Source organism: Loxodonta africana, chromosome 16, assembly GCF_030014295.1.
Source record: "Loxodonta africana isolate mLoxAfr1 chromosome 16, mLoxAfr1.hap2, whole genome shotgun sequence".
NCBI classification, from domain to species: Eukaryota; Metazoa; Chordata; class Mammalia; order Proboscidea; family Elephantidae; genus Loxodonta; species Loxodonta africana.
In genome coordinates, this window is record NC_087357.1 from 11,709,890 (window position 1) to 11,998,247 (window position 288,358).

At 46.1% G+C, this 288,358-nt stretch overlaps 2 protein-coding genes across 2 annotated transcripts; one reads left to right on the top strand and one right to left on the bottom strand.

The window, feature by feature from the left end:
• The first annotated feature begins 31,545 nt into the window (after positions 1–31,545).
• CPXM2 (carboxypeptidase X, M14 family member 2) lies at positions 31,546–157,778 on the top strand. Its single transcript, XM_010599223.3, has 14 exons — positions 31,546–31,840; positions 42,735–42,833; positions 56,574–56,683; positions 75,247–75,386; positions 110,978–111,062; positions 111,997–112,147; positions 120,363–120,451; positions 135,954–136,077; positions 137,273–137,469; positions 139,048–139,227; positions 141,865–142,162; positions 148,565–148,704; positions 150,666–150,765; positions 156,383–157,778. Exons 1-14 carry the CDS (start codon positions 31,546–31,548, stop codon positions 156,634–156,636), a joined length of 2,262 nt encoding a protein of 753 aa, XP_010597525.2. The 3' UTR covers positions 156,637–157,778.
• Positions 157,779–196,135: 38,357 nt separating this feature from the next.
• GPR26 (G protein-coupled receptor 26) lies at positions 196,136–215,900 on the bottom strand. The gene is made up of 3 exons (XM_003419684.3): positions 215,233–215,900; positions 209,256–209,369; positions 196,136–196,734 (listed from the first exon to the last, which is right to left on the bottom strand). The coding sequence occupies exons 1-3, from the start codon at positions 215,898–215,900 to the stop codon at positions 196,503–196,505; spliced, it is 1,014 nt and encodes a 337-aa protein (XP_003419732.1). The 3' UTR covers positions 196,136–196,502.
• Between the last annotated feature and the right edge of the window lie 72,458 nt (positions 215,901–288,358).

Sequence of the window (288,358 nt, forward strand, 5' to 3'; positions counted from 1 at the left end):
CAACACAAAGAGTGAACCCTAAGGTAAACTATGGACCTTAGTTAATAATAAAGTATCAATATTGGTTCATCAATTGTAACAAATATATCACATCAGTGCAAGACGTTAATAACAGGGGAAATGGTGTGCAGGGGCAAGAGAGGGTATATGGGAACTCTGTACTGCCTGTGCCATTTGTCTGCTTTAAAAAAATACAGTCTATTAAAAAAAATAAAGAAAAGGTAGGGGAGGGGAGTAGGCTTAGACTGTATGATCTCCAGGGGCCTGTCTAGCCCTAAAATCCTGTTATGCCTTTTTTTTTTTAGCATTATATGTTAGGATTTCATTGGGAATAAATACAAACAGGACATCTTTTTGCCTAATGCATAGTTCTTGGAGTCTAATTTTATATTATTGTGGTTTGTTATGGTATATTTGTAAGCTTCATGAGTTTTGTTCACTGCTATATCCCTAGTTTCTAAAACAGTCTTAACACTTAATAGGTTGTCAATAAGTAGTTGTTGAATGAATAACTGTATGGATGAACAGCTGTCATCACCTAGAGGAGGAGCTAACTATGTGAACAGAAGATGAAAACACAGTGTGGTGGGTGAGCAAGTGCACAGCATCGCAGGAGCGTCAGGCTCTGCCTACAACACACACAAAAGGGACTTGGGAAATGCCAACTTCATCAGATATGCACAACTTACAAATATTTTGGCACTGACATAAGACTTCTAAGAAGATGTTTATAAATCAAGTTTTTTTTTAAATTTATGCATTTCAAATAAATTCACTCTATTATGTGAAATTGTTATTGAAGCCACCATCACTCCCGGTCCGCTAATTAGCCATCAAAATGCTGACGTGTTTTGCAGATTTAGCAAATGCTGACAAAGATGATCTTTGATGTAGTGGAAAACAAAATTAATAAGCATGTGAGATTTCTTTCTAATAATCTCAACTGCTTAATGAAGCTTGGAAGCCTGCCGAAAAACTAGGCAAGCATTCAAGCCTACTTCTCTGACTTTTTTTTTAAAGTGATGCTGTTTTTAAATGTTAGAGATAACGCTTAATGAAGACAAATAGTGGATAAAAAAAAAAAATTCTCCCTACCAGAAACTTACGTGTGACGTCGTAGGAAAAGCTCCAGAATGGGGCTTCAACTGAGCTCTGGAGCTCTATCTCTCCCCATCCGCTCTGTGGGCGGTGGGCTTCTTGAAGACAAGGGACCTGTCCAGCTGAGTGTGAGGTCACCAGCCTCAAGTACCATGCTGGGCAGTATACAGCAGGTGCTCGTTCATCATGTGTTCAATGGGCACGTTAATGAATAGCTGTGGGAAGTGTAACACTTAACCTTTAACAAAATTTGTCAAACGGAAAAGCTGAAATGCCTACCTTTCATCTAGATTTGATTTAACTTTTTGCAATACAGTATATGATTTCTCTCTTTTTCTATGTATGTAAATATATATAAGCCCAAAACCCCACTGTGGTTGAGTCGATTCTGACTCATAGCAACCCTATACGACAGAATAGAACTGCCCCCTCAGGGTTCCCAAGGCCATAAATCTTTATGGAAGCGGACCGTTATATCTTTCTCCTGTGCAGTGGCTGGTGGGTTTGAACGGCCGACCTTTTGGTTAGCAGCCGAGTGCTTAATCATTGCACTACCAGGGCTCCTTACATGGGTATATATATCTGTCTATGAATATATTCTGTGCCTCTCTCCTAGCTTCTGGGGGCTGCCAGAATTCTGAACTGCTACATCTCCTGGGATTCATTTTACTTTCCTACATCCTGCTTCTTCCTGCTTGCCTTGAGGCCAGCGGTGGTGCACGTTGTCACTGCCATACTGTCCTTGCCCTGTGGTCTCCTGGATTACCCAGCATGCGGGGCACTGGCACCAGAAGCCGTGCCATCATGTTTGCATATCTGAAGCCTGAGTTCATGCTGTTTTGGAAACAGTCTTCAGGCAGTTGTCTCTTGAACTAGTTTCTCATCGCCTGTGTGTAGAATCCTTAAGCTTTTAAATATGCTCCTGCCATTTTGGGCTAGCTGTTTTGTTGTTGTTGTTGTTGATGACGTTATCAATTGTGGGTCAGTGGTTACCCTTAGCTTCTCAGAAGATTCCTTTCCATAAAGACCTTTTTTTCTCTCTGTAAATAGAATTAAGAGCTGCCAGGCAAGCCAAACCTATAATGTTAATGATTTTTAACTTTAGATGGTGGTGGTGTTTTTTGATTTTTAATCCCGATTATCTTGGATAATTGGAACCTCGTGAAAGCCGGTGAAAGCTTAAACAGTTTTTCATCTTCATCTGGTGGGCATCCCCTCATACCTCTTCTATTCTCTCAAATGAAATCTTCAATGATAAACAGCTGTTTTTCTTGTGCTAAAATTGAGAGATCTACCCCACCTTTTCCTCAACTGGCCAGTGCTTTTAGAAGTAATCTTTTTCTTGTTGTTTTTATAAAAATAGTTGATCATCCCCTGAAATTTGGGAAAATAAAGAAAAACAAAATGAAGATGAAAATTGCCAATAGCTCTTCTACCAAAAGGAGTCATTAATTATACTTTATTTTACTTCCATCTAGCCTTTTCTCTTTGAAGAGTATTTTGGGGCATAACTTCAATCATAACTGTTCATTTAATTTTTACATCATAAGTCTTTAAACATTAGGTCATAAGAATTTTTCCAAGTTTACTACAAACCCTTTGTAAAATAATTTTGCATTGCTTTTATTTTTAAAATCTCATTTTCAATTTACATACGACCAGCAACAAATTCTCTTGATTTGGTCCTTTGTCTGAGACTGTCTTTATTTCCTCTTAATTCCTGAAGTAAATTTTTGCTGGATATAGCATTCTGGGTTGACAGTTCTTGCCTTTGAGAACTTTTTTCAACTGTCGTCTTCTGGTCTTCACGGTTTCCGAGGAGAAATCTGCTGTCATTCAAATTGCTGTTTCCCTCTACTTCATGCATCATTTTTTCTCTGACTGTTTCAAGATCTTTGGTTTTCAGCAGTTTGATTAGAACGTGCCTTAGTAAGGTTTTCTTTTGCCTGGGTTTCACTGAGTTTCTTGAATATGTACATTTATATCTTTCACCAAATTTAGAAGGTTCTCAGCTTTTATTTCTTTAAATATCTTTTCTGCATCATACTCTCCTCTCCTGCTGGGTCTCCAATGGCACGAACATCAGAAATAGGGGGATAGGATGACCCTAGGACATTCACTGCCATTTCTGTATTTTTTTCACATGTTGATTTCTCATTGCAATCTGCCCATTATTTATTGTTCAGAGTCCTCTTGTAGTTAATTGTAAATATTCTATCTTGGGTTCTTAGTTGTCATCAGTGGGAGAGACTGGGTGAGATAAACTTGGTGCATCCTAGCCAGACCCAAAGCCTCTGCGATTATTTTTCATGGCTGCATACTATTTCTTGAGGCACATGAGTGATGATTCCTTGAACTTTCCTCCTGTTGGATTTTAGGACATTTATATTCTGTTTTCATTATTACAAATAAACTGCACTGAATATCTTTTTCTGTATTAAGAATTATTATCTTACAACAGATATTCAGGAGTGGAATTACTGAGCCAAATGTTACGAACGTTTTTACCAGTACCGATCGCCATTGACTCCTACTCGTGGCAACCCCATGTGTGTTGGAGTAGAATGGCTCCATAGGGTTTTCAATGGCTGATTTTTCAGAAGTAGATTGCCAGGCATTTCTTCCAGGATGCCTCTGGGTGGACTTGAACTTCCAACCTTTCAGTGAGCAGCTGAGAGTGTTAACTGTTTGTACCACCCAGGGACTCCATGAACATTTTTAGGCCCCATGTTTCCCTCTGAAATGCTCTGCCCTGTATTTTTTGTATAAATGGGTCCTTCTTGTCATTCAACTCTCAGATTAAATGCTGCCTCCTTAGGAAGGTCCCAGGCCCCCTTACCTGCCATATATTCTTGATCACACGACCCTGCTCTAATTTCTTCACAAGTGTCATGAGTTGAATTGTATCCCCCCAAAATATCTGTCAGCTTGGCTAGGTCATGCTTCCCTTGTATGATTGTGTGCTTGTCTACCATTTTATCTTCTGATGTGATTTCCCTGTATGTTGTAAATCCTGTCACTATGATGGAATCAGACGGATGGGGGGGCAATTATACTGATGAGGTCTACAAGACTCGACAGTGTCTTAAGACAATCTTATTGAGACATAAAAGAGAAGTGAGCAGAGAGACAGGGGGACTTCATACCACCAAGGAAGCAGTACCGTGAGCAGAATGTCCTTTGGACCTGAGGTTCCTGCACTGAGATGCCCCCAGACTAAGGGAAGACTGATGACAAGGACCTTCCTCCAGAGTTGACAAAGAGAAAAAGCCTTCCCCTGGAGCCAGCACCCTGAATTCAGGCTCCTAGCTTCCTAAACTGTGAGAGAATAAACTTCTCTTTGTTAAAGCCATCCACTTATGGTATTTCTGTTATAGCAGCACTACATGACTAAGACAATAAGTATTGTCCGTACATGAGGTTGTCATGTTTGTCCATTTCTTATTATGTGTTTCAGTTATGAGGTCATTTCCTCCAGTGTAGGCATCTTGTCTCTCATTCTCTGCTGTCTTCCCAGCACCGGTCGTCGTGCCTGGTGCATAGTAGGTGCTCAGTAAATATTTGTTAATCAAACGCCTGGCATAGTGGTTAAGCATATGTGTTTGCAGTCAGACTGCTCAAGTTTGAATCCTGGCTCAGACTTCAAGAGATTGTTGAGGCGTGTGAGTGACAATGCAGGAAAAGCTTGGTGCCTGAGCCCGGTAGGCAGTCAGTGAACATCATTAGTGCTTTCTCTATCATCAAGGAGCCCAGGTGGCACAGTGCTTAAAGTGCTTGTCTGCTAACTGACAGGTGGGCCGTTGGAACCCACCAACTGCTCTGTGGGAGGAGGATGTGGCAGTCTGCTTCTGTAAAGATTAGAGCCTTGGAAACCCTATGGGGGAGTTCGACTCTGAGTTCTACTCATAGGATCGCTATGAGTCAGAGTCAACTCGATGGCATTGAGTTTTTTGGTTTTTTTTTTTTTTTTTTGGTTCTGCTACCCCAAATTGCTACTTCTGGAAAATGGGGCTAATAACACTTCTTCCCTCTTCACACACAAAAAGAGAATGTTTGGTGAAAGCACATTTGGTTGTTAAGCAAGAAGGTGCCATTAACATCAGAGGTATTACGTCTGTTATTACGAGTACAAAATAGCAAGGGAATTTCAGATGGATTGTAAAGCCCATTACAACCCCTCTGCCAGGACTGGCACTTCAAAAGAAGCCTCTGTCCTCGGGACTTTCTCCAACTCCTGGCTGTCTTTGCAATGCTTCAATTTGATGCAAAGTGTTGACGGGAGTCCAGGCTGGGTGTAAGAGATGGCTGTGTCATTTAATTTTTTTTAATGACATTAAAAATATTAGTCATTGTAGCTTTTGTTCCTGTGCCTCAGCACATCAAAGCGGATCCTTATTTAGAAATGAAATAAAGGATTTTTCTGTGGGCCTCTCTAGCGAGGTGCTCCAGGGAGACTCAGGAACGTTCTGAATATTTTGGCGTCTGGGGATTAAATAGATCTAGTTTCATCTCCGACTCTCCCTTGCTGCTCCAGCTGTTTCACAGTGTCAGTCCCTCCACCTAACCTCACTCAATTTCAAGAAAAGCAGGCTTCGCCTCCCCTCCCCTCCCCTCCTTCCTTCTTCTTGCCTCCCTCTTGCCCTCTCTGTCCATCTGTCTCTTCCTTCCTCTCTGCCCACTGCACCTGCCAGGCAAATGGAATCAAGATGACAATCGAACTGCAGAAGGCTGCTTGAGCCAGAGAGCTAGAAGAAGATAGTGGAGATAATTTAGTCAGACCAAACCAACAAACATTCTTTGGATGCCTGCTGTATGCCAGGTTCTGGGCTGAGGAGAGAGAGTAGGACCAAGGTCCCTGCCCTTGAGGGGCTTCTGAGTTAGTAAGGTCACACACACACACACACACATGCACACACACAGTTCCACAGTCAAAGATATCAATAACTTCCCAAAAGAGAGAGCTTAAAGCAGTCAGAGAAAAACAACTTCAGAGAAGAGACAGCTCCTGTGAAACTCTGGGAAGGAGTGGTCTCGGCCACACCTAGTGGGCGTGTGTGGAGGGCTTGGGGCCTGGCACTGGGGGATCTGAGTGGCTCTGGCTGCCTCCATCTTGTGGAAACAGAAGCCCAGAACCACTCAGAGTCTCACTCAGCTCTCAGCCCAGCAGTGCTGAGTGGCTTTCTTAGCTCAGGTCCCACACCCCCATCCCTGCCTCATGTGTGCCACCTCCCACCCTCCCTTCACCCAACCAACCTTGATCACACAGTGGCACTTTGGCCCTAGTCCCCATGAATGCAATCCAAGCACAACAGCAGCCGGCATAGTGCTCTTGGGGCTGGGAATGTCTGGTGCTCAAGGCGGTCTCTCTTCCTGTAAAAATTTGTGTTTGCACAAATATTTACTCCCACACGAAGAGCAAAGTGCACACCAGACTTGGAGTCTGAAAAGAGAGCAAGCCTGTGCCAAGTGCCCTGGGTCCATCTGCTAGGGCAAGCTTCTAGAGCCATGGCTGGATTCCCGGGGGCGTGGAGAGGGGCTGTTGTCGGGTGTTAGAGAGGATCCCTCTGGTTTCAGGAACAGAAACACGCTCAAGCCCAAGATGGGCTTTTCTAGAAGATTCCAGGAGTGTGCAGTGGAGCTCCAGGGCTGGGAGTGCAGGCCAACTTTCCGAGCAACCGGAACCAGGAATCGGACAGAGGTGGGACATTTTCTAGGCCTCCTGTTGTGCTTTTCTCTGCTTAGCTTTCAAAGCAATACTTATGAGCTACTACGGGCCAGACTCTGTGAGTATGGAGTAGGTGAAGCAGGCACAGTCCCTGTCCTCAGGGAGCTTGAGACCAGCAAGGAAAGCTGACATTAAACAAGGTAACAAACTAATACTTACAGTGTGTTATGAGCTAGGAAGGAAGCGAGTAGGGAGCTGAGAGAGAGACTGCCGATGAGGCCTGTTTTGGAGAGGAAGGTGGGGGGACACGTCCCTGAGAGAATGATGTGCTCAGTGAGATGGACGAGGAAGTACCAGGTGTATGAAGGGCAGGGCAAAGGAATTCAGGCAGAGGAGCAGTGAATGCAAAGGCCCTGAGGCAAGGAACACTTGGCATATTTGGGAAATTGAAAGAAGCTAGTGTTGGGCTGTGGGAGGGAGAGGCTGGAGAGGCTGTTGGGGTCGTGGAGAGGGGTGCAGGATCAGAGCAGGTCCAATCTCAAACATCTTTGTAAGGAGTCTGTCTTTTGTTCTTAGGGTGGTGGCAGCCATTGTGCAGGTAGGTGAGAGGCTCCACTTCTTGCTGTAAACTGATCCCTCTGGCTGCTGGGTAGAGAAGGAGTGGGAAGGGGGGACTAATTAGGAGACTCCTGAGCAAGTTCAAGATGGAGATAGTAGTGGCCTGGACGGGAACAATAATTTTAGAAAATTAGAGGAGAAAAGGGATTCATGGTGAAGTTTGGAAGTTGAGTCTGTAAGGCTTACTGATGGGTGCTGTGCTGGGGTGTAGAAAGGGAGGAATTAAGGTGAGTGTGGGTTTCCAACTCAAGTAACTGGGTACTAGGTGGTGTCGTTTACTGAGGGGGGAAAGTAAAGATTCACTTTTGTACTTCAGTTTGGGACATGGATGAAGCATCTGAGTGGAGATGTCAAGGGGCTGGGGCCTACCTGGGGACTTACAACCTGAACACACAGACCTGGGGCTCAGAGGAGCTGTTGGGGCTGGCGTCTACCTGGGACTTAACAGCCTGTATGGTATTTAAACCACGGGAATAGAAGAGACCTCCTGGAGAGAGAATGAGGAGGTCCAGAAGAGCAAAGGGGTGAAGACCCAGCTCTAAAGGACATGAAAATCTAGTCTTGGTAGAAGAAAACAAGGCAGAGAAATCCTGCTCAGGGAGCTGGGAGGAAATCCAAAGAAGCCTGGCATTCCAGAATCCAAGGTAGGACAGTATTTGGGAAGGACACCATGGTCCACTATAGCCAAAGCTGCTGAGACATTGACTAAGAGGACAGAATCATGTCGGGCCACGTGGAGTGTACTAATGACCTTGGTGGGAGCTGTTTTGACCTTCAATTTGACCATCCTCACTTTCCCTGGTTCTCGGTCCACAGCATATAGTAGAATCCCTTTCAGCTTGCATGCTTCCACGCTACGGGTCAAGCCCCCAACAGAGACATCCCTAATGTCCCTCAGGTTGAACTTCAACCCCCCAGAAGAGAAGATGCTATTGGCTCTGCCCGATTCCTATGCTCAGCTGGGCCAGCCAGGTGTGGCCCAGGTCAGGCAGTCATGTATGGCTTGGGTTGAGGCCAGCTCCCAGTTTCCAAAAAATGGGACAGAGTTGCCTCCTGAGCTGATGGCTGCTTGAAAAGGTACTCACTCTATCTGGTTTAGCAGTCAGTCCTCAGCATCTCTCTGGAGCTTTCTCCCTGTGGACCTGCAGCTGCTGGTAGCCATGGAAACAGAAGATTTCGTTCACCACTTCCTCTTTTTTTTCTTGCTCCTCCTCCTCCCTCCCTTCCCCTTTTTTCCTTTTTTCTTGCCTTCACTCCCACTTTCTTTTCCCCTCTGCATTCTTTCCTCTATTTTTAGACCTCATTTTCTATCTCACTTGTCCTGATTTCCTTATCTGGTTTTCTTTTTCTTTTTTTTTATTCTATTTTGTATAGCTTTGTCAACGACCTTTAATTCTCTTTGTGGGAATAAGGTGACAAATACACACACGTATTCATTTACATGTACGCACTTACCCACCTACACACATAAACACATTCATGAGGCCATAACCCCAGTGCTTTTACCAAACCAGTGCTACCCAAACAATTCTTAGAAAAACAATAATGACCGGGAAAAATGTGTTCTGGTCTTACCATTCGCCGAATGCTACTTGGAATACAAAGATTTTTTTTTTTTTCCTCCGTTTATCCTGAGATTCTGCATTTAGACAAAGCAACACTTCTTTGGCATATCTGTGCATAATTTAAAACAGCCGAGGTTTGATTGCTCCCCTCTTAATAAACATAGCTATCAGTCATGCTTGGCTAAAAATACCCACAGCATGCCTTTTATTTTATATATACACAAAGCCAATCCAGAATCTTCCAAGAATGCCTCTGCCAAACTCTAGTCTCATTAATCAAATCAAGGCAGAGAGCCCAGAAGCCAACCAGAGTGAGAGCTATGCAGGTTTAGAGCCCTTCCTTTCTCCGAGTGGAGCCTGGAGACCCATCTCCATCAACATTACATTTAAGTACTCTTCCAGCAGACCAGGTGTTTCCTGCCCAGCCAAGAACTAATAGTGGACCTGTCGGACGGAGACAAACTGACAAGTTCTGGCAGCTTCTTCATGACCCTGTAGAGCTAACTGGCAAAGGAAAACAACAGCAACACAACACTTGAACCCGTTATTTGGCTTCAGAGAGACAAAAATAATTGGGTGGTTGACTGAGTTGAGGAATTTTTTTTTTTTTTTTAATGAAATGCTAGGTCATTGTCAAAATAGCAGAGGGGGATTGTTCATGAGGGCCCAACACAAGATGAGTTAACTGCCTTTCAGGAGCTCCAAACTCCATATCCACACGAAGGAGTGGTTGGTGGTGGGGGCAACATTGGGGTGTCTGCTTGCAAGTCCTGGCAGTGCTTCCTAAAGTGGTGAGCCCTGGGATGGGCACCAAAGAAGGTGTCAAAGATTAGAACAAACCCTGGCCAACAGCCCATCCTGGCCACCAGCCCATCCTCCCTTTTCAGGAACCAGTCTTCAGGTCTGGCTGTGGCCTTGGCTTGGAGCAGGGTTCCAGGGTTTAGCCTCTGCTGCCTCTTGTATGATCTGGAGGGAGTATCTAAACTTAACAAGCTTTGGTTCCTCAGCTATGCACTGCAGGGTTGCTGGGGGGATACAGGAGACCATGCAGGTAGAATATCTTCTCACTGTAGGTGCTCCATAAACGGTAGCTGTTATTAGAGACCCAGGAACCCTGTGGCACAATGGGTAAGTGCTTGGCTGCTAACCAAAATGTCAGTGGTTCAAACCCACACTGAAGCTCCTCAGGAGAAAAGACTTAGTGATCTGCTCCTGTAAGGATTACAGGCTAGGAAACCCTGTGGGGCTGTTCTGCTCTGTCCTGTGGTGTCACGTGGGGTTGCTATGAATCGAAATCGACTCGACAGCATACAACAACAGCAACATCAGAGGCACACAGATGCTCTGGGTGCCTCTGCCTCACAATGACCCGGAGAGGGCCTGTGTGGCCCTGGCCTGCTCCCCGTGTATCTCTACAGCCTTGGGTCCTGCCCCTTCTCTGCTCCAGCCTTGCAGAACCACCTACAGGTCCCCAAAGGCTCTAAGCTCTGCCTGCAACTTCTTCCTTCCCATTGCTTCTTTGCCTGCTTAGCTGCCTCCAGCCCTCATCTTTGTCATTGCTTCCTCTGAGCAGCTTCCTTGATGTCCCTAGACTGGGACAGAGGCCCTTCTAGGTGTTGCTGTATCCCTGGAGCATCCCTATATCACACTTTATGGAAGATTTCTGTTAACTTGTCCACTGGGCCATGAGCTCTTTGGGCAGGAGTCCCTAGTACCTAGCAGGGTGCCTGGAACTTAAGAGATGTTCAATAAATGCTTGAATGAATAAGTGAATGAAAAAGGCACCAAACTCACAAGATATATCAAGGGAAACACGGCCAATGGTGAGTCAGTGACTCAGGTGTGGTTGGATGAGCAGCTCTGTTGATACCTGTGTCTGTTGCTGTTTAGCTCATTTCCACGAGTATTTAGTAACTGACTATTCTGAGCAGAGCTGGGGATTGTATCTCCGTGAGCAGGATTGGGAGGCTGGCTGAGGCCTCCTGGAGGGGTGGGTGGGGAGGTAGAGAAGATGGGATCTGGTGGGACAGGGGCTGGTAGGACTCTTCCATCTGTAGGCCTGGTCCCCAAGGCAGGGGTCAGTGGTCCAGCCTCCAGAACCTATGTGTGGAGGAGTAATGTGAGCCTTGACTGATGCTGATACAGCATCAAAGGACTCTGTCAGGGGTAGAGATCATGGTCTTGGCCTCCATCCAAGGCCATGGATGCCAAGAATTGATTCCCAGTCTCCTGAGGGAGAAGGATTAGAAGAGCCTAGCCCAGTGTCCAGGCACTGGCCCAGTGCTCTGGTGTTCAGAGCAGGGCACCCGTGGGTGTTGATGAGAGGATGAATGAGGCAGGTGTCCAACTGTGTGGACTGGGCCAACACGGCAGGCCTGGGCTCAGTGGGCATCTGGCTGTTGAAGGCTCACCCAGGTGTCCCAGGTCTCTGTCTGCAGCAGCAGGACTGTGGTGGTCTTACCCATCAGTGGAGCTGAAGCTCTGGACCAAGTCCTTGCAGTGGCAGTGTGACTCAGGAGCTGCGCTGGGTTGAGCCCACACATGCCAAGGAGGTCTCTGAGACCCTAGCAGGCCTAAGGTATGGAAGCAAGGGACACCTCTCTTTATGGGTCTTCACTTCCATGTAAAAAGCTCAAAGCCATCGGCGTGGAGGGACGGAATTCTTGGTGCAGGTGAGATTGTGGTCAGGGTACTTCCCCGTGGCTCTCGTGAGTGACCCTCATGAATGGCCACATGCCTGGTGCCATCCTTGGACAAGGGGGAGCCCTAAATCGTCTCCTCCATGGTCTCTGCTTTCAAAGAATAAGACAGGGAGAGAAACAAGGCTGTAGTTATTTGCCGCTGCCTTGCCTTCTTTGGCTCATTTTAAATGAAACCTGAATGACTTGTTGAAAGATTTTCCTTGGGGAGCTTTTACTAGCTTTCCACTTGAGTCATACTGTAGACACGGAAGGCTGACTGTCAACCTCTGCGTCTGGGGATGTGTCAACAAAGATTTTAACTGCGCAGAGGAAAGAGGAATATTCTGGAAGCTTTGAATAGCCCAGCAATTAAGCATCGTGGGACACAAGTAGCCCGAACAAAGGCACTTAGACCCCAGCAATGGGCTGGGAGAAGTTTACAAACGACAGGTACAGAGGTGTCAATTTGTCATCCATAACCACATAGAAAGGAGCCCCGGTGGTGCAGCAGGTAAGCGCTCAGCTGCTAACCAAAAGGTCTGCGGTTCAAACCCACCAGGTGCTCTGGGGGAGAAAGATGTGGCAGTCTGCTTCCATAAAGATTTCAGCCTTGGAAACCTTATGGCGTAGTTCTGCTCTGTCCTACAGGGTCACTATGAGTCAAAACTGGCTCGATGGCACGCAACAACAAAAGCCACCATGTAAAACATAAAGTATACATCTGCTTTCCCCTTCTGGGCAGGGCTCCGGTTCAATACTTTATTCAATACAGATTCGATACTTAGGCAAAGAACGTCCCTATAAAAAATTTTTTAAGCCTAGTGTGAACTGCAATCTGAATTTGTAGAAACTTAGAATTTGGGGGGCTGAGGAGCTGCCTAGGACAAGTCACACCTCCGGGCCCAGAGACCTCTGTGTACAGGTGGGAAGTGGGCTGGCACAATGCTCTATGGGAGCCTTTCCTGGACTTAGACCTTCAGGGTGGTGGGAGCGCAGGCGCCTCCAGGGACATGTACGATGCACAGCCCCTGCTCTGGGGTGATGGTTTTGCTGTCACCATACAGACGGACTAGGTGGCCCCTCTCCTCAGCCACCACCCCCAAAGCCCTATGCTGTAGCCAGGATCTCAGAGGATGGTGGTCTTCATGTGGGTACCTGTCTCCCCACTAGGCTGCTCCGCTGAGGCTTACACCCTCTTCCTTCTCCTGGGCCAGTGTTGGCTGATGAGTGAAGGACCAGGTGAAGGAATTAGTGGTGGCCTGGCCCATCTGCAAGCGGGTTGGTCTCTGCCTTTGGCTATAGCGTGGGTCTGTGCCTCACAGCTCTGGCCAAGCTGCAACCTTTGGAATTTGAATCCTCTTACTTCCTTTTGAGGGGCCCTGGTGTAGCAAATGGTTAAGCACTGGCTGCTAACAGAAAGGTCGGCAGTTCAAACCCACCCAGCGGCTTCAAGGGATAAAGACCTAGCTATCTGGTCCTGTAAAGATTACAGCCTAGAAAACCCTATGGGGCAGTTCTACTCTGTCACATGGGGTTGCTATGAGTCGGAATAAACTTCATGGCAAACAACAACACAACAACCACAAAACAGCAGAATACCACCACAACAATACCACACAACACAACCGCAACATGGCACAACACAACAATACAATAACAGCACAATACAGCAATATAACAACACAGCACAATAACAACACAATAAAACAACAATAGCACTTTCTTTTCTTTCTCTGTCAGAAGGCCTGCTCCTTAAGGCCCCAGCTTGGGGAGCATCCTCTCCTCCCCTGGCTTCTTACCCACAGCCACGCCAGCTTGGGGAGCATCCTCTCCTCCCCTGGCTTCTTACCCACAGCCACGCCAGCTTGGGGAGCATCCTCTCCTCCCCTGGCTTCTTACCCACAGCCACGCCGGCGAGTTATGTTGATCCCGCCCCCAGCAGCTGGCTGGGACCTGCTCCTTCTTCCCCCTTCGCAGCCCCCGCCCCGGCCCAGCCCAAGCCGCCATGTCTTACCTGGACAGCCACGGGCCCCAGGCCCTCTCCCCATGTCCTCACTTTCCATCCCAATCGGATTCCTCCCAAATAGGATCCCTATCACATCCTTCCCCTCTTTAAACTGTTCTATAAATTCCCATTGGACTTAGAATAAATTCTAAACTGCTTAAAAAAAGAAAAGAAATTAGTTGCTGTCTCCTCGATTCCGACTCGGGTGACCCCAGGGTAAAGCTGTGCTCCCGAGGATTTCCAAACGGCTGGTTTCCCAGAGGCAGATCAGCAGGACTTTCTTTTGAGGAACCTCTGGGTAGGTTCGAACCTCCAATCTTTCAGTTAATAGTCGAGTGATTAACCGCACCACCAGGGACTCCCTAAACTGTTTATTCTGACCTACAACACTGGCTGGGCCTGCCTCCCACTTGCCATCCCAACTTTATTGGTACCAATCCCCCCGTGGCGTTTATCAGGCAGGCCGCACTGGCCTCTGTGCCCCTTGAGCAGGCCTAGCTGCTTCTCACCTCACAGTTGCTTACTTGCCATGGCCTTTGATTTCTCCTTGGATGCTGTTCCCTCAACTGAGCGTATGCTGGCTCCTTCTCCCCCTTCAAGTCTCAGTGGGAGCTTCCCAGAGAGGGCTTCCCTCCCCAGCCTTCTCCCAAAGGGGGTCCCTTTACCTCCTCTCTCCCCTCTTCCTTCCTTCCTTCCCTCCCCCTTCCTTCCTTCCCTCCCTCCTTCTTTCCTTCCCTCTCTTCCCTCTTCCTTTCTTCCCTCCCTCCTTCTTTTCTTCCCTCACTCCCTCCTTCCCTCCCTCCCTTCCTTCTTCCCCTCCCTCTCTTCTCTCTTCTTCCTTTCTTTCCCACCTCTCTCCCTCCTTCCTTCCTTCCTTCCTTCTTTTTCCCCTCCCTTCCATCCTTCCTTCCTTCCTGTCTTAGTCATCTAGTGCTGCTGTAACAGAAATACTACAAGCGGTTATTTTTAACAAAGAGAAATCTATTATCTCCCAGTCTAGGAGGATAGAAATCCAAATTTAGGGTGCCAGCTCCAGGGGATGGCTTTCTCTCTTTGTCAGCTCTGGAAGTAGGTCCTTGTCATCAATCTTCTTTTCCTCTAGGAGCTTCTCAGTGCAGGGAACTCGGGTCCAAAGGATGCTCTCTGCTCCCATTACTGCTTTCTTGGTGGTGTTTTTTTTAATGAGGTCCCCATCTCTCTGCTCACTTCTCTCTTTTATATCTCAAAAGAGATTGGCTTAAGCCACAACCTAATCTTGTAGATTGAGTCTTGCTTCATTAACACAACTGTCACTAATCCCACCTCATTAGTATCATAGAGGTAGAGTTTATAACACATAGGATAATCACATCAGATGACAAAATGGTGGACAATCACACAATACTAAGAATCATGGACTAGCCAAGTTGACACACTTTTTTGGGGGACACAATTCAATCCATAACACTTCCTTTATTCCTTCCTCTCTCCCTGGCTTTCTCTCTTCTCTCTTCCCTCCCTTTCTTCCATCCTTGATTAATTCATTCCTTCATCCCTTCCTTGATTCCTTCCTTTCTCTCCTCCCTCCCTCTCTTCTCTCCCCTTTCCCTTTCCTTTTTTTCTCTTTTCTGTTCTTTCTTCCCTCCCTCCCTCCCTCCCTCCCTTCTTCTTCAGCATTTATCAAGGCTGTATACGTTTTGTTGATGTATTGCTTTATTTGATGTGCTCCCACCCAATACACACACACAGTAGGGTCTGAGCTCTGTGGAGTAGTGACAAAGCCCTTTCCCCACCATGTACACAGGGTGCCCAGTCTCCTGCCAAGGCACACTGGTATTTTGTAATTTGGGTTTGGTTTTTTATGAATTCCCTAAACTTCTGTTTGTCTGGAAATGTCCTAATTTTACCTTTATATTTGAGAGACAGTTTTGCTGGGTATATGATTCTTGGATGGCAATTTTTTTTCCTTCAATGCTATATAAGTCATCCCATTGCCTTCTTGCCTGCATGGTTTCTGCCAAGTAGTCTGAGCTTATTCTTATTGACTCTCCTTTGTAGGTGACTTTGTTTATCCCTAGCTGTTCTTAAAATACTCTCTTTATTTTTGGTTTTGGCAAGTTCGATTATAATATATCTTGGTGACTTTCTTTTAAAATCTACCTTATGTGGAGTTCAATGAGCACCTTGGATAAATATCTTCTCATCTTTGATGGTATCCAGGAGGTTTTCTGCCAACAATTCTTCAACAATTCTCTCTGTATTTTCTGTTATCCCTCCCTGCTCTGGTACTCCAATCACTCATAGGTTATTTCTCTCGATAGAATCCCACATGATTCTTCAGGTTTCTTCATTTTTTTAAATTCTTTTATCTGATTTTTCTTCAAATATATTGGTGCCAAGTGCTTTATCTTCAAGCTTACTAATTCCTGCCTTCCACTTGCTCAGTTCTACTCCTCTGACTTTCTATTGAGTTGTCTAACTCTGTAATTTTATTGTTAATCTTCTGAATTTCTGATTGCTATCTCTCCATGATTTTTGCAGCTTATTAAATTTTTCCTTAGGTTCTTGAATAACCTTTTTAATTTCTTCAGCTGTTTTATCTGTGTGTTTCTTGGCTTGTTCTGGGTATTGCCTGATCTCCTTTCTGATGTCTTGAAGAGTTCTGTATGTTAATCTTTTGTATTCTGAATCCGATAGTTCCAGTAAGGCACCTTCATCCAGAAGATCCTTTGATTCTCTGTTTTGATAGCTTGTTGAAGCGATCACGGTCTGTTTCTTTATGTGCTTTGATATTGACTGTTGTCTCCGAGCCATCTATAAGTTATTATATTAGTTTATTTTATGTTTGCTTACTGTATCCTAGTTTCTTGCTCTGTTTTGTTTTGATTTGCTCAAATGGGTTACTTGACTGAGCTAGCTTGATTATTTTTGCCTTTGGAGCTCTCTGACATCCTGTCACCGGATGGCTAGAGCTGTTATCAGGTATATGAGCTTATGAGTTCATTCACTTTTCTTGTGTGGATTCAGCTCAGGTGTCCAGGTAGCTGGTCATCATGTGTGTGCTACAGTCTCTGTTGTACAGTCTTAGAGGGGTGTTTGGTGTAGGTACTGGTATTTGATTGCAGAGGGGGTCACACAGTGGACAAGGCAGGGGGCTGAGAACCTTCCCCTGAGTTTCCCTGAGGAAAGCGTGCCCCTGTTCCCTAGAGCGTATGGGTGGGTGAGTTCTGCAGACGGACCGTGGGCACCCAATGCTTTTGGTTGTAAGGGCTGGGAGGTACCAGTTATCCTAGGACTTCTGTTGTGGGTGGCTGGGTGGCCTGAATGGAGCCACCAGTCCTTACGCCCCTGATGTGGGTAGCTGAGGACCCTGTTTAATAGGCAAAGTGTGTCAAATATCAAACACCCACCTCTTCACCACACAGCTGAAACAGTTGCAGCCTGCCAACAAGGGCCTTTTCTCCTGAAATAGACCCACACAGGTCCATGCAGGGGGGAAGGCTGTTCAAAGTCCACGGACTGTTTATGCCTGGACAGGAGCCGCTTCTGTCCTGAGCTCCCCAGGTTAGTGGAGGTGGCAACTTATCTTTTCCCCTTGGTGTGAATTTATTCCTTCTCCAAGGCTGGGAGCATGGCTCAGGGTGCTCAAATGGACCTATCTCGGACCCAGGGAAATCAACAGTCACTGAAGCCAGCTTGGCAGTGGGGGGGCACAGTAAAATATACACAAGTACTTCACTTTTGCCCAGGGCGCTGTTCTTCCCTGGTTCCGGAGGTGTGAGTACTCTGTGCAGCTGCCTATTTCTCCCTGAGGAAACTGCAGCCAAACACTAGTACCAGCCCGCTGCAGCTGCTTGCAGGAATGGTGGCTGAGGGATCCCAGCGATTCGGGCCCGGCAACTCCTTTCCGCTTCTGAACCGTCTCTCTCTCCTCCTGCTGCTCAGTCCATTTTCTAACTTTGCCTTTGATGTTCAGGGCTCCTAAACCAAAAAACCAAACCCAGTGCCGTCAAGTCGATTCTGATTCATAGCGACCCTGTAGGACAGAGTAGAACTGCCCCATAGAGTTTCCAAGGAGTGCCTGGCAGATTTAAACTGCCAACCCTTTCTTTGGTTAGCAGCCATAGCAGTTAACCACTACACCACCAGGGTTTCCTCAGGGCTCCTAGCTTGTCATAAATACAGTCGTTTCACTTGATTTTTCGGGTCTTTGTTGTAGGAGGGATCACCGGAAGCATCTGGCTACTCTGCCATCTTAGCCCCGCCTCCAGCACACTGGTATTTGATGAGTGCACAGATGAGCCTGTGGGGCAGGAACCATGGTTTTATGCTGGGAACAGTGGAAGAAACGTTTTGAAAACATCACCTTCCACGTATGTCACTGCTCTTGGGGACCCAAAGCCAGTTCCTAAGAGCAGGCACACAGGGACGGCTCTTTGCCTCAACAAGTGATCTCTGACAGGGTTAGGGTGAGCCTGAGGGTGGGGGTGGGGTTTGGGGGCCGACACCATCCCCCGTGCTGTGTAAGGTGGTAAGGACACAGCTGGCGCTCTGCTCACCCCGCCCCGGGAGGCCCTGCTTGCTCTGGGCATTGCCTGCAGTTTTCACAATAGCATTGCATAAAGCCCAGAAATTTGAGAAAAAGCACCATCTGACTTGAATAATCCTCTCTCTTCTAATTCCAGAAAGCTGTGTGGTTTGAAAGGACTAGAGTTTTCTATTAGGAGGTTTCTAAAAATAGTTGTGATTTGAACTGCTTTCGCCAGTGTTCACCTGAACGTAATCATGCCCAGCCCCCCACTCTGCAGGTGGGTCTCCAAGATGCAGACACGGAGAGTGGCGTGCCTGGAACCAATGTCTTGGCTCCCTGAACAGCACTCTCCCTGGGACCATGGGTCTACCGCCAAGGTCACCCCACAGCAGGGCTTTGAACTGGTTTGTTCTGGTTCAAACTCCAGCTGAGAATTTGCATTCAGAGAAGAGAAGAACAGCAGAGAAGACAGCACTTGTAGGAAGACAGGAGTCCCTGAGCGAATGCGGAAGAAGAAGACACAGCATGGCCAGGGAAGGGGGTTTGTGGGCAAAGAAGTGGGGGTGACTACAGAAACATAGGTGGAGGTCCGAGTTTGGGAGAGCTTGGTGCCAATCTTTATTGAGCATTTGCCCTGGGCCAGGTATAGTGCTGGGTGGGGCCATATGTTAGAGAAAAAAAACAAACAAATATGGCCGTCACTGTGGGGTGATAATAACAACAGGCTCTGTTCTCAACACTTTACAGGAGTCTGTGAGGTGGGAACTAATATTGTCCCCATTTCTCAGATGAGAACACTGAGGTAAAGGCAGGAGCAGTGACCTGCCAGAGGACACAGCTGCTGAGCGACAGAGTCAGATTTTGAACCCAGGTGTCTGACTCTCTTAAGCCATGGTACCAGCCTGTCTCTTACACACAAGCATCAGAGCAGTCAGAAAATGATTACAGAGCGCGGTGGTGCTGTGAAGAACAAGACCAGGACGCAGGGCCAGGAAATGAGGGAAGGAACGGAAGTCCTACTTGAGATAGAATTTTCTGGAAAGGGCTCTGTGAAGAGGTGGCATTTAAGTCAAGACCTGAAGATGAGAGGGATTTTATTTATGTCACTAGTAACTGGGAAGGTTTCATTTGATTTTCATTGTTCAGCAATTTTTGTTTCACCTTATAAGTTTCTTTTTTTCTTCCCAAGAGCAAGCTAAGAGTGGAATTAGTCCTATATGAGAAGAGGTGGGGTAAACTCATGAAATGTGCAGGACTTGACAGGCGAGATGCAGGAGATGGAGCTTCCCCATAAAGCTCCCATTTTTGTCAGCCTTTAGCTATGCCTGGCAAACCTCAATTTGGAGCTCTTGGGTGTTTAAAAAATTACTTGGTTTGGCTCCAGTTTTCCTCTTTGAGGATGAGAGCCACCGGAGAACTGGGGGTGCCATGCCAGCCGGCAGACGGTCTCTGCACATTGTGAAGCTGCCCCCGCCTAGTGCGCCATCACGGGGGACGGAAGAGCCTGCCGGGTCTCAAGGTAACGGCTGTGTCTTCTTCCTCCGATGGTGTGGCCCTGGCCTGGGAGGACCCCAGGCACATCGAGGGAGGCCCCTGAGCCTGAGCCCAAGAGGGGGTATTGGAGGAAAATGCAGTCCAGACTGATGGGGACTTTGAAAGTTAGTCTCAGTCCATGACTATTTATTGAGCACCTACTGTATGCAACGCACTGGGACAAGCCCTGAGGGGACACAGGGAGGAATCAGCCTCTGGACTCTTTCTGAAAGTCTTCTCATGCATCCCTCCAGCTGCATTTACTGAGCACCATCTGCATGCAGGCATGTAGGGGCTCACCGGGCAGTGGGGGCATCACTCCCGTGGTACCCCCACAATATCCTGAGGACCCTGAGAGTTGGGAGAGCCCTGTGGGAATCCAGGGCAAGGTCTTCCACAGCAAGAGGAGCTTGAGGTGAACCTTGCTGTACAGGTAGGAGTCTGCTGAGAGAGGAAAGGCCAGAATGCATTCCAGGAAGGGCCACAGTATGTACAAAGATGGAGTGACAGGAGAGTGACAGGCAAGGCCACAGTGTGTGCAAAGACAGGTGACAGGAGAATGACAGGCAGGGCCACGGAGTGTGCAAAGATGGGGTGACAGGAGAGTGACAGGCAGGGCCAAGGTGTGCACAAAGACAGGGTGACAGGAGAGAGACAGGCAGGACACAGTGTGTGCAAAGACGGGGTGACAGGAGAGTCACAGGCAGGGCCACGGTGTGTCCAAAGATGGGGTGATAGGATAGTGACAGGCAGGGCCCCGGTGTGTGCAAAGATGGGGTGACAGGAGAGTGACAGGCAGGGCACAGTGTGTGCAAAGATGGGGTGACAGGAGAGTGACAGGCAGGGCCACAGTATGTGCAAAGACAGAATGACAGACAAGGCCACAGTGTGTGCAAAGACAGAGCGACAGGAGAGTGACAGGCTGGGCCACAGTGTGTGCAAAGACAGAGTGACAGTAGAGTGACAGGCAGGGCCACAGTGTGTGCAAAGACAGGGTGACAGGAGAGTGACAGGCAGGGCCACGATGTATGCAAAGACAGCTTTACAGGAGTGAGTGACAGGCAGGGCACAGTGTGTGCAAGGATGGGATGACCAGAGTGTCGCAGGCAGGGCCATAGTATGCACAAAGACAGAGTGACAGGCAGGGCCATGGTGTGTGCAAAGGCAGAGTGACAGGAGAGTGACAGGCAGGGCCACAGTGTGTGCAAAGACAGGTGACAGGAGAATGACAGGCAGGGCCACGGAGTGTGCAAAGATGGGGTGACAGGAGAGTGACAGGCAGGGCCAAGGTGTGCACAAAGACAGGGTGACAGGAGAGAGACAGGCAGGGAACAGTGTGTGCAAAGACAGGGTGACAGGAGAGTGACAGGCAAGGCCACAGTGTGTGCAAAGATGTGGTGACAGGAGAGTGACAGGCAGGGCCATGGTGTGTGCTAAGACAGGGTTTCAGGAGAGTGACAGGCAGGGCACAGTGTGTGCAAAGACGGGGTGACGGGAGAGTGACACGCAGGGCACAGTGTGTGCAAAGACAGGGTGACAGGAGAGTGACACGCAGGGCCACGGTATGTGCAAAGATGGGGTGACAGGAGAATGACAGACAGGGCACAGTGTGTGCAAAGACAGGGTGATAGGAGAGTGACAGCAGGGCCACAGTGTGTGCAAAGACGGGATGACAGGAGAGTGACAGGTAGGGCCATGGTGTGTGCAAAGACAGCATTACAGGAGCGAGTGACAGGCAGGGAACAGTGTGTGCAAAGATGGGGTGACAGGAGAGAATAAAATGGCATGGTGCAGAGGTAGCTTTTCTCAGGAGGCAGTATGAGTATTCAGCTTACACCCACACGACAAGCTAATAATAATAAAAGGAGTAAGGGCCTCAGCAGCTAACCTTCACTGAGTGCTTACTAGAAGCAGCTTTGTGCATTATACTATTAACATCTCACTACACTTTCTATGAGGTCAGGATGGGATTCCCTCATTTTACGGATGTGTAAACTGAATCTTTTATTTATTTTGGAAGCCAGTCTGGAATCCCTGGTACAAAACGTTAATACGCTCAGCTGCTAAGCTAAACAAAAACAAAAGGTTGGAGGTTTGAGTCCACCCAGAGATGCCTCAGAAGAAAGGCCTGGAGATCCACTGACAAAAAGTCAGCCATTGAAAAGCCTGTGGAGCTGTAAAATGTGAAATGGTGGGTGGTGGTGGGAGCAGCAGCAGCAGCAGTATCAGTGTCTGTCTGACTTCAGGGGGACAATGTGAATCAAGACCAGCCCAAGGCTGATCCCTGTGAGGTGGAGACCAGACACACCTCCACTCTCCGACCTTTTTGCCCGTTCTGACACCAGCTCTCCCTCCCACGGCACGATAATTCATTGCAATGGCCGCATAGAGCTCATAGACCATATTTAGGTTAAGAGGTTTATTAAGGAACAAGGTGCAACTCGGGCATCAGAATCAACGGGCTACAATTCAGGACTCAGGATAAGGAAGCACGGAGATGGAGCCTCCCATCTGCAGTACAAGACAGCTCTCTCAGCAGCTCTTGACCGTTCAGGCCCCCTCCTGACCCGAGGACAGGCTTCTGTTGGTCCTGCTATCTGTGGCCACCAGCTCCACCACTGGGCCCCTTCTGGACCCTTCACTGTATTCAGTCTTACAGCCCTTGAGCAGTGTTACAGCTCTTTTAAGAGGTGTCTTGCCTCCTCTCTCTGCTTCTGCTTTTTCCCTTCTGCTTCCTCCTGCTGCTTCTCTTCTTGATTTTTTCTGTCTGAAAAACCTCCGTAGGGTGCTGTATGTAGATACAAACTCCGCATCAGTTTCAAGGCACGGCATTCTCAGCAGGGCCAGGAAGTGACCGATCCCCTCCTGGCAGGCACGGCATTCTCAGCAGGGCCAGGAAGTGACCGATCCCCTCCTGGCAGGCCGCAGACACTGTATTTGCATAGGAGGCGTGGCTGGGTTACAACTCACCTTCTTTGCATGGTCTATTGACCAACTCCTGCAAAAAAAAAAAAAAAAAAAGGTGAGTCCCAATCACAGGGCAGGCTGCAGCCCATGACTAGATAAAAAGTAGAAAACTGTAAGTTGTTTCCGACTTATCCAGGAAATGTCAATCAACCTGGACAGAAGTAACAAACCCTCTGGGGTAGAAAACTAGGGCAAAGGTAACTCCTCAGGGCTTAGGGGGAAAATCTCTCAAGCTGCATTTCCAAAGAACCAAGGTAAAAGGCTACATAGAGGAACTCATTTCACCACAGGAGCACAGTTCTAGTCTGACCACATGGGGTCGCCATGAGTCCGAATCAACCAGACCGCAACTGCTTAAACTGAGCTCCCAGCTCAAGGTTGCACAGCTGGTGGAGGCTGGAGTCAGGAAGGGCAGCCCTCAGGCTCCCACTAGGCTGGCTTCACCGGGTGACCAGCACGTACACCCACTGTCCATCCCCAGCAGGACCCCTCCTGGTTTTGATTTTACCCAATGGAATTTGAAAGTATCAATTTAAAAATCCCCAGCAGGACCCCTCCTGGTTTTGATTTTACCCAATGGAATTTGAAAGTATCAATTTAAAAAACACTGAAGAATTTTGTCCCAATTGTTGCAGTGGTTGCCAATTTTGGCTTGGCATACAAAATACCAGATATTGGACCCTGAGCCCACCCAGCAGCGCCGCGTAGGAAAGTCCTCCTTAAAAATGGAAATAAGTTCCTAGCCATAGACTTTATAAGGCGGTGTGGCAATTTATCTTCATTTACACACAGACAGGGGACCTGCTTGGCTGGAAGGAAAACAGGGTTTGCCTCAGCTCCTGAAACGCGTGTGTGGGTTTCAGCCTCGGGTTTACAACTTGGAGACAGGCTTTGGTGAAATCCATGCATGAAGGACTGATGGCAGAGCTTTTTCAATTTATGCTTTCTGACTGTGCCCCTAAGAATAGACAAGATTAAATGGAATTTAATAAACTACTGTGTCTACTTTTTTTTTTACTGTGGTAAAAATACAAATAACTAAAACCTCTGCCAACTCAATAATTTTTACATGTACTATTCAGTGACACGATTATGTTCATCACGTTGTGCAAACTTACCACTACCCTTTTCCAAATTATTCCACCACCATTAACACAAACTCAGGGCCCCTAAGCAATGGCCTTCCCTTCCCCCTTCCTTCCACGATTAAGCTGTGTTCTTTATACTTTTGCCTATTTCACATAAAGGGCATCGCACAATATTTGTCCTTTTGTGTCTAACTTATTTTACTCAGTATGTTTTCAGGGTCCATCCATGTCGTAGCATGTATGGGGACTTCATTTCTCTTTACTGCTGAATACTGTTTCATTATATGTGTGGCCCACATTTTGTTTATCCATTCATCTGCTGATGGACGTTTTGGTGGTTTCCCCCTTTTGGCTGTTGTCAATGGTGCTGCAGTGAACACTGATACAGGTTCCTGTTCGAGTTCTTGCTTTCAGTTCTTTTGGCCGTATGCCTAGAATCGGGGTTGCTGGGTCATTGTGCACCCATCTTTGAAGTATAAGTCAGCGTCATGATTTTAATTAGGTGACTGTAGCTTGAGAACTGGAGATAACTGTTTTTTGACTACATAGGTGTCTTTATATAACACAGTGCCTGGATGGCAAAAGGAGATACCAAAAATGACTTTAATGCACTGCATTGGCATCTGTTCTTTATGTCTATCACTTCCTAAAAGTAATCAGAAAGTTAGAAAAGAATAAATGGTTTAATTCATTTTACCAAAGAATTAATTTGGGCCGAGTCTAGAAGTTAGTGGCATACAAATTGATTGGTTCATTCAGCTCACTGGAAAAGAAAAAAACAGTTCAGTCGATCAACTAAAGTCTTCAGTTTTCAAACACTTGTAGCAACATTGTAGAAATGGCTTCAGTGATATGTGTCCTGGGGAAAATCTGAGTTAATATAATATTTTCTATTGCCACAAGTAGAGTAATAGAAAAAAATGATTCTCAGCTAAACTTTTCTCTTTCATTGGGTCATAATCTTTAATGTTTTCTCTTATACACATTATTAGTCTTCAAGTACCATCAAGGCAAAAGAAGATTGGTAGTTATCAGGGGACGTGGAGAGAGGAGAAGGGGGAAATCATCATAGCATTCACTTAAAATTGGTGAGTTGTACTTTATGTGAATTATTCCTCAATATTGTTGTTGTTCAGTGCCCATCTTTGCCTCATCTGGCACTCTGCCCAAGGCATCAGTGGGCAGTATGAGAGGCTGGAATTCCCTTTGGCCTGAGATTATCACTTGCCTGATGGAGGCAGAAACTCTGGAGCCAGAGAGTGGGAAGTTTAACTCCTGAATGATCACTTGCTAAGTGGATGCCCTTCGGCAAGTGACATCAGCACTCCCGGTTTCCTCACCTGTAAGCTGGGGGATCACTCACCCTGCGCAGCTCTTTCTGCCTGTTTCACAGGGAGGACTGTACCAGCAGCGTCCTGGCGGGAAGCAGAAGACTCACGCAGATGAACTGAAGCAAATGCAACGAAGCAGAGAAGTAGGTGGGACTAGGGGGCCAAACAGGGGATACTGAGGCACATATACGAGTGACAGCTGGGACTCATGATCACCCTTAGGCTGCCGAGCTGGAGCTGAGGAGGGGGCTGAAGGGCACAATGGGGTGTAGCCACAACCTGGACCCTTGGGGCCAAAAGAGGGGCTGGGAGGAGTTGGGGGGTCAGGGAAAGAATTATCCAGACCTCTCTGCCCATCCACTGATTCTAATCAGGACCAACCCTTGAAGGTGCTCAGCCCATAGGGGACAGCCCCTAAGACACAGAGCAGGGCAGAGAGTGGTGGAGATGAGAGAGGAAAAATCAGCACAAAGATCAAATTCGGTAATACCTGTGAATTCTCCAGCACACAATAGGTAGCCAGGAAATGCTGGGTCTCCAGGGAAACTTAGCAGGCTTGGCTCTACTGAGTTCAGACGTCTCCCCCAGTCTCTGTTGGCAGGGCTTCTTGACAGTTTTCACAACAGCATCCTCTTATTTGCCGATGGAGTATCTCAAGCCAAAGGAAGTTTCCCCAAAGGTCGAATCGAAAATAAAATCACCGAGTAGAAGCAGTAGTGAAGAGAGGAACTGAGCTGCAAGCTGGACCTGAGAACTAAGAATAAGACAGATCAAAAGATGCCAAATCTACAGGGTATGAGAGTAAGAATAAACATGTCAAAAATTAAATATGAAATGGGTAATTACATAATAACGAGAATGAAGACATTACAAAGGACACTGCCATTTAAACCACTACATCTCAACGTAGTAATAAACGGGGAAAAACCCTCTCGTTTCATAATTATAATCATAGTTGCCATAACAACTTAGTATCTCTCTTCCTGAGCATGCTTCTCAAGACTATATTTTTAGAAATGACTGTGCCTGAGCATGTATTTTTCTTTATATAGCAGCTAATTTTTCAAATTACTAATCTTTCAAAAAAACAATTCCATTTTAGTTCTCTCTGCAAGTGTAAAAGTCTCAGGGATAATTAGGGAAATGAGCAGGTGTGAAAGTCTGCCATGAAAAACGCTATAAAAGTATTGATTTCTTGACGACATTTGTTTCCACAGAACGTTCTCTGGGCCTGTATGCTTTATTGTTCCTTGTCAAGCAGCTTAACATCAATCTCCTCTGTGGGGCCCATAAATATTTTAAAAATTATTAGCTGCGTAAGGTGCTTGAAGGTTTCTTGACAAGCACAGATTTATGTTGTGTAACAGAGGTTGGCTTAGCAGGATCCTGAGGAGAAGGAATGAATGAATGGACAAACAGTGGTTTACCTTGCTTAACAGAAATGCACTTAACAGATTCCCAACTAAGGCATGCAATGGGTTGGCTTTAAAGAACACCCTTGGAAGAACTCACAAGCCAGGAAGGATTCTGAGTCACTCTTTTTGGTCTCCGAAATTTCCCCAGCTGCTGCCCCCGTGTGTGTCTGCTTTTATGGCATGGCTAATATCTTTTTTAATATCCAAGACTAGTTAGCACTTTATTAAGTTCTACTTACACTATTGGAAGCTGCTACCAGCCCTTTAAGGAGCCCTGGTGGTGCAGTGGCTAAGCTCTCGGCTGCTAACTGAAGGGTTGGAAGTTCGAACCCACCAGCTGCTCCTCGGGAGAAAGACGTGGCAGTCTGCTTTTGTAAAGCTTTGCAGCCTTGGAAACCCTATGGGGCAGTTCTACTCTGTCCTATAGGGTCGCTATGAGTTGGAATCGACTCCATGGCACCAGGTATAACAGCCCTTTACTAGGGTCCCAGACTTAAGTTAAATAAACAAATTATTGAGTTCAGAACCAAAGGGTCTCAGAAAGAAGCACTCTTTGGCTGATACCATGGCAGACCCTTAGCCAAGATTAGTCACGTGTCAAGGATTTATTGAGAATTTTCCATCTTTCTGGTGCTCCGCAAGTTTCCTTGGAGGAGGTGAAATTAGTAGATTACAATAGCCACTAGTTTGTAAAAGGCTTCAACTGTCTTGCAGGAGGCAACAAGGAGCACGCCTCAATGTGGCTGCCCATTGGTGAGTGGTGAGAACTAAGTTTGGATGAGTAGGTGAGCCTTGAATTCTAGGTGGAGGAGTTGGATTTTTTGGGACTGGTGAACACGTTAGAGTCCTCGGCAGGGAGCAACTTGGTAAATGGGTGTTTCAGGGAGAATAGCTGGTAGCCTCGAATGCAGGACAGATTGCAAATTAGAGAGGCTGGAATCGAGTGTTCCAATAATTGGGCTTGGGGTTTGAAGGATGAACTAGACTACTGGCGGTAGGGATAGAGGAAAAGGTGAATTTAAGAATGTGTGACGTAAGAAGCAACAAGACTACTGGTGTATTAGGTCTGTTATGAGGTAAAAGGATCCCTGGCGGTACAGTGATTGAGCACTCATCTGCTAACTGAAATGTCGGTGGTTCCACGAGGGAAAGATGTGGCAGTCTGCTTCTGTAAAGATTACAGCTTTGGAAACCCTATGAGCGGTTCTACTCTGTCCCATAGGGTCACCATGAGTTGAAATCGACTCTATGACAACAGGGCTGTGTTTTTTTTAATTAGAAGGTAAAGGAAGATGAGTCTAAGGTGACTTAGAAGCTCTCCACCTGGTGAGCTGAGAATGAGGGAACCATTTCCCAGCAGGGGTGATGAGGCTTGGAGAAAAGAGAAGGAGGTCAGCTTTGCCACCCCATCTTCTGAAACTTCATTAACTCTGACAGATTTCCAGGCGAGCGGCCCCAGAGAGTGGGCGTCAGAGACACACAAAGGAAGCTGCAGGAGCCGAGCCTGACAGCGGGCTGGGAGGATTGGCAACGGTGCAGTCAATTCTTGTTCTGTGTTCTGCTTGCTTTAATTATGCTCTCTCCAGGGAAAACAAACAAGCAAGCAATAATAGCGAGAACAGCGAGCAGCGGGATTCATTTACTGATTCCAGGGATGTGCTGAGAGTCACGTCGGGTGGACTACTCTCTGAACGTTTAGCAGACGCTGCAGAGTAGTTGTGTGCGAGTTATTTTATTTACCTAAGAGGTACCGGGAAACGAGGGGTCCCTGGGTGGTACGAACAGTTAAGCGCTCAACCACGAACCAAAAGGTTGGTGGCTTCTACCCTAGAGGTGCCTTAGAAGAAAGGCTTGGCAACCTACTTCCATAAGATTACAGGCATTGAAAACCTTACAGAGCACAGTTGTACTATGCAACATGTGAGGTCGCCAAGAGTTGCAATTGACTTGATGGTCACTGATTCGGTTTTAACAGGAAAGAAGTAACATGTTTTCAGAACTTGGGGGACTCCCAGGACTCCTACTGTCTGATTCTCACTACTGAATGAAGGCAGACGAGCAGGGTTTAGTTCCAACAGGCACTAGTTGCTGTATGTCTTCGCGCGAGTCTGGGCCTCAATCTTCTCTCTTGCAAAGTGGGAGAGTAAAGGTGAGTGTCAAAAAATTTTAACTGTATCAGGATTAACTGAGGAGCTTCCTTGATATGCAAGTGCCTGACTCCCCCACCCCTCAGATCTGTAGGTCTGGGGTGCAACTGGGTGAACTCCTGGGTCTTTGGTGGAGGTGGTGCAGGGTGTCACCCAGGCCAGGCAGGCCTCGGAGGCCCCTTTTGCCCAGGATGCCAGATGATCCCAGGGAGCCCTCACATGCGCCTCACACAGTCAGCTGGACCCACTTGCTGCTGGAACCTCTTTCTGTCTTGTGCTGATGCCCCAATGCTGACCTGGTGTGTTGTTTGTGTGCCTGGCTTCAGATCACACAGCTCAGCGTGAGTGAGCTCTGGGGACACATCACGGTGGAGGGTGGGCCGTGACCCAGAGGCAGGCCAGGAACCAGCCCAGCCCAGAGCCGCAGGGAGAGGCTCAGGAGGGGAGGGGGCCCTCCTCGTCCCTCCCGCTGGACCTCTGCAGGCTGTGGGTGCAGCCAGGTCATCAACAGTTAGGGTTTGGCCGCCAGGTCCAGGCCTCCTGGGCCTCTGAGAGCACCCACCTCAGCCAGCAGCTCCATTCTGCATTGGCCTGTAGGCTGAGACTTGTTCCCCAAGGATGACCTGGCGAGGTGACCTGTGTGGGTGCAGTGAGAGAAAATGAGGGGCCAACTTGGAGGCTGGAAGCAGAGTCCCAGCTGCCCTGGCCTGAGCCCTGCCACTGTGCAGGCTCAGAGTGTGGTTCCTTTGCTCCCAGGGAAACAGGGCTCCCAGTGGGGGGCCTTGTCTGGGCACCCAGATTCGGCTCGGTGACATCCTGAATCACAGGACCAAAGTCCAACCCTGAGTTGGAGGGTCAGTCTGCCCCCATGGTAGGCAGAATGACCCTCCCCCCTATGCCGGAATCCCCGGAACCCATGATTAAGTTAGGTTAAGTGGCACAAAGGACTTTGTAGGTGCGATTAAGGTTACAGGCCTTAAGATAGGGTGACTCTCCTGGACAATCCGGGTGGGCCCAATCCAAGCACATGAGCCCGTCAAAAAGCAGAGAGCTACCCGGCAATCCTATTTCTAGGTATGCCCCCAGAAGAAGTGAAGGCAGGGACACAAACAGATACCTGTACCCCAGTGTTCACTGCAATACTTTCCACACTAGGCAAAAGGTGGAAAGAGCCGACATAACCATCAACGGGTGAATGGATTCACGAAACATGGCCTAGATGCACACAGTGGAATACTACTTAGTCATAAAGAGAAATGAAGTCCTGACTCATGCCACAACTCAGACAAACCTTGGAAACATTTTGCTGAGTGAAATAAGTCCAACGTAGAAGGATAAATACTGTGTGATCTCACTTCTGTGAAATAATGAAATACATAGAAACCAAAGATTATTAGTGGTTACCAGCGGTGAGAAGGCGAGAGAAGGGGAACTTTGCTTACGGGGCATAAGGTTTATGTTAATGCTGGTGGAATAATTTGGAAAATAATAGTGATAATGGGTGCAACACGTGAAGAATGTAATCAATGTCACTGAATTATACATGCAGAAATTGTTGAATTGGTCATTATTTTGCTGTGCGATTTTCACCACAATAAAAAAATTACAAACAAAACCAAGCAGAGACCTGTCTCTGGCTGGAAGAAGGAGAGATGGGCCGAGGAAGAAGTCAGAGAGACTGGAAGCCATGAGAGGGGCTTGGCCTGCGTTGCTGGCTCTGAAATGTAGGTAGGGCCCACACACAAGGCCCAGAGAGAGTCCTCAAGATGCTCACGGAAAGCGTGAGAAGGAATGCTGGCAGCTTCTAGGAGCAACATCCAGCCTCTGGCAGACAGCCAGCAAGGCAATGGGCACCTCAGTCCAAAACCACAAGCTACTAAATTCAGCCAGCGTCTTCCTCAGAGGGTAGAACGCTGCTGACAGGGTGATTTTAACCTCATGAAGCCCAGGTTGGACTTCTAACCTACAGACCTCTGAGACACTAACTGGAGACTTTTATTCCGCTAAATTGGCTGGAGTTTGTTACAGCAGCCACAGAAGACTGATACAGTTCTCTTTCTCCAACATCCTGGCTTGAAAATTAGAAGCCAGAGAGGTCCCACTTGGGTTGTTCAGGGGTGGAAGGTACTCTCTCCAAAGGCAGTGAGCTCCCTGCCAGACCTGGGAGCGCACTTTGGGTGGGTGCCTGCTCTGTGGGTGACCCGAATGTCCCCTGTGACTCCTGGATGGCAGCCCTCGGGAAACTCCACTTTCTCTCATGTCCAACAGCCAGGCTCTCTCTCAGGTGAAAGCAGGGGTCCTCCATGGTCACTGGGCCTCACTGCCATGGACACTTGACTGCTCTGGACCCTGGGGGCAGGGGCACAGGAGTTCCTGGTCTCCAGTTCCTGAGACAGGATCACGGTGAAGCTGGGTGGGAGGTCTGCATCTGCCAGAGGCCCAAGCAAGCCGTGTGGGGCTGGTCACTGGGTAGCGGGGCAGGAGGCTGGGCTCAATCTCTAATTGTCCTTAAGACATTGGATGATCCTTTTCCCATCTCCAGTCACATTTCTCCACCTGTAAAACGACGGGATGGGACAAAGGACCGCTAAGTTTCCTTCTAGCATTAAACTCTGGGGAAGCAGCAGGGCAGGGCAGCACACAGGCAGGGGGCCAGGGAGTTGGAGACAGTCAGTGGCGCACAGGACGCTCAGGCACCTGCCCCCAGGGCCCTAGGCGCCTAGGCCGATCTGCCGGGAGAGGGAGGGGTGCAGGGAGGGCGGGGCCGGCCTCCTGCGCCCGCCCAGGCCCTGGACGCGCCCCTGCCCGCCCGGCCTAGCGGCGGGCTGCTCATACCCAGTGCTGGCGCCCCTGCGCGTCCCTGCCCTGCTGTCCGCGCCGCCAGAGACCGCCACCCTGCCAAGAGCGCGGTGCGGAGCGGGCATGGCCCGCCAGGGCGCCGCCGCGCCGGCTCTGGCCCTCGCGCTCCTGGCGGTGGCCCTGACCCGAGCCGGTACTCAGGCCTGGGTCCCCGAGGACGCCGACTACGACGTTCAGGAAACCTGGAGCCGGGAGCCCTACTACGCGCGCCCGGAGCCCGAGCCCTTCTCGCCGCAGCCCTCCGGAACCAGGGAGGAGGCGCGGGAGCCGCCTGCGCCCAGGCCACCCAAGAAGGCGACCAAGCCCAAGAAGGGGCCCAAGAAGGAGAAGCTGGCTCCGGAGACGCCGCTGACGCCAGGTAAGTAACTTCTGCGCTGGGCGCCGGGGCTGACTGTGCGTCTCTATTAGCGCGGCCCGTTTTGCCTCAGGAGACAGCGAGTGTCCCGGTCTGTGTGTTTGTGGCTGGGAATGGGATGAGAGATCCCGCGACCTCCCCATCACCGTCCGCCTCCCTGGCGACTGCATTTGAGCATCCCCCTTGCCATCCCAGCTCCCCAGAACTTAAACTTAAAACTCACTCCAGGCGACCCTCGCTCCTGCCCAGGTGGCGATGGAGCTGCGCACTTGGAAGCTGCCTGGAGAGCTGCTCTTCTCCGACCCAAGTTTCAGATTTACTGGGCAAATGACCTTTCTGCCGGACTCTTTCTCCTTCTCTGCCCCTCTGATCTTCACAGGAGCCTTTTCTTAAGAGCGAGTTTCCTATCTGGCAGAGTGAACGGCAGGCAGGCCTGTTTGGGTAGAATGGCCTTTTAGGGGAAGTGCAGCAAGTAGGATTTTACCCAGCTGCCACCCCTCTCATTTCCCTGTCTTCCTCCTTGGGTACGTTCCTTGAACCATCTGCCCTGTTGGGGCAGGATGGCATAGCCTTACTAGGGCTCACTTTGCCTGGGCCAGCCCTTGTGTCTGCAGGGAGACTCCAGCCAGGAAGGGGGAGCTGCAGGATGCAAGGAAAGCCCAGTGGTTCCCTGCAGCCTGGGGTGCCCTGTCTTCTGTCCATCTGCCAGTACTTGTCTCAGATCCATCCCAGTTTCTAGCAGCCCTGACCTGGGGAATTGACTCTCATTTAGTCTACTACACATCTCGGGAAGTGCGACTTTTAATTGCTCCAAACTTTCATTGCTCCAGTTGCAAGAGGCTGTGTCCTAGTATTTCAAGATTGGGGAATGAGCAGGACCACAGCCAATTCTCTGGCCTTGTGATGGCCTTCCCTGAGAGGAGATACTGCCCATTACGACACTCCTGGCCTGGGAGGAGTTGCCTTTGTTTGCTGAAAACTGTTGGTGAAAGTCCCCGCGGTGAGCTCAGTGGGAAAGGGGTGGAGCTGGGGTCCTCGAACCACTGAGCTGGGGTCCGTCTCAGCATCCCCTTTCACACATGCAGGGAGTCTGCACCTGCTTCAGTCTGTGGGCAATTCTGACTATTCTGTGATTATGTAGCCCTGAACAGAAGCAACCAGAATTTCCAAATGCAATGTTTTTCTTCTGTTTTTTGGGGGGTGGGGTGGGATGGGGTGGGGGGGTGGGTTGGTTATGGGAATGAGTTGCAAAAGTTGCCCTGGTTTAATAACAGGAGTAGGAGTGGGAAGAGACACTCATACTTGTGAGCGTATTAGGAGCTGTATGTAAAACTGTCTCATCCAGTTCTGCCAGTGGCTCCATGGGGTGGGTGCTCTCACTGTTTCACAGCTGAGGAAACTGAGGCACAGGCAGTTTAAGAAACTGGCTCAGTGACCCACAGCAGCCTTGGGAGATTCCAAAGTCCTGTGCTTTTTAACTCAAGGCCTTTTTTGTTTGATCATTTAATTCGACCTGTGTGTGATTTTTTGTGTGTGTGTGTGTCTGCTGTGTGTTCAGCACAGTTCCGGCTAGGCATGGTGGGGTAGGCTGGCAGACATGGATGTTACCTTGTGCTGTTCGCAGAGAGTGGCTGCAGGCGGGATGTAGCTCTCTGGGTGGTACAAATGGTTTGTGCTTACTGTCAAAACCCCCAAATCAAACCCATTGCCATCGAGTCCGTTCCGACTCATAGCCACCCTATAGGATGGAGGAGAACTGCCCCATCTGGTTTCCAAGGCTGTGATCCTTACGGGAGCAGACTGCCACATCTGTCTCCCGCCGAGCAGCTGGTGGGTTCTAAGCGCAGACCTTTCAGTTAGCAGCCAAGCGCTTAACCACTGCACCACTGGGGCTCCTTTCTTACTGTCAAGAGGGAGGAAAAGGGAGCTGAGTTATATAACTCTAGTTTATTTCTCAGTTCCATTTTATGCCCTAAAAAGAGTATGGCTGCAAACCAAGGTCATCAGCCCGAAGATGACATGCAAAGTCATCCACTCGCAGGTCCAAAATGCGGTCCATTTATCAATTCTTCACCTGGGGATAATGAAAACCAGGGACCTGGGCATTCCAACTGTAGGGATCTAGAAAATATTAAATTCAACCAGACACAGGTCAGTAAATGGAGAACCTAGCCTGAGAGAGCAGAGCCTGGCTCTCCAGATAGCAGAAGCTGATGCGTCCGTGTGGGTTTTTGACAGTAAGAAACAGTCAAAATAATAAACAAGACTCCCATTAGGCGACTTGAAGATTTTCTTTTCCCTTCCATTGCTTGGGTTAGAAGTAGGGTCGGATGTGTCCGCTTTACATTTGGGTTTCTGCTGGTCGGATTGTTTACCGTTTTCTTCCAGGACTGGTGAGAACTTGCCCATGTTGGAGCATGCGTCAGCCTGTGCGTCGTCGTCCTCGGCCGTGGAATTTGCAGAGTGGGCAGGGAACCACGCGTGTTTGTGTGTCATTGCCCAGAATCGGCTCCAGGCACACAGCTAATTTGCATTTGGTACTGTGTTGTGCCCCAGCCACAGGGGTTGCTATCTGAGCATATTTGTTGTAAACAAAGCCCTTTCTGTTCTGTGCACTGCGAGCCAGTTGGTGGAAAGGGCTTCACTGTTAAGCTTTGCTTTGTCCCTTCAGGGTGGGTTGCCGTGTTTGGGTTTCTGATAGAAGTGTCTTCTCCTGGGTGGACTGGAGGGGGAGGTTAGGGGGAGGCATTCATCCATCGCATATTTCAGCACGTGTTTTATAAAGCAATGACAATGCTATTAGCACACCTAACAATTTAATAAGAAATCCTTAAGATCATCATATCATATGTTCACTGTAACAGTTAAATCCAAAGTCTTCTGTCCAGATAAACCCCCTGTGGAATTCTGAGGGAAAGAACGTTTTGTAAAAAAGGGCATTTTGTGCACATCAGCAAGCAGCTTCCTAAGACGCCACCTCGTTTTCCAAAGTGCTTTCCAAAGTCAACTGTTCTGCTGGCACAGCCCTGCCTGCCTGTGCCCACGGTTCCGGACCAGGGCTCGTGTGTGGATAATGAAGGGGAGTTGGGGGAGGTGGGGACAGCTCCTAGTTTCCGATCTAGGGACACTGGATTGGGGCGCTGTGCTTCTTCAAGATAGCCAGTGGGCTTGCAATGGGCCCAGCTATGGCTGCCAGGTCTCACGGTGGGTGGCTCTGCTTGCTGAGGTGATGGCAGCCTGGCTCCCTGGAGGCTGGAGTGCTGAGGGGTGCCTCCTCTGGACACCCAAGGTATGCAGGAGCCCGAGCTCTCAGGCTTGGCCTTCCCAGCAATGGCGCCCCTCTCTGTACCATCTCAGGTCCTTTACCAGGCCTTCTGCTCTGGTGGAATGGAGCCCATGAAGTTAGGGTCTCTTTGGACAGCCACAGGGAAGGGCGATCTGTGTATCTGGCCAGCGCCAGTCAGTGCCTCACTGATCGTCATGGGATGGCGAGCGTGACATGGCCCTTGCCAGATGCTGAGTTCAGATTCTAATGTCCCAGGTATGCCGGGAATCCCTGGTAGGTGCACGTCAAGTGTAGGTGCATGGCCTTAAGTTTGTTCAGGATTCCGACAGAGCTGGGTTACAATCTAGTTCTGCCCCCATGGGCTTGTGTGACTTCTCCAAGCTCAGTCTCCTGTCTGTGAGCTTGGAGGTGGGATGAGGTCAGATGTCCTTTCAGCCTTTGGGGACAGTTCAGAGGCAGCTTCTCCCCATCCCTCAGTGTCCCCAGTGAGGCTGAGTCTCGGGAGTCCTGTGTGTACATGGGGCTGCTTTCCCTTCTTCCCTGTCTGACTCCCTTCTCAGCCTTGCTTGAGCTTCTTGACATCACCTCCTGGATACACTACCGTGCCCATGATCTACTTCCTGGCAGAACTTACAAAGTCTGGCAAATTCCAAAGGTGCCTTCACATGGGCTGGCACATACCTGCCTGCTGTTGGGGCTGTGGCGGCACTTTAAAAGGCAGAAACCAGTTGCCGCCAAGTCATTTCTGACTCATAGGACATCATGTGTGTCAGAGTAGAACAGCGCTCCATAGGGTTTTCAGTGGCTGGTCTTTCAGAAGTAGAAAGTCACCAGGATTTCTTCCAAGGTGCCTCTGGGTGGACTCGAACTGCCACCCTTTTGGTTAGCAGCTGAGGCATCAACTGCACCACCCAGGGAGAGGGCTCCTTATTTCGTTGCAGGTCAGAAAGGCTGGTTGCGCCTGCACAGAGGGCAGAGAGCAGAGCTGACCCCTGCCTTTCTGGCCCTGAGGGACGTCAAGACGGACTAAGCCTTGTGCGTGGATGAATGGCTGGTCCAGAGAAGGGCAGGGGCTGTCTGAAGATGCAGCTGAGAGGGAGAGAGAGATATTGATTGATTGATCAGTCGATTGATTTTGGTCTAGCCCTGATAGAAGTACTTAAAACTTTGCAATAGCACCTCTGTCCTCACCTCCCTTCCCCGCCAGATCACCAAGTTCCCTGATGACCTGGAAGTCTGTGCAGCCCACCTTTCAGGAGTCACCTGACCCCAGGAGACTTGCTTCCTGCAAGAGCTACCCTGTCCTCAGAACAGCACACGCCCAGGCTGTTCTTGGCCCACTCAATGCTCCTTTCCCCACGGACATCCGGGGGGCACTACTCCTCCTAACTGCTTTTGCTTAGGCTTTTCATGTTTCCTGCAAAATCCCCCAGGCTCTCTCCTATGTGGGTGTGTGTGCGTGTGTGTGTCCCTGTGTGTATGTGCATGTGTGCATGGTGACTAAGAAAACTGTAATTATTGTCTGTAGAGGTGCCTCGAGGCCACGCTTTTGGGGGGCTCCCGAGAACCCTCTTGTGCTCTTTGGCGGCTTTCTGCTGAAGCGGCTCCTTAACAAGAGGAGACCAAGAGCTTAGAGCTGGGCTGCTTCATAAGACAGAAGGCAGATCCTGGTGGACTGGAATTTCCTGGGAAAACTTCAAATATGCAGTAAAGCATTTTTTTTTTTCAGTTTCTGGGAGGCTGCTACTGTAAGCTCCTTGCATAAGGAAGGGAAAGTCATATTCTATTAATTAGAAGAATTATATTTATCACCATAGACCAGGATAGAACATGCGGCCCACGTTGGCAATTCCCGTTTGCTACTTTTAAGGAATCCGGTTTTGTCACGCAGCCCAGATGGAGGTGCTGGTTTGATTCTGGTTCCTTTTATTTCTCCGTGCGCTCTTTCCGCTGTATTTTCTTCTTTCATCTGTACAGACCATATGCTGCCTTTCATCTCATGAGGGCGGAAGGGGCTGCCAAGGGGAGGCATGAGTGCCCACATGAAGGTGGCCCAGATTTGGAGTCAGCTTCTGGCTCCGCCATCTCCTAGCTCTGGGTCTTTCTCCCCTCTGAGCTTCAGTTTCCCCATCTGTAAAATGGTGTTGTTCATACATTTTCTGCCCTCAATGTGTAGTTGCCAGGCTCAAATGTTATCATCAGTGTGAAAATGCCTTGTAAGTTATGAGTCATGCTAGATATTAGCTGCTATTCTTCCAGCAACCGGAATAGTGCTTTGTGAAGTATAGGGGATGGGTAATACTAATGATGAGAACATGTAGTTGTTGTTAGGTGCCCTCGAGTTGGTTCAGACTCATAGTGACCCCCATGTACAACAGAACAAAACACTGCCCAGGCTTGCACCATCCTCACAGTTGTTACTATGTTTGAGCCCATTGTTGCAACCACTGTGTCAGTCTGTGTCGTTGAGGGTCTTTTTCTCTGGTCCTCTACCTTACCAAGCAGGTTGTCCTTCTCCAGGGATTGGTCCCTCCTAATAACATGTCTAAAGTACATGAGATGAAATGTCGCTATCCTCGCTTCTAAGGAGCATTCTGGCTGTACTTCTTCTAAGACAGATTTTTCTGGCAGTCCATGGTGTATTCAATATTCTTTGACAACACCTTAATTCAAAAAGCATCAATTCTTATTCAGTCTTGCTTATTCATTGTCCGGCTTTTGCATGCATATGAGGCAGTTGAAAATACCATGGCTTGGGTCAGGTGCACTTAGTCCTCAAAGTGACATCTTTGCTTTTTAACACTTGAAAGAGATTTTTTTTTTTTGCAGATTTGCCCAGTGTAATATGTCATTTGATTTCTTGACTGCTGCTTCCATGGGCATTGATTATAGATCCAAATAAAATAAAATCCTTGACAGTTTCAATATTTTCTCCATCTATCATGATGTTGCTTCTTGGTCCAGTTGTGAGGATTTTTGTTTTCTTTGTGTTGAGGTGTAATCCGTACTGAAGGCTGTAGTCTTTGATCTTTATCAGTAAGTGCTTCAAGTCCTCTTCACTTTCAGCATGCAAGGTTGTATCATCTCCATATCAAAGGCTGTTACTGAGTCTTTCTCTAATCCTGATTCTTCTTCATATAGTCCAGCTTCTCAGATTATTTGCTCAGCATACAGACTGGATAAGTATGGTGAAAAGATACAATGCTGACACACACATTTCCTGATTTTGAAGCATGCAGTGTCCCCTTGTTTTGTTTGAACAACTGCCTCTTGGTCTATGTACAGGTTCCTCATGAGCACAATTAAGTGTTCTTGGATTCCCATTGTTTGATCCACACCAACAAATGTCTTTGCATAGTTAATGAAACACACGTAAACATTCTCTGCCTTCAGCCAAAATCTGTCTGACATGAGCAGTGATATCCTTGTTCCATGTCTTCTTCTGAATCAGGCTTGAATTTCTGGCAGTTCCCTGTTGATATACTGCTGCAAGAGTTTTTGAATTATCTTCAGCAAAATTTTACTTGCATGTGATATTAATGATGTTGTTTGATAATTTCCATATCCTGTTGGATCACCTTTCTTTGGAATAGGCACAAGTATGGATCTCTTCCAGTCTGTTGGCCAGGTAACCGTCTTCCAAATTTCTTGGTATAGACGAGTGAGCCATTCCAGCATTGCATCTGTTTGTTGAAACTTCTCAGTTGGTGTTCCGTCAATTCCTGGAAACTTGTTTTTCACCAATGCCTTCAGTGCAGCTTGGACTTCTTCCTTCAGTACCATTGGTCCTTGGTCATATGCTATGTCCTGAAGTGGTTGAATATTGACCAAATCTTTTTGGTACAGTGTCTTGACTTTGTGTCTTCTGTCTTCTTTTGGTGCCTCCTGTGTCATTCAATATTTTGCCCATAGAATTTTTCAATATTGCACCCCCAGCCTTGAATTTTTTCTCCAGTTCTTTCAGCTTGAGAAATTGCTACGGGTGTTCTTCCCTTTTGGTTTTCTATCTCCAGGTCTTGGTCCATGTCATTAAAATTCTTTACTTTGTATTCTTGAGCCACCCTTTGGAATCTTCTATTCAGCTCTTTTACTTCATCATTTCTTCCACTTGCTTTAGCTACTCTGTGTTCAAGAACAAATTTCAGAGTCTCTTCTGACATCCATTTTGGTCTCTTCATTCTTTCTTGTATTTTAAGTGACCTTTCGCTTTCTTCATGTGTGACGTTCTTGATGTCATCCCACAACTCATCTGGTCATCAGTCATTAGTGTTCAATGCATCAAATCTGTTCTTGATATGGTCTCTTAATTCAGGTGGGATATACTCAAGGTTGTAGTTTGGCCTTTGTGGACTTGTTTTAATTTTCTTCAGCTTCAACTTGAACTTGCATGTGAGCAATTGATGGTCTGCTCCACAGCCAGCCACTGACCTTGTTCTGACTGATGGTATTGAGCTTTTCCATTTTCTCTTTCCACAGACGTAGTCAGTTTGATTCCTGTATATTCCATCCACTGAGGTCTAGGTCTGTAGTCACTGTTCTTGTTGTTGAAAAAAGTCATTGATCCTGCAGAATCCTATCATGCAATCTCTGGCATCATTTCTGTCACCAAAGCCATATTTTCCTAAAATATGAAAACATAGATCAGCCATTTATTCAGGGATTATGGTAGGTTAGGCCCTGTCCTAAGCACTCTACATACTTTGTTTTGTTCCCTCCTCACAACAACCATTGAGGCAGTTATCCTTGTGTCCTTGTCGACAAGTGAGGACACACTGTCAGTCAGTGGTCAAGGCAGTGGCACAGCCTGGCTGAAAGGAACAGAGGCAGGCTGTTCTCTCGGCCCATGTCTTAACAACCACCTGCCTCTGCCCTTGCAAAGTGACTGGGCCTCTGCCTGTTGTCTTGTTGCCCCTCCTGCCAGGGTTTCTGTTCCCCACATGTTGGTCCCCTGGAGACTCAGACTCTCCGGTTGGCAGGAAACTTGCCCGACACCTGAGTCTTTATTGAATTCGCAAAGCTGAGCCAGGTCAGCTGTCCCCACAGGGGAACCAAGAGGCCAAAGCTGGAAAGAGATGAGGACCTTCCCCCAGAGAGATCCTTCCCCTAGAGCTGGCACCTTGAATCCAGACTTCCAGCCTCCTAACCGTGAGAAAATAAATTTCGGTTAAAGCCATTCACGTGTGGTATTTCTGCTACAGCAGCACTAAGAAACTAAGGCAGAGGTTACTGGGGGATGTTCTTGCTCACAGAAGGTGGGCAGGTGCTAAGGTGGCCTCGCTATGGGAGCTGGCTGTTTCCAGCCCTCTGGGTCAGCCTCTCTCCTCCAGTTTTGGCTTGTCGGCTTCCCACACCCGGATGGAAACACTTAATTTTGTAATTTTCAGCTTGTATCAAAATTAGAGACACTCCCAGCAGGCACCCAAAGAGAGTATGGCTGAGAGAGTGTCGTATTTGTCTGGGCTGGATATTGCCGCTTGTATTTTTTTGTAGATCTAGGGTTTTCAGCATGAGAGAGCTGGACGATGAATATGGAAGACCAAAGAAGAACTGACGACTTTGAATTATGGTGTTGGCGAAGAATACTGAATATACCAAGGACTGCCAAAAGAACAAACAAATCTGTCTTGGAAGAGTACAACCAGAAGGCTCCTTAGACGCAAAGATGGAGAGACTACGTTTCACATACTTTGGACATGTTGTCAGGAGGGATCAGTCCCTGGAGAAGGACATCATGTTTGATAAATGAAAAGGAGGAAGACCTTCAAGGAGATGGATTGACACAGTGGCTGCAACAATGGTCTCAAGCATAACAATGATTGTGAGGATGGTGCAGGACTGGGCAGCATTTCGTTCTGTTGTACATATGGTTGCTATGAGTCAGAACTGACTCGATGGCACCTAACAACAGGATTTTCCTAATAAGTATCTTTGTGTGTGTGACTGTAGAAGAATTTGAAATGATTTCATTAATTGGTGCAACCCAGTAGACGTTTCTGGTATCTCAACTTGCATTTTAAAGTCCAAACTCAGTATCTTCCCCCATAGATTCCACCTCCCTTCTTGTTTTTGTCTGTTTGGTCATTCACTCACTCATTGGTTTCATTCATTCATTCATCACAGCCTGTTATGCACCAGACCCTGGAGATACAGCAGTGAGCAAAACCAGACACAGGCCCTGCCCTCATGCAGAGACCAGAACGTGGTGAACTGCAGCTGAGGTGATGGTATCAAGGAGAGGTGTGCCCACTGGTGCTGGTGCCCTGCCAGGTCCTTCCTGCAGATGCACTATCCCCAGCTGCTGTGAGTCCTGGATGTCAGCAGCTCACAGCTGCACCGTTCTCTGGAGAATTGCCCTTGGAAGGTTACAACTACCACTCCGACCAGTCAGCCTGCAGCCAAAGATGAACCAACAGTAGAGGAGGTGGGCCCCTGGCCTCCAGGTGGGCCAGCTCAGATGCAGCTCCTGCTCCTGAGCTCCCTGTGGGATCAGGCTGAGCCAAGCTCCAGCTGACACCACAGCCTGGCTTCGCTGCATCCCCTGCCCCATCCTGCCTCCCTTTCTCCTCAGAGCGCTCTCTCAATGCATCATGTGTACCAAACCCTTCATCAGGCTCTGCTTAGAGGCAACCCAAACTAAGACAGGCACATTCAAAGCCCATCCAAGGTGGATTTGATTTAGGTGGGGAGGCCAGGAACGCGGGCTCCAAGGAAGCACTGCCTACGCTGAGATCTGCAAGCTGAGGAGAAGTTCATAGAGTGAAGGGAAAGCTGCTCCAGGGGAAGGAACAACACATGCAAAGTTCTGGTCGGAGGAAGCATGAACAGAAGATGGAAAGGCGGCTGGTGTTACTGGAGCAGAGTAGGGAGCATGGAGTGGGAAGAAGCTGGAGGAGCAGGAGCCAGGGAAGGCAGGCTTCCCAAATGACCATCAGGAGTCTCTCCAGTTGGGGGGAAACAGCATCACCCACCTAGGTCCCCAAGCCAGAGGCCTGGGAGTAAGCTCGATTGGAGAAGCCCGACAGGTAGAAAATGCCAGCTCTGGAGTTAAAAATTCTGAGTCCCAGCTCCAATTTCACCAGTTATACGCACTATCACACTCTGGGCCTCTGTGAGGGGCAAAGTATGACCTAACCTAAGATAGTGCTTTGCTACTCTCTTAGTTACTTAGTTGTTCCTGTCTAGTAACAACTTGTTTGTGTACATTGTTCTTTTTGTGAGTGTTTATTTTCCTGGGGATTTACAATAGCAGCTTTCTTTCCTCTGTCTGGGTCCCTGGGTGGTACAAGCGGTTTGTGATCAGCTACTGATCTAAAAGTTGGTGATTTGAACCCATCCAGCAGTGCTGTGGAAAAAAGCCCTGGCAATCTGCTTCTGTAAAGATCACAGCCAAGAAGATCCTATGGAGCACAGTTCTATTCTGTAACACGTGGGGTTGCCATGAGTTGGAATCAACTTAATGGTAATGGCTTTGGTGTGATATTTTTGGTTTTTCCTTTAACCATCCTTTGGGACAGTGGAGGCGGAGGGTGGAGACTACTGATTTTCAGGGAGAAGATGGCTGAATTCTCACCATTGACATACACGGAAGTAAAGGCATCTCTCTCTTTACAGGTAAAAACAGCAACAGAAAAGGTGCAAGGACCAAGAGCTTTGAGAAGGCTGCTGGTGAAGATCAGAGCACCCGTGCGGCCCATGAGGATGGCAGACAGAGTGAGTAGGCTGTTTCCGGGGCCACCTGCCCCAGGTGTATCATCTGTCCAGGGAGGTAGGGTGGCACAGGCCCTGGCACAGCAGCCTGATTACGGCTTCCCTGAGTGAGGGGCTGCCTGCTTGTTCTTAACCACTCACGTGGGGTGAAAACATTCACAGCAGCCCCCACTTTTGCAGTGCACAGGAGTGCATGTGCTGAGGCCAGGGTTCCCCACTCCACTCAGCTGAAGCCATTTCTGAATTTCCAGGAGCACTAGGTTGCCTTCTCAGCCCTCTGCCTCCCCCTCCCTGAAGAGGACATCGTTGTCTTTCATGGGGCCTCTTAGCTGCCCACAGCCTTGGGTGTCATCTCTTGTCTCCCATCCAGACCTAGGGGTCTCCCGGGTCAGGGATCAAGCTTTCTGCTCCAGAGCATGTGATTCTACGCCTAGCACCTCATGGTCTTGTAATAAATACTGTTGTTGTTAGGTGCCTCGGGTCAGTTCCCACTCGTAGCGACCCTGTGTACAACAGAATGAAACACTCCCTGGTCCTGTGCCATCCTCACAATCATTATGTTTGAGCCCATTGTTGCAGCCACTGTGTCAATCCATCTCATCAAGGGTCTTCCTCTTTTTCACTGACCCTCTACTTTACCAAGCATGATGTCCTTCTCCAGGGACTGATCCCTCCTGACAACATCCAAAGTATGTGAGACACAGTCTCGCTATCCTCACTTCTAAGGAGCATTCTGGCTGTACTTCCTCCAAGACAGATTGGATCGTTCTTCCGGCAGTCCATGGTATATTCAGTATTCTTTGCCAACACTGTAATTCAAAGGCATCAATAAATACTAGTCAGTTATTAATTAGTTACCGTAGGATGCTTGAAAGCATTATTAATTCTAGGCTCATGGGCAAACTCAGGTCCACTATCTAGCTATTACTATTATTAACTATTATCACTACTATTATCCTGTCTCTGTTACTCTAAATTGTGGTATCGAGAGTCATATCTGTGCTAGTATTAGTACTAAAAAAAAAAACCCAGTGCCCTCGAGTCGATTCCGACTCCTAGCGACCCTATAGGACAGCTTAGAACTGCCCCATAGAGTTTCCAAGGAGCTAGTATTAGTACTAAAAAAAAAATTAGTACTAATAACCATTTATTAAACATTTAGCAGGGAACCCTGGTGGCACAAAGGTTTAGCAATTGGCTGCTAACTGAAAGGTTGGCAGTTTGAACTCACTAGTGGCTCCACAGGAGAAGGAGCAGGCGATCTGCTTCCCTAGAGGTTACAGCCTAGAAAACCCTATGGGGCAGTTCTACTCTGTCACTTGGGGTCACCATGAGTCGAAAACCGCCTTTAACAGCACCTAAAAACAACATTAAGTACTTAGCTCTCGGAAGTTACCAGGCCCTGGGTCCAATATTTAACATCTCCTGGTGCCCGTCTGAGTATTCGGAGTATTATGTTATTATTACTACTACTGTTACCCGTATGTACAGGTGAGGAACAGGAGACTCAGTCTGGATGCTTCGCTTATGGTTACATAGCCTGTAAATGGTAAACCAGGAGCTCTCACCCATGACTTTCTGATTCCAGACTTCCTGCTCAGCAATAGGGCTGCTTAAAATAAACAAAGCGCTTCACAAATTCGCATTACAGAGATAGGACCCATTTTCAGCCGCCATGTGAGCCCATAAACTGTAACAGAGCAGACTGTCACACAGGAAGCGGCATGTTCCCGGAGGCACAGTGTAGTGATTGGGGGCTGTGTTTCCGGCTAAGAGCTCAGGGAGAAGCCATGGATGTGATAGGGCGGAAGTTCACCCACAGTGAGCTTCTGCAGGCATTTAACAAATGGGCAGACGTGTCTGTGTCTACTGCCCACGGAGAACCCTGGCATATTGGGAGGGTGTATAATCGACTCGATGGCACTGGGCTGGGTGGGGTTGGTCTCTGTGAGTCAGAATTGACTCAATGGTACACAACAGCAAGTATTGAGTATACAGAGGTTGGTTCACCTGAGGGTATGGCCCTTTGGGGTCTCAGCAAAAGACGGGGTAGTAAGACTCCCCACTTTGGGTAGACCCAGGGCATGGACTTTTCGTTCCCTTGTACCAGAGCCTGATAAAACACCTGCTGTTCCTTCAGCACCCCAAAAGGCCACAGGGCTGAAGCGACTTTAAGTGCTTGCCTCACCTCTAGGTTCCTGCTGCCACCCTGATCAGGGCCTGGTAGTTCCTCACTATTTTAGTAATTCGTCAGTGCTTTAAAAAATATGTTAAAAAATATTTCGTCCAGCTTGTTTTTAGCTGCCAAAGGGCTGGTCTGGATTACTTTAGTTCTTCGTTACCAGAATTAGAAGTTATTAAAATTTGGGAAGCATTTTCAGAAAGACTTTTAAAGGCCCATTTCTACACACACACACACACACATCCAGGCAGGCATGCACACACGCACGCATAAACACACACACACATTTGCTGAAGTCTGAACTTGCCCCATTTCCTGCCTCTGGCCCACTCAGGGTTATTTCCTTGACCTTGCCCTCAAAGCTTTGCCTAAACAAGCTGGGATTGCTGGTCTCAAAGGCAGTCATCATGGTTCTGAGTCACTGAATGCCTCAGAAGGAATTTTGGTCTGTGAAACCTCTTTGCATTGCTCTTCTATTAAAAAAAAAAAATTTTTTTTTTTTTTGAGGAACTGAGGGCAACCTTGGAGGGGAAAAGAGGTTGTGGATGCCCCTGATACACAAATATGGAAGGAGAGAGCCAGTGGTCTCACGGTGGTAGTGTACGTAGAGGCACAGAGTTAGGGATACAGGTCAGGAGTCAAATGGCAGTACCTTTTTGGGGTGCAGGCCAAGTTAGGGCCTCAGCTGTACAGATGGGAATTCTCAGGACCCTTCGGCCCAGCCCCTGACTCCATCCTCCTCTCAGCATTGACTCCATTGCATTATGGGCCTTGCTGGAGATGTGGCAGAATGAGGGGTTCGAGGTGGCAGGTAGTGAGATGTCAGCTACATCATACTCAAGATGGTGAGCAGAACGGAGGTCAACTATGCTGTGTTCAAGATGGCGGGCAGAACAGATTTTAGTCACTTTGTGTTCAAGGTGACAGGCGGAGCAGATGTTAACCACATCAAGTGGAGACTTTCACTTCGAGGGGAGAATATGCACATGGCTGTCACTGTGACCATGGAAGAGTGTTGAGTGTGCCAAATATCCAAAATACTTTTTGGATACTGTTCTATAATACTATATGTGGTGGGTTGAATTATTGGTGTACTTTACCTTGCCCCAGAAATGGGTCAAACCATGGTGGGTACTGGATGCCTAGTAGGGAATTATATTGCAACCAATGTATAATATAAAAAAAATAGACCATTAGAAAATATTAAAAACATTTTTATCTCTTGGGCCATACAAAGCCTTAGAACTTCAGGGCTTTGCAAATGCCACCTCCAGGAAGCCTTCCCTGATCACTTCTCTTTTGCATTCTCATGGCCCTGGTCCCCTCCTTGCTCACATTATAGTCACTTGGATGCATAGCTCTTTTGTCCCGGGAGAGTACAAATGCTGAAGAGCAGGGCTCATGTCTGACTCATCTCTGGGCACCCTGGTATTGGCACTGGCACTTGGCAATGAGAATGACAAACGTGTTTATTGAGCATCTGAACTGTGTCAGAAAAGCGTCTGGTATGCAGAACAAGTGTTCTGCGTCTATTTAAGTAGATGCTTAATGACCCAGGACAGCAGGGCTGGCCCTCAAAGGAAGTAGTCCCTGGCTTCAGCTCTTAGAGCGTGATCTCCCGCCAAGATGGAAGTAGGAGGCTTTTCTCCAAGCTGTTCATATCGGTGCTTCTGTATGCCTGTGCTGGCTGAGACTTGAAGGCCAAACCAGGGCCCATGCTTGGGGTCTGACTTTCTCCATGTGTTGTTGTTTAACTTGAGGGCTTTTCATTTTATCACAGACATCTTGGTTTTTCATCCAAGCCCTTGTCTGGAGAAGTTCGCCATAGAAGTTCACGATCCTCTACCCTGGCTTCATGGCTGCCCAGGCCTCTGGGCCCCGGCCTGGTCTCCCCCTCAGCAGTGGCAGATTATCCAGTAGGCAAGCTAAGCACAGTGTTTACCTTCCTACCAGATCGACTGTAGAGACACAGTTAACTACAGATTAGTAAGTAAGCACAAGAAAGCTTATGCTTACCTTGCTTACTGGATAATCTGTCCCTGTCAGAGACTGTAAATTTGAAAATAGGCTTTGGTTCTGTAGGAAGGTGCTGTGGGGTTGGGAGAGAGGAAGATGACAGCCATACCTAGAAGCAGAGTCTTTGATGTGAAAAAATGTGAAATTGTTCACTATAGATGATCTGGTAAGCAAGGTAGGCATGGTGCTTCCTTTGCCTATTGGATAAGCTGCCCCTGAGCTTCAGCACCTGGCGCAGCTGGTAAGGGTGACGGACCACCTCCCTGCTGGCTCCTGGTCCTGTCTGAGGGGCAGCTGGCATGGCCTCATCTGCCCTGGTGGACACTGTGTTACACACTCACATCTGTACTTCTTATTGCTTTGGAAACGAGAGGGGTGGCGAGGAACCAGAATTGGGACAGCGTCACCCCCTTTTTAACAGATCTTGGTCAGGAAGCCTGAGAAGTGGGAGCTCTGGAAAACAAGGTCTCCTGCTTCTTGCTGCTGTCTACACTTTCAGTTCCATCTGAAAAGTGCCTAAACAGTTACTCTTTAGTCTCTGAAATGAACCTGGTGCTTTCTGAGGCTTTCCTAGTGTTCCTGTAGGGTCTGGAGAGGTTGACATTGTCCTTCCAGTAGCTTTGTGATGGGTCTTCACTGGGTTTGATTAGAGCCCTGGGCACCACCCTGCCTGAAGTTGGCACTTTGTAAACTGAGTGTGTGTATTAAGAGCAGGTGGATGTGAGGCCAGCCTGGGTGGCCAGCCTTGGATCCCAGCTCTTGGTCTGGAACCAGAGCCACTCGGACTTGTCTGTGTGCAAAGGCTCCACACACAGGGGTCTGGGACAGCACTAGGCTGTGTTTGCAGCATGCGTGAGGCGCACTGAAAGGCCCCCTTGCATTTACATCACCCAGTTGACCCTGAGTGTGGGGCTCATCAACCAAGGGCCTGCTAGTTCATTCATGGAGGAGAAATTCCTGTGTGCCTTTGAACCCAGTTGACAGAGGCCAACACATGGCCTTCTTGTTGCTCTTGGGTGTTTCGTTCTTGTGAGCCCTGACCTTCCTTCTATTCTCTCGGAGCTGCTCTGGTGAGACCCTCTCCATCCTACATGGTAGGCCGTGGGATGGGTTTAGCAGAAAACCAATTTGCCGTGTCATAATGGAATTTTTTTAAAAGAGATTCAAGTTCAAGTTATTTGGGGTAGAAGTTGCACTAAAATCGATGTCTTTCTTGGCTTATTAAACATTTTGACTACGAAAGTAGTCTATACACATTGTAGAAAATTTGGAAGATATAGAAAAACCCAAAGAAGAAAATAGAACTAATCTATAATCTTATCTTCCAGTGGTAACCACAGTCAGCATTTTGGAGTCTATCCCTCCAATCTTTTCTTTCTGTGTGTGTGTGTGCACGCACTCGTGCACATGCACATGTGTGTACATCAAGAATGAGATTGCTGGTATGTGTGTTGATCACACACACTTTCTGCAAAATTGCACTAGTTCTGTTTGTATCCTTCAATTCTCGCTTAATATGCTATTGTTATTTTCTCATGCCATGAAACATTCTTTTACGACATTATTTAGAATTAAAAAAAAATTTATGATGGGTCATAACTAACTTCGTATTGTTTAATATTCAGGTTGTTTCCAGTTCTTCCCTTGTTGTGAGCTTTTCTATCCTGCATTATTCAATCTGTAGCTTTGTTCACCTACTCCTTGGACTTGGGTTCCCGAAAGCTGGATTTGCACAGTCAAAGGGTGACCACTGGCCTCCAGAAAGTTTTATACCAACTTGCACTTTCACCAGCTTTTATGGTCTTCTGCCTGTTTTCTATTAGGATGTTACTGCATATGTTGATTTTTAAGAGCTCTTTATATACGAAGGACAAGTGACCCTCTGTTTTTTATATTGCTCTGGAGCTGAACTGAGCAGAGTTCAAAGTCCAGTTCTGCTGCTTGCTAGTTGTATATCCCTGAGCATATTTAACCTCTTTGTGCCTCAATTTCCTCAAATATAAAATGGGGATAACAATTGTATATACCTCATAGAATTGTGATGAGCATTAAATAAGATAATGTGAACAAAGCACTTAGTGGCTGCTCATGATCAGTAAGTGTTCACTGTTATCACACTGAAGGAGCCGTAGTGGCAATGATTAAGTACTTGGCTGCTAACCAAAAGGTTGGTGGTTGGAGACTGTCAGCTGCTCTGTGAGAGAAAGATGTGGCAGTCTGCTCCTGTAAAAGATTATAGCCTAGGAAGCCCTATGGGGCAGTTCTAGTCTGTCCCGTAGTGTTGCTATGAGTTGAAATCAACTCGACGGCACTCAACAACAACAATATAATCACACTAGGCCCCACCAAGTGCGCTTCGTAACAGGCATTTGAAAATTTTCCATCTTTTTAAAAGAACTGGAACAGTGTAGACACATAAGAATTATTGGTTTTTTGAAAGTTTGAAAGAACTAGACTGTTCATTTGAGCTAAACATTTTCCTTTAAAGAAAACTCTTTGACAATTCTTTACTTTCATGCCTGTGATGGTTAAGGCTGTGAGTCAACTTGGTTGGGCCATGATTCTCAGTGGTCTTGCAGTTATATAACGATGTAGCTTGACAGTTATGTAACGATGTAGTCATCGTCCATGATGTGGTCTGATGTGATCAGCCAATCAGTTGTAAGGGGAGTTTCCTTGGGGGTGTGACCTGCGTCCAGTATGTACCTGGATGTTCTGGCAAAGCTTGCTTGCTTACTCTGGATCCTGCATCTAGCTGTTATCATTTGATCTCCAGTCCTTGGGACAGCAGCCTGCTGTATTGCCTGCCAATCTTAGGATTCGTCGACCTCTGCAGCTTGTGAGCCAGCAGCCTGCCGTCTTACCTGCCGATCTTGAATTTGTCAGCCTCCACAGCCCATGAGCCAACAGCTTGCCACCTGACCTGCCGATTTTGGGTTCTTCAGCCCCTTCAGCTACAGGAGTCAGGAGAGGCCCCCAGCCTGATGCCTGACCCACGGACTTGGGACTTGCCAGCTTCTACAACTTTGTGAGCCACTGCCTTGAAATAAATCTCTCGCTTTCTCTGTATATATGCTTCACTGGTTTTGCTTCTCTAGAGAACCCAGGCTAAGACAATGGCTATGGACCTATCAGGTTTTTTATTCTTTCGAGGTAATTTTGATAAATTTTACTTTTCAAGAAGATATTCCATTGATCTTTTTTTCTTAATAGACTTTATTTTTTCGAGTAGTTTTAGGTTTACAGAAAAATTGTGCAGAAAGTACAGAGTTCCCATTTGCTTCCTCTCCCTTCACACTGTTTCTCCTGTTTACGTCTTGTATTCCTGTCCGTCGATATTTTCCACATGAGTCAGCATGGTTTTATAGACTGCTTGCTTGTGATTCCCAATGAGCTTCACGCATTTATCCACTCAAGAAGTGTTTATTTGTATTTGTTTTGAGCCAGGCACTGTGTGTGATTGTCGTCTCTTTTGTTTCTTATGTTGTGTTTTGGTTTTTCCACTCTTGCTTGATTAGACTTGCAGGAGTTTTGTCTCTTAAATTACTGACCCCCCACCTCCATAAACTGGTTCTTAAATGTATTTATAAATTTTATTATTTTCTGTTTCTTTATTCATCTATTTCTACTTTTTATTCTTTTCCTCATTTTATTTTGTAGCACTATTTCAAACATCTTGAGTTGAATGTTACTTTAATCATTTTCATTCTTGTTTAATGTCTAAAGTGGTTAACCTGCCGTGGAAGGTCTGTTAGCTGAACTCCTTCTAACTTGCTCACTGAATTAAGCAGTGCTCTCCAGCCCATCGGGATGACATTGTGTCTGATACTGAGGGTAGACCAAATGAGTGGTCTTGTGTAGTCAGATCTGAGTGCTTTCTGGAATGCCGTGTATCTTTTTGCTGTTGTGACTTGAGTTTCATGCTTATGAAGAATCATGTGTTTGTTTCCAGCTGTGCTTTGTTTTCAGTGGTACTTGTCATTTTATTTATGTATTTTTTATTAAATATAACATAAAGTAATATACTTAGTGTAAAATTGTTTCTATGAAAGCTAAATAGAACGATTTGGAAAAATTTAAGGCCTCTTTTCCCTTCTAAGTCTGTGAAATTACCACAGGCCCATGTCCCTTTTATACACGTTTTACAAAACTTATATTTTATACCATGGATTGGTTGCAGAAAATTCCCTACTTGGCATTCAGAACCCACTGTGATCTGGTCCGTACCAAAATGCAAATAATCCTAAAAATATTCAACCTTTGAATACATTGAATTTCTCACTTCAAAGAAACCATAAGTAGACATCATAGCTTGATGAATTCTGGGTGCCATTACTCAAGGAAGAGACAAAGAATCCCAGCTGCCAGAGAAAACACTGTGACCTTATACCAAAAAGATTGATAAGTGTATAAGTTAAAATTATATGTAAGGAATGTATATATAATTCTTTTGATTTCTTGCTTTAACTGACTTTTTGGCTTAACTAGCCAGATTACTGTCCTGATTTTTTTAGATAAGAAGGACTGTACTCTACTGAATTTGCCTCTCATGAAACTTTGGCTGCACACTAATTCTGATGCTCCATGCTGGTTCTTGGCTAGGATACCATCTAGATGCTTTATATTCTTTTTCTACCCCCATCTTTGTTGGAGATGACTAAGGAAGAAGTAACAATTTCTTTGTATTCAATTCAACCAATAGTAACTGCTTGTTTAGACTGGAGCTATGTTGCCACAAGCCAAGGACTGCTGGCATCCACCAGAAGCTAGAAGTGTCAAGGAAGGTTTTTTCTCTAGAGCCTTCAGCGGGAGCATGGCCCTGCTGACACCTTGATTTTGGAATTTTGGCCTCCAGAACCGTGACAGAGTATATTTCTGTTTTAAGCCACCTGGATAGCGGTGCTTGTTATGGCGGCCCTAGGAAACGAATATGATTGAGGTTGGAGGAACGCTGTTTTGAACAGATACGTTCTTTTCTTGGCTTTATACAAAGAACAAGATATTAATTTTCCAGACAATGCAGACATAGCAGTGATCAGTCATATGGGATCATAATGCAAACCCATTCATTTATTTGGGAAACACAGAATGTGCCTTGGAAAGTTCGCCCTAAAAACTCACAGTTGCTGCTCTGTGAGTTGCAATGCCTTGAGACATTTGCAGCCTCATCAGGGAGACAGACATGAAAACTGTGGACTTGAACTGTGGTCTGTCTGTACTTTCTTAGGAGCATTGACTCAGGCAGAGGTGGAGGAGGGGTAGGAGGAATAGGGTGGTAGAGGGGAGGAAATCTTCAGTCTTTCCAAATGAGGCAGCCACCGAGCTGGACATTCAAGAAGCAGATAAGCGGTCAGAGCCTCAGAGTCTGAAGGCTGCCAGGGCTGACTCCATGCCTAAGCGGCTTCAGCCAGCCTGGGTCCCCGCCCAGGAGGTCAAATGGATACCCAGCTCCCTGTGGGTTTTCTCTGTCTGATCCACTGGGGCCTGGGAAAGCAACCTCTGAGCTCTGTAGTCTCAGAGCTAAGAGACATCAACCAGGGTCTGCAGGACTCCCTAAGGCTGCTCCTCCTCAACCAGCTCAGGAGACTCCCCTGGAAGCTTGAGATCAGTGCTTGGTGTACAGTCTCTGGGGAGGGGTCTGGGCATCATGGATTTTTTAAAAAAATCCTCCCAGGAGAGCTTGGGTTCAGTCAGGGTGGGGGCTGTGTTCCAAACTGGTGGGTAGTAAAGAGCTTTCCAATGGCAACGAGATAAGGCTGAGGCCAGCTACTTTTACCGAGAAGAGCCCTGGGAGAGGCCGTGCCCCTCTGGAAGGCACTGATGTCTGAGTAGGCAAAGAGCCACTGCAGACACGTTCTCCGCTACACTCGGAAGCTGCCTCCACCCTCGCCTGTCAAAGGCAATGCCAAGTTCAAGAAGGCGAAGGAAAGAATTTCATAAGTCAGAGCTATTCAATTTGCAGGCGACAATGAAATCAGAAATTCAGGAAGGCTGTGAACTTGCCCTTGGCAGAGCACTGGATGTCTTGATGAATTCTTTGCTGTATTTCCCAGCAGACACTTTCAGTAGGCCAGATGGCCTTGACTCCAGCTCCCTCTGCCAACTGGTGACGCCTATCCCAGCTCCAGCTCCTTTTTCTGCTGTTTGCCCCAAGTACCAAACCTACCCCCCACCCCCCTTGGCCTTCCCAGTGGCCCACTGAATTCACACAGGTACCTTGTGCCTGTACTGCCCTCTCGAGGGTTGAAATCACACCTGGAATTTTATGATGCCCTTGGTTTTCAAATTCTAACTCAGACGTTTAGTAGCTGCTTAAATGTGTTCAGCTTGGCTGAGTCTCAGTTTGCTTGTATGTAAAATGGGATGAAAATGCCCATCTCTTGTGGCCATTACGAAAATTAAATCACAAAATGTCTCCAGGCTGGCTCCTGGTAGCCACCCAAACATTAGCCCTGTTGCATCCTGTCATGGATTGAATTGTGTCTCCACAAAATTTGTGTCTTACTTGGCTAAGCCATGGTTCCCAGTATCACATGGTTGTCCTCCATTTTGTGGTCTGATGTAATTGTCCGATGTGTTGTAAATCCTAATCTCTGCTTGTGGTTAATGAGGCAAGATTAGGTTATGTTAAAGAGGAATAAGGTGGGAACAACACCTTTACTCAGGTCACAGCCCTGATCTGATGTAAGGGGAGTTTCCCTGGGGTGTGGCCTGTATCACCTTTTATCTTACAAAAGATAAAGGGAGAGAGAAGCAAGCTGAGAGAAAGAGAGAGAGACCTCATACCACCAAGAAAGAAAAGCAGGGAGTAGAATGAGTCCTTTGGAGCTGGGGTCCCTATGCTGAGAAACTCCTAGACCTAGGGGAAGATTGATAACAAGGACCTTCCCCCAGAGCTGACAGAGAGAGAAAGCCTTCCCCTAGAGCCAGTGCCCTGAATTCATTCTTCTAGCCTCCTGAACTGTGAGAGAATAAATTTCTGTTTGTTAAAGCCATCCACACTTGTGGTATTTCTGTTACAGCAGCACTAAATAACTAAGACACTCTGCAGATCACTACCTTTTAAAGGTAATTTTTAGGATCAAACTTTCCTAACAGCCTCCCTGGGTGGATTTGGGATATTGCGGGGGGCGGGGCGGGGGGGAGAAGGTGGAAGTGGGATTGGACTTGAGGCTCCAGATTCAGAAGTCTAACTTGCATCACTACCTTCTGACCATGCCTCGTGACTTCTGGGCCACAAGGACACCTATGATATGAAACCTAGTGGACACTTGTGATGAATTGAAGCTGATGCATATACGGGTGATTTATGATGAAAATGAATAAATATACGCCGTAGAACTAGCAGCTGTTTTATAAAGCGTCTGCAATACAGAGAATTTGGCAAGGGACAGAGTTAATTAAGTGGGGGGTAGAAGGGAGGCAGGTGTCCCATCTTAGCCTCCCCGAGGAGCAGGGCTGGGAGCACAGGGCTGGGAGCGGTGCCCTGCTCAGCACGGGGTGTACCTGGAACCATGTGCTATCTTCAAAAGTCAAGTCATCTTTGACACCTGACAGTCACGCTCTTACTGCAGATAATGGCCCATCTCCAGGCTAACTAATATTTTCCTGAAGGGTTCTTTTCACACTTTTTGCGTGTTCTCTTCACCCACTTGGTTCTCAGGAGTCGAGTGTCTGATGATGGAGCGTTGCAGGGAGCTCGTCTCTCTCGAGAGCACCATGGTGGCTGGTGGAACAGATGGGCTGAAGCGCAGCCTGTTAGTATTATTATTACTACTGAGTTATTGCCGGAGCCTCCTGGGGACTTAGCAGAAAGCAGAGGCGGGATGAAGAGCTGTGGATGAGTTTCTTGTTTATTTCAAGCTGTCTTCTAAACCTACTGATTATCTCATCAGTTGACATTCTCAGCTCTGTTGGAATACAAATGTATTACAGTTCAACCAAGTGGTCATCACTTTGGGGGGTTGGCCCTTTAACGTCCTGATTACAGATATTTAAAGTAAGCCTTGAAATGCTTGTTCTCCCTCTTTTACTTTATCATCCACGCAGCACTCCTGGCTTCCCTGGGACTGTTTTCTGAAGGGTGGAGAAAAGAGTTGCTCGTTAGAAGGTGGTGTCGTGATTGACAGCTCCTTGGACAGGGACCAAATCTTTGAGAATCTGAAGTAAAAGGAGTCTTAATGTCTTGTTCTGACTTTGCATTGCCACTGGAGTTGGTCGGTTGGTGGAGTTATCTGGGCCTGTTCTGGGGGGACGTGCTGTGCGGAGTACATGGCTCTAGCTGTACTGCGTAACCGTGAGCTGCTGACGCCTTATTCCGGTGGCTCTTTTAGGAAAGGTCGACGGTTATGGTGTGCCCAGAAAAAAATAATGGCGTAGGAGGTGTAAACTGCTGAGTACTTGCATCTGAAAATACCCTTATTTTACCTGAACCGTTGACTGATAGTTTAATTGGTAGTAGATTCTACATTCTAATTTATTATCCCGCGGCCCTTTGGATGCACGTGATTCTGATGAGAAGAAATGCACCCAGTTGCCATCGAGTTGACTCGGGCTCGTGACGACTGTGTGTCGCAGAGTAGAGCTGTGCACCAGAGGGCTTTCGGTGGCTGATTTTTCAGAAGTAGATCATCAGGCCTTTCTTCCGTAGCACCTCGGGGTGGACTTGAACATCCCATCTTTCAGTTAGCAGTGAGCACGTTAACCATTTGCACCACCATCCTGGGACTCCTCTGTTACATTAAAGGTTTTCTAATGCTTCTAGAAGCGGTAGATTTTGTTCACTTCTATTCCCGCATTTTTGTTTTTCTTTCTTTAAGGTGAAGTGTATGGAAGGTAGAATCACTGAGACTTTGTGGCCCGGTGGCAGGGTGGGTGGGTGAGAGCAGCAGGCCAGGGGTCCGGAGGCTGGGTTCTTGCCTGGGTCTTACTCTCACAGAGGGACTTGATGGGACGGTTGCAAAGGGCCTGTCCGAGCCCCAGTGTTTTTATTTCAAGGGCAGCTGGGACCAAACTGCATTTATTATCTGTTCTCAGAGTTACCAGTTCTGCCAAGAACAGAAGACAATAGATGTTTTTCTATTTATATTGCTCTGTTCGTTAGCATGCACAAGTCAAAGGTCAGAGTTACTGAAGCAAAATCAATAAGATCTGATTCATTTGCAGAGCTCAACCACGGGGTCAGCCTGAAATTTCCAACCAATAACGCTCCCTGCCTGTGGCGTCCTGGAAGGATGCTTCATTGAAAGCAGGCTCCGATAGTGTGGACAGCAATAGAGAAGGGATACTAGAGCAAAAACCAAGACAAACGAACAAACAAAAAACCGGAAAGCTAATGGCAACAAGGAAAAACAGTGGCATAATGTTGGCAATCAAATGGGCCCTTGTCTGAGAGCCCTGGGCTGACCAGTGAAGCCAGCGGGTGGGGGCTGCCGGGATGACTGAGTGGGAGTTCAGGGGAAGGGGCATGTGCCCTGAGTTAGAAAATCAGAAATTGGTTTCTTTCAACGCCTGTCCTTGTGTCTCACAAGCATCGTGCCTTCCAGGTTGCCCACCTCTTGGACTGGAAACCCTGAAGGTCACCGACTTCCAGCTCCATGCATCCACAACCAAGCGCTACGGCCTGGGCGCGCATCGGGGGCGACTCAACATCCAGGTACCTGCCCAATTAGGAGTCTGACAGCTTTGCTGGAGTCCCTGGGTGGTGCAAACAGCCAACACGCTTGAACGCTAACCAAAAGGTTGGCAGTTTGAGTCCACCCAGAGTCACTTTGTAAGAAAGTCCTGGTGATCTACTTCCAAAAAGCCGGCCACGGAAGACCCCCATGGAGCACAACTGTACTCTTCTCACATGGGGCCATGATGAGTCAGGATCAGCTTGATGGCAACTGGTTTTGTCTTGATTGCATGGATAATTGTTATGGTAATAGACTGAAACCAAAAAACAAAACAAAACAAAAAACCAGTTGCCATCAAGTCCGTTCTGACTCATTGCGACCCTATAGAACAGATTAGAACTTCCCCATAGGGTTTCCGACTCTGTAATCTCTACAGAAGCAGACTGCCACATCTTTCTCCCACAGAGCGGCTGAAGGGTTCGAACCACCGACCTGTGGGTTAGTAGCCAAGGGCTAAACCACTGCACCACCAGGGCACCTTGGTGGTAGACCCGGCCGTGGCTGATTGCTCTCGGGTCAGACATTGTGCTCCGCATTCAAATGCATTAACCCTAGTTCTCACAACGGCGAAGGCGGTTGTTGTGTCATATCCTGTTACAGAGACTGAGTAAATGTCTTCTGTACGTCGGCCGTAGTTAGTAAGTGATGCCGCCCACAGCTGGACCCAGCTCTCTGCACCTCCACCCCTGGGTTCTTGTCCTTTACATTCTCATCTCTGTCTGGGAAGAGCAGGTGGAGAACCCTGACTCATCAGATGGCTTCCATGGAGTCGACTTCATCTCATGGCGACGTTATATACAACAGAATGAAACACTGCCCTGTCCTGCATCATCTTCACGCTCCCTGGCATGTTTGAGTTTATCATCGCGGCTGTTGTGCCAGCCCATCTCACCGAGGGTCTCCCACCACCTCAGTGGACCTCTTCTTCACCAAACGTGATTTGTCCTTCTCCAGCGGTTGATCCCTCCTGATGACGTGTCCAAAGCAAGCGAGTCAGACAATGGTCTGTTGGGATCCATAGGGTTCTCATTGGTTGGTTTTTGGAAGCAGATCACCAGGCCTTTCCTCCTAGTCTGTCTTAGTCTAGAAGCTCTGCTAAGACCTGTCTGCCATAAATGACCCTGCTGGCGTTTGCTTCCAGCATCACAGCAACATGCAAGCCACCACAGTACGACAAACTGACAGATGGGTGGTGGCCTGTGTGTCGGGCCCCTTTATTCCTGGCATAGTGCTGTCCCTCTCTGGGTGTTTATTCACTTCTCTCCTAGTGTGTTAACTGATTTCCTGCTTGAGAGTAAGTCCTGTGTTGAGGGGCCAGGTCTCTCCTGTTTGCTTGTCTCCCCATGCCCGGAACAGTGCCTGGTGCACAGCAGGTGTGCAGAGGACTCAGCTCCTAGACCAAGACAGACAGAGGTGCAGGTGCCATTTATTCGCTAACCTGCCTTCGCTGGGCCACCCAAAGGTGGGCAAGTCTCTCAGCAGGGAGCATTCAAGCTGTCCCTTCCTCCCGGTCACCCACCCTGTCTCCTTTGTCTGTGATCTGTGGGAGGCATGTGCCAGGCAGAGAGCAAGCTCCTTGTGCTGGCAGCTTCTCCCGCCTCAGGCAGGGTGAAAACAAGGGGGTGGTCGGAAGTCACACCGATGCTTTGTCTTTGTGAGGGTTTTTTTGGGGGGGGCGGGGTCTATTATTGACCCTGATGCCCTAAAGGAGCTCTGGTGGCGCAATGGTTAAGTGCTCAGCTGCTTAACCGAAAGGTCGATGGTTTGAACCCACAGTGGCTCCATGGGAAAAAAGACCTGGCAATCTGTTTCCATAGAGATTACAGACTAGGAAACCCTATAGGGCAGTTTTACTCTGTCTTATAGGGTCACTGTGAGTCAGAGTTGACTCGACGGCACAGACCACCAACAACTATGCCCTCTCAGAGGGCAGTGGTGGCTCAGTGGTAGAATGTGGGAGATCTGGGTTTGATTCCTGGCCAGTGCACCTCATGGGCGGCCACTACCTGTCTGTCAGTGGAAGCTTGTGTGTTGCTATGATGGTGAACAGGTTTCAGCAGAGCTTCCAGACTAAGACAGACGAGGAAGAAAGGCCTGGTGATCTGCTTCCAAAAACCAACCAATGAAAACCCTATGGATCACAAGCCAGATCCCATTGTGCATGGGATCTCCATGGTTCGGGGGCCAACTTGATGGCAGCTAACAACAACTATGCCCTCTGACAAGAAAACCTTCTTACCTGCTCTCGTAATGTGAAGTTGATGCTTTCATAGCATAGTCAGGAATATCCTCCCAACCCTTGCACTCCTTGGATCACCTGGCATTAACCCCAGACAGTGACATGCCACCCACAGTGTGTGTGAGTGGGTTTGCCACACAGCCCCCCATAGGCAATGATGACGAGGTCAGGCCCCCTTTTCTTGTCGTGCCTTTCAGAGTCAGGACCCCACGACGTGATATTCACTGCCACAGGTGCATAACTGAAGTCAGCTCCCAAAATACGTCCCCCCGCACGTAACCGTTCAAAGTGCAGCCTAAAAATAACCCCACCTTGTCTCACATGTGAGGATTTTGTAGGCATGTCGGCTAATGGATTTCATGTGAGAGAAGCGCCCTGGTATCAAAATCCAAAACCGTATTCACTGTTGTAGATGGTGAGTGAGTTTCGTTCAGCTCAGGCGCTGCGGGTGCGGACCTGGCGGTGGTCCAGCTAGAATGCCCAGGTTTGCAGGCTTGGGCTCTGTCTTGGTTCTGCCCCAAAGTAGCTGAGTGGGCTTAGGCAAGTTGCCCCCTCTCCTCTGAGGCTTGGTGCCTCCATCAGTAAGGTAGAGGCCCCCACCCCCAGCTCTGCTAACTTTGAGGTATGTGAAGATCAAAAGAAGTAAAGAAAGTGACTGTCCTTGTAAAGCCTCAAGTGCGATGTCGTTCACACCCATTAGGATTCATTCCTTCATCAGACCATTGTGAAGTGTCTGCTACTGTCGGGCACTCGAAGAGCAAAGACAAAAGTCTCCTGCTTTATCCCCTGCCCTTAAGACATGTCTCTTCCCTACCAGAGGGAGAATAGCATCTGCTCTGATGGCTATTAGCAATGCGCTGACCACTTTCCTTGCATCATTTCATTTATTCCTCAGCATGAGAGAAGTTCTACTATTATTTTGACTCTGTTTTCTAGAAAACAGACGTATTGGGCAGCAGTCAAGATGAACTTGGTCAGGATTTCCCGGGAGGGTCAGGGTGCGGCTCCAAGCGGCTTCAAAGCTTGAGTTGTTGTCCTAGCGACGCCATAAAACTGCCTCCCAAGTCAACAGAGAGACGTGGGGAGTGTTCTGAGTGCAGCTGGCATTATTATTAAGCCAAGTGCACCTCCCTCTGTTTTGACGATTCTCTCACATTGATTTACCTCCTGCCACCCAGGTTGTCACCAAAGGATGAGCTTCGCACAGAGAGTGTGAGTCTTGCTTTCCTGAGTGTCCCCTGCTCCGCGTCTGGCACATAAGTAGGAGCTGTGGTGCCTGACGGTGCCCTAGCTGCTGTAGGAAGGTCTTCTCGAATGCTGTGGTGCAGGCTGGTCTGCTATGGCCTGCATTTCCCGATGGTGCATTGTCCGCCTGTGATGGGCAGATCATGGCATGGAAGTGTCATTGCTTCGTGTATGACTTTTCCCAGGATGTTAATGTTTTGTGCGACCAAGTCACAGCACTGAGTGTGCTCACACAGTGGATGCTGCATGTTGTGGTTGTCGTTGTTAGGTGCCGTCAAGTCAGTTCTGACTCGTAACAACACCATGTACAACAGAAGGAAACACCGTCCGGTCCTGCACCATCCTCACAGTCGTTGCTGTGTCTGAGCCGGTTCTTGCAGCCACTGTGTCAATCCATCTCATTGAGTGTCGTCTCCTTTTTCACTGACCTTCTGCTTTACCAAGCATGATGTTTTTCTCCAGGGACTGGACCCTTCTGATAACGTGTCCAAAATACGGGAGACAAAGTCTCACCATCTGTGTCTCTAAGGAGCACTCCGGCTGTTCTTCTTCCAAGACAGGTTTGTTCGTTCTTCTGGCAGTCCACGGTCTATTCGATATTCTTTGCCAACACCATAATGCAAAGGCGTCAGCTCTTTTTTGGTCTTCCTTATTCACCGTCCAGCTTTCACATGCGTATGAGGAGATTGTGAACACCGCATGGTTCAGGGATATCCGGTATTGTCCCTGGTGCCCCCTACTCCATGCTCTTCCTCTTGGCTCACTGTGGCCAAACGCTCTGCTCTAGAAATGCTTATTGCTCAGTTCTTTGATCCATTTCGCCTTTGTCTCCACAACTCAGCAGCCTCTACTCTTTGATGAAATGCTGTCATTTTTTTTTTGAAGGTTTTTTTTTTTTTAATCGGAATCGACTCGACTGCACTAGGTTTTTTCTTTTTTTTTGTAATCCTATAATCACAGTTGTGTTTCTTTTTTCGGAACAACTTAACATGTCTTTTTAACTATATTTTTTATGATTGCTTTTTTTTTTTTAGTCTTCTGAATACAGAACTTCATAGATTTTGAATGGTCTTTCTGGAGCTGTTTCTCCCATGAACGTGGCTTTTGTAGTTTAAGACTTTGCAGACTATGAATTTTTTCCAGAAATGCATTTGTCCTGTTATAGCAGAAATGCCTGCCTCTTTTTCCTTCATTTTAAGCAGAAGACTTTGACCCTTTAACTCAACTTCAAATTTCTTTTCTTGCAAGTAGAATTTTGCTCATGTAAATTTAGTAACACATGCTCCGAGAAGAAATCAAAGTTTCCATCTTACTGGTGCACTGGGATAAGCTAGATTTTCCCAGGATTAAAGGAAGAGTTGAGACCAGCAATGGTGCAAAGGTTTGGCCCCTCACAAGTGGTTGCTCTTCCAGGGCGCCCAGGACCCTCTCATACTAACTCACTTGAGGGGCTGTGACCTCATTTGGAAGCAGTAATTTCTTTCTTCAGCTCTGGCACAGCAACAGACGGACTGGAAATTAACATTCCGAGTCTCAAAGAGCACATCTTGACAGTCTGCTCTAAAATCTCACTTGGACCATTAGCCGGTACTTGGTCTTACTTAGATGATTCACGGTGACCATCTAGCAGCAGCTCATCACCAGTCCTGTACCCACAGAATCCTCTGAGGACCCCCCGGCATTTTATGTGGCTCGTAAACTAAAGGGGGAGTTCAGAGACAGCACCCCTGCCTAAGGGACTAAACCCACCGCCGTTAATAGGCTGGCGTCCTGGGTGGTGCAAGAGTTAACGTGCTCTGTGCTGTTAACCAAAAGGTGGGTGGTTCGAGTCCACCCAGAGGCACCTCAGAAGAAAAACCTGGTGATCTACTTCTAAAAAAGTAGCCATTGAAAACCTTACGGAGCATAGCTCTCCCTTGCACACATGAGGTCATCATGAATCCGAATAGACTGGACAGCAGCTAACAACAACAACTTTATTAGGTTGGATGCTCCCTTAGCTGGAAACCTTTGAACAAATTCTAGCTGCACTTGCCATTCCAGAGGGCTGGGTTTTCATCTAATCCCTAAGGCTTTGAAGTTATGTAAGTATGACTCTGACATGTGATCAGAGAAATGCAATACTGAGAGAGTATTGTTGGAACTTGGGAGATCACCGAGATCCTTGCCTATAATACCAAAAAACCAAACCCGTTGCCATCGAGCTGATTCCGCCTCACAACGACCCTATAGGACAGAGTAGAACTGCCCCATAGCTGTAATCTTTATGGAAGCAGACTGCCACATCTTTCTCGCACAGAATGGCTGGTGGGTTTGAACCACTGATCTTCCGATAGCTTAACCCTGTGTCACCATGGCTCCTTTTTCCTGCCCGTAATAGGGAATTAATACAGTTGATGCTCAGAGTTTGGAAAAGAGAGGTGACATTTTGTGGTCACAGGAAAAATGTGAGGCATGGCATTCAAACATCTTTGTGGTGGCCTGGCCATGGCCGCTGACCGTCTGTGTGTTGGAAATCACATGTGTTAGAAACGACTCAGTGTTTGGCCCCTAAAAGACGTTCACCTCCGGTGCCTCTTTCATGAGGAAATGTCTGGCTGTAATAATGGTGTCTGTCAGATCCATTTTCTGCCACGGCTGAGATGCAGCTCGGCGCCTCTTTAGTCATTCCGTTAAAGGAATTTGACGAAGCACCTGGATGGATGCTGATATTGGATCCAGTTGCAAGAGCTTGGTATTTTTTTTTCCCCTTTCATTGTGCTTTAGGTGAAAGTTTATAGAGCAAATTAGTTTCTCATGAATTAATACACAAATTATTTTTTATGACGTTGGTTGCCAACCCTGCTATGTATCAACATTCTTCCCTTCTCCACCCCGGGTTCCGCATTTCCATTTGTCCAGTTTTCCTGTCCCTTCTTGCCTTCTCGTCTTTGCCTTTGGGCTGGTGTGCCCATTGAGCCTCGTATACTGATAGTTTTTTTTTAACTGAAATGAGGTATACAGTTTGAAGGTGGGCAAAGCCTTTGGCTTGATGTGTGCCCCGAGGGAAGACACAGCTCAGTTAGACAACGCTGAAGCAAGCCTGGTCCTGGTGCTCCAGATTTCTCTCTCAAACCGGCTCATGAAGTTCACATGCACGTCCCAACTTCTGCCTCCCTCAAGCCTTCCGCATTGACGTACCCAGTGCCTCAGTTGCCCAGATGCAGGGACCACTTTTATCCTGGCAGGCAGGACATGGGGGAGCACCTGGGACAGCACTGTTTTCTCAGGTGTCACCTGCACACCCCACACCTGCCTATCACTGGGCCACTGCACCCAGCCCTGTGACCCTAAAGCCTGTCTGCCCCTTCAGACCTTTCCCGGCACTCTGGGTGCTCAGTCTCCAGCTTGTTTCTGGTTCACAAAACCTTGCTGCTCCTTACCAAGTCCTCAGTGGGAGCTCTTTATGTGCTAGGAGTCCCTAAGTGGTGCAAATGGTTAAGCACTACGATGCTAACCGGAAGGCTGGTGGTTCGAACCCACCCAGAGCCGCCTCAGAAGAAAGACCTGCTTATATGCGTCCAAAAGGTCACAGCCTCAGAAGCCTTTGGGGCACCGTTCTACTGTGCACACATGGGGTCACCATGAGCTGGAATCAACTCCATGGCAACTGGTGAGGGAGCCCCCGGGTGGTGGAAATGATTAAGCCCAGGGATGTTAACCCAAAGGTTGGCAGTTTGCACCCAGCGGTGTCTGGGAAGAAAGGCCTGGCGATCTGCTTCCAAAAGGTCACAGCCACTGAAAGCCCTTTGGAGCAGTTCGACTCTGAAACTTATGGGGTTGTCATTAGTCAGAGGTGACTGTAACTGATTGGGGAGTCCCTGGGGGGTGCAGAAAATCAAGTGCTCGGCTGATAACAAGAAGGTTGGTGGTTTGAACCCGTTCAGAGGTGCTTTGGAAGAAAGACCGGTGATCTGCTTCCAAAAGGTCATAACCATGAAAACCGTATCAGGTGCTGTTCCACTCTGCACACAGGAGGTTGCCACGAGTTGGAATCGATTTGACGGCAACTGGTTTTTTATTTTCTTTATTATTGTGCTTTGAGTGAAAGCTTACAAATCAAGTCAGTCTCTCATACAAAAAGTTATACACACCTTGCTGTGTACTCCTAGCTGCTCTCCCCCTAATGAGACAGCACATTCCTCCTCTCCACCCTGTATCCCCATGTCCATTCAGCCAGCCCCTGGCCCCCTCTGCCTTCTCATCTCCCCTCCAGACAGGAGCTGCCCACAGAGTCTCATGTGTCTGCTTGAGCCAGGAAGCTCACTCCTCACCAGTATCACTTTCTGTCTTACAGTCCCGCCCAATCCCTGTCTGAGGAGTTGGCCTCGGGAATGGTTCCTGTCTTGGGGACCGTGGCCTCCAGGGTCCCTCTGGTCTCGGTCAGACCATTAAGTCTGGTCTTTTACGAGAATTGACAGCCACTGGTTCTTAATGTGCTAGGTTCTGCAGAGGCCAAAATAACCACAATGGGCACAGTTTACAAACCAAAGAATGTCGGGCTTGTTCCGATAAAGGGATTTTGTTCTGCATCTGGCTTCAAGGAACAGTCTGGGAGACAGTGTTTGAATGCCAAAATGCTGGAGTTTGGAATATTTGGATTTTTATGGGAATAACAGGACTGAATATTTTAAATGACCACTCACTCTCTTTGAAAGTTCAGTATGAGTACTTACATTAATGATTATAATGTACTGTTCTTATTCAGAAGAAGCTTGCATCGTAAGCACATGAGACGTTAGAAGGACTGAGAGCTGAAGAACATACAAGAGAAGTGAAAGGAGCCCCACAGTAAGGGCCTTCCTGACCCATGAGTTACAGTTTGTTAAGGAATCCCGAGATGACCTGGTTCAGCTGTAGATTTTGCGCCACTTGTTACCTGCCACTCGCTCTGCTATGCATGTTTTCCCTGAACATTTCTTCTAGTGTATTTGGAGGAACCTCTGTGTTTTGGAGTTAAGGGAGCCGAAGTCTGAGAGGTAAAGTGCCTGTCCTAATCCCTTCACTAGTGAGGGCAGAGTTGAGTGGGTTCCGGCTGCAGGTGAGCCCCTGCTCGCTCCCTTGCCACCTCCTGCACCCACGAGATGGTTCATCTTGTCCCCAAGCTCGTGGCCTCCTTTTGTCTTCCGTCTTGGGACTCATCTGCCTGAGCTCACCTTGAGCTGCCCGTAGTGCCCACTGGGCCACATGCTGGCAAAGCCTGGAGAAGCCTGCAGGTGCCTGCAGTGCACACCCGTGGAGTCTTCTGTCCACCCAGTGTCACATCCTCACTGGGCCTTCTTAGCAGGCCAGCTTCTCTCTCCTGGATGTGTGCAGTTGGGGGTTGGGGTGCAGGTTATTTTTTGTTGCTGCTTGAATGGACCCAGGGAACACCCTGTGAGCAGTGAAAGCCAAGCTGGGGAGAGGGGGAGGGAGAGGAGGAGGGAAAGAAAGAACAGATTCTTTTTTTTATTTATGCATTTAATTAAACATAAAAGAAACTCCTGGGGACCTTACATGTGCTGGACGCAGTCATAAACCACAATACAGCAGATAAATACCCAGATAAAGTGAACCATATTTGCACCTCCAATAGCTTCCATTTATTGCGTGCTTATTGTGTGCTAGGCCTTTACATATGTCTTGTGTAGTCATCACAGCGGCCTTATCAGGTAGATTCTATTTCTATCTCTATTTTAAAGACATATGGACTTAATTAAAACCAAATGCCGTCCAGTTGACTCTGACTTATGTCGACTCCATGTGTGTCAGAGTAGAACTGTACTCCACAGGGTTTTTCAATGGCTGATTTTTTTTTTTTTTTTTTATTGTACCTTAGATGAGAGTTTACAGAACAAACTGGTTTCTCATTAAACAGTTAGTACACATATTGTTTTATGGCATTGGTTAACAACCCCACAGGATGTTAATACCCTCCCTTCTTGACCTTGGGTTCCCTGTCACCAGCTTTCCTGTCTCCTCCTGCCTTCTAGTCTTTGCCCCAGGACTGGTGCGCCCCTTTAGCCTTGTTTTGCTTTATGGGCTTGTCTAATCTTTGGCTGAAGGGTGAACCTCAGGAGTGGCTTCATTACTGAGCTAAAAGGGTGTCCGGGGGCCATACTCTCAGGGTTCCTCCAGTCTCTGTCAGACCAATAAGTCTGGTTTTCTTTTGTGTGTGTGAGTTAGAATTTTGTTCTACATTTTTCTCCAGCTCTGTCTGGGACCCTCTATTGTGATCCCTGTCAGAGCAGTCAGTGCTGGTAGCCGGGCACCATGTAGACGTACTGGACTCAGTCTGGTGGAGGCTGTAGTAGTTTTGGTCCGTTAGTTCTTTGCACTAATCTTTCCCTTGTGTCTTTAGTTTTCTTCCTTCCCCCTTGCTCCTAATGGGGTGAGCCCAGTAGACTCTCTTAGGTGGCTGCTCACAGGCTTTTAAAACCCCAGACGCTACTCACCAAAGTAGAATGTAGAACATTTTCTTTATAAACAATGTTATGCCAATTGTGCTAGATGTTCCCCAAGACCATGGTCCCCACAACCCTCAGCCCAGCAATTCGGTCCCTCAGGGAGTTTGGATGTGTCTGTGGAGCTTCTGTGACCTTGCCTTGTACAGGTTGTGCTGGCTTCCCCAGAATTGTGTTCTGTCTTACCCTTCACCAAAGTTACCACTTATCTGTTGTGTATTTAGTGTTTTTCCATTCTTACCCCTCCCCTCTCTCATAACCATCAAAAATGATTTATTTTTGTCTGTAAACCTTTTCATGACTTTTTATAGTAGTGGTCTCGTGCAATATTTGTCCTTTCGTGATTGACTTATTTCACTCAGCATAATGCCCTCCAGATTTATCCATATTGTGAGATGCTTCGAAGATTCATCTTTGTTCTTAATTGTTGTGTGTATGTACCACAGTTTGCTTATCCATTCATCTGTTGATGGGCATCTAGGTTGTTTCCGTCTTTTTGCTACGATGAACAATGTTGCAGTGCACATGGGTGTGCATATGTCTATTTGTGTGACAACTCTTATTTCTCTAGGATATATTCCTAGGAGTGGGATTGCTGGATCATATGGTAATTTTATTTCTAGCTTTCTAAGGAAGCACCATATCGTTTTCCAAAAAGGTTGTATCATTTTGCATTCCCACCAGCAGTGCATAAGAGTTCCAGTCTCCTGCAGCCTCTGCGACTTTGTTATTTTCCATTTTCTTTGATTCCTGCCGGTAATGCCGGGGTGAGATGGTATCTTATTGTGGTTTTGATTTGCATTTCTAGTGATTGTGAGCATTTCCTCATATATCTGTTGGCCGCTTGAATGTCTTCTTTGGTGAAGTGTCTGTTCATTTCCTTTGCTGATTTTTTAATTGGATTATTTGTCTTTTTGTTGTAGAGGTGTTGGATTTTCTTGCAGATTTTGATGAGCGTGTTTAATTTTTTAGAAGATCCCAATTATCTAGCTTATCTTCTGGAGTTTGTGTGTTGTTGGTTATGGTTTGTATCCTGTTAATGCCTTGTATTAGGGCCTCTAGTGTTGATCCTATTTTTTCTTCTATGATCTTTATAGTTTTTGGCTTTATATTTAGATTTTTGACCCATTTTGAATTTGTTTTTGTGTATTATGAGGTGTGGGTCCTGGCTCATTTTTCTGCAGATGGACATCCAGTTTTGCCAGCACAATTTGTTAAAAAGATTGTCTTTTCCCCATTTGATGGACTTTGGGCCCTCGTCGAAGATCAGGTGACCACAGGTGGATGGATTTACATCTGGGTTCCCAGTTCTGCTCCATTTGTCAGTGTATCTGTTGTTGTACCAGTACCAGGCTGTTTTGACAACCGTAGCTGTACAGTAGGTTCTGAGGTCAGGTAGTGCAAATCCTCCTACTTTCTTCTTCTTCTTCAGTAGTGCTTTACTTATCCATATAAAGTTAATGATTAGTTTTTCCATATCTTTAAAGAATGTTGTTGGTATTTGAATGGGGATCGAACTGTATTTGTAAATTGCTTTGGGTAGATTTGTCGTTTTCACAATGTTGAGTCTACCTATCCATGAGCATAGTATGTTTTTCCATTTATGTAGATCTCTTGGTTTCTTGCAGTAGTGTTTTGTAGTTTTCTTTGTATAGGCCTTTTACATCTCTGGTTAGATTTATTCAATAAGTATTTTATTTTCTAGGGGTGGTTTGTTATAAATGGTATTGTTTTCCTGATTTCCTTTTCATCATTCTCTTTATCGGTGTATAGGAATCCAAATGATTTTTCGTATGTTTACCTTGTATCCTGCTGCTCTGCTGAATCTTTCTATTAGTTCCAGTGGTTTTCTCGTGGAGTCTTGTGGATTTTCTAAGTATGGTATCATATCATCCGCAAATAGGGAGAGTTTAACTTCCTCATTACCAATTTGGATGCCATTTATTTCTTTTTCTTGCCTTATTGCTCTAGCTAGGACTTCCAGTACAATGTTGACTAGGAGTGGTGATAAAGGGCATCCTTGTCTTGTGTCTGTTCTCAGGGGGAATGTTTTCATCTTCTCTCTAGTAAGAATGACGTTGGCTGTTGGTTTTGTATAGATGTCAATGGCTAATTTTTCAGAAGTAGATTGCCAGATTTTTCTTCTGAGGTGCCTCTGGGTGGACTTGAACCTCCAACCTTTCTGTTAGCAGCCAAGCACATTAACCGTTTATACCACCCAAGGAATCCATTGACCTAATTAGAAGTAGTCAAATAATGAGTTGTAGAACCAGGACTTGAACTGGGACTGCGTGGGACTCCAAAGTCAAGAGTGTGAGGAGCACATTGTTGATCTTGATGTGGATCACTGATAGATGAATTTTGCTCATTTTGAGAATTAAACTACTTAATTTATAGACATACAATTATAATTCTCAAAGTGTTACCCATATTTGAATTGAATTGAGTTAGAATGCCCATGTGAAAAATATTTAGTTTCTTTTTCTATTAGTCTATTTCTTTCCCTTATCTTTTCTTTTTTTTTTTTAAACAATTAACAAACAGCTTATGGTGTATTTGACAAATTTTACTTCAAAATATTTTTGATTTCAAACTTTAGATATTTATTGGTTTCCTTGACCAATGCAAGAACATTTTTAAAGAAATAGATTTCGAGTTTTGAAAATGTCTTAAAAACAATGAGTATTTCTTTTTAATTGACTTTACTGCCAATTAAGGTCTGAATTGGGACAAGGCTCTTTGCTCGTCCCTGGTTGGTGCAAATAGTTAATGTACTTGGCTGCTAACCTTCTAACTTGCCCAGAGGCACCTTGGAAGAAAGGCTTGGCAATCTTCTACTGAGAAGTCCAGCCATGAAACCCCATGGAGCACAGTTCTAGTCTGACACACATGGGAGTGCCATTGGTCTGGCTTGACACAAGGGCAAGTGGTGAACTGGCCCTCTGCTCATGTGCAGAAGTATCAGCTGATTTGCACCTGGGCAGTTTTATGGGTTTTATCAAAAGTTTATCATAGAAGTTTATTGAAAGTAGATGGATATTCAGACCATATGGCAATTTCGTGGTAGATTAGTTACTTAGCTGTATAAATCAGATGTCACATCAAATATTTTTAGGTATACCCAACCCCTCCCACCTCAGTGGTAACCTATAAAGTTTCAGGCATAGCTGCTAAGAAGATTTTTTCTCAAAAAAAACCCAAAAAACTTGAAATAACTACCACTTCATTCTGTTTCTGTCAAAATAGCCCCGAGCTATGTCTGCAGACTGGCAGCTGAGTCTAGTATCCGGGAATCGGTAAATAGTTACGGCCACTTGAATATAACTTTTTAATTTGCTTCCAGATGTTTTTGTATAGAAGCAGCACAAGACCATGAAATGTGCACAGTGCAGGTCAGTGACTTCACAACAGCAGAGGGATTTTGAGGTTTCTTGTTTTCTCTATAAAAAACAAAACACTGTGTCCTTCGGGGAGAATTGTTCCACCTTAAACAAAAGCTGAAACAAAATAAAACAAGATCCAACCCGTTCCTGTGGAGATGATTCCAACTGATGGCGACCCCATGCGTTATAGCAGAACTGCTCCGTTGGGTTTTCTTGGTGGTGGAATCCTTAGGGAAACAGATTGCCAGGCCTTTCTTCCATGCAGCCACTGGGTGGGTTTGAACTGCCAAACTCTAGGTTAGTAGTTGAGTGCAAGCCATTTCCACCACCCAGGAACCTTGCTGTACTTCTGATCTACTTCCATGGTAATGGAGTTCTAAAGACTATCTTATTCCTGTAGGGAATCAAACCTGTAATTTCAGCTTCTAATTGAAATTTCTCCAAACTTCATCAAGCATTCTCCTGCATTATTAAACAGGAAGGGATGACCGTACCCTTGTCTTGGTTTCTCGAAGGCATCGTACGGGTATCATTTATTGCTCTGTGGTGTAATTTGGTGACATGTCTGGGGCTGGTGCCTTCTCTTTCACTAAATTCTCCAGACACTTGCTTTTGGAATTCATAACTGACTTTGCAGAGGTGGCTGTCGTTTCTCAACGAGTCAGTTTCAGAAATGCTGTCATACCCCTGACACCTCACCACATTTAATTGACAGTCTGGTGTGGTCTGGAAGAACTAGAGATTGACAGCAGAAGCAAATATCCAGGCTGGCAAAATGAGGAACCTTAAATCCAAATCCAAATCCCAGGCAGTGGACTTTGGCTGAATAGCTTGAGAGTAGCTTCTTCAAGCTTCCATGATTCTCTTGTGTAAGCATCTTGGACTATGTGGCAGCGAGGTTCTTGTCTCTTTAGCCTTAGACAAGGGCTTCTCAGCCTTGGCACTGTTGACATTTTGGGCTATGCAGTTCTTTGTAGGGGCTTCCCTGAGCATTGTATGATGTTTAGCAGCATCCCTGGCCTCTACCCGTTAGTTCCTAATAGCATGCTCCTTTCCTTCCCCCACTGTGACAGCCAAAACAACTCTTGACATTGCCAGAGAGTCCCTGGGGGGCAACATTGACCAGGCTGAGAACTCTAGACTATGGGTCTCCTCTTTCTTCAGATTTTGTAACTCTGTGCTGGATATCTGAAGTTGTAGAACATGGCAACTATTAACTGGAATACAATTTGTAATACCCTGTTGTTACTGTGGGTACATCAAGTCAATTTTTGACTTGTATTGACCCCGTGTGACAGAAGAGAACTGTTCCATAGTGTTTTCTTGGCTGTAATCTTTACTGAAGCAGATTGCCAGGTCTTTCCCTGTGGAGCTGCTGGGTGGGTTTGAACTGCCAACCTTTGATTTGCAGCCGAGAGCTTAACCACTGTGCTACCAGGGCTCCTTGTGCATCCTAGAATTTTGTGAAACTTGAAATAACTCATAAAGCACCCGTATTCCCATGATTTGCTAGTGCTAACCAAATAGTCAGTGTTTAAAATGCAGTGATAACCAATTTTTATTGAGAGCTCATTTTATGAACCTGTGCTTCTATGTGCCAGGCCCTGTTGTAAGCACAATCAACACTCTGAGGGAGAAGTGATCATTGCCCCCATTTGAAGAGAAGGGGAAACTAAGGCACAGAGCATTTGGGCAAATTGCCTGAGTTTACACAGCATGTAAGTGGTAGAGCCAGCACTCACTCCCCAGCAGCATGACTTCGGAGCATACCCTCTGAACCAGCATACTGGGCAGCGGTGGGTTTTAAGGTGCTAAGACTGAGAAGAGAACTCACGGCATGACTGTGAGGGGCTTCACCAGCTCCCTCTCCAGCAAAGCTGGTGAAAATGATAAAACCTTGCCATTTGAGGTCTCTGGAGCTGGTCCTAAGGGTATGTCACAAATGAAGCATCTCTTCGAGAAGATCTACTAAAATCCCACAAGAACAGCGAGACTCGGTGGCACTTGAACCAAGATTGCTCCTTCTTTCTCCGTCTCACCTCAGCGAGGTGGAATCTTCACTCCAGACTGGTCCAGCCAAGAACACAGGGCTCCTTCTACCCCAGTTCCCAGTTGGAGGGATTTCTTCCTGGAAGGGGCAGGACTTCAATATTTCTCATCCTGCCCCAGTTACCTGCTGAGTCCTAGGCAAGGACCAAAAAAAAAAAAAGTTTTGGTGGTTCCTCACAAAGTTAAACATAGAGTTACTATGTGATCCCGTAACTCATACATTTTTATAACCAAGAAAACTGAAAACATATGTCCACACAAAAACTTGTTCATGAATGTTTATAGCACCATTTTTCATAATAGTCAAAAGGTTGAAACAACCCAAGTTTCCATCAGTTGATAAATGGATAAACAAAAATATGGGATAGACATGCAATGGAATATTATTTGGCCATAAAAGATGAAATATGGATACACAATACAGCAGAGACAAATCTTGAAAACATTAAGCTAACTGAAAGAAGTCGGTCACAAAAGACCATGTAGTGTATTATCTCATTTATATGAAATGTCCACAATACGCAACTCCATAGAGACAGAAAGTAGATGAGTGGTTTCCTAGAGCTTGGAGGGATGGGCACAGGGCGTGATAGCTAAAGCCTGCAGGGTTTCTTTTTTAGGTGATGAAAATATTCTACAGTTAACTATGGTGATGGTTGCATGTATCTGTGAATATCATTGAATCATGGAATTGTAAACTTTAAATGGATGTGTTGTATGGCATGTGAACTGTTGTTGTTGTTAGTACTTTTGATTCGGTTCTGACTCATGGCAGCCCTATCCGCAACAGAACAAAACACTGCCCGGTCCTGTGCCATCCTCACAGGATGTTTGGTATGTTTGGGCCCATTGATGCAGACACTGTGTCAATTCATCTCGTTGAGGGTCTTCCTCTTTTTCACTGACCCTCTGCCTTTCTAAGCATAATGTCCTTCTCCAAGGACAGATCCCTCCTGATAACATGTCCAAAATATGTGAGATGAAGTCTCACCATCCTTGTTTCTAAGAAGCATTCTGGCTGTACTTCTTCCAAGACAGATTTGTTCGTTCTTCTGGCAGTCCGTGGCATATTCAATATTCTTCACCAACACCGTAGCTCAAAGGCATCAATTCATCTTCGGTCTTCCTTATTCATTGTCCAGCTTTCACATGCATACGAGGCACTTGAAAATACCATGGCTTGGGCCAGGTGCACCTTAGTCCTCAAAGTGACATCTTTGCTTTTTTAACACTTGAAAGAGATCTTTCGCAGCAGATTTACCCAATGCAATAAGTTGTTTGATTTCTTGACTGCTGCTTCCATGGGCATTGATTGTGGATCCAAGTAAAATGAAACACTTAGTAACTTTGATCTTTACACAATCCCATCTGCAGACATCAGCCTGTCAGCCCTAAGAGGACAGGGATACACGTTTTCCACCTGTACAGTCCTGTTGCCTAATTCATTACTTGACATGTAACAGATGCACAGTGAATGTTCATTTTAGTAAATTGATGCAACTGTTCTAAACACCTGTCTCATGGACTATTTACAAGAAAAAAGGAGCTTCAACAAAACCTAACAGTGTTATGGTTTCTTGAAAAAAGAAGATGAGGCATCATATCGTAGGTCATTAACACGTTGCAGGTCTCTCTTGTTAGGAGAACTGTCTTTGAATGAAGAAAGGGAGTGATTGTGTAATTATAGCTTTCAAACTGTTACAGTGATCTCCTTATTGTCGGGCAGAGTTGGGAAATGAGACGTTGTTATGCTTAATAGAGAGTCGCCATCGTTTTTTAAGAATTAGACTTAAACACACGCTGAAGAGCAGTTAAGGGCCAGTGATACACACTCACAAAATTTAATCTTTCTTTTATGATTCTAGAAAGTGCCTTGCAGCATCTCCAGGTCCTTATTACAGATGCCACTTAGGCCATCTGGACACCGAGACGCAGGCTAATCAAGAACTGGTTTTTAGAGAATCTTGACTCAGGGACTGCTTTCTTATTTACCTTCATTTGAGGTGGTAGTGTTTTTAGAAGACCATGTTGTATTGGTATTCTAACACTCTCTCTCAAAGTTCCTTCAAGATTGTTTCAGGAGTGGATTGGGGGCATACTGTGGTTTGGTCATGTACAAGGTGATAGTAGCTGATGCACTGATGAATAGTACTCTACTATGGAACTCTTGGCCAAGTAGTCCATCCGCTACGGCCGGACTGTGAATTTTACATCCCTGTTGCCTGTTAAAAGTAAGGCTCTTTCTGGAATTAGAGCTGAAAGTGCTCAGAGGGAGGGAAGGTCAGTTGGCCTATCATTTTTATATTTAGCATATCATCCAGACTTTTTCTCATGTGATTATGTCTTTGTGAAGTAGACATGGAAAAGTGGGGTTAATACATATTTTGTTCTGTGGTCTTCATATTTTGTTCTGACGTCAGGGAATTCTCTCTTCAAATGGAGGTAAGATGGAGAAAATTCCGGAATATCACCTAAATTCAGATAAAAAAGAAATTGAGATCCTAAGTATCTTTGGGTAGTAACAGTAGCTGATAACCCAACACATCAAATGACTTAAAACCTCATGAATAAGTATTCACTAGATAAATTTACCCTGCAACACCCAGCTCCTATATCACTTCTGCCATGGACTTTCTGCCCATGGTCTTCCCAAAGTCAGACCAAGCTGGCTGTGTTATCCTTAAGTGCTTTCATAGCAGTTTGCTCACATCCCTGAAGCAGCTCATGCCCGATTGTGCTCTAGTTCACCCATTTTCATGTCTGTCTTCTGCCTGGATGCTGAAGTTCAGGGAGAGAGCGATTCACCTCATAGCCCAGCACCTGGCGTGTGTGGGCTGCTGCGACGGAGATACTTAGTATATGTCTGTTGGGTGAATGAGTAATAGAAGAACTCATTAAATTTCATTTTTCCCACGGGGCAAGAGGAGGACACAGCATATTGAAATATTTCCAAATGTTAATACTGAGCAACTCCCTTTTAGGATTTAGAATAAGGAGTTGAGGACACAATAATTTTTTTTTAATTGTCTCCCTTGTTCTCTTCACCTACCTTCCCTCCTTCCCTCTCAGTCTCATGAAAAAAATTTGTCTTGATCTTCTTCAATTCAGGGTCTTTCTGAAGAATAGTCTTCTCTTCTTTCCAGGCAGGCATTAATGAAAATGACTTCTACGACGGGGCGTGGTGTGCAGGAAGAAACGACCTCCGCCAGTGGATCGAAGTGGATGCCCGGCGGCTGACTAAATTCACTGGCGTCATCACGCAGGGAAGGAACTCGCTCTGGCTGTAAGTGCGGTTGGATGTGTGCTGTTCTGGACCCTGTATCTCGGGTCTGGTGTTCAGAGGCAGGAAAGCTGTAAAGAGGTATCTGGTGATAGGCAACAGGAAGGAAGAAAATTGGAATGTGGACAGGAGGCTGGGCTTGCTCTAGACACAAGTCCCACTTGGCAGGTACATACATCTTTCTCTGCACAGGAACAGAGAAGGATCTACTAGGTGGGTTAAACTGAGTAGACAAATGCTCGGTGAAAACAATGCAACGTAGGCAGGTGGCTGCCATCTTGGATCCGTACCTCTTGAGGAGATAGTGACTGGTGGACTGACATAGCCTGAGAGGATGAAGTCTGAATGAGCAGTGAGCAATAGAAGATGGTTTTGGGCAAGCAATAGAGTCCAAGCCACAGTCCTGGGGTATAGGATATAAAGCTTCCAGACTCTGAAGAAGGACTGAAACCCTACTCAGGTCGCCAGATAATGGACTGCTAGAAAATAGGAGCCAAAGTGAAAGATGACCCAGTCTGTGGCCTGAGAATGACGTAGAAGCTCATTTCTCAGAACGGAGCTTGGGGTCAGCAACAAGCGTGACTTAATGGCAATCCTAGAAGAGGTGGGTTGCTGCCCACTGAAACTCCCCAGCCCTGCCCAGGGCTGCATCTGCAGCGTCTTCATGTGGCTGCAGCCACGTGAACAGCAGGCCTGTAGAGATTGGGGCGAGGCAGGGCCTCAGAAGGGTCAGTAGGATCTCCGGCGCTTTCTGCATATAAACTAGAAATTGGAAAGTTCCTCTAACATCTTCTACCTTGAGACATCAAGAGCACAAGTGCCCCAACACTTTAATGTTAGGTGACTACTGATTGCTCTGCCGGTCAGCTAAGACCCCTCGTGCCCACGCTGCTCCCCAACATCTGAACTGCTCTCTTGAATTCCAGTTCTTCGCATCTTTCCGTCTTTACTAATTACCTCTTGGCAGTCATATGAAAATCCGACTATAATTTGCTGATGAGATTAATGTCTGGGAAGGTCAGAATTAATAAATAAACTGGGATAAAGGAAGTGTACCTAGCCTCTGGGCTTACATTTAACTCCTTGACATTGTCACTGTTAAGGGGGCTGATTACGTAGATACAGGTGTCGGCCAGTGACTGATCGTTTATTTTTCTCTGAGTTTTGTTTGTTGTAATGACAATATTATAAATTTAAGAACCTTTTAAAACACGGCCCATAACTCCACTGCCCTTAGGCAAATAGGTTTTTTTTTACATTTGCAATCACATTACGTATGCAATAGTGTGTTATTTTTGACAATATTATTTGTAACATGCTGTTACTCAAACTTCATAATGATCGTTTTTAATAGACTGTAATTTACTCAGTCATACCCCATTACCATCCCAATCTTCCTCTATCACACATCATATTGCACAAGGTATTTTCATTCATTTTTCTTATCTCCTTCAGCTAAATTTCCAGAGCCCGATAATCCGTGCATTCTGACAACATTTTGGTCATGTATTTGTGCCATTTCGTGGATCACGTTCCCTCCCTTTGCTTTTCAGTAGCATCTATGTCTGTGTTCACAGAAGTCGATTTCTGCTCTGGGGTATGCATTACCATGGCTTATCACCGTGACAATGGTCTTCCTTCACGGCTTAGATTCTGAAAGGCAAGACTTTTGGAAAGAACAAGTTGGATTGCTCAAGGGAAATGGAAAATTGGAAAGAATGACCAGTTTGAGATTATCTCTTGGGCTGGGAGCAGGGATTTTACCTTAATGCTCAGATATTAGCTTTCTGTCTGACCACTTTCGTTAGAGACCCGGTAGTCGGTGTCAGGTGATTATTGGATTAAGAAGCAAGGGCAGAGGTAGGCATGGGCTCACATTGCGTTTCCATGAGAAACACAAGAGGGTTGGGGAGAGCAAGAAATTGCAGTCGATCTATATCCTCCCTTGGCTTAGCCTGGAACAAGAGCAGCTAAGACGGAAGGCAAGGGATAGAATTACTTTTAAGAGTCAGTTCTTTTTAAGTCTAAATTTATTTCCAGACAAATTATTCTTCAGGGACAATGAGAAGAAATCTGATGAGTTTCGGTTTGGCTTACCTCATGGAACAGTATTGTCTGCACTAAACGCTCAGAAGGAAACGGGATAAGGATATATTTTGGTATCTGAGCTCTTTTTTTCCCAGAGGCATAAGCAATGCTGAAGGCACTGGGATATATTCTAGGATAACCAGAAAACGTGTTAACAGTAGACGGTGTTTTTCTCCTTTCTGCGGAATCGGCTCCAACTCGTGGCGACCTTACGTTTAACAGGATGCAGTGTTGCCCGATCTTGCACCATCTTTACGGTCGTTGGCATGTTTGAGTCCGTTGCTGCAGCTGTTGTGTAGCACCTTCCAACACGGGAGGCTCATCTTCTAGCACCGTATCCGACAATGTTTTGTTGTGATCCGCAGGATTTCATTGGCTTATTTCCGAAGTAGAATGCCAGGCCTTTCTTCCTAGTCTTAGTTGGGAAGTGCCACTGAAACCTGTCCGCCATAGGTGACCCTGTTGGTATTTGAAATATCGGTGGCAAAGCTTCCAGCATCATAGCAACGCAACAACAAATGGAAGTTGCTGTTTCTATTGTTGGAATATGGAAGCACCTTACTAGTGGTTGGTGTTAAAATATATATTCAAGAATACAATTAATACTTCTCAATTATAGGACTTTCATAGTTGATATTTTAAAAATAATTTTATTGTGCTTTAGGTGAAAGCTTATGGAACAGTTTAGTTTCTCATTCAAAAATTTATACAAAAATTGTTTCATGACATCGGTTGCAATCCCCAAAGTTAGCACTTATCTACTATCTAGTTAGTGATTGCCCCTCCCCACTCCTCTCCTCCCTTGTAACCATCAAAGGTTGTTTTTTTTTCTGTGTGTAAACCTTTTCTCGAGTGTTTCTAATACTCAGTATTTGTCCTTTTGTGATTGACTTATTTAACTCAGCATAACACCCTCCAGATTCATCCATGTTGTGAGATGTTTTGTGGATTCATCATTGTTCTTTATTGTTCTGTAGTATTCCATTGTGTGTATGTACGTAAGTTGTTTATCCATTCATGTGTTGATGGGCATCTAGGTTGTTTCCATCTTTTTGCTGTTGTGAACAATGCTGCAGTGAACATGGGTATGCATATGTCTATTCATGTGATGACTCTTATTTCTCTAGGATATATTCCTAGGAGTGGGATTACTGGATCATATGGTATTTCTATTTCTAGCTTTTTAAGGAGGCACCATATCTTCTTCCATAGTGGTTGTACCATTTTACATTCCCACAAGCAGTGCATAAGAGTTCCAATCTCCCTGCAACCTCTCTAATATTTGTTATTTTCTGTTTTTTTGATTAGTGCCAGTACTGTCGGGGGTGAGATGGTATCTCATTGTAATTTCTATTTGCATTTCTCTAATGGCTAGTGATCTCAAGCACTTCCTCACGTGTCTGTTAGCTGCCTGAATGTCTTCTTTGGTAAAGTGTCTGTTCACATCCTTTACCCGTTTCGAAACTGGATTATTTGTCTTTTTGTTGTGGTGGTGTTGAAGTATTTTATATATTTTAGAGATTAGACTCTTCTTGGTTATGTCGTAGCCAAAAAATTTTTCCCAGTCTATAGATTCTCTTTTTACTCATTTGGTGAAGTCTTTTGATGAGCATGAGTGTTTAATTTTTAGAAGCTCCCAGTTTTCTAGTTTCTCTTCCGGTTGTACATTGTTAGTTATGGTTTATATTTTATTTATGCCATGTGTTAGGGCCCTTAGTGTTGTCTGTATTTTTTTTTATTCCATGATCTTTATCATTTTAGGTTTTATATTTAGGCCTTGGGTCCATTTCAAGTTAGTTTTTGCGTATGGTATGAGGTATGGGTCCTGTTTCATTTTTTTACAGATGGACATCCAATTTTGCCAGCACCATTTGTTAAAAAAGACTGTCTTTTCCCCATTCAGTGGGTTTTGGTCTTTTGTCAAAGATCACCTGACAATAGTTGGATGGATTTATGTCTGGGTTTTAGTTGGTATTTTAAAACGAACATCCATAATCTTATTTATTCCTGGCTTTCTCTTTTTCTTTAATAAATTTTCTTTTTTTAGAACAGTTTTGGGTTTATAGGAAAAATTACAAAGTACAGAGAGCTCCTGTATACCCCTCTCTCTCCTGCGCCTGATCTCTGCTAATATTAACATCTTACATTCATGTGATATATTGGTTACAATTGATAAGCCAATATCGATACATTGTTATTAACTAAGGTCCATAGTTGACACTAGGGTTCACTCTTTGTGTTGTGCAGCTCTGTAGGTTTTGAGGAATGCATAATGTTACGCGTTCACCATTACAGTATCACGCAGAAGAGTTTCACTGTCCTTAAAATTCCCTGCGCTTCAACTCTACCTCCCACCTCCCCCTGACCCTTGCTAACCAGTAGTCATTTTAGGGCATGACTTCTTTTATATGTATCCATCAGTTCATTCTTCTGACATTTATTGATGATTAGATACTAAACACCGGGGATACAAAGCTAAGCAAGACCTGGCCCTGCCTGCAGGGAGCTTTCAGTCAAGTGGAAGAATCCAATATTTGAAGAACCATTAGAGTTCACTGGGGTACACACTAATCTTGAACAGGGACAGGAGAGCTGTTATCAGACCTGGGATGGGAATGGGAAGGATGGTGCCGAGGGGACATGAGGCTTAGCCAAGCTCCCCTGACTAGTTGAAGTCCTAGTTGGATATAAAATCTAATGTTCTAGTTTTAATAATTTTTCAAGTAACTCATACTGGGTGAAGTAGTAAGACTTAATTGTTCTAATGATACTGAATAATTTATATTTTCACCAGTATAAATTATCCTTCCACACTGCATTGCAATTTAGTGAAACTTTAGTATGCTAATAAAAACCAGTCTTATTTCCCCAATGTCAGAAAGTATATTAGGTATATGAGTGTTATAATTATAACCAGTGTGATGATTCAAAAGTTAATTATTCTGTTTGAGGCGAATAGATGCTTCTAACGACTAGAAAGAAATGCCGGTGATTTAAAATAACGAAACATTTTTAATTATAATTGTTTAATAAACAAAGTGAATCTCGTTATCTCTTGAGAGTCTGTAAATTTGTCCTTAAAGTGAGGCAACAGTTTGATCAATGACTTTGTAAGGTGAGGGCTGAAGAAGGTTTGACTAGTTGGCTGAATTTTAAAAGTAGCTGGGCTAATTGGAGGAAGATGAATGGGTTTCGGCTGTGAGCCCAGTTTTGGGCCTGAGAATACAAAGATGAATAAGACTCATCCCCAAGCTTCACCTTAGGAAGCTCATGTTGTGTTTGACAGTGGAAATTCTTAGCAGGGCTTCTCCTTTGAGAATTCTGACGAAGCACCAAAGTCAAAAGCAAGACAAGGTCAAGGAAAGGCATATTCCCCCCCTCCCCCGCCCTTTTCCTGGGAAGACAAGCATGCTCATATCCTGTAGGGGTGGAGCCAGGTGAGAGAAAAACATTAACTATAAAGTTAGTGGGAGTAGCTGATGGGGTAGATACACGAGGGGGCACAGGTATGGTGGTGAGGTGTGGAGCTGATGCAGTAGAGGGACTCATCTTGGAAAAGAGGAGGGTCTCCTGGTCCCCTGAGGTAATAGGAAGGGGAAGTAAGTGCTGAGTTGGGTTTTGTATTCTTGGTGAAGTAGGAGGCGGGGTCCTCTGCAGAGAACGAATGTAACAGCTTTGGGGTTGGAAATGTTAGAAAGTAAAGAATCTTCATCCAGTTGCAGAGAGGGCTCAGCTGGGGTCGTGAGCTCATAGAATTGTGATTGCCCCATTTGGCACTAGCCACGGTTTCTCCACTGGGAGACAGTAGACTTGGTCCAAGTTGGGAGATGGTAGGTCATTTGCAGCAGAAGAAGGTCAAGAGACAACGGGATTTTGGGTGCTGGTAGAACACAGGCGGCCTTAGGAATAAAGGGGCGTGAGGTTGGGATCCAGGGCTGGTAGGGAAGGAGTTGAAACGCAACAACACAACATGGAGGGCTCATTCACTAGTGCAGAGCAGGTTCAAGGAGCCTGTGGGAGATATGGAGGCAAAGAGTGGGCGGCCCAAGACATGAGGGACACTCAGCCAGAGAGGACAGTGGCCTATTTCAGGATTCCATGGGTGCATTGAAGGTGATGACTGGGTTCAGGGTGCACATGGCTCAGGTGGAGTACCCTGAAGGTCAGAGAGGAGCAGAGGTCAGGAAGCCGTAGGCTGTAGGGTTGGCTGCCCAGCACCATCCCCTTGGCGGGGGCGTGGGGTCTCAGAGGCTAGCTGGATTACAGTTCAGGAGAGGAGGTGAGGGGGCAGCTGAAGAGACAGTGGGGTCTGAAAGAGCAGAGGAATAAATGGTGGTGAGAAGTTGTTGTTGTTAGATGCTCTTCAGCCAGCTGTGACTCATAGCTACCCTGTATACAATGGAATGAAACACTGCCTGGTCCTGCTCCATCCTCACATTTGTTACTGTTTGAGCCCATTGTTGCAGCCACCATGTCAATCTATCTTGTTGAGGGTCTTCCTCTCTTTCACCAACCCTCTAGTTTACCAAGCACGATGTTGTTCTTCAGGGATTAGTCCCTCCTGATAATGTCCAAAGTAAGCAAGAGGAAGTCTCGGCATCCTTGCTTTTAAGGAACATTCTGGCTGTGCTTCAAGACAGATTTGTTCCTTCTTCTGGCAGTCCATGGTATAGTCAATGTTCTTCGCCAACACCATAATTCAAATGCGTCAGGAAAAGGCAAATAAAGAAGTGGCCAGAGGGTGTTCCTCCAGAGACAGTGATGGAGATGGAACCTTCTCAAATACCTTCCTTGACTGAGGTTCCATCAGGTGGCTGGACCACTGGTTTCCACAGTAAAAAGTGTCCACCTGCTCCTTTCCTTGTCTTCATTTTATCTGGTTTTCTGCTTGCCTGAGGACTGAATGGGCCTTTGCAGCTCTCTTGGTCCTCCTAGGTGGATCTGGGGTGAAATACAGTAGTAGTCTGCCAAGGCAGGGAAGGAACGGGCCCTGGGGCTGCGCCAGGAGCTGGAGACAGAGAATCAAAGGGAACAGGCTGGCGCTTCATAAATCATGCCCTTCTCTTCTTGGGAGAGAGCGTGTGTGTTTTCAGGGTATGTCATGCTGCGTCTCCTTGCTTATTGATGAAATGAAATGTTTGGCACCTGTTGGGGCCTGAGGAGACAGAAGTTTCCAGACAGAATTTTCAAAGTTCTTTGAAAACTGTCAGTTTTTGAATTGCAGAGTTTGGCATGAAATGGAGGATTTTTCATGCAAACATCTCCAAGTGCAACTAGAAGCCCAGGTGTGCAATGATTTCTTCGTTTTGCATTTCTACAAGGCTGGGGTGGTTATTTGAAATTAAATGAAGCTCTCGCTTGTGGCTCCATGGCATGTCCTTGGTTTTCTGGGTACTGATGACTAAGAAAGGAGCCCTGGTGGTGCAGTGGTTAAAGCGCTGGGCTGCAAACTGAAAAGTCAGTGGTTCAAACCCACCAGCCACTCCATGAAAGAAAGATTTGGCAGCCTGCTTCTGTAAAGACTTACAGCCTTACAAACCCAATGGGGCAAGTCCTACTTGTCTTATAGGGTTGCTATAAGACAGCAAGGGGTTTGCTTGTTTGTTTTTGGTTGACTAAGAGTAGGCTCTAGGACTGTGAAATATCTGAAATGGAAATGCCTTTAGAGCTTGTTCCTGGGGATAAAGCTTCCATCATGCTTTATTCAAGGGTCCTTGTCCCCTGGCTGTGACTCCCCAGGAAACCACCCATGTGGTTGCTGGATGCTCCCCATCTTTCCTCTCACCTGTTTCCTGGTGGGAGTATGCATTTGCAGCTGGCACCTTCACCTGGTTAGCTCACATCGTGTTCCCACCCCATGACCCACGAGGCCCTGGGTGGCCTGGCTGTCTGGGTGCCTGTCTGACCTCATTCCCTTCGCTTCTTGTATTCCCAACACATGAGTCTCCTTCTTGTTCTGCTGATACACCAAGCATTCTCCTGCCTCAGAGCCTTTGCATGTGCCATTCCTTCTGCCCGGAAGGCTCACCCTTCTGCATTCAGAGGCATCCCCTGAGCACCCTTCTAAACCGCACCGCAGCAGCTCCCTGTCCTCACCTGGCTTTATTCAGGCACCTATTTATATTTCTCTATACTTGCACTGGGATGTTGCTCCCAGGGAGCAGCAGCACCTGGCTCTTGTTTGCCCCTGAATCCCCGTGCTGGATCAGTGTCCTGGACAGGGCAGGCTCTCCATGACTGGCCCCTCTGTCTTTCTCTTGCAAGAGTTTCTGTTATTTGCAGGTTTCAGATTGTGTCCCGACCCTTTCCTCTGAGAGGACAGACAGTGTCCACCAGCCCAGAGTCCTCCCAGCAGGGGCTCGTAAACCACAGAGGAGAAACGTGCCCCAGCCTCATAGAGACAGGGTGTCTTTTGCTGTCCTTCCTTCTTAGAGGGCAGACCTCTCCGAGTATTGCAGAGTGAATACAAATGTGAAACCAAGTGAGACTATGTGATTCTAAGGTGACCTAGTGGCACGTCCTTGGGTGTGCTTCTGAACCTTTCTGTGCCTCAGTTTCTTCATCTGTAAAATGGGTATGATCCTAGTACCTACCATATAGGGCCATTGTGAGGATTAAATGAGTTAGTATGCATCACACCTGTGAGAGAGTCAAGGGCCTATAGTGAGTGCCTGCTAGTACCTCAGTTTCTTTAGGAATCTGTGGTTTCTTTGCATCCCCATCCCTCTTCTCTCCAGCCCCATGGAGTGCTCAGACCACACTTTTGTCTCTCTGATGGCCCTCGCTTCCCTATGTGCGGTCTGAGGTCCTGACCGGGAGGCAGCTGCCACCAGCGCTCAGTGGGTGGGTGGTCCGGGTGGTCTGCTCACCCTTCCCACCCTCAGTTGCCTGGGCTGTAAGAGAGGAGCCCATTTGCTCTCAGGCTTGTTTTGAATCTTCAGCGAGATGCAGATGGAAGGCCCCGAGCACATTCTGGACACACAGTAGATTCTCAGTACTCTGGAGCTGCTATTATTTGTGAAGTGGTCTCTGCTCACCTCCTCTGCCCCATACCCTCAGCCCTCCAGCCCCTTGAATAAACCTGAGCCATAGCTCAGACCCTCATTCCCCCCCAATGCCTCCAGAAGCCACCTAGGGCAAACTTCAGAACTGAATCAGGTTGCCACTAAGAAGTAGAGTCTGAGACTTATGAAACAACTCCCATGACACATACGCATTTCATTGGAATACAGCTGGCTATCAGGGAATTCTTAACTAAGAATACCTTGGGTCTGTATCTCAGGTCTGCTAAGCACTGTTGTCAGCATTACTTGGGTGGTATTCATGATGATCCTGCCTTTCTTGTCCCCATTGTATGGATGAGGTTTAGAGCACATGAAAAACTTGGTGTAACTGTCTTTGTCTCATAGTGAAAATACTTGTCTTTTCTGCTCTCTCCTCATCCCAACTCCATGCTGCTCCCCTCCCACATTGTTCAAGTTCTGTCCTGGGTTGCGGGGCATGGGTGAGTGAACAGTCTCACCAACTGTGCACATGGGCTTGTGTGTACTTCAGTTGAGTCTTTCTGAGACTGGCTAGGAGGGCACTGCATGGATGACCCCAGGGCTGACTCCTCCATCAGGCAGCCAGAGGGGAGAGTGCCTGGGGACCCACGAGACTTTTAGAGCTGATGAACGCCTTTCATTTGTTTTAAAATCCTAAGGAGGGGAAAAAAAAACTTTAAGGTAAAAGAAAATGTTTTAATAGATAATATGTCCATCTTTATAACAATGCAGCTGTAAAATATAATTTAATTTCTTATTTTTTTTTAATGGGGGGAGGACCTGTGGCAGGCAGATTAATGCTCCCCCCCTCAAAAAAAAAGATGTCCATATCTTAATCCCTGGAACCTGTGAACATGTTAGATTACATGGATTTAAGGTTGCTGATTCGCTGACTTTAAAATAGGGAGAGCGTCCTGAGTTATCCCTGTGAGTCCAGTGTAACCACAGGGTCCTTGTAAGTGGAGGAGGGAGGCAGAAGAGAGAACCTGAGAGATGGCAGCTTGAGATGGACTTGGCAAGCTGTTGCAGGCTTTGAAGATATAGGAGAGGGCCACAAATAAGGAATATGGGCAGCCTCTAGAAGCTGGAAAAGGCAAGGAAATGGATCCTCCTCAGTGCTTCCAGAAAAGAATGTAGGCCTGCAGACAGTTTAATTTAGTGCTGTACGACCCACGCTGGACTTCTGGCCTCCATAACTGTAAGACAGCAAATATGGATTGCTAACCACCGCACTGGCAGAAATTTGCTTCAGAGCAGTAGGAAAACCATACAGGGCCCACGAAAGCCACAGGCTGTGGTCTGCCTGCTTCCTGAGCCACGGTGAGGGAGACCTCTGGTCGTTCAAAGTGCCTGCCAGGCTGCATAAATATGATAATTGAGCCTGCTTCACGCTCCATAAATATGATAATTGAACAGACTCAGGGCCAACCCTCTTCTTTCCATTCTTTAGAATTCGTGTCAGCCTTTTCTTTGGTTCCTTTTTTTCTGGGCTCTCAATCGAGGGTTTCAGATTTGAGGGGCTTTAAGTGCTTTGTTTTCACTCTTAGTTCTTTGCAGCAGGGATCCTTAACTAGAAGCACAGCTTCCTAGTTCACCCTTTGCCAAATTTGTTGTGACTTGGCCCCAAATGTGGCATATTTTCCTCTTTCCTGTAAAAAAAAAAAAATTTTTTTTTTTTTACTTTTTTTCCTGTAAATGTCTCTACTGGAGGTAATGGGAAATAGATATTCCTAAGTTGATAACTCTCCCTCTGTGGCTCGAGTTCTCGAAAAGCCATGGTAACCAGTCCAAAGCGTCTACTCCAGTACATCGATGGATTGATTTTTCACACAGCGTCCAACATCCGACTGTCCTGACAACGCAGCAGAACCGTTCAACTGTGTGATTACTGTGCCAAGGTCTCATGTCCTTAAGTTTTGTGTGTGCCCGCTTTTACTGTAGGCCAGAGATAAGACTTTTCTTTTCCGTTTATTTCCAAAAGCCATTCAAGGCAAGCTTAGGCCCTTGGGAACAGTGATGTTGCCCAAAGTTATGCCGCAATCCCAGCCAAAATTGGAGCTTGCTAAGCCACTGAAAGGCAACTCTGTCCAGGAGGGGTGGATGGAAGAGCAAGCTGCCAGCTTCCTCGCCATTCCAGAAGAGCTGGCCTAAAAGCTCAGAGAACTTTCTGGACTCCCTTTCTTCTGACTGAAACAGGGATTTAATAGTGCAGTTGTGGGCTTATTCCAACCTCTTGCCGTCGAGTCAATTTTGACTCATAGCAACCCTAAAGGACAGTGGAGAACTGTCCTGTATGGTTTCCAAGGAGCAGCTGGTGGATTCGAACTGCCAAACTTTTGGTTAGCAGCCAAACACTTAAGTAACCACAGTGCCACCAGGGCCCCGTGGGCTTGTTAGTGGCCCTTTTAGTTAACTGGTTTTGCCCATTGGCCATGTCAGATAGCATTGGCTGAAGCTGATAGTGGTGGTTCCCAAAGAGTTGGGGAGATTTTCTGTCTTGTGAAGTGGAGGTAGAGAAGGTCCTAACCAGCAACACTAATAGCTATGGAGCCCCGGAGAGGTTGGCCTCCAATGGGTGCCTCAGATCTCACCCTGTGTCCACCCCAAAATTAGTTATATGACTGTGATTTGACTGGCTCGTGGTTTTTCTCAATCAGTCCCTTTGCTTATGTACCTTTTGCTATATAAAAAATTTTTGAATTTATGTATGATCAACGTTTGAGAAGAACATGGTGTCAGGATTGGAGGAAGACTCATTAACAACCTACATTTTGCAGATGACAAAACCTTGCTTGCGAAAGTGAAGAGGACTTGAAGTGTTTATTCATGAAGATCAAAGACTACAGGCTTCAGTATGGATTACACCTGAACATAAGAAAACAAAAATCCTCACAACTGGACCAATAAGCAACATCATGATAAACGGAGAAAAGATTGAAGTTGTCAAGGATTTCATTTTACTTGGATCCACAATCAACACCCATGGAAGCAGCAGTCAAGAAATCAAAGGATGCATTGTATTGGGCAGATTTGCTGCAAAAAACCTCTTTAAAGTGTTAAAAAGAAAAGATGTCACCTTGAAGACTAAGACTAAGTTGCGCCTGACTCAAGCCATGGTGTTTTCAAATGCCTCATATGCACGTGGAAGTCAGACAAGGAATAAGGAAGACCAAAGAAAAATTGATGCCTTTGAACTGTGGTGTTGGCGAAGAATATTGAATATACCATGGACTGCCAAAAGAATGAACAAATCTGTCTTGAAAGCAATACGTCCAGAATGCTCCTTAGAAACAAAGATGGCGAGACTACATCTCACATACTTTGGACGTGTTATCAGGAGGCATCAGTCCCTGGAGAAGGACATCATGCTTGGTAATGTAGAGGGTCACTTAAAAGACAAAGACCCTCAACAAGGTGGACTGACCCTCAACAAGGTGGACTGACACGGTGGCTGCAACAACGAGCTCAAGCATAACAAGGATTGTGAAGATGGTGCAAGACCGGCAGTGCTTCATTCTGTTCTACACAGGGTTGCTGTGAGTTGGAACCAACTCGACGGTACCTAACAACAATAACATTATGGGTCTCTTAAGGTTTCTGGTATCTGTCCCATACTTAGAAAGGCCTTGCCCCTTCTAAAGATACAATTTTTCCCAACATTTTTTTCTGGTGTCTTATGATACCAACTTTTACATTTAAGTCTTTGAACCATTGGAATTTATTTTGGCATAGGGCATACATATGTGATAGACTAAACTCTGTTTTTCCCTCAAATATCCACTAAGATGTCCCAATTTAGTATATCGTCCATGTTTTCTCCAACTGAAGTGCCACACATGGCATATTCTAAATTCCTGTCTGCATTGGGATTTATTTCTGGACTTTTTGTTCTATCCCATCCATTTCTCTTTATGTGCCAGTTCCACATTGCTGTAATTGTTTTAGCATGCATTGTTTTAATACCTGGTAGACCTAGTTCTCCACATTTCCTGGCTGTTCTTGCCATATCCTTTTGTTTATATGAACTTTTCAATATGGCCAAAAAGAATTTCTGTTGATATGTTAAGGGAGATTGCCTTAAACTGAGAGATTAATAAAGACAGAATTTACATTTCTGGGATCAGGCATCTTTCCATAAAAGAACATAAGCGTGGCTTTTCCATTTGTTTAGATATTCTTTTGAAACTCTTGGGGTTGTTTTGTATCTTAAAAAAATTGTTCTTTTTTTTTTTTTTTTTCCAGATAACTCTTATACATTTCTTACATCTACTTGTCTTTGCTGCCTAGTGATGCTGTAAGAAAAATACATACCACTGTGAGTGGCCTTAAGAAGTCTGAATCGGTATCAGCTGTGTCAATTCCTTCTGAGGGATTTGAGAGAGGAACTGTTCCCTGCCCCTCTCTTGGCTTCTAGTAGCTGCTGACAATCCTTGTGCTCCTTGGCTTGTAAACAAATCCTCATATGGTCTCTGACCTCTGTGTGTCTGTGCTTCTCCGTGTCTGTACTCCCCTTTGAAAGACACTACTCAGAAGGGATTAGGTTTAGGACCCGCCTTACTCTGGTATGACCTCATTAACAAAACAAAAAGAAAATCCTATTTCCAAACAGGGTCCTATTTACAGGTACAAGGGTTAGGACTTCGACATTTCTTTTTGGGGGGACACAACGCAGTCTATAATACTAATCCTCTGTATTTTATCTCTTTTAATCTTTTTTTTTCCCCCACGTGTCTGTCAGTTTGTCATACTGTGGGGGTTTGTGTGTTGCTGTGATGCTGGAAGCTATGCCACTGGTATTCAGATACCAGCAGGGTCACCCATGGAGGACAGGTTTCAGCTGAGCTTCCAGACTAAGACAGACTAGGAAGAAGGACACGGCAGTCAACTTCTGAAAAGCATTAGTCAGTGAAAACCTTATGAATAGCAGCGGAACATTGTCTGATGTAGTGCTGGAAGATGAGCCCCCCAGGTTGGAAGGCACTCAAAAGATGACTGGGGAAAAGCTGCCTCCTCAAAGTAGAGTTGACCTTAATGATGTGGATGGAGTAGAGCTTTCGGGACCTTCATTTCCTGATGTGGCACGACTCAAAATGAGAAGAAACAGCTGCAAACATCCATTAATAATCGGAACTTGGAATGTACGAAGTACGAATCTAGGAAAATTGGAAATCGTCAACAATGAAATGGAATTCATAAACATCGATATCCTAGGCATTAGTGAGCTGAAATGGACTGGTATTGGCCATTTTGAATCGGACAATCATATAGTCTACTATGCTGGGAATGACAACTCGAAGAGGAATGGTGTTGCATTCATCGTCAAAAAGAATGTTTCAAGATCTATCCTGAAGTACAACGGTGTCAGTGATAGGATAATATCCATACGCCTACAAGGAAGACCAGTGAATACGACTATTATTCAAATTGACCCACCAACCACTAGGGCCAAAGATGAAGAGATAGATTTTTATCAGCTGCTGCAGTCTGAAATTCACTGAACATGCAGTCAAGATGCATTGATAATTCCTGGCGATTGGAATGTGAAAGTTGGAAACAAAGAAGGATCAGTAGTTGGAAAATACGGCCTTGGTGATAGACACAATGCCAGAGATTGAATGATAGAATTTTGCAAGACCAACAACTTCTTCATTGCAAATACCTTCTTTCACCAACATAAACGGCGACTATACACATGGACCTCGCCAGATGGAACACAGAGAAATCAAATTGACTACATCTGTGGAAACAGACGATGGAAAAGCTCAATATCATCAGTCAGAACAAGGCCAGGGGCCGACTGTGGAACAGACCATCAATTGCTCATATGCAAGTTCAAGCTGAAACTAAACAAAATCAGAGCAAGTCCACGAGAGCCAAAATACGACCTTGAGTATATCCCACCTGAATTTAGAGACTATCTCAAGAATAGATTTGATGCATTGAACACTTGTGACCAAAGACCAGACGAGTTGTGGAATGACATCAAGGACATCATCCATGAAGAAAGCAAGAGGTCACTGAAAAGACTGGAAAGAAAGAAAGGACCAAGATGGATGTCAGAGGAGACTCTGAAACTTGCTTTTGAGCATCGAGCAGCTAAAGCAAAAGGAAGAAATGATGAAGTAAAAGAGCTGAACAGAAGATTTCAAAGGGCCTCTCAAGAAGACAAAGTAAAGTATTATAATGACATGTGCAAAGAGCTGGAGATGGAAAACCAAAAGGGAAGAACATGCTCGGCGTTTCTCAAGCTGAAAGAACCGAAGAAAAAATTCAAGCCTCGAGTTGCAATAGTGAAGGATTCTATGGGGAAAATATTAAACGACACAGGAAGCATCAAAAGAAGATGGAAGGAATACAGAGTCATTATACCAAAAAGAATTAGTCGATATTCAACCATTTCAAGAGGTGGCATATGATCAGGAACCGATGGTACTGAAGGAAGAAGTCCAAGCTGCTCTGAAGGCATTGGTGAAAAACAAGCCTCCAGGAATGGATGGAATATCAATTGAGCTGTTTCAACAAACAAATGCAGCGCTGGAGGTGCTCACTCGTCTATGCCAAGAAATATGGAAGACAGCTTCCTGGCCAACTGACAGGAAGAGATCTATATTTATGCCTATTCCCAAGAAAGGTGATCCAACCGAATGTAGAAATTACAGAACAATATCATTAATATCACACGCAAGTAAAATTTTGCTGAAGATCATTCAAAAGTGGGTTTAGCAGTATATCGACAAGGATCTTCCAGAAATTCAGGCCGGTTTCAGAAGAGGACGTAGAACCAGGGATATCATTGCTGATGTCGGATGGATCCTGGCTGAAAGCAGAGAATACCAGAAGGATGTTTACCTGTGTTTTATTGACTATGCAAAGGCATTCGACTGTGTGGATCATAACAAACTATGGATAACACTGCAAAGAATGGGAATTCCAGAACACTTAATTGCGCTCATGAGGAAACTTTATGTGAATCAAGAGGGAGTTGTTTGGAGAGAACAAGGGGATACTGATTGGTTTAAAGTCAGGAAAGGTGTGTGTCAGGGTTGTATTCTTTCACCATACCTATTTAATCTTATACTGAGCAAATAATCCCAGAAGGTAGAATATATGAAGAAGAATGGGGCATCAGTATTGGAGGAAGACTCATTAACAACCAGCGTTATGCAGATGACACAACCTTGCTTGCTGAAAGTGAAGAGGACCTGAAGCACTTACTAATGAAGATCAAAGACCACAGCCTTCAGTGTGGATTACACCTTAACATAAAGAAAACAAAAGTCCTCACAACTGGACTAATAAGCAACATCATGATAAACAGAGAAAAGATTGAAGTTGTCAAGGATTTCATTTTACTTGGATCCACAATCAACAGCCATGGAAGCAGCAGTCAAGAAATCAAAAGACGCATTGCATCGGGCAAATCTGCTGCAAAGGACCTCTTCAAAGTGTTGAAGAGCAAAGATGTCACCCTGAAGACTAAGGTGCGCCTGACCCAAGCCATGGTATTTTCAATCACATCATATGCATGTGAAAGCTGGACAATGAATAAGGAAGACCCAAGAAGAGATGACGCCTTTGAATTGTGGTGTTGGCGAAGAATATTGAATATACCATGGACTGCCAAAAGAACGAACAAATCTGTCTTGGAAGAAGTGCAGCCAGAATGCTCCTTAGAGGCAAGGATGGAGAGACTGCATCTTACATACTTTGGACATGTTGTCAGGAGGGATCAGTCCCTGGAGAAGGACATCATGCTTGGCAGAGTACAGGGTCAGCGGAAAAGAGGAAGACCCTCAACGAGGTGGATTGACACAGTGGCTGGAACAATGAACTCAAGAATAACAACGATTTTTAAGGATGGTGCAGGACCCGGCAGTGTTTTGTTCTGTTGTGCATAGGGTCGCTATGAGCCGGAACCGACTCGACGGCACCTAACAACAACAACAACAATCTTTTTTAAATTGGTTTTGTAATTAGAGTCTTTAATCCCCCCCTTTTGGCATGTATGAAGGCTATTCTGTGTATGAATTTCATATTTAGCCACTTTACATGAATCTTTTTGTTTATAATAGTATGCCCGTGGGTTCTCTTAGTTTTTCAGATATGAAAACATATGATCTGCAAAGAATGTTACTTTCCCTTCTTTACATGCCCCTAATTGTTTCTCCTGACTAGTTATACTGAACATTGCCACCCAAACAAACCAAGTAACAGGGCTCACAGTGAATACCCGTGTCCTGTCTCTGATATTGAAGGGCATACTTCCAGTGTTTCCCCTTTAATGATTCTGGCTTTGTGGTTGAAAGAGATACATTTTATCCTGTTAAGGAAGTATTCATTGATTCTGATTTTTTTTTTTAATTAAGAATGGGCTTTTTTTTTTTTTTTAATCATATGTCTTTTCAGCATCTCTGGAGAAGTTCCTGTGATTTTTCTTCTCAGAGCTCTTAGTATGATGAATTTTCTTTTTAGTAAGCTATTCTTCCATAAATCCATTTGTTTGGGTATGTTATTCTTCTAATTTGGTGCTGGATTCTGTTTGATAATTTGTTTAACTTTTCTATTTTGAAATAATTATAGATTCACAGGAATTGCAAAAATAGTACAGAAAGGTCCCGTGTACCCTTCACCCAGTTTCCCATAATGATTATGTCTTATATAATTAAGGTACGATATCAAAACCAAGAACTTGACATTGTTACAATGCTGCTATATATTTCTGTGTTGTTTAATTATATGTGTAGATTCATGTAACTACCACCACAATCCAGATAGGGAGCGCTTCCATCATCACAAATGTTCCATGTGGTGGTGGTGTTCGGTGCCGTCGAGTCAGTTCCGACTCATAGCAACCCTAGGCACAACAGAACAAAACACTGCCCAGCCCTGCACCATCCTTACAAATGTTGTTATACTTGAGCTCATTGTTGCAAGCACTGTGTCAGTCTACCTCATTGGGGGTCTTCGTCTTTTCTGCTGACCCTGTACTTTGCCAAGCATGATGTCCTTCTCCAGGAACTGATCCCTCCTGACAACATGTCCAAGAGACAATTGTTCGGACAGAACAAGAGGATGCTGATTGGTTTAAAGTCAGGAAAGGTGTGCATCAGGGTTATATCCTTTCACCATACCTATTCAACCTGCATGCTCAGCAAATAATCCGATAAACTGGACTATATGAAGAACAAGGCATCAGGATTGAAGGACGACTCATTAACAACCTGCGTTATGCAGATGACACAACCTTGCTTGCTGAAACGGAAGAGGACTTGAAGCACTTACTAATGGAGATCAGAGACCACAGCCTTCGATATGGATTGCACCTCAACATAAGGAAAATAAAAATCCTCACAAGTGGACCAATAAACAACATCATGAAAAACGGAGAAAAGATTGAAGTTTTCAAGGATTTCGTTTTACTTGGATCCACAATCAACACCCATGGAAACAGCAGTCAAGAAATCAAAGAACCCATTGCATTGGGTAAATCTGCTGCAAAGGACCTCTTTAAAGTATTAAAAAGCAAAGATGTCAACCTTGAGGGCTAAGGTGCGCCTGACCCAAGCCATGGTCTTTTCAATCGCATCAAATGCGTGTGAAAGCTGGACAAGGAATAAGGAAGACCAAAGAAGAATTGACACCTTTGAATTGTGGTGTTGGCGAAGAATATTGAATATACCACGGACTGCCAAAAGAACGAATACATCTGTCTTTGAAGAAGTTCAACCAGAATGCTCCTTAAAAGCAAGGATGTGCTACCCCTTTATAAAAAGGTGACCTGGTGGCGCAATGATTAAGTGCTCAGCTGCTAACCAAAAGTCAGCAGTTTGCACCAACCCGCAACCCCATGGCAGAAAAGACCTGGTGATCTGCTCTCATAAAGATTACAGCCTCGAAAACCCTGTGGGGCAGTTCTACTTTGTCTTCTAGGATCGCTATGAGTTGGAATTGACTCGATGGCGCACAACAACAACACTTTTTTGTAGTTACACTCATGCCCCCACTCCGCACCCACTGTCCCTAACCCCTGGCAAGCACTGATCTGTTTTCCATCTCTATAATTTTGTCATTTTGAGAATGTTATATAACGCATAGACCATGTGACCTTTTGAGGTTGGCTTTTTTTCACTCATCATAACGCCCTCAAAATCCATGTAAGTTGTTGCATGTATTAAGAGTTTGGTTCTTTTTATTGCATTTATCACATGTTTTTTTTTTTATTATATATATATATATATTTTAATGCATGTAGTGCAATTTGTATAGCCATTTACTTGTTAAGGGGCATTTTGGTTGTTTTTGGGCTTTGGTAATTACAAGTAAAGTTGCTGTGAACAATCGTATAAAGGTTTTTGTGCAGGTATGTTTTGATTTCTCTTGTAAATGCCCAAGAGTGTAATTGTTGGATTATATGTTAATTGCGTGTTTAATTTGTAAGAAATTGCCAGACTGTTTTCCAGAGTGGCTCTACTGTTTTACATTCCCACCAGCAATTTATGAGTAATCCAGTTTCCCTGCGACCTCACCAAGATTTGGTCTTAACACTGCTTTTTATTTTAGCTCTTGTAAAAGGTATGTGCTAATATCTTATCGTGGTCCTAATATGCATTTGTCCAGTAGCTAGTGATGTTGAACATCTTTTTATGTGCTTATTTGCTATCTGCATAATTTGTTTAGTCCAATGTCTGTTCATGTATTTTTTCCATGTTTTAATTGCATTGTTTTTTTGCTGTTGAGTTTTGAGAGATCTCTGTACATTCTAGATATGAGTCTTTTGTCAGATATGTGGTTTGCAGATATTTTTTACCAGTCTATAGCTTGCCTTTTCATCCTGTTTATACTGACTTCACAGAGAAAAACTTTTTTTTTATTAAATCTAATTTATTTATTTTTTTCTTTTATGGATTGTGCTATTTTTGTGTCATGTCTAAGAACTCTTTATCAAGCCCCAGAGCCCAAGGATTTTCTCCTACATTATCTTCTAAATGTTTTAAGTTTTACATTTAAATCCATGGTCCATTTTGAGTTAATTTGTATATAAGGTGTGGGGTTTAGGTCAAGGTTCATTTTTAACCTATGGATATCCAGTTATTCCAGTGTCATTTGTTGAAAAGACTATCCTTCCTCCATTGACTTGCTTTTGCATCCTTGCCCCCTCTTCACTCTCCCTCTCTTTCTCTTCTTCTCTCTCTCACATCGGTGCCTGTAGACACACACGGTACATCTGTAGGTCCTGGCAGCAAAGAGCACATGGGAAGAAGCCTCCATGAAGTTTAGCCAGTGGATTCTCCATATTATTAAGTCCTTTATGAATTGTGGTTAAGGCAAAATTTAGGGCCAGAAGATGAATGTTCTCTGCCCCCTGCCCTGCCCCAATAATCCTGTAACCAGAAGCTTCTGGTCTTCCTGGAAGTGCTCAGCTACCTCATCAAAAATTTCCAAAAGCTACCATGTCTGGTAATTTTTATTTGAGAGAAAAAGAGACTTTTCAAAAGGGAAAAGAAATCATTCCTCTAGGTGCATGTTCTTAATTGCATTGGTCTGGACCTCCAACTGGTAATGCAAATGGTAGTCAGTTGAGTGCCTAAGTCCCCAAACCGAAAGAAAAAACAAAACCAAGCCCATTGCCATTGAATCGATTCCGACTCATAGTGACCTACAGGACAGAGTAGACCTGCCCCATACGGTTTCCAAGGAGCAGCTGGTGGATTTGAACTAACGGCCTTTTGGTTAGCAGCCGAGCTCTTAACCACTGTTCCGCCAGGGCTCTGGCTAAGCCCCTGCTCCCAGTATTATTCTGGGCTGGAAGATGTCACATTTCATTACAATAATGTCATGATGAAAAACCTACCACGTGTTGAGCAACTGTAGTGGTTAGTGCTCCGTACGTGTTAACCCTGTTCCTTACAACGTCACTGGGAGTTAGGGTTTATCCACTTGTTGTTACACATAAGAAAACTGCAACTTGGGTTAAATAACTTGCCAAAGGTTGCATGGTTAGAACGTGGCAGAATGAGTTTTTGAGCCCAGTTCTACCAGATTCTGAAGTTCCTGGTACTTCTAGGATACCACCCATGTTGCAAATTGTCTGCAGCCAATCTTCTCCCTCTCGGGACCCCAGCTGGTCTTGACAATGTATGGCTTTTGCTCTGTTGATAGCGTTTTCATGCCTGGTAGGAAACTTGGTATTTTCTCTCAAGGCCTCTCTTTTATGGAAAGGCTTCCATGCTACGCTAGCTTTAATCCAGGTTGAGTGAAGGGTTAAGCCCACAGTTTTTTCTAGGCATTTTTACAGGTTAAAATGATTGGAAAGTTTCATAGAATTCATTATTTTTCTTCTTTTAAAATAAACTTCCGATCTCCACTTTTTCTTTAAAGTCCATCTAAAAAATAATTTAAAAAAATAACATTAGTTTGTCCAACAGAGTAGCACATTGGCAATACATTCAGAACACAAGGAATGCAAAGGGAAGTTGAACGCAAAACACTTCCCAGTTTTACTCATAAAATTCCACTGAATTTCTCCCCAGAAAAATACAGTAAAAGGTGAATTCTTAAAAGAAAAGGAAAACAACCACTCTGCTTTTTAGTCCTGCCTTAAATTTTTAACTATGAAATAAATTGGCCTTAATTTTTGCATGCATTGGATGGAAGAAAATGACTCTGGAATGGGTGGAAAAATTGAGAGAGTGCCAGAAACACAAAGCAGAAAAAAGAAAGAGAAATGTGTTTTTTTTTTTTTTTTTTAATTAGCCAATCATATATGTTTAAAAAGTCAAACAGCACTGTGAGGCTTCTAACTGAAAATAATAGCCCTACTTCATATCCCTCGGTCCCAATTCTTGTCTCCTGAGACTGCTACTTGCAAACTCTTTTAGCTGCTTCCTCTGTTTTTCTTAATCCTTGTAATTTACATTCATTCTTGCTCTTCTCTTCTCATCTCCTCGGCTATTATTTACAGCTGAGTCACATAGTGTACTATAATTATATTTCTAGAAGTCTTATTTGGTTCTTTTTCAAACTTGCCTGGTCATTTTTATAGTCTCCCTTTTCTTTCTGATTTTTTAAAATTTCATATTTTATTTCTTCAAACATGTTGTCTATAAAAGTGGTTAAAAACCTGCTTTCTGGAGCCAGACTGCCTAGGTTTGAGTTCTGGTTTCATCACTGATACATTTTGTAACCTTGGGCAAGTTATGACCTTTTGGTTTCGTCACTTACAAATTTTAGAATCTTGGGTCTCTTTGTGCCACATATCCTCATCTGCGATTAGGATTAATATTATACAGGTCATAGGGCTGTCATGAAGATAAAAGAAGTTAATATTTGAAATGTGCATGATATGTGGTAGTTCGTTTTTGTTAGGTGCTGTTGAGTTGGTTCTGACTCATAGTGACCCTATGTACTACAGAACGAAATACTGCCCGGTCCTGCGCTGTGCTCACATTCATTGCTGTGCTGGAGCCCATTGTTGCAGCCACTGTGTCAGTCCATTTCATTGAAAGTCTTCCTCCTTTTTGCTGACCCTGTACTTTACCAAGTGTGATGTCTTTCTCCAGGGACTGATGCCTCCTGACAACATGTCCAAAGTATCTGAGACATAGCCTTGCCATCCTTGCTTCCAAGGAGCACTCTTGTTGTACTTCTTCAAATACAAAGTTGTTCGTTCTTTTGGCAGTTCATGGTATGTTCAATATTCTTCGCCAACACCACAATTGAAAGGCGTCAGTTCTTCTTTGGTCTTCCTTATTCATCGTCCAGCTTTTGCATGCATATGGTGTGATTGAAAATACCATGGTTTAGGTCAGGCGCACCTTAGTCTTCAGGGTGACATCTTTGCATCTCAAGAGGTCTTTCGGGGCAGATTTGCCCAACACAATGCATCTTTTGATGTCTTGACTGCTGCTTCCATGGGTGTTGACTGTGGATCCAAGTAAAATGAAATCCTTGACAACTTCAATCTTTTCTCCGTTTATCATGATGTTGCTTATTAGTCCAGTTGTGAGGATTTTTGTTTTCTTTATGTTGAGGTGTAATCCATACTGAAGGCTGTGGTCTTTGATCTTCATTAGTAAGTGCTTCAAGTCCTCTTCACTTTCAGCAAGCAAGGTTCTGTCATCTGCATAACACAGGTTGTTAATGAGTCTTCCTCCAATCCTGATGCCTCGTTCTTCTTCATACAGTCCAGCTTTTTGGGTTATTTTGCTCATCGTACAAATTGAGTAGGTATGGTGAAAGGATACAGCCCTGACACACACCTTTCCTGACTTTAAACCAAACAGTATCCTCTTGTTCTGTTTGAGCAACTGCCTCTTGATCTATGTACAGGTTCCTCATGAGCACAATTAAGTGTTCCGGAATTCCCATTCTTCACAATGCTATACATAATTTGTTATGATCCACACAGATGAATGCCTTTGCATAGTCAATAAAACACAGGTAAACTTCTTTCTGGAATTCTCTGCTTTCAGCCAGGATCATGACATGTGGTAAATACTACATAAATCTTTGATAAGTGATATTAAGAAAAATATAATCATTTCAAAATTTAAAATTCTTTGGGATATAATTTGTTGCTTTTTGTTTGTGCTGCCTCTTTCTTGTGGAGAATGTTTTCTTGCGTGTTTAGTAATTTTTAACAAATTGTGAGCTCCTTTTTGATTGAACTTAATGAAATCTCTGAGAACCTAAACTGAATGCTTTTTTTCTCCAGAGAGAATTTGTGTGTGCTTCTGTTGGGACTCAAGTGGGAACTACTGTTCTGAGACCACTTTAGCTTCCTTTGAGGGTTTAGGAAAAAGTCTCAGGTTCAAATTCCTTTTCTTTTGATGGTCCTCAGGGCTCATGTTTTAATCCCAGCACTGTTGTATCCATTTTTTCCCTGAGGCAGCCCTGGCTTTCTTGTTTACACAGTACTCACTATTCTTTTTAAGCTCACTGCTCTCTCTCTCTTTTGAAGGAGGCTTGATGGTGCAGTGGTTAAGTGTGGACGTTCAAATCCACCAGTGGCTCTACAGCCTATTCCGACCACAGTGGCCCTATAGGATAGAGTAGACCTGCCCCATATGGTTTTCAAGGAGCACTTGTTGGATTTGAACCGCCAACCTTTTGGTTAGCAGCTGTAGCTCTTAACCACTACACCACCAGGGTTTCCCTACGGGACTGTTCCACTCTGTCTTATAGAAGTGCTGTGAGCCAGAACTGACTCAATAGCAATGGGTATGGGCTCTTTTTTTCCTTAAGGGTTTTCCTGACTTGCTTGCAATTTCCCGATGGTTTGAAAGCATTCATTTGTTTTTGTGTAACCAGGATCTAATTGTTCTGTAGTAGGAGGCTCTGCAAGCACTTAGGTAGTCATTTTGTTGACTTGAAACCTTATTGTGTTTTTATTTAAACCAAATTAACATCATGTAGTAAAATGTCAAGGAGCCCTGGTGGCACAGTGGTTAAGTGCTTGGCTGCTAACCAAAAGGTCAGTGGTTCGAACCCACTAGCTGCTCTGCAGAAGAAAGATGTGGCAGTCTGCTTCTGTAAAGATTACAACCTCAGAAATCCTATGGGGCAATTCTACTGTGTACTGTAGGATCGCTATGAGTCCAGATCTATTCAATGACAATGGGTTTTTAGTAGTAAAACATCTGAATGTGTTCCAACTTTTTTCTGTTTTATTGATCTGAAGAATGGCTGGATTGGAGGGACGTGTGGTAATATCATACAGGGGTAGGTTTTTCTTTTCTTTTTAAGTGAGGGTGCTGGCTGGAGCCCAGATAAGATTCAGCACCGCTTCTCCCTCATTCAGCAGTCACCAGAGTCTTGGACACAAACAACTTTTTACTTGGCCTGCATGGCTTTGAGTCAAAACTGCCAGTCACAGAGAATTAAATGTCAAGGTGGTTTTGTGATGTAGAATAATTCCTCTGAGGGGAATGAAAGGAAGTCACAAAAGTGCTGTGAATTTCAAACATTCCCTGAGGATTAGGAGATGAGGAAGCAGGGATATTATATCTCCAATCTTTTGGGGCTGGCTCTCTAATAACAATGGATGTACCTGTCACAAAAGGATAAAATACGCAGCTTTCCTGTTAGATAAGGCGTATGCTGCATTCACTAACTCACCCCTGCCTCCTTCCAAGCCAGGTGCCCTTTCTGTCTTCCCATAATCGTGCTTACCTCATCACAGCACTTAATCACACTTGCTTGATATTTTCAGATTGCTTCCCAGTCTTCCCCATTAACCTGGAAAAACCTTGAATAAAAGGATCATGCATAATTTACATTTATAGTGTCAGAGGCCAGCATGGTACCTGTAATAGAGTTACTGCAGGATAAGGAGTGAGACTTAATGCATTCTACCTTGCTTTAGTCGTCACATGTGGGTAGACCTTTAAGACACCATTCAGTCCTACTACAGCATCATAATGATTTTCAAATTACCTGTCACCCGGGATTAACGGTCTTCCTAGTTTTAATTAAGAATGAGTTAATTCTTAATTTCTTCATGACTGTGACAGGCTGCTACCATGACTAGGGCATAAAGGGTTAAGTTTGGAGATTAGTCACTCCCTGGAAACCCTGGTAGCTTAGTGGTTAAGTGCTATGGCTGCTAATCAAAAGGTCAGCAGTTTGAATCCACCAAACGCTCATTGGAAACTCTATAGGGGAGTTCCACTCTATCCTATAGGGTTGCTGTGAGTAGGAATTGACTAGATGGCAGTGGGTTTTGTTTTGGTTTTGTGGTATCTGGAAGGAGCATCTGAAATATGTTACAGTTCAACTAGTAATCGTATATGTTGGTATAGAACTTGACAGTATATTAATTATAGTATTAACTTATCAACAGCTCCTTGGAAACCTTATGGGACAGTTCTACTCGGTCCTGTAGGGTGTCTATGGGTTGGTATCGACAGCAATGGGTTTGGTTTCTTTGGGGGTGTTTTATTTATGGAGCAGTTCCTCTGTGCCCAGCACTGTGCTCAGAACTCTAAGGATATTACTTCATTCAAGTCTCATTCACAGTACCGGGGAGGTAGAATTTTGCTTTTTCTTATAGATGGTGTTCAGAGGTCATGTGACTCTTGCATAGGTCACAAAACTATTTAGTAGAAGAACTAGCATTTCAGTTTGGGCCTCTTGACCTCAAATCCTGAGATCTTAACCAGTTGTCTTAGGCTGGGTTCTCCAGAGAAGCAAAACCAATGCAGCGTGTGTTTATATATATACACAGAGAGAGTTATCGGAGCCCTGATGGTGCAGTGGTTAAGAGCTGCAGCTGTTAACCAAAAGGTCGACAGTTCAAATCCACCAACAGCTCCTTGGAAACCCTATGGGGCAGTTATACTCTGTCCTATAGGGTTGCTGTGAGTCAGAATCAACTCGACAGCAAAAGGTTTGGGTTTTTTTTTGTTTTTTGACATATAGTTATGGACTGAATTGTGTCCCCAAAAATGTGTATCAGCTTGGCTAGGCCGTGATAGCCAGTATTGTATGGTTGTCCACCATTTTGTGATCTGATGTGATTATCCTATGTGTTGTGAATCCTAACCTCTATGATGTTAATGAGGCAGGACTCAATCTACAGGATTAGGTTGTATCTTGAGCCAATCTCTTTTGAGATATAAAAAAGAGAAGCGAGCAGAGAGGAGAGGGACCTCATACCAACAAGAAAGAAGAGCCAGGAGAATACTGCATCCTTTTGATTTGTGGTCCCTGTGCTGAGAAACTCCTAAGCCCAAGGGAAGATTGATGATAAGGACCTTCCCCCAGAGCAAACAAAGAGACAAAACCTTCCCCTGGAGCTGGCACCCTGAATTTGGACTTCTAGCCTTTTAGACTGTGAGAGAATAAATTTCACTTTGTTAAAGCCATCACTTGTGGTATTTATGTTATAATAGCTCTAGATAACTAAAACATGTATACATATATGTAGAGAGAGAGAGAGATTTATCTCAAGGAAATTGCTCACACAGCCGTAGAGGCTGGCAAGTTCCAAGTCCATGGGTCAGGCATCAGGCTGGAGTCTTTTCCTGACTCAGGTAGCTGCAGGGGCTGACAAACCCAAGACTGGCAGGTCAGATGGCAGGCTGTTGGCTCACAGGCTGCAGAGGCCAACAAATCCCAAGATTGGCAGGTAAGCTGCTAGCTGAAGTCCCAAGAACCAGAGGTTACATAATGATGAGCCAGATGCAGGATCCAGAGCCAGAGTCTTGCTGGAACACCCATTTATATACTGGAGGCAGGCCACACCCCCATGGAAGCTCCCTTTTAGCTGACTGGCAGCTCATAGCAAAACTCATCATGGAGTAATTACATCATTACATAACTGCCAGATTGCATCACAGCTGCCAAACCACTGAGAATCATGGCCCAGCCAAATTGACGCACAACCTTAGCTGTCACAGTTAGTCCACCCCTTGACGGTTTGGCACCCATACACATCTTAAGCCATACATAATCTCTAAAGAAAGACAAATATAGAGTCACACTTGCATGTAACATGATGAAACTAACACGCGTACAACTAAAAACACACTAGCCCTGTTTACATCCTGTATTTCATAAGTGAAGAAAACAAAAATATTTGATGCACACATAGAAAGAAGAAATACTCATAACAACTACAGTCCTCATTTCTGCAACTGGTCACCTGGTCGTAGCTGGTATTTAAAACTGCCTTCGTCCACCACCCATTCCATATGCCCTTTACCCTCAGCAAGCACCATGGCTTGGGTCAGACGCACCTTAGTCTTCGAGGTGACAGCTTTGCTTTTCAACACTTTAAAGAGGTCTTTTGTAGCAGATTTGCCCAATGCAATGCATCTTTTGATTTCTTGACAGCTGCTTCAATGGGTGTTGATAGTAGATCCAAGTAAAATGAAATCCTTGACAACTTCAGTCTTTTCTCCATTTATCATTGATGTTTCATGCTGATCCGGTTGTGAGGATTTTTGTTTTGTTCATGTTGAAGTGTAATCTATACTGAAGGCTATGGTCTTTGATCTTCATCAATAAGTGCTTCAAGTCCTCTTCACTTCCAGCAAGAAAGATTGTGTCATCTGCATAATGCATGTTGTTAACGAGTCTTCCTCCAATCCTGATGCCCCGTTCTTCTTCATATAGTCCAGCTTCTCAGGTCATTTGCACAGCATACAGATTGAATAGGTACAGTGAAAGGATACACCCTGACGCACACCTTTCCTGACTCCAAACCACATAGTGTCCCCTTGTTCTGTTCATACAACTGCCTCTTGATCTATGTACGGATTCCTCATGAGCACAATTAAGTGTTCCGGAATTCCCATTCTTTGCAGTGTGAGCCATAATTTGTCATGATTCTTACAGTCGAATGCCTTTGCATAGTCAATAAAACACAGGTAAACATCTTTCTGGTATTCTCTACTTTTAGCCAGGATCCAGCTGACATCAGCAACGATACCTCTCATTCTGCATCCTCTTCTGAATCCTGCTTGAATTTCTGGCAAGTCCCTGTAGATATACTGCTGTAGCTGATTTTGAATGATCTTCAGCAACATTTTACTTGCATGTGATATTAATGATACTGTTTGATGATTTCTGTATTCAGTGGGATTGCCTTTCTTGGAAATAGGCATTAATGAGTTGAAATGGACTGATACTGGCCATTTTGAATTGGACAATTTTATGGTCTACTCTGCCAGGAACAGCAACTTGAAGAGGAATGGCATTGCATTCATCGTCAGAAAAAACATTTCAAGATTAATTCTGAAGTACAACACTGTCAGCTATAGGATAATAACCATATGCCTACAAGGAAGACCAGTTAATATGACTATTATTCAAATTTAGCACCAACCGCCAAGGCCAAAGATGAAGAAACTGAAGATTTTTACCAACTTCTGCGGTCCTAAATTGATTGAACGTGCAATCAGGATGCATTGATAATTACTGGAGATTGGAATGCGAAAGTTGGAAACAAAGAAGGATTGGTAGTTGGAAAATATGGCCTTGGTGATAGAAATGATGCTGGAGATTGCATGATTGAATTTTCCAAGACCAATGACTTCTTCACTGCAAATACCTTTTCTCACCAATATAAACGCAGACTATACAGGTGGACCTCACCAGATGGAATACACAGGAATCAAATTAACTACATCTGTGGGAAGAGATGATGGAAAAGCTCCATATCATCAGTCAGAACAAGGCCAGGGGCCAATGGTGGAGCAGACCGTCAATTGCTCATATGCAAGTTCAAGTTGAAACTGAAGAAAATTAGAACAAGTCCCCGAGAGCCAAAGCAAAACCGTGAATATATTCCACCTGAATTTAGAGACCATCTCAAGAGTAGATTTGATGCATTGAGCACTAAAGACTGAAGACCAGACAAGTTGTGGAATAACACCAAGGGCATCATACATGAAGAAAGCAAGAGGTCATGAAAAAGACAGGACAGAAAGAAAAGACCAAAATGGATGTCAGAAAACACTCTGAAACTTGCTCTACAACATCGAGTAGCTAGAGCAAAAGGAAGAAATGATGAAGTAAAAGAGTTGAACAGAAGATTTCAAAGGGCAGCTCAAGAAGACAAAGTATTATAATGACGTGTGCAAAGACCTGGAAATGGAAAACCAAAAGGGAAGGACAGGCTCTGCGTTTCTCAAGCTGAAAGAACTGAAGAAGAAATTCAAGCCTCAAGTTGCAATATTGAAGGGTTCTATTATGGGAAAAGTATTAGACGGCTCGGGAAGCGTCAAGAGAAGATGGAAGGAATACACAGAGTCATTATACCAAAACGAATTGGTTGATGTTTAGCCATTTCGGGAGGCACCATATGAGCAGGAACCAATGGTACTGAAGGAAGAAGTCCAAGCTGCACTGAAGGCACTGGCGAGAAACAAGGCTCCAGGAATTGACGGAATACCAATTGAAATGTTTCAACAAATGGATGCAGCACTGAAGTACTCACTCATCTATGCCAAAAAATTTGGAATAGCCAAATGACTGGAATAGATCTATAGTTTTGCCTATTCTCAAGAAAGGCGATCCCACTGAACCTTCCTGTAGGGATCGTTATTATTTTCAGAAAGGTTAAATAGCTTGTGAAATTTACATGGTAAACAAAAAAGCTGAATTTGAGCTAAAATTGTTATTAGTCATTTTTCTACTCGTACTCATATTGTGCATTTACTAAGTGATACAACAGCAGTTCAAAATGTGCATGTGAAAATAAAATAAATGTCTCAGGCACACAGCCTTGTTCCTATTAGACATTTAATAAATTCTGAACCTGCGTGGGGCAAAATAATAGAGTTGAGCCAAAATCTCTGAAAAATGAGCAGAAATTCCTACTGTCTCTGGGTGATGAGGTAACAAAGACCTGCCAGGCTTTAAATTGAAAGCTCTGGAATATACTTGCCTTAGGAGCAAGGATGAACCATGGTAGCCTTCAACTTAACCTTGAACAAGCTTAGTCTGTGATTGCTAACAGGCAATTCTCACCCAGCATTGTCTGCTTAACAAAAGAAATAGCAAACTCTTGGTGGAAGAGAACATCACTTGGATCCTCTACAGGTTTTTATATAAAAGTTCAGCATTCTATAAAAACTTGCAGAACATGGGAGGGAATAGGACCATAAAAAATAAAACCCGCTGCCATCGAGTCAATTCCGACTCATAGTGACCCTATGGGACAGAGCAGAACTGCCCCATAGAGTTTCCAAGGAGCGCCTGGTGGATTCGAACTGCTGACCTTTTGGTTAGCAGCCATAGCACGTAACCACTGTGCAACCAGCGTTTCCATAAAAAATAAGCAAGAGAAAAAACAGACAGTAGAATTAGCTCAGAGGTGATCCAGTTTTTGCAGGTAGCAGAATAGGACTTTAGTAATTTTAAACGTAGATATTGTAGCTTCATTTCTACAATGTCCAGTTAATTTCTTTTAGAGATTCCAATTTCATCCTTACCTCCATTTTGCCCATCTTTTCCTGGACAATTGACAATAATAACTCTAAAGCATAGATAAGACGTGTAAGGGGGCAGTGAGTCTAAGTAAATGGTGGGGACGTAATCTGGGAAGACAGTGGTGGGTCAACATGGAGAACGTAACCAATGTCACTGAATCATGCGTGTAGAAATTGCTGAATGGGTATGTTAGACTGTGTATATTTTCACTAAAAAAAAAATATAAAAAAGAAGATACAAAACAATATGTAAAGTATGACTTCTACAAGAAAGATGTCAATTAAAATGTTAACAGTGTTTAAATTGGCAATGGTTTATAAATACTTTTTGTAGTTCTATTTTGTGAATTTTCTACAATGGATAATATTATTTTTATACTAAGAAGAAAAAGTGTGTGTGTGTGTGTGTGTGTGTGTGTAAGTAATACGTAACCACCTACCAGTCCAAAAGACCCTTAGGAAAAATACCATTTAAAAATGAAGGTGAAATAAAACCATTTTCAGACAATAAAAACTGAAAAAAGTCATTGCCAGCATACTTGGTTTAAAAGAAATATCAAAAGTTCTTCAAGCACAAAGACGATCCCAGAGAGAAATGTGGAAAATGAAGAAATGAATGAAGAGTCTCAGAAAGTGTAAATATGTGGGTTTACTAATGTTAGCTGTACAAACGAAAAGGACTGATGTCTTATGAAGTTTAGAATCTAGAGAGAATTGAAAATGAATTACAAAGTAATGCAAAAGCTATCATAGTAAATGTACCGTAAGTGCTGTACAATTCTAGCATTATCATGGAGGTGGTAGAAATTGTAATTTGAATAAGACTATAATAACTTAAGGATGCATACTGTAATCTTTAGGATAATCATGAGAAGAATAGCATAACAGCATATAACTAATAAGTCAATAAAGAGAAAATAGAATAATAAAGATATATGACTATCAAATAAAAAGGTAAAAAAATAGGTAAGTCAAATAGAAAAGAAATAGTAAGATGGTAGGAATAAATCCAAATGTAACAATAATTGCATTACATTTAAGCGAACTATATTCTCCAGTAAAAGGAGACTGTATTATGAGACTATGTTAAAAAAAAAAAAACAGAAAACTGAACTATATGCCATTTACAAGAGACACAGCCTATATATAAGGAGATAGGTTAAAATTAAAAGAATGGAAAGATAAATATCATGTAAATGCTAACCAAACAAAGCTGGGTTAGCTATACTAGTATCAGACAAAGTCAACTTCAAGGCAAGAAGCATTGCTAGATATGAAGAGGGACGTTCTCCTATTATGTCAGGAAGTGATCTGATAGAAGCTGAAAGACTTTATTCAGTATTTTCTGAACATGAACGTGATACGGTGCTGTAGCAGCTATTGTACAACTCAGAGACAATCAGTATAAAACATGGATACATCTTGACATTTTCTTAGAACTCTGAGACAAAAAGTCTGCAAAATGTATACTGACATTCTCTTGCAATGTCCTTTTAGAACTCACAAGAGTTATCACAAGAGATACCCCAAAACCAAACCTGTAGTGATGGAGTCTATTCCAATTCATAGCAAACCGTATAGGATAGAGTAGAGCTGCCCTGTAATGTTTCCAAGGCTGTGATCTTAATGCAAGCAGACTGCTACATCTTTCTCCTGAGGAGCGGTTGGTGGTTTTGAAATACCCACCTTTTGGTTAGCAGCCTAGCACTTAACCACTGCGCCACTAGGGTTCCCTTCCAAAGAGATAACACATATGAAAAATGAACGCATACTAATGTCAGCTCTCGCATGGTGAACCAGCTAAGTGCCAGCAGCCACATCCACCCAGACTTCCTTGTTACGTGAAAAACGGTAAACTCATACTTGATTCAAACAAAAACAAACAGAAACTTCTTACTCTGTGGCCAACTATTGAAACATTTCCTCTGAGTTTAGGAATGAAACAAGGATGTCTGATATTGCTAGTAGGTGGCAGAGTGTTTAAGAGCTACGGCAAGGTACGGTTGCTGACAAAAATGTTGGCAGTTCAAATCCACCAGCCGCTCCTTGGAAACCCCCTGGGGCAGTTCTTCTCTGTCCTATAGGGTTGCTATGAGTTGGAATCAACTCGACGGCAACGGGTTTTTCTTTTATTTTCACCACTGAAGTGAAGATCCTATCCTGTAGAGTAAAGCAAGGTAAAAAAATAAAAGAAGTAGAGACAGGAATGAAGAAATAGAACTGTCATTGTTCTCAGATGGCATGACCAAGTACATTAAGAAAAAAATTCAGTGGAACCCACAAACTAACTATTAGAATTAAAAAAAAAAAAAAAAAAGAACAAGGTACCAAGAATGACTATAGGATTTTTTGGGGGAGCATGGCTGTGCCTTTCCTGAGACAGAGGACCACCATGTGGGGTGTGGTGTAGGGGCGGAAGTGGGGGGAGAGATGAACCAGTTGGTTTGGGTCCAGTCAGATTTGAGATGACTCTGGGGCAGTTCTACTCTGTCCTGTAGGGTTGCTATGAGCTGGAATCAACTCCACAGCAATGGGCCTGGGGCATTAGAAGGGAAGCTCAGGTAGGTGGAAGGATCTCAGATAGATCTGTGGTTCAGAAGGGAGGTCTGAGTCACGTAAACATTCAGTTACTGTCCAAATATAAACAGTGGATTTGTCTATATGAAGTTTCTTTAAGTTTGAGAAATTGTTACTGGGTTCTCATTTCCTTTTATCCCCTCCTTTTCTTTGGGGAACTTAATTTTAATATTTGCCTCCCTCTGCTTTGCATGCTTCTTTTGAGGGAGGAGCTTCCTAAATTTACCCCTAGGATGCAGCCCCTCACTTCTGCCTGAGTCAGCCTTGGGTGTTACCAGCAGAACAACAGATAGCAGAAAGACCTGCAGTTACAAGTCATTTGGAAATTCTTTGAATCTGGGAAAGAGGTTGCTGTTATGGGGGAGGAAAATTTTCCAGTGCAAAGGACAGGAGCTGTTGCTGAGGTGCTTTTCAAAAGGCATGTTCAGTGTGTCCAAATCTGTCACCATGGGCTCAAGGCGGTAATCCTCCAAGGGGGAAGGTGCTGTGTGATGGATTACAGCTTCTAGCAGGCATTCACACAGAGCTGGTGGGGAGGAGAGCAGAGAAGGTGTGAGAGGCGTGCTTGTTTCCAAGCATGGATAAACACGCCAAAGAATATGCTCTTGACAAGTCCGTCAGATGAACCATAATTAATAGAGCCAGCTGCTCTTTCTAAATACACTGTACTAGACAGTCATGATTCCAATGGAAAACTCATAACTTTATTGGGCTCTATGTGGGTCCTGGGTCCAAAGAGATTTTACAAAAGGAAAAGAAGGATTCCAGATACCTCAGCAGGCAGAATTTACAAAAGTTTAGCACCAAACCAAAACCAAACCCACTGCTGTTGAGTCAATTCTGACTCACAGCGACCCTACAGAACGGAGTTGAACTGCCCCATATGGTTTCTAAGGAGCAGTTGGGAATTTGAACTGCCGACCTATTGGTTAGCAGCTGTAGCTCTTAACCACTGCGCCACCAGGGCTCCATAAAGTCTTAGTATGTTCCTTAATTACAATATTTTTTTAAAATTAAAAAGATGGAGGGGGTTGCTCAGAAAAAAGAAGCAGAGAGAAAAAAATGTGTTTTCCGTATGGAGGGTTGTTTTGGCCAAGCCTGTCAAATTGGTCACCACCCTGGGGCCATGGTGGTGCAGAGGTTGAGAGCCATGGTGTGCTATGGCTGTGAATCAAAAAGGTTGACACTTCAAATCCACTCCTTGGAAGCTCTGTCCAATAGGGTCACTATGAGTCGGAATTGACTAGACGGCAACCAGGTTTTGGTTTTCTGGGAAGTCAAACACAGGTTGTCTTACCTCCAGCAATTTCTGTGCAGTAGAACAGATGGAAGATACTGGCTTCGGGTCCAACCATCAGTGGATTGTTGCTGGATGGGAATTTTCTAGATGGCTGTGGTAGCCAAGGAGAAACACAACACTCTGTTAGAGACACAAGCTATTATTTTTGTGATGTGGTTGGATCCACTTTGTTATATTCCCAAACCAGTTTTCCAAATGAAATTTCTAACCAATTTGTAATCCTTGCTTGAGATTATTTTGCTCCCTGGGACTCTGTTAAGCGACTACTATGTAGTTTGTATGCATTGAGTGTGATGTCAATGTTCAGTATAAACCAATATATGTATTTGTGTATCTTCATGTGTGTGGCCAACACTTAGTGGTAAGTGCCAGGCATTGTCCAAACTGCCTTTATGTATATTAAGCCATTTAGTTCTCACATTAATAATTTAAGGTTGGTACTCTTATCATTCCCATTTTATAGATGAAAAAGTAGTGGCAGAGATAGATAGGTTTGTTACCCAGCCAAGGTCACATGGCTGGTAAGTGGTGGAGCCAGGCTTGACCCAGTGCTCTCTACCTCTGGCGTCTACTCTCCTTACTGCAACACCTCTCATGGAATAGGTGACGATTTTAACATGTGTAGTACAATGATGTTTTATTTTCTCATAGGAGTGACTGGGTAACATCCTACAAGGTCATGGTGAGCAATGACAGCCACACATGGGTCACTGTTAAGAATGGATCAGGAGACATGGTGAGTCTCTGCTTCCCTCTGACTGAGCCCCTGGTGCCTGGCTGTGTTTGGCTCTGCAAAGAGAAGGAATTGATGCAATATTGGCATCTGGAGGCTGGCTGATTCTGTGTCAACTCAGACCAGCATAAGAGTCTGATGGACAATGACTCCCCTTCCATGCTCTGCAGTTCAGCCCCAAGTGGCCCACAATATAGCCTTCAGCCTTTGGTCTCATCAAAGAGCTGCTGAGATGCAGCCTCCTACACAATTCACAGATCAGCCCTGTAAGACGTGTGGAGCATAGGGTATGCTGGAGCCCCTTGTGGCTATTCAATCATAGTAGTCTCCTAATGTTCTTCAATGACCCCAGTCTTCTAGCTCCAAGATTAACTCCAGGTTAACCAGTTCTGGTCATGTCACTCTCTTACTCACTCTCAAGTGCCTATTGCTAATACAGTATCCAGTGTCTCACACAGTCCAACTGTAGCCTCATCGGTCAGCCTTGTTCCTCATTCACATCCCACATGCACACTACTGTGTTCCAGGAAAAATGAGCCTGTTGCTCTTCTCCCTAGAATCCAGTTTCTGGGAATCCCGTCTCTGCTGTTCCTTTTCTCTAGAATCCCCTCCCCCAACAACCATTCCTGTGGGTCTAAATCATTTTCCTTTAAGACCAGCACCTTCTCCCTGAAGCTTTGCCCATTCCTTATTCTGTCCCTTTGCTATGGCACTAATAGACTTTTCCTATTGAATATAGTTACTTACCACCACCGGCTCCACTAGGTAGGGACTTCCTGAGGAGAGGGTCCAGGCCTGATTCATTTTCCTTTTCCCCTCAATGTCCTGCAGACATTAGCTGTTCTCAAAAGTGTCTTGTTGACTGAATTAATTACTGACTCTTGTATCCCTTTGTAGCTCTAAAAGATTCTCCCTTTTTCTCCTTCTCCATAAACAGATATTTGAAGGAAACAGTGAGAAGGAGATCCCTGTTCTCAATGAGCTGCCTGTCCCCATGGTGGCCCGCTACATCCGCATAAACCCGCAGTCCTGGTTGGACAATGGGAGCATCTGTATGCGGATGGAGATCCTGGGCTGCCCACTACCAGGTGAGCCCCCTTCCTTGGCTCCCTGTAGGGTAGGATTGTCAGCGGAGAACAGATGGCCTCATAAAGGCAAGCAGAAGTAGGCCAAGAGTAACCTGACAGCACAGATTAGAACTTTAAGGGGCAGAGAGTCTAAGCAGTGGTGAAGCAATGTGGGGTAGAGATAGTGAGAATGGTGACACAGTGTAACTAGGTAGGTACGTAACCTCTGTCATTGAGCTGCACATGTAAAAACTGTTGAATGGGCATAGGTTTTATTGTGTATGTTTTCACCAAAATTTAAAAATTAAAAAAAAAAAAAACCCAAGAACCTTTTTCTCATGCAAAAAATAATACATGCTATTGACAAACAGAGAAAAGATTGAAGTTGTCAAGGATTTCATTTTACTTGGATCCATAATCAACACCCATGAAAGCTGCTGTCAAGAAATCAAATAATGCATTGCATTGGGCAAATCTGATGCAAAAGACCTCTTTAAAGTGTTAAAAAGCAAAGATGTCATTTTAAGGGCTAAGGTGCACCTGATCCAAGCCATGGTGTTTTCAGTTGCCTCATATGCATATGAAAGCTGGACAATGAATAAGGAAGACTGAAGAAGAATTGACGCCTTTGAGTTGTGGTGCTGGCAAAAAATATCGAATATACCATGGATTGCCAAAAGAACGAACAAGCCTGTCTTGGAAGAGATACAGCTAGAGGCGTGTAGAGGCGAGGATGGCCAGACTACGTCTCACATACTTTGGATCTGTTATCAGAAGGAATCAGTCCCTGGAGGAGGGATATTGTGTTTGGTAAAGTAGAGGATCATCGAAAAAAAGGAAGACCCTGAAGGAGATGGATCGACACAGTAGCTGCAACAATGGGCTCAAGTATGACAATGACTGTAAGGATGGTACAGTTTTCCATTCTGTTATATGTAAGGTCACTATGAGTCAGAACCAACTTGATGGCACCTAACAACAAGAACAACTATAGAATGTTTAGAAAACATAGATAAGCGATAACAAAAATAAATAAAAAGTTCATGAACATGTGGGGTAGAGAAATCACTTGCCCACTATGGTTTCACCTACTGCGATTTGGGTACAATGCATATCTCAAGGCTGCAAATACACTCAACATTACCACTCAGAAATGAGCAAAAAAAAAAAAAAAAAAGTTTCCAAAAAAAAATGTTTGGCAACAAATTTAATTCTGGGTGAGAGTTCCCACTACACTGGGTAGTTGGAGTGGGATAGGAGGGAGAAGAAGTTAATTTTAAACTTGACAGTTTTAATAGTCTCTATCTAATTAAATAGCTTCACTTTGATGTCTGCTTACCTGGGTAGATGCTCATCTGTTGGGTTGTATTACCCTTCCCTTGTTCCCACAAGTGGTTCCCACAAGAGAGTATGTGGATGTGACCCTATGGTGGCAGGAAAAAAAAAAAAAACTACTGTGGAGTTGATTCTGACTCGTGGCAATGCCAAGGGTTACAGAGTAGAACTGCTCCATGGGGTTTTCTTGGCTGTCATCTTTATGGAAGCAGATCACCAGGCCTTTCTTCCACAGTGCCGCTTGGGGGGTTTGAACCACAAATCTTTAGATTAGCATTTATGACACTCAGGGACCTGTGGCAGGAAGAAAAGGGGCTTGAATGCACCTGTGCCGTCTGGATTCTTGCTGGTGTCTGCCCTGGAGAGGTTGGCCTGGTCTGACATGTGCCTGGTTCTGTCCTTTCAAAGACAATGAGCTTGCGTCTGCCAGAGCCTGTGGTCGGCAGTATCCCCGTCCTGAGCAGACATCTGCAGGGAGGGAAGCTGGCCCCTGAGCAGGGCCTGTGGGAACATTCACGTTCTGCTCACCCACAGTCAGGCCATGAGGAGCGCGGGGCACAGACCTCCCCTCATCTTCTCCAGTGAGGCGCTGCCATTCTTGTCTAGTGAGGCACGGGCCTTGCTCACTGTGGGGCTTGAGGTCCCTCCCGGTACTACTGGGGGAAGGGCACTGCCAGCTCTGATGCTCTCAGGTGCCGTTTCTGTAGTCTCCTCACTCCACCATGAACTTATATTTACTACACTTTCCAAGTATATTTAATGTGATTTTATTGCTTTTCTCTCAGTCCCATCATATCCATGGTCCTGCTCTGCCAACCACCGATTTTTAGAGCACAAACCCTGTTTTGGTGAGAACGATGGGTCTTTCTACCTAACTATCTTCACGTGTATTAGATGGACTCGCACCAGACAGGCTCTTTGTTATACATTTGTTCGTACTTAAGATTAGAAAGCTTTTCCCATGTTGTTGAAACTATTAGAGGCCATCTGTTTTATGGCTGTCTGCTAGTCTGTGGACAAAGCCCCGTGTCTTTAATCTACTCCCATTGTTGGAAGTTGAGTTGTTTGTGATATTTTGATTCTATAAACAACCCCACAGCAAACACCCTTGTGTCTGTGTCATTGTACACGTCCACAATTGTCTCCTTAAGGTAGATCCTGAGAAGTGATATCGCTGCTACAAAGGCTATGCTCAGTTGGGAGGCTGATGCAGAGAGAATGTAGAAGCTTTGCCTGATTTTGGATTTGGGCCTCCTTTTGGGCTGGCTGCTGCTGGAATGGAGCCCTGGTGGTGCAGTGGTTAAGCATTCAGCTGTTAACTGGAAGGTCAGCGGTTCGGATCCACCAGCCACTCCTTGGAAACACTATGGGGCAGTATTACACTGTCCTATAGAGTCGTTATGAGTCGGGGACTGATTTGACAGCAATGGGTTTGGTTTTTGGGTGCTCCTGGGGTTGCAGTTGAGGGCTGGCCACCACCATCCAGGGCCAGGTCAGGCTTCCTGAGTGCAGCGTGTCCAAGGAGTGAGGCCTCTTCAGTGAGCCATGCAGGACCCCAGCCCCCTTATGCCAGGCCAGCTGCTTGCTCTGGCCCAGCTCAGCGAAGGCTGGGTCTGCTTGCTTTCAAGGGCAAGATGGTGGTTTCTCTCTGAGGCACGAATTCATCTGTTGTTGGTATAGGGCATAGGGCAGCCTGTGAGAGTCTCATGAAATAAATATTTCCCTGCGAAGTTATTCTTTGTGTGTGTGTGTTTGAAGATAAGCCCTGGGGGCTATTTAAATGCTCACAAAGACAGAAGTACATTATGAAGTCTGTTTGGGTTTCCAGTATAGACACAGAATGGTTCTATTTTCCACCCCCCAGATATTCAGGGCCATTTTTCTTCCAGAAGTTATTTAGCCAGTCTGCCCAGGGGAGCTGGCTCTTCATGCATGCTTCCTGGTGGTGGTCATGCCTCGGGGCCTGGGGATGACACAGGGCCTCCAGCCACCCCACTGCCCGGAAACCAGAGAGGTTCCTTTGTGTAACTTAATGAGGCCAAGCCAGTGATGCCACAGCCAACTCAGCCTCCCAAACCCAAGGTGACCTTGTGGTCTAATCACAGCCAGCCAGAGTCTGCTTCCCAGAACCCTTGTTTATGAAAAATTCATTTACCTTTGTTTCTGTTTCTCTTTGTTCTGTCCTTTTCATCCCTACCATCTTCAGGCAAACTCCCTGGTGGGAGCTGAGGAGGGTGGTGGTTCTTTTCAAGACCTCACAAATAACACTTCCAGAAATTTCTGAACTGGAAAATGGTCGACCATATACCATAGTCTATTAATAGGATTTTTAGAGTTCAGAAGTAAAAGAAAGTTCTCATCCTCAAATCTGAGTTGAAGTGTTCATTTTAGAGTAAGGAGCTACGTTTATTAGACGCTGGGGAGAGCTTCTTAAGACACATTTTTATCATGAAGAGTTCAGGGTAAGACACATGCTGGCAGAATTCAACCTTACACTGTTGGTGGTTTTCAGGTATAAAATTGCAGCTCACACTGCCTGGTTCTTAAAGGCCCAGTGTCTCTGCACACTGTTTCTCCACAGGACAACAGGGTTGTGCCCAGAGTCCTGGGAAATAACCTTTGGGGTGGGGGCATGGTAATGCTTGAGCCCTGGTGCTTCATATTGAATGCCTGACTATCCTAGTCGGGGTTTTCTGGAGAAACAGACAAGTGAGATACATGCATACATGCATACATTGCATATGCCCATACATACATGCATGCATGCATACATACATACATACATACATGAGCTGCCATTGAGTTGGCTCCCAACTCATGGTGACCCCATGCACAACAGAATGAGACTCTGCCCTGTCCGATACCATCCCATGGTCACTTCTAGATAGGGCCATTGTGATCCACAGGGTTTTCATTGGTTGATTTTCAGACGTAGATCGTTAGGCCTTTCTTCCTAGTCTGTCTTAGACTGGAAGCTCTGCTGAACCTGCTCAGCATCACAGCAACATGCAAGCCTCTACACACAAACGGGTGGGGACTGCATGTGAGGTGCATTGGCTGGGAATCAAACCCAGGTCTCTTGCGTGGAGGATGAGAATTCTATCTCTGAACTACTGATTTCTCATGCATACGTAAATACACATTTCTATCTCTATCTCTCCAGAGAGAGAGAAATTGATGATTGATCCCGTTAAGCAATTGGCTCACGCAATTATGGCGGGGGAGGGGGGGGCGGCAAGTTCAAAATCTGTAGCGCAACCTTTGCCACATTTTTGTACACGTGCCTACCAATGCGTTTGCTCCTTACATGAGTCCTGACTGAGCCCCTTGTAGCCGAAGACCTTGCGTCTTTCGTTCTATACCCACGTCTGGCCCAGGGCTCAGCACAGAGCATGTGCTCAGAGAAGGATAGAATGAAGTCAGTGAAGGCCTCCAGCTTCAAGACAAGGCTGTGTCTTCATAAATCACTGGACATTGGCCAAAGGCAGGCCGTGTCTAGCCAAAGATGGGGCCATGGGTTCTCTCTTTGCTTTATTGTGGCATTAAAATAACCAAACATCGGGATGACCAGTTAATTTTTAACCAGGAAGCATTTGTATGCACCTGCTATACAAGATTAAATTGTCATACCAAGTGAGATATGCGTCCTGGAGTTATTTGGACTGTTTAGGTTGACCTGTTTAGGCCAACCATCGCAGTTTGCCCAGGCCTGAGGCAATTCCTGGGACGTGGGACTTTATGTTTTGAAACCAAACAGTCCTGGGCAAACTGGGACAAGCTGGTCACCCTGTGGTTTAGCCACTTCAGAATGGTGCACTCAGTCCTTAAGGCCATGGGTTGGGAGAGCCATTGATAAATCAGTGTGTTCAAAGGAAGGACCCAGAATGGCTACAGACATGGAAACCAACAGGACAACTGAAGGACTGGGGGTGTTTAGGCAGGAACAGAGACAACTTGGGGAACTGTGGTTATTCTCTTTGAAGTCTGCAGGATCCTCATACCTGAAAGGGAGAAGACTTAGTCTTTGTCATTCAAGAGGGTTGAATTAGGGTCAGCAGATAGACTTCAGCTCAATAAAGGAAGACCTTCCTAACACCTAGGCTGCAGAGCGGTGGAACAGGCTGCTTTGTGAAGGTCAGGGCTCCAGGTCTCTGAAGGACTCTTGTGACTCTGTGTCAGGGACACATTAAAATCAGTTCTTAAGAGGAGATAAAGGGTAGTCAAGATAACTTAGATTTTTTTTATCTGACCATGTTGGAAGAATAAGAAATGACTGAGGTAGGGGAGACCAGAAGGCTTTGGAGAGCAGCAGGAATCTGTGCTGTCCGCAGAAGGAGGAAGGGGCAGCATGGAGGCCAAGCCCCTCAGAGCTATCATGGTCTGCTGCACAGACGAGGCTAATTAGTTGACTCTGTAGACTCTGGGGGAGTCCCTGGGTGGTGCAAACAGTTAACACTGTCAGCTGCTAACGGAACAGTTGGAGGTTCGAGTCTACCAAGAGGCACCTTGGAAGAAAGGCCTGGTAATCTACTTCCAAAAAATCAGTCATCGAAAACCCTATGGAGCACAATTCTACTCTGACATCGATGGGGCCACCAGGAGTTGCAGTCAACTCAATGGCAACGTGCTGTGGTAGACTCTGGGACCCAGTAGGGCAGGGCTTAAGCCTCCCTCATTGCTTACCTAGTGTCAGGCTCATAGTAGGTTCTCAAGAAAACTTTGTCCAATCAAAATCAATGGCAAGTGAAGAAGTATTTGTTCAAAATGCGAGAGGCTGAGTGTTGGTTTTGAGACTGTTCTGGAACTTGTACCTGTAGCCTTAGGCAAATTGATTCGTCTTGACAAGGAAGAATGTTGCCAGACACAGAGTTCTTTTGTACTTAAGGTTCTGAATTGTTGTCAATCTTTTTTTAAGAACCTTGAAGGCATAACTTGTGTTTAGAGACAAAGGGGGCTTTAAAGTTCTTTGGAAAGAGGCTCCTGAGGCTTCGGGAGTGTTGACTGGCCCTTACAAATCAGCACATGGATAAGTGAAGTGTAAATGAATGCAAACAACATTACCTTTGCTTTGGGACACAAGGGTTCAGAAATGACAGGGAAGGCTGCCTGCTGCAGTGTGACCTGCCTCCCCAAAGGAAAGAGATTGAAACATAATTGGGGGGTGTTTGGCTAAACCCAAATTGTTTTTGCTTTCTTTCCTAGACAAAGTGCCATCTTGCCCTCCCACATGATTTCCCTTTCAACGACGGTTATTTATTTCTAATAGCATTACTGGCAAACCTTTCATGACTATTAAAACTATATTCTGTGTTGGGGTCTATATGTGATTTTTAACTTGTTGCATACGGCCTCAGTTTCCCAGGTTAAAGCCAGTCTTCAGCCGTGACCTGTGGGCGTGGGACACAGACACACCAAGGGTTTTGTGGACCGGAGGTGTCTTACATGGACTGGGAACCTTGTCCCTGCTGGGTGGTGTGCTCAGTACTTTAACACAGAGCTTCTCAAATCCCCCTGCCTGCAAATCGGCTGGAATCTTGTTAAAATGAGAGTTCTGATTCAGCAGGTCTGCGCTGGGGCCCAAGTTTCAGCCAAAAGGAGCCCTGGTGGCATAAACAGCCAAGCGCTTAGCTGCTAACTGAAAGGCTGGCCGTTTGAACCTACCCAGTGGCTCATCATCGCCTCAATCACCTCATAAGCATGCAAAAGCTGGACAACGGATAAGGAAGACCAAAGAATTGACACCTTTGAATTGTGGAGTTGGCAAAGAATACTGAATATACCATGGGCTGCCAAGGAATGAACAGATCTGTCGTGGAAGAAGTACAACAGGAATGCTCCTTAGAAGCAAGGATGGCAGTACTACATCTCACATACTTTGGACATGTTATTAGGCGCGATCAGTCCCTGGAGAAGGACGTCATGCTTGGTAAAGTAGAGGGTCCCTGAAAAAGAGGAAAACCCTCAACGAGATGGATTCACACAGTGGCTGCAACAATGGGCACAAGAATAGCAACAATTGTGAGGATGGCGCAAGACCAGGCAGTGTTTTATTCTATTGTGCACAGAGTCTCAACGAGTCGAAATCGACTCAATGGCAGCTAACAACAACAACAGTGGGTCCTCGGGAGAAAGACGCGGTGATCTGCTCCTGTAACATTTACCGCCTAGAAAGCCCTGTGGGGCAGTTCTGCTCTGTCCTACAAGGTCACCACGAGTCGGACTAGACTTGGTGGCCACCACCACCACCTCCACCAAGAAGCAGCCAGTGCTGCTGGTCAGTGGGCCACATTTGGAGCAGCAGGCCTCACCCCCAGAGGAGGACAATGCAAATGAAAGACATCCCGTTCTCTCTTTCCTTTTATGTGTTCTTGTTTTATAATTACATCATCAGTACGTGCTGATAGGGATTAAAATTTTTAGAAGTAAGTCTTCATGGAAAATAATCAACTAAAGAGTAGACTTCTCTCCCTCACCCACTGATTTTCCATCCCTAGAGGTCACCACTGTCAGTACTTTCTGATAGTACTGGTTAGGGTGCTTCAGCTCCAAACAACAGAAATCCCAGCTCCAACTGGCTTAACTGTTACAGGAGTTTTTATCTCATGTGATTGGAAGTCTCAGTGAAGATCAGAATCCAGAGTTGGTTAACTTGGTAGCTCCTGATGTCACTGGGGTTCTCTCTGGTCTGTCCAAGGAGCCCTGGTGGCTCAGTGGTTAAGAGCTCAGCTGCTAAACAAAAGGTTGGCGGTTCAAACCTACCAGGCGCTCCACAGGAGAAAGATGTGGCAGTCGTCTTCCATAAAGATTACCGCCCTGGAAACCCCCAGGTGCCTAGCATGAATCAGGCACTTAACAGAGATACCACAAGTAATGTGAATTCATATTATATTTCTGTCCCTAGATCCTAATAACTATTACCACAGACGGAATGAAATGACCACCACCGATGACCTTGATTTTAAGCATCACAACTATAAGGAAATGCGCCAGGTAAGACCCAGCCTGCAACATCTCATTCCAGAAAGTTGTCAAAAGAACAATGTGTATCACATGCACAAAGCACTTAATTTTATTGTCAGAAATTAGGATGATGGATTAGGGTTAGGAATCTGAATGATTATTTTGATTTGCTGAAGACTAAATGCCTGTAGTGTCAGGGTTGAGAACGAGGCTGGCATGACCTGAGGAAGGCTCCCTCAGTAGCGAATGGTTGAAACAGAATTTGAACACAGGCTTTTCTGATTTGATAGCGTAATTCTTAAGAACCACTGCATGTTTGAGTGGTGTCACAGATTTAAAGATGCGGCTCATGTGTGAATTAAAGAAGAAAGATGGCCTAGAACCACACTGATGACCATGTTGTTGTTAGGTGCCATTGAGTCGGTTCCGACTCATAGCTACCCCGGAATGAAATGATGCCGGGTCTTGTGCCATCCCCACAATCATTGCTATGTTTGAGCCCATTGTTGCAGCCACTCTATCATCCATCTCCTTGAGGGTCTTCCTCTTTGTCAATGACTTTACCAAGCACGATGTCATTCTCCAGGGACTGGTCCCTCCTGATAACATGTCCAAAGTAAGTGAGACAAAGCTTAGTCATCCTCACATCTAAGGAGCATCCTGGCTGTACTTCTTCCAAGGCAGCTTTGTCCGTTCTTCTGGCAGGACATAATATACTCAATATTCTTAGCCAACACCATAATTCAGAGGCATCCGTTCTTCCTTGGTCTTCCTTACTCATTGTTCAGCTTTTACATGCATGAAATCATTATTATATAATGATAATAATAGCAGGAAGCATTCTCATAGGACCATCCACATGTCAGATGCTATGCTCAGCTCAGTAGTATGCATATATTACCATATTCAGTACCTTTAACAAAACCCTAGGGGCGTAGGGACTGTTGCCATCCTTATTCTAAAGATAAGAAAACTGAGTCACAACTCATTATTCAAACCAGTAATTCTCAATCCTGGCTGAATATTAGGATTGCTTGGGGGAAATTTGTAAAAATGCCTATAGTGAATCCAACCTCAGGCCAATTAGAGCAGAATTTCTAGGAGTAGGGCTGGGATCCAAATTTTTAAAAGCTCTCCCTCCGATTCTAATGTATAGTCAGGCTTGAAAACTACTGGTTGATACCTTTATAGTTTTTAGTGTTGTTGGAAAGAAATGACAATTCCAGATGGGGTTTTTCCCAGATAGAATTACAGAAATCAAGTCATTCTGAGCTCTTGACAACAATTGCTTCAAAGAGAAAAAAATCAGACCCGTTGCCATCAAGTCGATTCCGACTCATAGCAATCCTATAGGACAGAGCAGAATTGCGCCATAGGGTTTCCGAGGAGTGGCTGGTGGATTTGAACTGCTGACCTTTCGATCAGCAGCCAAGCTCTTCACCATTGCACTACTAGGGCTCCAATACTAGCTTACAGGATGCAGAAAGGGGAGGGGATCAAACGTTTATTAGAACAAGTTAAAAAGGCAGGCCCTGTGCCAAGTGCTTTGCCTATAAATCCTGCTCAGTGTCTTCACCAGCAAGGTGCTAGAAACCATGGCGGGGTAGAGTGGCAAATGAGAAACCCTCAGATCTCTGTGAATCTGACTGAAGAGACAGAACAACAGAGAAAACAGCCTCATTGATACATACGTAGAGCAAGGATTCACCAAAGGCAAGTTAACAAGTCTCAAAGCCAGAGCTCACAGGGGCTGAGTGAAGAAACCAGACTTCCAGTAGAAAAGCAGGTGTTTCTGAGGTTGGAGCAGTTCAGCTGAGCTTCAAGAAGGCTCTCACTGCCCCAAGCCCAGGAAATGAACCAACCTGGTGTTGTTCTGATGTATGTTAAGTTGAGATACACACAGATTCCAGATACCCGTCAGCACAGACTCAGAAGTGGGATGTGCTAATGAAATTTTCTTGCTGTCTTGCTCTTGGGAAATCAAGATAATGTATTTGGACTCGAGTCTGTGACTCATCCCTGCTGCGTTGCATTCATGGGGTATTTTTATGACTCTGCTCGCCACTCCATTTGATGGAGCCCTTGTGTACGAATTCAGATGTGCTCGCCAGAGCTCTCAGAACATCCTTTTGAGCCCAGAAATCAGACAAGTGTCAGCACAGTTGGTGCAACTAATGTCAAAAGCAATAAATCTGAATGGATTTAAAATGAGCTAACTGCACAAAGAGTCCAGGAAGCTGATATCTTTAAATAGTTCTCCTGAGAGGAGGATGAACCTCTTCTTATTTAAGGAGAGCTGGTGGACTGGGTCTCACGACACCATCTATCTGATCAGCAGGGCTTGGTGGATGTTCAAGCTAGGAGTGGCATTGGCATCATTCAGTGCACCGCTCTTGGGTGACCTTGGGTGACCCCTCCCAGGTCCCCAAGTCCAGCAGCGCTCAACTGGAAACCATCCTGGGAGGATCTATCAATCCTGAAGAGTGTTCAGAAGTGATCATGAAATCCATAAGTGATTTGCCATTTGGATTCCTGGCTCTGGGGATGGGAAAGAAGACAGCATTTTTAGCAGTTTACCTGTATGAATTCTACTAGGTTACTGTAGAAATCTTTCTGCTGCAGGGAAAAATTGTTAGTTTGTCCTACTATTGGAAGAGATGTTTACAACAAACACACACACAAAAAAAGAGAAACAGCAGCAAGAACAGGAAGCAAGGAGAGAAAATAGAACCTTATTGAGTTACAAGAGGGAAATAACAAGAATGTGCGTGGTTCTGTTCTCTGCAGTAAACATTTCCAGAGCACCAACTTGTAAGGCATTGTTCCAGACACAGTGGGTGAAGCAGAGTGGTTAGGGATAGAAGTGGGGGGCGGGGAAGAAAGAGCTCCAGATACCTATGTTATAAGGCAGGGTACAGTAATTGTCCCTAGAACATGCTAAAGGTCCTCTTGGCACTTGCCTCAGTGGGTAATTTGCTTGGTCATTTGTCTACATGTACCTTGTCAGTCGCCCTCACGGAGGGCAATGAGGACAGAGACCCTGGCCGTTATATTATAAACCTAGAGTGGGGACTTGATTAAATATGCATATTTGAGGTTGTAACTGTCTTGGGGGTTTGGAGGGAGAAGTAACTGGTCTGGTTGGCCATGGCTGGGAAGGACTTTGGCCGCAGTTGGGGTTGGCTGTCATGCTGGGAGTGATGCTAGATTTCGATGGACAGAGATGGAAGGACACTCCAAGTGGAGAGGACAGTGAGAGTTAAGGTGCAGAGAGAGGAGCGGATAGGCTTGTTTCTGGAATAAATGGCAATCTGCCAGCAGAGGAGGCCGGCCGAACGCTGGGAGAGGATGCCAGTCATGAATGCTGGGAGACGCTTTTGTGCTGAATCTGAGAGTCATGGCGGTGCTTATGGAAGCAGTGCTGGGTTTTAGGAGATGGATCTGGAGTCATGTGCAGAGTAGGTTGCATGCAGAGTATTATTGTAGTCCCCTGAGAGGGCAGCAGGACTTGACGTCGGGGTGGGCAAGAGGCATTTCTCAGGTGGGCTGACTAGTCCTAGGTCGTCTGTTGGAATAAGCTGGGGGAAGAGAAGGGCACGATGTGCTTCAAAGGGGCACGGGGGGACAATCCGCAGGGGGTGGGAAAGACATGGTTTTGAGAAGGTTAATGACTTTGCTTTGGGGCAGGGTGTCAAGTCCCAGATGCTCAGGACACAGCAGTTGGTTGGTTGGTAAGCTGAGTGAAGCAGGTAGAAAGAAGGCAAGTAGTGAAACATGGGTTGGACGGTAGCCAGCGAGTGGTAGTGATTTCCAGGGTAGTACGGGCACTCAGAGGCATCAGACTGGGGGCAGCAGTAGTCTGCCCACCTGCTCCATGCTGGGTAGCAACGGTGGCAGGAAGCCAGGGCAGGCAGCAGGCCTGCAGACCCTGGCCAACCAACTCCTCACAGTGGGGTTCCTCTCACTATGATTCCTCCCTCCTTCTGGAATTTCTTCTCCATTTGGCCAAGTACAGTGTCTGTTTCTCAGGCAACTGAGGAAAGATGGTGGAAGGGAACAGCTTTCTTTTCACTCTTCCTTTTGCACCGTTTTAATTCGTAGGACAAACAATATTGTATCAATATCAGATACCAACTGAAAGTCTAAAGGTAAGCATTGACAAGCCCTCTACTCTAAAGAATCGACAGTTTTCATTTTTCCCCATTCCTATCCAGAGTTTGACTTATATGTTCACAGAATTCCATGGTTTTGGTCACAGAATGGTTCCAACTTTGCCCTGCTTCTCTTGGTAACCAGTATTCCATCATTAGCCATTTTCCCTTGCTCTCTTCATAGTCGTGATGTTGCAGGATATTCTGGTGAGTGGACACATCATAGTTTTCTCAGTGTTTTCTTGTTCCAGGGCATTTTGATAGCTCTCAAATTTAATTAATACTGAGAAAATATAAAACCCCCTGCAAAAAGTGCCATCATGCATACAATTGTACCATCCTATGAGAATAATTTCCTTCTGATTTATTACCAGAAATTGAACTCCTAGAAGAAGGAGCTTATTTTATCCCCTTCAGCAGAGAAGGGAAGCAGCAGTGCCTAGGAGTCAGCAGATGCCAGGATGGCAAAGTTTCTTCCTATTTTAAAGGCAGAGAAACTACCTTGAAGAGGTTAAGTGTCTTTCAAGCCTGGCTACTGTCTAAGGCAGTGTTTCTCAATTTTTTTTCCCCATTGTTGCCCTCCTAGGGAGTCTTTTTAGATATTTTTTCCTTAATCACCCACCTCATTATATTAAGTACTAAGGAATAAGACTTTGTTGGGTAGGGTTGAGGTTTGGAGGACCATGAAGCATTGTAATAACTAAGATTTTTAAGACTCCAAGGAACCAATTTCCCCCTTGGGGATGATTTCGCCCTCATTGAGAATACATGCTCTATGGTCATCAGACAAATTCTGTTCCTTATGCCCTCTTTAACTGTCAAGACTCAAATATTTACCACAAAGACCAAAACTCAAAACAAACAAACAAAACACTTTGACTCTTTTTAGGAATAAATAATTGTATTTTCTTGGTAGAAGGAGCTGCGTTTAAATGGAGAACTCTATTCCTGGTGAAGCTCCTGGTTGCTTTGCTGAAAGGAGTTGGGCAGGTCACCACGCAGGTCCTTAGTGTTGCTGGTGGCATTTCTAAGGGCCCGCTGTATGGAGAGATTTATAGAGGACCCCTATAAAGGAGTTGACTCTTCAAATGCCCACACTCTCCATTTTGCAAGGATACTTGCAATGCCACGGCACAGTGGCATGAGGGTCATTTATTTCACTGGCGTTTTTCCAGAGCGACTGTGGCTGGTATAAGAATACGCAACAGTGTAAAGTGTAAGGAAGTGATTCCGATGACTCGTGGCCTGAGAGCCATGTCATGCTGAGAGATGTGTCCACGGCTCAGTTGTGCATCCCAGGGGAAGGTGCCATCTGTCTATTCCAGTGTCAAGGTCACAGTCTGTAGCCCTGGATGCACAGCTCCCTACAGCTAATTGAAAGGGGGAGGAAGATAAGCATTAAATGACAGCCAGACCCTGTGATGAATGCTAGGCATTCATTGCCTCATTCATGATGAGCTGACTCTCTCGTCTGCAGAACTAGCCATTGATCTGAAAGCAAGATTGTGGGTCATCTATGGATCAGGACTTGCCAAGGTCAGTGCTGGTGGTGAAGGATGGCTCAACACCCAGCAGGGGCCCCAAAGCAGAGGGGCACTGTGCCGTAGCCGTCTTTCAGGACAGTCACAGAGTACAACAGACCAACTGGGTGGAAGGAGGTGCTTGTCCTGATGGCTTTATTGAAACTTCATGGGTGAATATGAGTATGACACAAGCCCTGAGAGTCCAAAGTCCTGGTTCCATCTGGCACCATCTGTGTTACCTAGGGCAATCACTTAATGTTGCTCTGAGCCTCAGTCTCCGTGTCTGTAGAATGGGGCCAGTCACATCTGCCTTACTTACCTACCTTGCCTGGTTGTCATGATGATGAGATTCAGTAGAGAAATCAAACTTCTTATTATTGTACTTATCATTAGCCACATGATTGCTGTGTTTCTTCCTAAAACAGCAGTCCTCGTGTGTGGCTCCACCTCATCCTGCAATATTCATCCCTCCTGTTGTCAGGCGTAGACACTGTTTTTCTCCTATGTTGTCCTCCATTTGGAGTGGGTTTCTGGTTTTGCAAACAAGAGTCCTTTAGTGTCAGCCTTCTCTCACCTAAATATTGTGACACAAAGTGAGTTCTCATCAAGGGAACCCCATTCCCTACCAGGAGCAGTGAGAAATTAGAACCTGAAGTTTGGACCAAGGCTGCACCTGGAACACCTCATAGGTGTGCCGTAAAAGCAAAGCGATGGCAGCAGTCAATCCTTCCAGTCCTTTAGAAACATTCGTGGTGTTCCTTAAACCCTCTCTGTTCTGCCGTTGCGTAGTGTTATGCTAGGGGAGGTAAATGAAGTACACACAACTGTAACTCAGCTGTATCATAAATTCCGTGTAATGGCAATTTTCCGGTTCTAACAGATGTTAACCCACCATGACATTTGTAACAGATTTGTTTATTCACAACTTACAAGGACATTTTGTGGATCATTCGGTGGATGGAAGTTTCCCTGAGAGGTTGTCAGAGCAAATCCAGGTCCATGCTCGCCCTCCATGACCTGTGCCTTTCCTCTCTGACCACCAGCCAAGCTCCAGCTCATCTTTCAAAAGGACGAAGCCCAAAGGCTGAGCCAAGATGGCAGAATAGACGAGCCCTCTTTACAACAAAGACCTGAAAAAAAAAAGTGAAACGAGTATATTTATGACAAGCTAGGAGCCCTGAGCATCAAAGGCAGGCTAGAAAATGAACTGAGGGGCAGGGGAAGGAAGAGACAGTTCAGAAACGGAGAGGAGTTACCGGACCTGAATTGCCGGGAGCCCTCAGGCACCATTCCCAGAGCGGCGGCAGAGGCAGGCTGGTACTAGCATTTGGCCACAGTTTCCTCAGGGAGAAGCAGCCACCCACGCAGCCTACTCACACCTCCGGAACCAGAGAAGAACGGTGCTCTTGGCAAAAAGCAAAGTACTTGCGTATATTTTACTGCATCCCCCACCCCCAAACCAGCTTCAGCGGCTGAATTCCCTGGACCCGATATGGGCCCTGTTGAACTCCTAGAGCCATTCTCCCTGCCTTGGAGAAGGAAAAAATTTGCAACTGGGGGAAAAGATACTTTGTCTGCTCCACTAACCGGGAGAAGTGGCTCCTGTTCAGGCATAAATGGTCCGTGGAATTTGCGTACTTTTCCCCTCTGCATGGACCTGTGCGGGCCTATTTCAGGAAAATAGACCCTTGTTGGCAGACTCCAACTGTTTCAGCTGTGTGATGGAGAGGTGGGTGTTTGATGTTTGACATTGATTTGTCTATTAAACAGGGTCCTCACCTACCCACATCAGGGCCCTAAGGACTGGTAGCTCCACTCAGGTCACCAAGCCACCCATGACAGGGATCCAAGAATAACTGGTACCTCCCAGTCCTTGCAACCAAAAACACTGGGTGCCCATGGTCCGTCTGCAGAACCCACCCACCTGCACACTCTAGGGATCAGGGATGCACTTTTCTCAGGGACACTCAGGGGTCAGTTCTCAGCTCCCTGCCTTGTTGAGATCGTGACCCCCTGCTGCAATCAGATACCGGTACATACACCAATGACCCCTGCCCCTCTAAGACTGTAGAACAGAGCCTGTACCACACACTTCATGATCAGCTACCTGGACACCTGAGCTGAATTCATACAAGAAAAGTGAGTGGACTCTTGGGCTGATATACCTGATAACAGCTCTAGCCATCTGGGGACAGGACACCAGAGCTCCAAAGGCAAAAATAATCAAGCTAGCTCACTGAAGCATCCCATTTGGGCATATCAAAACAAAACAAAGCAAGAAGCTGTGACACAGTAAGCAAGCATAAACTAATACAATAGCTTATAGATGGCTCAAAGACAACAGTCAATATCAAGTTACATAAAGAAACAGACCATGATCACCTTGACAAGCTCTCAAAAAAAGAACCCAGGGATCTTCTAGATGAAAGTGCATTCCGGGAATTATCAGAGGCAGAATACAAAAGATTAATATACAGAACCCTTCAAGACATCAGGAAGGAAATGAGGCAATATGCAGAACAAGCCAAGGAACACACAGATAAAACAATTGAAGAAATTAGAAAGATTATTCAGGAATGTAATGAAAAATTTAATAAGCTAGAAAAAGCCATAGACAGACAGCAATCAGAAATTCAGAAGATTAACAATAAAATTACAGAAGTAGACAACTCAATAGAAAGTCAGAGGAGCAGAATTGAGCACATAGAAGCCAGAATTTCTGAACTTGAAGATAAACCACTTGGCACTAATATATTTCAAGAAAAATCACATAAAAGAATTAAAAATTGAGGAAACCTTAAGAATCACGTGGAACTGTATCAAGAGAAATAACTTACGAGTGATTGGAGTATCAGAACAGGGAGGGATAACAGAAAATACAGAGAAAATTGTTGAAGATTTGTTGGCAGAAAACTTTTCTGACATCGCAAAAGATGAGAAGTTATCTATCCAAGATGCTCATCAAACTCCACACAAGATAGATGTTAAAAGAAAGTCATCAAGACGTATTATAATCAAACTTGCCAAAACCAAAGATAAAGAGAGAATTTTAAGAGCAGCTAGGGATAAACGAAAAGTCACCTACAAAGGAGAGCCAATAAGAATAAGCTCAGACTACTCAGCAGAAACCATGCAGGCAAGAAGGCAATGGGATGACATATTTAAAAAATTAAAGGAAAAAATTGCCATCCAAGAATCATATACCCAGCAAAACTGTCTCTTAAATATGAAGGTGAAATTAGGACATTTCCAGGTAAACAGAAGTTTAGGGAATTCGTAAAAACCAAACCAAAACTACAAGAAATACTAAAGGGATTTCTTTGGTTAGAAAATCAATAATATCAGGTATCAACCCAACACTAGAACACTCGGCAGAGCAATCAGAAATCAACCCAGACAGAGAAATAAAAAAAACAAAGCAAGATTTAAAAAAAAAAAAGCTCAAAACAGGGTAATAGCAATGTTATTATATAAAAGCAGACAACATTAAAACAATAAAGAAGGACTAAGAAGTGTAATCATAGATCTTCCATATGGCGAGGCAGATACAGCGATACGAAGACAATAAAAGTTAGGTTTAAATTTAGAAAAATAAGGGTAAATAATAAAGTAACCACAAAGGAGACAAACTGTCCTACTCATCAAAATAAAATACAAGAAAAAAATAGTGATTCAGCGGAAACAAAATCAACAACAAATATGAGGAAAGGACAATATATAAAAGATAATCTACTCAGCACACAAAATTAAATGGGTAAAAGAAATTGTCAACAGCACACAAAAACAGACATCGAAATGATAGCACTAAATTCATACCTATCCATAATTACCCTGAATGTAAATGGACTAAATGCACCAATAAAGAGACAGAGAGTGGCAGAATGGATTAAAAAAATGATCTGTCTATATGCCGCCTACAAGAGACACACCTTAGACTTAGAGACACAAACAAACTAAAACTCAAAGGATGGAAAAAAATAAGCAAACAACAAGCAAAAAAGAGTAAGAGTGGCAATATTAATTTCTGACAAAATAGACTTTAAAGTTAAATCCATCATAAAGGATAAGGAAGGACACTATATAATGATTAAAGAGACAATATACCAAGAAGATATAACCATATTAAATATTTATGCACCCAGTGACAGGGCTGCAAGATACATAAAACAAACTCTATCAACATTGAAAAGTGAGATAGACAGCTCCACAATAATAGTAGGAGACTTCAACACACCACTTTCAATGAAAGACAGGACATCCAGACAGAAGCTCAATAAAGACACGGAAGATCTAAATGCCACAATCAAGCAGCTTGACCTCATAGACATATATAGAACACTCCACTCAACAGCAACCAAGTATACTTTCTTTTCTAGTGCACATGGAACATTCTCTAGAATAGATCACATATTAGGTCATAAAGCAAGCCTTAGCAGAATCCAAAACATTGAAATATTACAAAGCATCTTCTCTGACCATAAGGCCATAAAAGTGGAAATCGATAACAGAAAAAGCAGGAAAAAGAAATCAAACACTTGGAAACTGAACAATACCCTGCTCAAAAAGACTGGATTATAGAAGACACTAAGAATGGAATAAAGAAATTCATAGAATCCATTGAGAATGAAAACACTTCCTATGAGAACCTCTGGGACACAGCGAAAGCAGTGCTCAGAGGTCAATTTATATCAATAAATGCACATATACAAAAAGAAGAAAGGGTCAAAATCAAAGAATTATCCCTACACCTTGAACAAACAGAAAGAGAGCAACAAAAGAAACCCTCAGGCACCAGAAGGAAATAATAAAAATTAGAGCTGAAACAGAAAAACAATTGAAAGAATTAACAAGACCAAAAGCTGGTTCTTCGAAAAAATCAACAAAACCGATAAACCATTGGCCAAACTGACGAAAGAAAAACAGAAGAGGAAGCAAATAACCCAAATAAGAAATGAGACGGGCAATATTACAATAGACCCAAGTGAAATTAAAAGAATCATATCAGATTACTATGAAAAATTGTACTCTAACAAATTTGAAAACCTAGAAGAAATGGATGAATTCCTAGAAACACACTACCTACATAAATTAACACAAACTGAGGTAGACCAACTAAATAGACCCGTAACAAAAGAAGAGTTTGAAAAGGTAATCAAAAAACTCCCAACAACAAAAAAAACGCTGGCCGGACGGCTTCACTGCAGAGTTCTACCAAACTTTCAGAGAAGAGTGAACACCACTACTACTAAAGGTATTTCAGAGCATAGAAAAGGACGGAATACTTCCTAACTCATTCTATGAAGCCGCCATATCCCTGATACCAAAACCTGGTAAACACACCACAAAAAAAGAAAATTACAGAGCTATATCCCTCATGAACATAGATGCAAAAATCCTCAACAAAATAGAATTCAACAACATATCAAAAAAATAATTCACCATGACCAAGTGGGATTCATACCAGGTATGCAGGGATGGTTCAACATTAGAAAAACAATTAATGTAATCCATTTATCACATAAATAAAACAAAAGAGAAGAATCACATGATTTTATCAATTGATGCAGAAAAGGCATTTGACAAAGTTCAACACTCATTCATGAGGAAAACTCTCAGCAAAATAGGAATAGAAGGAAAATTCCTCAACATAATAAATGGTGTTTGTACAAAGCCAATAGCCAACATTATCCTAAATAGAGAGAGTCTGAAAGCATTCCCCTTGAGATCGGGAACCAGACAAGGATGCCCTTTATTACCACTCTTATTCAACATTGTGCTGGAGGTCCTAGCCAGAGCAATTAGGCTAGATAAAGAAATAATAGGCGTCCAGATTGGCAAGGAAGAAGTAAAATTATCTCTATTTGCAGACGACATGATCTTATACACAGAAAACCCTAAGGAACCCTCAGGAAAACTACTGAAACTAATAGAAGAGTTCAGCAGACTATCAGGCTACAAGATAAACACACAAAAATCAGTTGGATTCATCTACACCAACAAAAAGAACATCGAAGAGGAAATGACCAAATCCATACCATTTACAGTAGCCCCCGAGAAGATAAAATACTTAGGAATAAATCTTACCAGAGATGTAAAAGACTTATACAAAGAAAACTACAATATGCTTCTGCAGGAAACCAAAAGAGACCTACGTAAGTGGAAAAACACACCTTGCTCATGGATAGGAAGACTTAACATTATAAAAATGTCTATTCTACCAAAAGCGACCTATACATTTAATGCAATTCTGATCCAAATTCCAACAACATTCTTTAATGAGATGGAGAAACAAATCACCAACTTCATGTGGAAGGGAAAGAGGCCCCAGGTAAGTAAAGCATTACTGAAAAAGAGGAACAAAGTGGGAGGCCTTACTCTACCTGATTTTAGAACCTATTATACCACCACAGTAGTCAAAACAGCCTGGTACTGGAACAGAAACATAGATCAATGGAACAGAATTGAGAATCCAGACATAAATCCATCCACATATAAGCCGTTGATATTTGACAAAGGCCCCAAAACAGTTAAGTGAGGAAATGACAGTCTTTTTAAAAAATGGTGCTGACATAACTGGATATCCATCTGCAAAAAAATGAAACAAGACCCATACCTCACTCCATGCACAAAAACAAGCTCAAAATGGATCAAAGACCTAAATATAAAATCTGAAATGATAAAGATCATGGAAGAAAAAATAGGGACAATGTTAAGAGCCCTAATACATGGCATAAACAGTGTACAAAACATTTCTAACAATGCAGAAGAAAAACTAGATAACTGGGAGCTCCTAAAAATCAAACACCTATGCTCATCCAAAGACTTCACCAAAAGAGTGAAAAGATTACCTACAGACTGGGAAAAAGGTTTTAGCTATGACATTTCTAATCAGTGCCTGATCTCTAAAATCTACATGATACTGCAAAAACACAAATATACCCAATTAAAAAATGGGCGAAAGATATGAACAGACACTTCACTAAAGAAGACATTCAGGTAGTTAACAGATACATGAGGAAATGCTCACGATCATTAGCCATTAGAGAAATGCAAATCACAACTACAATGAGATTTCATCTCCAACAAGGCTGGCATTAATCCAAAAAACACAAAACAATAAATGTTGGAAAGGCTGTGGAGAGATTGGAACACTTATACACTGCTGGTGGGAATACAAAATGGTACAGCCACTTTGGAAATCGATTTGGTGCATCCTCAAAAAGCTAGAAATAGAACTACCATACGATCCAGCAATCCCACTCCTTGGAGTATATCCTAGAGAAATAAGGGACTTTACAGGAACACACCCATGTTCACTGCAGCACTGTTTACATTTGCAAAAAGATGGAAGCAACCAAGGTGCCCATCAGTGGATGACTGGATAAATAAATTATGGTATAGTCACACAATGGAATACTATACATCAATAAAGAACAGTGATGAATTTGTGAAACATTTTATAACATGGAGGAATTGGAATCTGGAAGGCATTATGCTGAGTGAAATTAGTCGGTTGCAAAAGGACAAATATTGTATAAGACTACTATTATAAAAACTCAAGAAATAGTTAAACAGAGAAGAAAATACTCTTCAATGGTTACGAGAGGGAGGGGGGAGGGAGGGTGGGAGAGGGGTATTCACTAATTAGACAGTAGATAAGAACTACTTTAGGTGAAGGGAAAGACAACACACAATACAGGCGAGGTCAGGACAACTGGACTAAACCAAAAGCAAAGAAGTTTCCAGAATAAACTGAATGCTTCGAAGGCCAGTGTAGCAGGGACGGGGGTTCGGGGACCATGGTTTCAGGGGACATCTAAGTCAGTTGGCATAATAATATCTATTAAGAAAACATTCTGCATCCCACCTTGGAGAGAGGCGTCTCGGGTCTTAAACACTAGCAAGCAGCCATCTAAGATGCATCAATTGGTCTCAAGCCACCTGGATCAAAGGAGAATAAAGAGCACCAAGGGCACAAGGTAATTACGAGCCCAAGAACAGAAAAAAAAAAAAAAAACGGAAAGGGCCACATAAACCAGAGACGACTCGATAGCACTATATAAAAAAAAAAAAATCATCCTGAGACCAGAAGAGCTAGGTGGTGCCCGGCTACATCCGATGACTGCTCTGACAGGGAACACAACAGAGAACCCCCAAGGGAACAAGTCAGTCTCTCACACAAAAACTTATATACACCTTGCTACATACTCCCAGCTGCTCTCCCCCTAATGAGACAGCCCAGTCCGTCCCTCTGCTCTCTCTTTTCCTATCTATTTCACCAGCTTCTAACCGCCTCTACCCTCTCATCTCTCCTCCAGGCAGGAGATGCCAACATAGTCTCAAGTGTTCGCCTGATCCAAGAAGCTCACTCCTCACCAGCATCCCTCTCCAACCCATTGTCCAGTCCAATCCGTGTCTGAAGAGTTGGCTTTTTTTCTCCTGTCCTGGGCCAACAGAAGGTCTGGGGCCATGGCCACCGGGGTCCTTCTAGTCTCAGTCAGACTATTAAGTCTGGTCTTTTTACGAGAATTTGGGGTCTGCATCCCACTGTTCCCCTGCTCCCTTGGGGGTTCTCTCTGAGTCGGAACCGACTCGATGGCACCTAACAACAACAATCTTTCTGAAGCAGATTGCCAGGTCTTTCTCCCATGGGGCTGTTAGGTGGGTTCAAATCTACCTTTCAGCTAGCAGTTAAGCACTTAACTGTTGCACCACTAGGGCTCCGTTCACACTAGTAGCATGACTATTGTCGAAAAAATGGAAAATAACAAGTGTTAGTGAGGATGTGGAGAAATTAGAACCCCCATGCATTGCTGGTGGGAGTGTAAAATGATGCAGCGTCTGTAGGACACAGTTTGTCAGGTCCTCAGAAAGGTAAACACGGAATTGCCATATGACCGAGCAATCCTAATCCTAGGCAGACACCCGAAAGACTTGAAAGCAGGGACTCAAACAAGCGCATGTACACCAATGTTCATGACAGCATTAGTCACAATTGCCAAGAGGTGGAAACAACCCAAACGTCCAGCAATGGATGAATGGATAAACGAAACGTGGCATATTATTCAGGCATAAAGAGAAGTGAAGTGCTGATACACGCTACAACATGGGTGAACCTTGGAATCGTTATGCTGAGTGAAATAAGTCAGACAGAAAAGGACAAATACTGTGTGATCCCACTTACATAAACTATCTCAAATAGGAAAATGCATAGAGACAAGACCAAAGCTTGTTAGTGGCGGGGGGAGGGGAAGGGGGAAGTTACCATTAAGGGGCACTGAGTTTTTGCTTGGGATGGTGAAATGCTTTTGGAAATAGTGGTGATGGTGGCACAGCATGGTGAATGTATTAGTGTCACTGAAGCGCACACTTCAAAATGGTGAAAATGGTAAATGTTTTGTTATATTTATTTTACCACAAAAAATTATTACAAAATTGGTATTGAGTCATAAATACTTATTTAGGCAGGGATTCAGAGATGAAAGGCTCTGTCTGTGCCCTGGAGGATGTGGCAGCCAAGGAGGGGGCAATAGGAAACCAGGCAGTCACCACACAGAGGTGCTAACTCAACCCTGGGGCGGGGCGTTGGGAGTCCAGACCTGGGGGGAGGGCAGATGGCAATGGATGGGTTTCTTCCTAAAGGAATCGGCAATAGAGCAGGTGCTGGAAGGAAAGCTAGGTGTTACCTTGGGAGAAGGGGGCACAGGGGAGAGTTCCAGGTAGAATGGGTGGGGGGGGGAGGTTCACGGGGAGGGAGGCTGTGGGGGGGAGCAGAGGCGGGTTGTCTTCTTGGCAGCTCTGCCCGCTCTGCTTCGTAGCTGTTGGTGCTTAGAGCCTTTAATTCATCTTGTTTTTCAGTTGATGAAGGTCGTGAATGAAATGTGCCCCAATATCACCAGAATTTACAACATTGGCAAAAGCCACCAGGGCCTGAAACTGTATGCTGTGGAGATCTCGGACAACCCTGGGGAGCACGAAGTTGGTGAGGGGTGCGCCTCTGGGATGCCTCTGTGGTGCAGTCTTAGAGGACGAGGAGATGGTTCCCCACCAAGAGAACATGCACGCAGTAGGGCATCAGCTGTCCACGTGATGACTCTTGCATAGACAGGATTCTGCAGATTTTGCTTCTGTGACCCTCTCTTCTGGTGACATGGGCTGTAGAGTTATTTAATCTAGAAATGCCCTCCTTTTCCCCAAATGGACCATATTTAATTCCACGCCCTCCGTCTCTGAGACCAATCACAATAGTGCAAAGAGAAGTGGCTGGGGACTTCCAGAACAGAGCCCTATTCTGGGAGAAAATTCTGGACTTCCTGATTCTTAATAGCTCAAGGTAGAGAGAGTTCCCTTAATTTTAATCTTTTTTTAAATATCAATTCTAAATTGAGTATTTTCTGTTTTTAGCCACTTCTCGTTCAATCCCTCCCTAACTTGTATTTCTCCAGCAATGGTAGGCTGGTTTTTTTCCTTTGGTAAATCTGGGAATCCTTTAGAAGTCTGCTGATATTGAGGGTAAAGATTTGTCTGATTCATTCAACTTTAACATCCATCGCTATCTCAGGAGGCCCTCTCTGGAGTTCCTCTTAAAGGGTAAGAGCTTTACCTGTTGGTGAACTCACATTTCCGCAGAAGCAGTAGCTTTGCCAGGGAACCCGGAGAAACGTCAGCCACCTCCGGCACTGATAAATCCCAACGTTTAAAAAGCTGAGCTTCGAAAGAGAAAATATTCAAAGACAGTCCTTCATAAAGTTGTGTCATTGCTGGTTTGCCCCGATAGGCTATTTTCTGCTTAGATTTATTATTCTTTGAGTCCTTGCAATGTTTAATAGGTAGTACTTTTAAGGAAAATAATTACTGTCCAATAAAGAAAGATAATTGCCAAGGCTCATGCGTAACTTGTACATTTTCTACTGTAAGCACTGCCTTATTTTACCTGTTCTTGCAAAATCAGAATAAACATTATTACACTGTGGCTGGTGTCATCTACACAATGTCTTACATACCTGTTTGGGGACTAAAAGGAAGGATGCTGATATAATTTGGGAGGTTGATTTGAGGACAGACAGGGCTAGAACTGTATGGTTATGTGACTGGAGGTTTCTCCTAGCACCATGTGACACGCGCCGTTGTGGCCGTGAGCACCCAGTGTGAGCTGTGTTCTCCCGCTCTGAGTGCAGGTGAGCCCGAGTTCCACTACATCGCCGGCGCCCATGGCAACGAGGTGCTGGGCCGCGAGCTGCTGCTTCTGCTGATGCAGTTCTTGTGCCAGGAGTACTTGGCCCGCAATGAACGCATCGTCCACCTGGTAGACGAGACCCGCATTCACATCCTGCCGTCCCTCAACCCCGACGGCTACGAGAAGGCCTACGAAGCGGTAATGGTGCAGGCTCCCGTCACCCTCTCCCCAGCAGCTGGGCCCATTCCAGAGCCCTGAGTGCACCGGAGATTCCACGTGATAAGCTCCTTTTTAAGTGTCTTTCTCTGGAGACAGGAAAGACCCACAAGGGCTTCCTGACCATCAGTGACTTAAGATAGAGGGGTTTCCCTAAAATTTATTTCAAACTTATTTCCAAGCATTCCTTGTTCCAGCTGTGTCCCATTCAATCACTCTCAAACCTGTGTTCTCCAAGCAGGATTGGAGAATGCAGGTGACCCTGAGAGGTAGACGTGCCCACAAACGGCAGAAAGCGAGCATGAATGTTGTTGTTGTTGTTAGCCTTTGAGTTGGCTCCGACTCGTGGCAGCCTTATGTATAACAGAACGAAACACTACCTGGTCCTGTGCCATCTTCCCAACTGTTGGTATGTTTGAGACCATCGTTGCAGCTTTTGGGTAAGCCGTCTCAGTGACGGTTTCCCTCATTTTCACTGACCTTCTATTTTACCAAACATGATGTCCTTTTCTAGCAATTGGGCTTTCCTAATGATGTGCCCAAAGTAAGCACGGTGGAGTCCTGCCATCCTCACTTCTAAGCAGCATTCTGGCTGTGTGATATGTTATATGTACAGATAATAATACAATGAAATAACAACATTCATTGAGCGCTTAGTGGCAGGCATGGGCTAACATTGAATATAACCTTTAATTTTCTCATCAGTCCTCTGAGGATTGTTTCTACTATTCTGATATACTGTTTATGTTTCACGTTCTAATCTGTCTCCATTATGTGTTGAATATAGCTAGTATTATGTTATGATATAGATTTATAATTATATATCACAATATCTGGGAATAAAGTGGAAAAATGTATTTAAAACAACAGGACCTAGCAAATACAAACTCTACAGTATAGAATTTCACTTGTGTTTATTGGTACAAATAGTTGGCTAGGGATTTGCAGTGCTAACTAGTAAGGCAGGATCGTGGGCTGGGCAGGGAGAAAGTGCTGATACGATGGTTGTTGATTTTGCTGTGATGGCGTCTTAGATTCAATACTACTCAAAGGTTCAGCTGACCGGTATAGAGGGGAGGAGGAAAGAGGTGGCAGAGGGACCGAGTTTTTTTTTTCAGCATTTCCATGTGGTAGGAGTGGTTCTCTGCATTACCTCTTTGGAGTCGTTGGGGTGTTTTATCCATCACCCACCAAATATTAATGTATTAATGGAAGACTTTTCAAGATCCTCCTTTGGAGACCATCTCTGGGTCACAGACTTCCAGAGGCTTATGGTGGTTGTTGCTGGGTACTATTTTGTTGATTTCAACTCATGGCGACCCCATGTGGTAGAGTAGAACTGTCCCATAGGGTTTTCTTGGCTGTAAATCTTTATGGAAGCAGGTTGCCAGGTCTTTCTCCTGCAGAGCAGCTGGTGGGTTTGAACTGACAACCTTTTGGTTAGCAGCTGAGCACTTAACCATTGCACCACCTAATTGGAGATATTGTGGGTGCTTCTTGGGTGTTAGAATCAGGACTGCCTACAAGATGTGGGTCCCTCATGTTCTGATTGTCTCCCAGGGCTCGGAGCTGGGAGGCTGGTCCCTGGGGCGCTGGACCCACGAGGGGATCGACATCAACAACAACTTCCCGGACTTAAACACGCTGCTCTGGGAAGCGGAGGACAGACAGAATGTCCCAAGGAGAGTTCCCAATCACTACATTGCCATCCCGGAGTGGTTTCTGTCCGAAAATGCCACGGTGAGTAAAAAACAGCTCATGATGTGCCGAGCAGCAGAAGGCCAGCGTTCATGCCCACTTGTATTTGCAGAAGATATGACAGTTAAGAGCAAGACAAAGCCATTTTTTCTTTCATGGTTTCTTCAAAAGTAGGGAGATATGCTAGATAATATCTACTTTTACGTTGATATTTAGGGAGATTCTTCATAGATGAGAAATCATTTAATTATATTTTGTTACAACTGTACAATGCTTCAAAAACAAAAACCTGCCCTGAATCCTAGAATGGTGTATATTTATTGTTATTATCATTATTACCCTCATTATTGTCAGTGACTGCTCCGAAATTATCCTCGGCCCTCGCTGATTGCTTGAGATATTTTTATTTTAATAAGTCCCCATAGATGATTACGTGTCGTCTTTCAGAAAGAAAAATGAAACTGATGAAAAATGTTTCCTCCAAGTTTCTTAGGTTTTCTTTCACACACACAGAGTATGTGGTAGAAGAAGTAATTCTCACAAAATTGTCCATGCCTTTTATTGCCTCCTCTGCCCATGACAACCTACCTCCAGACCCCTGTTCTTTGGTCCTACATGCCTTTCAAGAGCTCTGCCTTCACTACATAAGCTAGGGTTAGGCTCAGCTGCACATAAATGAAAAACCAAAATAAGAGTGGCTTAACAAAGTACAAGGAGCCCTGGTGGCTTGGTGGTTAAGAACTCTGTTTTCTGTTTTCACATAAAAGAATCATGGAGGCAGACGGGACAGGGCTGGCCACACAGAAACCCCATAATTGTTAGGGACCCAGGATTCGTCTGTCCTCCTGAATCTACCAGGTTATCACATGACTTCCATCCTCAAGGTCAAATCCAAGATGGCAGTCGGTGCTCTAGCTGTCATGTCTGAAAAGGAAGAGGAGATAAATGGTGTAAAAAAAAAAAAAAATCCTCAGATAATTCAATTTCTTTTAAGAGGCCTTCCTAGAATTCCCACACAATACTTCTGCTTAATCTAATTGGCCAGAATTTAGTCACATGGTGTCAGCCCAGAGCCATGGTGGCATAGCGGGTAAGAGCTTGGCTGCTAACCAAAAAGGTCAGCAGTTCGAACCCACTAGATGCTCCTTAGAAACTGTATGGGGCAGTTCTGCTCTGTCCTGCAGGGTCGCTATAAGTTGGAATCTACCAGACGGCACACAGCAACAACAAAATGGGCTGATACCCAGAAAAAGAAAGAAAAGAAACCATTTCTGCAGAGTCGATGCTAACCCATAGCGACCCGAACAGAACAGAGTAGAACTCCCTCATAGGATTTCCTAGGCTGTAATCCTTACAGGCGCAGATCACCAGGTCTTTTCTCCTCCTGAGCTGCTGGTGGGTTGAACCACCGACCTTTCAGTTAGCAGGTGATCGTTTAAGCATTGTGCCGCCAGGGCTTCTCCACCCAACTTTAGGGGTGGGGAAATGCTATATTTTATGGCAAGCACATTGCAACCTAAAAAAAATGATTGGCAAAATTAAGAAGTCTGACAACGCTCAAGTGTGGGAGAGGACTAGGGCCAGTGGGTCTTCTACATTGAAGGCCAAAGTGTAACTTAGCACAATTTTGGAAAATAATTTGATCACCTTATAAGGTAGAATATTTATATATCTTATGACTCTGCAATTCCACTTCTAGTTATATAAACCAAAAAACCAAACCTGTTGCCATCAAGTCGATTCTGACTCATAGCAACTCTATAGGACGGAGTAGAACTGCCCCACAGGGTTTCCAAGGAGATGCTGGTGGATTCCAACTGCAGACCTTTTAGTTAGCAGCCAAGCTCTTAACCACTGTGCCACCAGGGCTCCTTCTGGTTATGTAGGCAAGATAAATTTCAGCATGTGTTACAGAAGACAGTACAAGAAAATTAAAAGCAACACTGCTCATTACAGCAAAAAATTGAAAATAACTGATACGTTCATTATCCTGAGAACAGATAAATGATGAGTAGTCATACTGAGTGGAAAAACTGAACTACAGCTGTGTAAAGCAACACTGATGGACCTTAGAAACATAACATTGAGTGGGAAAAAAAGCAAATTGTTATAGGACATTGAAGCTATTCTGTATGATACTATCATGGTGGGCACACGACATTACATATTTGTCAAACCCATACAACTGTACAACACAAAGAGTGATCCCTAATGCACACTGTAAACTATATTTAATAACAATGTATCAATATTGACTCAGCCATTGTAACAAATGTGCCACTCGACCACAAGATCTTAACAACAGGGAAAACCACACAGTGGGAGGAAGATGGGGTATGAGAACTCTGGGATTTCTGCACAATTTTTCTGTAAACCTAAAACTGTTCGAAAAAGTAAAGCTTATTAAAGAACCAAAAAAAAAAAAGAAAATACTGTGAAGAAGATAGTTACTTCACCCTCCCTTTTTTTAGATCAAAAGCAAGTAAAATAAAATAATTTCCCTTTTTTGATCCATCATGTCCAGAAAGTCCAGTGTTCCTAGGACAGATAGTGAAATTCCAAATTTTGTTAGGATTATTCCATAAAATTATTGCTTTCTCAATACGTCCCGCTTTTGAGAACTGGGGCGATAAAGAAATCTCCTTGTCTATCAGTTGTTTTACATGTGTATGTTCCCAGGTGGCGGCGGAGACCAGGGCGGTCATTGCGTGGATGGAAAAAATACCCTTTGTGCTGGGTGGAAACCTGCAGGGTGGGGAGCTGGTGGTGGCATACCCCTATGACATGGTGCGGTCCCTGTGGAAGACCCAGGAGCACACACCCACGCCTGACGACCATGTGTTCCGCTGGCTGGCCTACTCCTACGCCTCCACCCACCGCCTCATGACGGACGCACGGAGGAGGGTCTGCCACACGGAAGACTTCCAAAAGGAAGACGGGACGGTCAATGGGGCTTCTTGGCACACTGTTGCTGGAAGTAAGTCTCTATCAGTCCTGCTCCTCCTCACAGGGCCAGATGATGATGGACAGCTAGAACAGGGGACCCAATCCCTCTGTATTAGCTTCCTAGAGATGCTGGAACAAAGTGCCACAAACTGGTTGGCTTAAAACGATGGAAATTTATTGCCTCACAGGTCCGAAAGCTACATGTTCAGATTCAAGATGGAAGCAGGGCTATGCTCCCTCCATTGATAGATCTATATATATATCATACAGCACTCAGTTATGATGGGCCCCCTCCTCTGGCTTCTCCTTCTTTCAGAAGCATGCTGACCATGAGACCTCTTTGATGAGCGTATTCTCTTATTTCACGACACTAATTAACATTCATACTGTTTTACTTTGCTCAAGTTTCAGCCTACATGCATTTCTCAGGTTTGTTTCCACTCTTGGAAAAAGAAGAAAAGTAATAGAAATATTTGTTGCCACGCCTTTTAAAAACATGTACACGCATAACTTGGAGATATTTCAAGTTCGGTTCCAGACCACCGCAATGAAGCAAATATCACAATAAAGCCAGTCACATGAATTCTTTGGTTTCCCAGTATATATAAGAGTTGTTTACACTACACTGTAGTCTATTAAGAGTGTGATAGCATTATGTCTAAAAAAAAATGTACATACATCAATTAAAAAATACTTTATTGCTAAAAAATGTCAGCCATCATTGGAGCCTTCAGCAAGTTGTAATCTTTTTGCTGGTGGAGGATCTTACCTGGATGTTGATGGCTGCTGACTGATCAGGGCGGTGGCTGCTGAAGGTTGAGGTGGCTGTGGCAGTTTCTTACAAAAGGCAGCAAAGAAGTTTGCCTCATTGATTGGCTCTTCCTTTTATGAAAGATTTCTGTGTAGCGTGTGATGCCATTTGATAGCATTTTACCCACAGTAGAACTTTCAAAATTGGAGTTGATCCTCTCAAAATCTGCGCTTACTTTATCAACTAAGTTTATGAAATATTCTAAATCCTTTGTTGTCATTACAGCAATGTTTACGGAGTTTTCACTGGAAGTAGATTTCATCTCAAGAAACCACTTTCTTTGCTCGTCCATAAGAAGCAACTCCTCACCTGCTAAAGTTTTATCATGGGATTGCAGAAATTCAGTCCCATCTTCAGGCTCCACTTCTAATTCTAGTTTTCTTGCTGTTTTCATCAACATCTGCAGTTACTTCCTCCACTGGAACCTTGAATCCCTCAAAGTATTCCATGAGGGTCAGAATCAGCTTCTTCCAAACTCCTCTTAATGTTGCTGTTTTAACCTCCTCCCATAAATCATGGGTGTTCTTAATGGCATCTAGAATGGTAAATCTTCTCCAGAAAGTTTTCAGTCACTCTGCCCAGACACATCAGAGGAGTTACTGTCTACGGCAGCTATAGCCATATGGAATGTATTTCTTAAATAATAAGACTCAAAAGTTGAAATTACTCTTCATCCACGAGCTGCAGAAGGGATGTTGTTTTGGTAGGCATGAAACAACATTAATCTCCTTGTATGTACATCTCCATCAGAGCCTTTGGGTGACCAGGTGTATTGTCAATGAGCGTAATATTCTGAAAGCGATCTTTTTTCTGAGTAGATTTCAACAGTGAGCTTAAAGTATTCAATAAACCATGTTGTAAACAAATATGCTGTCATCCGGGTTTTGTTGTTCCATTTATAGAGCACAGGCAGTGTAGATTTAGTGTAGTTCTCAAGGGCCCTAAGATTTTCAGAATGGTAAATGAGCACTGGCTTCAACTTAAAGTCACCAGCTGCATGTGCCCCTAACAAGAGTGTCAGCTTGTCCTTTGTAGCTTTGAAGCCAGGCGTTGACTTCTCTCTGGCTATGAAAGTCCTAGGTGGCATCTTCTTCTGGTGTAAGACGGTTTTGTCTACACTGCGAATCTGCTGTTGAGCGTAGCCGCCCTTATCAGTGATCTTAGCTGGATCCGTGGACAGCTTGATCCAGCTTCTCCGTTAGCACTTACTGCTCCACCTTGCACATTTATGTTCTTTTCCTTAAACCTCGTGAACCAACCTCTGCTGGCTCCAAACTGTTCTTCTGTAGCTTCCTCACCACTCTCAGCCTTCACAGAATTGGAGAGAGTTAGGGCCTTGCTCTGGATTAGGCTTTGGTTTAAGGGAATGTTGTGGCTGGTCTGATCTTCTATCCAGGCCACTAAAGCTTTCTCCATATCAGCAATAAGCCTGTTTCACTTCCTTATCATTTGTCTGTTGACTGGAGTAGCACTTTTAATTGCCCTCAAGAGCTTTTCCTTTGCATTCATAGCTTGGCTGACAGGTTAGCACAAGAGGCCTAGCTTTCAGTGTATCTTGGCTTTCAACATGCCTTGCTCACTAAGCTTAATCATTTCTAGCTTTTGATTTAATGTGAGAGACGTGAGACTCTCCCTTTCACTTGAACACCTAGAGGCCATTGTAGGCTTATTAATCGGCCTAATTTCAATATGGTACTGAAGGAAGAAGTCCAAGCTGCACTGAAGGCATGGCGAAAAACAAGGCTCCAGGAATTCATGGAATATACTTTGAGATATTTCAACAAACGGATGTGTTCAGTTGTCCATGCCAAGAAATTTGAAAGACAGCTACTTGGCCAACCAACTGGAAGAGATCCATATTTATGCCTCCTCCCAAGAAAGGTGATCCAACCGAATGTGGAAATTAACAATATCATTAATATCACATGCAAGCAAAATTTTCCTGAAGATCGTTCAAAAGCAGCTGCAGGAGTATATCGACAGGGAACTACCCGAAATTCAGGCCGGTTTCAGAAGAGGACGTGGAACCAGGGATATCATTGCTGATGTCAGATGGATCCTGGCTGAAAGCAGAGAATACCAGAAGGATGTTTACCTGTGTTTTATTGACTATGCAAAGGCATTTGATTGAGTGGATCATAACAAATTATGGATAACATTGCGAAGAATGGGAATTCCAGAACACTTAATTGTGCTTATGAGGAACCTGTACACGGAACAAGAGGCAGTTGTTCGGACAGAACAAGGGGATACTGATTGGTTTAAAGTCAGGAAAGGTGTGCGTCAGGGTTGTATCCTTTCACCATACCTGTTCAATCTGTATGCTGAGCAAATAATCCGAGAAGCTGGACTATATGAAGAAAAATATGGCACCAGGATTAGAGGAAGACTCATTAACAACCTGCATTATGCAGATAACACAACCTTGCTTACTGAAAGAAAAGACAACTTGAAGCACTTACTGATGAAGATCAAAGACAATAGCCTTCAGTATGGATTATACCTCGACATAAAGAAAACAAAAATCTTCACAACTGGACCAACAAGCAACATCATGATAAACAGAGAAAAGGTTGAAGTTATCAAGGATTTCATTTTACTTGGATCCACAATCAATGTCCATGGAAGCAAAACCAAATCCATTGCCATCGAGTCGATTCCAACTCATATCAACCCAAGGAAGCAGCAGTCTAGAAATCAAACGACATGTTGCATTGGGCAAATCTATTGCAAAGGACTTTTTTAAAGTGTTGAAAGGCAAAGGTGTCACCTTGAAGACTAAGTTGTGCCTGACCCAAGCCATGGTATTTTCAATCCTACCGGATGCATGCAAAATCTGAGCAATGAATAAGGAAGACTGATGAAGAATTGACGCCTTTGAATTGTGGTGTTGACAAAGAGCACTGAATATACCGTGGACTGCCAAAAGAACAAACAAATCTGTCTTGAAAGAAGTGCAGCCAGAATGCTCCTTAGAAACAAGGATGGTGAGACTGTGCCTCACATTGGACATGTTCTCAGGATGGATTAGTCCCTGGAGAAAGACATCATGCTTGGTAAAGTACAGGGTCAATGGAAAAGAGGAAGACCCTCAATGAGGTGGACTGACACAGTGACAGCAACAGAGGGCTCAAACATCACAACGATTGTGAGCATGGCGCAGGACCAGGCAGTGTTTCGTTCTGTGGTACATAGGGTCACTATGACTTGGAACCAACCCAGTGGCACCTAACGACAATTTCAATATTGTCGTGTCTCAGGGAATACGGAGGCCCATCAGAGGTGCAGGAGAGACGTGGGGGAATTGCCAGTCAGTGGAGCAGTCAGAACACACACAACATTTATTAAGTTTGCTGTCTTACATGGCCCAGTTTGTGGCACCCCAAAACAAGGACAATAGTAACATCAAAGATCACTGATGACACATCACCATACCAGATATAATAATAGTGAAAAAGTTTGAAATGTTGCAAGAATTGCCAAAATGTGACACAGAGACACGAAGTGAGCACTTGCTGTTGAAAAAGTGGTGCCGATAGACTTGCTTGACTCAGGGTTGCCACAAACCTTCTATTTGTGAAAAATTCAGTATCTGCGGAGCGCAATAGAGTGAGGCGCAATAAAACGAGGTATGCCTCTACAGGAAACTTGCCATTTCTTCTTGGTTGCACACCAAGCAGAGGCATTTTATTTATCCCCGTGATGGTTTTGCTCTGTAAGAGATCAAAAAATTAATGTAAATCCCTATCAAGAAAATTTCCTAATGGCAAAAAGCACGCTTGCTTTTCAATTGTAGCCATAAGACCTACAGACATCATGAAGTGAAGTACCTCCATTTAATTTTTAAGGCTGCTGTGACTAAATTGCCCATGGACACAGCCAGATCCATCAGTGTCGAGTCAATAATAACGCTTTTAAAAGTCGATGGCCACATAACCACACACGCAGCTTTGTTTTTTTTTTTCCCCCTATCAATTATATTTTCCATTATTTCAGGGACTTAGTGGCTGAGCCATGTGGTGGTTTGAGTCTTTGTTTAATCATCCTTCTTCCTGGTGGCGTAATGAAGTCTGCAGATTCATTTTTTTGTAGATTAATGAATCGTGATTTCTCATTTCCTCCCCTCCCCCTCTGCTTCCTCCGCATGTTTTTGTGGGTGACTTTCTCACTCCTTAGCAGAGCGCTGACAGGCATTGGTTGATGGAGGGTGGTGCAGGTTACATCAAGGCACAGTAAATCCCAAAATGCACATCGTTTGTCGTGTGTACATTTGAACTGCCATCCTGCCTCCTCCGGCCACAATGAAGCAGGTCCTGTGATAGCATCAGGCACGCAGAGCTATAAGGCTTGCGTGCTTCCACACTCACTGTTCAAGTTTGTGACAAGGGAAGGATCCAGCCAAAGCGAAGACACAAAGGAACACAATGCCATCCCCACCCACGATGAGGCTTGCAAAGAACTCTCTGGGCCACGCCACATCTCAGGAAATGTTCTCACAAAGTGTTCTCAGCCACGCAACATGTGCCAGAAGTGCTGGGAATCATAGCAGAGCCATCATGGCCTAAGCCTTTTCACCGTTCTTTGGGTTTTTCATCATTTTACCAATCCTTAGTACTGTCCTAACACTGCTGAGGCAAAATGGCAGGCCCTATTTGTAGACAAGGGAGCCTTGGTGGCACAGTCAAGCACTTGTTGCTAACCAAAAGGTCGGCGGTTTGAGCCCACCAGCCACTCTGTGGAAGAAGGATGCGGCAGTCTCCTCCCATAAAGATCACAGCCTCGGAAACCGCATGGGGCAGCTCTACTCTGTCCTATAGGGTTGCATTGAGCCTGGGTCTACTTGATGGGCAGCAGGATTTGTAAATAAGAATATGGGCTTGCAGTGCAGACCTGGGCTCACACCCTGTTTCTGGCCCTTTCCAGATACATGATCCTGGATACGTTTCTTGGCGTTTTTAGCCTCAACTGTCTTATTTGTACATTATGATAGGTTAACTACCTCTGCTGGCTTTGTGGTAGAGATTAAATGACCCAGTGGACACAGAGTGCTTAGGACAGGTCCTGGCTTATGTTTCACATTAATAAACATCATCGTTGTCACTGTTGCTGTTAGTTGCTGTCGAATCCACCCTGACTCATGGTAGCCCCATGCACAGCGGAACAAAACACTGCCCGGTCCCGCACCATTGCTGTGATAGCTGTGGGCCGGACAAGCTTCCGTTATCGGTAGCTATTTTTATGAATTATAATAGAAACTGTTTGTAGAGCTATAGCCGAGATCAGCGTAACTATAGGGAAAATGTAATTAAACAGTTAAAGTCCATAGTGTTGATACTTTTATTCTAAACACAGTGTGTTAAACTGAATTTAATAAAATAGAAAAAACCGCTTCTCTAGAAAGTGCTCACCTCACTAACTAAGATGTATGAGATGTCCTTGTGTGTGTCTGTCTGCGTTGGATCATCTGTTTTAACCCCGCCCCCACCCTGCCCTCACCCCCGCCCCCGCATTTGCCCTAACGTAACTAGAACATACTTGATAACTTTGTTCCAAGAAAGTCTCCTGAGTCTCATTCTTGCCACTTTGAATACTGTTTGAACTGTTGTCCGGTTGGCTTGGCAGGTCTGAACGATTTCAGCTACCTTCACACAAACTGCTTCGAGCTGTCCATCTATGTGGGCTGTGACAAGTACCCCCACGAGAGCGAGCTGCCGGAGGAGTGGGAGAACAACCGGGAGTCCCTGATCGTCTTCATGGAGCAGGTGTGGCATGGGAGGTGGCTGTCACAAGGGGGCTTAGCTAAGGAACGGGACGTTTAGGTGGTTGGAAGCATGGGATTTCATCAACGCTTCAGTCCCGGTCAGCCTTCTGGGCCAGCCACAGATAGTGTGGAAAGGAACTCTTCCCACGTTATCAGACCCTAGGAAATGAGTTCTGAGTAAATATTGATGCTCCCACTGGCTCCTGGGAGGTGGAACTAGCTCAAGCATTCTCCAGTGCTGCCCTGTGGGGTAGGAGTGATAACTGCCCCACTCAGTACTTGTTGGAAAAACAGTCAACGCGCCCAGGCCCCTTCAGGCCTCCTGAGTCACAGCTGCAGGTGTGGGTAGGTGGCTTGGGAGCAGTTTTAAGAAGCATCTGCTGAGATTCTGCTGTTTAGGGGGTGAGGGGACCCTGTGGTATTCACGCAGAACCTCACTCAAGGACACACCCATCCTGAGGCACCCATGATTAAACAGGCTCGAAGTTAGTGCTAAAACTAACCAAATAAAAGCCATGCCCCAGGAAAGAGCAGACTAACTGGACATCAGAGGAATAAACAAAAACTAACATTGAACTCCAGGGCTCCCCCATGTATAAGTATTGGTACATGACTACCTTAATTCCCAGCTTTTGCAGGAAGGTAAGTTACTAAGGACTGTACACAGAGGTGGCCCCTCCTCCCATGAGTTGTTCTAGATGAGTCAGAAGGACCATTCAGCAAGTGACACAGGCTGCCAGCTCCCTGGTACCTGGTGCTTCCTGGCCACATTGTGTACCAGGGGCCGAGGCTGGCACCAGGGCCTGCATCTCTGTGTAAAGTCCATCCCGGTGTAAAGTCTATCCCAGTGTAAAGTCCATCTGGGTATAAAGTACATCGTGGTGTGAAGTCTATCCTGGTGTAACGTACATCCTGGTGTAAAGTCCATCCTGGTGTTAAGCCTATCCCAGTGTAAAGTACATCTTGGTGTTAAGTCTATCCCAGTGTAAAGTATGTCATAGTGTAAAGTACGTCAAGGTGTTAAGTCCATCCTGGTGTTAAGTGTATGCCAGTGTAAAGCACATCGTGGTGTAAAGTACATCGTGGTGTGAAGTACATCGTGGTGTGAAGTATATTCAGGTTAAGTCTATCCCAGTGTAAACTACATCATGGTGTAAAGTATGTCCCGGTTTTAAGTCTAACCTGGTGTTAAGTCTATCTCGGTGTTAAGATCGCAGGGGCCCAGTGCAGCCACCCTGACTCCCCTGGCACAGAAAGGGTGGAACTCATTCTTCCGTCTTAGGAAGCCGTGAGAACACCTTGGAATGCCGTTGTATGGGAGAAGATTCTTCTTCATTTCCACAGACGACAAGAGAGAAGGCCTTGACTATCACAGCCTAACCATTCCGAAGATTTAGCCAAAGCCTCTCCTGTGGGTAAAATGCCCAGGCTTAGTGAAATGTTTAAGAAGGTGATTGGAAATGCTGATATGTCACCTGGGATGGTCACATCATTTTACAGCTGAGCTGCTAACTGAAAGATCGTTGGTTCAAACCCTCAACCGCTCTGTGGGAGAAAGATGTGAGAGTCTGTTCCCATAAAGGTCACAGCCTTGGAAACCCTCCGGAGAAGTTCTGCCACATCCTACAGGGTCACTATGAGTCGGAATCGACTCAACAGCGATGGGTTTGGTTTGCTTTAGTATACAGTCCTTAAAAAATTAAATTCCATTTTTAGTGGATGGATTTTTATGAGCCATCTCAGATCCTCAAGTGTTTTATATCTCTGGGATATTTTGTTTAACTCCAGTGTAAGGACCCAAAAGGAAAGCAGAAGCTAGCGTACCAAATCCACACGAAATAGCGAGTCTTTTAAGCTAAACGAAGCATTGTGAGCTTTCCTGGTGGGACTAGGGTGACGTTAGGTTTATAGGTGACTCTGTTGTGCTGGCTGTCTCCCGAGCTGCTTCTCTTCCCTGAGCAGGTTCATCGTGGCATCAAAGGCACAGTAAGAGATCCACACGGGAAAGGAATTCCAAACGCCGTGATCTCCGTAGAAGGTGTGAACCATGACATCCGAACAGGTAACTGCAAATGTAAAGTATATAAAGTGTCACTCAGTAAGGAACATGCGTTTTCTTGAAGTGTTTACTTGGGTTAAAATCACGGGTTGAATGCAAGAAACTTCTTAAGCAGAGATGGCCCAATTGTCTCTTTCCTCTAATTTCCTACAGAGACCCCTGAGAGCAAGGTTTTTCATCCTGTGCTTTCTGGCTTCTCTTGTCCCTTCCCTGGGCTGGCATGGAGCAGTTGGCCAATGTCTGGGTGCAGTGGAAGTTTCCAGAAGCTGCAGAGGCAGCTCTGTCTCTACAGTGGTGTTATGACACAGGCAGCTTAGCTCCCCAGTCGGGGCAGGATATGGCCAGTGAGTACCTGTACGGGAGTCAGAGGCAGGCTTCTCCAGAGAGGGAGAAGCTGTAGGCTGGAGCAGCCCAGGGCAGCGTTGGCAGCTCATGGAGCAGGGCAGTGGGGCTGCAGTAGAGTGGGGCAACTGGAGGGGTAGGTAAGGAGCAGAGAGAGATGGTCCCTAAGTAGCAGTCCAAGAAGTGTGCGGGCCTCAGGAAACCACTGAACATGATGTTTTAGGAAGGCTCCATTGTCTACAATGCGTAGAGTAGGGTAATAAAAAGATCTAACTTTGTTTTTGTGGGTCCTATATGCCAGACACTCTTAAGAGCTTTATGTGTATAAACTCAGCTGTTCCTTAACAACTGTTCTATTTCTTGATGCTCTTGTTACCCCCAGGAGTCCCTGGGTGGTACAAATGGTTAACGGTTAACGTGCTTGAGTGCTAAGCAAAAGGTTGACCATTCGAGTCCACCCAGAGATGCCTCAGAAGAAAGGTCTGCTGAGCTACTTCCAAAAAATCAGCCATCGAGACCCCTGTGGAGCCCAGTTCTACTCTGACACACGTGGGGTCCCTGGGAGTTGGAGCTGACTCAGCGGGAACTGGTAGATGTCATGACCCGTACCTGAGGAAGAGTGAGGCGCACCGAGACGTGAACCAGGGACCCGGTTCCCATCCACTGGGAGGGATCGCGGCTGGTGGTGTTGAAGCCAAGCCCAGGGCTCCTCCTTCACCCCCGTGTTCCTTCTCATTAAGAGGGAGAAGGGGCCTTTCTCTCCCAAGTGTTCACACGTTAACAGCTCCAGTCCCCGCACCAAGACGGTACTTGAGGCTTTGCAGGAATTATGATTCCGTCTGACTGTGAGGAAACAGAGACTCTGGCACCTCAGACAGTGCCAGATGGCCTCTCCCGGGCCTGGTCTGGAAGGCCCATTACAATTTAAATGGATGAAATGTAGCTGAAACGTTGCACACAGTAGACTGCCGGGTAATACCTTGAATCGCACTCTTCCCATTGAGCTGTCCGTTTCTTGGCACAGTGATATTTTCTGAACCTTCCTAATGCCCGTCCTTGAGGCTCTCGCAGTCAGTGACCATGAGGCATCACGCTGTGTAACATGACATTCTGGACATTTTGGCCCCTCACAGGCATCCATGCATTCATTCATTCATCATTTGCTTGCTCATTCATTAATTCAACCAATGGACACTGTACAGCAGTAGTGGGCCAGAGACAGTACAGGGTGCCGGAGTTCTTTATGAATGGAGACAGGCTGTCTGATACGGCTCTTCCTAGGACTGGCATTGTCAACATTGCTTATGAGCACCTTTAAAATAAAGTGACTCATGCCAGGGCCTGGAACACTCCTTGGACTATTTCGTGCCTTATTTGCAAAACACGGATTTTTAAACTGAGTGGGAGTTAAAAAGGCCCCGGGGCCCCATAAGTGGAGACGAGAATACTTTGCCTAATGGACCCTGCATTTCAAGCCCCTGGAGTCAAGGAGACAGTTTTGATGAGCTGATGGCAAACGCATTTCTCTCTCCCTTTATTTTCCCCCTCTAAATAATTTCCCAGTGTATTCTCCTGACAGACAGATTCCATACTTTAACATGTTTATATGTTCCAGCATCTTCCAGAGCTCCACCTAAGCTCAGAATTTGTCTTGATTTCTGTCTGAAGCTCATGTGATTTATTTCAGGAGGGATTTTGCATAAAAGAGAAATATTAAGTGGAATTCCACAGGGAAGGAAGCTAGTGAGAATACTTTGTAAATACACGTTGGCCCAGCACAGGCTCAGGACTCCCCATGACTGTTCTTTGTTGGGTGAATACTAATCTGAACTGCTAAGGGGTTGGGTTACCTCTTTTGTCCACAAACGCCCAGAGTTGCCCACTGTGTATTGGCCTCCTTCCAAGCTCCACAGAACACTCACTCCCAAAGGCCAGCCTATTGCTCAACGGACAGTAACCCAACACGGGGCGCCTGAGTCTCATGGTGTAGATGGAGTCTAGGCTTCTCTGGGGCCAGGGGTGGAAATGAGATAAGATGAACATCAGCATAAACTGGGGCAATCCCCAACAAGAACATCCGGGAGGGGGGCACCCTGCCAGAAGACAAGAGACTCAGTGCCCAGAAATGGAAACTGCTAGGTGGCAGAGAGAGTCCCTGGGTGCCGAAAACAGTTAAGCACTCAACTACTAGCTGAAAGGTTGGTAGTTCAAACCCACTCAGAGGTGCCTCAGAGGAAAAGCCTGACTATCTCTTTCTGAAAAGTCACGGACTTGAAAACCCTATGGAGCAGTTTACTCTGCACACATAGGGTCTCCGTGAGTTGGAACTGACTCTACGGCAGCCAAGGACAAGATTGCAGAGTTAGCACCCCTTATCCTGACTCGGTGAACCCAAACGAATTCCTGACAATTTCATTCATTCAATACATGCTTTTAAGCACCTACCTTGTGCCAGGAGAGGGATCTTAGGGAGCTAGACGGGTCTGACCTCTGACCTCTAAAAGCATACACATGGAGGAGACCTGCAAGTCTAAAGAAAATGAACAAGTAAGCTGCAGACTGACCGGGGCCCAGAAAGGAAGAAGTTGGGTGATGTACTAGAAGCAGGTGGGGCAGGGGTACACCGTATCAGGCAGCCAAGGAGGGTCCTCGGGGAGGGGGTGACTTTGGTGTTGAGACTTGAAGGAAGAGCCAAAGATGGTCTTTACGAGCGAGGAACAGCGCTTCAGTTGGAGGGCAGTAATTACATAAAACCCTGGAGGCTGCAGCGCCACGGGCAAGGGAAGAGTGACCTGCCGTGACGTGGGAGGGTGGCGGGCTCCCCACGCAGGGGCCACCAGCCCTCGTCACGAGTTTGGGGTGACTCCTCAGGCTGCCGGAACACCACCTCTCCCCACCAGCTTGTCTGTTTCTCCTCACGAACAAGTCGTTTGCACCTGGATTTTCTTCCAAGGCTTATCCAGCAGGGGCGTAGGAATGGAACAGGTTGCTTTAAAATTACAAAAAGTAGGTTTCAGTATTAAAAAAGAAACTATAGGACTGAAATAACGTCTCAATATCTGAGTTTTCAAAGGATGAAGGGGACCCAGCACAGCAGTTGGGGAACAGCATATGCAAAGGCCCAGAGGTCTGAGAATGTGTGTGGGCCATTTAGGGAGCTGCTGCATGGTGTTCAGCGTGGCTGGGACACGGGGGTGTGGAATGTGAACAGAGGGGCCAGGAACTGAAGCTAGATCAGCACAGCCCTGGCTGGGGGGTTTAGGGTTCAAGGAGTGGGTGCCGTGGCTGTGTAAGAAGGAGGCCAGATACAGGGGAGGATAGACTGGGGAGGATGACAGACATGGGGGACAGGGAGGTGGGGTGCCTCAGTCTCCTGTGGCCACTGTAACAGGAATACCACAAGGGGATGGCTTTAATGAACAGAAATTTATTTTCCCACAGTTCAGGAGGCTAGAAGTCTGAATTCAGGGCACCAGCTCTAGGGGAAGGCTTTTTTTGTCCCCCATCAGGAAATCCTTGTCTCAGCTTCTGGAGTCCCGGTGTTGCTCTGTTTCTTGGCTGTCTCCATGTGGCGTCTGTCTTTCCCCCATTTACGCTTGCTTCTCTGTCTGATCTGCTCCTTTTAGATCTCAAAAGTCACTGGGTTTAAGACACTCCCTACACTGATACGGCCTCACATAACAAAGAAAATCCTATTCCCAGTGGGATTGCATCCGCAGATGTAGGGGTTAGGTTTGAACATATGTTTTGGGGGGACACAATTCAATCCATAACAGAGGGCATTCTGGATTTGGGGGAAAAAGAGGAATCGCAAAGGCTTCTTACGACAAGCATAAATTGGGGTCTGATGTGCTGTGAGTGTTCATTGATTGGGGATACCTTTCACCCCTTCTCTGCTCACTGAGTGCCTCCCTTGGGGAGGACCCGGGCTGCCTCTTCCCTGATGTGAGTATGCCCCGAAGCAGGAGACCCCTCTGAGGGTGTCACCTCCAGAGGCCCCCAGCGATCAGCACAGCCTTTGGCCCGCAGAGGACACTTTGGCCTTAAGGGACTTCACCGTGACGTTTGGAGGAGAGAGCACCCACATTAGCTGAGAGTGTGTTCCACTTCTTGTGTTAGTAGGCGTTTGGCTTCGTAGTCACTCATTTCTCTTCATCCCATTCAGTTTAGCCGATACTAATTGAAGACTTACTATGTGAGACACACTGTTAAATGCTGAAGATCAAGACACAGGCTGTTAAGAAACCTACGGCTTAACACAGGAGCTAAGACAGGAAAAATGGGGGCAGTGGTGGTTCAGTGGTAGATCTCTCGCCTGCCGTGCAGGAGACCCGGGTTCGATCCCCAGGTGATGCACCTCATGTGCAGCCACCATCTGTCTGTCAGAAGTGGCTTGTGTGTCGCTATGATGCTGAGCAGGTTTCTACAGAGCTTCCAGACTAAGGTAGCCTGAGAAGAAAGGCCTGAGGTTCTACTTCCAAAAAATCAGCCAATGAAAACCTCAGGGTTCACAATGGTCTGACCTGCAACCCATCACGGGGATGGCCCAGGACCAGGCAGCGTTTCATTTTATTGTGGGTCACCATGAGTCAGAGCTGACTTAGTGGCTGCTAACAACATCCATAGCTGGGGGAGGCGGGGGGCTCGCCTCGGCTCTAGCACAGGTGTTTGTCAGGTGAGTCCCAGGCCCTTCTCTGCCTTGCAGAATCCACGTGTACGTTGTCCTGCAGCTCCAAGTCTCTTCTGGCATCTGGGCCATGGGAGGAGGCGGGGGGACACTAGGACCTCCTCGCAGATGCGTTGGGCTCTCATCCAGTCCCTTTTCTTCAGAAGCACAGAGCCCCACCCTTTTAAAAGTTATTATTCTGCATTTGTGCACATTAAAGGAAGCCAGGAAGGTGCACAGCAATGACTTTTCAATATGGCATTTGTGGTCAGGGCATAACATTTACAAGTTCAAGTTTCACAATGAATGGCTTGTATTGTCACCAAGGAAGGAAACTTAGTGATCATTTCTCCATCTCTGCTCATGTACATTAACAATGTGGGGAACCTGCACCCCAGTCTTCCTTCCTGTTAAAGCCATTATGGCAGCTTCCAAAGAGGAAACCATCTTGGCTCCCCACATGTACTAAGGGTTTGCATCTGCAGAAGCTTGAATTCTACTCCGCCCTCCTGGAAGTCTCTCTGGCTGGCAGGCTGGTCCTGGAATAGGGCTGCTGGTGTCTGTGTTAGGGGACAACTGCTCTCAATCCTCCACGCTGTTTTCTTTTCACAGCCAGCGATGGGGATTACTGGCGCCTCCTGAACCCAGGCGAGTACGCGGTCACTGCCAGGGCAGAAGGCTTCACCGCGTCCACCAAGAACTGTATGGTGGGCTACGACATGGGGGCCACTCAGTGTGACTTCATGCTCAGCAAAACCAACTTGGCCAGGATTCGCGAGATCATGAAGAAGTTTGGCAAGCAGCCCGTCAGCCTGCCAGCCAGACGGCTGAAGCTGCGGGGGCGCAAGAGGCGACAGCGCGGGTGAGCTGCCCAACACCTGAGACACAGCCCGGCCACACAGATCCAAACCAGCCCTGGTCGGAGCTCCACGCTGACTCCACAGCTCACTCTTGTTTTCTCTGTAATCCAAGAAACACCCGAGGGAAGGTGTGCATTGCGAGACTGGTCCCCAAGGTTCGGGCTGGAGGCCAAGGATGTTTTCTTTTCTTTGTTCCATTTATCCAAATAATTTGGGCAGAGCAGCAGAAGAAGGCCAGCAGGAGTGGGAGAATTCAGCAGCCCCCCTGGGAATAGGAGAGAGTTGTGAGCTTGCTCATTTGGGGTCCCCTGCCTGCACAGGGAGGGAAATCGGGGTGTCTCCTCTTTGCGTGACAGCCAGAGCAAAACGTGCACTTGGAAAGTGCTCGGGGAAAATCTCAGCGTTCCAGGGGCCCTGCTGCCTCAGATGTCACCATTCCGGATGCTCACTGGCAAGTGAAGAGATTCTGTGCTCTCTGGCCCTGGGCGCCACGCTGTGCACAGAAACCCTGCACTCTGCTGACAATGGGGACGGCAGCAAGTGAGCAGCAGGGAGCCTCTGAGCCAGCTTAGTTTTCCTTTTCAACAAAGGGTGGTGCTCATGAAAGGCGGTAGAAGCTGGGGTCGCTCAGGCGGGATTGTTAGGCTACAGGCATGCATTGAGCTTGATACATGCGTGCTCCATCCACAGGGGGACCCAAGCTTCCCTGCTGGGCCAGTCACTCCAGGCTCCCCAGGCCAGGAGAGCCAGAGGCGCCAGCCTTCCTAAGTGACCAGAACATGCAGACTGTTCCCCTCTTTGACCAACTAGGGCTTGAAGAAAGAACCAGAAGGAGGCTGACCCACCCTCCTCTTTCTGTTGGAGGGCCTTGCTCCTTTCTTGGGAACTAGTGCTCCCATGTTGGCCTAACACCCATGGGAGAGTTATTTTGAGTGTGTGAATTGTGGGATCTTCCAAATTCAGCTAAATTTGATGAAAAACTCTTAGGAATATGTGTGGCGCATCAGTTTGGGAGGGGTTATGGAATTCCCATGCAAGAAAACGGTTGTGTCTCACTTTGTATTGATGTTGCTGCCTGATCAACCCAGGAAGAATGAAAAAATAAAGCAAAAGGTAAGAGCCTCGTGCTATGTGATTTCCGTGACTTCGGTGGGTAGACTTGTGGACATGCCAGCGTCATGCCCACCACTTCCCTCTGAGGTCACTCACCCTAGATGGAGAAGGCACCTTGTGTGGGGACCCTGCACTCGGCACTGGGGCTGGCAGCCTGTGTTCTCTGCCTCCTTCCAGGAGAGTCGTGTGCGTGGGTGATGCCATCCTGATGCTGTGACCCACTGGTTGCTCCTGGAGGGCCCAGTGAGCATCTTTAGAGAACAGATCCTCTTGAAACTCTTGGATAGTCTTCACAGGAGTTTGGTCAAATTTTTCTGCAAAGATCAGAGAGTAAATATTTGAGGCTTGGCAGGGCACACGGTCTCTATGGCAACCACTCAACTCTGCCATTGCATCGCAAAAACAGACCTAGCTGAAACCAAACCAGTGGTCGCTGAGTCGACCCAGACTAATGGCGGCCCCATGTGTAGAACTAGGCTCCATATGGTTATCAGTGGAGGATTTTTTTGAAAGTAGATCACGAGGCCTTTCTCCCGAGGCACCTGTGGGTAGACTTGAACCTCCAACCTTTTGGTTAGCAGCCAAGTGACTTAACCATTTGCACTGCCCAGGGACTCCAGACTATAACATATAAAAATAAGAAGCAAAAGCTTATGTACCCAGATTTATGCTTAGAAATCAATGTTTCAGTGTTCGTCTTACTTAGAAATGATCTAGGTATCTGATGATTATCCATTAATTAATGTAATTTATTATCTGTCCAAGGGTTTAAATTACCTAAAAATCTTAGAAATTATCTTCAAGCAGACATACTACAAAATATAATTACAATCGAAATACAGAGTTTGTCAGGGTAATGATTCAATTTAGGTGCATACAAATTGACATTTTTCAATGCCTTACACAATGTTAACTTACTTGATCCGTATCTTAGTTATCTAGTGTTGCTATAACAGAAATACCACCAGTGGATGGTTTTAACAAACATAAGTTTATTCTCTCACAGTCTAGCAGGCTAGAAATCCGAATTCAGGGTGCCAGCTCCAGAGGGAGGCTTTCTATCTTTGTCGGCTCTGGAGGACGGTCCTTGTCATCAATTTTCCCCTGGTCAAGGAGCTTCCCAGTGCAGGGAGCAGGGGTCCAAAGGATGCACTCTGCTCCCGGCACTGCTTTCTTGGTGGTATGAGGTCCCCCTGTCTCTATGCTCCCTTCTCTCTTTTATATCTCAAAAGAGATTGACTCAAAACGCAATCTAATCTCACAGATTGAGTCCTGCCTCATTAACATAACTGCCACTAACCCCCCTCATTAACATCACAGAGATAGGATTTACAACACATAGGAAAATCAAGTCAGGTAACAAAATGGTGGACAATCACACAACACTGGGCATCATGGCCTAGCCAAATTGATACACATATTTTTGGGGGACACAATTCAATCCATGACAATCAGTAAACCTGAACAAGTTGAGGAAAAATATATCTAGCCAGGTAAAATGTAGCTCAAACTGTACATAGCACTAATAAGTCAGAGAAGACGTAACTGTTTTTATTAAATCAAAATTATTAAGCTAGTCTGGTTTGCCAAAGATTTATTTATTTATGGATTCTTAAAATGTTTCTAAGTTACTTTCGCTAAAACGAACAAACAAGCAAACAAAAAATACTTTGTATACTATGCACACACACATATATACATATAAAAATACAAATTCTAGCACATTTGAAGTATTAGAAGTTCAATTTCCTTATTTTCTGATAATTTTAGGAAAATTTAATTTCTCTAATTTCTTACTGTTTATCTCTAGAAGCCAGTCTCAACACAGTGCCTTTAATTTAAGAGGCTTTGTAATCTAACTTATTAATACCCTCTGGAGATTGGAAAGCACCACATACCCGCACAGTGAAAGGTAAAGGCCTTTCTGATTTACACACAGACACAGATCTATAGAGATCTAGGAACTTGGATTCTACCATTTCAGCCACGGCTCCCAAGAGTTCACAGGTCCAAACGTCAAAGAGCTGATCTTCCTTGTAGACATACAATTCTTACGTTATTCACGTTCAAGGTAGGCAAATGAACAAAGAAAGGGCTGTTTCCAGGCAAGCTCTTAGTCCCGATGGCTAGAGCTGGCTTCACTAGCTGTAGGGCTCTCCCAGCCTTCGGGGCTTACCTGGCCTGGGCTTGGAGAGCCAGCATGCCTGGCTGGGAATGAACGTTTCTCCTGGGGCATCCTCTGACCAAGGAGTGACGGGCTCCAGAGTGTACATGCTCCAACTCCCTTGCTTCCTGACCAGGATGTTTCTGAGTTGTGCTCTACACTGTCTCAGAGTTCCCTGTGGGGCTGGGCCAAAGTTACCCTTGGTGGGACTTTGCTTGATATCACATCTTTTCTTGGACTCCCTCCTTTCCTGATCCAAGGCCTCCACGCCCCCAGCAGGTCTTCTTGGATGTACTCCCCAATATATACTTTTCACATAAATCCTCATCCTAGGTGCTGCTTCTGGGAACCCAACCTAAGGCTCTACCCAGTTATCCCCTTCACCTTTAATAATGGAGCCTTGGGTATACTTAGGGAGCAGTATGGTCAAGGATAGGGCTACATTTCCAAACTGTTTTTGGGGTAGGGATGGCACCATGTTTATAGGTTCTGGACAATGAGATGTAAGTGAGAATTCCAGAAAGGCCTCTTAAAAGGGGAGGGTTGCCTTTTTGTTCTTTCTCTCATCTCCTTCTGTTAGCCTGGAACAGAGACACAAAGGCTGGAGCTCCTGCAGCCATCTTAGATGTTGTCCTTGAAGATAGAAGCTGCTCACTGAAGCTGGCAGAGCCTAGGACCTGAAAACACCAAAGGGCTACCATACAGGCCTGAGTTGCCCCCCTCCCCCACCCCCACCCCCACCCCAAGTGTTTCCTATCTACCTCATTTCAGCCTTGGTTTTTGGGGGTTTTACATTATGTAGAGGGTCAGCAAAAAAGAGGAAGAGCCTCAACAAGATAGATTGCATCAAAAAATGGCTACAACAACAGGCTCGAGCGTAACAACAATCCCGAGGATGGCACAGGACTGGGCAGTGTTCCATTCTGATGTACATAGGATCGTTATGGGTTGGAACTGACTCGATGGCATCTAACAACAACAACATACTATGTGCAACAGCACTTTATCCTAACTGATAGAAGGCTCAAATTTAAGTCTTTCCAATCAAAAGTCAGCATCTCCAACCCATAAGCCGTACTGAACATGGGAACATTTTTGTATATATCTTTCTAATTTAGTCTGCCTCAGAATTTTAGAAATCAGAAGCCAAAATGCTGAGCTGTGACTAAGGAGAATAACCTTGTGACTGGGCTAGCGCCAGCCCCGGTTCTCAGATGCTCAGTTGTACACTGAGGCCCATCTGAATATCCTCACCACCTTCCATTTCTAGTGTTTCTCAGGCCATTCCTGGGCATCACCTCGTAACTCAGCAGCCATTGTTAAGAATTACAAAGTCAGAATAAAAACGCTCCCATCCGCCGACCTTGTTGGAGCTGTGAACGCTGCTGTGTTCACCCACATGGGTGGGCTCAAACCACCAACATTTCATGAACTGGAAAAGACCCTGGCAAAAACAGAGGCACACAAATGTGTTCTGACAGCAGATTTCACAGCCTGGTCAATTCTCTCTGACGGTTTGAAGGGCAGTGTCGGGCGAGAAAACCAAAAGCCAAACCAGTTGCCCTGTGTGCAGAGCAGACCTGCTTCAGAGGGTTTCCAAAGCTGCAACACCTAGAAAGAAGATTGCCAGACCTTTCTTCTGAGGTGCTTCTGGGTGATTTAAACTGCCCAACTTTCCTGTTAGTAGTCAAGTGCTTAAATATCTTTGGATGCAGGGACTTGTTGGGCAAGAAGGTGACCCTTACACTGGATTTGGAAGATGAGCCAGCGTTCACCTGCAGACCAGGTGGGGGAGAGGGTAAGAGAAAACGTCCCCAGGCGGAGGATGCGGTCTGTGTGGCAGCCAGTGCAGCCAGGAGCCGCTTGGCCATTGTCAAGCAAGACCTGCCCACTAGCAGACAAAACCTTAGGTGATGGCGATGGGTGTGGCTCAACTGAGAGCTGCTCAGACCAAGAGGAGCCTGCTCCCCCAGTCCATTGTCCTCAAAATGCTGTGTGTGTCTCAAGCCAGTCAAACCCAGTTTACTAGCCCACATGCCAAACAAAAAATGCAACTTGTCTTACTGTGCCTGCTTGCCACGATAATGTATGTAGTCTGTAACGTTCATATGCACTTCCTTGTGAGAGACGGCATAAAAGGTTCTGCGTCCCTTTGTTCAGAGAGCTTGGTTTGAGGTATACACCTCCTTACTCCTTGCCTTCCAGCTTGCAATAAATGCTCTTCCTCCCTCCTCACCTCGGTGTGTCTTTATTGACGAGAAGCAGCACCGAGCAGGGCCTGCTTTGGGTAATGTGTGCAACAGCACAGAGCGACAGAGGACGTGCTGTATTCGAGGAGCTATACGAGGACTCCATATCTGAGAGGAAAAGCAAATCAGCTGAAGAAAGGCAGAGGATGGAGCTGGAGAGGAAGCAGGGGCAAGGTCAGACAGGCCCCAGTCCAGGATTGGGTGTTCACACATCACCCCGTGGGGCTACAGGCCCAGGAGTTCTCAGCTAAGGGGACCTGTGCAACCCCAAGAACTGCAAAGACTGCAAAGTGGGCGGCACTGCCACTTGCCGAGAATAATGGAGCCCTTCCCCTGAGTGGTTACTCGAGTCTAAAAATACACATGTTAAAGAGCTTTCTTCTAATAAATGGAGTGGAAAAATTGTTCAGTTCTTGAGAAAGGAGGAAAATAGGTTTTTTTTTTTTTTTTATTAAATCAAGAAATTGCAGGACAGGCCTTCGCATTTAATTGCAAGCCTAAATTTGGCAAATCTGGTACTTTTGTAAGCACTTCCTCAGTGTGGCCTCCCAGGACAGCGGTGAGATGAGGAAGACAGGTGTAATTATCCCGTTTTACTGGTGTGGAGGCGAGGCCTGGGGATGGTCAACACTTGCCTAAGCTCTTTTCCGTTTAGCAAGAAGCAGATAATTTTGAGAGAATAGCCTTTAGTAAAAGGATAGCTAATTGAAAGTTTTGCCAGGTGGGATCTGGAGCAGAAAAATGGCCACAGTGGGAATTTTTCCTCGCTATGTGCTTCGGTTTGGATTCCCTGAAAGCACAGTCTGAGACAGGAACTTGGGGGCAGGGAGTTTATTTGGGAAAGGAGAGCAAGGGGCAGGGAGAGTGAGATGGGGAGGAGAAGCCAGGCCAGGTCGCTGTGGTGGGCAAGGGCGGCTCCCTGATGCCAGGATGTTTGAGGAGGACAGAGAAGGCCTCCACTAGGGTCCACAGGACGGGTGGAGGCTGGAGCTTTTGTCCGCCGCCCCTGTCCCCGTTGGTTAACAGTTGTGCAGAGGTCCTGACTCTCTGTACTTTCAGACTATACTTGTACGAGGGCCCGGTAGACACTCCTGGGTGCCAATGCTGGGCCTGAATCTGAAAAGCAAGAAGTTCAGAGCACTGGAGGCAGAACACAGCCAGCAGGGGATGAGTGTGATGATGAAATTGGAGGTGGACCTAGCTATCTTTGGGGTACTGGTGCTGGTCACCAAAGGCACCTGTGACACCAAGCAAGGCACCAAAGGCACCTGTGACACCAAACAAGGCACCAAAGGCACCTGTGACACCAAGCAAGGCAGATTTGCCAGGTGGGTCAGAAACACGATCCATGCGCCAGACCACTGAATACAGGACGGTCTAAATTCACCAGTACCCTGGACCCATGCAGACCCTGGCTTTCTCTCTCTCCTTGTCTCCTGGACACACTGTTGTTGACAAGGAGTTCTAAACAGCTGGTAGCTGGAAGACAAGACCTGGAAGTTGGGCAGAATACTTTGATTCACTCATTTAGCAAATATTTGTTGAACATCTGCTGTTGAGCAGACACTGTGCTGGGCTCAGGAACACACCAGGGAATAAGACAGGAAATGTCTCTGTCCTCGTGGAAGTGCATTTGCAAGGGGTTCCTAGCAGTTCTTTTGACATCTCAGCTCCAGTAGGCTGGCTGTGGCTGTGCAGCAGATAGGACCATGGATCACGTGTGGAGGGAGTCAGTTGAGACAATTCCTTCTCCGATGTAATGTGTGCTTGGCCCCATCCAGGAAGGATACATGGAGAAAGGTCTGTTGTAGGTAAACACCTCTCTCTGGGAAGGTGGATTTCTGGAGGGAAGTATGAGGCCAGGGTAATCCTCAAGCCTTCCTGGGGTAGGGAGGGTGGAGCCCTCTAGCTGCAGGGGAATGAAATGGTCTGGCTAAGTTGGTGGGACCAGTTGTTCATGCATTCACACATAACATCTAGTTACATTCGCTTCTACAAACATGTATACAGTCGAGCAACGCTGGAGAATGCTGTAGGGCTAGAGAAGGGTATCTTTCTCCAATCCATTTGATCTATATTTTAGAAAGAAAGGTTTGACAGCAGCAGGAAGGATAGAGTTGGCAGTGGGGATGACTGGGGGAAAGAAGAGCCAGTTGGAAGCTTCTACAACACTCCACGTGAAAGGCAGCCAGGGGCTAGAGCAGGGCAGCGGGCATAGGGGATAGCGACAGAGCATGTCAGACATTGCTTTGCTCAAAGGATGCCAGGCCTCAGGTTCCAGCAGAAACGTCAAGTAACTCACCCAGTTACCACTTATAAAATGTTGAGGCAAGATGCAACCTCTAGTGCTTCCAAGTTGATCCTTGTTTCTCCCCTCACCGGATGGAACTGAAGCTAAGGTCATGTCTCTTGATAGCAAAGAATCATCCAGGCTGGCATGAATTTTTCCCTGTCCATCTCATTTTTATTCAGGGTCATTTCTTTGAGCTAAGCTGATGAACTCCACCAGCTTTAGCCAAAAACAAACATGGCAATGTTGTTGTTGTCAAGTGCCGTCGAGTTGGTTCTGACTCATAGCAACCCCATGCACAATAGAACGAAACACTACCCAGTCCTGTGCCATCCTCACAATCATTGCTATGTCTGAGCCCATTGTTGCAGCCACTGGGTCAGTCCATCTCCACCCCATTCTAAAGACTGTCTCTTGGCAGGATCCTCTCCCACTCTTAAAAGCCTTCAGCAAAGAACATGCTACCCCCACTTTGCACCAATGGGAAGGAAGCCTAAGTCATCATTTGCTCAGAAGTGAAGCATATGCTACCGTTTTATTAATTGGTTATACTTTTTGGAGATAAGCATAGTCTTTTCTATATATTAGAAATGGATTTGAGGGCATGCCAATTTTCCCAACTGATGCCTGTCAGTACCAGAAGGGTAGTGGGCTTGTCCTGTGGGGTGTAACCAAGCTGAGAAGATAATTGCTCAAGTGTTGTAGTCCTTGCCTGTTCGGGTGTGTTTACTTCCTGTGTGTCAAGGAAAGTTTCCTACACAAAGGAACCAATACTTTTCTGCAAAAGAAGTGTACCTTCTGTGTGAAGGAGAGAGCTGCGAACAGTAATTGTATCCTGCAAAGAAATTATGCGTGCCCCTGGGAACACGTCAGTCTACTGGGAGATTAACAGTATCAGCTTACATATTTCAGTCACTGATGATCAACCATCCCACTCAGCATAAATGCCAGAGCTGATTTATGTTCTTGTTCCTGACATGAATTCTTTATTTAACATTTATCAGGCCACAGAAAAATAATTGTAGGTAGGAGAACTGGGAGGCTCTTTCTATTGACATCCTTCAGTTGGTATCACTTGCTATTACCCAGTCTCCATACCATGAGGAATTTCCCTTCCAAAGCTCAAAGCACCTGGAGGAGCAGACATCAGTGGTCAGGTCAGAGAAAGTTGTTTCTATAAATCCCTGAAAGGCAAATGCCGTGTCTAGTCTGCCTTAACTGATTGACTTCCCAGGCCAGGAGGTGGCTTTGAGAGGAGGCCCCATCTTGCTTTCATTCTAGCTAAGACTCGAGGATGGGCAGCAAAAGGGGTGCTAGGCCAGGAATGGGATGAACAGCACATGCCCAGCTTAGGCCAGCCCAGGCCAGGCCAGGCTACCCAGGACAGCCCAAGATAGCCCAGCCCAAGACAGCCCAGCCCAGAATAGCCCATCCTATCCCAGCCCAGGACAGCCCAGCCCAGCCCAGCTCAGCCTAGCCCAGCCCAGCCCAGCCCAGACCAATGGAGGACAACCCAGCCCAGCCCAGCCCAGCCCAGCCCAGCCCAGCCCAGCCCAGCCCAGCCCAGCCCAGCCCAGATCAATGGAGGACAACCCAGCCCAGGCCAGCAGAGGCCAGCCCAACCCAGCCCAGCCCAGCCCAGCCCAGCCCAGACCAATGGAGGACAACCCAGCCCAGCCCAGCCCAGCCCAGCCCAGCCCAGCCCAGCCCAGATCAATGGAGGACAACCCAGCCCAGGCCAGCAGAGGCCAGCCCAACCCAGCCCAGCCCAGCCCAGCCCAGCCCAGATCAATGGAGGACAACCCAGCCCAGCCCAGCCCAGCCCAGCCCAGCCCAGCCCAGCCCAGCCCAGCCCATCCCAGACCAATGGAGGACAACCCAGCCCAGCCCAGCCCAGCCCAGCCCAGATCAATGGAGGACAACCCAGCCCAGCCCAGCCCAGCCCAGCCCAGATCAATGGAGGACAACCCAGCCCAGGCCAGCAGAGGCCAGCCCAACCCAGCCCAGCCCAGCCCAGCCCAGCCCAGCCCAGGCCAGACCAGTGGAGGACAACCCAGCCCAGGCCAGCCCAGCCCAGCCCAGCCCAGGCCAGCCCAGCACAGCCCAGCACAGAGCAGCACAGTCCAGGCCATCCCAGGACAGCCCTGAACAGTCCAGCCCAGCCCAGCCCAGGCCACAATTACTTAGCACCGTGTCAAAACATAGTCCAGGGTTGCTAGATCTCCCAACATCTCAAGGAAAGCAGAAATCAGGAAGTTTATGTCACTTATATGTTGACCACTAATAAAAAAGAAAATAATATTAGGGCCGGATTTGATTTGTGGGCATGAGTTTGCGACTTTTGACTAGAAACATCTCTGCTAATTTTTCCTTTCCTTTCCTTTTCTGTTTCCCACTCTCCACACGCCCAGAGGAACGAATGCACAGAGCCCAGCCCTCTAAAATCATATCAGTAACTCCAGAAAACAAGAGGAATCTTTATTTGAAATTTTAGGGTCTGATTCAATCTTTTCAAAGCACTTTAACTCAATTATAGCTTAAGCCAGCCCCCAAAATGTCATTGGGAAACAGGAGCTTTAAGGGGGGTCAGGTTCCCAAGACCACTTCTGGAGCACATTTTATTAACCTTTTGGGGGAGGAAGTTACCTTTGTCTCAAAGCAATTCAAATAAAGGCTCTTTTGTTCTCAGACTTGGTTGTAACCCCCACTGTCTGCCTATCCTCAGTAGGGAAAGCAGTATTCTGCATTTCTTGGGGGTTTTGCCTTTTTGATCCTAGAAAAGCTCAAGAAGAGCCTAAATGTTGCTTCTGTCTGATTCTTCTCTCCTGACAGGGAAGCCCGGTGGGAAGTGGGTTCTCTGAGGCTAGGGAAGGGAGTAGAAGAGAGGCCCTTCTTTCTCAGAACTGTGTACCCAGAACCAAAAATGACTTCACGGGAAAGGGACAGAGGTGGGGAAGGCCACCAAAAATGGGTGGCAAAGCAGAAGGACCCTGGGATCTTGGGAGCTGAGGTGAGGGAGAGAAAATGGTGTTGGTTATATGGGGGGAAGAGGTAAGAACGAGCAACTGGGGGTGGTCTGAATGTAAGTGGAAAATGGGTACAGTAGAGGGGAAGAATTTGACTTATTCCTTGACTTTGCTCCACAAGCGTAGCTCCATTTGAAGGGAATATGTCAGGGTCCTCAGCATTACAGAGGTTAGAGTTCTTTCAATTGCAAGTGACAGAAAATCAACTGAAACTGGCTTAAGATACAAGAAGATGCATTGGCTAATGTGGCTGAAGGCATCTTCAAGGGGTAGGTGGGCATCAGGAGTAGCTGGATCTAGGTGCAGATGATATCCTCAGGCACCTCTCTCTCTATACCTAGTCTCTAGTTGCCTCTGAATTTCCTTCATGATGGGGGGGGCAGTTCTCAACATGTAGTGTCAAAAATAGCTTTTAGCAATGCCAGTTCATATACAGCTAAATGACACCAGGAGACGAGGTTACCTCTTCCCCAATAATTCCACAAAAGCTTTTGGACTGACCGGGATTTGCCAAGTTGGGGTCCCATGCCCATCTCGGACCTGATTTCTTTGGCACGGGGGTGCAGTACTCCAAGTGGCCAGGCCTGGGTCATGTACCCACCTCTGGGACTGGGGGAGGGGGATCATGCCCAGCCTAAGAAGGGGGTCACACCATCCTAAGAACATGGTTGGAGGATGGGGGAGGGCAATTTGTTCTACAAAGGAAAACCAAGTGTTGTTGCCAGAAAAAGAGGATTGCTGGCCCAGAATCAGCATACAAGCTCCTTGAAGGCAGGGGCTCCTGCTGTTTAGTTGACCGCTGCGTCACTGACACTGCATTGTGGAATGAATGTCCACTTCACTGACATTGCGCTTGACCAGGAGCCAGGACCACCATAAGTGTACCTGATCGTGATAAAACCATTTTACATAAACTTCAAGCACTAAAAATGTTGATGAGTCTAATTAATAAGACCGCTCCCTCCCTAATGGGTATACTCCATGCCTGTATCCCCGTGTGTGTGTGTGTGTGTGTGTGTGTGTGTGTGTGTGTGTGTGTGTGTGTGTAAAATAAAACAGCCCTGTGTTGGGTTTAGAGTCCTACTTTTTCTCTCTGCTAGCCTCACCTGTGGTCTGGGTAAGGTCCTTTTCCCTTCCACACTGAAATGGCCCTGAAGAAAATGTTAATGCAGGGGAGGGAAGGGGCAGGAGGGACTTGACTGCTGGGTGTGGGGGAAACAAGCTCGAATGAAACATTCTTTTGGTTTTGGTCACTATTGCCACTTCAACCCACAGATGCAGTGTATTTCATTGACAGTTTCCATGTCTCATTAATCTATTCCTGAGCCTTAGCAATGCTTGTTAAGTCTCCTTCCTGGATCTGTGCCTGAAGAAAAGACAGGAAGAGAAGAAACTGTTGAACATGTACATTTCTGCCGTTAAAACTCTGGCTGTGGATTTTCTTTTCTAATTAAGAATTTCTGTGTGAAACTGTGCTTTGCAATGTCAAGATGACTCTAACTCTGGGGTGGAATACAAGCGGGCCTGATGAGGGCTTTGTCTGAGACCTAGTGAAGGATAAAAGCCCAGTCATGAATGGTAAGGTAGGCCATTCAGTCTTCCTCCATCCACCTGCTGAGTTTTCTTCTTATCTCCTGACCTCGAGCCTGACCAAGGGTAGATTCAGGTTTAGGAACCAGGGCACACGGTTTTTCATGATCCCCATGGAAATGACTTGGCAGTGTTAAGAATTGCCTGGTGGTAGGTATTCTAGGCCTTTGCTTTGAAGCCAGCTTGTCCCCAGGTAAGCCTGATACTCAGGTGGTTTTTGGTGACTAGGACACAGTTTGGGCACCATGTTTGTTTTTGATGACAACCCAAGGTCCAGGAAGGCACCTATTAGAATGACTCAAATTAAAAAAGACTAGCTACACCAAATTGGAGCCCTGGTGGTGCAGTGATTAAAGAAATTGACTGCTAACAAAAGATTGGCAGTTCAAATCTACCAGCCACTCCTTGGAAACCCTGTGGGACAGTTCTACTCTGTCTTATAGGATTGCTATGAGTAGGAATCAACTCAACAGTAATGGGTTTGGTTTGGTTTTGGGTAGCCAAGTGTTGGTGAGGGTGAGGAGGAATTTGAAGTATACAATACTAGTGGGAATGTAAAATTGTACAATCACTTTGCAAAACGGTTTGGTCGTTTCTTAAAAAAGTTAAACATAGACCAAGTAAAGAGTCCAGCCATTCCAGGCCTAAGTATTTAACCAAGAGAAGTGAAAGCTTATGTCCGTACAAAGACTTGCACATGAATATTCATAGCAGGCTTGTTTGTAATAGCCTAAAACTGAAAACAACGCAAATGTCCACCAACAAGTGAATGGTTTAAAAACAAAACAGAACTGTGTTACATCTATGCCATGTAATACTACTCAGTACTAAAAAGGAGCAAACTACTGATACACACAACAACCTGGAGGGACCTCAAGGTTGTTATGTGAGTGCAAATAAAGCCAATCTTAAAAAGTTACATACTGGATGATTTCATTTACGTAACATTCTTGAAGTGACAAGCAGGAGCTTGATGACTGCTTTTACACTGGAGCTCATCCTTTTGGCATGCCGTGGGGTAACCCTTTTCAGCTATGTGCATCCCCTCCTAATGGAGACAGTTTTGCTCTTCCCTGAAGCATGCTGGGAATAAACTCAGGATGGACTCAGGCTAAGGTACAAGGCTGGGAGTGGCATGACTGGGCCGGTGGCCAAGGCCAAGGAACGCCTTAGCAACAAGAAGAAAAGCATCTGAGCCTGGATGTGAAGTCCCTGGGAGTGCTGGCTGCCCAAGGACTTGCGAGGAAAGACAATAAGCCTTAGCCCCAGCTGGAACAGTATATAAGCTTGTGTCCCCTGCTAGGTGATAGCGGACTGCTACACCGGTTCAGCTGCCGCGCTGGACCATCCTGTACCTAAGTTCCCCTAATAAACCATATGTCCCGATTGCTGGTTCCAGGGTCTTTCTTTGGTCTCTTCCTTTCTTTGACCTTGGGTCCAGACGCTGCTGGGTTGTTAATTAATGTTCACTCACGGAACCCCGTCGTCACGCTGTAAAGCCCAAGCCACCTGGAGAGACCACATAGAGGACAGAGACCCTCCAGTCAACAGCCCAGCTGAAGTCCCAGTCACATGAATAAGCCATCGTGGATGTTCCAGCCCAGAAAATCCCCCAGGTGACTGCAGCCCAGCCATCGCCACATGTGGCAGATGTAACCTCCCAGATGATCCCAATCAAGCCACGAAATCATGAGACATGACCACATATGATTGTTGTTTTAAGCCACTACATTTTAGGATAGTTTGTTACGGAGCAGTAGATAACCCCAATAATTTCTAGCAGTCCCAAGCCTACATCCTACGGGCTTAGTGGCCCTGGTATAAAAAATGGGCCTGCTTGTAAGTACTACTTCCCACAAATACCCTGGGCCTGCCCCTCACATCACTGACTTGGGCCAAGCGTCCATCTGTGAACTAGTATTACCAAGGCCAATGAAGGTGCTAGTCAGCCAGACCTGGGTCACATGTCTACTTTGGAGCTGGCATGGGGTCATCTTGCAAATATTACCACCCAGACAAAGGGTAGGGAAGAGTCTTTCCCGGCAGAAAATCGAAGAGCAGTTACAGAAGAAGACCAAAGCAACAGGTCCACAGCTGGACTCCCCCTTAGCAGAGGGAGGAAATGAGTGGGTTTGGAAATACGAGGGCATTTATATAGCTGCGAAAAGATTAATCATCAGTGCAGGTTACAGAAGATAATATTGGGTAAAGCATTACACCCAGTGCCTGGCACATATTAAGTACTTGATTATCGATACCTATTATTGTTTCATTTTCATTATTATTACTAAACATAATATGAATAGATACTCCTATCACTGCAGACATTAGATCGTATTTGGTTGGTCCCAGAACTGGCTGTATTTGTACATAAGCACGTTTGGCTGTACAGGCAGTTCTGGGGTTACAAACGAGATCCATTCCTAAGTGTGTTTTTAAGAATTTGCAGGTAAGTCGGAACAGGTGCATATGGTTCTTATTTAGCCTTATTTTAGTGCAAGACAAGGCTCAAAGACTTTTCAGTGATTTAAAACTGCACATGCAGCAAAGTGAAGGTGATTGTGATGAAGAATTTGTGAGTCGGGGTTGGTTCAGTCGTTTCAAAGTGAGGGCGAGTTTATGTAACATTAAAGGGCAAGTACAAGTTGTCCGAGTTGTGCGTAAGTCAGACGTTCATAACCCGGGGACTTATTGTACTGGTAGGAACTCTCCCCAGCCTGTGTGGCCCCAGTATTTGAGGGCAGAGAGCGGTGTGCGTGTCTGTTTGGAACGTTGTCTTATTAACTCTTAGCCCCGGGGACTGGACTCAGTTGTAGCTCCTCATTTAGGAGACGAACAGCTCAGCTGGCCTAGTCCTGTCTGGTTTCAGGGTTTCCATGGAGACTAGGACAGAGGCAGACGTAGCTTCCAAAGCCTTGACGCCTTCCCATGGCAGTCAGGGGACAAGCACTCCCAGGGGGCTCTCCTGTGAGATCAGAGAGGAGTGTGGGATTGTGTGTGTGACACATCCACAGATGCAAAGGTGGTCTTCCTTTATAAGGGACCATCAAAATAAAAAACAAACAAACAAAAATCCAAACCCGTTGCTGTCAAGCCGATTCTGACTCATAGTGACCCGATTTAAAAAAAAAAAAAAGAACATTGCCGTTGAGTTGATCCCGACTCATAACGACCCTATGGGACAGAGTAAAACTGCCCCGTAGGGTTTCCTAGGCTTTAATCTTTGTGGGAGGTGATCACCAGGTGGCTGTTGGGTTCGAACCATCGACCTTTTGGTTAGCAAGCTGAGCATTTAACCATTGTACCACCAGGGCCCGTTGATAAAGTACGTAGGATACAGTAAAAGAATTGTGGGGTGGTACAGGCGCACTATTAGACAATGCTCTCACAGTGCGAAGCTACCACATCTGCCCCAGATGATGTAGGAGAAAGCCCCAGGGTGGCCCATGCTCTGTCAGGCTGGCTGACCACAAATCCTCCTACCAAGCGGTCCTCACCGCTGAAGGCTAGCTGGGGCTACTTGGTGGCTGGTATTTGTTAACCTTCAAGCTCAGAGGCTAGATTGTAACATAGCTTTAGTGATTTGAACCTGGATGGCTTGGGTGCAGGTACTTGACCTGCTGCAGGAACAAAGTCAGAAGCTGTGACCTCGGTCTCTTGGAGCCTGGACTTGCCTCTATAGATGATGAAGAGACATTCTTCTGAATGTCAGAACTCTTCCATCACGTGGAGGAGAGAACCAGGAGGCAGCATGCGTCTCCATGCACACGTGTGCATGTGTCTGTCGATGAATGTATTTCTATTGTTTCATTGCAAAACTTACTGAGTTTTGTCAGATGCTGCTCCAGATGCTGCTAAGATGCAGCCCTTTCCTGAAGACACTCACAGCCTCCTTGGGGAGGTGGTAAAGCAAACGTGGAACTAGAGCTTACACAGGTGAGGGCTGCAAAGTGCCATAGAGAAGAGAGCCACTACCCTGCCCAACGGGCTCAGGAAAGTCTTGCTATGTTTAGAGACACCCCTTAGCACCCTTTCTGCTGAGGCCTGCTCCGCTAACCACAGGGGAAACAGGCACCCATCTTTCACAGACCCCACCCCCTGTCAGGGTCAATTGCCATGTGATCGTCTGCCTAGCCCGGCACCACTCCTTCCTACCTATGTTTTGGTTAGTTGAGCTAGTAATTGCCTCTCTTTTTTCCTAAACCTAGATTTATTCTGTTACTTGTTGTGGTTGGTTGCTGGTAAGATGATTCTAACTCACGGCCACCCCATGTATGTCGGAGTAGAAATGTACTCCATAAGGTTTTCAAGGCTGTGACCTTTCAGAAGCAGGTCATCACGTTTGCCTTCTAAGGTGCCTCTGGGTGGATTTGAACCTTCTTTTTGGCTAGTAGTCAAGCCATCCAGGGACTCCATTTCTCATACTTAATATCCATTGCTTACCCATTGCTGTCGAGTCAATTTTGATTCATAGCAACCCTATAGGACAGACTAGAACTGCCTTATAGGGTTTCCAAGGCTGTAATCTTTGTGGAACCAGGCTGCCACGTCTTTATCCTATGGAACAGCTGGTGGGTTCAAACCACTGACCTTGTGGTTAGGAGCCAAGTGCTTAACCACTGTGCCACCAGGGCTCCTTCTGCTACGTATAGCCCCTCCTCCCCAAAATAAATGTTTAAAGTATAGGCTTAAAAGAAAAAGATGGAGCTAGAGGGCCAGATAACAATGGCATCTAATGTGGGAGGCGGGTGACTGACGTTAAAGCAATCAAAATTCTTGTATTGTTCAAGAAGGTTATGGTTAACTTAAGAATGTGTTCTGTGTGCATGTGTCCAGGCATGGACCAGTAAGTTGAAATTTGCCTCTGAAATTGGAGGGTGCCAAGAGTCCAAAGAAAGAGGCAGGCCACTCCAGTGTGGCTGTGAAGAAGTTTATTATTAGGGAGATTTACATATCAAGGCAGTAGTACCCGGTGGCAGGAGGACCAAGCCAGATCAACACACTCAACAGTAGGGGGGGTAGAGATTTTATAGTGGTCAAGGACAAAGGAGGCTCTGAGCCGGAGAGTTACATAAGACTGCCTCAGCAAAGTCACATAGCAGAGGCTTGGAAAATAGCAGTGAACTAATGGAAAGCACGAGGGCAGCCATATTCAGCCTTGCAAAGCCTATTTTTTCCCTCGGCATGTTAAAATGTCTGTGGTTACCACTGAACATCTACCTCTTGTTAGACATCTCTCGTGGCTTTTGGTACCATCTACCTTGCATTTCAGCTTGTGGCAAGTTGGTCGGCCACACACATTGAGACAAAAGACCGCCTTTCGGAAGTGACTGTGTGGAAGACTCAGGGACATCTCATTTGCATTCTCTTGCTGGGCAGATGTGATAATAGATCTGTGGCCCTCGAGGAACATCTGTTAAAGTTGCTAATAGTTTGACATTAAATGAGAAGGGGAGAAAAAAGCCTACAAGTGCTTTGGACCAATTTAGTCTTATGAAATACACCATAAGAATGGAGCGTGGGAGGGAACATCTTACCGGCTCCTGATGTTTGTCACTGAAAAGACACTGCTTGCAAACACATCGTGGAGAAAGTCACCTAGAGACTACAGCTGTTGGATAAATAATAAGATGTTTCCTTGTATCTTATAGACCTTGTGGGGGCATTTCTGAAGGAGCTGAGATCCCTTCTGACAATGTAGAGTTGTTGCAATTTCTTCTGTTTTTTCTTGACTTACTGAGTGGGCCATGGGAGGGCCGCCAAGCCATTCTTCTTCCATTTAACAAGGTTCTGTCAAAAAGCCATGATACCATGTCAGGGGTCTGGGTCTGGCAGGAAACTAGAAGTTTGCATGATTTAGGATGCTTGTAATTTTTTATTCATTTGTTTTAAATAGTTTTAAGGCAAGATTCTGAGAACAAAGTGACTTAAACATTGCGCATACACATACACACCCCCCCCCCCTACAATTTTGATGTTGGGAGAAAAGACCTCTGGGCCAGTGAAGGATGGGAAACATAGGGACATTTATAATTTTGTAAACTTTATTTGATGTGCCAAGAGGAGCTGTCATTTCTCATCAACGTGGCAAGGTCCTTCCTCACCTCCCATACACGTCTCATCTCCTGCACTTGACTTCCACCTCTATCAAGTGCCCAAAGCACACTTTGATAGAGTCACATCAGACTTCTTCATTCCTCCAGCCAAGGGTCATTTATGTGGCCTCATCTGACTGGTCCTTCCAGCCACATTTTCTATCTTTCTTGAAATTTCTTCACCCCCTGGTTTCTGTGGCACTGCCCTTCCTAGTTCTCATTGTACCTCTCTCTGCATCTTCCCTCTGTGTTCATCCTTCTCTCCTTTGCACCTGCCCCATAAGTGTTGGGGCTCCCTGGGTCTCTCTCATTGAACACACAGTACCTGAGTGATCTATTCACTCACATGGTTTTAAACACAAACCCAAACCAGTTGCCATCCAGTCTGTTTCCGACTGATGGCAACCCCATGAATTGCAGAGTAGCCTTATGCTCCATAGGGTTTTCAATGGCTGTGATCTTTTGGAAGAAGATTGCTAGACTTTCTTCTGAGGTGCCCCTGGGTGGATTCAAATCACCAACTTTTCAGTTAGTAGCTGAGCGCTTAACCATTTGCACCACTCAAGGACTCGTCCATATGGTTTCAACCACCTCCTGTATCTTGATGATTCCCAAATCTTTGTCTCCATCCTAAAACTCTCACTCTTCCTTCAAAATGATATAACCAACTGCCCGTGAAATTCCCAACTGAAACCCCCCATGACACCTCAGACTCAATATGTCCCCAAGTGAGCCCATCATTGCCCTCCATGTTCTCTCTGTCAGTTGGTAAAATTTCTGCCCACTAGCATCAGAACTAGAATCTCTCCTGTAACAACTCAGTCCCTTTTTCATGCCTGGTGTCCCTAAGAGCTAATGTAAAGTGCTTCTACTTTCCTCAGATGGGTGAAATTGGATTACTCTGAAGCATAGTTATTATTCCAGATACATGATTGCTCTGATGGGGTAATTGGCTGTCTCTGGCCCTAATAAACACCTGAAATCAATGTGCACCTGTGTTTTTAATCAAAGTAAAAAATAATAATCAGGGAAAGTCAAGAAGCACAGTAACTGAATTAGAGGCACTTTTGACAAAGTCCACATCTCTAAACAGTTTGAATGCTTTCTTCCAGTGAGGGAGAGGCACAAGATATGGCTGGGAAGGGTAGAGGACAACAGACCTCACAGGGCCTTGAAGGCCTTGATAAGGATTTAATCTTTGTCCTAAGAATAATGGGAAGCCTTTGGAAGGTTCTAGAGGGAATTGTGCGGCGATCAGGCTGATGTTTTAGGAGGCTCACTCTGACCTCTGTGGGGGGCAGGATTAGATGGAATAGAAGCACCTCCTCTCTCTTATTCCTGTTGCTGTGCTTTTCATAAAGAAACACTGCATCTGCCACGTTGGCAGCAGCCATACCACGGACAGACGGTCAGCTCTGCAGTGCTGCCGCTGAACCAGCTTTCTCCCATTTTGTACCTGGGCTGTTGGATGTCAAAGAATCCCTGGTGGTGCAGTGGTTAAGCGCTCAGCTGCTAACCGAAAGGTTGGCAGCTTGAACTCGCCAGCCGCTCTGCAGGAGAAAGATGTGGCAGTCTGCTTCTGTAAAGATTCTAGCCTGGGAAACCCTATGGGGTAGTTCTACCCTGTCTTATAGGGTCTCTATGAGTTGGAGTTGACTCGACAGCAAGGGTGCTGGTTCGGATTTTTGTTGGATTTTAGGGCACAAGATGCAGAAGTGTGCATTTTTCTGTGTATTAGCTTCCTTTTGTTGCTGTAACAAATTCCCACGACCTTGGGGGCTTAAACACAAACGTATTATCTCACAGTTCTGGAGGTCAGAAGTCCAAAATGGATCTCAACGGGCTAAAATTAAGGTGCCAGCAGGGCTATGTTCTTTCTGGAAGACTCTAGGGGAGAATCTGTTTCTTGCCCTTTCGGCTTCTAGAGGCTGCCTGCATTCCTTAGCTTGTAGCCCCTTCATCCATCTTCAAAACCAGCAGCGTAATATCTTCAAATCTCTCTGATTCTGACCCCTGCTTCCGTCGCCATTTCTCCTTCTCTGACTTCTCTGCTCCCTTTTTCAGTTTTAAGGACCTTTGTGGTGGCACAGTGGTTAAGCGCTTGGCGTCTAACTAAAAGGTTGGCGTTCTGAACCCACCAGCCACTCCTTAAGGGAAAAAGATGTGGCCGTCTGCTCCTGTAAAGACTACAGCCTAGGAAACCCTATGGGGCAGTTCTACTCTGTCCTAAGGGTTGCTTTGAGTAGGACTCAACTCGACGGTGATGGATTTGTCATTACATTGGGCCCACCCAGTTGCCGAGGATAATCTCCCTATTTTAAGACCCTTAACTCAATTGAATCTGCAGATTCCCTTTGCCACGTAAGGTGACACATTCACAGGCTCTGGGGACTAGGGTGTGGACATCTGTGGGGAACATTATTCTTTAAACATCATCTTTTTAGGACTAATTGCCTCAAATGCTGCTTGAGCGTTAAGCGGGCTTTCAGCGAGGGTCTGGGTATCTCCCTCCTGTGAGGGTTCTACACTAAGTACCAAGTGCATGATGTTGAGCTGGGCATCCTCGGGGCTAGACTGAAGAATGACCACAACGGTGAACGTGTGGACGTGCTCTATGGAGTACAAGGAACACTCACATCTGTTAGCACAATATAATCCCCACTCTCAGGTGACAGTCCCTAGGTACAAAAGGTTTGTGCTTGGCTACTAATTGAAGGGTTGGCAGTTCGAACCTACCCAGCGGTGTCTTGGAAGAAAGGCCTGGTGATCCGCTTCTGTAATGATTACAGCCAAGAAAACCCTATGGAACTCAGTTCTACTCTGTAACACACGAGGTCACCATGAGTCAGAATTGACGACGACAACTGGTGTGTGTGTGTCTGTGTGTGTGTCAGGTGAGGAAACTAGGCCCAGGGAGCTTTAGGCACTGCCTGAGATCACACAGCAGGTCAGCACCAGCCCAGTTCTTCCAGTTCCAAAGCCTCCTCTCCTTCCATTACATCAACTGCGTGGAAGTACTACCAGCCCAGGGGAATGTCCAATGAAGTCCACGAGGATGCTCTCCCCCAGCAGGCTTTGGAGCTACCCTTCTGCCATAAGCTACTAATTTGAGCTGGAGTATGTGTTCCTGTTAACAATTTACAGGGCTGTTCTCGTGCTTTTACCACTCAGAACTCACGACAGCCCATCAGCTGAGCAGGGCAGGCCTGGGACAATGTCTGCGTGTCCCTTATGGTCCCAGGACATGCGCCCAGAGAGACTGGGGCCACGGCAAGGTCACAGAATGTGTGGGCAGGAAAGCTACACACCCAAGAATTCAAAGGCAAGCGGCTCCTTCCACTGAGCCACGCTCTCTCCTCCAGAGCCCTCACCAAAAACCAAACCCACTGCTGTTCAGTCAATCCCGACTAACAGCAACCCTATAGGACAGAATAGAACTGCCTCAAAGGGTTGCCAAGGCTATAAATCTTCATGGAAAGAGACTGTCACACCTTTCTCCTGAGGAGCAGCTGGTGGATTCGAACGCCACTCTTTTGGTTAGCAGCAGAGCACTTTAGCCACTGTGCCACCAGTGCTCCTCTTATGCTGCCCTACAAGCCTAGAAATTCCTAAACACTTGAAGAACGTGCTCTTCACTGCCAAGAAGGTTATGGACTTCTCAGAAATCCGAGGCTAAGTAGGGAACAAACATGAATGAATGGGGTACCAGCTGTGTCCCTGCTGTTTCAGAGGTATCTCATGTAATCCCTCCGGCAGTCTGGTACCATTGTCACCATTGTGCTGATGGCGGTGCTGAGAGGGGGGCTGCCAGAAGAACGGACAAATCTGTCTTGGAAGAAGTAGCCAGAATGCTCCTTGTCTCACATACTTTGGACATGTTATCAGGAGGGACCAGTCCCTGGAGAAGGACATCATGCTTGGTAAAGTAGAGGGGTCACTGGAAAAACAGGAAGACCCGGAAGGAGATGGATTGACCGAGTGGCTGCAACCATGGGCTCAAGCATAACAACGATCGTGAGGATGGCCCACCTAGGATCACTATAAATTGGAACTGACTCGATAGCACCTACAACAACAACATGTGACAGTGACAGAGTGTTACCAGTACCAGTTGCCATCAAGTTGATTCTGACTCATGACCATCCATCCCACCTGTGTCAGAGTAGAACTGTGCTCCACAGGGTTTTGAATGGCTGTGACCTTTCAGCAGTAGATCGTCAGGACTTTCTTCCGAGGTGCCTGTGGGTGGATTTAAACCACAAACCTTTATGGTAGCAGTGCCTTAACCATTTACACCACCCAGGGACAGTGCTGTCATTGTTGTCAGTTGCCATGGAGTCGATTCCAACTCATGGCGACTCCATGTGTGCAGAGTAGAACTGCGCCACAGGGTTTTCAAGGCAGATCGCCAGGCCTATCTCTTGAGGCACATTTGGGTGGGTTCAAATTGACGACCTTTTGGCTAGTAGTCAAGCACTTAACCATTGTACCACCCAGGGATTCCACCCGATGTCTTGGCAAGGCTTGTAGCTGGTTGGATTAAACCGAGTGCACCTGGTGGGAGAGGCAGGAAGCGGAAGTGGAGGGTACTGTGGAGATACTGCCCCCATCCCCGGCTGGTGTCCAGTGACCCACAGCCCTGGGAACAGTGCCAGAACCCCTCACCAAGAGGAGAGGGAGGAGGCTCAGCTTAGTGTCATGGGGGTGGGGTGGGCGACAAAGCCAATTACCAAGTAAAGCCCCTGAACAAATAACAAGCGTCTTGTCCAGAATGTTCTCGTGGCTTCCTCTGATTACCGTTTGTCAGAGTTGAGCTTCACTGCAGTTTTTCCTTCAGTTCAGACCCCATCTGCTGCTCCGTTTGCCTGAGCCCACCACCAGAGACACTGGCGTGCAATTTTCCAACTCCTCCACGTTTTTCTTGTTCTCTTTCTCTCTGGGTTTCATTGCCATGAGAGGCTCTGCCTTAAGCTTGCTTAAAAACCCGCAATTATGAGGAGGCACCTGATGAGACCAGGAACAAGCTTTTGCACCATGCAGCTATTTTTTAAAATAGAATAAACAGGGGGAAATGCCAAGCAGAGCGATCTCTATGTTGCTCCAGTGCCTGAAAAGGCACCCGGCATTACAGACAAACACGCTGCAGTTAGCACTTGTCTGGCGGTTGGTGTTCCTGGGTCCTGGGGCTTCTTGGTCTTCCCTGAGATGTGGTAGTAGACCTCACCTGGCTGGGGACTCACTGGCCATTGCTCCCAGGCTGAGAGTCCCTCCTGGTCGTGGTCAACAGAGAATGGCCCGGGAGAGGCCACAGAGTGAGGAACGGAGCTCCTGCCTCAGCCACTGCGCAGCTGCCTTTCCAAGAGAAGTTTATTTTCCTCCCAAGCACATTACAGGGTGATCGCTGGGGTTGTTGTAATTGCAAACAGCATGTATCGTAATGACTATTTTGACTCAGAATAGAGCATCCTCAGCGACTCCTAATGTCTGCAGAAACACGACATCCACAGAAACATCTATCATGAAAGAAACAGCTGCACAGCATAGCTGTTAATGGGAACTCAATGAGAGGAGCATTTATTTAACACCTGCTGTGTACTGTCCCTGTGTTTAGAATCCAGAACTTGACCAGAGAGGGGTGATGTTATGGAACAGATTGTGTCCCCCAAAAATGTGTGTCATTTTGGCTAGGCCATAATTTCCAGTATTGTGTAATTGTCCACCATTTTGTCACCTTATGTGATTTTCCTTTGTGTTGTAAATCCTACGTCTCTGATGTTAATTAAGCAGGATTAGAGGCAGCTATGTTAATGAGACAGGACTCAATCTAAAATACTAGGTTGTTTCTTGAGTCAATCTCTTTTGAGTTATAAAAGAGAGAACCCAGTAGAGAGATGAGGGACCTCCTACCACCAAGAATGAAGAAGCAGAAGAATACGTCCTTTGGACCTGGGGTCGCTGCGTGGAGAGGCTCCTGGACCAGGAGAAGATTGATGACAACAACCTTCCACCAGAGCCAACAGAGAGAGAAAGCTCTCCCCTGGAACTGGTGCTCTGAATTCAGACTTCTAGCCTCCTAGACTGTGAGAGATTAAATTCCTATTTGTTAAAGCCATCCACATTCAGAATTCCTCTTATAGCGGCACTAGTTAACTAAGACAGGATATCGAGTGGCGGAATAGACTTTGGCCAAGGTAAAAGCCCAGCCTGGCAAGGAGGGTGAGTGACTCGGGCTGGGCTGTGTTTTCCAGGATCTATAAAATGCCTATGCAGGGTCAGTGGAAACAGGAGAGCCAATGGTGAAGGATGTCATCAGCTTTGAGAGAAGTGATGCTGAGACTGGAGGACAGCAGGCAGGGTCAATATAGGGGACCTGGATTCAGTCTCAGCCCTTCCACTTAAAAACCGGGGTGATCCCTGACAAGGTACCTTGCCTCCTGGAGTCTCAGTTTTCTTATCTTTAGGATGGGGTAACAGGATACGCATAGAGTTTACAATCCAAAGTGGGACATTTTTGAGAGTTAAAGAGGAAACTGCTAACAGTCATGCTTTGACAGCAGGCACAAATGGGACCTTTGTCACCCTACTAATGGTAGGTATGCGAAGTGCTTGGCATGCAATAAATGACTAGTGTTATTGACTTGAGCCCTGGTGGTGCAGTGGTTAGGCACTTCGCTGCTAACCGAAAGGTTGGCAGTTTTAACCCACCAGCTGCTCCTCAGGAGAAAGATGTGGCAGTCTGCTTCCATAAAGATTACAGCCTTGGAAACCCTACGGGGCAGTTCTACTCTGTCCTTTAAGGGTTGCTAGGAGTCGGAATTGACTCGACGACAATGGATTTGATTTGGTTTGGTGTATTATTGGCTTGACAGCCCTAACTAATGGCTCTTACCCTATGGTCCAAAGCAATAAGATTAGTGTTGGAAACAAAGCAAAAGGAAGGTGCCAGGCGCCAACAATCCCATTGTGAGGTGCTGACAGCTTCCCATAGGGCAGCGTCAGTTAGGTAAACACACGTCTCCTTTAACAGGGGTTGCAAGTGTCACCTTAAGTCAACCACCCAACCGGTTGCTATTGAGTCAGTTCCGACAGCACGTGTTTCCGAGTAGAACTGTGCTCCATAAGATTTTCAATGGCTGATTTTGGAAACAGATCGCCAGGACTTTATTCCGAGACACCTCTGGGGAGACATGAACCTCCCACCCTTCGGTTAGCTAAGCACTACCCAGGAACCCCTCACTTTAAGTACAGTCTGTTCAGATGCTGACTCCTGGCGGATGAGAGCCGCGATCCGGACTAGCCTGTGATTTGAAAACAGGAAAATCTAGAGCCAAAGGGTTTATCGAGACAAGGTCGAGGTGTCCGGAATGCCGGGCCAGACTGGGGAGGAAGTTCAAAGGCTCACAGTGTAAGTGACCCCGAAGCAGTAAGAGTTCCCCTCAAACCCATTGCCGTTGATTCCAACTCATAGCCACGCCATGAGACAGGGTAGAGCTGCCCCAGAGGGTTTCCAAGGAGTGCCTGGTAGATTCAAACTGCTGACCTTTTGTTTAGCAGCTGAGCTCTTAACCTCTGTGCCACCAAGGGTTCCCCTCAGAGTATGTCTTATGATTTTATAAATGACTTGTAAAGATGTAAGTAGTGGTGGGCTGGTAACAGCCCTCTGGGGGCCTAGTACTAACAGCGTTTCAGCGACGGTGTCATGGCCATTTCAGCCAGCCGGTCCAGTGGTTAGTTTCTAGTCAGCCTGACTCCCTTAATTACTGACCCAAGGGTGTCAGCTCTCTAACCCACCTGTGCTTCCTTATGTCGGGACAGCAAATCCAAGAAGGTGGGACATTCGGGGAGGAGGGTTGGGGAAGGGAGGCAGAAAGAATGACTATGTAAGTGAACACAGGGGCCTCTCCACTGCACAAGATTGAAGAAATTAAGAATTGGGACTTTATAGGGCCTCAACATGCGGTATTGCATTTGACCCTCATGAACAGCTCTGGATGGTACAGTAGAGCCTGCGTAAGGCGGAAACCTGTCAGAGAAGGAACACTCAAGTACTTTCCACTAAAACAAGTGATAGAAAAGTGATAAGACTGCACCCTGTCACAAGCAGAAAACTTGTGAGACCAGGAAACACATGGCAGTCCCATCAAGTTTGGCTCTCACAGGATCACTGTGTTATTGCTTCCTTTTTACACTTGAGGAAGCCAACATTTGAAGGTGGAGTAATTTGTCCCGGCTCACACACCAGCAAACCTTGGGACCACGGTGCAGCTGGGTGCTCAGGTTTTCTGTCAGCAGCCACCCTCCGTGGCTTCTGGCTCCTCTCTTTGCTCCTGCCTGTCCCGGCCCTTCCTCTCTCATTGGCTCACATGTCGAGGGGGTCCTCCCTTCTATTGATCAAATAAGAAGAGCGCTTCTTGGTTATCAGGTAACTGACTTGGCTCCCATCCCTTCCTTTTGCCTGTCCCGGGCTGTCTGCCTGGGAAGCGGACACTGCCATCCATGACTTGGAAGCCACACAGGAGACTCTGCAGGGACTGAAATGCTCTTTGGCTCCTGAAAGCACTGTGTCTTTAAGGTTGGATTACTGGAGGGAAAGCCATCGTTTTGTTCACCTTCCTCCTGTAGTGTCTATGCTAGCCACGGGAGTTTTCAGGGGGTTAATTTAAGACATATACCCTGCATTTGTTCAGAACTTTTTGTAGCAGCAAGTGTGGGTTATGACAAATTAAGGCAAGACGGATTAAACAGGATACCGCCTAAAGCAAGTAAGGGAGCCCCCGGGGCAGTGCAAACGGTTAACACGCTCTCCTGCTAACCAAAAGGCTCGAGGTTCCAGTCCACCCTGAGGCACCGCTGAAGAAAGACCTGGTGATCTCCTTTTGAAAGTCAGCCATTGAAAACTCTGTGGAGCACGTGGGGCCCGCTTTGAGTTGGAGTCAACTCAATGGCAACTGCTGTTTTGTTTTTTTTAATTGGGTCGCTATGGGTCGGAATTGACTCAACGGCGGTGGTTTTGGTTTTGGGTTTGGTTTTATGTTTCAATATGATTGGTTTCCTCTGAAATCCTATGTATTTGACTTTATTTGTTTAAAAACATTACCCTGGGAAGGAGTCTGGAGGTTTCTGAGGCTGCCAACAGGTCTCAAGGAAGCCTTGTTAGCAGGTATATTTCATCTTACTGGGAGAAATTCAGGCAGGATGGAAAAGTGAAGAATCTTTGAGAGTGTGGAGAAGGTAATTTTGAGGACTCATTGATATGTCCAGGTGTTCTAGAGATACACGGATGCGTGTGGCCGTATTTGTTTTCACATCAACTTTATTCAGCAGTAATTGAAATGTACCCATTTTAAGAGTGCAGTTTGGCGAGTTCTGGTGTGTAACCACCAGCACAATCAAGATAATAGGACATTGTCATCACCCCACGATGTTCCTTTGTGCCTCTTTGCACACAGTCTCCACCACCCCAAACCTGAGTAGTCACTGACCTACTTTCTGTCGCTCTACCTCAGTTTTGCCTTTTCAGCATAGCTTATAAATGGAAACAAGCAGCATATTTTGGTTTGTGTCTGTTTTTCAGTTTAGTTTTGTTTTGTTTGCTCAACATGTTTTTGAGACTCATCTATATTTTTATGTGCAACAGTACTTTGTCACTTTTCCTTACAAAGTAGTATTCCATAATACGAATATACCACAGTTGTTCATCTATTCACCTGTTGGTGGACATTTGGGTTCTTTACAGTTTTTAACTATTATAGATAAAGATGCTGTGAACACTCAAGCATCAGCCTTTCTGTGGATACATGTTTCCATTTCTCCTGGGAAAATACCTAGGAGTGGAATTTCTGGGTGTTATGGATTGAATTCTTCAGATGGTCTCTAAATTCAGGTGGGATATACTCAAGGTCATATTTTGGCTCTCGTGGACTTGCTCTGATTTTCTTCAGTTTCAGCTTGAACTCGCATATGAGCAATTGATGGTCTGTTCCACAGTCAGCCCCTGTCCTTGTTCTGACTGAAGATATTAAGCTTCTCTATCGTCTCTTTCCACAGATGTAGTCAGTTTGATTTCTCTGTGTTCCATCTGGCGAGGTCCATGTGTATAGTCACCGTTTATGTTGGTGAAAGAAGGTAATTGCAATGAAGAAGTCATTGGTCTGGTAAAATTCTATCATTCGATTTTGGCATTGTTTCTATCACCAAGGCCATATTTTCCAGCTACTGATCCTTCTACTTTGTTTCCAACTTTCGCATTCCAATCACCAGTAATTATCAATGGATCTTGATTGCATGTTTGATCAATTTCAGACTGCAGCAGCTGATAAAAATCTTCTATCTCTTCATCTTTGGCCTTAGTGGTTGGTGCGTAAATTTGAATAATAGCCGTATTAACTGGTGTTCCTTGCAGGCGTATGGATATTATCCTATCACTGACAGTGTTACACTTCAGGATAGATCTTGAAACGTTCTTTTTGACAATAAATGCAACACCATTCCTCTTCGAGCTGTCATTCCCAGCATAGTAGACTGTATGATTGTCCGATTCAAAATGGCCAATACTAGTCCATTTCAGCTCACTGATGCCTAGGATATCAATGTTTAGCGTTCCATTTCATTTTTGATGATTTCCAATTTTCCTAGATTCACACTTCATACACACCAGGTTCCGATTATTAATGGATGTTTGCAGCTGTTTATTCTCATTTTGAGCCGTGTCACATCAGCAAATGAAGGTCCTGAAAGCTTTACTCCATCCATGTCATTAAGGCCAACTCTACTTTGAGGAGGCAGCTCTTCCCCGGCCATCTTTTGAGTGCCTTCCAACCTGGGGGGCTCATCTTCCAGCACTCTATCAGACAATGTTCTGCTGCTATTCATAAGGTTTTCAAAAGGTGATCCAACCGAATATGGAAATTATAGAACAATATCATTAATATCACACGCAAGCACAATTTTGCTGAAGATCATTCAAAAATGGCTGCAGCAGTGTATTGACAGGGGACTGCAAGAAATTCAGGCCGGTTTCAGAAGAGGACGTGGAACCAGGGATATCATTGCTGATGTCAGATGGATCCTGGCTGAAAGCAGAGAATACCAGAAGGATGCTTACCTGTGTTTTATTGACTATGCAAAGGCATTCGACTGTGTGGGTCATAACAAACTATGGGCAACTTTGCGAAGAATGGGAATTCCAGAACACTTAATTTTGCTCATGAGGAACCTTTACATAGATCAAGAGGCAGTTGTTCGGACAGAACAAGGGGATACTGACTGATTTAAAGTCAGGAAAGGTGTGCGTCAGGGTTGTATCCTTTCACCATACCTATTTAATCTGTATGGTGAGCAAATAATCCCAGAAGCTGGACTATATGAAGAAGAACTGGGCATCAGGATTGGAGGAAGACTCATTAACAACCTGCGTTATGCAGATGACACAACCTTGCTTGCTGAAAGTGAAGAGGACTTGAAGCACTTACTAATGGATTGCACCTCAACATAAAGAAAACAAAAATCCTCACAACTAGACCAACGAGCAACATCATGATAAACGGAGAAAAGATTGGAGTTGTCAAGGATTTCATTTTACTTGATCCACAATCAACAGGCATGGAACCAGCTATCAAGAAATCAAAAGATGAAATCAAAAGATGCATTGCATTGGGTAAATCTGCTGCAAAGCGCCTCTTTAAAGTGTTGAAGAGCAAAGATGTCACCTTGAAGACTAAGGTGCGCCTGACCCAAGCCGTGGTATTTTCAGTCGCATCATACGCATGTTAAAACTGGACAATAAATAAGGAAGGCCGAAGAATTGACGCCTTTGAATTGTGGTGTTGGCAAAGAATATTGAATATACCATAGACTGCCAAAAGAACAAACAAATCTGTCTTAGAAGTACTGCCAGAACGCTCCTTAGAGGCAAGGATGGTGAGACTGCATCTTACATACTTTGGACATGTTGTCAGGAGGGATCAGTCCCTGGAGAAGGACATCATGCTTGGCAGAGCACAGGGTCAGCGGAAAAGAGGAAGACCCTCAAAGAGGTGGACTGACACAGTGGCTGCAACAATGAGCTCAAGCATAACAATGATTTTAAGCATGGCTCAGGACTGGGCAGTGTTTCATTCTGTTGTGCATAAGGTCACTAGCTATGAATTGGAACCGACTCGACAGCACCTAACAACAACAACATGGATTGAATTATGACCCTTTTTTTTCCTCAAATATGTGTTGTAAATCCTAACCTTTATGCCTGTGGTTATAATCCCATTTGGGAATGGGTTTTCTTTGTTATGTTAATGAGGCAGGATTAGTGTAGGGTGTATCTAGAGTAAATCTCTTTTGAAATATAAAAGGGATTAAAACGAGCAAGTGAACAAGCAGAGATGGGGGAAGAGAGATGCCAAGCACATGAAGATTGCTCAGGAGCAGAAGCTCAGAAGAGACAAGGACCTTCTTCCAGAGCCAAAAGAGAGAGAAAACCTTCCCCTAGAGCCAGCATCCTGAATTTGGACTTCTGGCCTTCTAAACTGTGAAAAAATAAACTTCTGTTTATTAAAGCCATCCACTTGTGGTATTTCTATTATAGCAGCACTAGACAACTAGGACACTGGCTTATGTGGTAAGTGTATGTTTATCTTTATAAGAAACTACCAAACTGTTCTCCAAAATGGTTGTATCATTTTGCACTCCCACCAACAGTATATGAGAATTGTGGTTGTTTCTCATTCTGTCCAACACTTAGAATTCTCAGTCTTTGCTTTTAGCCATTCCAACAAGTATGTAGTGATATCTCATTACAGTTTTAATTTGCACTTTCCCTATGGCTATCGATATTGAACATCTTTTCACGAGCTTCTTAGCCATTTATGTATCTTCTTTTGGACACATTTTTATTGGGCTGTTTGTTTTCTGGATACAAATCTTTTGCCAGACACTTGTACTACAAATATTGTTCCCATTCTGTAGCTTGCCTTTTCATTCCATTAATGCTGTTTTTAAGAGTAGAGGTTTTAAAATTTTGATGAAGTTCAAGTCACCAATTTTTCTTTTATGGGCATGCTTTTTGTGTTCTATCAAAGACATCTCTGCCTACCCTAATGTTGCAAAGACTTTCTCCTGTGTTTCCTTCTGGAAGTTTTATATTTTTAGCTTTTACATGTGGGTCTAGGATCCATTTCAAGTTAATTTTAGTACATGGGGTGAGATATGGGCCGAGGTTGTTTTGCATATGGATATCCAGTTATTCCAGTACCACTTGAAGAAAAGGCTATCATTTCCCCCATTGAATTGCCTTAGCACCTTTCTTAGAATCAATAGACCATGTATGTGTGAGTCTATTTCTGAACTCTCTGTTCTTTCCCATCTATTTATATGTCTAAACTTACACCATAGTTTAATTTTTAAAGATGAGAAAACCAGTGCTGAGAGAGTGAAAGCCTAGTACGAGGTCAAACAAAGTAGGTTGGAGGCCAGGACAGAAGGTGACTCTAGTAAATACCCATCTCAAACCCTTGTTGGAAGTTAGCAAAGATGGAGAAAACATTGGTGGACATTGACGCTGGGGACGCAGCCTCTCTGGGAGACGGGGCCTGACTGAGTGTGTCTGCAGAGGTGAGGGCCCAGGAGGGATTCGGAGAGGGCACAGGCTCTTCACACAGGAGCCACGCTGAGGGCTGCTTGTGCCATGCTGGTTTAATTCTCACAAGCCCGTGAGGAACAAAACAACATTAACCCCACTGGGAGAGGAGGAAATGGTGCCACAGAAAGGTTCGCTTGCTCACATGATACAGCTAGAAAGTAGCAATCCGGTATTCGAATCAGAAAGCAGTAGCAATGTTTGAAAGAATGAAGGAAGTGACTTGTCCAAGATCACAGAAGACTTGAGTTTTAATGTGTGGTGTTGGGAAGTCACTTCCTTCTCTATACCTCAATTTCCCTCGCTGTAAAGAGGGGCCTCTCCTAGATCAAGTCTAAGTTTAGGTGGCGTCTTCTTGGAGTTAGTAAAAACAAGAGTTTAACATCAGTCACATCTAGGCACCACTTGCTAGGTACGTGGCCTTGGGCAGCCCACATAACCTCTCTGATCTCAGTCTCTGCACCTACATCCTGAAGAAGCCCCACTTCTGGGATGCTTCAGTGAGCTACGGTAGCTGTGGCCCTAGCACAATACCCAGCACACAGTAGTCAATCAACAGATAAAAGGCCCCTTCCCTCCCCAGGTCCCTCCTGCTCTCTTTCTGAAATCCGAGCCGCTAGTCATCTAGCAAGGCCTAAGGAACTGGGCCAGAGGCAAAAGTTGCATGGTATTTGGGAAGGGTAGGGAGCAAGTCCCCAGGGACAGGTAGTCCCTGGCAGGCGTGCTTGGGAGGGGAGCTGGCTAGTGGGGGTTTGGGGAACTTAACTGATGGTTACCTACCATTCAGGAGCATCTGGGGCACTGGAATTGGGGGTATAATATAGGCAAGGAGGAGAAAAAAGAAATATCTACTTCAGCCCCACCATGAAGTCGTGAAGAACCAGCATTTCTGACAGTTAACTTGAACAACATAACAATGTGTTCACACCAGGTCATCAAAGCATGGATGAGACTTTATAACAGGAGGCTTTATTGGACAGAATTACAATATATACTTTTTTCCCCTGTATTAACCATCAATTCTATCATAAAAATATATTACAACATTTGATATGTATTCACGAAACACAAGCCATTGTAAACAGAGCAGGCGGCGTTGGCCTTGAATTAAAAAATCTTGAGTTCCATTTCAACAGAAAACAGCTGTTGGCAAGTGTAGTACATGAAAGGTAATATTGCCATATTGGAAGTGCTTCTGATAATATTTCTACATAAATGGAGCCATACTTCTGTTCAATAAATTAGGAGAAAATAGAGTTAAAGCTACAACATTAACAAACATTAGAGAAAGCTAAAATTTTGCTTCATTTGTTTTGTACTCATAATGCAGCTGCTTGTGTTTATGGACATTCACCCTTATGCATACACTCACGGGCACACGGAGTCATGGGCACACAGGTTTATGGGTGCATTTGCTCCAGCATATAAACACACAGGTGTTCTCCCATTTTCCTATGGGTCTAACGCAAAAGGATTCCAGCATTGCACAGAAGCCTAGATCACTTTGTCCCTGGAAATGAAATAGCTTTCATTTTCCTACATCCCTGTTTCCAAAAACATTCTTGAAGTGTCCAAATATAAAGTGCATTTCCACGTGGAATGCTAAACTAGCTGGTGCAAACCTTACTTAGTTTTCCTTCACCTGGGCTCCCTTAGTCATCTCCTGGCTCAGTGCTCTGGATGCCCTGTGTGGGGGGTGGTGTAAGCCCCCAGCCCGACTTTCACATACACCAAAGAATGGTGATATCTCTGAAAAGTCAAGGAATGCAAAGAATTGGACTTCAATGTCTTCATTACTTGGGGGCCACCAGGAGTTCTAGGAGTAGCATTTAGCCAACCCTCCTCTCACTTAAGTGATGGCTCTCCCGCTGACACTGGGTGGGGTGGCAGGCATGTTCCACTAGGCAGGTTGGATGGGGTGGCTGAGCTCGTTGCTGCTGTCCACCCCACATGACACCATGGCGGAGGGAGCTGCCTCACCAATGTGAACAGTGTGTACCCAGGTGACAAAGCTGTGGATTCCCTTCCGACACAAGCCTAGGAAAATAAGGACTGCTATATATTTTTTTTTATAGTCCAAGGTCTAGTCAGGGTCAGGCAAGGCACCTTTCTGATTTGTCACTGGGCTCCCAAGGCTGTGTGCGTTGTGGAGTCAGCCAAGTTTCCCCTGGGGAAACCCTGATGGAGTTGGCGAGACACCAGGCTTCGTTAATGCCACTACACTCTAGAAGAGGTGGTATTTACACACTTGTTGTAAAACAGAATTATTGAGGTTTGGAATGATTTCAGTTTGCAAGGAAACTTGGCATTCAAAAGTTTTTAGAGCACGGGGTTTGGTTACTATTAATAATTGAAGCAAATGATTTGGTGTTAAATGATAAATGGAAAGGCAATGGCAGGCTGAACCTTTGGGGCTGGGCGTTTATTTGGTATTTTAGCCAGGCAGGGGACACACTCTGATCTGGCCACTAGGAAACTGACCAGTTCAGGTCAACCAATCGACTGGGTGGCCATGGTGCAGGCATCTGACGCCCTCAAACACATGTTCGGTGGATGGTCTGGGTGTCACTGAGGCCCGGCCTGATGTGATAGTCTGATTCTTGCAATTCAGAGTGGGCTTCCTGTCTCCAAGTACGAATTGCAGGCTCTTTGAAACCACCAAAAGATAGACTTTGGGTTATAGTAAACTTATGCAACAACTCTTTTGTACCAGGGTGTGAGTAAGAGACTGGCCACGCAGTCACATGGCATGACAGAGGACACAGGAGATGCCACCATCTGTGTTCCTAAGGGCGCACACATTCCCCAACGTGCACTTGCTATCTTTTGAGTCAACAATTCAGGTTATCCTACAAGGCCTAAATATGGGTATAAGTGATAAGCTATAGCACTGTTAGGTTTGATTAGATTAATAATAAAACCCAAAACCAGACCCATTGCTGTCGAGTCCGTTCCAGCTAATAGCGACCCTATAGGACAGAGTAGAACTGCCCTATAGGGTTTTCAAGGGGCAACTGATGGATTCAAACTGCTGATCTTTTGTATAGCAGCCAAGCTCTTAACCACGATGCCACCAGGGCTGTATACTTGACCTTTAAATGCTAGGTACATATTTACATAGCACACTGTATGTGCGGATTGTGCAATGCCTGGAGAGGGCCAGAGGTATGAGGGGAGTGCGGCTGATTGCTAAGTTGGATGAGAATAACATTGCAAACATAGATGAGGATAACATCGTAAACACGGATGAGGATAACATTGCAAACATGGACGAGGATAACATCGCAAGCATGGATGAGGATAACATCGCAAACACAGTCGTTTCTGCTGGGTGGATTCTTCCATTTGTCCCCAGGGGTATGTGGCAGTGTCCATGAGGACCTTGTATCGATATTAAATGTGTAACACTTCCTCTGGCAAGAGACATACCTTTGTTCTCACTCAGGTATATCGTCAGGGTTGTGCCCCTGCTTGAATAGGGTCGGCTTCCTAAGAATGCCTCACTCCCCCTTCCCACTGGGTATAATGTAGATGTCCCTCAAAATAAAGGCAGGAGTTTTGAGCTCTCCTCCTTCCTCCTTTCTTTCATTAATTTCTTCCTTCTTTCCTCGATTGCTTCCTTGATTCCTTCCTCCCTTCTTCTTTCTCTTTTTTGGTAGCAAAATATATATGGATTTCCCCTATGTTTTCTCTTTCTAAGAGAGATATAGTTTTAATACTCTCCATTGTCAAAGCTTCTGTCATCTCCCCTTGGCCAGAAGATCACACACAGCCTGCCTCCTTCCCAGGTGCACCGGGCACCATCCCTGGGCACCTGCTAAGCTCTAGCCTTGCCCAGCTCTCACCATAACCTGTTCTCCTCTCCCGTGTCTGCCTGCTGCTCTTCCTTTTTTGGAATTCTACTCCTACCACAAGTTCTGGCCCAAATGTCACCACCTCTGTGAAGCCTTCCACAGCCCTCCTTCCCCACCACTGAGTTCTTCAGCCCTCTCTGTGCACCCCACAGCACTGGGCACACACCCTGCTTGAGCCTCGCCCCACCACACTTTAGACTAATTACTGTCTCCCTCGCGAACCTGATACAGCAGTGAGTTCGCATACAGAAGTTGCTTACTAAATGTTTGAGGAGTCACAGGCAAATATTTTTATAGTTCTGCCTTCCTGGGCTGCCTAGTGGCCACTGCTTCTGCACAGTGATGTCTGGGTCAGGCTGAGTGAAGCCACATGTTCCAAACGCTTTCCTCTCTGGATGCAGGTTCCTTGGGACCTTTGGCTCCTCTCCCTGATAGGATACGTTTAGATCATACAGAAATGTGGGGGGAGCCCCAAATATACCCAGGTCTTCTCTCTTTCCTCTGATGCTCGTGGTTCAAATGATGGGAGCTGATCCAAGGAATTTCTGGCACCTGATAAACACGCCCATCAAAATCATAGGCAAATTCATTTATCGTGCACACAAGTTAAATTCTAAAAACTCAGCCCTTGGTTGCTGCTGAGAATCGATCACAGCACGTGAAGATATTATCTACCTGCAGCCAAGCAGGTAAAAGGGTGACTGCTGGGAAATGAACTGGGCCCCATTCTTCCCATCGTCTCTCCGAAGGAAAGGCACCAAGAAAAAGAAAACTAACTTCGTAAACAGGAGGAGAGAAGGTTATTGCTCATGGTGACAGGAGACTGAGCTGAATTCTAGAAGGAATGAGCCATTGGTGTGAGCTGACTCAACGGCCCCTCCTACCTCGCCCTGATTTCTAAGCAAGAACAGGCAGGCTCTGAGCTTAACATCTTTGGGAGGTCAGATGACCACGAGGCAAACCGACTGCAAATGCCAGAACACTGACCCAAGTGAGTGGTCTGTTAGTGGGTGCAGGACTCTGAAATCCTCATCTGCAAGACGAGGCCCAAGGAATTGCAGGGTGATTAAAAAAGACATCACAGGATGGATGGCAACCTACAAATTCTGATCATGTAGGGCTAGAAATTGAGCCTTGTATGTGGGCTCAGGAAATCGATAGCCTCTCCTTTCCGGGTTTTACTTCCAAGCTTTCTAAAATATTTTCACCCGGTACAGCTGTCCACCAGAGTTTGGGCATTAAATATCGAGCCTTACACTGGGTTGACATCAAGTAAGTAAACCCAGTCCTTTTGACAGAGATGCCAAACTTGATGTTTCCATGTTTTATACCTGAGAAAGCCATGCTACGTTTGATAAATTAAATCACCAACATGAGGTAGATAATTCGCTTGGGAATAATGAAGTTGGTGGCTAATTGTATTGACTGTATATAGATGAATATAAACATTTATGTCAATGTAATTGTAGCAGACTTGGTTAATAAGCTGACTGCTAATACAGTAATTTTCTTCTGACCTCCCCTTGGGTTTTAATGCCTGTGTCTAAATAATAATGAAAACCCCCCATCAGCTGACTTCTCTGGGGTTTTCCTCTATTAGATACCAGTAGCTGGTTTTACTGGCTTTTTAGCCATTCTAGAGGTGTAGTGAGAATTATGAAATGCATCTTTTCAAGACATGTATGTGCGTTGTGGGTGAAAGATCTCATTTCTTAGCTAAAGCAGAGGCAAGAGAAATCTAGTTGCTACCTGGAGTAAAGAGCAAGCAGAAAGAAGATTTGACAGTTATTCCTCCAAACTGCTATTAATGAAAATGTACTTTGTTGCTTGAATTTGATTGTCTTCTGACCTCATCCACTGGGTTGCCCACTTTGGGTGTACTTGTATGAAACTGTAGCTATTTCTTTGGCCCTGTGCTTGCTTTCAACCCCAGTGATATTTCTGGCGTGGGTACAACGGATGGTGGACAGTTGCTTGTCACTAGGAATGTCCTACAAAAATGAATGGCTGTTGTGATTACAGCCTGAGTGAGCAAATGGGCTCTGACCCAGAGGACCTTCATTTCGGTAACATACAAAGTCACGCCGGGCAGTGGTGGGCTGATAGATACTTCACAAACAGCTCTTTGTTGAGACAAAGGCCTGATGTGTAGCATTGCCAATTTTCATGGTCTAAATACTCCCACCATGGCTTATTTCAAGTTATAAACATGGCCTCACTGAATGGGGAAGGGCTGTGCCTGTTGGCTCTCCCAAGCAGGTGTGAGTACACCTCTGTCTGCCATGGGAAGGTGTCAAGGCCTTGGAATCTACATCTGTCTCTGTCCTAGTCTCCATGGAAACCTTGAAACCAGACAGGACTGGGCCAGCTGAGTTATTTGTCTGCTATATGAGAAGCTACAACAGAGTCCAGTCCCAGGGCTAAGAGCTAATAAGAATTTTTCAAATAGACATGCATACCAATTCTCCATCTTTAAATACCTGGGCTACCTGGCAATAAAAGCCAATGGCTCTTCTAGGTAATTCCCTATTAGACTCTTATCTCCCCTGCAGAGCTGGAAGGAGAGAATGAGCCATCTGATTCTATTGCTACCTAGTCTTTCCACCCTGAAGGAATCACTTAGAGAAAAGGACTAGCAAATGAGTGCTCTTAGCATAAACAAGTCAATCGGAAGTGGTAAACAAACATGAGGTGGAAAGAAAGCATGGCCCACTCACCTTGGTTTTTATTCAGTCAAGATGAGGACGGCACGTGGACAGGAATATATACTAGAGTTATGGTGTTCAGTAAAAATTTCACTCTCTCATTGTTAGCACAGGGCACTTCCTTGACAACCTTGGGAAGCCTCCACTTCCTGTTAGACTTGCAGAAACTAGGATCTTGAGCAACCAGAATAATGGAATCCAGTGCCTCAAGCTCAAGGCTGAAACCCTGCTTAGGTCAGTTCTTGCCCATCCATCTCACAGGACATGCTGGACAAGATGTGTAAGGTAATGTGGACACTTCCTGAAAACTCAGGTCACAAATAGGAGGAACACCAGCCAGCTACCTTTCGCCTGATGTCACTTGGCTCCGACAGTTATAACATGTAAATCAGAAGAAGGTGACGTCAGTGTTAGACTTCAGGGAACTTCATAAGAGCGTTACCTGCCTATGTAAACTGTTTTCATGCTAAGATTGTCTACACATAAACATTAGCTTTTTGGGGGGATGGGGTGGCAAAGTTGAATCCAGTTCAACAATATCTAAGACAACAGGCTGGCAGCAATGGAGCAGCCACTAGCTGTTAACCGTTTTCCCTTGGGTGCGGAGCCCAAGGGTCTCAGCTGAATACTGTGTAGTTAGTACCAGCTGAATAATACTTGGGTTAAAGCAGCCACCGCTGTCATGTGGAAGGACTGGAGAATAGTAGCCATGGCAGGTGGGGCCAAGCGGTCACTGCTAACCTCAGTGTCAGCATGCCTGAAATGTCCCGTGGTGTCCAACACTGTCCTTCAGCATGGAGCCCGACATCCAACTGTGAGCAAGCAGGTGGACGCCGTGCTTCCGCACTTGCCTTGAGAGTTACTGGGCTGAGGGTCACCCTCAGGGAACCTCTGTGAGTCCAGAAGCCCAAAGAGCTTCTCAGGAAGAAAGGCCATAGCAGGTCCCACGGTCATCCTTTGGTGATGCATGGGGACAGTCCAATATCTGCCTATGAGGAACTGAGAAACAGGCTTCAGAGCCCCCACAAGCCAGGGAACTGGGGTCACTGAGCTGCCAGGTGGTGGCAGCTGGTGATGTCCACCCGGGAGCCCCAGCCTGCCCTCCCTTCTTCTCACCAACCGTCTCATTCTCGGCTCTCCATGGGAGTGTCTGCCTTCACTCCGAGACAGGCAGAATGTTCTGACTGTGGGAGTCACCTGTGAAGCCCGAGGACCGGATGGAGCGTCTGTTGAGGACCCTGTTCAGGATCTCCTTGCAGCTTTTGCGGTATTGATGGCGCAGCAGTGAGTACACAAAGGGGTCGGAGGCGGCCTTGCTGTAGGCCAAGCACTTGGACAGCACTCCCCAGTGGGAGCCGATGGTCACTGTGGAGGAGAGCTCCACCAGCCTGCGGAGAGAGGGCGCCATTATTGAGAGCTTGGCTGGGTGCGGGCTGGGGCAGCCTCAGGCCAGGGCTCCAGTCTGCACCCCCAGCCCTAACCACCCGGCCAAGCCTAAGTTTCCTGAGTCTGCCTGCTCTAACAACAACAACTGGCCATGGACACTCCTCAAGCACTTGTTTTATTCTAGGCACTAACACATTATACATACAGTCTTGCTAAACCCTGGGAGATAAACTTGATTATCTCCATTAAAGAAAAAAAAGTTGCTGTCTAGTCAATTCTGGCTTGTGGTGGGCTCACGTGTTATAGAGTAACACTGCTCCATAGGGTCTTCTTGGCTGTAATCTTTACACAAGCAGATGGCCAGGCCTTTCTTCTGTGGTGCTGCTGGGTGGGTTTGAACTGCCAATCTTTAGGTTAATAGTCAAGTGCAAACCATCTGCTCCACCCACGGACCTCTTTGCATTTTACATATGAGGAAACAGATGTGTAAGGAGGTTAAATAGTTTGCCCAAGTAAATTGTACAGGCATGATTCGAACCCAGGTCTGTCTGGCTCTAGAACCTGAGCTTATCTGAGATATGGGCTAAAGCCAATAGTGTCCTGGCTATTGGTCCCAACTCTGCTGCTTACCTGCTGTGGGACCCTGGGCAAGTCTTTTGGCTTCCCTGGACCTGTACGTTGCCAGGTAAAAAGTGAGGAGGCTGAATATGGGCATCTCTATGATAATTTCAGCTATAAGAGTCTGATTATTTGCTTTAAGTCCTGGCTCTATCTAGCTAAGGAGGAAGAGGTGAGAATAATTTTGCAAATATCCTACAAAGCACATTCGTCTTGCGGCAGGAAAGGCTACACAGTGAGAAAGAATATGCTGGAGAGGAAGGCCTCTCCCAGGTCTGGGGTCCTGGTGGTCTTTGACGACAGCAGCTGTCAGGGTGCCCTTGAGTGACCTCATTCTTTGGGGAGATAATCAAGGGAAGACACGGCTCTTGTGTCAAAGAGCACTGTTGGCTTTAGCCGATTTTTCAGATAAACTTGGGTTTGAGAGTCAGACAGACCTGGGTTCAAATCATGCCTGTACCATTTACTGGGGCAAACTATTTAACCTCCTTAGACATTCAAAGGTTCTTTGAATCCTCCTGGTACCCATTGAACAGCTCCATTCCGTGGTGCCAGGCTGGGGGGTTAGTAAAAGCCTCCAATGTATAAATGAAATCCCCTCAGAAGGGCACAAAAACTTGCCTCCAAATCAAGCCATTTATTCTCCTATCTCACATCTGTCCAGCCCCCTGGCCATATTTTAACATCATCCAGATTTAATGTAAGGTAGGAAAGATCTACAGATTGGGGAGAGAGCTTAGAGATAGTAAATCACCCTCTTCCCATCCACTGTCACACGAGGAAACTGAGGCCCAGAGATGTGAAGAGGTTGCCTAACATCACACAGCAAGACAGGGGCCTAGGTAGGTCAGGCACCTGTACTCTACCTGGGAGTTGGTCATCTGTACTCTACCTGGGGTTTGAGCACCTGTACTCTAGTGAAGGGGGTCCAGTACCTGAACTTTACCTGAGGGTCCTGTACCTGTATTCTACCTGGGGGTCCGGGGTCTATACTCTATTGGGGGGGGGGCGGTCTCACACCTGTACTCTGGAAGGGAGTCTGACACTTCTACTCTGCCAGTGGTCCAGCACCTGTACTACAGTGAGGGGGGATCCAGTACCAGTACCTGTTCAATGGGTACAGGTACTAGTGAGGGGCGGTCAGGCACCTGTACTCCGGAAGGGAGTCTGATACTTCTGCTCTGCCAGTGGTCCAGCACCTGTACTCTACGTGCGAGTTAGGCACTTGTACTCTACCTTGCCCCCACATGTCTGTCAGTTTGTCATACTGTGTGGGCTTGTGTGTTGCTGTGATGCTGGAAGCTATGCCACTGGTATTCAGATACCAGCAGGGTCACCCATGGAGGACAGGTTTCAGCTGAGCTTCCAGACTAAGACAGACTAGGCAGAAGGACCCGGCAGTCTACTTCTGAAAAGCATTAGCCAGTGAAAACCTTATGAGTAGCAGCGGAACATTGTCTGATGTAGTGCTGGAAGGTGAGCCCCCCAGGTTGGAAGGCACTCAAAAGATGACTGGGGAAGAGCTGCCTTCTCAAAGTAGAGTTGACCTTAATGACGTGGATGGAGTAAAGCTTTCAGGACCTTCATTTCCTGATGTGGCACGACTCAAAATGAGAAGAAACAGCTGCAAACATCCATTGATAACCAGAACCTGGAATGTATGAAGTATGAATCTAGGAAAATTGGAAATCGTCAAAAATGAAATGGAATGCATAAACATAGATATCCTTGGCATTAGTGAGCTGAAATGGACTGATATTGGCCATTTTGAATCAGACAATCATATAGTCTACTATGCTGGGAATGACAGCTTGAAGAGGAATGGTGTTACATTCATCACCAAAAAGAACGTTTCAAGATCTATCCTGAAGTACAATGCTGTCAGTGATAGGATAATATCCATACGCCTACAAGGAAGACCAGTTAATTCGACTACTATTCAAATTTACGCACCAACCATTAGGGCCAAAGATGAAGAAACAGAAGATTTTTATCAGCTGCTGCAGTCTGAAATTCATCAAACATGCAATCGAGATGGATTGATAACTACTGACGATTGGAATGCGAAAGTTGGAAACAAAGTAGAAGGATCAGTAGCTGGAAAATATGGCCTTGGTGACAGAAACAATGCCAAAATCGAATGATAGAATTTTACCAGACCAATGACTTCTTCATTGCAATTACCTTCTTTCACCAACATAAACGGCGACTATACACATGGACCTCGCCAGATGGAACACGGAGAAATCAAATTGACTACATTTGTGGAAAGAGACGATGGAAAAGCTCAATATCATCAGTCAGAACAAGGCCAGGGGCTGACTGTGGAACAGACCATCAATTGCTCATATGCAAGTTCAAGCTGAAACTGAAGAAAATCAGAGCAAGTCCACAAAAGCAAAAATATGACCTTGACTATATCCCACTTGAATTTAGAGACTATCTGAAGAATAGATTTGATGCATTGAACACTAGTGACCGAAGACCAGATGAATTGTGGAATGACATCAAGGACATCATCCATGAAGAAAGCAAGAGGTCACTGAAAAGAAAGGAAAGGAAGAAAAGACCGGAAAGAAAGAAAAGACCAAGATGGATGTCAGAAAAGATTCTGAAACTTGCTCTTGAGCGTTGAGCAACTAAAGCAAAAGGAAGAATTCATGAAGCAAAAGAGCTGAACAGAAGATTTCAAAGGGCCTCTCGAGAAGACAAAGTATTATAATGACATGTGCAAAGAGCTGGAGATGGAAAACCAAAAGGGATGAACACGCTCGGCGTTTCTCAAGCTGAAAGAACTGAAGAAAAATTTCAAGCCTCGAGTTGCAATAGTGAAGGATTCCATGGGGAAAATATTAAACGATGCAGGAAGCATCAAAAGAAGATGGGAAGAATACACAGAGTCATTATACCAAAAAGAATTAGTCGATATTCAACCATTTCAAGAGGTGGCATATGATCAGGAACCGATGGCACTGAAGGAAGAAGTCCAAGCTGCTCTGAAGGCATTGGTGAAAAACAAGCCTCCAGGAATGGATGGAATATCAATTGAGCTGTTTCAACAAACAGATGCAGTGCTGGAGGTCCTCACTCGTCTATGCCAAGAAATATGGAAGACAGCTTCCTGGCCAGCTGACTGGAAGGGATCCATATTTATGCCTATTCCCAAGAAAGGTGATCCAACCGAATGTGGAAATTATAGAACAATATCATTAATATCACACGCAAGCACAATTTTGCTGAAGATCATTCAAAAACGGCTACAGCAGTATATCGACAGAGAACTGCCAGAAATTCAGGCCAGTTTCAGAAGAGGACGTGGAACCAGGGATATCATTGCTGATGTCAGATGGATCTTGGCTGAAAGCAGAGAATACCAGAAGGATGTTTATCTGTGTTTTATTGACTATGCAAAAGCATTTGACTGTGTGGATCATAACAAACTATGGATAACGCTGCAAAGAATAGGAATTCCAGAACACTTAATTGTGCTCATGAAGAACCTTTACATAGATCAAGAGGCAGTTGTTCGGACAGAACAAGGGGATACTGATTGGTTTCAAGTCAGGAAAGGTGTGCGTCAGGGTTGTATTCTTTCACCATACCTACTTAATCTGTATGCTGAACAAATAATACAGGAAGCTGGGCTATATGAAGAAGAACTGGGCATCAGGATTGGAGGAAGACTCATTAACAACCTGTGTTATGCAGATGACACAACCTTGCTTGCTGAAAATGAAGAGGACTTGAAGCACTTACTAATGAAGATCAAAGACCACAGCCTTCAGTATGGATTACACCTCAACATAAAGAAAACAAAAATCCTCACAACTGGACCAATGAGCAACACCATGATAAACGGAGAAAAGATTGAAGTTGTCAAGGATTTCATTTTACTTGGATCCACAATCAACAGGCATGGAACCAACTATCAAGAAATCAAAAGACGCATTGCATTGGGCAAACCTGCTGCAAAGGACCTCTTTAAAGTGTTGAAGAGCAAAGATGTCACCCTGAAGACTAAGGTGCACCTGACCCAAGCCATGGTATTTTCAATCACATCATATGCATGTGAAAGCTGGACAATGAATAAGGAAGACCAAAGAAGAGTTGACGCCTTTGAATTGTGGTGTTGGCGAAGAATATTGAATATACCGTGGACTGCCTAAAGGATGAACAAATCTGTCTTGGAAGAAGTGCGGCCAGAATGCTCCTCAGAGGCAAGGATGGCGAGACTGCGTCTTACATACTTTGCGCGTGTTGTCAGGAGGGATCAGTCCCTGGAGAAGGACATCATGCTTGGCAGAGTACAGGGTGAGCGGAAAAGAGGAAGACCTTTAATGAGGTAGATTGACACAGTGGCTGCAACAATGAGCTCAAGCATAACAACGATTGTAAGGATGGCGCAGGACCGGGCAGTGTTTCGTTCTGTTGTGCATAGGGTCACTGTGTCGGAACCGACTTGATGGCACCTAACAACAACACAACAACAACTCTACCTGGGGGTCAGTCACCTGTACTCTACCTGGGGGTCCAGCGCCTATACTCTACCTAGGGGTCCAGCACCTGTACTCTACCTAGGGGTCCAGCGCCTGTGCTCTGCCTTGGGGGTCTGCAGGATGAAAGGCTGCAGCAGCTCTCAGCTTGGTGGGTTGCCCAGGTGAGGACACAGGTGCAGAAGGAACTGTGTTAGGCTTTGACTCTGTGCTGCCATCTTGGCTGCTTCTTCTGAATCCATCTTGGGGCTGAGGTTGTGAGGGTGGACTGCAGAGCCAGCTGAAGGGAAGGGAAGGCAGGGGAATGCTGGTGGTGGGAGAGGGTATTTGCGACTCTCCACTGAAATGGCCCTTTCTCAGACAGATCCTTAATGAGGCCACTCTGGGGACCTCTATCTGGTCTCTCATTTCAGCCCACTGTCTGTCCTGCTGTCTGACCCCATGTGGAAATGTGGCCACGTTTCTTCTCATGGAGGAATGGAAAAAATGTCCAAGGGAAAATGGAGTTATTAACATTTGGGAACTCTATGGGGCAGTTCTACTCTGACCTATAGGGTCGCTACGAGTCAGAATCGACTCGAGGGCAGTGGGTGGAACATTTGGGAAATCTGTACTTTTAAGATATCTGTTTGGGGAAGTGATAAGTTTAGGGGGGAAAAAAAACAACCTGAATTTACAGTTCACACCTAAAACAATGGCAACAGAATAGCTGAATGCTAACACATCGGTGCTGTGCGTCACCACATTGCTTTTCCAAAGTGTCTGGTCTTCCACATATTGCTGAATCCAGTCCTAGCATTTTAGCTCTCAGAAGAGGATTTAGTAAAACAGCAAAATATCATACAAACCATCCAGCAAAATCATTAAGTATTACGTGCAGGTTTTGAAGATTTCACTGAATAAAACTATTCAGGACAATTTAAAAATCCCCTGCTTAGATAATGAAGAGGTAAAGTCGATGGCACTCGCTTTTCAGAGGTTTTATGTAGTCTCTGTGCGCTCTCCACCTGGCTCGGTACTAATAACGGCCAGCTGAGCATCTCCTTGGGGCCAAGTACTTGATGTCCACAATCTCTGATCTCACAGTTATCCTGCTGAATAGGTATGAGTATTATTATTCCCATTACAGTATGTCGTTATTGTTAGCTGCTGTCTAGTCAGCCCCGACTCAGGGTGACCCCATGCACAGCTGGATTGGACTGTTGTGATCCACAGGATTTGCACTGGCTGATTTTTCAGGAGCAGATTGCCAGGCCTTTCTTCCTAGTCTGTCTTAGTCTGGAAGCTCTGCTGAACAACCTGTTCACTAGTATGGCAACGTGGCCACACATGAGGTGCTTTGGCTGGGAATTGAACCTGAGACATACAGATGAGGAAATTGGGGCTCAGAGAGATTGAATAAAAAGCCCAGATCTCCAGCCTAGGAAAGCCAGCTCCATCCAACTCAGCATGGCGGGCTGGACCCCAGGTGCTCTGGAGTCATTCCAGATGTAAGGACCCCTGTCCCACGAGGTCACTGTATGCTACCCAGAAGTCTTGTCACCTGCCCCTGCCTACAGTGTACATGACATCTGCTTTGAAAACCCAGTCTCTGGCCTTCATTGGGGTCTCCAGGTCAGAAGGTGCTTTGGGGGTTCAGGCCTGGATGCTGGTCCTGTGTGGCCGCCGGCCCAGACTGCAAGCTGCGGGCCCCCTTGCCATGCTCAGACATGGCTGGCTGCCCTGTTCTCTGCTTTTCCTGTGCACTGGATCCTGCTTCAGCCAGCTTTGGGCTGTGCTCTGTCCTGTCTCTGACAGCTCCAAGTGCCATCTGTTTACAGGGTCCGAGAAGGGGCAAGGATTCCCGCATTGCCACACTGCTCCTTCCTAATTCCAGATTAGGCAGGCATTTGGATGACCGCGGGAGTCCTCGAGATGCTCTTTTAGAGAGAACTCCTAGCCCGTCTTCTCATCCAGGTCTAGCTCTTCTCAGCCCTTTCCTATGTATTCCCATCCCCCAAAAAGAGGCTTTCTAATGCCCATCAGTCACGTGCATGAGAAGGCAGGGGAGTGGGTTCTATGTGTGAAAAGGTGCGGGCCACCTTCTGCTCCTTCTTTCTACTCCTCATGGGTGGGCTGTAGAGGGGTGAATGCCCCCCCACCCCTTTCCCCAGCAGTCATGGCTAAGTAAGATATGAGCCCCGACCCCAGCCTAGTACTGACCTGAGAGCTCTGCATTTAGGGGTTACTGGGCTCAAGTGTAAATAAAGTGGGATTTTATTTCCTCTTGTCATAGCCCCCTTGGGGACTTCAGTGGGGTACAGAGGTGGTTGTAAGGCAGGATTGGGTTGGCCTTGGGTCTTTGGCCTAATGACATCAGAACAGCATCAAATCCCCACCACCTTCCTAGGGGCCCATGTAGGCAGACATCCTGCAGCGGACAGCTGGGTGGGAGAACGGGGGATGAGGCCCTGCAGACCTACTGCTGTTGCAGAGAAACAACTCACAGGCCTGCCTCACCCAGAGGAGCCTGGTGCTGGGCCTGGGCTACCTCAAGGTGCTCACAAGATGCTTGTGCATCATAAGTTGGATGGGGCATCTCTGAACTTCCAGGGCCTGGCACCCAGTCTTTGGAGTTGTAGCATGGCCCAAAGGCTAAATGAGAGCCAATTGTCTGGACACCGGCCTGGCTTTAAATCTTGGCTTGCCACTCACTACTTGTATGCCATTGGGCAACTCATTTTGGCTTTCTGATAATCAATTTCCTCATCTATAAAACTAGGATACTAGTACTTGCCTTGTGGGATAACTGCACTGGATGAAATAAGGCCTGGATTGATACCCTCTAGGGGCCTAATGGAACCCTGGTGGCACAGTGGTTAAGTGCTATGGCTGCTAACCAAAAGGTCAGCAGTTCGAATGCACCAGCTGCTCTTTGGAAACCCTATGGGGCGGTTCTAGTCTGTCCGATAGAGTCGCTATGAGTCAGAATCGACTTGCCAGCAGTGGGTTAAGGGCATGATATGTCCCTGGGTGGCATGAATGGTTCTCAGCTGCTAACCAACCAAAAGGTTGGAGGTTTGAGTCTACCTGAAGGCACCTCAGAAGAAAGGCCTAGCGACCTACTTCCAAAAATCAGCCATTGAGAGCCTCCATGGAGCACACTTCTACTCTGACACATGTCAGGTAGCCATGAGCTGGAGATGACTCGATGGCAACACTTTCGGATGCATGACAGGTGTTCAGTAGATGACAGGTGTGGTTATAAACATCATGTTCCCCAGCAGGAGAGGCTTGAGGACCTGTCTGAAGACTTATAATTGTTCATCTTAAGCACATGACCAAAGAATGATGCTTCCCTGAGAAAGTTATCAGCAGATGTAGGCAGAGTAGGGACAAAGAGGAGGGAGAGCCACTCAGCTGGCCAGACTTCCCTCAACCCTACGAATGTCACGCAGATGTCCTGTCCTCAATATTTCCATTCTGCCAGCTCCCGGCATGCCCACAGCTGTCCTGATTGTAACCCACGCCCTTGCTGATGTCTCCATCTGTAAGGTACGGAAGGGGCCAGGCCGGCTGCCGGAATACAGATCCATCACTTTGGAGCTGCGAGGAGTATTGTTTTCTGCGCTGACAACTTAATGAGGGGTTTCAGTGACTCACGAACAACTTGGTATCAATCATCTAGGAAGTGGCAGCTTTCTGTTTTCTGAGTGGATCGTGATACGAAGTGCCTCCCCACATCCCCCTGGTGGGAAAGCTTTAACATTTGTTCTCTCAGAGGGATCCAGAGCAGTCGGGCGAGCCTGCGTGAGGGGGCTGGGAGGGAGGGGGACGTAGCTCCCGGCTGGGCCCTGGGTTTGCATCCTGGCTGAGCCATTTAGTGGGTTGTGAGATACTGGGCAAGGCTGGAACCTGAGCCTCAGTTTCCTCATCTGTAAAATAGGAAGATTGGGCAGGTATAGAGGGTGGTACAGCTTCAGCCACAGAGTAGGGCCTTATAGGATATAGAGAGATACCCATTGCCATTGAGTCGATTCCGACTCAGAGTGACCCTATAGGACAGAGTAGAACTGCCACATAGGGTTTTCAAGAAGCAGCTGATGGGTTTGAATTGCTGACTTTTTGGTTAACAGCCGAGCTTTTAACCACTATGCCACCAAGGCTCCATATACAGATAGAGTCTTCAATTAGTCCTCAAGAGACAGAGCTTGTTTTTACTTTCCCTTTCTGAATTCCACAGGATTCGCCTCTTGCTGCCTCAGTGGGTTGTTGTTGCTGGTTGCCCGTCAAGTCGATCCCAACTCATAGTGACCCCATGTGTTACAGAGTAGAACTGCTCCATAGGGTTTTCTTGGCTGTGATCTTTATGGAAGCAGATCGCCAGGACTGTCTTCCGTGGGCTGCCAGATGGGTTCGAACTGCCAACCTTTAGGTTAGTAGTCAAGGACAAACCATTTTCACCACGTAGGGACCTTTTATTGGCTTTTTGTTTATCGACTGGCACACATTTCCTGAGTGCTTTCTCTGTACTTAGAAGAAAGTTCAGACCAGGGCTGAGTTGGGTTGCTAGTGTATGGGGGGGGGGGTGGGGAGGGGAAGGCTTCACCAGAGACATTTATATTTATGAAGTTTCCCAGGCAAAGTGTTCTTCCCCTAGTAAGTCACTGCTCATCCCTATAAAGGATGAACAGTTTTGTGAATGTTTTAAAAAAGTCAAAATGCATCTAGTCCATTTGGAGGGAACACATTGAGTGGTGTATCTACCACTCATTTCAATGAAACATTGTTTCCTGGGCACGATTAGAGTTTCCCTTCTGTCCTACACAGGGTCACTGTGAGTCAGAACCAACCCGGCACCTAACAACAATCAGAGTGAACCAGGCTGTAGTGGGTGGGAAAAAGAAAGAAATTTTGTTGGGAAATGAGATTAAAGCGGAGAAAAATCCAACAGTTTGAAGTTGGATCAATATTTCCTACTCTCTTAGGCGTCAGATTCACCTCTTTAGCCCAAATCCCCCTTACTGTGGGCACTTAGAGGAGGGGCTCCTGCATGCCCGCCCACCCTGCCTGATGCACCCCCCCACCCCTGTTGGATTGAGTTTCTTCCGTCTAGCACCAGCCACCCCATGCCAGGGCTGTGAGCACCCCTGTATCAGAGGCAGGGCAGGCGCTGACCCCAGACTTCATCCCCCTGCTCTCCGGGAGCCACGCCTGTGCTGGCCACGCCCAAGCTCTACGTCCCCCTCCCTCACAGCCCCCTAACAGGCGGCACTGTCACCACTTCCGCCTTACATTCCAGACACCTGAGGCTCTAAGAGTGAACCCACTGGCCCAGGTTACGTGGACGGGAAGGGGCAGAGTTGAGATATGAACCCAGGGAAGGTGTTGGTGATGGTTCAGTGGGAGAATTCTCACCTTCCACAAGGGAGATCTGGGTTCGATTCCGGGCCAACGCACCCCTAGCACAGCCACTACCTGCCTGTCAGTGGATGCTTGTGTGTGGCTGAACGGGCTTCAGTGAGGCTTCCAGACAAAAATGGACAAGGAAGAAAGGCCTGGTGATCTACTTCAGAAAATCAGCCAATGAAACCCTATGGATTTCAACGGTCCAATCTGAAACCAATCATGGGGGTGGCACAGGACCGGGCAGTGTTTCATTCCATTGTGCAGGGGGTTGCCATGAGTTGGGGCCAGCTCGACAGCAGCTGATGGCAACAACCAGCACACTCAAGTCCTTGCTGCAAACCACACTGCTCCTTCTTGTCCTCACCTTGCACAGGCTTCGTGTCCCACAGAAAACACTGGTTTTTGCATGGTTTGTAGCTGGATGTAATCAGTCTATACCAGTGGTCCTCAGCCAGGGGCGACTCTAGTCCCCAGGGGACATTTGGCAATGTATGGAGACAGTTTTGGTTATCACAACTGGGTAAGGGATTGCTCCTAGCATCTAGGGGGTAGAGGCCAGTGATGCCGCTAAACATCCTACAGTGCACAGGACAGCTACCCCCCAACACAGAATTTTCCACCCACAATATCAATAGTGCCAGGTTTAGCGGACAGTTCTAGAAGGAAGAAGTGATGGCTCTGCTCTGCCCTGGTCAGATCCACCCAGAGACCTGAAGGCAGTAGTAGGTCCTACATTTAAAGGGAGATGCAAACCCACTAGACTTCCCCCAGGGAAGACAGGGGGAGACCCAGAGCTGAGCTGTCTGGAGACGAAAGGTGGAGGCTGGCTGTGGGAAGCCAGATGCCCTGTGTGCAAATCTGCCAGGGCTGCTGGGACCAGAACACAGATGCTCTCCTGAGTCCCGAAAAGCAGAATTGGGAGCAGTGGGTGCAGCTACAGGAAGTCAAGCTTCAGCTTGGTGTAAGGACAATGGTGAGATCTGCCCACAGTGGGATCCACTTCGAGGGGGCGTGCAAGCAGACACTGAGTGACAGCCAGGCAGGGAGCACCCTTCCAGGTCCTTCCAGGGCAGGATGCTGGGATGACAGGCTGGGTATACTCCCTCTCCTTTTCCTTCTCCCTTTTTCTCTCTCTCTGTCTCTCTCTCTCTCTCTCACACACACACAAACACACATATACAGAGAGAGAAAGCCCTGCCCAGGTCCTTGTTTCCAGGTTCAACAACAGCTTCCACATCTGCCTCCTAACAGAACACTGACGTTCCTTTTTTGTTGCCAACTTCCAAAATAGTTAAGCCACTCTGGACATAAAGCTGTGGGGTTTCCCTTTTCCCTCTAGTCCTCAAAACTGATAGAATAATATTTTCTTCTTCTTCTTTTTTTTTGTTTTTTTGACTAAAATTTTTTGGGGAAATTTTATAGCCTGAGGCTGGGTATCAAAACCCTGGCTGGCCTTGGTGACCGGGACCCTAGGAGACTAATGTTGGCAGGCCCCGGGTTGGACAGGTGGGCCTGCTGCTGGCACAGAGACACCCCTGCTCCCTGTGCAGCTGGCATGTGTCCCTGTGGAGGGTCAGCGTGGCCAGGGTGGGGACGCAGGGTTGTCGAACTGCACTCGTTGAGTAGTCAGTGCCCGTGCCCACACACTGCTGGGGGTTTCCTCCGTCTTTCTCCTGTCTCTCCGTTCTTTAGTGCCTTAGGGGGCTTGCTGGGGCAGCAGGCAAGGGATCAGAGTGGTGTGATTTGGAAGCTGAGCTTGAAAGAGTCTTACACAACCATTTTGGTTCTGTGTCTAATTAAAAGGAATTCAAGGCTAAAGAGGAAAAGCACGTGCCTCCTTCTCGCCAAATGTGTGAAGTTCACTGTCGCCCCCAGCGCACCTTCAGGAGGCATGTAGGGCTAAGAGAGAGGGGCCTACTAGCCATCGTGAGACTCTGCTGTGCTCTTACGCCCCTGTGCCCACCCCCCCACCACCAGGGTCTGTGATGCACGCCCCCTGCCCTGCCCCCGGCAGGCCAGCTCACCTGGTGATCACATAGGGTGCAAAGCACACGAGGAAGGTTCCGATGAAGGTGCTGATCTTCCTGGTGGCCCGCTGCCGTCGCCTCTTCTGCTCCTCCAGGCAGCGCTCCCGCACGCTGTGAGTGAGACAGGAGATGGTGACCGACGGGGCCCGCTGGGGCCAGGCCAGACTGTGTCCCGAGTCATCAACACAGGCAGTGGCTGCTAGTGTGGGAACGTGGCTACGGTCAGTGATCCAGCGGCAAGTCTTGCCTGCAGCCGTGTGAGCCTGACATTGCTAAGTCACCATCCATGAAATGTGGATAATAACAATATGCCACCAAGAGCCGTGTGGAGATTTAAATGTGGGAAGTGCACAAATGCGCGCGATGCATTCAACGCGCATCAAGCACTTAGCACAGCAAATACAGCAAATGCAATTTATTGACTCATCCCATTTACTGATCACCTGAGACATGCCAGTCCCACACCGTCACACTCTCTACATATTATCTTAGCTTTACCGTGACCCTTAAGAACTTCAAGCCTACCAGATAGCAAGGACTGCCAGTGGATGCAGGCCGTGCAAAGCTTCCACTGGGCTGGCTCCTCTTTTCATCGATAGGGTAGTACCAGAACCACACTGCTGCTGGGTTTAAATCTAGGCACCAACCACTTAATTGCTGTGTGGCCTTAGGCAAGTTACAGTCTGTGCGTCAGCTTCCTTGTCTCAAAAATGGGAGTAATCAGGGTCCCTACCTTGTAGGGTTGTTTTGAGATTAACAAAGAACCTAAGATGGTGCTCGACTCACAGAAAGCCCTCAATACATCTTTTTGTTTGTTGTTGTTGTGTGGTGTCAAGTCGGTTCCGACTCCTAGTGACCCTAGAGGACAGAGCAGAACTGCCCCACAGGGTTTCCAAGGAGTGGCTGGTGGATTCGAACTGCCGACCTCTAGGTTAGCAGCCTGAGCTGTTAACCACTTTGCCACCAATCATTATCATTATTCATTCAACATATACTTAATGGACAAAGACTATGTTCCGGCACTATCTTGAACCCCCAACATCACAGGGCTGCTTCGCTAACCTTCTCTTCCTGTGCTGTGTGTTTATGAGAGAGACGCTGCAGCCAGGGGCCTCCGCAAATGAGCAGCAGGAGCTGACGTTCAGTCAGGAGCCTGAGCTCGGATTCTGGCTGGCTCTGTGGCCCCTCTGGACCCCCAGGGACCTAGTGGATGCTGCTTCCTGGTCTGTGACAACACCTGGCATGATGTGGGGCACAGAGTGTGATTCGGTGTAGGGGCTGCTGAGCCTGGGGTCACGTCTCTACTCTAGGCAGGCAACTAGACACGCAGCCATTCACAGTATGAGGGGTCCTCTCATTCACTCACCGCAGCTCACAGCTAGAGGAAACCAAGCCTCGGACAAGAGAAGGATTTTCCCACCCAAGGAGTAGGGTGTAGGCAAGGCTAGGACCCAGCCGTCTGACTCCTAGTGAGACAGGGACAGAAGGCTGGACAGCCTCAAGACCAGAATAACTGGCCAGTTGACCTGGGACTCTATCCCAATGGTGGTGTTACAAGATAACCCACACACACAACCTGGAGGCACAAAGTTTTGCATATCTCTCTTGTAAGTTGTTCTTCAGGACTCCATCACAGGGGACGCCGTCACAAAATAACCCGCATCCTGGATCCTGACACATGAAGTTCCACATATTGTCCCTACAAGCTGTTTCCCAAAGATAAACAGAATTAGCTAATCCCAGTGAAAATGGGTGCGACCTTACAGTCTTGTTAAGTGGCCACGGAGACTATGCCGTGGGGACATGACATTGTCCAAACCGACTCCACCTTTGACTCCAGATGCCCACACACCTAATTTCTTAACCCCTCCTTTTCCCAGAAAGCACCACTTTTTTCCCCCAAAAGCAATGAATAAAACATGAGATCCTTCCCACCTAAAACCCATTATAAACCCCAGGAAAACCTCTGTTCGCGGAGAGACTGGAGGCTAGCGTAGGTGGAAGCCCCTCTCTTGTCTCTCCCTCGCAAGCCTCTGCTTTCTTTCTGTCACTAATAAACCTTTGTTTGTGTGGAAACTCTGAGCCTCTCCTGGTCATTGTTGGTCAGTAGAAGCCAAGACTTGGTCCCCAGCTGGGAAGCCTCGCCCTGCAACCTTAGTCCAGTCCTCACCATCAGGAGCCACGCCACTTCCTCCCTGACCTCTGGGGCTCGCCTTGTTGCCACGTGCTGGATAGAGCCAGGCTGGGATGGTCAGGTAGGTGGGCAGGGAGCTTGGGGCCAGTTCAGCTCTCCCCACGCCCCCACAGACAAGACTGAACTCCAGGGAGCCGGAGAAGTCTAAGTCTGAGCCGAGCCTTGCAGTTGTTATAAAGATCTATGTGTCAGGTAGGAGGAGAGAACATATTTTACTTAGCAGTTTGTAGGCCTGATTTAGAAGTTTGGAATATTTATGTATGTGGTTTGTAGGCCTCCATTCGCACTGCCGCCCCCATCTGTAAATTTGGGGGGCAGACCTCAGTATGAGTCTTGGCTTCATCCACTTTCTAGAGCTGTTGAATTAGGCAAGTTCTCCCCTTCCCTACGTCCCCCAATCACATCTGCATAATCAGGGGCACAGTGAGGTTCCCTCGACAGGCCCCTGGGCTGCTCTGCTGCAGTTCTGACACCCTCCCAGGTCAGCACCCAGGCAGCCATTGTGGACCTTGTTGACCAGGAGGCCTTGGAGACCAGAGGGCCTACAGGGCCTTCAGCGTCCTCAGAAGAAGATCCAGTGAGGTTATTGCTGCTTTAGCACTGAGTCCATGTCAGTAAGGCTCTTGGCCACCCCAGGAGGAGCCGGAACTCGTTAGAGCCCAGCTCCCCGCCTCTCTGCTGCATGAGGTGAGAGGCGATCCCTGGCAGGACAGAGAAAGGCCTGGCTCAACTGAGTCTGGAACTGTGATCCGTGGGCACCAAACACAGTGAACAGAGCAGCAGCAAGTGGGGAATCCCAAAAAAAAAAAACAAAACACCAACCCACTGCCATCGAGTCGATTCCGACTCATAGCGACCCTATAGAACAGAGTAGAACTGCCCCATACAGTTTCCAAGGAGCGCCTGGTGGATTTGAACTGCGGACCTCTTGGTTAGCAGCCATAGCGCTTAACAACTACGCCACCAGGGTTTCCAAGTGGGGAATAAGTATGGGAAATTCCAAGCTGCTTCATAAACGTACTAGCTCAAGGAGCCACCACGGATAGGCAGGAGAGGGGAACGTCTCTCAGGGTCTCTGGCCGCTCCCTCTGAGCCCAGATTAATTAGGAAAAGGAGTCCTTGATCGTCTGGTGGTGCTGAAGAGGAGGAATCTGCCCACTATTTGCCCAGGTTAGCAGTCTTTGGGAAGAACACAGTGACCACTGGAAGCTTCCTGACAAACCCACCCTGGCCCCAGAGAAGTCCAAATGGTCCCCTTTTAATTACCTCCCAGGAGGCCATCGGTATGGTGGCTGATAAGTAAAGCTACAGGGAGCAGACTCCACTGCACTGCCCTGTCTGTGCAGAGCAAGGAGCTAGGCTTCTGCTGCCTGGGCACTGGTCACCCCGGGGCCCGTAGGCTCACAGCACCCTGGCACCCAGAGCCCCCCTGATGCCTAAGCCCTGGGGGTGCTGGGGCAGTTCCCCAGAGCTAGCTCTGAGGCTTCTGGTTTGTGGGGAGAAAGTGTTTGGAGCTGTCAAGATAGAAGCCTATGAACTGGCTGCCAGGGAACTGGTCCCTGTTGTGTGCCCACCTCTCAGTCTCTCACTCCATGAGGACCAGCCCCCAGGAAAAGGCAGGTACACTCGCAGAAGCAGCGGTGCTGTCCTGTACTCCCGCTATGGGGTAACCACAGGGAGCCCTGGCCAGTGGGGCCTGTCTGAGCTGGTGGAGGCTCCCTGACCCAGAAACCCCTCTGCCGTGCAGACAGATGCTGCTCCCTGGCCCTGGGGGGCCTCAGGAGGCTGGGACCAGGGGTTCCTGAGAGCAGCCTGGGCAAAGAAGGGTTAGGGTTCCCTTCTGAGGGAGATGGCAGAGAACCACCTCTGTCCCTGAGCCCTCGGAATTCTCTCTGCAGCGTTTGGCCTGGAGAGAGATTTGCAGAAGTAGAGCAGACCCTGCCCTCTCACGGGCTGGCAGGAGCCACCACCCCTCCTGTGCCGGGAGCTGGATGAAGGGCAAGGATGGGCTTGAACTGGTCTGAATAAGAGCTGATTCCTCTCTCAGCCCAGCCCAGCCCAGCCCAGCCCAGCCCAGCCCAGCCCAGCCCCTCCTCTGCTGTTAGACTCCTGGTGAGAAGAGCCACACTAGGAGCCCCTCAGGTTCCAGGGCTGAAAGACACCGCCCTCCACCCTCCACATGCAGTCCTGGTCCAAGTCCCCAGATGCAGCTTCTAAACTGATGGGAAGGGCTGTGGCTCTGCAGCTGTGGCTACAGGCTGTTTCTTTAAATGACATTGACCTGCAGAGACACGTGCCACGGCAGTCAACCAGGTCTTGGTGTCAGCATGTCATGATGTGCCTGCACATGTGTGGTTGACACATGAATACATGGGACGTGTGTGAGGCTAGACATCTGGCATCATGGGTCCATCCATGCCCTGGTGCCTAGGTGCACAGTCACTCACATGTCAATGTCTGTACCCGATTCTGTGGGGAAGAATCAGTGGTGAGAAGCTTCAGCCATTCTGAGAACAATTAACACACACATGCATGCCTCTACCTGCTCAGACATGGTGAAGTTCAAGGACTTTTCTTTCCACTGCTCACAAGCACAAAAACCTCAGACCCAAAGACCCTGCTCAGGTTCACGCGTCCAGTCTATCACCTCTGCCATGAGCCTGCTCCTCCCTGGAGGGGGCATGCACACCCTGGGGACCACTCCTCCTCTGCTCTCTGAGTCCTGCTTACCCGGGAGGCCCCTCATCTCTCCTCCCTTAGTGCTCTCTGTCTGCCTCACCTTCCGTGCCTTCCAGAAGCCAAGCCCTGACCCAGATGTGGGAGGGGAGGCTTGTTGCTCCCTGGCACAGTGGGACGAGGCACAGCGCAGGGTCCACAGGAACACCGCCAGCCACTTCTTTCTTGGCTTTCCTGTTCTCACCAGTAAACCCAAGGTGAGCTCAGGACATTGAGCTGGGTTCCCTCCTTCCTTCCCAAGAGTGCCTCAGGGATGGCAGCAGCTCCTGGGGTGCCTGCACTGGGGCTGCCCACCTTGACGGCCCTCCTAAGAAACAGTGGCCAGTGCAGGGGCAGCGGGTGGCAGGGTGAGTCCCAGGAGTGTTGGGAGGGACACTCTGCAGGTACCTCCATGCTGCCAGTCTGGGCAGCAGTCCCTGGGGCCGGCAGGAGATCCTTCCCAGAGTCCACCAGATGCTCCCATGGCACCTCAGGGGAAGGCGAGGCCTAAGCCCATCTCGGGGTGGGGACACACACTCACACACACACAGAACGAGAAGACAGAGACAGCGACAGACATGCAGAGAGGACAGCCCCAGAGGAGCAGCTTGTCAATTTCCAGAGCCCTGGGCAGCTTCCCAAGCCTCCGGTGGACCCTTCTCAGGCCACATGACAACCCTCGCAAACACTTAAGCAGAGAAAAAAGATCACTGCCCTGCCTCAAACCATCTGAAGTGAAAACCTCCACAACATAAAGTAAGCATAAGGAAGTCCCACAGAGTTCTGACTCTGTGATTTCGACCTTTGAAAATCCAAGTGTACGCTGGCTCACCCCTATCTTGTGTCCCTGCTTTGCTGATGCTCTGAGGTGAGGTCCCACAGCCCTGTCCCCTCTGCCCCCATCCCCACCCACCCCTGCTCCCCCACTTTCAGAGATGGACATCGAGGCTCTGTGGGCTTCAGAGGCTTGCCCAGGACCGCACACTGGAGCACAGGCAAGCCCAGGTGCCCACCCAGTCCGCACCCTGCAGCCCTTCCCAGCGTCCCTACCTGGGCCTCCCTCACCTGGGGTGGATGTCCACGAGCAGCACAAGCGTCTGCATGGTGATCACATCGATGCGTCTGCAGTGGAAGCGGGCCACTTTGAGCACCTTGAGGTACGTGCAGCAGAGCACGATGAAGGAGAGCAGGAAGCTGAGCGCGTGGAAGGCGCCGGTGAAGACAGCGAAGCGCAGGCGCTCGTCCGGCCGCCGGCTGCACAGTGTGCAGGACGCGTAGAGCTGGTGGAAGCCAAGCCAGGACAGGGCGAGCGCGGCGGCCGGGAAGGCCAGAGCGTGCAGCCACGTGTAGGCCACCATGAGCGCGGCGTCGCGGAGGCGCATCTTGGCGCGGTAGCTCAGTGGGAAGACCACAGCCACCCAGCGGTCGATGCTGAGTGCGGCCATGCTAAGCATGGAGTTGGTGGCCAGGAAGGTGTCGAGGAAGGCGGCCAGGCGGCACAGGCGGTCGCCAGCTGGCTGCCGCTGCGCTACCACGCCGGCCAGCGTGAGGGGCATGTTGACCACAGTGCACAGCAGGTTGCCGCACGTGAGGTTGAGGGTGAAGAGCGCGGGCGCCTGGCGGCGGATGTCCGCGCTGTGCAGCAGGCAGAGCAGCACCAGCGCGTTGGACAGCAGGGAGACTGCCATCGTGCCCACCAGCAGCCCCGCCAGGCCCGCGTCCCAGGAGTTCATGGTGCGCGCCCGCCGTCGCGCCCCCGCGGGCGCTCAGGGCCCGCCACCCGGAGCCACCAGGGCGCGGCCCGCCGCCGGCTCAGCCCCGGGGCGCCGCCGCGCCGCTCCCCTGGCCCCCGCAGCCATGGCTCCGGGAGGGCGCTCGGCCACCCTCGAACCCGCGCCACCTCCCAAGAAGGCGCCTGGGTGCGCAGCCACCCCGGAGCCCAATGCCACCTCCAGAGAAGGCGCCTGGGCGCACGGCCACCCCGGAACCCACGCACCTCCCGGGAAGGCGCCTGGGCGCGAACCACCCTAGAGCCCCGCTCCACCTCCTGTGCAAGCTCCTTAGCGAGCCGCTACACTACTCTAATCCTTGATGCAGCCGCCCGCCGCCCGCTCTGCCTCGCATGCTCCCGCCCTCACCCTGTCCCTCCGAGCTCTGTCTGTCTGGATCCTGCTCTCTTGCGTTCTCTCTTCCTCCTCTCTGCTCGCGCTTGCTCGCCCTCCTTTTCTATGGCTCCTCCACCTCTCTCTCTCCTGCACACACACTCTCCCTTCTCTGCTGCACTTCTCTTGTCTCTCTCTCTCTCCTACTGCTGAGCTCTCATCTGTCTCTCCCACCCCCAATTTTCTCCTCCCCTCCCTTGTTCTCCCCCCTCCTCTTTTCTCTCTCTCTCTGGAATCTGGCTGCTTCTCTCACAGAAATTCCCACTGCTAGGCATGTGTGCATGCACACACACACACACCACACACACACTTACACATTCAGAGGGATCCAGCCCTGAAGGCTTGGGTGCACAGAGATAGCCACTGCCCCCCCCTCCAAGACAGGCTGAGTCAAGGGAGTCTCCCAGGTAAAGGATTGGATGGATGTCTGGGCATCTTCAGCCCCAGTGCCACCTGCCCCAGCCCCAGTGCCACCTGCCCCAGCCCCAGGGCCACCCCAGCCAGACTTGACCTGCGGGGGGTCCTGCCCTCTGTCTGGGATGGGCTTCCAGGGCTGATGCTCCTCATGGGCTGAACTGGAAGAACTGGGGAGGGGGCAGAGCGGAGGCGGCCTCCTTTTGCTGTGATGCGAAGAAGCCCACACCTCTCCATCCTGTGCAACCAAGGACCTGATCTCAGGAGTCTCCAAGACCTCCCCAGCCTGTCCCCAGGGCAGCTGCAGATGGGTGGTATTTCGTTTGCATGGCACTCTTCCCGGCTCCCTTCAGCTCAGATAGGTCTCAAGCCTGTGGAGAGATGCTGAGGTCCCTATGACACCCCCCCCCCGGTAGTCCCCCAGCCAGAAGGGCTTTATCTGACCTGAGATGTCCAAGCTGGGCAGCCCTGCCCAGACACAGCCAGCATCACAGCACCCCTGGCTGGTCCTCAGTATTCCCAGCCCTGAGTCCTAGGGCTGGTAGGCAACCTGCCTGCTAGGAGCTACTAAAGCTGCTGTCATCTGTCCTGGAGCTGTTGAGGTGGCAAGTTCTAGTTTACGAGGAAACTGGATGACAGGTTGGATCTGTTTAGGAAATGGAGAGGACCATGGCTGGTGTGGCTTGATCTTGGCCCCAGGGACACTGGGCCAGGGGGTCTTGGCCTTCCCTCAGGAACATGTGCAGGGCCTATGGCCCTTCTGTCCTTTGATGAAGACACTCTGTCCTTAGATAAAGATCCTCTATCCTTGGATGAAGATCCACTGTCCTTGGGTGAAGACCCTTGGTCCTTTGATGAGGACCCTCTGTCCTCAGATGAAGACTGTCCGTCCTTTGATAAAGACCATCTGTCTTCGGTTGAAGACCCTCTGTCCTTGGTTGAAGACCCTCTGTCCTTTGATGAAGACCATTTGTCCTTTGATGAGAGCCCTTTGTCCTTGGATGAAGACCCTCTGTCCTTGGATGAAGACTCTCTGTTCCTTGATGAAGCCCTCTGTCCTTTGACTAAGGAAGTGTGTGGGCAGGCTAATGAGTCTTGGCACTCAGGGCTGCTGCAGCCCCCTCAACTCCATGAGATGCCTCCTCCTCAGGTGACCACCTGGGCTGTATTACCAACATAAGGCCCCTGTACTGAGCATGGACAACTCCATCTCTAAGCTTTCTGGTACTGACCAGTGTTGACTGGACATTACCTGGCCTCAATTCATTAGTCAAAATTAGCCAAACCAAGGATATTTTCCCTACAGAAACTGTTAATTCTACCCCTCAACAGGAACTCCACTTTCTGTGCAATTTTTCTGTAAACCTGAAGTTTCTTTAAAGTATAAATTCCATTAATTAAAAAAATACTATGTTAGTGAGCAGGTAACTAGGTTCAGCAGTAATAAACTAATAAACATACACGTATACATCATTGTGAAGATCGTTTTCTTCTGAATACTTAAAGCAACACTGAAGGGTTAAAATGCCAGAAAGGCACTCAGAATAATTGACCTCTATTTCCTAAAGAACAGAAGCTTGCATTCTTCTGATTTTGAACAACATTTTTAGCTCCCAGTGGGCCTTTGGGAGGGCCGGCAGCCATAGTGACCATGTCCCCAGCCCCTTTGGCCTCAGCACCACATAGCAGATAGCTTCCACCAGCCTGAGCTGAGCACAGGTTCCAACAAGGCCCCTGAAACCAGCAGTGAGATCACTCACCAAGGAAGGAAAAGTAGGTCTCTGTCCAAGCCTCGACACAGAGCCCCCACTGCCCCGCTGTGAAATGGGACTCGAGAATTGGCCCTCCTGATCAGGGGAGACAAGGCGCTGGGGCCTGGAGTGCACCTACCAGGAGACCACACTGTGGCCAAGTTCACACGTCACGTTCCTTGGAGCTGAAGAGAAGTCGCCGATGATGAAGTGTTCCTGACAGCGTTAACGTGAGTCACTAAATGCTGGTGCTGGGCCTGAGGGAGACCTCAAAATCAGGGCCAAGTTGCATCCCTGTAGATGGTTTAAAGTAGTCTACCTAGAGGTAGGCGAAGGCCCACGTCATTGCAAGCTTTGCAGAACCTCCAGAGTAGGTATTATTGTTCTGTCTTGACAAGTAAAGACACAGAAACTTAGGCAAGTCGATGGTTGCTCACGGTTCCTCCAGGAAGGCGCTGACGGACGGTCTGTCATGGCGCCGTCAAGTCAGCACAGAACGAAAGAATGGAGGTGGCAGAGTGGGCACTGGAATCTGTGTCTATTGCCGTTGTTGGCAGCTGTGGAGTCAACTCTGACTCGTGGTGGCTCCATGTGTGCAGAGCAGAGTTGTCCCATAGGGTTTTCAAGGCTGTGATCTTTCAGAAGTAGATCGCCAGGCCTGACTTCCATCTCTGGGTGGGTTTGAACTACCAACTTTTCGGCTAGTGGTTGAGCACTTAAGCATTTGTGCCACCCATGGGTTCCGTTGACCATTAAGACTCATGCGCTTTTTCCACTGTGCTACTATGTATCCATCGCACTTGCATACACACAGTCACACACAACACACTCACTCCCAATGACAGCTTGAAGACTGAAATGGCCCTTTCCACCGTTGTTGTTAGAAAAAGATGAAATATTTATACAAACAGAAACCAGAATGCCACCATCACCCCCAAGAGAGGTCTTGCTAAAGTCCTATGGTCAGAGAGAGCATGTTCCTTTGGAGAATCGGAGGATTCTGGATTTCTATAAGTGAAAGGGGGGCCTTGGAGCTGGTGTTCCAGGGGGAAGGAGCTACCTGAGCAAATGCCCAGAGACCAGAGTCTGAAGCATCTTTGTGGTCCTGGAGCAGAAGGTGGCCTGGAGGAAAGCAGGAGAGGAAGGTGGGGGCAAGGTCCAGGATCCCAGCACTATGCCAGGAAGGTCAGGAGCATTCAGTGATGGCTTCCAAGCCCTGGGGCATCCAGTCATCCTGGGGAATATCACTGCCACCTCTTCACCTGGGCCCACTTGCAGCTTCCTGTTTTCAAACATTATATGCCTGGTACTTCATGGGGCAGTGTTTCATTCTGTGGTACATAGGGTCGCTATGAGTTGGAACTGACTCGACAGCACCTAACAACAACTTCATGTGACCTGACAGAACCCTGGGTGTTACAGGAGTGACAGAGAGATGCTGTCATTGCACAGATAGAAAAACTAAGAATTTAGAGGGCCATGTGGCTGCTGAGTGGTGGGCCAGGGCTTGGAGCCCAGGACCCTGGCTCACCGTCCGGGGCTCTCTCTGCTGCCTGCTGCTGCCCCACCCCCAGACCGATGGCCCTTCCCCAAGCCCTACCCTCATGCTTGGCAAGCAGAACCAACTGAACACAAAGCCTTGCAACAGGATAAATGAATGGCTTCTGGCTCACTTGCTCACTATCAGAGAGAAGAATTGGCTCACTGGGCAGAGCCTTTGCCCCTCCTGAGTCTCCAGGGCTGTCCCAGGACCTGTGGGCCAGGCAGGGGAGGTGGAGGGCAGAGGAAGCCTGTGCCTGGCTGGCAGAGCTGTGGTCTCCTGGGAGAAGCTGAGGCACCACTGTCTGATGGGACTCAGAATGCCCAGCAACCTTTATTGAGGGCTTAACTGATCCAGACACTCTGCCTGCTTTGTCTCAGTGAGTCCTCACAGCAACCCTATATGAGAAACACTGCAGTTACTCCCATTGTACAGATGAGGAAACCAAGGTTCAAAGAGATTAAGCAGAATGCCTCGGGTGTCTGAGCTGATGACAGAGTGATGGAGGCTTCAGCTGAATAGGCTTCCAAGGTCTCACAGATCTGATGTTGAGATGCAGACCTCTTGACCCCCTCTCCCTGCCCAGGGCTCTGTCTCCTACACCACAGTTGCCCCCACATCTGGGCAAACAAAGTTGCCATTTGATTAGAATCTGTCTGGCCCACTGCACACTCCCTGTGCACTCACAGCCGGCAGTGAGGTTTGTACTTTGCCTTTAAAATCCATTAAGCCTGGCAGCAGCAGCTTCTTTATTTGCAGCCTGAACCCGCTCCAAGAGGAGAGAAATGTGATTGATGTTTCTGAGTGTTAGGCTGTGAGGCGTTGAACCGGTCCATGAACAATGGCATCTCTGAGTCTGGACCGACTTCTAAGGATGTCTGGGCTGTGTGTTCATTTCCTGCCTCTGAGCTGGAGTGAGCAGTGGAGATTGTCTTTTATCCTGGGGACTAGCGCATTCAGGGAAAAGTGTTTCTCCTCATTCTTGGCCCCACTCTCCTCACTGCCCACTCACAAGACTTGTCTGGAATTTCACCAGGTGGCCCGAGTGGCCGGGAGCCTCAAGATCCTGCCTAGGCTGGAGTTCCCGCAGATCAGCACTGGAGCCATGGACAGCTCCTCTCCTCTGATCATCCTCCTGGCCTCTGGTCACTTTCAGAAAAACCACCGACCCTGGAGGCCCAGAGTGGGCCCCTAAAGGCTGGGTCTGCTGCATCCTGAAGCTGGGACTTCAGGTGAGCTAGCCTCAGGTATCGCTTATGAAGCAGACACTGGGTTAACTGTTGTCCGTTCGTTTCAGTACTGTTATCTCCACCCCCATTTAACAGACTGAAGGACTGAGGTTTATGGCCACGCATGGCAGCATGAGGGCTTCAGTGCAGGTACCTTTATTCCAAAGCCCATGCGTTTGTTTGATCACTAAACTATCCTGCCTCGTCCTTCTGGAAGGTGGGATGTTTCTAAACCATAGTGTGCTCACGCCAGGCTGGCCCTCTGCTACCCGACTTCATGTGACTCTCCTGGGCTTCCCGAGAGCGGCCCTGGGATCTGCACCCCTGCAGGGAGGTTCCTAGTGGTCTGAAGGGACAGCCCCCTTACTGGCAGTTCTGAAGTCACCGGTTATGCCCACACCCCAGGACTGGGGCAGCAGTCACATCATGCCCTCAGCCGTCCATTGGAGATCCCTGGCCTGGGTACCCCTTTCTGGTACTTCCCAATTTCTGCTGAGAAATAGACCTCAGGCTGGCAGCATCTGTAGTAACGGCACCCTGGACCAGAAGCACTGAGCCTAACTGGCCACACGCCTTTGGGAAATGCCTTCTCCTCCTGTAACTCAGTCCCCTACTAGTGAAATGAGTGGGTGCGTGGGGCGACCTCTGACACAGGTGAGTTTAGGCTGCTTCAGGATGTCTCTCCAGGGACCTGGAAAAGGGGAGGAGGACAAGGGAGAGGCACAGAGCCGGGCATCTTGGGCCTCCCTTCCCCATTTGGCTGGAATTAAATCCCTTCCGCTGCAGCTGCAGCTGTAGCCCCTGAGCCACTCTGGCTCCCGCGGTCTGCGTGGGCGGCAGTGTGGGGGACGAGCCACTCACTGACTGTGCACTGGTGGGAACCATTACTGGGCTCAGCTCTCAGCCCTCGTCACAACCATGGGCCTGTGCACTGCAGGGCCTGCTCTCTGTATGTGTTCAGAGGGACGCCTGCCTCCCTGCCTGCGGGTCTGCCCACCTGCGGGTCTGCTGAGGACAAGGCAGTGTGCGTGTGCAAGTGTGTGTGTGTGTGTGTGTGTGCGCCCGTGTGCTCTCAAGAGAGAGCAAGAAGTCAGACTGGCCAGAGACTTCAAAGTGATATTTTCTTGTGGAAATTAATTTGGGAACATAGGGAAACTGAGGCAGGCAGAGTCATAAATCTTCTACCAAATAACTCAGTGAGATTTAAAATGCAGAAAAATTCATTTTCTTATTTTGCATGACTACTGAGACATACTTCACGGAAAACCAAGCTATTTGCTCATGGCGTAGGTGGGGGGGTGGCTGTTGCAGAGAGGGGAGCCATAAGCTCTTTTTTGTGGTCCACTGGCCAGGTAGGGGAGGGTGGGGTGGGCAGTGAGCCTCAGGCAAGGGCAGGGGTCTCGTCAAACACTTCCAGGCTTTGAGGGAAGGCTCACAGGTCCTTGCCAACAGTGAGTCTGTTGACCAAGTCAGCACAGAGCCCTGACAGAAGATTCTATTGTGTCAATAAAACCTTTTCTTTGTTTGTTTTTGAGCAGAGCACTTTTGTTGGGGTTTTATGTAGTGAGAGCCTTCTGGTTACTGCTGGCAGCTCACTGGCTTTCCGTGAGCACCTGGGCTCTTCATTTCATGGCCAAATTGCTCAGGAGACACGAGTCTGGGAATGTGTTCAGTGTCTCTGAGGCTCCTCAGCCCTTTCCCCTCTGGGTCAGACGCTGTGGAGCGCTTGAAGGGGCAAGCCTGTGCCATCCTAGTCACAGCCACCGGAGACTAGCAGAGCCCTGAGCATAATTCACTGCAACCCACACACCTTACAGATGGGAATTGGAGGCTCAGAGGGGGTGGCCTTGGTGACATCACACAACACTGGCACCTGGAATCCAGACACCCCACCCCAACCCTCAGCCTGCCTTCTGCCTCTCCTACTTCCATTTTTCATAAAAGAAACGACAGGACAGTGAAGGTACTCAGTTTCTCTTGGGCCTCACGGCTCCTGGTTGATCCAAGAGCTGCATTTTCCCTTCAGAGAAAGTGGCTTCCTTGCCCTCAAGGGGGTGTCCTTAGTGATGCTGAGACAGTGACACGTGCATCCAAGTGGATGCCAACTGGGATGGTGCCCCACAAGATGGGCTTCTCAAGGGTTAACACTTTGTGATGGCTGAAGGAGGTGTAGTTAGACGGGCAGGCCTGGGTTCCAGCAGTGTGGCTTGGAGCCCCTTCCTTCCTGGCTGTAGTGAGTGGGATGGGGTTGCCTCGGGGTCTTTGAGCAGCAGTGAAGGCTGGACCACATGCCTGCAGAGGCAGGCCAGAAGGGCGCTGCTCCCTCCATGGGACTCTGTCTCTGCCCCGTTGGAATGGAGACCATCTGTCAGACAAGGTTCAGCTGTGAGGGCAACGGGCCACTTGGCAGTGCCCCTCAGGAGGAGCCCTGCTCCAATCAGTGACACCCTCATCTTGTCGCCAACCCTGGCCAGCCGGGGGAGGTCGCACTTTCCCTGCTCACCAGCCTTTTTCCCTGTGAAATATGGTTAGAAACATCCAGAAGAGTTGACAAGAGAGCTGGATTTAGAGAGCACCTGGCACCACTAGCACCTGAGAAATGAGACCCTGGGAGGCTTAGCACATGGTTGTTTTTGAAGGTGTTTGGCTATTTCTGAACATTCAGCTGGGGCGGACAAGATGCTGTCTTTGTGTTTAATCACAAACACACTCACGCACTCCTCTTTCTTTGCTTTCTCTCCTGCAGGAAAAAGACAGCATACTAAAACCCAAGCTTCGGGCCTCACCGTGGCCATATGTCTTTCTGTTTGATAGCTCTGGCCATAGTTGGGATACTGTGCAATTGTCTTCCTTCCCCAGGAGGTCAGAGGCTGTACCCCAAGTTTCTAGCATATAGCCAGTTATTTTGGTAAATAAGGTACATGTGTTTGCAAGTAACAGAAACCCAATTTAAACTATTTCGGTCAAAAGGACGGCTTTATTGGAAGGATCCTGGGGTATTTTACATAATCTTGGGCCTGAGGTTCACTTGGGCCACCCAGGTATCTGGAAGCAGGAACCCGAACACTGCCACTCTCATAGCCTCTGTTCCCAGAGAAGAAAGGTTAGTTGTAAATCAGAAAGCTTTCCCAATTTGTTGTCTTTGTTGTGCTTCATACATATATGGTGGATGAAATAATAAATGAGAGCTCTCCCAGGGCCCAAGAGAAAATGCCAGAATTGAATGAATATGTGCCCCAGATTTGGTTAAAAGCAGCAAGGTCACAGGTGATTTTTTTTCAGGATGTGGCAACAGCAGGGTGAAGAGGGCAGCCAAGCTTATCTTTCCTGGGAGTGGTAACATCGTGAGGCCTATCTTTTTGTGGAGGCCAGATGCAGTTGAGCTCCCCAGGGACGTGAGATGCCTAGGAAGTGAGTGCTGCTGGCAGGGGGTGTATGCTGACATGAAGTAACAGCATATTAAGATACAAGGAGGGTGACCTGAGCTGCTGTGCCACAATCCCCTGTAGAGGAGAGGGTGGGCAAATGCAAGACCAAGGAGGCTCCTGGTGCCGTCACTCTCTGCATCCCCCCTCTCCGTGTCCCACTGATAGGAGGCTTGAGCAATGTGGAGCTTGAGGAGGAACCTAAGAAGAACATTTAATGGCAGCAAAACTTCGAAATGTCTGTGATTGGACTATTTGTCCTGCATTTTCAGTAACTGCCTATGAAGGGAGGAAGTTCCAGAAGGCAACTTCAGACTGAAGCTAAATAACATGGTGTTTACTGTATGCTTGGTGCCGTTCTAGGTGCTTTATATATACTAGCTCATTAAAGGTCAGACAACTGTATAAGGTAGGTGTGATTACTGCCTCCTCCTGTGCTGGGCTGACTAGTGTCCCCTCAAAATCCATGTTCCCCTGAAACCTCAGAGTGTCACCTTATTGGAAATAAACTCTTTGCAGATGTAATTATTCAAGTTAAGACGAGGTTGTACTGGATTAGGGTGGGCCCTAAATCCAGTGCCTGCTGTCCTTACAAGAAGAGGGAATTTGAGCACAGGGAGAAGAAACCCATATGAAGACTGAGACAGAGACTGGAGTTATACAGCCACAGCCAAGGAATGCCAAAGATTGCCAATAACCACTGGAAGTTAGAAGAGGCAAGGAAATACTCTCCAGAACCTTTAGAGAGATCAGGGCACCTTGAATTTAAACTTCCATTCTCCAGAACTGTGAGAGAAAAATCTCTGTTGTTTTAAGCCCCAGTTGTGGTCATTTGTTACAGCAGCCCTAGGGTACTAAGACGCCACCTTACAGAGGAGGAAACCACAGTCCGAAGAGGTCAGAACACCTGCCTGAAGCCACAAAACTAGGAAGCAGTAGAGGCTGGAGCCGTCAGGGTGGCTGAAGTAGGGGCTTGGCGTCTGGAGCAGGCCAGAGGGGTTTCAGTCTTGGGACTCGGTCCCGCAGCCGTGGCAGCCCCAGGCCACTGTTCTGGAAGCCCAGATGCCCTGCTGACTATGAGGCAGAGTCTCCTTGGCACTACTCTGGCCAGGGTGGCTTTGCTCCTAGGATGGGGCTGACTAGGGTGGCTTTGCTTCTGGGATGGGGCTGACTAGGGTGGCTTTGCTCCTGGGATGGGGCTGACTGTAGCCAGAAGTTGCCTTTACTACCTGCCTGAGGCTACTCTACCAGAAGTCCCGCTGTCCAGGCTGAGGTCTTCCTTCAGTCTGGTCTCCTTTCCCATGCCGTTCACTAGCTCTCCCCTGGAGATGGAGGCTTCCACCAGGCTCCCACGCATCCTAAGAGTTGACTGGCACGGGGGCTGCCATGCAGGTCCCCAGCTGGGTCAATGTTCCTGTACCCATAGTGCAGTCCCCAAACCTCCTCGTGATGAGTCTTTGATTTATTTAATTTTTTCTAGCTCCTCATTATTTTTAGCTCCTCATTATGGAAGTGATAGGCATTCACTCGTATTGGGGAATATGGAAATGTAGGGGCTGGAGCTAACCACAATCCCATCTCCTCAAGGCAGAGGCATTAACATGTCTGTGCCTCTCTTTATTGCCTGTTGTTCTATGCTTCTTTCTGCCTGGTTTCCTCTGTGGGGATTTTCTCTTAATTGCCATTGTTGTAACAAGATTGGTCCCCACATCTCAAATTTCATATGACACCACTTTACAGTTGTTTAGCATTGCAGCCAGTGGATGTGTCATGGTATCCTTCACAGGATAACTGGAGTTGGGTCCCTGGGTGGTACAAATACTTAACACGGCCTGCTGTTAACCGAAGAGTTGGAGGTTTGAGTCCACCCCGTGGCACATTGGAAGAAGAGCCTGGTGGTCTACTTCCATAAGATTTGGGGAAAAAAAAAAAAACCCTTTGATTCCTACTCTGCCCCATAGGGTTTCCAAGGAGCAGCTAGTGGACTCAAACTGCTGACCTTTTGGTTAGCAGCCCAGGCCTTAACCACTGTGCCACAAGGGTTCCTCTGTAAAATTACGGCCATTGAAAACCATATGGGGCTCGTGGCTGCCATGAGTTGGAATCAACTGTACGGCGACCGGTGGGTTATAATTTTTCAGGATTGAATTGTTGGATTCAACCAGCCACGGATTGAAAATATGCCAAAAAAAAAAGAAAGAAATCTCCAAAAGGCAAAACTTGAATTTGCCACGCACAGAGCCACTCCGCTGAATGCACGCGAATGAAGCGATGTGTAGGCATAGTCTGCCGTAGCCTCCGCCATCTCACAGGTCCTCAGTCTACTCCAGCACTCCTCGTTTGAGCATCGTTGGCCTCTGTCTTGTTCTTTTGCTGCTTGTGTTGTGTGTACCTTTTGTTTCTGTGGAAAAAAAAAAAAAAAAGCTCCTAAAAAGCAATGACGTAGCCAAAGCAAGCTCTCAAAAGCTAAGAGGGAGCAAAAAGTGCTATCTGTCAATGAGACAATAAAAATCTTAGATCTTTTGAAAAGTGGCATGTCACTTGCTGAAGTAGACTGTAATGTCAGTAAGGAGGAATTGCACATTTGCACAACAAAGCAGAAGGAAGGTGAAATTCGCGGACGTGTTAGTGCTGCTGCTAGGACTCTCTCTGGTTGGTGATAAAGTGCTTGCATTAAGTGTTAAGCGTAAACACTAACAACTATTTATATAGTGTTTACATTGTGTTAGGTATTGTAAGTAATCTAGTGGTGATTTAAATCACAATATATGAGAGAATCTGCCTAGGTTATATGCAAATGCTACGACATCTTATATTAGAGACTGGAGCATCCAAGGATTCTGGTACCTGCAGGGGTCCTGGAACCAATCCCCCACAGATGCCAAGAGACGACTGTAATGTAACGAGCCCCGCATTTTTCATACTCCAGTTTCTGTTTTTAAGAAAGAGTCCCAGAAGTGGCATTTATGAGCGTAGATACCTTTAAATGTCTCAGTGTTTATTGCCAAATTGCTTTCCACGACGGTGGTACCCAGTGGGTGTGCCCACCGATGTTTCTTCACTTCTCAGCACAGGGTGCTCTTGTATTCCTTTTTGTTTCAATGCTTATTAATTCAGTGGTAGAAATTTGGTTTCTTGTCCTAATTTGCATTTCCTTGATTCCTAATGAGGCTGAACCTTTTCAAACATACTAGTCATTTACATTTCTTTGTGGATTTTCTATTCGTGTTTTGTGCCCATATATCCATTCCTATCTTGGAGTTTTCATATTAATCTTTGGAGACGATTTAGTTGGGTTATTAACCCTTTGTGTGCTAAGCTTGTTACTAACATTGCTCCATTTGGTTTAAGATTTTTAAATAATTTTTCGTTGTTTCAGAAGCTCTGCGTGTGCATTGAGAATATGGAAAATACAGTCAAACAAAAATAAAAATGGAAACGAACACACATCTGTATTCCAGAGATAGGAATCTACTGTTAACACCTTAGTACATAGCCTTCCCTTTTTATCTAACCCAAATGAGATGATTCTGAACATAATGTTTTGGTATCTGATTTGTATTTTCAGTGTACTGTCTCCACTTTGCTGTCAGTTTGAGAACATTCTTATGCCACTAATACCCAGACCAAAAAGCCTGGTGGTTGAGATGGTTTCTGATTGGCTGCTAACCTGACAGTTGGTGGTTTGAGCCCTCCAAGAGGTTCCATGGAAGAAAGGCCTGGTGAGCTACTTCCATAATGATTACAGCCAAGACAACCCTGTGGAGCAGTCCCACTCTGTAACACGTGGGGTCGCCATGATTGGGGCCAACTCGATGGCAGCTAACAATAACAATAACAGACCTTGATGGACCCAGCAATGTCCTTTAGAGCTGATTTATCCCAAGCAGTGTTCAATATGGGGCCACTCTCAGCACATATGGTTGTTAGGTCCCTCTGTCACTTTCAATTCAGCAAAGGCCCAATTAAGTGACCCTGACCTGTTGAAGAGAGTAGGCCAGTTTCTCTGCAGACAAACCCCATAGGTGAAGTAATTAACTTATTCCCTCCCTCACATTTCCTGTGGAAACCCTCGTGGCCTAGTGGTTAAGTGCTACAGCTGCTAACCAAAAGGTCAGCAGTTTGAATCCGCCAGGTACTTCTTAGAAACTCTATGGGGCAGTTCTACTCTGCACTGTAGGGTCGCTATGAGTCGGAATCAACTCAACAGCAGTGGGTTTGGTTTATTTCCTGTACCCACATTTTTCTCCTTTAATTTTAGTTATTTTTCCTTGTCAAATATCATACAGGGATTTCCTTCTCTGATTCTTTCACTTTTGGGCTGGGGGTCTTCCCCTCTGAGATGTGACAGCCTCTCTGGGAATCTTCTGCTTCCTGCCCATATGGTCTGGACACTGCTGTCCATTCCCTTCTGGAATTTGGAGACATCTTTGCATTTGAAGCACGCAGGAAGGACAAGACCCCTGTCACCCTGACAATCACCACAGAGCCCTAGTGTGATGCTGAGCTGGGACTGGAAAGCTGAGAGACCTAGGGGTTTCCAGTCTCTGGCAGGAAGTCTTCTACCAAAGAGGATGTAAAGCATATATTTTACACATTTCTCTAATTTTAGGGATTACCCTGCCTCAGCCACCTGCCTCAGATCAAAAATATCCCAGTCGCTGAGTGCCCAATCTGCTTTAGCGGCATGGACTCCTCCATCAGGGCAAGTGGGTCTTTTCTGGGATGGTGTGCTCCTAGGAACAATTACGCATGGGGTTTTAATCCAAAGAAGTCTCTTGGCATAGAGTATATGGCAGAGAAGGAGACAGAAAGTTGGAGAAGAGGGGAGGGAATGAGAAATAGAGGTGGAGTCTTTTTTTTTTTTTTTAATTGTATTTTAGATGAAGGTTTACAGAGCATAGTAGCTTCTCAGTAAACAATACACGTACTGTTTTGTGACATTGTTTTCCAACCCCAGGATATGTCAACACACACCCCTTCTCGGCTTTGGGTTCCCTGTTGCCAGCTTTTCTGTCCCCTCCTACCTTCTTGTCCTTGCCCCTGAGCTGGTGTACTCCTTTAGTCTCATTTTGTTTTATGGCTCAAGGGTGAACCTCAGGAGTGACTTCAGTACTGAGCTAAAAGGATGTCCAGGGGCCATACTTTCTGGGTTTCTCCAGTCTCTGTCAGACTAGAGGTGGCGTCTTGGCTCTGTCAACACCCTTCATGTACTTTAAACAACCAACAGCAATTGCAGGGCCAGTGAAGGGCCAGCCCCAGACTGAGAGCCACAGGGCAGGCATGTCAGTCATCTCCAAGTTCCAGTTTCCATTGTTCAATTGTGCCGTAGGGATAACATTAGCTACATCCCAGAATACATTACTGCAGGAATGATGCATAAACACATATGCCAATAATGCTGAGGCATGAAACAGAGAGGCAGGTGAGCAGAGACTCAACAATCTAAGGTGGTGAAGTCTGTGAAGGGCACCCACAGTGGCTCAGGACCCCAGGAGATTTCCTAGATGGAGGACTGGTAGGTGGTGACCTGAGAGCTAAGTCGGGGTTGTCGAGGTGAGCAGTGCTGTGGAAAATGAGTTCAGGACCAAGGACAATGGCTGGGCTGTGCCTGCCAGGGCATAAGAGCAGGGCTGAGGCAAGTTGAAAGGGGCCCTGGTGGCACAGTAGTTAAGATCTCAAGCTCGGCTGCTATCGCAGTCAGGAGCTCACTCTGGCTGCCATGTGCGGAATGACGATGGGAGGAAGACTATGTGCTCAGAATTCCACGTGAGGAAAGAATTGCTCCTTCTGAAGAAATCCTAGAATTCCCTTCTTTGTGCTCCAAGTAACAGAGCATTGAAGGATTCTGGAGACCCATGCTCACTATGGCAAATCCCTTTACCTCATCCTGCCTTGCTTTCCCATACGTAAAACGGGTATAATGCAGAAATTTTTTGTACACATGTGTGCAGATGAATGACCAGGGATGGTCATTGCAACGGTATTCAAAGTACAAAAACTGGAAACAACCTAAATGTCCCTCGGTGGGAAATAGGTAAAATAATTTAGAGAACAGCCGTGTGATGGGCCACTCGAAGACCTTACAAAATGAGGTCGCTGACATGGAAGGCTCTTTAAGACATTTTATTGAGCAAAGTGATCCATTTTCAGAATAATATATATCATATGGCAGCGTTTCAACTCATAGCAACCCTATAGGACAGAGTAGAACTGCCCAGGTTGTAATCTCTATGGAAGCGGACTGCCACTCTTTTCTCTCTAGGAGCAGCTGGTGGGTTCGAACCACCAACTTTTTGTTAGCAGTTGAGCCACATTAACCAATTCACCATCAGGGCTGGGAAGGAGGAGTAAACTGGGGAAGTAGACGGTGGGCCCTCAACACTGCTCTGGGGCTACAGGCCTAATGCAGGGGGCTACAGTGCATGATGGTAGGCCCCCACCCCAACTTCCAACTGAGGGCACAAGCCAAGCACGTTGCCATCGAGTAGATTCCGACTCACAGCGACCCTATAGGACACAGTAGAACTGCCACATAGGGTTTCCAAGGAGCACCTGGCGGATTCAAACTGCCAACCTTTTGGTTAACAGCTGTAGCTCTTAACCTCTGCCCCACCAGTGTTTCTGAAAAACCAAACCTGTTGCCATCAAGTTGATTCCTACCCATAGCGGCCCTATAGGACAGAGTATAGCTGCCCATAGAGTTTCCAAGGAGCACCTAGTGGACTCTAACTGTTGACCTTTTGGCTAGCAGCCGTAGCACTTAACCACTACACCACCAGGGTTTCCTGATTTGGGACCACAGCTCTGTCACTTGTGCCTAGTACATGACCTCCCCACAGCTCAGTAAAGCAGGCGCCTCCAGTTTGGGTGAGGATCCAGTGAGGTGAAGGATATGCAATATACACGCAAATGCACGTGCAAGGGCTTCTTCCCACGTTGCTGTAAAGTAGGAAGACAACTCAAACAGGACAGGAGAAGAGCTGTGCAGAGTGACGACATGGGGGAGAATGGGCCTCGGAAGGGGGCTGTCAGGTGTCGTCACTGAGCATTCACCGTGTGTCATGATTCATTCTTAGGTATTATTGTCTCCATTTTACAGATGAAAAAACAGAGGTTCAGTAGCTCGCAAGTGAAACTTGCAAAGTTCAGTAGCTCATACAGCTGGCAAGTGACAGAATGTGACCCCAGGGTCTGTACGCTAAGCCTCTCCTCTCTGCTTCTATGGTAGGGCCCCATGTCCGTTGCACGTTGATGGAGGATGGTCCCCATGCCAGGGCCCTCCACAAGTGGGCTTTCAGTGAAAGGGTACCCCGGGTCCTCTGTAGTCTGTGAGCTCCCTTCACCACTCCAGCACCCAGCCCCCAGATGCTACCCCTACTGGGAGCCAGGTCCTGCCCAGGTTCTGGGGAACTAGAACACTGAACTTCAGGGGTTTCTCTCCCCATTGCCCCTGACCCCCATTTACCAAACCCCAATCAAACCATCCCCCCGACACTGGCCTTCACATCCCTCAGGGCCTGCCTTTTGGAAAAAATGCTTGAGCCCTGATACGTGCTAAATACAAACGATGCTTATTGCCTACCTGGGTCGCTATTCAACGGGCATTTGCACTTAGCAAAGTGCATTTGTACTTTCTCTGGAAAGACGTAGGGCATAGGTGGGGCTACGGGGTTGGCACTCTGCAACTCAAAAGTTGAAAACACGCCAGCACCGCCCCATCATTGAGGTTGCTTAGAAGAAGTAGCAATTTTTCAGGCTTTCTTTCTCCAGAATATGAATTAGTGGCCTTGGGCTCAGTTAATTGAGTCGGTTTCTCTCCCTTCCACTCTCAGGAACAAAAGAAGGTGGGCAAACAGCGGGCCTGGCTTGGCGGCGCGCCAGCCCCCGCCCCGCCACTGCCCTTTAAAAGAATTCAGCCACTGTGGGTTGTACCTCCCAAAACCTTTCCATCTATGATTTTTGTCTTTTTACCTAAAAAGAGCTAGAAATCCCTGTGCAGAGCAGCAAAAAGGCCTGTGGGCTGCCTCCTGGGTCTATTAAGCTAGAGTTAATGGGAACAGAAGGATGCTGACATCTGAGCATTTAAAGTCCCCTGTTCAAATGCCTCTGGTCTTTGAAGCTGGGACCTCCAGCCTGCCAATCCTCACTCAGCCATCAAGGTCCAAACGCTTATTTCATTGTCCAGGGCCTTCTACTGCCCGGCCCTACCCACACCCCAAGCACAGAGCTATGTGGCTTTGCTGGTTTTCCTTGCCTTCTTCCAAACCCCTGGCTCCATCACCTCTGGATTTGTGGTTCTGGACCCATTGCCTCCAAGCTGATTCTGGACTCATAGCAACTCCACGTGTTTCAGAGTAGAACTGCATTCCGCAGGGTTTTCAGCGATGGCACAGACAGTGTTCACTCAACTATTAAGCTAAAGGTTGGCGGTTCAGATCCACCCAGCAGTGCTACGGAAGAAAAGGCCTGGCAATCTGCTTCAATAAAGATTATAGCCAAGAAAACCCAATAGCACAGTTCTACTCTGTAATACGTGGGGTTGCCAAGAGTCAGAATTGACATGATGGCAATGGGTTTGTTTTATGTTGTTGTTTAATCAGTTCTCCATAATAGTTATGCATTTGTGTGCATGACAATCACATACAATTTCCAGGATGACAACCCAATAAATCCAATAACCTATTTCCACCCTAGCATTTCAATGTCAGTTATGTACTTGTGTCTGCAAAAATGTTTTGAGCAGGGAAATCCAGAGAAAAGGTCCTAATATCTAATGCTGGCTTGTCACGTATGCCCAGAGATCTGGGGGCATGAAGTGATGGACTGCCTGGTGACCCCAATTAGGTTTCCAAAAATTGGCTGTTAAAATAGCCAAAACGTTTCTCATTAGGGGCAAAAAATCCAACAACTTGACCCTTGTGTTGTGCATGGGCCCAATCTCTTGTAATAGGTGGGAACTTGGCCTTAACTTCTGAGGGGGGCCCGTCAGGAGCAATGAGGGAGGCATGGCCTTGCATTCCACAAATGTTACCCTCCTTCTACTGCCATGCAAAGCATGAAGGCTCAAATCACAGTGCAAAGCTGTAAGCAAGAGCAGCTGGCCTCTGTGCCTGGCTGGAACAACATCCTAGCACACCCTCCTCAGGTCTCTCTGGATAGCAAGAGGAAAGATTAGGGAGCAATTTGCAACCAACACACAACAAGCAACACCTGGGAGCTGATTAGATGTGTCAGCCTGGGCCCACCAAAGAGCACCTGGCCTGAAACCGAGGTAGATTTTGAAACAGATGGTTCTCACATCTTCTGGGAGGCACCCTGGCTTAGGGTCTGAAATGAAGCAAAGCAACCCAGAGAAGACTGGATTTGTAGAAAAACATGACAAGGAAGCTTCTTCAAAGATCCTTCACGTTCCATTTCACTGTCAGACTGCACTGATTCCATTCTTTGCCCAGTGCAGCAAATGCTTTTTTTTTTTTTTTTTTTTTTTCTGTTTTTCAGTCATTATCCTTTTCCAATGCTAGGGGAAGATGCTGACTTTGAGCACTGTTTGTTGTTGTTGTTAGTTGCTGTCTTAGTCATCTAGTGCTACTATAACAGAAATACCACAAGTGGATGGCTTTAACAAAGAGAAATTTATTTCTTTTCAGTAAAGTAAGATAAAAGTCCAAATTTAGGGCGTCAGCTCCAGGGGAAGGCTTTCTCCCTCTGTCAGCCTTTTCATCAATCTTCCCCCAGACTAGGAGCTTCTCCTCACAGGGACCCTGGGTCCAAAGGATGCACTCTGCTCCTGGCACTGCTTTCTTGGTGGTATGAGGTTCTCCCTCTCTCTTCGCTTCTCTGTCTTTTTTATCTCTTGTAAAGGGAAACTCCCTTTACATTAGATCCGGGATGTGACCTGGGTAAGGGTGTTACAATCCCACCCTAATCCTCTTTAACATAAAACTACAATCACAAAATGGAGGACAACCACACAATACTGGGAATCGTGGCCTAACCAAGTTGACACATATTTTGGGGGGACACAATTGAATCCATGACAGTTGCCATCAACTCATAACAACCTTATGTATAACAGAATGAAACATTGCCCAGTCCTGTGCCATCTTCATGATTGTTGGTACATTTGAGTCCATCCTTGCGAATATTGTATCAGTCCATCTCACTGAGGGTTTACCTGAGTTTTGCTGGCCCTCTACCAAATACGATGCCCTGTTCTAGTGATCGATCTTTCCTGATGATGTGTCCAAAGTAAGTGAGCCTAGGTCTTGCCATCCTTGCTTCTGAAGAACGTTCTGTTTATATTTCTTCTATGTCAGATTTGTTTGTTCTTTTGGTGTCCACGGTATAGTCAATATTCTTCAACAACACCACAGTTTCGCACTGTTTGACCTCCTCAAATGTTCTCTGTTTGATTCGTGACCAACATTGCCATAGCCCTTGGGACAGAAAATACTTGGTTAGGCCTGAAAAAATTCAGCCAATTATATTTTCAAACACTTAGCAAATTCTCAGTGTACAGACGATGGACAGGGTGCTTCTATTTTTATTGGCTGTCTGCTTTTCTCATTAAAGGCAAAAGGCCTGAGCATATGGGTTGAGGTTTACACAGAACTAGGGGCAGCCTAAAGGTGTTCACAGGGAACTTTCTGCTGTGGTTGTTTCCCTTGAGTGTGTATCGTCTTCAAACAGATTCTTCATAACATGAAAGGGAAAATGATTTTTTTCATAATCTGAAAGAACACTCATTTTGATAGTATTTTTAAGGAGATTTTTAAGTTCCTGCCTGTATATAAATAATGCGGTCTATTCATGGCCATATTGGTAAGCCCATTCTAGCTTTGGAGGGAGTTGTCCACAGGTAATACACGTCCTCAATGCTCCAGTCTCCAGAGGGATCTAAGGCCTGCTTATGAGCTGGGGATTTTAGGTATCATGACCATATTTCCATAATCCTAATGGAGCACCTACTATATGCAGGCACCATGATTGGGGCTAGAGATATCAAGGTGGATAAGTTGCTCTTCATGACTTCAAGGAACACGTGGTACAGATATGGACCATGTGTCTGAGTCACTGTAATATGGGCAGAAAGGTCTTACTGCATCATCAGCACCTTAACATGTTACAAGTTTCCCAGGGAAAGTTTTCTTTCAGTTAAAGATTAGGGAAAGACTTCATGAAAGAGACGGTATTCCAACTGGGTCTCAAAGCAGGGACAAGAGTTTACTAGTATGAAATGGGGGCAAAACCAAGGGTTTAGCCTAAAAAAGACAGAAGTGTGAAGGTCTAAGTATCTTGGGGCAAGGGAGATTAGCTCTAAGTAACTAGACTTTTGGGAATTGACATTTCAAGGGAGCCAAATCTCAGTTGCTGGGAAGGGCCAGGGGTGCAGGGTAGCAGAAAGTGGCTCAGTTTGATAGGAGCACTGGCTGTAGGACGGAAGTATCAGGAGGAAGACAGGCAGGGCCATGAAGCATGGCCAGGGACCAAGAATGGTGGGCCATGGAGGTGATGGAGCACCCCACTCTGACTGTATCTACTTTGGTCATGAGGACTGCTGGCCTGTAAATATCAGCTGAGGGTGGGGACAAATGTTGAGCTGCTCTCAATGGTCCCAGAGTCAGGGAATAGTTGTCCTAGCATTCATCCTTCAGACTTGGACCAAAAAGCCAGCAGCAGATTTTGGAGAATTGCCTGGGCAAATCATGATCGTTCTACTCTATATACCTAGTCACATTGTGGGGGCCAGAAAACATGCAACTGAAGGCAAGCCAACCTTGCCTCCAGCAGGGAGAAAATCTCAATGATGGATTCCAAGTTGTTTTCTACTCATATGACCCAAAGTCTCTTTCACACATGTAGAGGCCAAGTTCTCCAGCAGAACAGCCCTGACCCACCTCAGAGTTTATGATGTTCCAGATTCCTCCAGCCCCACCTGGGACTTCTTTCCATGATCATTTTAGAAAAGAATGACACATAAGGGATATAAGCAAGACAAGAATATATCAAAAGTGACACGGGGGGCTGAAACTGTCCTCGGCAGTACTCTCCACTGCCTCGTTTCTCATTCTGGGGAGGAAACTGTGTATATCATCCTTGAGTTCCTGTAGCTTAAGAAGATACTTCAGTCGTATGAGTCAACAGGAGAAGTGGTTTTCGCTTGGAAGGTTTTCGTACACAGTAAAATCACACAGACACAAATTGATTTAGACACTCAAGTCCGCCCTGTAGCTACCAGTCAAAGTCCTTAGAACATGAGACCACTAAGGACAGGGTTTTTCTTTGATGATTTATCTGGACATTAGAATCATAGAACATTACACTTTAGATGAAAAGCTTTAGAACTCAACCAGTTTTGCCTAGCCCTGTGAAAACAACTCTCAAGTGCTCCTCAAATTGTTGAGCATCATCCAGGCTTGAATACATCCAGTGATGAGTAACTTAGAAAAATTAATCACCCAGTATGTGGCCAACTGTGACACAAAAGTCAACCCACAGTTCAAGCCTGTGCATTTCCAAAGCTATTTATCCAGCTAAGTTAATGATTGCAATTTTGCCTTTGCAGTTAGGACAGTTTGAGGTCAAGCCAAAGCAGCCCAAAGCTGAAGAGGTCAAGGGATTTGGAAAGCCAAGTAATCCTTCAACATGGCCCCTTGACGGCCATAACTGGTCAGATCATGTTTTCCTTTTTCATTCCAGTGCCCTGAGAATTTCATCACCTCCAGCCTGGGCTGGTATAATAGCCTCTGATTCTCCTCCCTTATAAAGGTTCCTCCCTATTCCTGATCACTGCCCACACCACCACCAGATCGTGTCTCTCTTCTATAAACATAAATCTTTACTGCCTCTCTTCCCCACTGTCCTTACAAGGAGTCCAAACTCCTTAGAATCACAGTTGGGCTCGAACCCAACAGCCCAATGACCCAGCCACATCTCCACATCCAGTCTTCCCTCCCTTCATCCCAGGCACCCTGTGTTCTACTCACATGAAACCACTTGTTTACTAAGAGTCTCACATCTCCATTGTGTGTCCTTCCCTCCCCTGGCCATCTTTCAAGATGCAACTCAAATGTTACTTTCATTTTCAAGCCTCATCCCAAGCCCTCACACCTGGACTTCCCTCCTGGGGCCCCTTCTCTGGGCCTTACCTGTGAAAGCTCCTACCCTTGCATCTGGATATTTGTGACATCTCAGTGTCCTCTGCTGGACTGCACTGCTTGAAGACTTAGCCATATCTTGTTCCATTGTACGTCCTCAGACTACATTAATAGAATCCATGTATAAATAAGTGAATGAATGAAGATAGATTCAGTGAGGGTGTGTTCACCTGAAACTAACCCTCAGAGGTGAATAAATGCCACTCCTTACCAACAACCACAGCAAGTGCTGCTTGGTCCCAATGGACAGTGCAGTGAATAAGATAGCCTCTCCCATCAAGGAGTCTAGTTGGGAAGACCACATATAACCATTTAAAGAATGGTAGTCTGACCAAGGCTCATCTCTGCCCGCACGTCTTTTGAAGCACATGTTAAACCAGTCTAGAGGAGATCTGAAAACACACAAAACTCAGCCCAGCCCATCATCAGGCAGTTTTTAATGCCAAGTCTGGGATCTCCTTCTGTGGGGAGCTCTGCCAATGGAGAAGGCTACCTGGGGCTAGCAGGTCTGTTGGATGTATATTTACCTTGGAGAGCCACGCACTGTCTCATTTTTTATCTCATTTGAGCTTCACAGAAGTCAGGGAGGTGGTGGTATTATTTCCATCTTGCAAAGAATCCATGCATAACCACCGATATAAACCTTCTAAGTGAATCAAATGGGAGACCTTCCCTTCTCCCAAAACATTGTGTGTTCCTTGCTTCATCCAACTTTCACTGAGCACCTGCACCATGCCAGACACACATGGGAACCGATCCCTATCTTGGAGGGAGACCCAGTGAGTGTGACAGATGCGAGAGTAGCACCAGCCTTCTCTAAATACCATCTGCCCCTCCCTAAGTACTGAAGCCGGCATTGTGTCCATCACTCATTGGCTCTTACATGCACCTTAGGTGGGGACTTACAGTTGGTCAGTGACATGCAATTACTATTACTCTCCTCTCTTTTCAGCTGTGCTATAAGCTCCTGGAGGATGGACTGGCTCTTGCACGTCTTTGTCTTTGTCACTGGACTTATGCAACTTCCACATGTAGGTGTTGCCAATACTGTGGAAAGGACTTTAGATTCTGAGAGATGAGGATGTGAAGTAGCTCCACCATTCACTGACTGTGGAACTTTGGCCAAGTAGTGCCATCTCGCTGAACCTCAGCATATTCATCTGTAAAATGGAGATAACTATCTCATCTCAAAGAGGAGTAGATTTGCAGAGAAAGGCCAAGGTCCAAGAGCAGTGAGTTTCCATTTCCTAATTTTGTCACTTTCAAAAGTGGTGCTGTAGGAAGGGGGCTTTAGGGCGGTGATCATGCACTGGGACACTCCCTTCCTCCCTTCCTTCTCTGCTCCCCAACCTCTAGTCCCCATCTCCTCCTGGTGGACAGGGATGGTCACTGTGAGCCACTGGGTCTGGTATCCTAGCCCACAAAAGTGTTGGTGGTTGGTAGTGGATTAAAAGCTTGAGAATCATAGGCTGAGGAAGAAAGGATTGAATGCCCAGTCTGTCATATCTGCCTTTGCTCCCTGACTTTGAAGAATTTAGAGATATGGCCCCATAAGTTATATATCTACTCTGGGGAAGTCTGGTCAATTTGGCAAGTCAGAGCAGTCAATTCACTAAAACCCTAGTTAACTATCAACAGTGGAGGAAATCAAACCCTGTCAGTCAATGAAACAAAGAATCCCAAAAGTCCAGAGAAACTGTGGGCACTTCTGAGACAGCACAGATGGCTCCTGTTTCTTCTGGGATTTTCTTCAGTTGTGTTTTTTCCAGATGCAACCATCTGAAATGAAGCCAATATCTCTCAGGTGCCCTCTGCCAAGCCCCCGAACTTCCTAAGATTCCCCCAGGGAGACCTTGAAGTTCCTGCTGGCTCCAGGCACTTGTCTTATTCTTTGATCAGTCCTACTTTGGAATATGTTCGTAGAGTGGACAGCTGGTGACACAGACTCTTGGGCCTCAGGCTTTGTTTTCAGTTTAACTCCAGCGTTTCAGAAGGCTTCCAAGGCTGTGATATCCATAGCGGTGGGCTCAAATAAGGGGGTGGCAATGGGGAACCACTAGGTCCCAGTGATAATCATGGATCAGCCCCCTACCTCTTCTCCCCATCTCTGAGAGAAACACAGACACCCCAATAACCTCTCTACCAGCTGTGACACAGGTGTGGGCAAGGTGAGGGGATATTTTTGTCCTGACTCTGCCGACCTTCCCTGACATGCTCTGTGCACTTTTCTCATTGCCTAGAAGGACGTGCAAGCAGGTCCGTGCCTTCAGGTCATGTTCATAGTTCCCTCTACCTAGAATGTCACTTCCTCATCTCCCTACCCCACCTGCCTCACCTGATGAACTCCTCAGCTCAAGAATGACTTATCTTGTGAATTCTTTGCTGAACACTCCCAGTCCTGGGGTGGGGAGAATGCATCCCCTCTCTCCTTATGATGAGACATGGTCCTATTGCTGCCTCCATCCTGTTTACAGTGAGGCTTGTCTATTGGAAGAGAAGACTACAAAGAGCTGGTCTGCTTTGCAAGATACAGAACCTGTCACAGAAGTTGGCCAACCTGACCATGAGAATCCACATATGCTGCCTCACAGACCTCATGATGCACCAACTCAGCCACCCCTGTTGGCCCCTGTGGGGTCCTCTCCATGTCTTAGTTTCTGTACCTGAGATGAAAGTCTGTGGCATTTCATCTGCAGTTTTCTGTGTGCCCTTCTTCCCAAGCTCAGTGATCCAAGTAATATTGGGCTCTTGGACAAAACACTTTGTACACTTGCAATAGATCCTACAGAACCCTCACCATAGGCCTGAGGGATAGGTATTCCAGTTTACAGATGAAGGGACGAGAGCTCAGAGGGGTGAGGTCACTTTTAGGTTAGCAGTCAAAAGCAAACCATTTGTACCACCTGTGTTGTTGTTAGGTGCTGTTGACTAGATGATTTAAAAGGTCTGTTCCAGATGCTTCTCTGTGGGTCTTCTTAGGAGAATTTCCCGTGAACCTACTTTGGACTTCTCCACCCAAAGTACCTATTTCCCAAGCTGTTGTATTCAATGCACTCTAAGGAGTGGACGCCCTGCCTGACAGTGCCCTGTTTCCAAGAAACACTGCTAACATCTGACCTGTGCGACATGTCCAGCCATGTGTCACACCACCTGGGAAGCTGGGTGTCCCTGCATGTCAACCGGAGGAAATGTTATCTAGGACTACAAGGGGAGGAGGCATTACAGGGAGGAGGCTGCAGCTCACCTGGGTCCCTGTGCACCTGTCTACTGTGTGCCTTCCCCACCTCAGTCCTGTGGGGATGCTGGCAAGGTCCAGGCCCTCTGCTTCGGCAAACTGGAGCTTTGCTCCATTCAGGCTCCATTTAGGGCTCTTCGAAAGCCCAGAATGGCTTTGACCTAGGAGGATCCTTCCTGGACTTAGCTCCTTAGACTCCTATCCACAGAGCTCAGGGCAGCCACTTGGGCTGCCTGAGATGATAGTCTGTGACATTTCACTTGCAGTTTTCTGTGTGCCCTTCTTTCCAAGCTCAGTGATCCAAGTACTGTTGGGTCCTTGGACAAAACACTTTGTACACATGCAATCGATCCTACGGAACCCTCACCATAGGCCTGAGGGGTAGCTATTCTGGTTACAGATGAGCTGACTAGAGTTCAGAGAGGTGAGGTCACCTTTTAGGTTAGTGGTCAAGAACAAACCATTTGTGCCACCTAGGGACCACATATATATGGAAAGGTAAGCATTTTTCTGTATATAAATGCTAAGTGTTAATTAACGTTAATTTTCTTTCTAACCTAATTTAAACCATACAACTCTCTGCATACAAATGGGAAAACATGAGGTAAATGTCTCAAACTTATATGGAAGCTCTTAAAACTTATTACTGAGATTGTTCCAGTGCCTAGGACAGTGCTCAAATACATTTTCATAAATGACAATGATTGTAATGAAACACATCTGAGCCACATAATGCACGTGAGGAATCACAGTCCTCTAGAAAAGACAACAATGCTCTTTGTTATTATTACAAGACAATCACAACCACTTTCTCTGTAGAAAATGTTTTGTCTGAGTATTGCTCCATTATGGATTATGTGTGGCATTAAGCAACATTAAGAGTAGCTGCAATCCATTTGAAATTGCCATGGTATAGTTCACTTGGAAGAAACTTTAATCAGTCTCCATTTCTGTTGCCTCTAAGTCCTTCCTGCAGTTCTATGCTTCCATGAGATCTTTTTCTTACAACTCAAATTCCCATTAGTATTTCTTGCAGTGCAGTTATCCTGGTGAGGGATGAATTCTTAGGTTTTGCTTTGTCTTTATTTCCCCTTTGTGTTTGAAGAATATTTTAACTGGGTATAAAACCCCATCTAGACTCTTCTGGGATTCTGATTTTATATGTTGGATCTTTTGACTGTGTCTTGTATGTCTTTCACACACTGTTCTTTTATGATGATGTTGACAACGATGATGATTCTTCTATGAAGTTCAGTTTGAACACTTTATACTGATCCGTCTTATATTTGGGTTCACTAATCCTGACTTTTGCTATGTTCAGCCTGCTATTAAATCTACTCTACGTGTTCTTAATTGGTAGTATTGTGATAATATTGTATTTTTCAACTCTGAAGTGTCTATTTGATTCTTTTTTAAAGATGCCAATTCTTGTTGAAATTCTTCATATTTTCATCCATGTTGTCCATCCGTCCATCCTTCTTTCTTCTGTTTTTAAACATAAAAAAATAGCATGGATATTTTAAAGTCTTTAATAATTCTGAATCTCTTCTGTGTGTCTTTTTGTTGTCTATTTTTTCTCTTGATTTTGATACATATATGTGTGTGTGTATCAGCATACTTTGCAATTTTTGGTTGGGTAGCTGATATTGTGAATGAAAAACTGAAGAGGCTCTAGAAAATGTTATTTTCCTCCTATGAGGGTTATATTTTCTTTTGGTGGGCAAACAGAGTACCAGCAGATACTTCAATCCTATTGAGGCTTAGGTTTAGGTTTTGTTAGATTTCGTCCATTCCAGCTTTTGCGTCATTCTACTGTATAGCCTTATTTCTAGTGTGCAGCTCTTCTGGGGTCTCAACTGAAAATCGAAGTTGTTTATTCAGGCTTTTTAATTTGGTGAGAATCTAACTCCAATCTCTGTTATGCCACACTGTGAACTACTGAAATCTGTGCTCAACTCTTTAATCTCCCAGCTGTTGTTCCCTGTTGAGTTTCTTAGAGAGTCTTACTCTGCACATGCTCAGCTTAGGAATCAGTTAACAACTCGAGGGAAATCTGTATGTATATATTTGGGCTCCTTCTCTGCAGTTACCTCCCCTCTAAGGTTTTTTTCCTTCAAGTTTCAGATACCTTGGCTGCTTTGAACCTTTTCCTACTTGGACCAGTAATACTGCCACTTTCCAATTTGGCTTTATTCTCCTTTGCTGCCATTTGAAGAGACTCCTCAAAGAAAAAGCCAGTGTTAATGTAGAACTTATACCATCTGCTCATCTTTTCTCAAGGATTAGAGTCCTCCAAGATTATAGTTTCTCAGTGACTTCAAGTGGTTATTATTGCATTTTGTTCATATTTCATGGTTCTGTCCTGTGGAAAGGTTAAACTATTATAACCTACTCAATCATGGCTAGAATCTAAAATCCTGTAAAATTATGTTTTGCATGTGTGTCTTGTAAACAGCAGATAGAAGTATATCTTAAAAATCCAACTCTTAGTTTTCCTTGCCTTTGGACAGATGATTTTTCACCAATTACGTTTTTTTATTACTGATATATATGTATTTATTGTTACCACCTAATTGCTTTCTCTTTATCCCATTTTTTTCTACACTCCTTTCTTTTTTCATTCTTCTTTTGGAAAAGGGTTTCTTTATTACTTTTTACATCTATGCTGGGTTAGAATTTAAGTATTCAATTTTTATTCTTTGAGTGGTTACTCCTACTGTGTTAACATTCATACTTGACTAATGTTCCTAAAGTTTATCAGTATCACTCTTTGCACTTCACAAAGCTCTTAGAATTGCTTCAATTTCTGTCATCCTTGTCCTGTCTTACACAGACTCATGTTCAGAATTTTAGTTTCTCCTTTTTTCAACCTCCAAATGAGTCATTATGATTATCGTTGTTTTATAAAGCCAAGGATAATTTAGATTTTTGTTTTTCAATTTCTATACTTACTATTGCTTTTTTATTTCTTTTTCCCTCTACATATATTTCTTTCTTCTTAAATATACCTTTAAAGTTTGTTGTTTTTTTTTTTTGCAAGGGTCTATTGGTAGTAAGTTCTGTCAGTCTTCATCTGCCTTAAAATGTCTTTGCTCCTTCTTTTGCATGATAATCTATTGGGATAATAAATTCTTGCTTGACAATTCTTTTTTTCTCATGATTCACATATATTATTTCACAGCTGTCTAGTTTCCGTTGTTCCTTTTTTCCTTTCTTTCTATCTAACTCTCATTTCTTTTTTAGGTGAAACAATTCCCCTCTGGTTGCTTTTATGATCTATTTCTTCAGTGTTCTACAGTATCTCTATGATGTGTGTAGGCGTAGGTTTGTTGTATTTATTCTAACAGGACTTGTGTTTTCAGAATTTGAGGACTGATCATTTGAATCAATCCCAGCCATTTTCTCCTCAAATATTGCATTTTTTTTCCATTATCTCTATTCTTTCCTTCTGGAAATCCTGTTGGATATATGTCAAATATTTGGAAATTACAACAACACACTTCTAAATAACCTATGGATTAAAGGAAATAAACTGACAAAGGAAATTAGAAAATACTTTGAACATAATGAAGATTTAAAAATATCAAAATTTGTGGGATGCAACTAACACAGTTCTTAAAGGGAATTTTATAACATTAAATAAATATAACAAAAAAGAAGAAAAGTCTTCTAGCTTATGCAAGGAATCAAGGTTTTGTTCAACATTTGAAAATTAATCAATGTAATTCACGATATTAACAGACTAAAAGAAAAGCATAAATTATGGTTATCAATAGATGCTCAAAAACCACTTGTCAAAATATAACTTTAGTTTGTGATTTTAAAAAATTAAAAGAAAAACAACTAAGCAAACTAGAAATAGAAGGGAATTTCCTCAACCTAATAAAGGCCTTTAAAAAGAAATCCAGTTAATACCATTCTCAAGCAGAGAGCTGGCCAGACAGAGCTAGAGCTCAGAGCTCAAGATCAAGGTCTCCTGTTGTTCCAGTCAGCCTGCACCTCAGCCTATTGATGTCCAGTGTGTTGCTGACAATTAGCCAGTCCTTCAGTGCAGTATCCTGGTCAACCTCCCTTACCCCCATCTGAAGAATGGGTGAACCTATACTTTGCCCTCATCCCCTCTCTGATCCTGTGGCTCCTACTGTACCTGGCACATGAATGTCTAAGTCATCAGGCAGGGACTGATGAGTTGACACATCCTCCCAACCCCTGCTTTTTCTAGAACTTTCTGTGAGAAGACACATGGTGCTAAATCATAAAAGAGGTGCAAAGGCCTTTAATTTAAAAAGTACTTTAAAACACCCTAATTACATAAATAACATACCTTCATGATAGAAACAATTCAACTGTACAATCCAAAAGGAAATAAGAATCCTCCAGGGAAATTCATTTTTAAATTACTAGGAATGTTCTGTCAAAACTCCTCTGTAATTATGCAACCTATGTACAGTGCAAAAGTGGTACTTCACTGTTATGGATTGAATTCTGTCCCCCGAAAATATGTGTTGTCATCCTAACCCCTGTACTGTAATGTAATGTGATGTGATGTGATGTAATCACCTTCCGTAATGCAATCTTAATGTGATATAATCAATCAGTTGAGACCATACTTGTGTAGGGTGGATCCTAAACCTAATCACTTCTGAGTTACAGAAACAGTTGATAAGGCACAGAGATGATGCAGGAGATGATGGGGGAGGGGACTTCAGAGAGGAGCAGGGAGAGGCTGAGCAGCAGACAGCAGGGGAAGAAATGAAGGATGAGTAGCCAGGACTTGAGATCTTCCCTTTCTTTAACTAACCCTGAAAACTGAGCAATCTGCCTGCCCAGCATTTGAAATAGAATTGGAGCGGAGACAGAGCAACCAGGACCCCTCAGATGTAAAAATGCCTTGGTGGGGGGTGGTTGGAAATAATCAAGGGAGCTTTTCTCTACTTGTACTATTTGCTCTTTTTACACCAAAAATCTGTTGATGAATGACTTGTATACTTTTAAAAAGACAAAAGATAAAAGGATGCTGAGATGCTCTTGAAGATCCCCCTTCCTTCCTCGTATCCCAAGCTCTAGACAGAGGCTCCCCCCACCTTGCAGGGTATCCCATTGAAAAGACAAACCAAGATATCTTTAAGCAGCCTCTCCCTCTATGGACATTTAGGCTTTTTTGGCCCTTTACCCTCGAGAACAATCGCTGCAATGTTTTTATTTGTGGGGTGTGGTGGTGGAGTTCTCCTAGCTCTCCTTGTCTATGTGTCCCAGGGATCAAAACAATTGGGTCGACAGCCTTAGGCACAGAGGCGACCCGTGGATCACAGCAGCAGGATTCTTTCTGCCTGGGTTTCCCAACACCTGCTGGGCCTGGGCTCCAGGTTCCCAGGAAGCGCGTAGGGCAACAGTTGTGCCTGTCGCCCCTTTACTGAGCTCATTGCTGCTTGGACTCTCACGCTGGCCGCATCTTTGTTCAACAAGAATGACCTTTGCTCCACTGCACCTGCCTCCTGTGGAGAACTGGGAGTGGGAACCCTGATTGCTGTCCCAGCATCTTGCCTTTCAGACCAAAAATAATATGAAAATGCCCTGTGTGCTGCCTGTGACATTTTACAAAGGCTCAGCGTCAGGCTCGTTTGGATTTGGTAATGTGACATTTGCATTTTCTTCTGCTGCTTCATCTTAAATTGATCAGCCGGATGGAGCTCAAGATCGGCTGTCCTGTTTCAATATTTAATCACTCGGCTCAGTCTGGAATGTCATTAAGCTAAAATAGAATATTTATCTTCAAAGAGCACTTTGAGGAGGACTTGTTACTTTGCGAAGGCTCTCTGTCTCACGGCACAAAAATAGCTATTTTCCTTCTTGCTCTCTTCCTTTCTTAACCTTTATAGCTTACAGGTTATCTAGAACTTGGAATGTGATTTCCTCGCCACACCAAGCTGCCCAGTACAGTAAAAATGTCTTGAGAGGTAGGAGAGACTTTATGATGGCTACATCTGCCTGGTAAGGCTGGGACAGGCCAGATAAACACAGCTGTGAACAAGAGCAGCGCTAAGAATGACCACCAGACCAACAGCAGCCTATATCAAGGACCTACTGTGTGACAGACATCATCTTATGTAACGTGTGTTAACTATCATTTATCATGTGTTAACTTTCTACCTATCAGTAAAGACACTGAAGCATTGAGAGGTCAATGAACTTTCCAAGAGTCACACAGCCTAGGGGTGGGAGGGTCCAGGGACCAGGGGCAACAGTGGTGCCTTCCTGCATCAGGCATAGGCAAGGCTGTAGGAACACACAGAGGGAGGAAGTGGACTGTGGGTGAAAGAACAAGAGCTCCGGGGTCAGTCAAACCAGTGACAGAGTCCTAGCTCAGCCACTTACTGCCATGTGGCTCCTGGTACATGCCTCAAATGTCTCTTTTGAGTATCAGTTTCCTGATCTTTGAAATGGAAATGACTGTCCTGAGCCACCAGTAGACATGAGGTTTAAGTCACACAATGAGCTGTAATTGCCAGGCATGACAATGAATCAGGGGCCAGAGCTGGGAGAAACTTCCCACGGTTATAGGAGTCCCCACTCCAAAGAATTGCCCTGAGGATTTGTAGGATAAACCCTAGAAAGGTCTCAGTGCCCAGCCTGACACATAGCACCCTCACAATAAATATCAGGCACCTCTGTTGTTGCTACAGCACAGAGGAGACTCTGGGGAAAATCTTTCTGATGCAGCTGAGGTTTTGGACTTCTCTTTCTTGTCTCCAAGTCTAGAGAGTGGGGCTGGATCTCCATAGCTGTGAAGACTCCCTCTGCTTAGCCCCAAACAGCTTGAACAACACCCCCTTTCCTCTGGGAAGGGTGAGCATCTCCTCCCAAAACAAATGAGCCTCTGGTGGTAAAGAAACAAGCAAGAAGGGGTCAACTCTAAGTGAGGCAGCAGTAGCAGGTAAGAGTACACCAGGAGAGGTTTGAACAACCTTTGTCCCCACACTGTAACGGCTGCCCCCCAGAACCCTGGTCCCACAGGACTCTTGGCCTTGACCAATGACTTTGTCCTGAGTGGGATGGGGGCAGGAGGTCAGGGAGAGATGGGGAAAGCCCAGTCCTTTCCTAACCTTAGCAGGCCTTCTCCGAAGGTCAGTCACCACCAAGGATTGGCAGAATTGCGTTTGTCCATGTTTTCCAAAGGGAGAAACCATTTTAAATAAATCTTTCTGAAGTGTGCATGACTCCTGGATATTTGAGACTTCCCACACCTCTCTGCACCCTCATCAGTATACAGAGGTTGCAATTTCCTACTTACTCCCCAGGATCAACTGAGATAACAAAGGTACTGGGGTACAAAGAGCCTGGCTTGCCACTCAAGTACCCAAGGACCACGTGCCCCTTTGGCTGCTTTAAGAGGCTGTTTGGATCAGCGTGCAGGTAGCACCTTGGGAAGCATCTCTAACCTACATTTACACAAAGCAATTTCCTACAGGCATGGCTGGATGCGACCTGCTGATCTGAAGGCTTTTCTCAGGCTGTGTGCTGGGGCCATGAACAGGGTCAGTAGAACACATAACATTGGTCTGCTGTGCATGTTCCCACCAGGCTGGCATGGCATCACTTCCTGGTCCAGGGATGGGCAGCTATGGGAGCCCTTCCAGGGGCACATCTTACTTCTCCTTTAGGGAGCCCAAAGAGCTGGTTAATGCAATGGAAAAAAACCAGAAAGCCAGGAGGTGCAGTTACTTAAGTCTGTCTGGGAATTCTCAGCCTCAGAAGCTAATTTCATCCAACTTTAATACACACTGTCAAAACACCTATCAGTGCACAACTCAGAAAACAAGAGAAATTATGGGGCAGGTGACATTGCTTCCAGCTGGAGTTCTGGCTAATCATTGAGCAGTAAATTAACTTGATTTTAAATTGGATTAATTTGCACTATAATAATTTTACATGATGCCATGTGAAGTGCATGTCTCTAAAGCCCCTCCCCACATTGCGTGTGTCTGTGCATGTGTGTTCACATGTGTGCATAGACACAAGTGTGCATGTTTGTGGTAGAGGGGTGTGGAACACAACATGATATAGCCCACCTGGTTTCTGCTCTTATTCTCCTACTAAATAGCTTTGGACCTTGTCACTTCCCCTTTCTTCATCTTATGTGTTGTGGATTAAATGGTGTTTCCAAAAAGATACACTGAAGTCCTGGTATCTGTGAATGTGACTTTGGAAATAGGTTCTTTCTTTCTTAGCAGATGTTACCAGTTAGGTTTTGTTATTTGAGCTCCATCTGCCTTATAGATAGTGGCAGATTTTGACCTGAGCTTGCATGTCATCAGTCTTGGTTTTCAATGCTGTTGTGACTGGCTGTCTTTTTCTGAGTTTTCTGGGTCTTTGAGGCAGAGGCTTGGGAATGCGTTATAAGGAAGAGTGGCCAAATGCCATTTTTCAGTTTGGGAAATTTAAAAATTCTTTTGTTACTCATCCTACCTTTTCTATCAATGTTAAACATTTTCCAGGAGCGTCTGACACTATGTGTGGCAAGATCTTGGTTAGTGGCTCTCAGATGGGATCCGTGCCTGAACCCAGAGTGGTCTGGGCCATAGAGGAAGTAGATACCAGTGAGGAAGAACACAAAGGACTGAGCGACCATCTGCATCAGCCTGTAGGGGCCCAAAGAGCCCAGGTATGCCCCACGCCCAAGGCAGCCGTTCACTGTAGACACATTAGTGTTTTGAATAAAGAAGACCATAGAAGAGTTGACGCATTTGAATTACGGTGTTGGCAAAGAATACTGACGATACTGTGTACTGCCAGAAAAGTGAACAAATCTGTCTTGGAAAAAGTACAGCCAGAATGCTCCTTAGAAGCGAGGATGACGAGACTTTGTCTCACGTACCTTGGACAGGTTATCAGGAGTGACCAATCTCAGGCGAAGAACGTCATGCTTGATAAAGTAGAGGGTCAGTGATAAAAAGGAAGCCCCTCAATAAGATGGATTGACACTTCGGCTGCAGCAATGGGCTCAAACACAGCAACGATTGTGAGGATGGTACAGGACTGGACAGTGTTTTGTTCTGTTGTACATAGGGTCGCTAAGAGTCGGAACTGACTCGATGGCACCTAACATTGACAACAACGATCTCTTGGGTGAAGGCATGATCACCTCACTTACTGGGAAGCCTGGAGCTGGGTGGGCTTGCCGACCAGGCTCTTTAAAGAGCTTCCTGCAGACAGTTATCTGGAAGGCGCGGTGCTGGGCGGGACCAGGAGCAGCAGCTCTTCCACACCTCGTTCAGCAGGAGGCGCTGTCCATGGTGCTGACTGTAACCTCACATGCTTACTGCTCGCCTATTTCTCCTGGACGCTGACTGCTCACCAAGCTTGCTGCCTGCTTGTTTAAGCAAGCCCTGGCCCTCATCCCTGGTGCCAGCTTGCCCTGTTCCATTCTCTGCCTGGTCTACCCCTGCTCTGCACTTTGGATCAGCAAATTAGGTGGCCAGTGCCAATCCTGTGACTAATACTGATCCTATCACTAATGCTGAAGTTAGAGCAAAGTCTTTGGAGTCATCTGACGGTTATCAAATGCTAGAATGCCACTTCCTATCTGTGTGACCTTGGAGAAACTGCTTAGCTTTCCGGAGCTTCATTTCTTTATCTGGAAAATAGGAATAATTACATGGTTCTAAAGACTGAAATGAGATAACACCTGTGAAGAAACTGGCTGATACAATGTTCAGAACAGTGCAGAAAAGCCATCAGTACACTTCCTGCCCTTTTCCTGGTCACTCCTAAATTCTTAAGAATCACCTTGGGTTACAATACAAGTACTTCTCGGGGGAAATGTGGAGAGAAATCCCATCAAGAACTTTTGTTTTTGAGTCAGGGGCCAGCTGTGCCTGCAGCTGAGTAAAGAATTTAGGATCAGTCACAGAGTTTCTGCAAAGAAGCCACTGGGTGGAAGAGCATATGAGGGCATCTCATCTCACCTTTATTATTGGTTGATAATTTTCTCTTTGGTTTAGCAAACTGTCACTGAGCATCTACTATGAGCAGGGCACCCTGAGAGGCACTGCAGTGTAAGGTGGAGGCAGAGGGAGCCTGTGCTTCATGGAGACCATGACCTGATGGTGATGACTGCCCTGTACCAAGTGTCTGAATGTGCCCCTCCATGTGGTAATCCTTCACAAGTAGTTTCATGAGCAATAAAATGGTTGCTGTTTTAAGCCATTAAGACCTGGGGTGGTTTGTTACATGGCAATAAATAACTGAAATACTCTTATATGTACTCTAAATGTATTTTTATGGGGCTAGTGGAGAAAAAAAAGTCTGGAAAATGGGGAGTAATTACATGGTTCTAAAGACAGAAATGAGATAACACCTGTGAAGAAACTGGCTGATACAGTGCTCAGAACAGTGCAGAAAAGCCATCAGTACATTTCCTTCCCTTTTCCTGGTCACTCCTAAATTCTTAAGAATCGCTTTAGGTCACAATACAAGTACTTCTCAGGTGAAATGTGGAGAGGAAGCCCCATCAAGAGCTTTTGTTTTTGAGTCAGAGGCCAGCTGTGAGGGGCACAGATGCTCACAAATGGCTTTTCATGGGTCAGGGAATGAATGAATGGGTCAGGCAATGACAGCCCTGGGAAGTCAGTGCTCTTATTATTTCCCATTTCACAGAAAATGAAACTGAGCCACAGAGTAAAATTACACTCAAAGTCCACAGCTATTAGGTAGTGGAGCCAGGACTTCAACCCAGTATGTCTAGCTGCAAAGTTACTGCAATGCTTTTGAATAATTTGTTAATCTGGGATTCTAGAAGGGAAGATATGACCTACATGCAGAACAACTGTGATGGGGTTGCCAGATTTAACAAATACGAATACAGGGCACCCAGCCAGTTAAATTGAATTACAGAGAGAAAGAGAGAGAGATGTACTGACTGTAAGAGTTCAAAGGAGAGAGAGAGAGAGAATTTCTCCACAGAGCAATCTAGGCTGCCTAGAAGACAGCACACCTGAGCTGGCTTCTGTAGTTGGAGAGAAAACATTTACAAACTATTCCAGGCAAAATAGGCACCATGAGGCAAGGACAGGGCATGAGGGGTGATGCCAGAAGCAGAAGGAGAGGTCAGAAGGGTGGAGGGAGCCTTGGGGGCTGGGAAGATGAGGCTGGTCATGCTGGAGAGCTAGTGAGGTTGAATCTATACACATCCCTAAGACTTGGTTTGGGGAACCTCCTTCACAGCTTCCCTGAGATCGTAGATTAATGGATCCAGTCTTCTCCAATTTCACCTTATTTCAGTAACCCAACTATCCCCTTCCAACTCTTCAGGCTGCTTCCTGCTCCTCAGGAGCCAACAAGTTAAGGGAGAAACCTTTCCTTTCCATACTCCAACTCTTGGAAATAGCGAAGCCCTGGCGTGGCCTCAACTCAGAAGATCACTACCTGGCATGGGGCAGGGGGCAAGAACTGCACCCCTAGGCCTGCCTCTCTTCTGTGGTCTGTCCTCCAAGCAACCTGCTTGCTTGGGACAAAAGGCCACAGCCTCGTCTCAGGTGAAGTGTGGAGCAGAGAATGTCTACCAGCCCATCTGACAGGATCCGAAGTTAGGCAGCAGCAGACTGGGTTCATCTAATGATGCCGCTAAACTAGCAATTGTTTACATTTTAAAATCTTCCACTTTAAATAAGCCTTGAGAAATTATTCAGACAAATCCCCAGACCTTTCTCTACCCCAGGAGCAGGGCCTCATTCAAATTAGAGAGATTCTTTTCCCATTTTCATGAATCCCTTTACTTCAGGCTCCATGAGTCAAGACAATTACAGCAGTCCATGTGTTACGAACGAGATCCGCTCCTAACTCTGACTTTAAGCCTTTAAGTCGAGTTTGCAGGTTAGTCTGAACAGGTGCATATGGTTCTTATTTAGCCTTAGTTTAGCACAAGAAGGACACCTGGTGGCGTAGTGGTTAAGAGTTATGGCTGCTAACCAAAAGGCTGGCAGTTCAAATCCACCAGCCGCTTCTTGGAAACCCTATGGGGCAGTTTTACTCTGTCCTTTGGGGTTGCTGTGAGTTGAAATCGACTCGATGGCCATGGGTTTGGTTTTTTCATTTAGTGCAAGAAAAAGCTCAATGATTTAAAAGCTGCACAAGCAGCAAGTGAAGGTGATTATGATGAAGAATTTGTTGCAAGTAGGGGTTGTTTCAAAGTGAGGGCAATTTTATATACCATTAAAGGGCAAGTACTTCTTGTCCTTCTGCAGGACATTTACAACCGGGGACTGCCTGGACTGCACTTGGCTTGTACAATGTGCACATCGTAGAAAACGCATACAGCTCGACAGCACATAAACAAAACTGTGTAACTGGACTTCAGTGCCTCTCACCTGCCAGGGCTTGGCTTTTTACTCACTGGACCAGAACTTGAAATCCTCCTGACTGGGTCACATTTAAAAATAACTGGCAGAATAAATGAGGTTATTTTTCCCCCACTCTTGTCCCAGGCCCAGATCTAATTACAGATAAGATTCCAGGTTTCTAAAAGCAAAACCCACAGTTAGAGGTAGATTCGAAAGGGCAGCGCCTTGACAAAGAGGATGTGAAGAGTGGAGCTGACCGTCTTCAGAAGCACCAGCTATTAGTGAAGTGAGCCCTTCTGAAGTGTCCCCCCTCAGGACCCTCTGGAGATGGGTTTCCTGCCAGGACGGGCAGCCTTCTGCAGCTGAGTCATTGTCTGATGCTGGGTACCAGGAGGGAATGTGTGGGTAGAAATGAGCGGTCACCCATGGATGCCTCCCAGGACTATTCTTGGCCAGGAGCAGAGCTGGGGGCTGTTGCCAGCTCACTGTCCTCATGTTCCATGGGCTTGTCCTTGGCCCTGAGGGACACCAAGACATCCTCCTTGAGGAGATGTTGGTGAGAGGAGTCTTGTGTCACAAGGGGCTTGTAGATCTGGTGGTCGTGTGACACTGACTTGAGTCACGGTGCCAGGGGCGATTAACCAGTAAGCAAGAGATGCACTGGTTTACAATAAGCAAGGTATGCACAGGCCTATTTGGGTTTACTTACTAATCTGTAGTGAACCACGGCACATTGTGAAATTGTGCACTGCAGATTAGTAAGTAAGCACAATTAAGCCATGCGTACTATGCTTATTGGGTACTCCATCCCTGGCTGTGGCTGCCTACAGGGTCTGTTCCCAGGCTGGTTCGGTTTCCACCTGTCACAGTCACACCAGTGGCTGCCTTCCCTGACCTACAAACTTTGCTCCATGTCCCTCAAAGCCAATGGCCAAATGAAGATGGTAAAACACGCTGAGCTCTGTGAAACTACTCATTGAGAGGTTCTCAACATTCATGTCCATCACACTCTCCATGCAGGCGTCTGGCTAGAGGTTCTAGTCGGGTGAGTCCAGACTGAAGTGTTGGGATCTTTGTGATGGGCAAACAGCTCTGGTGATTCCAATGCAGGGTGTCTTCTTGCTAAGTCAGATCACCTGAAAAGTGCTTGCAGCACTGCAAACCAGGTGACTGCTAACTGCGATGGAGTAAATCCAGTCACTGCAAGCTCATCACAAGCTTCCAGGGTTGAGCTCTGAAAGCTTGAACTTTCTGACCATGAGGTGTGGAGAAAGGCTGGTCAGTTAGTGCCCATTTGGAAGGAGCCCAGTAGTTAGAAGCAGAGTTAATGGCTTTGCAGTGTCTGAAGGCAGAACCACTGGTAGATTCTCATATGGGTGGGTTTTCTCCCCTATCCCATGATGGCAAGTTTATTTTCCCCAACACTTCATTCTGAAAAACTTTAAATCTACAGAAAGGTTGAAAACATTGTGCACTAAACACCTGTATCCTGTACTCCTATATGCTCTTCATCTATAGTTACCAGAATTGTTGGCATTGTCCCCATTTGCTTTCTCTCTCCCTCCCTTTCATACTATAAGAAAAAGTGTACATATATGTATACGTATGTGTTTGTTTGTATACGTGTGAGTGTACATATAAACATACCGGCAAACATGAAGATAGTCTTCTTTCCTTGGGGCCTGGTACCTGTAAAAAGTAAAAAAAAAAAAAAAAAAAAAATGCCGGTAGCGGTTAATAGTATCATCAGAACGTGTCTGACTTCAGGGGGGATAATGAAAATCAAAATCAGCCCAAGACTGATCTCTACGAGGTAGAGGTCAGGCATATCTCCACTCTCCAACCTTTTCACCAATTCTGACACCAGTCATCCCTCCCACGGCACTCTCTACTTCTTTGCAGGGTTCAATAATCCATTGCAGTAGCCACACAGAACATACAGACCACACTTACTGTTAAGTGGTTTATTAAGGAAACAGCAGGGTAAAATTGGGATCAGGATCAACAGGCTACAACTTAAGATGAGGATCAGGAAGCATGTAGGTGAAGCCTCCCTTCTTCAGTGCAGGATTGCTCTTTCAGCTCCTGTAAGCTGTGCAGACCTCCTCTCAGCCCCCTCAAGACAGGCTCCTTTTGGCCCTGCCGTCTGTCATCACCAACTCTGCCCATAGTGCCCTACCCAGGCCTGTCGCTGTCTTTAGTGTTACAGCCTTTGACCTGTGTTACAGCTCTTTTAGGAGGTTCTTTGCCACTTCTCTCTCTGCTTCTTCTCTCTTCCTTTTTCCTTCTGCTTCTTCCTGTTGCTTTGCTTCCTACTTCTTTCTGTCTCAAAAACCTCTGTGGAGTTGGCTGCATATATATATATATATATATATATATATATATATATATATATATATATCTCCTTTTCAGTTTCGAGGTATGGCCCCTACCAGAGGGACCACAAACAGGCCAATCCCCTTGTAATAGGTCACAGACACTTCATTTGCATAGTAGGCCATAGTCACCTCATTGGCATCGTCTATAGTCACTTCGTTTGCATAGTCTGTTGACCAATTCTTGCAAGGTGCATACCAATCACAGGGTAGGCTGCAGCCCAGGACCAGATAAAAAATATCAAACCAAGTTGTTTACAGCTTGCCCAGGAAATGTCAATTAACCTACCTGAAAGTAACAAACCCCTCTGGGGTAGAAAACCAGGGCAAAGGGCTTAGGGGAAAAACCTCTCAAGCTGTTTTTCCAAAGAACCAAGGCAAAAGGCCATATAAAGGAACTCATTTCACCACAGTACCTTAACAACATTACCCCTTTGCCCCCTTTATCTCTTTTTATTTGAATTTGTCGTTCCCATTCCTTGCAATCTAAGTGCCCCAACTGGAATTCTCTGCAAAGCCTGTTTTGCTCAACTGAGTGCCCTTTCTGCTCCATTTAGCTAGAATAGCACATGGAGTCCCGCTGGGTGGAAGGTCATGACCACAGAGGTGTGGAGAGAGAGCTGGAGCAGATGCTATGGGCCTGGAAGCCCTAGGCATTTGGGTCCAAATGTGTGAGCTCAGGGATGCTGGCAAAACCCCAGAGACAGAGTCACTTTGAGAACTTGAACTTTGATTCCTTTTTACAGGAATAGGCTTCTCTGTCCCTACCCTCTCTTGAGCCCCTGCCAAGGAAGGCTTAGTTCCTGGCGTGTAGGCGCTGGATATGGCGGGGGGGCTGCAGATGGACAGAGCCCAGCTGCATATATCATGACAAGCATGCCAGAGGGTGCCCCCAAACGCAGTCCCACAGACCCAGACCTAAGCTGGGGTAGGCTCCAGTCGCAACTAGAGGTGCTTGCATAAAGAGAAAGGAGGAGGAAGAAGAGGAGGCAGGATTGGTAGGGTAGAGCTCTTCGGCTATCCCCTTCCACCCTACTCCCACCTTTCCTAGGCCTTCCCCCATCAGAGGCTCTTTAATAACTATCATGATGATGATGATATGAAAACAATGATGGTGGTGATGAGGAAGATGATGATGGTGATGGTATGAAGATGATGATGGCGGTGATAGTGATGATGAAGATGACGGTGTAAAGATAATGATGATGGTGGTGATGGTGATGATGAAGATGATGATGACCACGGTATGAAGATAATGATGGTGGTGGTGATAAGTGATGATGATGATGATGCTATGAAGATAATGATGGGAGTGGTGATAGTGATGATGATGATAGTATGAAGATGATGATGGTGGTGAGGGTGATAATGAAGGTGATGGTGGTGGGTGAGCACCATGCGAACCTATCTTTATACGTTATACATTTGATCCTCACAACACCATAGTTATTACCTCTGTTTTACAGAGAAGGAAACAGAAGCTTGTAAAAGTTAAATAACATGCACAAAGAAGTAGAGCCAGTAACAGATGGGGAACAGGGACTTGAATCAGGCTGTCTGACTTGGCTGCCTCTGTTTTCTTCATGGCTCCCTGGGCATGAAATGTCTGTTGAGATGCTATTCAAGTGTGGTATAGTGTATTAGTTTTCTATTGGTGCTGTAACAAATTACCACAAACTCAGTGGCTTAAGCAACACAAGTTTATTATCTTACAGTTCTGGAGGTCAGAAGTCAAACATGGTCTCACTGGGCTAAAATCAAGGTGCTGGCAAGGGCTGGTTCCTTCTGGAAGCTCTAGGGGAGAATATGTTCCTTGCCTTTTCCAGCTTCTAGAGTCCACCTGCAGAGTCCCTGGGTGGTGCAAATGGTTAACATGCTCAGCTGCTAACCTAAAGGCCAGAGAGCCGAGTCCACCCAGAGGTGCCTCAGAAGAAAGGTCCGGCAATCTACTTCCAAAAAATCAGCCATCAAAAGTCTCATGGAGCACAGTTCTACTCAAACACACTGAGACGTCGCCACGAGTCAGAATCAACTCAATGACAACTGTAAAGAGGCTGCCTGCACTCTTTGTCTCATGTTCCCCTTCTTCCACCTCCCAAGCCAGCAACAGTTGGTCAAGTCGTCCTCAAGCTGCCATCTCTCTAGTTCTCTGTTTCCTGCCTCCCTTTCCCACTTATAAGGATCCTTACAGTGGGCCCATACAAATAATCCAGGATGATCTCCCCATCTCAAGGTCAGCTGATTAGCAACCTTAATTCCATCTGCAATATTAATACTCCTTTGCCACATAACCTAACATTTCCAGGTTCCAGGAAGTAGGACATGAACTTCTCTGGGAGAAGGAAGGTGTTTATTCTGCGTATCACACATGGTAACTTCAGAAAAGACAGGCTTAGGTTTGATTCCCAACTTGGGCTCTTTGCTTAACCTCTTGGCACCTCCATTTCTTCGGCTGTAAAGCTGGGTAATGATACCTATTGTGCAAAGATGTTGTAAGGATCAAACAGAGTACTACACATAAAGCCCTCTTTTCAGTCTCTGACATGTCATTGGTGCTCCAGAAGTGAGTTCCATTCTCTCCTCCCTGATTTTCCCAGGTGATCGGTTATCTCCCCCTCCCCACACTTCTCCATCAGATACGTCTTTATTCCTTTCACCTTCGGCCCTTGGCCAGGTCTGAACCCCTCTCCTAGCATTCCAGGGACTCCTTGAAAAAGCCCTGCAGCTCAACACACCTGTGTCCCTCTGGCACCTGCCAGGTGCCTAGCACAGAGTAAGTCCTCAACCTCAAGCAAGCTTTCTGGCGCCCTGGCACTGGAGTGAGAAACAGAACTCACAAAATCATCTCTATAATTCAGGTGGTTTCTCTCTTCCTCTCAGCTTCCCCATGACATTTTCTGACTGAATATAAGAGACGTACTGAATAAATGCCCTGTTGGAAGAAGCTATGCCTGAACCGTTTCCAGACACAATGCATTTCAAAGAGGGTTGTTTAGGAACTTGCTTCCTGGTGCTACTAGGAGCCAAAAAGGCCTTTTGAAGGACAAGCAGTATAATCACCTCCTATGAATTGAACGATTGAGTGTGACTTTTCACCAGAGAAAAAATGGACCCATTTTTGACCATGAAATCACACCAATTTTACAGCTGAAATATTTGACTGGAGAGGATAGAAGCCGGGGAACAACAGGTGTTAGAGAGGGAGAGAGGGCAAGGAAAGATGTCTTTTGTACTTTAGGGACCTCCTTGATTAAGTTCAAGGAGTGGGTGAAAGATGATATCCTCTTTATCGAACTTCCAAAGATATGACTTTCCTGTCAGTTTCCCCAGCAGTGAAAACCTTTTGCACAGCATGAAATAGGAGGTTGCCTTGTGAGCTTGACAGAGACGCAAGTTGCAGAAAATTGCTGCATTTTTGTTACAAGGTGCTGGATATTTCTTGGAGAAGTGAGTCTATTGCTCTTTTGTACTTTCTTGGACCCCTTCGTTTCATGGATCTTTTTCTTTTGGACTTGATGAAGAGTCAAAAGCACAGCAAGGCCCCAGCTAGGTCTGTAAAGGTCTCCACTCAGATTTACTTGGTGGTTCACTCACAAGGCTTGGAGAATGTAAAAATTTAGAAGCCATGAATTCCGATGAAAATTAAGAACATCTCCACACCTGTACAGCATCCTCAATAGACAAAAGGTTAGCTTTGTCCTCTCTCCCCATCAAGTCCCATTTCAAGTCAACTGCCCAAGACTGTTGTTTCCACCTCTTAGAGAGCTCTCTGATTCAACCTCTTCTCTCTCAAGCCCTTGCCACCATCTTGAGTCAAGGACCATTATCTCAGCCTCTCAATATCCATGTCTCTGATTTCCTTCCACCTCAATCTCCTCTGTGTTCTGCATCCAGAGTTATCTTTATAAAACACATCTAATCGCATCACTTTCCTGATTAAAACCTTCCAATGATTCCCAAAACTATTGCTTTGAAATAATCTTTACACCTTAAACCAAAAATATCCCCTGAAGTCTTCTTTAAGCCAGACAATGATGTTGTTGTTGTTAGGCGCCGTCAAGTCAGTTCTGACTCATAGCAACCCTACGTACAACAGAATGAAACACCGCCCAGTCCTGCACCATCTTGTCAATTGTTGCTACGTTTGAGACCATTGTTGAAGCCACTGTGTCAGTCCATCTTGTTGAGGGTCTTCCTGACCGTCTACTTTATATCAAGCATGTTGTTCTTCTCCAGGGACTGGTCCCTCCTGACAACAAGTCCAAAGTATGTGAGACAAAGCCTCAACATCCTCGCTTCTAAGTAGCATTCTGGCTGTACTTCTTCCAAGACGGACTTGTTTATTCTTCTGGAAGTCCATGGTATAGTCAATATTCTTTGCCAACACCATAATTCAAAGGCATTAATTCTTCTTTGGTCTTCTTACTCACTGTCCAGCTTTCACATGCATATGAGGTGATTAAAAATACCATGGGGTCAGGGGTACCTTAGTCCTCAAAGTAATATCTTTGCTTTGTAACACTTCAAAAAGTACTTTTGCAGCAGATTTGTCCAATCCAATACATTGTCATTTAACTTCTTGACTACTGTTTCCATGGGCACTGATTGTGGATCCAAGTAAAATGAAATCCCTAACACCTTCAATCTTTTCTGCATTTATCATGATGTTGCTTATTGGTCCAGTTGTGAGAATTTTTGCTTTCTTTATGTTAAGGTGTAATCCATGCTGAAGTCTGTAATCTTTGGTCTTCATCAGTAAGTGCTTCAAGTCCTCTTCACATTCAGTAAGCAAGGTTGTGTCATCTGCATATCCCAGCTTGCTCGTAAGTCTTCCTCCAATCCTGATGCTGCATTCCTCTTCATATAGTCCAGCTTCTCGGATTATTTGCTCAGCATACAGATTGAATAAGTATGGTGAAAGGATACAACCCTGACCCACACTTCTCCTGATTTTAAAGCATGCATCATTCCCTTGTTCTGTTCAAATAACTGTGTCTTAGTCTATGTACAGGTTCCTCATGAGCACAATTAAGTGTGCTATTCTTCCTAAAGTTATTCGTAGTTTGTTATGATCCACACAGTTGAATGCCTTTGCATAATCAATAAAACACAGGTAAACATCCTTCTGGTATTCTCTGCTTTCAGCCAAGATCCATCTGACATCAGCAACCATATGCTTCATTCCACATCCTCTTCTGAATCTGGCTTGAATTTCTGGCAGTTCCCTGTTGATGTATTGCTGCAACCATTTATGAATTATCTTTAGCAAATTTTTACTTGTATGTGATATTAATGATATTGTTAGATAATTTCCTCATTTTGTTGGGTCACCTTTCTTTGGAAAGGGCACAAATATGGATCTCTTGCTGTCAGTTGGCAAAGTAGCTGTCTTCCAAATGTCTTTGCATAGATGAATGAGCACTTCCAGCATTGTATCTGTTTGTTGAAACTTCTCAATTGATATTCTGTCAATTCCTGGAGCCTTGTTTTTTGCCAGCGCTTTCAGTGCAGCTTGGACTTCTTCCCTCAATACCATCAGTTCCTGATCAGATATTGCCTCCCTAAATGGTCAAAGGTCGATCAGTTCTTTTTGGTACAGTAACTACGTGTATTCCTTCCATCTTCTTTTGATGCTTCCTGCATCATTCAATATTTTGCCCATAGAATCCTTCAATATTGCAACTCAAGTCTTGAATTTTTTCTTCAGTTCTTTTAGCTTGAGAAATTCCAAATCTGTTTTTCCCTTTTGGTTTTCTCACTCCAGTATTTGCACTTTTCATTATAATACTTTGTCTTCTCTAGCACCCTTTGAAATCTTCTATTCGACTCTTTTAAGTCATCATTTCTTCCTTTCACGTTAGCTACTCTACATTCAAAAGCAAGTTTCAGAATCTCTTCTGACATTCATTTTGGTCTTTTCTTTCTTTCCTGTCTTTTTAATGACCTTTTTGCTTTCTTCATGTATGATGTCCTTGATGTCATGACACAATTCATCTGGTCTTTGGTCATTAGTGTTCCATGTGTCAGTTTTGTTCTTGAGATGGTCTCTAAATTCAGGTGGGATATACTCATGGTCGTACTTTGGCTCTCGTGAACTTGTTTTAATTATCTTCAGCTTCAAATTGAACTTGCATATGAGCCATTGATGGTTTGTTCCAAAGTCAGCCCCTGGCCTTGTTCTGAATGATGATATCGAGCTTCTCCATCATCTCTTTCCACAGATGTAGCCAATTTGATTCCTGTGTATTCCATCTGGTGAGGTCCACATGTAGAGTCATCGTCTGTGTTGTTGAAAAAGTTATTTCCAATGAATTGGTCATTGGTTTCTCAAAATCCTATCATGCAAAATCCATTGTTTCCATCATCAAGGCCATATTTTCCAACTACTGATTCTTTGTCTTTGTTTCCAGCTTTTGCATTCCAATCACCAGTAATTATCAGTGCATCTTGATTGCAGGTTTGATCAATTTTGTACTACAGAAGTTGGTAAAAATCTTCAATTTCTTCACCTTTGGCATTAGTGGTTGGTACATAAATTTGAATAATAGTCATATTAACTAGTCTTCCTTGTAGGTGTATGGCTGTTGGCTTAATTAGCAAATAATGTCTGCTTTGAACATTGTGCTAATTTTGAGATCTATCTATGTGGGATCAAATTGACAACAGCAACTCAAAAGTTTAGATCGGAAACTTAGTGGGCAGTGAGTTTATGTTAATGGGGGAGGAACAATTCAGAAATGGAGGGTGAGAATGGCTGCACAACTTGAAGAATGTAATCAGTGTCAATGAATTGTACATGTAGAAATTGTTGATGTATGTTCTGCTGTACACATTCGCGATAACAAAATAAAATAAACCTTCCAATGGATTCCCAGCCCCTTCAGGACCCTGTCCAGAAGCACTTTGTGACTCTCGGGCTCCCCTATGGCCTGGTCCCTGCTTGTTGTTGGAATCAAGCAGTTTACAACCACTGTCTTACCAGTTCTACCTCCCAAATTGCTCTGTATTCCGTCCCCTTCTTTTCTCCTCTGTTTTCATGATTCAGGACTCCTACTGGTCACCCCCAATTACTAGAGTCTCTTTGCTTCTGATTCCCACCCCACCCACTGCAATGCAGCCCCAATACAAAGAGTGACCGATCTGAGAAGTCAAAGTTATCATGTCATATCTCTGCAGAATTCTGCAGTGGCTTCCCATTGCTGGAGGAAAAATCTAACCTCCTTTATGGGCCATATATAACCCATCATAATTTTTATTATTCCTCATAATCATAAAATAATAGTACATGGAATGTTTTATTTTAACTTGAAACCTATGTTACTTAAAAAAAATGTCACTTACTCACCATTAATTTCCTCTAGTGCCAAGACCTTCTCTTTGAGAACAAGTCATTGGGGTTTCCTGTCTTCTTTCTCACATAAACCCCACCCCAAACACATTGTCTATAATTTCCAATTTTGATTTCCTTAAAATAAGTGCGATCTTAGAGAAAACATATTTCTAAGTTCAGCTATTTTTATATTCATACAATCCTCCCCCCATCTTTTAAAGTCATCTCACCCACACCTAATTCAATTGCAATTATTTTTAGCAACTTCCCTTTATAGAAAAATCCTTTTCAAAGAATTAAACTTAGTTTTTGTGGAAACGACTCTTTCTTTTGGCACTCTTATTCCATCGGTTTTTGTAAACTGCTTAATTACAATAACAAACTCAGCTGATCTTGGGAGGCATTCAGTTCAACCTAGGAGCAGAAGCAGGTGGGTCAACTAGACAGTGGTCTGAGGGTGCCGAGCATTCAGGGGGCTTCGAGCATTGCTAGAGCAGGCAGGACAAGCTAGAAGAGCTGCTAGCTGGAAATTCTCAAATGGAGTATATGCTCTTTTAACTGACTTCTGCTTAACCAACTCCCCAAGTTAACCAAAGCTCCCCTTTGTCTTTATGAAACCTTCTGCCCTGGGGCAGATTATCCAATAGGCAAGGTAAGCATGGTGCTTACCTTGGTTACCAGATCATCTGTAGTGAACAATTTCACATTTTTTCACCACCACAAAGATTCTGCTTCTAGGTATGACTGGCATCTCTCTCTCTCCCAACCCCACAGCACTTCCTACAGAATCAAAGCCTCCTTTCAAATTTACAATCCTTGACAGGGATACTTTACCCCGTAAACAAGATAACCTGCCCCTGCTCCTGCCTGACATCAGTCAAGCTAACTTATGCTGATCTTTAATGCACATTTTTTATGACCTTATCAACTACCATCCCAGTCCCATGAACTAAGCTGCTTCTACTTATTTGAGAAGGTGATTTTCATGTTTACATCTAGATTTCCAACTCTCCCCATGCAATCAAAACACTCAGTTTAAAATGTAACAGTCACATGGTTTAAAAATCTCAGCCAGGAGGTGGGGGAACTGAGTGAAGAGGCAACGCTTGATTGGATTGCTTTATGGAGTACCAAATGGATTCTATTCCCACCCTTGCCTAGGGCCTTTTCTGAGATAAGGAGTGTTTGGCCCCCTAGCGTCTGAGTGAGTCACTGCATCTTCCTAGTCCTGACATTTCACGGGGCTGCATCTAAGATGGAGTCCCTGGGTAGGTTAAACACTTGACTGTTAGCTGAAATGTGGGTGATTCAAATCCACCAAGAGACACCTTGGAAGACAGGCCTGGTGATCTCTTCTGAAAGGCCACAGCCTTGAAAATCCTTGGGAGCAGTTCTACTCTGCATACCTGGGGACGCCATGAGTCAGAATCGACTAGACAACAACAACAAAGCGAATTCCTTGTCTCGATGGGTGTTGAGATACTTCCCCCTAATCCTCCCTTTCTACATTCCGTACTCTGTACATCACAGAATTTAGGCTTACATAGTCTTTCTTACCAAAATTAAAATGTTCCCTGGATATGCAAGTGAAAAAGGAAGAAGAGGGGAGGGGAGTGAAGGAAGGAAGGAAGGGAGGGAGGGAGGGAGGGAGGAAGGAAGGAAGGTAGGTAGGTAGGTTGGAGGGAGGTAAAGGAACAAATCAGAGAAGGTAGCTTCTCTAAGTCTGGGCAATTTTCACTCTCCATAAAGATTTTCCTAACCATGTCTTACATTAGCTAATTCTCAGTAGCAAGTGCTCTTAGCAGCACAGTGGTATTAAAATTGGATTTGGGCAATGGACAGTCCCTGAAGCACTTAACTTTGTGTATATTAGCTTCAACAGTTCAGCCACTTGGAAGCAGAGACTCAGACGCTCCAGTTTCTGGTGAGATCGGACACTAATGGCAGAAGCCCAGGCTGCCCATCGCTTGGCCAGCGCCTCCCCACAGCCCACATCTGGGGAGCGGAGAAGTCTTTTTTATTAGGTCTGATTCCCATAACAGCTAATTGTGCTTTGCAGATTCTCCTGATGTCAAAAAAGGCCCATCACGCGGATTTCAAATGTGGAGAGTCTTAGAGAGAAATAAAGTGGTCGGACTCAACTCTCAACCTACTAAACAGGAACGGAGGGGGAGCCAGGTGTCTGTATGTCTGACATGTCTAACATAGCTTCCAAAGGCCTCTGCAGAGCCATTTCCTGTAAGCTCCTGCACAGATGGGAAAGCAAGGCTCCTCCTCCATCTGGCTGTCTTTTGCAGGGTGGGGGCCTGCTGTGGCTCCCCGGGACAGGGACACTTTCGTGTTTGACCCTGAGACTAATGAAAGTTTTAAAGGCTGCTGGGGCCCACAGGCACATAAAGGAAGCTTTCCTTCCTCAGGACTCTAAAGGGGCACCCTCATCTGTGGGTGCCTGGATCCAATTCCATGGGGCTGATCAAGCATCCCAGCATGCTCACAACTGGATATCCTCTCTGGGACATAGCAAAATCCATACTCTTGTGCATAACAGAATATTTTAATAGATGATGATGAAGATAGATGATATATATATAGATGGATGGATGAACAGATGGAAAGACAGATAGATAGATAGATAGACTTCATGATAGAACATCTAGTCCAGACAATTCCGGTTTGTCTCCAAAGGTTTGGGGGTCTTGAGATACTCTCCCTGTTTCCCTGAGCCTGTCATTGGTTATCTATGAAATCCAAGAGTTGAATTCATCCTGGGACCCTGTTGCTCCGTCCCCCCGCCCCCCCATCTGAAGTGTCCTGGGCAGTCTGGATGGAGGGAGGTCATTCTGAGCTGCAGATGCACATACCGCATCAGCATGGTGGAGGTGGAGCCGGTAGAAAGAGGAGATAAAGGACTCAGTTCCATGTGCAGTGAAGGTTGGAATGAGAATGGACATGAAGGGAAGAAAGTGGGAGAATCTAGCTAGCTTCTGCCTAAGGAGGCACATCAAGGCTGGGGTATGGGCAGTGTTACACAGGTGCAGCAAGTGGCTTCTGGTAGGAGGTGGCCAAGCTGAGCCTTCCTAAGAGGAGATGAAGGGGCTGGGGGTGGGGAGGATAGAAGGATTGCAGAATCCAATTTCTGTGACGCCTTCCCGAGCCTGGGGAAGCTCTGCCTGCTCCTGACAAACCTGTCCACTCCAGGAGGCCGGGTTTGTCCCTTGGGAGAGGGCTAGATGTTGAAAGAAGAGTTCACCAAGTAGAGTTTCTTCTATCACAAAGTGTAGACCTTCCAGTATGATTGTGCTGATTTCTTGCCTTCCTGAGAGCAAGCTTTTCAAGATGAGTGCTGGGGCAAAAAGACATGTGGCCAGAGACAGTGCATGTCCCAGGGGAGCTCTGGAGGGTCTGAACCCAGGCTGGCAGAACTTGGTGGCTCCTGGGCATCTGTTCTCCCTGGGAAGTGGTGTCAGACTGTTACCAGAGGTGGCAGAGGTGAAATGGCGGGCTTGGGAGTGTAAAATGGAAGTGCGAGTAGTAGCATCAGGACCTGTCTAACTTCAGAGGGGTAAGGCGAATCAAGATCAGCTCAAAGCTGATTCCTATGAGACAGAGGTCAGTCATATCTTCAGTCTCCAGCCTTTTCACCAATTCTGACTCCAGCTGTCCCTCCCACAGAACTCTGAGTTTGATAATCCCTTGCAATGGCCACACAGAACTCACAGACCATACTTAGTGTTAAGTGGTTTATTAAGAAATTAACGGGGTACAACTTGGGATCACAAAGAGGAGAGCATGCCCCTACCTTCTTCAGCAGGACAGCTCTCTCAACAAGCAAGCAGGCCTTTCTCTTGCTGTGTACATGCCCTCTCAGCCATGCGTGCCTCCTCTCAGCTGTGTAGGTCTCCTCTCAACCCCCTGAGGACAGGTTTCCTCTAAGCCCCCTGAGGACAGGCTCCTCTCAGTCCCCTCAGAACAGCCTTCTTCTCAGCCCTCTGAAGACAGGCTCCTCTTGGCCCTGCCATCTATCACCACCAACTCTGCCACAGGGCCCCTCTGGGGTCTGTGGCTGCTGGCTCTGCCACTGGGCCTCTTCCAGGCCACTCGGTCTTCATGTTACACCCCTTGACCCATGTTACAGGTCTTTTCCCTCTGCTTCTTCTCTTTTGCCTTTTCTCCTTTCTGCTTCTTCCTGCTTCCTGCCTGAAACCTCTGTGAAGTTGGCTCCATTCATACGCAAACTCCTTCAATTTCAAGGCATGGCTTTCCCATCGGGACCACAAACTAACCAATCCTCTCTTGGTGGGCCACAGACACTTCATTTGCATAGTAAGCTACAGGAACTTCATTTGCATAGTCTATAGCCACTTCATAAGGTTTTCACTGGCCAATTTTTCAGAAGTAGACCACCAGGTCCTTCTTCCCAGTCTGTCTTAGTCTAGAAGCTCTGTTGAAACCTGCCCACCAAAGGTGACCCTGCTTGTACTTGAAATACCAGTGGCATAGCTTCTGCCATCACAGCAATACACAAGCCACACAGTACAATAAACTGACAGACATGTGGTAGCAAACAACACAGGAAGCATCAAAAGAAGATGGAAGGAATTCACATAAAAAGACCAAACTTAATGTTCTGACTGAGACTACCAGGACCCTGGAGGCTATGGTCCCTGGACCTTCTGTTAGCCCAAGACTGGAACCATTCCCAAAGCCAACTCTTCAAACAGGGATTGGACTGGACTATAAGACATAAAATGATACTGGTGAGGAGTGAGCTTCTGGCTCAAGTAAACACATGAGACTATGTGGGTAGCTCCTGTCTGGAGGCAAGATGAGAAGGCAGAGGGGGACGGGAGCTTGTTGAATGGACATAGGGAATACAGGGGTAGAAGAGGAATGTGCTGTCTAATTAGGGGGAGAGCAGCTAGGAGTACATAGCAAGGTGTGTATAACTTTTTGTATGAGAGACTGACTTGACTCGTAAACGTCCACTTAAAGCACACAAAAGAAGAAGAAGAAGATATAAGGAATATACAGAACCACTATACCAAAAAGAATTGGTCGACATTCAACCATTTCAGGTGGTAGCATATGACCAAGAACCGATGATACTGAAGGAAGAAGTCTAAGATGCACTGAAGGCATGGGCAAAAAACAAGGCCCCACAACTTGACAGAATACCAATTGAGATGTTTCAACAAACAGGTGCAATGCTAGAAGCACTCACTTGTCTATGCCAAGAAATTTGGAAGACAGCTACCTGGTCAACCAACTGGAAGAGATACATATTTGTGTCCATCCCAAAGAAAGGTGACCCAACAGAATGCAGAAATTATTGAACAGTATCATTAATATCATACACGAGCAAAACTTTGCTGAAGATTATTAAGAAATGGTTGCAGCAGTACATCAACAGGGAGCTGCCAGAAATCCAAGCTGGATTCAGAAGGGAACATGGAATGAAGGATATCATTGCTAATATCAGATGGGTCTTGGCTGCAAGCAGAAAATACCAGAAAGATGTTTACCTTGTTTTATTGACTATGCAAAGGCAATTGACTGTGAATCATAACAAATTATGGATATGAATAACACTGTGAAGAATGGGAATTCCAAAACAATTGTGCACATTCAGAACCTGTATATAGGCCCAGAGACAGTTGTTGGAACAGAACAAAGGGATACTGTGTGGTTTAAAATCAGGAAAGGTGTGGGTCAGGGTTGTATCCTTTCACCATATTTATTCAATCTGTATGCTGAGCAAATAATCTGAGGAGCCGGGCTATATCAAAAAGAACATGGCATCAGGATTGGAGGAAGACGCATTAACAACCTGCATTATGCAGATGATACAACCTTGCTTGCTGAAAGTGAAGAGGACTTGAATCTCTTACTGATGAAGTTCAAAGACAGCCTTTAGTACGGACTACACCTCAACATAAAGAAAGCAAAATCTTCACAACTCGACCAACAAGCAGCATTATGATAAACAGAGAAAAAGGTTGAAGTTGTCAAGGATTTCATTTTACTTGGATCCACAATCAATGCCCATGGAAGCAGTAGTCAAGAAATCAAAGGATGCATTGCATTTGGGCAAATCTGCTACAAAAGTCCTCTTTAAAGTGCTGAAAAACAAAGATGTCACTTTGAGGACTTAGATGCGCTTGACCCAAGCCATGGTATTTTCAATTGCCTCATAAGCATGTGAAAGCTGGACAATGAATAAGGAAGACCTAAGAAGAATTAATGTCTTTGAATTATGGTGTTGACAAAGAACACTGAATACACCATGGACTGCCAGAAGAACAAACAAGTCTGTCTTGGAAGAAGTATAGCCAGAGTGCTCCTTGGAAGTGAGGATGGCGAGACTTTGTCCCATGTACCTTGGATATATTATCAGGAGGGACCAGTCCCTGGAAAAGGGTATCGTGCTAGGTCAGTGAAAAAGAGGAAGACCCTCGATGAGATGGACTGACACAGTGGCTGTAACAATGGGCTCAAGCATAACAAGGATAGTGAGGATGGCACAGGACTCGGCAGTGTTTCATTCTGTTATGTATAGGTTCGCTATGAGTAGGAACCTACTCAATGGCACCTAACAACAACAGTCACTTCTTTTGCATAGTATATTGAACAATCCCTGCAAGGTACAAAGCAATCATAGGGCAGGCTACAGCCCAGGACCAGACAAAAAATATCAAATCAAGTTGTTTACAGTTTACCAGATGTAATAAACCCTTTGGGGTAGAAAACTAGGCAAAGGTAACTCCTCAGGGCTTCGGCAAAAATCTCTCAAGCTGTTCCTCCAAAGAACCACAGCAAAAGGCCCCATAAAGGGGGCATAAAGGATACTAGGATTAGAAGACAGCCCCCCATGAGCAGCAGTAGACTGCCACCTGCAGGCTGGACTCTGTGGCTAGCTCATTCGGGGCTGTTGATCAAGATGCTGCCCCTCTCTGGGCCTCAGTTTCCCTATCTGGAATAAAAAGGGGAGAAAAGCTCCCTTAGGTGCCTCCCTCTCAGTCTAAGTCCCAGGGTTCAGGGACACAAATGCCAGGAAAAGAATTAGCATTGCATTTCAACTCTGTCATAGGGAAATTGACTCTCAAGTTTGATAAGGATGTCATCATGAGTGATGAGAGTGTGGGGCCAGGGAAGCACTGGGAGCCTCCATTTTACAAATGAAACGGCGACTAATCTAGTTTGTCATTGCATCTTAAACCTGAAGGTACATGTAATGCACCTGAAACGCCAGCTGCCATTGAGTCAATGTCAACTCATGGTGACCCCATGTCTGTGAAAGTAGAACTGTGCTCCATAGGGTTTTTAATAGCTGCGTTTTCAGAACTGGATCACGCAGCTTTTCTTCAGAGGAGCCTCTGGGTAGACTCCAACCTTTCAGCTAGCAGCCAGGCACATTTGCCATTTACACTACCCACAGACTCCCCAGAGGATCTCGTTGAAATGTTTTGGGAGGTCTGGGGTGGAGCTCGAAAGCTGGTTTTTCTTACAAGTTCCAGGTGATGCTGGTGGTCCACCAGCCACACATCAAGTAGCAAGGATTTAAGCTATTTGCCTATGGATATTTGGTCAGTAAATGGCAGAGGGTAGATTCAAAGCCTGGGCTGTCGGTCTCAAAGTCTGTCTTCTTTCCCCTGTACCATCATGTAGCAGCAGAGTTCATAGCACCAGATGGCAGGCCTTTGGGTTTCTGTCTTTCCTGTGAGGCTGGAGGGGAGACATCCTTTATCTTTGCATCCTCAAAACCTAGCACACTGCTAGGCACAGAGGAAGTATTCAAAAATGTTTGTCAGACTGAATGAAGTAATGGAATGGTGAGTAATGGAATGAAATGCAACAAGATGAAATAAAAATGAAAGGTGATTGATTGAGTGATCACCTGTAAATCAGAGCATCACCTGTGGGAGATTCAGCTCAGGCCAACACCCTTCATTCCATGGTAATACTCTGCTCTGAGCACACGAGTCCCCCAAAGTCACTGGAGAAGGGACTATGATTCATACAACCCTACACATTCCCCAGATTCCTCTTCTGATTAAAAACAAAACAAAACAAATAAGCAGCAACAACAACAAAAAACAATGAAAGGCACTACACAATTATTAGAATGGTTAAAACCCCCCAAAAAGCTGTTAAAACCAAATGCTGGTTAGGCTGGGGAACTACTACTCTGGTTCCTTGCTGGGAGTATAATGTAGGACATCTGCTTTGGGAAACAGTTAGGTGGTTTTTACAAAGCTAATCATTAACAACCTATAATATGCATATAATACAACCTTGGTTGCTGAAAGCGAAGAGGACTTGAAGTACCTACTGAGGAAGTTTAAAGAGCACAGCCTTCAGTATGGGTTGCACTTCGACATTAAGAAAACAAAAATTCTCACAACTGGACCGATAAGCAACATCATGATACATGGAGAAAATATTGAGGTTGCCAAGGACTTCATTTTACTTGGACCCACAGTCAAAGCCCATGGAAGCAGCAGTCAAGAAATCGAAGGACATATTGCATTTGGGCAAATCTGCTGCAAAAGACCTCTTTAAAGTGTTAAAAAGCAAAGACGTCACTTTGAGGACTAAGATGCACCCAATCCAAGCCATGATATTTTCAATCACCTCGTATGCATGTGAAAGCTGGACAATGAATAAGGAAGACTGAAGAAGAATTGACTCCTTTGAATTATGGTGTTGGTGAAGAATGTTGAATATACCATGGACTGCCAGAAGAACGAAGACATCTGTCTTGGAAGAAGTACAGCCAGAATGCTCCTTCGAAGCACGGATGGCAAGGCTCCGTCTCATGTACTTTGGACATATTATCAGGAGAGACCAGTCCCTGGAGAAGGACATCATGCTTGGTAAAGTAGAGGGTCAGTGAAAAAGAGGAAGACCCTCAACAAGATGGATTGACACAGTGCCTACAATGATAGGCTCAAGCATAACAACGATTGTGAGGATGGTGCACAATTGGGCAGCATTTCATTCTACCGTTCATAGGTTGCTATGAGTCGGAACCGATCCAATGGCACCTAACAACAACGCCAACAACAATCATTGTCTTAACATATGACCCAGCAATCACTCTCCTAGGTATTTTCCCAACTGCTTTGAAAACTCATGTCCACACAAAAATCTGCAAGAGAAAGTTTATTGTAGCTTTATTTTTAAATGTCAAAAATTGGAAACAACCAAGATGTCCTTCAGTAGGCGAATGAAAGAATCTGTGGTGTATCCATACAATGGAGTGCTATTCAGAAACAAAAAGAAACGAGCTACCAAGCTACTTAAAGACATAGATGAATCTTAAATATGTGTTGCTAAGTGAAAGAAGCCAGTCTGAAAAGATTACATACTGTATGATTCCATTTATACGGCATTCTGGGAAAGGCAGAACTATAAAGATGGTAAACAGGGATTTGAGTTGGGGCAAAGGTTGAACAGGTGGAGCACAGAGGATTTTGGGGGCAGTGACACTATTCTGTATGATACTGTAATGGTGGATACTATGTATTTGTCAAAACCGATAGGATTTTACAGGAGAAAAAGTGAGCCTTAATGTACCCAAATTAAAATAAATCATTTAGGAGGTGAGGTGATTACAGTATGAAATGCAGACTGTGACTACAGAGTCGGGCTGCCTTACCAATGTGTTAAACAACCTCACTGAAGGAGGTAGGGGAGAAAGGTGTTGACCTGAGTAACGCTGGAAATGAGTGATATCTGTATATTTAAAGGCACAAGGAATCGCACATAACACTATACTCTGGTTGGTACAGTGGTTTCCCATGGGGGATTGGCTAACAATTCTGAAACCCCTACACATGTACGAAGCCCTGGTGGTGCAACGGTTAAGAGCTTGGCTGCTAACCAAAAGGTCAGCAGTTCAAATCTACCAGCCACTCCTTAGAAACCCTATAAGGTAGTTCTACTCTGCCCTATACGGTCACTATGAGTCAGAATCAACTTGATGGCAACAGGTTTGGGTTTTTTTGTACACATGTATACTAAAAAAAACTAGAACTAGACAATTCAGTAAACGGTGGAAGGTGGGAGTCGGGTTTCTTACTGTCGGAGTGGGCGGTTATAGACAAGCAAGCGGAGAAGGCTAGAATTATCCATGTGGTAAGGAATTAGAGTTGGCATAAACCCATGTTTAGCTTAATACAGATAGATACGTAGGTAAGTAGGTAGGTAGATAGATACATATACATATAGATATATTGATATACAGGCATACCTTGGAGGTACTACGGGTTCAGCTCCAGACCACTGCAATAAAGCATGTCACATGAATTTTTTTGTTTCCCAGTGCATATAAAAATTATGTGCACACTACACTGTAGTCCATTAAGTGTTCAGTAGCATTGTGTCTAAAAAAGCTATCGTTCGTACCTCAATTAAAAAAAGATTTTATTGCTAAAAAATGCTAACCTCATCTCAGCCTTCAGCGAGTTATAATCTTTTTGTTGGTGGACCGTCTTGCCTCAATGTCAATGGCTGCTGACTGATCAGGGTGGTGGCTGCTGAAGGCTAGGATGGCTATGGCAACTCCTTAAAAGAAGACAACAATGAAGTTTGCCACATCGAATGACTCTTCCTTTCACGAACGATTTCTCTGTCACACGTGATGCTGTTTGATAGCATTTGACTCACAGTAGAACTTCCAAAACTGGAGTCAATCCTCTCAAAATCTGCCATTGCTTTATCGACTAAATTTATGTAATATCCTAAATCCTTTGTTGTCATTTCAACATGTTCGCAGCATCTTCACCAGGAGTAGATTCAGTCTCCAGAATCCACTTTCTTTGCTCATCCATAATGAAGCAAGTCCTCATCTACTGAAGTGTTATCACGAGATTGCAGCAATTCAGTCACATCTTCAGGCTTCCGCTTCTAATTCTCTTGTTATTTCCACCACATCTGCAATTACTTCCTCCACTGAAGTCACGAACCCCTCAAAGTCATCCATGAGAGCTGGAATCAACTTCTTCCAAACTCCTGTTAATATAGATATTTTGACCTCCTCCCATGAATCATGAATGTCTTAATGGCATCAGGAATGCTAATCTTTTCCAGAAGGTTTTCAATTTACTTTGCCCAGATTTGTCAGAGGAGTCACTATCTATGGCAGCTATAGCCTTACTAAATGTATTTCTTAAATAATAAGACTTGAAAGTCAAAATTACTCCTTGATCCATGGGCTGCAGAATGGATGTTGTGTTAGCAGGCATGAAAACAACATTAGTCTTCTTTTACATCTCCACCAGAGCCCTTGGGTGATCAGGTGCGTTCTCAACGAGCAGTAATATTTTGAAAGGAATCTGTTTTTCTGAGGAGTAGGTCTCAACAGCAGGCTTAAAATATTCAGTAGACCATGTTGTAAACAGATATTCTGTCATCCAGGCTTTGTTGTTCCATTTATAGAGCACAGGCAGAGTAGATTTAGCATAATTCTTAAGGGCCCGAGGATTTTTGGAATGGTAAATGAGCACTGGCTTCGATTTAAAATCACCAGCTGCATTAGCCCCTAACAGTTAGAGAGTCAGCTTCTCCTCTGAAGCTTTGAATCCAGGCATTGACTTCTCTTCTCTAGCTATGAAAGTTCTAGATGGCAGCTACTTCCAACATAAGGCTATTTCATCTACATTGAAAATCTATTGTTTAGTTTAACCACCTTTATCACTCATCTTAGCTAGATCTTCTGGATAACCTGCTGCTTCACCCTGCACTTTTACGTTATGGAGATGGCTTCTTTCCTTAAACCACATGAACCAACATCTGCTGGCTTCAAACCTTTCTTCTGGAGATGGCTCGCCTCTCTCAGCCTTCATAGAATTACTCTGGATTAGGCTTTGGCTTAAGGGAATGTTGCAGCTGGTTTGATCTTCTGTCCAGACCACTATGACTTTCTCCATATCAGCAGTAAGGCTGTTTTGTTTTCTTATCATTCATGTGTTCACTGGAGTAGTGCTTTTAATTTCCTCCAAGAACTTTTCCTTCGCTTTCACAACTTGGCTAACTGGTGCAGGACACCTAGCTTTCGGCTTGTATGGGCATTCAACATGCCTTCCTCACTAAGCTTAATCATTTCTGGCTTTTGATTTTAAGTGAGAGACCTGCGACTCCTCTTTTCACTGGAACACTTAGAGGCCATTGTAGGGTTATTAACTGGCTTAATTTCAATATTGTTCTGTCTCAGGGAATAGGGAGGCCCACCCGAGGAGAGGGAGAGAGAAGGGGAAGGGCTGGTCGGTGGAGCAGTCAGCACACACACAATAGTTATGGATTAAGTTCATCTTCTTATATGGGCGCAGTTTATGGCACCCCAAAACAGTTACAATAGTGACATCAAAGATCACTGATCACAGATCACCATAACAGGTATAAATATAATGAAAAAATTTGAAATATTGTGAGAGTTACCAAAATGTGACACAGAGACATGAAGTCTCTGGGAAGGGGAGGGGAAGGGAGGGAAGGGGAGGGAAGGGGAAGGGGAAGAGAGGGAAGGGGAGAGGAGGGGAGGGAAGGGAAGGGGAGAGAAGGGGAGGGGAGGGGAGGGGAGGGGACAGGATTCTGTTGGTCCCCTATGAGCCGATTCTGACTCAAAGCACCCTATGTACAACATTACGAAACACTGCCAGGTCTAGATACATAATGCAATGAAAATGGCATTTCACCTCTGTGATCTTCCTCCAAAAACCCATAGCCCCAGTCTAACCATGAGAAAAACATCAGAGAAATCCCAAGAGGGGCGTCCTAAAATACATCTGATAAGCACTCCTCAGAACTATCAGGGTCATCGAAAACATGAAGAGTCTCAGAAACTGTCAGACTAAGAGGAGTCTAAAGAGACATGATGACCAGACGTAAAGTGGGGTCCCAGATGAGATTCTGGGACAAAAAAAAGGACATTAGTAAAAACTAAGGAAATTTAAATAAAGTGTGAATTTTAGTTAAAAATGATGTATTGATATTGCTTCATTAACTGAGACAAGTGGACCATACTAATAACATCCCAACGTTGTTGTTGTTGGAGGCTATCAAGTCAATTCCAACTCATAGCAACCACTCGCGACAGAGTGGAACTACCCCATAAGGTTTTCTTGGCTATAATGTTTACAGGAGCAGGTGGCCAGGTCTTTCTCCCAAGGAGCCACTGGGTGGGTTTGAACTTCTAACCTTTCTGTTAGCAGACAAGCACTTAACCTTTGCACCACCAGGGCTCCTTAACATCCCAATATAAGGTATAACTAATAGGGGAGACTGGGTTTAGGGTATATGGGAATGTTCAACTATCTCCACAATCGTTCTGTAAATCTATCCTAAGAGTAAAATGTTAAATTAAAAAAACAGAGCGACAATGAAAGGAGGAGGGGACAGCTCTTACAATATATTCCCGGCGTGACTTTGACATGTGCTACAGGAGCTAAGCTTACTTATCGCTCTTAGGGCTTCAGTAATTAATCATGCATAATGAGGAGTTTTAAAATTAGCCCCGGCATTTGGGTAACAGCTGCTCCCCCCACCCCCTAGAATCCATAATATACAATTTATTTTGACAGGCTGCTCCTGGAAGTGCTGGTGAGGAGGTACAAAAAGAGATGCCTGGGCTCAGAAAACGGTCTTCTGGGTCCCCAGCTGAGGGCTGAGCTGGGGGAGCGGGATCTGCACCCCCCACCTCTGATCACAGCCCTGGAAAAATCATCTCATTTCCCACCCGTGGGGAGGCAGGTGGCCACCTCTGCTGGGGCCAGGGACGTGTGGTCTGATGCTGACCCAATGCAAGCAGCCGTGCAAAGACAGGCTCTGTCCTCTGGCAAAGGACACCCAGCCTCCCCGCCCAGAGGCAGAGGCTGTGCTGAGGCTATGCCTGAGAGCTGGACTGCGGCCGGCTGGCCATGAGGTACAGCAACCATAGCTCTGAGGTAGCAGAGCAGAAGGTCTTTGAGAAATTCACTTCATCACTCTGAGCCTCAGTTTATCCACCTGCAAAAAAGGGATTTAAAACCCCACACAGCCCAAAGAGGAGCTATGAGGGTTTAGTGAAATAACACTGCAGGCAAATGTGAAGGAGGGCACGGAGACCCAGCTCCACTGCCCAGGGCGCAACTCTACATGGAGGTCCAGCTCCGATCGCCTCTGCTGGCCTTTTCGAGCACATACAGCCACACTGATGATCTGGTCCCGCCATGATGTCAGCCTGTCTATGCAGGCAGAGGGTCCTCATGTTTTCTGGACACACTCCTCTCACTTATACACTGGCCGACACTCAGCCAAAGACCCCAGGGAGCCTCTCTCCACATCTCTGGTGTTCTCTCCTTCTGAGCAGCTCCTTCCTCTCTGGTATTTTGTCTCTCAATTTCTAGCCTTTTTGGCTTTCGAGGACTCTGGACTCTATTTCCCAAGCCCCGTGGGTTCCTCTCCCTATACAGCATTCTGGAAACTTCCTCCTGGTAGGGCAACCATTGGACTCACCTTGTATGTTTCCTTTCTCTCAGGAATCACCCTCCTGCGCTACCTATTAGTTCAGGTATGTTATTCTGTTTTCTATGTGTTCAAGTGGGGAAGAAAATCTTGTCCCATCACTCTATCACAACCAGAAGCAACTGTTGCTGTCACTTCATGGACAGGATAACTGAGACACAGAGTGTTGCGCAAATTCAACGACGCTTCAGTGACAGATACAGGTCTGTGGTCCCCAGCTCTCAGCCGCGGGCTGCCTATTATACCAACCCTACCACGGCTGAATACTTTCCAACATACTCTCAGCCCATCCCTCGAGTGTCTGGATAAAACCATGTTGTAAATGTCAGAAAACCACAAGCCCTTAACATTCTGTTCCTAAGTTTTGAAAGAGCCAAATTATTTGTACTTTTTTATTCCCACTGGAAAACAATGGAATTGATTAAATATCATAATAAAAACATTCTCTCTGCGATGACACCCCTCTTCACAGACCCAAACCACTACAACCTGAATTTCCCAATCATCTTTATAAAGCTGCTGCTTCGTATTCATAGGAACTAGATGTGTTTTTACTTTAACTCCTCATATTCCAGGAAATAAACGGTCAAGGAGCAGCTGGAGATGAGGGCTGTAGGGCAGAGCACTGCACTAGCCACGGAGCGGCCTCACAGAAGCTGACTTTCTAATGTGCAGATGCGCCATCCAAACCTAAGTCTCGTCCTTTCAAATGTTGGGAGCATGTAGCCTGGACTAACCCAGGCCAGGCCAGTCTTGAACAACCTGGGGAAGAGGAATCATCCCAAACCAACAAGCACCCAGATGTTCTAGGACTGAGCTCTTGCTGGCCTTGAGCTTCAGCTTTTTGTGTGTCCTGAAGCCATTTATAGCTCTGTAGATTTCCTGACTTGAAGTTCCAACAGTTTCTCAAGGATAAGAACACTGAAAGGGAATTCCTTTTTTTTCATATGCTTCAAAGAGGTACCAATATTTTAGCTCATTAGTACTTATTCAGGAGTTCCTGGGTGGCACAAACAGTTAAGTGCTTGACTACTAGTCAAAAGGTTGGCAGTGCTGCATCCCACTTTGGAGAGTGGCATCTGGGGTCTTAAACGCTAGCAACCGGACATCTAAGTTGCATCAATTGGTCTCAACCCACCTGGAGCAAAGGAGAATGAAGAACACTAAAGACACAAGGCAATTATGAGCCCAAGAGAAAGAAAAGTCCACATAAACCAGAGACTACATCAACCTGAGACCAGAAGAACTAGATGGTGCCCGGCTACAACCAATGACTGCCCTGACAGGGAACACGACAGAGAACCCCTGAGGGAGCAGGAGAACAGTGGGCTGCAAACCCCAAATTCTCGTAAAAAGACCAGACTTAGTGGTCTGACTAAGACTAGAAGCACCCTAGTGGTCCCCAGACCTTCTGTTAGCCCAGACAGGAACCATTCCCAAAGCCAACTCTTCAGACAGGGATTGGACTGGACAATGAGATAGGAAATGATACTGGTGAAGAGTGAGCTTCTTGGATCAAGTAGACACATGAGACTATGTTGGCGTCTTCTGTCTGCAGGGGAGATGAGAAGGCAGAGGGGGTCAGAAGCTGGCTGAATGGACACGAAGAGAGAGAGTAGAGGGAAGGAGTGTGCTGTCTCATTACGGGGAGAGCAATCAGGAGTATATAGCAAGGTGTATATAAATTTTTGTATGAGAGACTGACGTGATTTGTAAACTTTCACTTAAAGCACAATAAAAATTTAAAAAAGAAAAAAAAAAGTTGGCAGTTCTAACCCAGCCAGAGGTCCCTCTGAAGACAGTCCTGGTGATCTGCATCTGGAAGGTCACAGCCTTGAAAGCCCTAGAGGGCAATTCTACTCTGCACACATGAGGTCCCTATGAGGCGGAATCGACTTGACGGCAACTAACGACAATAACATACTCTCATGGGAGGGCAAGTGGGTGATGAATTTAGAAGATAATCCAAATGCATATAACAAAATTTCCAATCTAACAGTTCTGCTTCCAAGAATCTATAAAAAGAAATACTTTACATGTCTTCAAAGTTACGTATAGCAAAGCTGTTCACTCCTTCTTTGCCTATGAACTGGAAGCAATCCAAATATTCATTAATATGGGTTGGATTAAGTAAAATGTTACGTCTATCCAATGGGATATTGTGTGGGCATTAACAAATGTAGCAGGCCCACGTGCACAGGTGGAAAGGTCCCCAAGGCATAGCATTAAATGAAGAGAACAATCAGTAGAATAATGCATATAAATAGAATCCCACTGATACAAGAAACAGTGTGTATATGCACATAGGTATGCCTGTAAATGCCTGTACAACCGACCAGAGGATACACACAAGGCCTCTGGCAGGGAAGTGGAAATGAAGAAGGACCTGAAAAAACATGAAAAAATGAAGTCGCTGATGGTGAAGGAGGCACACAAAACAGCTGAAATAACTGATTTACGTCCGATGTAAACTAAGAAGTATCTAGATTCACATCTTAGGTACAACTCTTTAAATTTTGAAAATTGTACTTGAGATGTGGAAACTGAATCATAGAAAAAAAAATAGCCACAATTAAGTATTTATGACTTCTTTAGAGAAATGAGTTGTTTCTAAATTTTGAGGCTCTGGAAGAAACCGCAAGGGGGAAGGCTGACAGATTCAATCACATCAACGGTTGGAAACTTCTGTACAGAACACCCTAACTAACGCAAAAAAAATTTTAAGAGAACAAAAACGAGCACTGCTATGTTGATTGTGCAATAAAGAGCGAGTTCTGCAAATCAGTGTGCAAAAACCACAACTGACAAACAGATAAATCAGGACACACATTTTCACTGGAAAAGGATTTGCCATGTGTTCTTTTGAATGGGAAGGTTTACCAGAGAATTTAAAAAAACAGTATAACTCAATTTTTTCCAAAATTCTGTTACCCAAGACTTTTCAGTTCAAACCACTGCAGAAATCGAGACACCCTGATTCAGCTGACACACAAAATAAAGAATATTACCCATCAGACCGGTGCTCTACTAAAAAACCAACTGCGAGTCCAAAAGGTCTACATTTAATCCAAAGCAAAGATGAGACGACGAGGAGGCAGGGAAACTAGAGCACTAGAAATGGAACAACCAGAACACAATGAAAGAGAATACTGACACGTTGTGGAAAATGTAACTACTGTCACTGATCATTTGTGCGGAAATTGTCAAATGTGAGGCTAATTTGCCACGTAAACTTTCACCAAACACACAATAAAATATTATTAAATAACAAACGAAAAAGCTTGTGAGTGGCCATCTAAGGTACTTCACTGGTCTCATCCTGTCTGGAGCAAGGGAGAAAGAAAACCAAGGACACCAGGGAAAGATTAGTTCAAAGGACTAATGGACCACAACTACCACCAGACTGAGTCCAGCACAACTAGGTGCCACCACCACCGACTGCTCTGACAGCAATCACAATAGAGGGTCCTGGACAGAGCTGGAGAAAAATGTAGAACAGAATTCTAACTCACAAAATAAGACCAGACTTACTGACCTGACAGAGATTGGAGAAACCCTGAGAGTATGGCCCCCGGACACCTTTGTAGCTCAGTAATGAAGTGACTCCCGGGGTTCATCCTTCAGCCAAAGATTAGGTGGGCCCATAAAACAAAATGAGACTAAAGGGGCACGCCGGCCCAGGGGCAAGGACTAGAAGGCAGGAGGGCACAGGAAAGCTGGTAATAAGGAGCCCAAGGCCAAGAAGGGAGAGTGTTGACATGTCATGGGGTTGGCAACCAATGTCACAAAACAATATATGTGTACTGTTTAATGAGAAGCTACTTTGCTCTGTAAAACTTCATCTTAAGTATGATAATTAAAAAAGAAAAAAAAAAAAGACACCCTACTCGGCCAGCCTGCCCCATTTGCTCCCAAGATGCAGTGGTCTGGTCACAACGTTGTTGTTGTTAGCTGCCTTGAGTCAGCCCCCTGACTCATGGGGACCCCATGCATAATAGGATTGGACCGCTGTGATCCACAGGGTTTTCACTGGCTGATTTTTTGGATGTAGATTGCTGGCCTTTTTCCTAGTCTGGAAGCTCCGCTGAAACCTGTTCAGCATCATAGCAACATGCAAGGCTCCACTGACAGACCAGTGCTGGCTACACACGAGGTGCACTGGCCAGAATCAAACCCAGGTCACTGGCATGGAGGGCAAGAACTCTACCACTATACCACCACTGCCCTTGTTCACACATGGCAGGTGTTAAACGCCTGCTGTGCTGGGCTGTTTGGGGCTGAATGCCCTTCCAGGACTACTGATGCACAGGACACTCGGTATTCAGAGGCAGAGATTCTTGTCATCCACCCACAGCAGTGATTAGGGTGTGCAGCAGGAGAAAGGGGAAGGGCACAGGACTGGGTGACAAGGACCATGACCCTCCACTCACAGTTGTGGGGCCTGGGCCGTCCCTAGACTGCTCTGGCCTTCGGTTTCCTCCTCCACATCTCTGTCCTGCCTCCTCAGAGGGTCCCACAGTTAAACCACAGCTGGTGGCTTCGTGATGTTCAAGTTCTGTTCCCTGCTGTGCCCCCAGGGCTTACACTGTACATAGATCAAGAGGCAGTTGTTTGGACAGAACGAGGGGACACTGCGTGGTTTAAAGTCAGGAAAGGTGTACATCAGAGCGGTATTCTTTCACCATACCTATCCAATTTGTATGCTGAGCAAATAATCTGAGAAGCTGGACTATATGAAGAAGAACGGGGCATCAGGATTGGAGGAAGACTCATTAACAACCTGTGTTATGCACATGACACAACCTTGCTTGCTGAAAGAGAAGAGGACTTGAAGGTCTTACTGATGAAGATCAAAGACCACAGCCTTCAGTATGGCTTGCACCTCAACAGAGAGAAAACAAAAATCCTCACAACTGGACCAATAAGCAACATCAAGATTAATGGAGAAAAGACTGATGTCCAGGATTTCATTTTACTTGGATCCACAATCAACACTCATGGAAGCAGCAGTCAAGAAATCAAAAGATGGATTGCGTTGGGTAAATCTGCTTCAAAAAACTTCTTTAAAGTATTGAAAAGCAAAGTTGTCACCTTAAAGACTAAGGTGCGCTTGACCCAAGCCATGGTACTATCACTTGCATGATGTGCATACGAAAGCCAGACAATGAATAAGGAAGACCAAAGAAGAACTGATGCCTTTAAACTGCGGTCCTGGTGAAGAATATTGAATATACCATGGACTGCCAAAAGAATGAACAAATCTGTCTTGGAAGAAGTACAACCAGAATGATCCTTAGAAGCAAGGACGGCGAGACTACATCTTACATACTTTGGATATGTTGTCAGGAGGGATCAGTCCCTGGAGAAAGACATCATGCTTGGCAAAGTACAGGGTCAGCAGAAAAGAGGAAGACCCTCAAAGAGATGGATTGACACAGTGGCTGCAGCAATGGGCTCAAGCATAACAACAATGGTGAGCACGGCGCAGGACCAGGCAGTGTTTTGTTCTGTGGTACATAGGGTCGCCATGAGTCGGAACGGACTCGGCAGCACCTAACAATGACAATTGTTATTTAAGGAACTCTGGTGGCACATTGGAACCCTGGTAGCATAGTGGTTAAGAGCTACAGCTGCTAACCGAAAGGTTGGCAGTTCGAATCCACCAGGTACTCCTTGGAAACCATATGGGGCAGTTCTACTCTGTCCTACAGGGTTGCTATGAGCCAGAATCGACTTGACAGCAACTGGTTTCATTTTGGTTGGTGGCACAGTGGTTAAGCGCTGTGCTAACAGGAAGGTTAGCTGTTCGAACTCACCAGCGGCTCTCCAGGAGAAAAGACCTGGTGATCTGCTCCTATAAAGATTACAGCCTAGGAAACTCAAAGGGGCAGTTCTACTCTGTCCTATAGGGCCGCTGTGAATCAGAATCCATTGGAAGGCACACAAAACAACGACATCATTACCTAAGTCACAATGCTATTGAGGGCCCTGCAGGCGTTTGGGCCTATGGGTCAGAGTCTCTCATCTCTTTTCTGGCTTAATAATATGGCAGACCCGAGGTCTCCCACAGCAGGGTGGAGGATGCCCAGGAATCTGAGTCATTTTTGGCAAACTTTGTGCAAGATGAAGGTAGCCTCTCCATCCAGGCCAGGAGGCACTGGCTCCTGGGGCCATCTCAGCTGCTCGCCAGGAAGGCATAGCCCCCACACTTCTGCCTGCATCTGGTCCTGGGGGAATCTGGGGAGGCTTCGCAGAGGAGGCAGCGCTGGAACTGATCTCTGAAGGATGAGATGGAGACCCCTCAGGGGGATGAAGGGAAGGGTCACAGGCGCTCATGAGCCCTGAGGGCGGGCTCTGGGAGTGGGGTGGGAGTGGCGGTCACACTGCAGACGTGTGCAGGAATTCCTGAAGGGGTTGAAACAGGGGCACCACGAGGTCCCCTCCAGCCCCACAAGGAGTGATCCACTGCACCAGGGCTGGGAGCAGGGAGGTGGAGGAGGACGCTGCTGCAGAGGTTTATAAGAACACAAGCAGTGGACTAGTACGTATAGTGGACTCATATGTATGGCATAATCCTATTCGTATAGGACAAAGACCCGAGAATAGGCGCGTGTGCACATGTGTAGGGTACGGTGGGGAGCTGGGGTGCCCTGCGGAGGGAAGCGAGAAGGCACTGGGATTCACTCCTCCAGCACGTGCCTCCCTGGGCGCTATTCTGGCCTGAGCCAGGCACTGGGACCCAGAGGACTCAGACACTGTTCCTAACCTCAAGAAACACAGGTTAGCGAGGGAGGACCACAGTGGGCCCTCCCAGTGCTCAGGGCTGGGGTGGTGGTGGGGGGCTATGGGGCGAAGGAGCAGGCGAGGCAGGGCGGCCCCTTTCGGAGGAGACACACGAAGCCAGTATATAGGTTAGACAGTGGATGGGCTCCTCGGGAATCACACCCCCATCTACCCACTAAAGGTGCCTGCCACCCTGCTGCGGCCCTGGGCCTCTAAGTGGGGCCTGGGAGACCCAGTCCATCGGCACCTGAGCCTCAGAAAGACGAGGCCCCCTGGGAGATGAGGGGACTCGTTCACATTCGTTCAGACTCTGGATGGAACCAAAGGGCTTGGGGTGACGAAGACAGAGCACCAGGCTGCCTGGAGCGCCCCCTGGAGGCACCCGGAGCCTCCTACCTCAAATTCCAGGGCCAGGGGAAGGGGCGTTGCCAAAGGGAGGTTTCCCTTTCTTCTCAAAATAGGAGGTCTGAGGGGCTCAGCCTGGCCCTGGGGGAACATGGTCACCTGCTCTCCTGACCCAGCCCTCAACTGAAGGGATGGTTGGCTGCAAGATGAGGAGCGTCTGCCCAGAGCTCTGTCTGGAGTTCAAAGCTTTCCAGCCACGTTGAAGGGCAGGGAGGAGGCGCCAGACTGTGGCCCGAGGCAAACAGGGAGCCCCACCTGGGCGCTGGTGGAGGAAGACAGAAATCAATTCCTGGGGAGGGGGCTGGCAATAATCCTTGGGGCTCAGGCCTACCACCCGAGGCCACCTCTCCCAGACAGTGATTAACGCTTTGCGGGAAGCAGGTACTTCCTTTGTGTGGTGAAGAAAGCCTTTGCCAGATTGCTGGAACTGAACAGCAGATAAAAATACAATTCTCGTCCCTCGAGCTACACCTCCTGGCTGCTTTGCCGTCTGCTCTGGGAACACCAGACTTGGAGCTCCATCTCTGAGTCAGAACTTGACCACAGTCTAGCTGGGGCGCAGTCCGCCCTCTGGTGGTGAGTTTCTGAAAAGACAGCAACTTCCCACGTTTGGAGCAACAGTTTGGCAGAAATTCCATGGGAGCGTCTGAAAAACAAACTCGTGTTCTTTCTCACCTTCTGGACTTCTTGATTTAATGTCTAACAAAGAAATATTTCATCCAAGCCCCAGAGCCACACGGTGGCTTCTATAAATTTACCAACGTCCGTTCCATTTGCCAAAATAAGAAAGCTCTCTCATCAAGGGGAACTCTGCAGAGAGAAAAGTGGCTTTGGCGGAGCCTGTCATTAAACCATAGAGAAAAGAAGGTTCAGAAAAACAGAGGAATGCCCAGCTGATATTCATGTTTGTTGTTTGGTCTGTTTCTTGGGTAGAAAGAGACATTGAAGGTGCCTACATAACAGGTTAAGAAAACCAGACCTCCTGGGTTCAAATCCCTGCTCCATCTCTTACTCGCTGTGTGACCTTAGGCGAGTGACTTAACGTCTACATGCCTCAGTTTTCTCATCTGTAAAATGCAGGTGATGATAGACTGTACCTCAGAGGGTTGTTGTGAGAAGCAGATGAGTTTATACACATAAGGCACTTTGGATAATTTCTGGCATAAGGTGTGTGCTATGTAAGTGTTTGAGATTGCTGCTGTTGTTGTCGTTTTTAATTTATTTATTTTTGAGTGTAAGAGCTTAAGTTGGTCCAACCACCTCACAATACAGTTGAGGAGTGTGGCAAACACTGGTCATTTGTAGCTACCAGAATCCAAAAGCACTTCCTATTGGGGCTAGTCCCTTTCTGCTCTCTGGAATAAATTCAATAAATAAAAGGGGGCGGGTATTCCCTCTCCCCGTCCTTGGGCCCATGGATGTCACGTCCAGGACAAGAACCTTAGAAGAGACACACAGATGCCAGGACAGTCCTTCAGCGGGGCCAGTGGGTTGTCAGTGTGGAGTGGGGGGACAGAGGTGGTGCCTCAAGCTGACCAGGGCTGGGGGTGGCCTCGCTCTGTCCTGGGCTGCCAGCTTCCTTGTTCCTTGTTAAGCCCAGCTCTCTGCCTTCCTCTGAATTCTGTGAGCTGCCCAGCAGTTGAAGTCAGCCAGTCAGTTCTGTTACTTCTACCCAAGATTCTTGACTGGTACACTGACAAAGAGACTGGGGCACAGAGAGGACAAGTGGCTTGAGCAAAGTCACACAGCATTCCATGGGCGGAGGGGAGTGGAGGCGGCAGGCTACTTCCCTTACCATGTCCTACCTGCTTAGGCTGCCCCTCCTGGCTCGACCATGGAATAGATGGGCTGGTGAGTCCTTCCCAGCTCAGCCACAACCAAGCTCGAGGACCCAGGGGTTCTAATAGGACTCAGAGAACATTTGGTAGGAGTAACGACAAATTCTCAGCTGCTGTGGGGAACGATAAAACCGCCAAGCAATACGTACGAAGCTACCTGATTTCTTCAGCTGCGAAAAAACTTTCCTCCTCAGCTACAGATCCTTCCATCAAGGCAACAATATTGCTGGTTTATGGCTCAGAGGCTCCCCCTAGTGGCTGTATTGCAGGCAGCGGAGTTCTTGGAGGACTTGACCACTGCCCTCCTGGACTGGAGGCATTGACCCAGTGGATGCAGATGGGGAGAAGGACAGGGGACTCCTACCTTGATCTCTGGTTCCCGGGCAAGATCAGGCAGGGTCAGGGCCCAGGGGGCACAGGAGGCTGGACCAGACATAGCAGTGTTTCCGATGGTGACCATTTCCCTGGACAGGAGCTTCCTTGAGACTCTCCATGCATGGGTTCTGCCTCTGAGGCCCCAGCTACGTACCCTTACCTGGTTACCCTAGGGATCCATACCAGGCTCCTCATGGGGTTAGAGGCCTCTGAGTTCACTGACATTATCTAGGCTTATCTCCACAATGGCAGCTCCAAAGGTGGTCTACAAACTCCTCGGTAACACTGGAAAAGTGAGCACATACATGCACAGAGACACACTTATACACATGTACACGTACAGACACACATACACACGTGTGCACATGCACTCATGCACACAACAAACACACATGTTCACACATACACCCAAAGACACACGGATATACATGCACACACATACACGTGTACACATGCATGCGTACACACACACACTCGATTACACACAAACACACACTGACACACACAACACGCACTTTTCGCAACAAAGAGCATTAACCGTGCCATCAGTGATTTTTTTTCCACTTTCTTCAGCTCTTCTGAAAGAGAGCAGAACAGAAAATACAAAACTTCACGCTCCTCCTCCTTGATGTGTGGCCCTGCAGTACTCATGTAAGCCTCTGAGCTGCCCCAGCTTCCTACTCTTTAAAATGGGGCTGTGAGGATAAAGAAGATACCATGCTCAGTGCCTAGTACCCAGGAAGACTCGGTGGATGGCAGGACTGTTCTGCTCATGGAGGTGACAGAGGCAAGAAGACCGAAAAGGGGTTGAGGGACCAGGTCAGGGAGCATACCACATGGTCCTGGTCTCACTTGAATCTGGCAGACCTGCAGACCTTCTCTAAATGCTTATGATGTGCCAGGTGCTGAGACCACATGACGAGTGAGATGCCATCGTCCATCTCCAGGAACGTACAGTCCTACAGGAAAAATACAGACCATTATACGTCGGATGTCGGATATGTGCCTGACAGGTGCTATTGGGACAGAGAGGAAAGTCACCCAACTCAGAAATCTGGGGTGGGGGGGTGGAATTAGACATTCCGGGTGGAGAGACCTGGAGAAGATCCAATGCCAGCAGGGTCTTTATGGAAAACTGCAGGAAACCGGAGCTTGTTGGAGGATGAAGTTCAAGGAAGAGAGAGTGGCTAACGAGAGACTGAAGGATCAGGTAGGTAGAGCAAGGCCAAGGAGTATAGTCGACAGGGAATTGGGAAACGATGGAGGCCCTGACCAGGAAGTAGCCTGGGGAAGAGAAGCACATGGACAGATCTGGAAAAGCGTCGGGCA

Excerpts from the sequence above, each read along its gene's own strand:
- CPXM2 (XM_010599223.3), top strand. The coding sequence starts at position 31,546 with ATGGCCCGCCAGGGCGCCGCCGCGCCGGCTCTGGCCCTCGCGCTCCTG. Across the intron at positions 42,834-56,573 it reads CCATGAGGATGGCAGACAGA|GTTGCCCACCTCTTGGACTG; the intron begins GTGAGTAGGCTG and ends CGTGCCTTCCAG. Across the intron at positions 111,063-111,996 it reads AGAATGGATCAGGAGACATG|ATATTTGAAGGAAACAGTGA; the intron begins GTGAGTCTCTGC and ends CTCCATAAACAG.
- GPR26 (XM_003419684.3), bottom strand. The coding sequence starts at position 215,900 with ATGAACTCCTGGGACGCGGGCCTGGCGGGGCTGCTGGTGGGCACGATG. Across the intron at positions 209,370-215,232 it reads CTCGTGGACATCCACCCCAG|CGTGCGGGAGCGCTGCCTGG; the intron begins GTGAGGGAGGCC and ends TCTCACTCACAG. Across the intron at positions 196,735-209,255 it reads GCACCCTATGTGATCACCAG|GCTGGTGGAGCTCTCCTCCA; the intron begins GTGAGCTGGCCT and ends CTCTCTCCGCAG.